This window comes from Rattus norvegicus, chromosome 8 (genome assembly GCF_021556685.1).
Source record: "Rattus norvegicus strain SHRSP/BbbUtx chromosome 8, alternate assembly SHRSP_T2T, whole genome shotgun sequence".
NCBI classification, from domain to species: domain Eukaryota; kingdom Metazoa; phylum Chordata; class Mammalia; order Rodentia; family Muridae; genus Rattus; species Rattus norvegicus.
In genome coordinates, this window is record NC_141541.1 from 67406662 (window position 1) to 67687407 (window position 280746).

General features: G+C 41.9%; 5 protein-coding genes, 4 long non-coding RNA genes and 2 pseudogenes across 18 annotated transcripts; 6 read left to right on the forward strand and 5 right to left on the reverse strand.

Annotated features, from left to right (window-relative positions):
• Positions 1 to 17904: 17904 nt before the first annotated feature.
• Positions 17905 to 45344, forward strand: Adpgk (ADP-dependent glucokinase). 2 transcript variants are annotated; one of them, NM_001100723.1, is given in 7 exon segments: positions 17905 to 18175; positions 24491 to 24716; positions 30883 to 30945; positions 38130 to 38250; positions 41853 to 42049; positions 42583 to 42681; positions 43742 to 45344. In NM_001100723.1, coding segments are annotated over 7 exon segments (1491 nt in total). In that variant the 5' UTR covers positions 17905 to 17942; the 3' UTR covers positions 44294 to 45344.
• Positions 41634 to 46635, reverse strand: LOC148004167 (uncharacterized). The gene is made up of 2 exons (XR_015627735.1): positions 46136 to 46635; positions 41634 to 43887 (listed from the first exon to the last, which is right to left on the reverse strand). It is a non-coding gene; the product is annotated as an uncharacterized LOC148004167 (long non-coding RNA).
• LOC148004168 (uncharacterized) lies at positions 46235 to 47458 on the forward strand. Its single transcript, XR_015627737.1, has 3 exons — positions 46235 to 46322; positions 47003 to 47050; positions 47424 to 47458. It is a non-coding gene; the product is annotated as an uncharacterized LOC148004168 (long non-coding RNA).
• Positions 47459 to 47474: 16 nt separating this feature from the next.
• LOC148004169 (uncharacterized) lies at positions 47475 to 51832 on the forward strand. The gene is made up of 2 exons (XR_015627736.1): positions 47475 to 47765; positions 48347 to 51832. It is a non-coding gene; the product is annotated as an uncharacterized LOC148004169 (long non-coding RNA).
• On the reverse strand, positions 49904 to 83370 carry Bbs4 (Bardet-Biedl syndrome 4). 4 transcript variants are annotated; one of them, NM_001106826.1, is given in 16 exon segments: positions 49904 to 50934; positions 51332 to 51533; positions 51968 to 52109; positions 52634 to 52703; positions 54301 to 54472; positions 54570 to 54722; positions 55621 to 55689; positions 57064 to 57118; positions 59369 to 59496; positions 62005 to 62058; positions 67682 to 67754; positions 68810 to 68921; positions 70147 to 70210; positions 71740 to 71819; positions 73797 to 73848; positions 83318 to 83370. In NM_001106826.1, coding segments are annotated over 16 exon segments (1563 nt in total). In that variant the 5' UTR covers positions 83342 to 83370; the 3' UTR covers positions 49904 to 50821.
• LOC148004170 (large ribosomal subunit protein eL13 pseudogene) lies at positions 81583 to 82336 on the forward strand (annotated as a pseudogene).
• Positions 83371 to 83416: 46 nt separating the features above from the next.
• On the forward strand, positions 83417 to 110084 carry LOC148004171 (uncharacterized). Its single transcript, XR_015627738.1, has 3 exons — positions 83417 to 83487; positions 83879 to 84045; positions 108006 to 110084. It is a non-coding gene; the product is annotated as an uncharacterized LOC148004171 (long non-coding RNA).
• Positions 93784 to 197377, reverse strand: Arih1 (ariadne RBR E3 ubiquitin protein ligase 1). Of its 3 annotated transcripts, XM_087561021.1 has the most exons (15): positions 196700 to 197377; positions 179275 to 179342; positions 162304 to 162371; positions 144373 to 144517; positions 135363 to 135455; positions 134907 to 134962; positions 120996 to 121062; positions 118952 to 119058; positions 115152 to 115194; positions 114638 to 114709; positions 112929 to 113059; positions 108665 to 108722; positions 101770 to 102030; positions 100127 to 100239; positions 93784 to 98589 (listed from the first exon to the last, which is right to left on the reverse strand). In XM_087561021.1, exons 1-15 carry the CDS (start codon positions 196728 to 196730, stop codon positions 98505 to 98507), a joined length of 1398 nt encoding a protein of 465 aa, XP_087417147.1. In that variant the 5' UTR covers positions 196731 to 197377; the 3' UTR covers positions 93784 to 98504.
• Positions 197378 to 225222: 27845 nt separating this feature from the next.
• Positions 225223 to 227842, reverse strand: LOC148004172 (cyclin-dependent kinases regulatory subunit 2 pseudogene; annotated as a pseudogene). The gene has a single exon (XR_015627739.1). The product of XR_015627739.1 is annotated as a cyclin-dependent kinases regulatory subunit 2 pseudogene (transcript).
• Positions 227843 to 228298: 456 nt separating this feature from the next.
• On the reverse strand, positions 228299 to 250174 carry Tmem202 (transmembrane protein 202). 2 transcript variants are annotated; one of them, XM_087563856.1, is made up of 6 exons: positions 250037 to 250174; positions 233983 to 234189; positions 233536 to 233782; positions 229773 to 229922; positions 229303 to 229434; positions 228299 to 228949 (listed from the first exon to the last, which is right to left on the reverse strand). In XM_087563856.1, exons 2-6 carry the CDS (start codon positions 234061 to 234063, stop codon positions 228729 to 228731), a joined length of 831 nt encoding a protein of 276 aa, XP_087419982.1. In that variant the 5' UTR covers positions 234064 to 234189; positions 250037 to 250174; the 3' UTR covers positions 228299 to 228728. The 2 variants fall into 2 exon arrangements, with proteins under 2 accessions (XP_087419982.1, NP_001103106.1); NM_001109636.2 differs by lacking the exon at positions 250037 to 250174 and having other exon boundaries at positions 228329 to 228949; positions 233983 to 234082.
• A 1960-nt stretch (positions 250175 to 252134) lies between these two features.
• Hexa (hexosaminidase subunit alpha) lies at positions 252135 to 277062 on the forward strand. Of its 2 annotated transcripts, NM_001004443.1 has the most exons (14): positions 252146 to 252429; positions 266358 to 266450; positions 267604 to 267669; positions 268984 to 269030; positions 269386 to 269496; positions 270122 to 270223; positions 271221 to 271353; positions 272791 to 272971; positions 273958 to 274041; positions 274327 to 274399; positions 274940 to 275123; positions 275300 to 275390; positions 275913 to 276017; positions 276827 to 277051. In NM_001004443.1, exons 1-14 carry the CDS (start codon positions 252177 to 252179, stop codon positions 276888 to 276890), a joined length of 1587 nt encoding a protein of 528 aa, NP_001004443.1. In that variant the 5' UTR covers positions 252146 to 252176; the 3' UTR covers positions 276891 to 277051. The 2 variants fall into 2 exon arrangements, 1 of the variants encoding a protein (NP_001004443.1); XR_015626429.1 differs by lacking the exon at positions 274327 to 274399 and having other exon boundaries at positions 252135 to 252429; positions 276827 to 277062.
• Positions 277063 to 280746: the final 3684 nt, after the last annotated feature.

Sequence of the window (280746 nt, forward strand, 5' to 3'; positions counted from 1 at the left end):
CTAGGTGGGACAACTGATGTCCCCAAGAGCCACCTTTGTCACCTTCTTTAGTTGTTCTTCTTTCTTTGATCCTGGAGTGGCAGAACCTGAGTGTCATGGAGAAGGGTTCCATACTAGAAACCTCCCCTCCATGCTGCTGTGGTGTCAATGTCTTGGCTGAATCAAGGAGGGCAGGTTGCTACCCACTGTCCACTCCTGCCCCAGGGGAAGGACTTTTGTGTGCTAAGATGGAGAACCCTAGGCCTCTCCTTTGAGCTCTGCAGGAGAGCAGCTGTTCTTACGCTTCTCTGCTCCCGGCATTTGCTTTGTTTCCACTGTGTGTGCACATGCAGGGGCACAGGCACATACCACAGACATCAACAAACAGTGCTGGGATCAACACCCCCACCCATGGGCCCTCGGCTGCTTTCATTTTCCAGGCCTAGGTTCCCAGGAGAGGAATTGCTAGGTCAAAGGGCATATGTATTTTTAATTTTGATGGATTTTTTTCCGGATTGATTTCCAAAAATGCTATAATAATTTACATCTCCACCAGCAATGATTGAGAGCGGGGGGCTTTCCCCCCCAACACGCAATCGCCGTAGAAGCTCTTTTTAATTTTGTCAGCCAGAAGGGTGCAAATGAGTATCTTTTATTACTTTAATTTGCATTCCCCTGCATTCTAATGAATGTAAGCATCTTTCTGTACAGTTTGATTTTCCCCTCCTGAACAACCTATTCATCGCCTGTTCTCGCCTTTGGATTTTTATCTTTTTTTTTATCAATGTATAAGAGCTCTTTGCATATTGTAGTGATTAACCTTTGTCTATTATCTGCATTGCAAATATATTTTCTAAATCTGTTTGTCTTTTGACTTTGCTTACAACATCTTGCCACAAAATGTATTAAAAATGCATACTTAAAGTCAAAAATCCCTCTCTCTCTCTCCTCTCTCTCTCTTAGATCTAGGTTTCCAAACTTGGTTTGAGAAAGTCTTCTGGGCTTCAGATTATATGAAGTCCGTGGGGCTGCAGAGATGACTCAGTCAGTAAAAAGCTTGCTGTGCAGCACCCAGGCAATAAAAACTGAGTGTGGTGGCAACTGTCTGTGACCCAGCAGAGTGGGACAGATACCTGGAGGTCGTCAGCCTGCCAACCTGGATAAAATGATGAGCTCTGTGTTCAGTCACAAGAAGATAGAAAACAACTGAGAAAGATAACCATTGTTGACCTCTAGCCCCCCCACACACAAACACACATACACACACATCTACATGCACACATGCTCACACTAACATGACTATGTATATACAGAGACATTCAAAAAAAGAGTATCTGAAGTCCAGTTTGCATTGCCAAAATGCTGTTGAATCATACAGATGAGATACTTGCAGATAGGGGAATTCTTAGGAGGTAAGCACATTCAAAAGGAACCAACTCTCACAACCCTTCCCTCCAAGGCTCAGGGACAATCAAGAAAGAAGAGGAGGAAAGATTGTTAAGAGTCAGAGGTCAGGGATGATTACTGGTAAATAATGTCCTCTGGACCTGACAGCCATTGCACTTGTGAACTCACAGAATCTATGGCTGCTGATGCAAGACTGCACAAGATGAAATCAGCCGGCATTCCAACAGTGAGAGGAAGGGGCTTCTGAAGCTCCACCCCTAGCTGAAGAGCTGTCAACAGTAGCCACAGGCAGAGCAGGCAGCGGGTTCGTTTGTGTATCCGCGGTAGGCTAGCCATGCTCCCATGGAGGAGCACACCCCACACTCATGCAGATGGAGAGCACTAATTGGAATCAATTGGAAAGAAGAGGAAGAGGAGGAGGAGGAAGAGGAGGAGGAAGAAGAAGGGGAAGGGGAAGAAGAATAGGAAGAGGAAGAGGACGAGGAAGAGGAGGAGGAAGAAGAAGGTGGCATGAAATGTGGAGGGGCATATGGGAAGCAGATCTGAGAAAAGTTGGAGTTGGGGAACCTGGGGTGAATATGATCTAGATACATTGTATTCATATATTAAATTACTAAGAATAATTTTTGAAAGGAGGAAGGAAAGAGAATCTTACCAGCACACAACACTCCTCTTATCCCCTCAACCACTTCCCACTCCAGTGAGCCTACATCCTATGTGCACGCTATAGCTCACATTTATCTAAACATCCGTGGGGCTTGCTTCCTCCTAGCTGTTTTAATTCACCATCACTCCTGAGTCTCTTGCTGAACCTAGGCATCCTCCTGTCTCTGCTCTTCATTGCTGGGGTTACAGGCATACACCATTGTACCTGGCTTTTGGGTGGGTGCTAGGATTCTGAACTCAGGTCCCCGTGTTTGCTTGGAAGGTACTTTACTGACTGAGTCTCCACAGGACCCCTAAGGATGCATTTTCAGTGAGAACACTTGGACAGAGGACAGTCTATGACAAAGCAAAGGTTTGAGGTGTGAACCAACTCGCTGAATGAAGCCACTCACAGGTGTGGCTGAAAGTTACCGGCATAAGGCAACTCAGTGTCACAAGAGGGCAGGTCAGGGCAGAGCAGGTCAGAGCAGACCTTGCCATTCCCTAAGTCCTGCCCAGGCTCTGAGGCTGCTATCGAATGGGCACGGCAGAGGAATGGATTCCCTGTGCTTCTGGTGTGGAATGCTCCTGATGCTCTGTGAAACTGTGACTTTGAGAAGTGTGACCATCAAAATGCCACTTGGAAGAGAGAGAACTTCTATGCTGACTGAGTAGTCACTTATGAAAGTCCGTTATTTATTATGTCATTCAACCCTCAGAATGGTCCATGAGGTGGACACCATTCACCTACAGATGAAACCGTAAGACCAGGAGAAATCAAGGCCTAATACACATAGCCAATAAGTGGTCCAAATGAAACTAAAACCCAGATCTGTCTCCCTCCACAGTCCCTGCTTTCTCTATACAAATGTCCATGGACAATAATTCCAACATCCAACCAGACACTTTACCAAGAATGCCATGTGAGATAGAGCAGAGGCTTGTGGTCATCATATCAGCCCCTCTCGATGGGCAGTCTACTGTCTGTCACCTCTTCCCCGTCATACAGAGTGGTTGACTTCTTGGAAATTTGAGCTATCCTTCTAGGCAGCAATGAATATTTGAACTGACAGAAAGGCAGAGTTAGGTCAGGGTATTTGCTTTGGGTCCAGGAACAAATAGACCAGGCGGAAAAGGAAGCAGACTCACAGGAGGTACAGAGTCAAGCGTGAGCGTGAAGGATGAGCAGGACTCTGGGCCCCACCCACACCTAAGCAGGAAGTCCAGGTACCGGGCTTCCTCCAAGCGGGAGAGATCACTGCCTATCTCCTGAGTGGGTCTGTTTCTTACAGTAGAGAGACATGAACACAGCAACACAAAGACACAAACAAGCCAGGGCAGCACATAGCCCCACAGTGATGAAAAGCCGAGGAAATGCATATACCAAGTGAGCCTGCCTCCCGGGATCCGAGAACCCAGAGCATCTGTGGCAGCCCAGGGTCCTCCAACCGTAGCACGAGAGCTCTTCCGCAGAGAGCTCTCACCGAAGCAGTTTCTCACCAACGAGAGTCTTTTAGCTGCTAGAGATAATTGTCAAAGAGTGTGCTGAAATTACAAGGTGCTGTTTCTCTCTATCAGATTGGCAAGGCTTTAATGGTTTGATACGACCCAATGCAGGCGGAGTGTAAAGGAGGACATTTGTGAGAAAATAAATTATTCCGACTTCCGGGAAAGGTAGCTCAGCAGTATATGTCAAAGTGTTACATGGAGCTACACTAAAGCCCAGGAACTCCACTGCTAAAAGTATGTACACACACACACACACACACACACACACACACACACCCTGATTAAGCTAGGCGTGGTGATGTGCATCTGTAATCCCAGCACCCAGGAGGTAAGGCAGGATGATAAGTCGCAATAGTGAACACCGAGCTGTAGCTCAGCTGGTAGGGTGATTGCCTGGCATACATGAAGCCCCTGGGTTCCATGCCTAGCAACATGTAAAACCAGGGTGTCTGTAACCCCAGCACTCCAGAGAGAAAGGCAGAGGATCATAAATTCAAGATCATCTTCTACTAGACAGAAAGTTCAAGGTCAGCCTGAATTAGTTGAGACCTTGTCTCGGAATTTTAAAAAATTAGGAACCAGAGCGATAGATAGTCAGTTATACGTATTGTTCATCTAGATGACTCTGGTTAAGTACCCAGCATCCACATGGCAGCTCACAACTGCCTGTAACTACAGTTCTAGTGGATCAAACACCCTTTTCAGGCTTCTGTGATTTCCTGCATGCATGTAGTATGTATAACTCATGCAGGCTCACACACATACTCATATAGAAGAAAATAAACAAAATCTAAAGCAACTGGTGTTTGGGGGGTTTTTTGGTTTTGACTAAGGAAGTTTGGAACTACAGAGATGACTCAGCAGTTAGGAGCACTGGCGGCTTTGCAGAGGACCCGGGTTCCGTTCTCAGCATCCTTGTGATATAACTCACAACTGCCTATAACTCCAGCTCCAGGGCATGTGTCATCCTCTGTGACATCCTTGGGCACATGCACATATGTGATATACAAAAAGACAAGTAGATACACATACACACACACACAAATAAATAAAAATAAATTAAAACTTTTTATTATTACAAAAATTAAAGAGGTTCACTGTAGCACTTGTTGATAATACCGTATAATTAGAAGCATTAAAAAGTATCCATTAGGGCTGGAGAGATGGCTCAGTGGTTAAGAGCACCGATTTGCTCTTCCAGAGGTCCCAAGTTCAATTCTCAGCAACCACATGGTGGCTCACAACCATCTGTAATGGGATCCGATGCCCTCTTCTGTGTGTCTGAAGACAGCTACAGTGTACTCATATACATAAAATAAATCTTTAAAAAAAGTATTCATTAATAGAATTCTAAGCAAACTGAGAACATCACATTGTATGTTTGGTTTGAATATAAAATGTCTTCCACAGACTTGGGTGTTTTGGTTTGAATATGCACATAAGACGTGGGGGGCACAGGCTCCTGTGTTGAATTCCTGGTCCCCAGATGGCGGCGAGCATTTGGGATGCTCTGCGAACTATCTGGAGGAAGTAGAAGATGGCTTGATTTAAAGGTTATACTCCACCTACCCTACTTCCTGTCCTTCCCAAGAATCTGTCCTTTGCACGGTATCAATGCCATATTCTGTCCAAACGTCTGAGCAATCATGGACTGAGCGAACCCTCTGAAACTAGGAGCCAAAATAGGCCTTTCCTGTTTTACCTTACTTGTGTCAATGGCATTGGGCCACACTGGCCCAAAGGCAGCTGAGAAAGTATGGTCTATTATTAAACATTCAAAATACTGAGGTAAGGTTGAAGGTATAGTTCAGTGGTAGAATGTAGCCTTCTATTTACAAGCAAATCAAACAATTAACAAATTAAATAATAAAAATAAAATAAAATAAAATTAAGAAGTAACCCTCTGTATTTTGATATGGAAAAATGATCACAATATAGTCTTTGGTTGAAAAAAATAAGATACAAAAAGATACTGTGTTTACTGTAGTTGTGTTTTGTTTTTTTTTTGTTTTGTTTTTTTTTTTTCGGAGCTGGGGACCGAACCCAGGGCCTTGCGCTTCCTAGGTAAGCGCTCTACCACTGAGCTATGTAGTTGTGTTTTTTAATGTACGCTTGTGGGTTGGGAAAATGGCTAAGTCGTTCACGTGAGAGCACGAATTTGAATGCCCAGCGCCCAAGCAGTATGGTTGCACAGGTTTCTGTAGCCTGAGTGTTGTGGAAGATGGGGCAGGAGGATTGCTGGGGTTTGCCGGCTGCCAGCCTGGCTTCAGGTTCTGGAGAAACCTTGTCTCAGAGGAGTAAGGTGGAGAATGGTTGAGCAAACTCCCGACATCCTCCTCTGCCCTCAGTTCACGCTGGCGTCGCCTCGGGCACACACTAAAGCTCTTCCATGTGACCTGTTTTGTTTACACAGGCATGCAAAGTAATCATCAGCTGCATAAAAAGCTAATAGGGCTGGAAGGACGGCTTAGTGGTGAAGAGCCCTTGCTGTTCTTGCAGAGGACTCAGGTTCAAATCCTGGCATCCACATGACATCTTACAACCAACTGTAACTCCAGTTCTATGGGATCTGACATTCTCTCCTAGCCTCCGAGAGCACTGCGCGTATGTGGCACACACATACATGTAGGCAAACATGCACATGCAATATAAATTATAGATTTGAAATAATAAATTGTATTTATATAAAAGGGAGAGGGATGGGGGAGGGCTGTGGGCAGGGCTGTAAGAGGGGGCTGCAATCAGGATGTAAAGTGAATAATAAATAAAGTAATTCATGGGGGAAATTCCACAAAAAAAGAGAAATATAACCACAATGCAACCTGAGATAATACATATATTTAGAAAATCACAAGGAAGAAGGAAAAAAGAAGCTGGTGGGTATGAAGAATGAGAAGGGGGGGACATGAAGACAGGGCTACTGTTTTACTTAAACATCTTCTGAACTGTTCGACTTTCTACAGAGATACATAGTCAACTGGAACAAATCAGTCAATGCATATAAATGAATCCCACGACTGCTAAGCTGTTTTAGAAACTGTTATGCACCCCAAACCTGTTGTCGAAGAAGCCAGGAAAAGCTTGGACCGGCTTTTGAAATAGCGATTGGAACGTAGCTCGTGAAGTTCTGGGCTAGTGCACACATGCAGGTGATCTGGGTACATGCAGATATTTCCATTTTCTCGTTCTCTTTGACTGAAAATAATACAAATTACTCTTGACCAAGGCGACACCAATGGCTGCTGTGCACTGGAGAGGGAATGACTCCCACTCCATTCCTGCCCACCCGTGCGAGAAGCCAGCTTTGTGTCAGTTATGAACTTCAGTCCACCGTCTACTTGACCGGCCATTTGTGAATTTAGTCTTCCTACTGTCTTCTGAGCATGTTACCAGTCCCCACTCATGAGTTAAACAATCTCTTACACGCGGGTTCTTAATTTATATCTGTATAAGATACATGTTTCTTTCTTTCTTAAAATAGTCTTAGGGACTAGGGGCATGATTTGGTTGGTAAAGTGTTTGCTGAACAAGCATGAGTTCAAATCCCCAGCACCCAGGGAAAGGTCAGCAGCAGCAGAGTGTTCACAACCACTGCACCGGAGGAGCAGATGTTGGTGAACCCCTGAAGCTCACTGGCCACTCAGCCTTGATGAATAGATGAGTCCAGGTTCAGCGAGAAACCTTGTGACAAAATATAAAAATGAGGCCTGATGTAGTGGCACACGTCTTTAATCTCAAAACTGGGGAGGCAGAGGCAGGCGAATCTTTGCAGCCAGCTTATGTATGGAGTTCTGGGTCTGCCAGGAATTCACAGTAAGACACTGTCTCAAATAGTAAATAAATAAAGTGGAGCCTTGCCAAGGAAGATGCTCATCATTGACCTCTGGTCTCCATACACAAAGGCAATCATAACATGTACATGGGTCCACACACATGCCCAAAACACATACATTCACCTCGGGGATGGGAGGGCTGAGGAGGAGTTCAACTGGTAAAGTGCTTGCCTTCTAAATAACAGTACTTGCCAGGCAGTGGTGACAGGGAGAGGGAGGTGGATCTCTATGAGTTCAAGGCCAGCCTGGTCTCCAGAGACAGCCAGGGCTATATATTTAAACTCTGTCTCAAACACACACACACACACACACACACACACACACACACACACACACACACATCTCCATAGAACTAGAAAGATAGATAGATGGGTAGATGGATGGATAGATAGAAAGATAGATAGATAGATAGATAGATAGATAGATAGATAGATAGATAGATAGAGTAGTTTGCATAGGAATGGCCTGGCCTCCTAGATGCCTGTGTTTGAATGCTTGGCCCGTAGGAAGTTCTGGTCCGGTTTGAAGGAAGCATCTCATTGTGGGGGTGGGCTTTGAAGTCTCCAATTCTCAAGCTACATCCAGTATAGCTTGAGGTCTCCTGGTGTCCTCCAATTAAGATGTAGAAGTCTCAGCATCATCTCTGCCTGCCTACTGTCATGCTTCTCACCATGATGTGGACCAAACCCCTGAAACTATAATCCAGCCCCAATTAAATGTTTTCCTTTATAAGAGTTGCCTTGGTCATGGTATGGACTCACAACAAGAAAACCCTAAGACAGATGATAGAAGAATTTGGAATCCCAAAAACCACAAAAATGCTGGGCATGGTGGCACACTTAGAAATCTCAGCCTAGGGAGACAGAGACAGGAAGATTCCTAAGGCGCAGCTGTCTGTCTAGCCTCAATAGTGAGCTCCAGGCTATCAAGAGACTGGAGCTCAAAGGAGGCAGACTGTGTTCCCAAAGCTGTCCTCTGGCCTCCACGTGCATATACACTGTCTGGAAGGGCACACACACACACACACACACACACACACACACACACACACACACAAACTTGAGGCACAATCTCCCACCAAGGCTGGCTTTCCTCTCCTCACGGGGGACACAGGCACTTTGCCAGCTCCTACTGCCTCTGGCTTATTTTCTCTGTCTCCCTGAATGTTTGGGATGGAGCAATGCTCCTCACTGGCCCTCCCATGTGCTGGCTGAAATAGAAGTGACCTCTTCATTTATGTACAATGGTGAAGGACCCTCTGGTGTGTCTAGAAGCAAAGAGCTGGAGGGTCCGGGAGGACTTCAGGAAGGCGACCTTGGCATTGAGGTTTGACCCACAAGAGCTGAGTAGCTGGGCCGAGCTGTTTGGGTGAAAGGGCGGGACCAGAGAAGCTGAACCCAAGGCCTCTAGTGTGTCTAGTGTGTGTGTGTGTGTGTGTGTGTGTGTGTGTGTGTGTGTGTGTGTCTGTCTGTCTGTCTGTCTGTCTGTCTGAGTGTCTGTGTGTCTGTCTGAGTGTCTGTGTGTCTGTGTGTCTGTGTGTCTGTGTGTCTGTGTGTCTGTGTCTGTGTCTGTCAGTGTCTGTGTATATGTATTATTCTGTTCGGTGAAAAGGAAAAATGCAAGGTCCGCGGCGGCTCTGGCTGTGTGCTCTCAGCGCCCCCTGCTGGCGAGGAGGCGCTTTGAAGCATCCTGGGATTGCAGCATCTTGGCTCAGCCAGTACCTGCAGCTGCCAGGGTCGCTCCTGCAGACTGGGCTCAGTTCTTTGCACCTAAAGTGCTGCGTCCCTGCAACTTCATTACCGTGGTATCCCATATCTATTAGGTGAAACCTCATTACCGTGGTATCCCATATCTATTAGGTGAAACCTCAGCTCAAAGATCCAACCCAATACGCCCACTATGGGACCTTAAGGACTTCCCTAACCCAGGACCACCATTTCCTGCCTATATGTCCAGCCCCCTGACTTGTCCTAGAGACTTTTGCCTTGTTTATGTTGCACCACGGACCCACTTTCCCCTGATCTAGAAACTCCACGGAGCACAGAGATAGGTGTGAGTGTGAGGTGGGCTTGTCTTTACCTACTTCCAAAGGAGGTAGGATTACTTCATTTAGAAAAATTTGACCACAGAATGAAGTACTCTCTTGGGACTAGAAAGTTCTTCTGTGTGACCAAAAGAAGACAATTTAAAAACTCAACAAGACAGGCAGATCTCTGTGAGTTCAAGGACAGCCTGGTCTACATAATGAGTTCCAGAACAGCTAAGACTACATAGATTCTGTCTCAAAAAATAAGAAAAGAAATTCAGCAAAGATTTTGCTCTAAGCATGCTTAGACTTTGTCCACAACAGTCCACACTTGTGCAGTCTTACCTTCTTAGACTTTAAATAAATAACAGTCTACACCAACAAGAAAAATACCATTCAATAAAATGTGTTAGTGGCATATCAAAATGCTCACTCTGTGGATAAGTAAAAAATGTCACAATACAAGATACATAATAAAATTGGGCCAGGGCTGTAACCTTGTGATAAAATATTTGCCTAGCATGTGCCAGGTCCTAGGTTGATCCAAAGCACCACCCCCCCCCCCCGCAAAAGGAGAAAACAAATAAAAGTTCATTTCTTTGGAGATGCAAGAATGTGTACACATTAAAGTAATTTTATTCGCTGGTTCAATAAGTTTTTAAAAACTCTTCAAAATATGAAATAAAAAATTGAATACTAGTTCAGGTGTGAATCAAAACATTCTTTGTAAGCAGGACAGAGTGGCACAAGCCTTTAGCCCAAGTATTGAAAGGGTAGAGGCAGGCATATCTCTGTGGGTCCCAGACCAGCCAGGGCCACACAGTGAGATCATGTCTCAAAAATAAAATAAAAATAATTTATTTTTATTCTCCTATATTTCTAAGCCATATTTGTGTGTGTGTGTGTGTGTGTGTGTGTGTGTATGTGTGTGTGTGTGTATTAAAAGCAAGTCGTGGGCTTGCTTTTCAGCAGAAAAATCCCACTTTTCTCTCCCTACCCCAAAAGGCCTAAAGAGTTGGATCAGAAAGTAAAGGGTGTGATTAGTGAGGCACTGCTTTTCCTGACTCCCAAGAGAGTCACAAAATAATTGTCCCTAAGAGAAGCTCCTTATGAAGAATGCCAGGGTGACAATAAATATTTCAGTGTTGATGTTAACAGGGTTTGTAGCATGACCAGACTGGTGTGTCATAGATTAAAAGATACTTCAAAAACAAACCCTAATGGTTCAGGTTTGGAATCTCAGCTACTCAGGAGGCTAAAACAACATTGAAAGTTCAAGGCCTGACTGGGCAACTCAAAGAGATCCTGTGTTGAGGCCCTGTCTCAAAATAAGAAACAATAATAGTGTTTGACTAGCATGGGCAAGGCCTTAGGTTCAATCTACACCTAGTACAGAGGGGTGGGGATTACTGGAGATAAAGTGGAGTGTGCACCTACTCATGTTGCAATGGTTGAGTAATAGATACATGTGCCAAGTCATTGTTGCAGAAAGTTTGCACACATGTAGCAAGATGTAGTTTCTCTCTTATTTTAGCTCAGTGCAAATCGGAACACATGGGTGGAATCCTAGTGAAGAGGAGGCAGAATCTCTTTCCCTTCACTCTGGGTTGTCAGTTCTAAGCTACTTAAAGTCATCCTGTGAATGGATCAAACTGTCACACTGGAGCAGGTCTCCCAGATCCTCTCAGGCACAGAGAAAACACTGAAACTGCCTGTTAGTGGGATTTGGTGAAAAGCAAGCACCAGAATCTGTTCATTTTGTGAGGTTTTACCTCTTCCTATCCCTGTTTCTCCCTCTCCCTCCCCTCTCCCCTCCCCTTCTACCCCTTCCTCTCCCTCTCTCTGAGACAGGGTCTCACTATTGTAGCCCTGGGTGACCTGGAACTCACTAGAGAGACCAGGTTCACAGAGATGGAGGCCTCTCCGAAATGCTGGAATTAAAGGCCTGTCCCACCATGCTCAGCTTGTATATTGCTACGTATGTAGTATTTTTGAGAAAATATCATGCATTTGTTAGACTATTTTCTCAGTGAACTACCATTCGCTCTTTTTAGTTGAAGTTAATCTCTATTATTCCAAACAGAAAATAGTGCCAGCAAACACCTGTGTACTACGGTTTCAAGGTTTGGGACTGAAACATTTCTGTAATCTTGCTTGCAACAGACTTCAAGGAACCGTGATGTCCCTTCGAAGGAAGATTTAGAAGGGAATTAGTTGCAGCATTTATTGACTGGGAGTGGGGGAAGGGCTGAAGTATAAATGGGAATCTGTTGAATTTCTTGCTCCTTCTGGGAGGTTGGGAAGAAACGACATGAGAACCTGCAAGCCCAGCCACTGCTGTCAAAGCCCTGTGGACCCCTTCCCCCAAGGGCTGGCCACTGAGAGACCAGCTACTTCTGGCTCAGGCACTGAGGCCAGTCTGTCTGTGCTATAGAAAGAGGTGACCACAGCCAACGTTAATCTGCTCTGATTCTTGTGTTCATGTTTAAAAACAAAGTGGGGAGCCAGGAGGTGGCCTCCCTCAGGAAGCAGAAGCAGGTGGATCTCTGTGAGTCTGGTCTACCAAACAAGCTACAGGACAATCAAGGCTACACAGAAAACTTGTGTCTCTAAAAACCAAAAACCAAACCAGCCAACCAGCCAACCAAACGACCCTACAACATCCAGGTAATGAGAAAATAGTGTGACTGCTAGAGGATTCTTTTCTTTAAAGCACGTTTTATTACATTTATTTATTATGTGCCACAGCACTTGTCAGAGGCCAGCTTTTGGGAGTCGGTTCCCTCCATCAATCATGAGGGCCTGGGAATCAAACTCGGGTTGTCAGGCTTGACAGTATTTCGCAGGCCCCTGCTAGAGGACTCTTTTTCCGGAGCTGAGGACCGAACCCAGGGCTTTGTGCTTGCTAGGCAAGCGCTCTACCACTGAGCTAAATCCCCAACCCCTGCTAGAGGACTCTTAATCTAATTGTTCAACAGCTACTTGTTGACTGTCAGGCACTAACTCAGTCACTGACCTGAGTACGCATGCTCCCTGGTCTCATGGAATTCATATTCTAACAGGATGAGGCTGCCATAAACATAGGGACAAATGGGGACACATCAAACATTGATACCACTAGACAGAAGAGAAAGCGGGAGGCAACCCTAAGTTGATGGTGTTACGCTGCTTGCTCAGAGAAGACCTGCTGGAACCAGTGTGTTTGAGAGGACATGAAGGCTGGAGCACAGTCGGGCATGCAGACATCAAAATACTCCCGGGATGGGTACTGGGTAGATTTCACTTTGTGGGAAACAAACAAAAACCTTCAAAGGTTAGTGGCATAAAAGTAACAACTGTTTATTTAATGTATAGTATGTAAGTCAGGAAGCTGGGCAGGGTCCAGCCGGGATGTTCCTCTGGCCCCGGGTGGTCTTACTCTGGGTGCTGGCTACCACCAGCCAGCTGGGCAGCTTTACCCTTCTTAGGATTGTCTGCCTCTGAGCTGGGGAGATAGGAGCAGCTAGGCCATGTGTCTTTCACATCTAGTGGGTTGGTCATGTGTTAATGCGGGGGTTTCAAAAGAGCAGAAGCATGTTGCTTAACGCTTTGACTCTGAACTAGAACATCACTCTGCCATAACCTACACCGGGAGAGAGGGGAGAATTTTTACTGCTTGGTGAGATGTGGAGGTGGGAGGAAATACTCTGATTTTTGTAACATACCATAGGCAAAAAGTAACAAAGAACAGAAAAAAATGCCAATGTGGCTACAGAGGTTACTAAGGAGAACATGACCTGAAAGTAATTCTCCATTCCTGAACCAGGAAATCCGAAAGTTGAAATCTTGGGGCTGGAGAAATGGCTCCATGGGTCAGCATACTTGTAGTGCAGCATAGGGACCTGAGTTTGGACCTCAGCACCCACATAAAAAGCAGGGCATGATGGGAAGCAACTTACCCTCAGAGCTAGAGGGGGAAGAGACTAGAGGATTGCTAAGGTTTGCCGTCCTCAAGCCTGGCTCCCGCCTCAGTGAAAGACCTTGTCTCAAGAGAATAAAGTGACAGACAGCAAGACATTTACTATCTTTCTCTGGCTTCCATGCCCATGCATACTGCTATGTGCACCCACACACATGCATACATGTAACACACATACACATGCACACACACACATACACACAAGCACGTGCACACACACAAAGTCAAAATCCACACCCCCAGAATTCAGAACATGATTCTTTTGGTAAAAGTTCTTTTTGTTGAAGAAGATCATTGATAATTACCCTCATACAGTATAACTGGCAAGAAAATGCGGACAGACTTCCGAATAAAATACTGGAGCAGAACCCTAAAACTCAAGGAAAGTAAACAATAAAGACAATACACTGTAAGCTCTTTGCAAGAGTCGTGGTCTGTAAACAAACCCAGGAAGCCGGGAGAGATCTCTGCATGAAGCAGGCAGGAAAGTGAAGGATCGTGGCCCAGCAGAAGCCCTTTCCAATTAGCAAAGCTTTAGCTAGAGTGGAAAGTACAGACCTAAAGGACCAGAGGAGGCCACCATAGACTGCATAGATCCGTAAGAGCCACCAGGAAAGGTTTTAGAGTCTCGCTTCCCCCATATGACAGAACCCCAGGGAGCATTGGCCCCTCCAGCGCAGCAGGGCTGCACCAGTGGTTCACCCATGAGGTAGTCTTTTTCTCTCTTGTTCCCTACTATTTTGTTTCCACTCTGGCATGTACATTGCAAAGTGCTTTTGGGTTTGTTTGTATAGGTTTCCTACAAGGTTTCAGGTTCATTCGAAGCCATGCAAGGCTGTGAATGTTTCTCAGTTTACCATAGTCTCCGGCACACCTCAAATGCTCCTTTTATTTCTGTCTTTCCCCCTTTTCTGTAATCCTTACCCAGTCCTTTTCTTCTCTCTCTTTCCTTTGTTTCTTTGTTTGATTCTTTGTTTCTTTGTTTGATTCTTTGTTTCTTTGTATGTTTGCTTGTTTGTTTTTTTTTAACTTATCAAGGGTCCAATTGTCTTTGCCTCCCAAGTGCTGGGGTTAAAGGAATGTGCCACCGTGCCTGAATTCCTTTTTTAAAAAAAAGTATGTGTAACTGTGTGTAAGTGCTTGGAGTGGAGGGGTATGTGTGTGCAAGTGCTGGTACACTAAGAGACCAAAGACGTAGGATCCACCCCTGAAGGTGGATGTACAGGAGTTGTGAACCACTTAACATGGATGCTGAGAACCAAACTCAGATTGCTTGCCGAAGGGGAAAAAGGCCAACAGTTAGGCTAACTTTCCCTTTCTTTCCAAACCACTGTATTACAGAAATAGAAACCACATCCCTGCAACATCTGCTATCTGGTTGCCAACAGGCCTGGTTTCCACACCTTCAGAGGACAGAGTCTGTGAGCTTGAAGGGCCTTGGCTGGCAGTCTGATAGGAAAATTGAGATGTCAAGGGAACACTGTGTAGAAGTCCCTGGGCTCCCAAAAGACAGACATCCCAACAGCTTCAGCCTCCTGCTCTCCAGGCTCAGCACTTCCCCTTCAACGTAGTTCAGCCCAAAGGAAAGTCCTGGGCCAGTGCCTCACCTCCCAAAATGAGAAGATGCCATTCCAGGCAGGGTACTCCTGTTACCACCAAGGAACATCCCTTACCCTTCACCTGTCTCTGCTGCTGACAGTCTAGCTATGCCCCTGCCTCAGCTCATCTCCTGAGCCCTTCCAGGGCTCTATTAGTGCCAGACAGAGAGGAGGGCGCCCATTGATCAGAATATAAACCTTTTTCTTGAAGGTCTTGAGATCTTTTTTTCCCCATCTTGTCTCTTTGGAGTTTTTTTAAATAACCTTTAAAGTTCTGCTCTAATCTGTGGCTGGCAGGGTGCCTGGCATCAACAAACACCTGATTAGAGGATAGTTTTTAGAAAGCAGCTTGGATGAAGCCCCAGAGATCCTGAGCTGTGGAAAAGGTTAACCCAGCCAACATGGGGGCCTTTTGCTCCAAAATAGAAGCAGACTTGAAACCTTTCAGATCCTGGGGTGATGTGGTGTTCTGTTTACATCCAAGGTGTGCCTTCTGGCCTTCTGGGCCAGGGTCTTGGGTGGAACACCTGGGGCCTATGCTCCTATGCTGCTCTCTGAATTCTCTGGCATGAAATTTCTCTCTCTCTCTCTCTCTCTCTCTCTCTCTCTCTCTCTCTCATTTTAAGGTCCTGGGAGAGAGAACCAATAGCAAAGGCCATATCTGGAAGTAATTTGGGTTGGGGGAGGGGTGATCATGAGGCTCCCTCAGGTTTTTTTGTTTTTGTTTTTGTTTTTGCTCAGCTCAGGCAGTAAAGCCTTGTCTGCTTATTCAGTACTACTTGGTATAATTTGTCCTCTAGAAAAGCCACTGGCTAGCAAAACATTCCAGATGCCAAACAGATAATCTGAAATGACTTGTCATTCACTAAGGAAATATTTCAAGAGGGACTGTAGTTCCCTGAGCCCTGATAAAATGGGAGAGGAAATCAAGGCTGCTGGGACTGTGTAGGTGGTTAGAGGGCTCTGTGGAGTGTTGCTGGTGTCTGCCCTTCAGCTCCAGGAGCTCTGGATTTCTTAATTTGCAGCTGGAATTGAGGCCAACTCTCATCTCCTTATCTGCTCCAGTACAAACTCACATTGACTGACCCAATCAGGAAGAGGCCCAGATCATCCCCCGCAAAACTACCAGATGAGATCCTGCTTGTTAGCCCAGCCCACAGTGTCACACATACCACATCTGGACTTTTACATGAGAAATAAACTTCGATTTTACTCCAGCTCTTGTCAGTTAGCCTCTGAGACTAAACAACAGAAGTTTTTGCAAGCCTGGAAAGAAGAATCGGGTGCAAAGTTCTGGAAACCCAGCAGCTTTCCAAGGGACCACCACGCTGGTGGGGAGCCTTCCCCTCGGCCTCTCAGTGTGTGTTGTTACAGTTCAGCTTCCTCTGCTCTTCCCAAAACTGATCTTGGGAACTTATATTTAATGGGCTCTAGCCAACCTTCAACCAGTGACTTTGCCAGTCAATCTCCCAAATCAATTAATCACCCGGTGTATTGGTTCTCAGTACACAGGGGCTAAAAAATGCTATTCATTTGGTAAAGCGCCTGTCTAGAAGGCACAGACCTCCCCTTCCTCACTGAGCACCAGGTACAGAGATACAGGTTTGTAATTCCAGGAGGTAATGAAGAGGTAGAGGCAAGAGGATCAGAAGTTCAAAGTCATCCTTGACAACGCAGTAAGCTTGAGGCTAGTCTGGGCTACACAAGACCCTATTTAATAAATACATAGGAGAATAAGCAAACTAGTAAACAGTCTCTGGCTGGTCAGTGGATCTATTGTTTTGAAAATGGAGGATGGTGCGGTCACTTTGGGTGGCAGGGAGACTTAACAGCTGAGGGCCATGACAGAAACCTTTTCTCCGGAATATCTTGGCATGGACACTCGGGGGATGGAGGTGATAATGTCCAAGATCAAAGCTAGGGAAATACATTTCTATTAACAAGTCCAAAAATCATAGACACCATAGAAATTTGGTCAGGCGCTAGCAGAACTAGAACAATCCAGGCCAGCAGATGAGGCTGAGAATGAACTGGACATCAAGCCTAGCTTCCCTGACTCTTAATCTACCCTCCCACACAGAAATGTCACACCAAAGAAGACAGCGCTGGATTCCTGTAGTATCACCGAGAACACGAAACCCAGGACTTTTTTTTTTTTTTTTTTAAACTGGAGTCTATAGTCCCTCCATATTGTACACGATTGTATCCCTTTACGGCTTATTCTGAGGTTGTTAAAAGGAACAGCACCTCCGAAAGGGTTATCTAAGAGGTCTGAGTGTTGAATCTGATCTCTAGATTGAACAAGATCGCTTCCATCTCAGCGGAAGCCTTTGAGTAGCTGAAAACCTCAAGAGGTGGAATCCCCTGGCCCAGAACCACTAGTGTCTGAGCTGATTCCTCCCACGGGAAGCCCTTCCCAGCGTCTCTCTCTTAATCCGTCCCTCCGCCTAGCCAATGCATCAGACTCTGAAAGGAACCGGCGTTGTAAAACCATGGAGAGGAAACACTAGCGGAGGGACGGATTAAGAGAGAACAGCGTGGCTCGTGTTAATGGGAGACCAACTGACTCTTACGTAAATCGCGAGGTTTGCCTGCTTCTTCGGTATCTGCAAGCCTTATCTTACTAGGGAAGTAAACGTATTTCCCCCCACTCTATCTTGGACTGCAGGTGAAAATCGGGAAGACGTGCAAGGATTGGGGCCACACTGCTGCCTTTGTCCATCCAGGGTCAGAACCGCACAACAACTCCGCCCAGCGCCGGCGCCAAGAAGTGAAGTGAGTGAATCTCCAATGCCCGCCCCCTTGTCTAGCCCACCTATAACTCCACCCATAACTGGGGCAACAGTTCAGTAGCTCCGCCCATCGGGAGGAAGAGCTTGTGGCGCGCGGGTGTGACGTTCCGCGCGTGTACGTCATCACGCGCCCAGCTGGGAGGAGGCGCGAGCCGAGAAAGGATCTCGTAGTCTCCAGTGCGGCAGTGTGTCCACATGGCGCTGTGGCGCGGCTCTGCGTGCGCCGGCTTCCTGGCGCTGGCCGTGGGCTGCGTGTTTCTGCTGGAGCCGGAGCTGCCGGGCACAGCGCTACGCTCGCTCTGGAGCTCGCTGAGGCTGGGGCCCGCGCCAGTGCCCCCGGGATCTCTGTCCCCAGAGAGCCGGCTGGCGGCCGCTTGGGATGCCCTCATCGTGCAGCCCGCCCGGCGCTGGCGCCGCGTGGCTGTGGGGTGAGTGCCTGCGGGGCCTGTCTGTGGCTCTGGGCCTCCCCGGGAAGTGGGCGCGCTCCGGGGTCCGCCCGGGACTCGGTGGTGTCCGGGTTGCCCTCTTGGCGGAAAGTGTCGGACGTGTGAGACGAACCTTTTTCGTCATCGCTGCAGGGATAGTCAGCATATTTACTCTCGACTCGCCCTGCTCTTCTCTTGTCGGTGTAAAACCAATCAGCTCTCATAGCCTCTTAAATACAACTCAACCTGTCAGTTGTATTTTTTGAGGTTTCTCCGTTGTCCTGTCTTTCAGCCCTTACTGCCAACTGTTCTCAGGTGGTCACGACGTTTGGGCTTTCCTATTTTTCTAGTACCCTTCCTAATGTACTTAAAGCTGAATGTTTCTGTCTCTAGCTGTTGACTTTATTTCTTTACGTCATCCAGTCTGAAGACAACTCTACAAAAACTACGCCTTTTCAAATTCAACATTTTTTTTTGTTAAGGTTTCATTATCAGCTCTCTGCGCTTTTCGAGTTTAGCACGCCCTTCTCGAAACTATTTTCTTCCCCATACTAAGTGGTGGTTCATATTTTTAAGGCTCTCTCAAATCACAAATACTCCTTTCTTTGTGAAACTCACAGAAATGTAGTTATTTTTTTACACTAACCTCAGTCCCTCTTTCAGTTAGGCTTGATTTTCTTGTCAAGGACACCATGCATCAGCAAAATTTTTTGTGATGTTTTTCTTTAGGTTGGAGTTGGTTGGTTGGTTTTTTTGGTGGGTTGTTTTCGTTTGGTTTTTATGTTATTGTTGCTGTTTCTTTTTTTGAACTACAGCCTCCTTGGCTGGTCTGGAACATAAGGAGATCAAGAATGGCCTCAAGCTTAGATCTGCCTGCCCCTGCTTCATATGCTGGTGTTACATGCACAAGAGGCCTGTGCAAAAACACACCAGTCAGATATTCTTTTTTGTTCGAATGTTGTAGCTAGGTGGAGTAAAGCAAAGTTGACCTGAGTCAATGAAATAATCATATTTACCCAATATATTATGTTAGCTTATATTCAAACACAATACAAACCTATGCATTGTGTATCTCTTAACTCTTTAAAGTTCAGTCTCTTTGCCTACCTCATATCAGATTCTCCTCCTCTTTTCTTCCTTCTCTTCCTCCAACCCCCCTCTTCTTCGTGTATGTGTTTTTTCCATGCAGTACCTGTAAAGACCCCCCTCCTCCCTGGAACTGCAATTGTGGACAATTGTGAGGTGCTACAGGGGTGCTGGGATTCAAACCTGGGTCCTCTTCAGGAGGACCTGCTCTTAACCATAGCACCATTTCTCTAGCCTTCATTATCAAAGTCTTATTTTAAGATTTAGAATTTTTAAACTTTATTTGTGTGGGAGTGGGTGTGTTCACGTAAACGCAGGTCCCCTTGGAGGCCAGAAAAGAGTCTTGGATCCCCTAGAGCCAAGTTACATGTGGTTGTGAGTTACCCAAACTTGTGCTAGGAAATGAACTCTGTCCTCTGGAATAGCAGCCCCTGTTCTTAACTGCTGAGCCATCTCTAGCCCTTATTGTCTAATTTTGTTTCTTTTTTTTTTTTAATCTTAATTTTGTTTTATTTTAAAATTATTTTTATATACTTACTTTTCTTCTAGACAGAGTTTCTCTATGTAGTCCAGGCTCTCCTGGAACTCATGCTATAGACCAGGCTGGCCTCAAACTCAGAGATCCACCTGCTTCTGCCTCCCTAGTGCTGGGATTAAAGGCATGGCTTTATCGGGCTCTTGATCATCTTTCTTTGAGCTATGTCACATATGTGCTGGGCTCTGAGGGTGTATGTATGTATGGAGGAAGCCAGGTCTGTGCTGCTGGAAGCAGCTTGGGCTGCTAGAACAGAATAACTCGCACTAGTTGCTTAAAATGACAGACTTTCTGGTGACTGAGCCTGAGTCCCAAATCAAGGTGCCAGAGTGGTTTCTAAGGAAGCTGATTTCTGGGGATGCCTTTCTTCCTACCTTGCAGCTAGGCAGCTACAGGTGTTCTCACATGCCTTTTACTGTATAGTTCTCCAGAGTGATGTCTCCTCCTCTTATATGGACACCATTCCTGTTGGATTAGGGCCCACCCCCAACACCCATTTAACCTTAGTCGCTTCCTGAAAGACCCTAAAACCAAATACAGTCACGGAGGACTGGGGTTTGTCTCGGTTACTTTTCTGTTGCCATAACAAAGCTCTACAACCAAAGCAAGCTGTAGAAGAAAGCGTTTATGGGGGCTTACAGTTCCGGAGGATGAGTCCATGACCATCATGACAGGGAGCGTGGCAGCAGGCAGGCAGGTGCTGTAGCAGTAGGTGAGAGTTTATATCCTTATTCACAAGCCGGAGGAAAATAGCTACCTGGCAAGGGCATAGGCTTTCGAGACCTCAAAGCCCACCCCCAGTGGTGAACTTCTTACAAGGCCACACCTACCCTTCACAAACAGTTCCACCAACTGGGTACAAAACATTTAAACTTATGAACTGATAGGGAGCATTCTCATTCAGACCACAGGATTTCCATACAACAATTTGAGGTGAGGTAGGGGAGAGAAATTGTCCATAACAGTTGTGAAAAGTGCTGTCTGTGTTCAGCTGCCAATAAGAGCAAGGCACTCCAGCTATTCCAAAGAATTACTAATTCCTCCCAGGACGGGGTAGTAGAGAAAGCTCTAAGAAGATGTTCCATTTTCTGTTATATAATAATAAATCACCGCAAAATGGAGTAATTCAAAACAGCCATAGCTCATGATCTTTATTAGTCTGAGTTATGATTGGGTTCGTCTAAGCAGTTGTACCTTGGAGTTCTATATAATAGGATGGTGGCTGGGACTAGATTTATCATTAAGATCAGTCAAGGCTAGAACTTCCACTGAGGTCTTCCACCTACAGGAGCCATCTGCTAGTTGTTCCATTTCTCACAGCAGGGAGACTAGGCAAGGAGAATGTCCAAAGAGGAACAGACAGGTAGCTTACTGTTTTATGATTTAACCATAGGATCAGATTTCCCAGAGTCTAGTTTACCAGGTTTTAATGGGAGGGCACTCACTCCTCGGTGGAAGGAATATCAAAATTACATGATAACTAGACCATGTAGATGGGACATCTTGTTGAGACCACCATAGAAAATATAGTCCATAGTTAACTTGTAGAACTAGAGGGAACAAAAAGGTTTCTTCAGGTCAAGGCAAGAGACCAGATACATGTACTGAAGAACTGAGTATGGGAGGTTTACCGTCTGGCAAGAGTCCAGGGTAAAGAAACGATGCAGAGTCAGGTGTGGTGCACACCTGTGATTACAGCTCTGGGAGTTGAGGCAGGAGTGTAAATGTTGGTGGTTTTCCTCCTGGCCCCACGCTCCACAATAACGACTCTGAGACTCGTACTTATGAACAGCTTGGCCATAAGCTTTGGTTTGTCCTCCAACCAACACATAAATTAATATCCCATTCTAATCTTAAGTTCTACCACCTGGTTAGTTACCTGTCTTCAGCTCTCACGATTCTGTCCTCCATGTTCTTTGGCAAATACACCCACCTGGCTCCATCCCAAAAGCCCTTTCTCCCTACCAATGTCCCACCTTCTAGTCTACCCTTTTTACTGACAATACATGTTATTCTCTCTTCACTGGAAGATTGTACGACTGGGGCCATCGTGGACTACATTAGCAAGATATAGAGAAAGAGATTGCTGAGAAGGGGATCTCCGAAGGTCTTTTTTTTTTTTTTTTCCGGAGCTGGGGACTGAACCCAGGGCCTTGGGTTGCCTAGCAAGCGCTCTACCACTGAGCTAAATCCCCAACCCCAATCCGAAGGTCTTTTGATTCAAAGTAATGGCAAAGAGCTGTGAAGGTTTATAAACAGGCAAATGCCACTAGGTTTCTTGTTGAGAATTTCTGATGGGAATGGAAAGTAGCTCTTTGAGCAGCCATTTTAACCTGTTTTAACTGCTTAGCACCTTTTGAAGTGTAAAGGCATTGGGGATGTGGGGGGAGCAAATGTACCAGAATTTAATTTTGGAGTGGGAATGGATTATAGTTTGACACACTGATAAATTTCTCACTCAAAACACAAAATTTAGTGTAATCAGTAAGGCAAGCTGTGTCTGGACACCATGGCCCTGGTAAAGAGGACATTGTAGGGCTCCAGTAAAGGGAGGAAAGAACCCAAACCATTGTCAGTGGAACTGGAGGGTAAGTTGGCAGTTAAGGGAAGCAGGCCCTCCATACGAGGAGGAGCAACTTCATGAGGCAGATGGTTCCAAGTATTACCAGCACCACAGATGATTAAATATCTCAGAAATACTGCTTCCCCATGCTCACACAGCCATGGATGTTAGAAGTACAGTGTAAGACTGGTCTTTGCCACCTCTGCATTCATGGTCACACCCAGTGACATAGTAAGGGACAGAGGAGCAGATGGTGAAGGCAGATAAGCTAGACTTGAGTGGATGGGACTACATGTTCTTGTGGATTTCAGATGAAATGGCTTCTGAGAATGAGGCTGGAGTTAGAACTGGGCTGCATGTTTTAAGATGTCAGTACTTAAGTGGAACATGCCTTGACTTGCTAGGAGTGTAACTCCTCCCTGCTTCTGAGGTGGGGCCTGGTCCCTACTGCTTATAGGATAAAATGAAGCCCTTCACGTTCACTCCGAATCTGTCTGCTCTGAGCTCTGCTCCCTTCCTCCGAATTCTCCACTCTAGATCACCATTCATGTTGTGTCCTAAGACATGATTCTTTCACCCACAGCTTTGCATTATGTGCCCCTACTCGGAATTTAATATCAGATAAATCTAGCTCTGAATTAAGTTGCTCCGTTCTGAAACATGAATCTCTACTGTAGCTTTTCTCAGCTGGAGCAGTGATGACTGGTTACTAATTACTGATCTCGATTGTTTCTAACTTTGTGTTCCTTATCTGAAGAACCTTCCTAACTCAGAAAGAGACACCGTCCAGGCCAGAGCTTCCCCCACCCTTAATTCTTTTCAGCTAGATAGCTTGTAGTTATGGTTAGTCCTTGTAATGTGTGAGGAAGAGAGAGTGTTAATGGTAAAAGGAACCTTAGGAAACATTTCACAAGAGGATGCAAGGGGGTGAGTGGTGAGAAAGTGTCCTCATCTTTGAGGTGCTTCAGGTTAGGAGGAAGAACTCTGCTTCCACCTGAGTCTCTGCAAACAGACCAGGAAGCTCGGGCTTCCAGTGCATTTCCGACCTCCTTAGGAAGACGTTTGGCATCTTTGACCTGTTTGGTCCCTGATTGTTCATGTGTGTTTTCTCCATATTATGTATTACACAGCCATTTACACGTTTTGAAATTCTACTCCCCTATCAAGTGAGCATGATTTGTACTCTGTTAGCTTCTTTCCTTCCATTTCCTCTTCGCCATGAAACTTAAGCAGTGGGCTTGTTGATGTTGATGTTGCTGTTAGGTTCAGAGGAAGAGTCCCTCACTGATGACAGGATGTGACAAGTACACATGGTATCTTCCCATAAGTAGATGGCACTAACATTTCTTCTGTAAGTTTTAGGGGTGTGTCTGTGTGTCTGTGTGTCTGTGTGTATACGTGTACCAACACATCCAGTGTCTTTTCATTCTGAAACAAGGTCTTGCTAAGTTGATGAGACTTTATAACTTCATACCACCAAGCAGGTGATGCTGTACTTGTTTCTCACCAGCCCTTTGGAGTGCACAGACTGGTTCTGTGAACGCCTGTCCAGTATGGAGTCACTACAAAGCCACACAAGCATGCCCAAATCTTCAAAGCCACACTCAGTTCCAAGATGCAACTTCAGCTCGGAGTGTTCAGTAGTCAGCTCATTCTGACCAATGTCCTTTCTTGTTTTCGGAGGGAAAATGTCTTTTGACAAGAACTTTATTTTGTTTCTTAATGTATTAACTCTTTACTGTAAGTTAACTTGTATCATTACTTTTTTCTAGACAAGGAAACTAAGATTCAGAAATTAAAGTGACTTGCATGCAAACAGCATAACTCTACCAGCATCTTTTCATAAATTAATTTTTGTTACTTTGATATTGTTATTCTGAATGCCAAGCCTTCTTAATTTGTAACTGGCAATAAAAGTTTGCTGGACTCTTGAAAGGAGTTCAGATAAAATTATGTAGTTCAGTTAAAATTATTCTTTAGCTACATGATGTTTGCTTTATTGCTCTGGTATCAAACTAACGACACAGCTATTTGCTGTGTGAACGCAGTTCTTCCAAGCTGGTCTGTAGCTAAAACCGAAGTTGGTAGCTACCCCTGTATTTTCAGTTCCCTTTCATCTTTCCTGTTCCTCCAGAGTCAATGCCTGTGTGGATGTGGTCATCTCTGGCGTGAAGCTCCTGCAGGCACTCGGCCTAAGTCCTGGGAGTGGAAGAGACCATGCTGTTCTACACTCAAGAAGTGATCTGGAAGAAGCCTTTGTCCACTTCATGGGGAAGGGAGCTGCTGCTGAACGCTTCTTCAGTGATAGAGAGACCTTTCATGACATTGCCCAGGCTGCATCTGAGTTCCCAGGAGCCCAGGTCTGTCCCACTCAGCAGTGATAAAGCTATGTTGAGAGTGCAGTGGGTGGGTGGGTGGAGAAGAGCCATTTTACAGGGTTCTTAGAAGTAGCTTTCTCTTCCAGTGTAGGGTGAGATAGTGATCCAATTCTATGGGGCTTGTCCTTTTTGTAAAATTTTGTGTTGGGCTGTCATTAATTTTACTATTTTTACTTAGATTTCTATTCTGGGTCACCCTATTGGTCACCCTCCCAGAACCCCCTCACCTTTTGTTACGAGACTAAAGGTCGGAAGCATGGTTTAAGTATCTATTAACAGTAATTTGTTTGGTTTGGTTTAGTTTGGTTTTGGTTTTATTTTTGAGACAGAGTTTCTCTGTATAATAGCTCTGGCTGTCCTAGAGCTTGCTTTGTAGACCAGGCTGGCCTCAAACTCACAGAGATCCATCTGCCTCTGCTTGGCCAACATGCCAGGCTGTTTGCAGTAATCTTAATATGGCTGAGTCCTACCTAAGTTAGAGAAAAAAGGTAAACCCACAGAGATCTAGATCTAAAGCCCTGTGGGAAAGGGAGCTGGGAGTGTCTTCACCTCTGTTTTGTTTGTCCAGATCAGGGTGTTTCAAGGGGTAGAGGTTACTGACTGTTTAGAGTGGGTAATGCTCTGTAAGAAAGGCTGTCCTATGTGCTATACAGTTGTTAGCAGTCTTTTGCTTTGGGTCACCTAGTGCAAGGCTCTGTTCCCCACTTGTGATGGCCAAAACATCTCCCTCTCCTGTGTTTCCTATGGGGAAGAGGAGGGCAGCAAAATCATCCTGGTTGCAATCTCTTGCATAGAAGAACGGCGGGGGTCAGGGGGGGAATGGGGAGCTGCTAAAGAAATTCTGTTGCTGCTCTAAGTTCCTGTTCAGTCTGTAGAAACATAGAGTTTACCTTTCAAGCAAGTTTCTTGGTTTAACACTATTAGGTTGAAAACCTTGTTTTGAGAGCCACTTGTTTATAGAGCAAAACATAGTAGAGACAGAGGAACTTCAGTGGTTCCTAGCTCACCTGTAATTATAAACAAAATCCTGGATCCTGCATGGTAGACCCACAGCATGTGGTAGAAAGGTCAGTACTAGAGTTGGAGATACAACCTTAGCTCTCCCATCTCACCAGCATGCATGTCCTCACCTGGGGATGAGGTCTGGTTCCAATTTCTCTTATCTCAGCACTGTTAGACCCCAGGTAATTCCTCCTCTTTATGTAGGACCTTCCTTTTATACAAAAGAAAGGTCTTACATAACTTAGAGCCTGTAGTTGTAGCTAGTGTAAAAGGAATGAAGAATTCTCACTAGCTCATATAAAAGACACACAAACCGGTATTTTATTTACAAGCTGTAAGCCTAGATTGAACTGGTTTTGGAGCTATGCTAACTTACACCCTAGCCATATATCCCTTGTTACTAGCTGTTTCTCCTGGCCACGTGCTCACAGTTCCTCTCCTCTCATGGGGGCTTCCTCCTCTCTGTCTCCTTTCTTTACCTGCAAACCACTTCCCCCCCGCAACCAGGTAACTGAAATCCGGATTACTTCTACCTACCTCCCAATCACAGACTTTAGCCAGTTAACTTGGGGAGCAAGGTTACACAGCATATTTGTATGTGAGGATCTTGGGGCACGGGGGCAACCAGATCTTGGGGGCCAGTATTTAGCATCTGAGTACATAGCACCAGACCAGCCCCTACAAACTAGGAAGTTGTTAGTACATTTTTAATTGGTCACAGCCACAGGCAAACCTTGGTGACCACTTTTTTTTTTTTTTTGGATGACTTTTGAGAGCTAAATCTCTTTTGTCTTTTGAAATAGTCAGCTTGACCATTAGAAATGGGCCAGATATTAGCCAGTCAAGTTTCTAAAGGGGACAGTAATTTGTCATCCTGACAGCTAAGCTTAGTAGCAAGACTCCTCTCAGGAGAGGACCTTAGTTGTGGTATAGTAAGTCTACCAGTCTGTATGAGCTTGGTATTTAAATGTTTGCTTTGTGTGTCTTCTGCTTTGATGAGGGGGTGGGGGGAGTCCTACAGAAAATTAATTTTGCTTTTTTGGTGGTCCAAATTTTTCTAAACATTGTAAAACTGTTTTGCTCAGTTTCTACTGATGCCTCAGTTTGATACTGTTTTATATTACCATCATTTGTAAGACTGGTTGCCAGACAACCAACAGATAAACCATCCTATGAAAACCAAGTGTCCATTTTGTACACATCCTAACATTTTCCCCAGATTTCATAGTAAAATCCTGTATCCATTCTAGTTAAGAAAAACAATAAATCTGACATGTAGGCCAAATGTAAGCTACATATCACAGAAAGCTCTAAATTTTTATGAAGAAAGCTAACCCTGTCCTGTCTAAACAAGAGATTGATTGGCCCAGAGCGTGGGATGAGAGTGGCAGCCAGCATCTAGAATAAGTTGTTCAGTCTTTGCATGGGTTAAGGATGGTGTCTTAGGGTTTTACTGCTGTGAGCAGACAGCATGACCAAGGCAAGTCTTGTAAAGGACAACATTTAATTGGGGCTGGCTTACAGGTTCAGAGGTTCAGTTCATTACCATCAAGACAAGGGCATGGCAGCATCCAGGCAGGCATGGTGCAGGAGGAGCTGAGAGTTCTACATCTTCATCTGAAGGCTGCAAGCAGAATACTGACTTCCAGACAGCTAGGTTAAGGGTCTTAAAGCCCACACTCACAGTGACACACCTACTCCAACAAGGCCACACCTTCTAATAGTGCCCCTCCCTCCACTCCCTGAGCTGAGCATAGACAGAGAGACAGACAGAAAGGTGGAGTGTTGCTCAGGGGAGCTTCTCAGGCTTCTTAGCTTCAGAATAGAGCAGCAACTGGACTGGCTGTTGCTCGGGTTTCCAAGGCACCCAGATCCATGCTTAGCAACATGAGTACCAGATGGAATTGTCTGCCTTCTAGATGAGAGCTGCAGCACGGGGAGAGCAGCAGTTGCCCTATGTGAAGGTCTTTGTCCTCGAGTGTTTACTCCCAGGGTATTTCCAAAGACATCAGTGTGTTGAGTTCATCCTTTCTCAAAACTCAGCAACAAACATTTATGTAGGCATATTCTAAGAACAAAGTGATCACTCCCTGAGGAGCTGTTTGTGCCTCAGATGTTTATCACCCAAGAGTTGGAGATGTATTAGAGGCTGCTCAGGTTAGATGGGAAGAGATCTATAATTCTGTCTCGGGAAAACCATTTTGGAGGCTAAGATGTCAATGGGGAAAGGGAGCAGGGACAGTGTCATACACTGTTGGAAAGGATTCAGAGCCATACCTAATACAGAAGGGGAGGTGTCCTAGTCAAAGGCCCAGAGAACAGAAGAAGGCTCACTTGGAGAGGTGCAAGCAAGGGTGAAAGGTCAGGACATGGCAGAGTATAGATGGGAGAGAAAGCGTGGACTGAAAGCAGAAAGGCTCTAAACACCCTCTTACACCCTCATGAACGGTGTCAGTGTCAGCCCTCTGTAATGCTAGTCACACCTGTATTCATTTCAGACACTGTCACTTTTTGTCCTTTATTACACATCCTCCTTCAGATCGTTCCTTGTTGTAAATCTCACATGGATTTAACAATGAGAAACAGAGGCAGCATAGCAACGTGCTTTGCAGTCCATTCCTAAAGTGAGTAACAGATGTGTAGAATACAAAGAGATGATGAGATTCATTATTGCTAATGCACACCTTTTGTTGCTAAGGTAACTTGTAAACTGAAAAATCTAAAAGTAAAGTTTGTACTTTATGCAATTATTTACACTTACCGTAGAAGCTGAAATTAAGCTGGATTGTTGGAGAAACTAATATCATTTAATTAAATGCTTATAGCTGGAATTTATGCATGTATATTGGAATCAAACAAAATAAAGGTTACCTGTATTCTGGACATTGAGTTAAATAAAATACGTATTTTTAAAGTTATATTATAAGTTGATTATGATTACTGTAATCAGGTATGTTGATTCGTGCCTGTAATCTCAGCACTTTAGGATGCAATGCAGGAGGATTTCTATGAATTTATTTGTTTCCTTACTCTGTGTGTGTGTGTGTGTGTGTGTGTGTGTATGGATGTATGTGAGTACACTGTCATTGTCATCAGACACACCAGAAGAGGGCATTGAGCCCCATTACAGATGGTTGTAAGCCACCATGTGGGTGCTGGGAATCGAACTCAGGACCTGTGGAAGAGCAGTCAGTGCTTTTAACCACTGAGCCATCTCTCCAGCCCTGCTATGAGTTTCAAGCCAACCTAAGTTACATAGCAAAACCCTGTGTCAACCACTTCCCTATTCCCAAACCCCACAAAAATAAGTTACACTTTAGAGCCCAGAAGGATGATGCATGCTCCTGATCCCAGCACTCAACAGGCAGAGGAATAAACAAATTAAACAATAGAAAATACCTAGTTGCATTTTAGGACTGGGGATACAGCTAAAAGCACTCCCCTAGCATTCCCAGGGCCTAGGTTCAAACCCCAACCCCTAGAAGAGAATGTGTTCATGTATGGAATGGTATGGAGGAGGAGAATGGCATAGTCATCTGCTCTTTTAAGGAATCATAATGTGTGGTCGAGCCATACTTTTTGTGGGTTTTGTTATCTGTTTTAGCTACCTAGACGCTCAGGGCCAAATTTTATCTAATTCAGACAATCATACTAATTTTCATATTTATTCTCTCCACCTTTCCTAATTATTCCTTGTGTTTCTGGGTTCTTTTGGTTTTGCTCTGAGATGAGATCTCTATGTAGCTCTGGCAGTCCTGGAGTTTGCTTTGTAAAAAAGGCTCACCTTGAACTCATATAAATAAGCCTGCTTCTGCTTCCTGAGTGCTTGGATTAAAGGTTTGGACCACCAAGCCTGGTTTTGTTTCTGTTTTGCCAGGCTGCACATCTGCCTCACTGCTGGGGTGCCCTGAGTGCTGCCAGCTTGCCGCTCAGGAGAGGCAGAATGAAATCCATAATGGGGGGTGGGGGGACGTCCTCAGCCTGTGTTTTCTGGGGGTAGGAAACAGCAGTCTGGGATATTTGCTGCAGTTCCTGGTCTCCTGTGTACCAGGGCGCTACCAACCTATCAATGGGAGTTGGGAACAGGGTCCTTGGTCCACACTTCCACTAAAGGCGCCCACTTGCCAGGCAGAAAGGGGAAGGACAGAGGTGGAACCTGTTTAGATTCTAAATGAGTGCTGAGAATATGGAGAGAAGGCGTTCTCCAGATTTAGGTGAAGCTCTTTACAAAGAAGGCCTGAAACCACACCCTCCCCCTCACATCCCCCATGACGAAAAGACAGACCTTGCTTGTTCAAACTGCTTTATTTGATGGCAGATGTGAATGCATGCATACACCTCTGGGTGAAGGGATTAAATACATTTTGCTGGAAGGAATGGCCAGGAAGGGAAGCTCATTGGCTGAATGCTTGGGGCCTAGCTAGGTACCTCATTAGCATAGAGAACTCTAGGTTTTTATGCTACATGACTGATTGCCCTGGTCCTCCTTGGAGTGTGGTGGTTCCAGAGCAGGTAGACATGGGCAGGGAGTGATTCCACTCCTGTCCTCACTTCCGAGCTCCCTCAGCCTTACCAGTTCTTCTGTCTGGTAGCATGGTCCACTTGCTCCACAGTTTTTTTTAACCTCATTTGTGCCCTTTGTTGTCAAGTCTCCTCAAAACATTTTGATGGAGCTAGCCTGGTGGTAGACACCTGTGATCTCTGCCCATGGGAAGCAGAGACAGGAGGATCATAAGTTCAGGGCCATCCTCAGCTACATAGTGAGCTTGAGGCCAGTCTGAGCTACATGAAACTCTGTCTCAAAAAGCCAGGAAAAAAGAAAAATCAAAATGTGTTAGTGGGAGGCTTCAGATGGCTCAGAGGTCAGAGCACTGACACCTCTTTCTGAGGACCAGGGTTTAGTTCCCAGCACCGTATGGGGGCTCACAGTTCCAGGGGATCTAGTGCCCTCTTCTGGCTTCCTCAAGTACTGCAAACATGGGATGCACAGACATACACAGGCAAGACACCCATAAACAAAATAAAAATAAATCTCAAGAAAAGGAAAAAACGTTGGGGTAGAAATGGGCTATGTTTTAACCTTAGAAATGATTAAACTCAGGTCATACACTTGTTCCAATGCCAGTAACCTTGTACTGTCTTACAGCACTATGTAGGAGGAAATGCCGCTTTAATTGGACAGAAGTTTGCTGCCAACCCAGACTTAAAGGTAAGTCTCATTTTCAAATTAAAACATTGTGTTAACATTTTAACACAATTTTAACGTGTTAATATTAAAACACAAATTTAACTTGTGTTTTCTTAATGTTAAGAGCAAGAGTAGGTCTTGGTTCCTTAATCAGTCTGTGGGTCACCTGGGCATCTGTTCAGAAGGCAGTGTTGTGTTGGAATGGTAGCAGTAACTAATGCTTTGGGTGTTTACCAAGTAGACCGATCCTTCAGTCCTGTAAGGCTATCATTCGCTGCCGCTGGGGCTGCCTTTGCTTTCTACACAAGAAAATGAAGACCTAGAGACATTCACACTCATACAGTCCCGAGCTCAGATTCCATAGGCAGCTTGCCAGAGCTGCAACTCAAACACTACACTTTGGAGTGACTACCTGCCTATACTGTTCTCTCAGGAATTCAGCTTAACTTGCCCAATATGGACTGTTTCCAAGAACTACCAAAATTAAGAACTAGATTCTACAAAGGTGGTGATAAGAAACACATACATAGTTCTTACTTAGTCGGGCATTGTTTGAAGTGTTTTACACACACACACACACACACACACACACACACACACACACACACACACACACACACACACACACAGTCATTTGATCCTCACACTGCCTGCAAGGGAAGTCCTCCTTTTATTATCCCCCTTGGACATAGAAAAGTGAGGTGCACAGAAGTCTAAACAGCTCAAGGTTACATTGCCTAGTGTTACCTAGACCTATGATTTGAATCCATGTAAGTCTAGCTTTAGAACTGTACTCTGTTTCTTAGTAGTCCTGGAGAGTCTAGGAAAGGCCAAGTCAGTGCAATGGTGGGAGTGAAGTCAGGTGGCAGAAGAGAGAGTGCCTTTAACAAGGACATTTGTGGGGACTAGGGATCTAGCTCCTTGGTGCAGTGCTTACCCAGCATATGCAAAGCCATGGTGTGACCTTTTAGCACTGCAAAAAGTCAGTCTCTGTCTGTCTGTCCGTCCCCCACCCCCGTGTGTGTGTGTGTGTGTGTGTGTGTGTGTGTGTGTGTGTGTGTGTACGCACGTTTGTGTATGTGCATCAAATGTACATGTGCAACCAGGGCTCTTAGCCACTGAGCCATCTCCAGCACGTTCCTCTTTTAAAAAATGTTCGTTTGCCTTTTCTTAAACACGGATGTTCGTTTAAACAATCACTCAATTATTCATTCATTTATTTTTTGTAGTAGGGCTTCTCTGTAGCCCTGACTGTCCTGGAACTTACTCTGTAGACCAGGCTTGAACTCAAAGATCTACTACCTCTGCCTCCTGAGTGTTGGGATTAAGGCATGCACTGCCATGCCTGGGGCTGCTGCTGCTGCTGCTGCTTCTCCTTTTTAATATGTTATTGGGCCATTGCATGCAGGAGAAGCACATGTTACTAACCTACACCACCAGCCTCATTTTATGTTAAACCAACTTTGCATCCCTGGGATAAACTATGCGTTTATTATTACTTTTTTGTAAGTTGGATTCCATTTACTGAAATTTTGTTTAAAATGTTTACATCAGTTTCTGTGGGAAGATAGTGATTTCTGTTTTTTTCTTGCAGTGTCTTATTTTGCTATGAGTATACTAATGGCATTGTGTAGTAGAATTAATTGAGATATATTTCCTCCTCCTTGCATGTCTGCGTATTTGGCTTCGTTTTTTGGGTGGGTTTTTAATCCTTGCACAGGGCATGCACATGTAACTCCTGCCATGACTCTCTTCTGGAAGTCAGAGAATGAGTCCTCAGAGTTGGGTATCTCCTCCTACCACGTGGGTCCTGGGGATCAAATTAGACTGTCAGGCTGGGCAACAAGTGCCCTAACCGCTGTGCCATCTGCCTGCCTCGTTTCAAGTTTCTAAAAAGAATCTATATAAATTTTGGTATTTATTATACCGTCCCAAATATTTATAGATTTGACCATGTCCTGGGCCTTGGGTTTTCAATATGGGAAGGTTGTTGTTATTAGGTTCAGAAGTTTGTGTTATCTCTTTGATTTTTTTTTTTTTACTTTTTTTTTCTCTTTTTCTTTTTAATTTTTTATTAGATATATTTCTTTACTTACATTTCAAATGCTATTCCCCTTCCTGGTTTCCTGTCCATAAGCCCCCATTCTCCCCCTTCCCCCTCCCCCATACAGGTATTCTCCCTATACATCCCCCTTATTGCCCTCCCATATTCCCCTGCACTGGGGGTCTAACCTTGGCAGGACCAAGGGCTTCCCCTTCCCCTGGTGCCCTAACAAGGCTATTCTCTGCTACATATGCAGTTGGAGCCCTGGGTCAGTCCAATCTCTTTGATTTCTTAAGGTGCACCCTTTAATAGAAGTGTGCTGGTTGATTCCTAAATACTTGAGAGCTTTCTACATGTCATTCTTTAACTAATTTCTATTTTTGTCCCATTCTGTTGGCATTCCTGGTGACTTGCCCAGCAGGATAAATTTCTTTCTCCATCTTGCTACTTATTGCTACTGTTGGGTAAGCCAGGTTTCCTTTTTTATATACATGGTCCTTTGGTGAGTGGCCATTGGAACAATGCAAAGGACGATAAGATATTCTTTTCTGGGTTGTTCTGTCTATGTCTAAGATTTTAGGAACAAGTAGAGCTATCCTGCCAGTTCCTGTCTTGGTCTATTTCCTCTTCAGTCAGCTTTGAATAACATCTACTATTAACTCTGGTGTTAATGCTCAATTCTTAAAATTGCATAGAGCCAGGGTCATCTCTAACTGTTCTCCAACCTTTGCCCAGTCAGTGTATTAGTGTGGTATATATCTTTTTCCATCCTTGTGTTTATAGCCTATTTGCATATTCATGTTTAATATGGTTTTTGTAGATATTATATAGTGGGACTTGCTTTTTTATTCAGTTTCATAATCTTTGCCTTTAGGTGGATATGGTGGTTTGAATGAAATGACCCCTATAGGTTCATGAATGCAAGTGCTTACTTACTAGGGAATGGAACTATTTGGGAAAGACTAGGAGGTGTGGCCTTGTAGGAACAATAGTGGCCTTGTTGGAGGAGGCGTGTCACTGGGAGTAGGCTTTGAGGTTTTTTGTTTTTTTTTTTTTTGTTCTTTTTTTCGGAGCTGGGGACCGAACCCAGGGCCTTGCGCTTCCTAGGCAAGCGCTCTACCACTGAGCTAAATCCCCAACCCCAGGCTTTGAGGTTTTAAAAAGCCCACACTAGGCCCAGTCTCTCTGCCTCTGCTGCCTTTGGATCAGGATGTAAAGCTTTCAGCTACTGCTCTAGCACCTTGGAGGAGGAGGAAGAGGAGAACAACAACTAAGTCTAAAACTATAAGCCCCCAGTTAAATGCTTGCTTTTGTAAGAGTTGCTTTGGTCATGGTGTCTCCTCACAGCAATAGAATAGTGACTGAGACAGTGAGGTATATAGGTCATCTGCATTTAATGCTATTGGCATATTGAGTTAGATTTAAATTGGACATCTTGCCATTTGTTTCTGTTTGCCCTACTTTTAAATCTTCTTGTTTTATATTTGTTCCACTTAATTTTACCTTCTTTGACTCACTGACTATGATTTTTAGTTTTGCTATTTCAGCAGTTTCTTTCTTTCCTTTTTTTTAAAAGTAATTTCAGGGAGACAAGATTTTAATTTACTTATTTATTTTTATAATAAGTACACTGTAGTTTTCTTCAGACACACAAGAAGAAGGTATCTGATCTCATTACAGATGGTTGTGAGCCACCACATGGTTGCTGGAATTTGAACTCAGTCAGTACTCTTAACCACTGAGCCATCTCTCCAGCCCTTCAGCAGTTTCTTTAAGGTTTATATTGAACTTTTTTTTTCCTAGTGTATATGGGTGTTTTGCTTGCATGTACGTCTCTACATCGCATATACGCAGTGCCCATAGAAGTGAGAAGGGGGCATCATTTCTCCTGGAACTGGAGTTGCAGATGGTTGATAGCTGCCATGTGGGTGCTGAGAATTGGACCCAGGTCCTCTGGAAGAGCAGACAGTGCTTCTAACCACCCTGTCATCTCTCCAGCCTTAGACTGACTATCTTTAGTTTATCACAGTTGTGTGATAAATAGGGAGACAAATGTCTGTTCACAGCACAGAGGGCACCACCACAGACCAAAGTAAGGAATTCACTCAAATCTAGCATGCAGAACCAATGAGTTTAATTAGTGTTGATTTTAAGAGTATGAAAGAGGAATTAATTATAGTAACATGGAGGTGATAAAAGGAAGCGCGCGCACACACACACACACACACACACACACACACACACACACACACACACACAGACACCTCATCTTTCTCCTGGTGAATATTAACTGCCTCTTGGAGAGGGGGAGAACAGAACATTGTGAGTTTGGGGCCTTATGACTCTCTCTTCCCAATGAGGCCTTTAATGGGCACAGTATTTGTTTAGGTGATCACAGCTGCTTAGAATTCAAGGGGACGATGACAATGTATCCCTGGAAAACAGCATTTCACAGTTTATTACAACCAAGACTTAGAAATAGTGAGACTAGAACTGCAGATTCCTGGGAAGAAACTGACACAAGATTACCCTCAGAAACCTTTACAGGAGGTGGGCTGGAAGCAGAGAGCAGATGCATTAGGAAGAGAGCTTGCATCTCATGATAGGGAATGCAGGGGACTGAGAGAGCCTTCTGGAAGAAGAATAGCCAGTGCTCTTAATCACTGAGCCCTCTCTCCAGCCCCAAGTGGCACACCCATTCTCCAACATACGTCCTCTAAGAACTTTCAAATGTTGAAAACCTCCTCTCTTTTTTTTTTTTAAAGATTTATTCATTTATTATATATAAGTACACTGTAGCTGTCTTCAGACACACCAGAAGAGGGCATCAGATCCCATCACAGATGGTTGTGAGCCATCATGTGGTTGCTGGGAATTGAACTCAGGACCTCTGGAAGAGTAGTCAGGTGCTCTTAACTGCTGAGCCATCTCTCCAGCCCAAAAACCTCCTCTCTTAATGCTACATTCTGTAGACCGACTGCCAAAGGATTTTAAATATACTAGATTTTAATAATTACCTCCTTTTAAAAATGAGTTTTTCCATATTTTGTAGAATATGTAAATATATTTTGTTTCGAGATAGGATCTCACTGTGTAGCCTGGGCTGTCCTAGAACTCATTATGTAGACCAGGCTCATCTTCCCCAATGAGGCCTTTAATGGTACAGATTCCCCTGCCTCTGAAATGTTAGTATTAAAGGCATGCACTACCATGCCCAGTTTATATATTTTTATATATTAATTTTGTGTTTGTGTGTCAGTGTACATGTGCCGGAGCATACACAGTGATACTTAGGAAGATCAGGGGACAGACAAGTTGTGGGAGCCATGTCTCTCTTTCTACCACACCTCTGGCATCAGGTTCAGGTTATCAGGCTTGGTGGCAAGTGCTTTTACCTGCAGAACCATCTCAGGATTTACTGATACTGCCTTACCTGTTTTACACACGTTATAAGTCTTCCACTGTGCTGTTCGTGTCTTTCCTTACCGTTATCTTTTAAGCAGCTATGTCTCTAGAGTTCCCATTTTCCTTGTTCTTTGTTCATGTTCTCAGTCCATGTTTCCACCTCCTCTTGTGCTGTTCCCCCGAAGGACTTCCTTTTATTAATAGCATTTCCTTTGATGCAGGTCTGCTAGTGAGTCGTAACTTTTTCCAGATTTTGAGCATCTGGAAGCCTTTTTGTGGTGAGATGTGTTTGTAGGCTCATTTGTGCTTTATATGGAGTGTTGTCCTCTGCCTTGGAATTGTCACTTCCTAGATTTGACCTGTTCTGTTGTTGTTTTAGGCATGTGGTTCCCACTATCTCAGAAGTGAAAGTCCAGGCAAGAATTAGGGGAAGGAAGTAAAATGGCAGGACCAAGAATTCTCAGAACTGACAGGAATTCATATCAGAGTGGAGAGCAGAGAGCGAGGCGTACTTCCACACAGAAGCTAGCGAGTCTGTATAAAACAGCATAAACTAAAGCGCTCATTTGTCAGTGAAGACGGCTGTGAGGTGACTGAGTGGGGTGTGTTGATCTGAACTAAAGTTAATGGTTTCTAGGGGTTTTTTTCAAAATGCTCTGACGTTTTGAGTCTGTTAGTTTGGTCTTAAGGGGTGTGACAGAACCTTCACTGGACTGTGGTTCAGCCAGGATAGGAAGGGGCTTCTAGAGATAACAGCCAGGAGGAATCCAGGTTCGGACTGAAGACAAAGGGTTTGGAAAAGCTGCAGAGCATGCTCCCCAAGCTTGAAAGGCTGTGAGGTTATATAACAGTCCAGCGTAGTGAGAGTGTGCAGTCTCAGATTAACTCACTGACCAGTGACATTGGGTAGAAGGAAGTGGTCCTCTTTCCCTATACTGTAAAAATTCTGAACAAGTCTTTTTATTTGGCAGCTTTGAGCAAACACTCCCATGTCTTTTTGCCTACACAGAATACAAGGGAGTTTTTAAAAAGACTGTATGGGAGCTTCACATAGTATACATTCTTGCCATCCCAGCCACCCAGGAGGCTGAGGCAGGCAGATGATGAGTTTGAGGCCAGCCTAGACTACACAGCTAGCCTACCATCTCAGGAAAAGAAATAAATATGCCTACCCTGCCCCTGATATTAGAGTGTGTGTCTTTGTGTGTGTCTGTGTGCCTGCCTTGACTGTCATATAATAAAATACTATAAACAGTGTTAAAACAATAAATTACTTTCTCAACGTTTTGGAGGCTGAAGGTCCAAAAAGAAAGTTTCATGGAGATGTTAAGGGCACTTTTGTTGACTTATGGGTGACTAACTGTGTTCCATCGTCTAAGACCTTATTTAATCATTGTCCCCATAAAGGCTCTAGTTCAAAATAGTGTCACACCATGGTTAGGCCTTTAGTGTCTAACCTTGAGGGAGACACATTCACTCTGTGAGTGTAGGCTACAGAAATTGCATGGATACTGAACAACTAGGACTTTGTCTTTCTGCAAAACTAGGTACATTGTAGTCCTACTCTAGAGACCTATGTCTGGTGATGAAGAGCTCCTGTGCTACAAACTCCAAATCAAGAGATTCACCTGGATTCTGATAGCTTGCTAAACTGAATAAGACTGGCTCAAACACACCTTGCTGGTTACTGCCTGGATTCTGTGAGTTCAGAACCGATCTCCTGGGAGACTGACTTGATGTTACTTATTGTTTCTAGGTTCTTCTTTGTGGTCCAATTGGCCCAAAGCTACATGAACTTCTTGATGACAATGTGTTTGTTCCGCCAGAGTCACTGCAGGAAGAGGATGAGTTCCACCTTATTTTAGAGTACCTGGCAGGTAAGGAAGATGAGGATGTGAGCGGAGGAGTCCTGAGTCCTGGTGGGAGGATGGGTAGAGATGTGTAGTGCACAGTGTGATTGCCAGAAGTCCTTGTCCATTAGCGGGCTCCTGTTTGGGTTCACATTCCAAAGATTTTCCATCGCACTGGTCTAAGGAGCTGACGGGAGGCATTGTCTCCGTGGGGGGTGCTGACGGGAGGCATTGTCTCCGTGTGGGGTGCTGACGGGAGGCATTGTCTCCGTGTGGGGAGCTGACGGGAGGCATTGTCTCCGTGTGGGGAGCTGACGGGAGGCATTGTCTCCGTGTGGGGAGCTGACGGGAGGCATTGTCTCCGTGGGGGGTGCTGACGGGAGGCATTGTCTCCGTGGGGGGTGCTGACGGGAGGCATTGTCTCCGTGGGGGGAGCTGACGGGAGGCATTGTCTCCGTGGGGGGTGCTGACGGTGTGGGGTGCTGACGGGAGGCATTGTCTCCGTGGGGGGTGCTGACGGGAGGCATTGTCTCCGTGTGGGGTGCTGACGGGAGGCATTGTCTCCGTGGGGGGTGCTGACGGGAGGCATTGTCTCCGTGGGGGGTGCTGACGGGAGGCATTGTCTCCGTGGGGGGAGCTGACGGGAGGCATTGTCTCCGTGGGGGGTGCTGACGGTGTGGGGTGCTGACGGGAGGCATTGTCTCCGTGGGGGGTGCTGACGGGAGGCATTGTCTCCGTGTGGGGTGCTGACGGGAGGCATTGTCTCCGTGGGGGGTGCTGACGGGAGGCATTGTCTCCGTGTGGGGTGCTGACGGGAGGCATTGTCTCCGTGTGGGGTGCTGACGGGAGGCATTGTCTCCGTGTGGGGTGCTGACGGGAGGCATTGTCTCCGTGTGGGGAGCTGACGGGAGGCATTGTCTCCGTGTGGGGTGCTGACGGGAGGCATTGTCTCCGTGTGGGGAGCTGACGGGAGGCATTGTCTCCGTGGGGGGTGACAGGTATAACAGCATTAAAGATAGGGCTTCCATCTGCAGAAAGCACTGGTCCGAAACCAGGGAAAGAGGCTGCAGGAGAGAGCCGTCATGGTTAAAAGTGAAGATGTTATAATAAAGTTTCCCTTTATTACCAAGAGCTAAGAAAGGCAACAAATGTTTGCTCAGCTCTCTTGAATTCTGTCTGGGACTTTTCAGGCCCAGCCTTCCAGGCTGCTTAAGATTGGTGCCAGGCCTCTGGCAAGCGTTCTTGGGAGCACTTCCCTTTTTCCTGGAGGTAAAACGTAGCATTATGTATGTTTGTTTCTCTTACATAATATCCCAGTGTTACTGAATCCAAAGTAACCAATCTCAGTGGATTTTACAAGAATGGAGGTCTGATTCCTGACCAGTCTTTAATACCTGTGCTTTCCGCTTATATCGTTTCCTGCACTCAAGAACTCTTTAGTTTCCGAGTCAACATGTCATTCGTGTTAAAGGACCTGGCATCCACACAGCAGTGGGTGTCCTTAAAGCAGTACTTAATGCTCTTCAGTGAGTCACTTCCAAATCAGTGACCCTCACCTAGAGTCATGTGGATACAATATATGCTTCTTGAAAAGTACCCCTGTCACCAAGAACACAGAAGGGATTAGTTGTTTCCAAGTTCTCTCTGATACATACTAGAAACATCTGGGGACTTGTGGAGGGCAGATACAAAATTTGAAGCAGAATGTTTTAGTAAGAATGGACATTTCAGGGGTTGGGGATTTAGCTCAGTGGTAGAGCGCTTGCCTAGGAAGCGCAAGGCCCTGGGTTCGGTCCCCAGCTCCGAAAAAAAGAACCAAAAAAAAAAAAAAAAAAAAAAAAAAGAATGGACATTTCATAATATACAGGCTTTGAGTTACTGAGTTCAGTTTTCCCAAATAGGAAGTAGGTTTAACACTTTTTACCATAGTAAACAGTGAGGATGAACCTGGGAGTGGGTTTAAAGCTTGTGAAATGCTGTAGGACCACTGCCTGGAAGTCCTGAATAGCTGAGGTGTGTGTCTGGGGCCTGTTCCTGCCACTTCTGTAGGCACCCAAGCCTGCCTGCGTGCTTTGTAGTTAATTTCTCATGGTGGCTTGGAGGTTGAGAGTGCCCTGTGTCAGAGTTCTGACTCTTGTGGTAGGGAGGGAGCCCATTCAGCTTTCTTGAAAACAGCTTCTGTCCTTGGCTTGATAAGCTTCGCTTTTGGATGCCTAGTTCTTTTCTTGAACAAAACAGCAGGCCTTTTGCTAACCTGTGAAGCTCCACTGCCACAGGCTCCAGGAAGAGACAGTCTGAGGGGTAGCCCTCAGGGCAACCTCAGCTGAAGCACTACGTGGCTTCTCTGTAGCTTAGATTGGTAAATTTCAAGGGCATCTGTCAACTTTTTCTTTTCATTTTCTTCTCTCTCACCAGAGCACCCCAGAAAAGCTTACTTTCCGCTTTAGTCTGGGAATTAAGTGAGTCACCACAGAAGTTTCACTGGGTTGATAAATTGAGAAAAGAAATGAATACAGGGTTTTGTGAGGAAAGGCACATCAGCTGTTATCACAGGCTGAGACCCATCATCTCGGCCGCTCCATCAGTCCCGTGTCTTGTGGAAATCGCAGCTCTGCATTCTCTCTCGCCCGCCTTGCAGAAGCGTGTTTACTCTCCCCTTCCACTCCCTGAAGAAGTCTGCTGCTCTGGAGACCCGTGTGGTTCTCTTCCCTAGGCTAAGCTGGGTAGTGCTTCCTAGCATTGGCCTCTAGGAAGTGTGTTTTTACCCTGTGCAGTCATGATTGCAGAAGTGCGGGATTGTTTTGTCCTTGTAGTCATTTAGGTCATCTGTCTGTTTTCTTATTCCCTTGTTCTTTGTTCCCTCATTCTTGTGGCTGTGTGGCAGATGCATCGGGAAGCAGTGGGATGTGTTGAGGGAAGCACAGGCCTGCCCTCAGCTCAGTGGCTACCTGATAGGTCAGTGCAGATCTGTGCCAGGTCCTACAGTAGGGCACATTAGTGGCCCTGCCAAGGAAGTAACAGTGCCATCATAGGGGTGGGGTAGGAGAAGACAAATTTAGGAGAGGCAGTAGCACTTTAACTTGTCAGGACAGTCACCACTCCACAGCAGTTCTGCGCAGAAGTGATTGGAACAGCTAATAGCCTTAGATCCACGAGCTCAGAGATCTCCAGGGGCAGCAGGAGGAGGCGGGGTCAGCTAAGGCTCAGGTTTTCAGCCTATTTAACTTCCAACTCTGAAAAGTACTCAGGGCGTTGCTCTCGGGAGGGCAGCCTGGCCTATCTGTTGGGTGTGCTGGTATGGAGGAGTCATGCGCTCTGTTCTCATGACCCATGCTTGAGTTCAGCAGACAGCAGGGCTTTCTTGGAACTTAAGAGAAGCTAATGACGTTAACAGACAAGGCTCAACCTATGTTTTTGTTTCTTTATTAGAGTTGGGTTTAGGATTTTATCTACTGCGGTCCTGCCCTGGATGCAGCACCCTGCTGACCTTGCACCACTGTAGGGGTCTGCTTGTCCACAGACCAGCCCGCTCAGAGCCAAAGGTCCTCTGAGGCACCAGCAAGTTCCTGCAGTTGGGAGACTGAAAGCCTCTTCCTTTTCTTCCTATTGTGTTGACTGGGCTTTTCTAGGGGAGGAGTGGGGCCCGTTTAAAGCTCCCCAGGCCAACCGGTTCATCTTCTCTCACGACCTCTCCAACGGGGCCATGAATATGCTGGAGGTGTTTGTGTCTAGCCTGGAGGAGTTCCAGCCTGACCTGGTGGTCCTTTCTGGATTGCACATGATGGAGGGACAAAGCAAGGAGCTCCAGAGGAAGAGGCTCTTGGAGGTAATAGCTCTGCTACGGACTTACAGGTCTCAGCTGGTGTTTTCCTTCAGGCTCCTGCCATTGAGCCTCGAGCTGATGCTGCCTTGTCTTAGGCTCTGCTACATCTAGGTAGCAGCAGTGGAGCAATTGAGGATATCTTGCCTCAGCTTCTGTGTCCTGTGTTTAACTCAGCGTGGCTGCAAGCTGCAGGGTTTGCAGCTCTGTTTTGTGTTTTCTGTACCATCTCACTTCACACCAGCTACACCGTGCTTCTGTAGATCTCTATACATTGGGGCCAACTGCTCAATTTAAGTCCCAGGGATAGGAGACAACATGAACATACAAGGGTAGTTCTGTGTCCTCTGATTCTATAACTCTGGTAGCTCCCTACAGAGTAGAGTTTTTCTATTGGGACAATCAGCTATTGGCCACAGAGGTGGGGACACACACTGCTTCTAATTCATGAGGATGCAAAGGGTGTTTTGAGCACATCTGAGCTGCTTGCTTCCTCCTGCCTGCCTTCTATCCTAATGACACTGCTGTCCTCCTTATAGGTTGTGACCTCCATCTCTGACATCCCCACTGGTATTCCAGTTCACCTAGAGCTGGCCAGTATGACCAACAGGGAGCTCATGAGCAGTATTGTGCATCAGGTAACCACATGGGCCATTCACAGGCTGCCTCTGGTCCTGGGAGCCTCAGAAAGAAGTTGTTTTCTCCTATAAGCCCAGGTGTTTGGGCTCTGACAGGTCTACTGACTGACGTGGGTGATGTGTAACCCAGATCTGAGGACAGGGGAGCCAGAATGGACATTAAGGATAATGTCTCGGGGGTTGGGGATTTAGCTCAGTGGTAGAGCGTTTGCCTAGGAAGCGCAAGGCCCTGGGTTCAGTCCCCAGCTCCGAAAAAAAGAACCAAAAAAAAAAAAAAAAAAAAAAAAAGGATAATGTCTCCTACTGGGTTAGGACTGTGGCAGTGCAGCCGATAGGCCTGAGCCATGTTTTTTCCTTTGGAGTGAGGATGTTAAAGTGAAGAGTGTTGTTTTCTGTTTTGTTTTGGTTTTTTGTTTGTTTGTTTGTTTGTTTGTTTGTTTTTTTCAAATTTCAGAGACAAAAACTGAAAGCCTAACCCAGCTGCTTTCAATTAAACACGAGTGTCAGGCAAGTGTGGCTTCCTAGTGCTAGGTATCTTATATCATCTCCCTTTAGGAGCATCCGGATAAGTCCCAGTGAGCCAGGCCTAAGCACAGGCTATCACAGCTGGCTGGCTTGTCAGCTTGACTACTCATTAGCTCTATGAGCTCAGTAATACATGACCCTCACCCAGAAAGTGCAAAAAGATGGAGGGCGAGTGTGCTCTCGGAACCTTCTCAGTTTCATGTGACGCTCCAGTGTTATTGCATGGGTAAGAAAAATGGATGTGTATAAGGCCTGCAGGATCCCTACTGACACCCTTGAACCCTCTGCAGAGGGAAGAGCTCCACTGTGTGTCGTCTTCTGCCCCTTTATAGTGACATTTAACAAGAGCAGGTCTGGAGGGTGTTGAGCAACTCTGCAATTTCCCAGGTAGTCATGAAGGTGGAGACAGTTGGGGATTTAATACCTGAAACTAGTTTCAGAGACGCCTGCCTGACCTCTAGTCATTGGCTGTATCCTAATGCACAAGGAGCGAAGCTGTGTCCACCCAAAAAAGACCTGTCATTATTTCTGTTAGCAGGTCTTTCCCGCAGTGGCTTCTCTTGGGCTGAATGAACAGGAGCTGCTGTTTCTCAGCCAGTCAGCATCTGGACCCCATGCTTCTCTCTCCTCTTGGGATGGCGTTCCTGATGTGGGCATGGTCAGTGATATCCTCTTCTGGATCTTGAAAGAACATGGAAGGAGCAAAAGCAGATCATCAGATCTCACCAGGATCCATTTCCACACGCTGGTCTACCACATTCTGGCAACTGTGGACGGACACTGGGCCAACCAGCTCGCAGCTGTAGCTGCAGGAGCTCGTGTAGCTGGGACACAAGCCTGTGCCACGGAAACCATAGACACCAACCGAGTATCTCTGAGAGCACCTCAGGAGTTTATGACATCCCGTTTGGAGCCCGGCTCCAGGATTGTATTAAACCCAAATAAGCCAGTGGTGGAGTGGCACAGGGAGGGGGTCACTTTCCACTTCACACCCGTGTTGGTGTGTAAAGACCCTGTTCGAACTGTAGGCCTTGGTGATGCCATTTCTGCTGAAGGCCTCTTCTATTCAGAAGCATACCCTGATTAGGAATGCTGTAGACAGTTATATGAGGAATGAAAGCCACCCATCTTAAGAATTCCAGGACGAACATAGCTTGGGAAATAGGCTTGTGGGTGTCAGAACAGTTCCTAGATCTAATTGGAAGGCAGCCAAAGAAATCACAGCAGATTAAACTGCACAGATACATTCCAGCCTGTTGGCAGCATAAAATCACTTCAGGTATAATCGAAACGTAGCTATCTACTAACGAGACTGGATTTTTGTTTTTTTGTGTGTGCTACAAAGGTTAAGAACACCTCTCTGGGGGATTGGGGTTTAGCTCAGTGGTAGAGCGATTGCCTAGCAAGGGTAAGGCCCTGGGTTCGGTCCTCAGCTAAAAAAAAAAAAAAGAACACCTCTCTGAATCCCCAGTTGATGTACCATGACTCTGGAGAGTCTCCTCCGGCCGCAGAAAGCACTTCCCTCCTTGCCCTCTAGAGAAGGCAGTCCTCCCCCACAAGACTGACCACTCGTGAAACCTGCTGAAGGCAGTCATGACACCTTATGCTCCTGGCAGAATCAGCTTGTCCATTCAGTGTTAGAGTGACAATATTTGACATGTGTACCTTCTCAGCCTCCTGTTCTCAGACATAGGTCAGAGCCGCAAGAGAGGACAAAACAGTCCTGTGCTTTATGGGCTAGGATTGGAGATTCTTGGGAGAGCCTTGAGCCACCTAATCATTCTGCACCTGCTTGGGAGCATCATGCCTTCCTGCCTCAGCTTCAGAGATTGGGGCTGACTGAGAAAAGGCCCTATGGCTTGTTCTCAGCCTCAGTGCCGAGCCTGGAAATGCTTTCTGCAGCAGGAGACTGGTTCTCGTTTCTTCTGAGCCTTGAAGAGATGTGTCTTACAACTGGAAAGTGCTTCAGTATAGAACACATCATGTGTTTTGTGTTTTTGTTTTGACACATCCATTAGTTTGACCTCTTAAGAGCCCCAGGATCATGAATAAATGTGTCGTGTTGTATATTTATTTTTTTAATAAATCAAGATTTCTGTGTGCTTTTAAAAATATTAAAACAATTTACATTTCCAGGATCTTAAGTCTAATCAGTTTTGTTCTCAACCCTACTCTGGACAGATCCTACGACTTGCATGTCACTTGGCTACTGAGGCATTTGTTCTTTGGTCCCTGCCATTCATTGGGTTAGGCAGTCCCTCAGGCTGAACCCTAGCAGTAGGTCTGTCAGGCTAAAAGTTGCAGAGACACTGCTGTGGGGCTACCTTGAAGCTGGAGCACAGCCATTTCAAAGAGCCAAAATCTTTCTAGTCCAAAGTATAAGATGTTTGCCCAGGACAAGGGCCACTCATACCAGCCCTGGAATGGCAGATCTCCCCTCCCTGATTTGGGTAAAAAGAAAAGACTTAACACTTTCAAAGAAAACTGAAGCCTATACAATTCTGCATCTTGAAAGTGAAAGCAAATCTCATTATGGAGATGTTGGCTGCTGCTTAATCCTCTGCCCCTAAGGAAACTCAGTTACAATTAGCTTTATATGAGGTCTGAGTCTGAGGCCAGCCTAGTCTACAGAGTTTAGTTCCAGGCTAGTCAGGTAGGTCTACACAGTGAGACCCTACCTCAGAAAGATTCTACACTTTTCCCTTTCAGGTGGGCTCACCGAGTGCTGAGCCTACAGGTGTGCATCACCATGCTTCCACCTCTTAGGAAAGCTGAAGTGAGAGAACTTTCTTAAACCAACGTTCTGTAAACTCTGTGTTCTTTTCCGTAGTATTTGTTCAACTCCTGCCTAGACTATAGTCTCAACACCGTCCAAGTGTTCCTGATAATGGCAGTGAAGACTAGGGTGAGAGGTGTACTGAGCACCTACCTAGGCGAGTAGCCCTTGAGAATTATTAAAGGGCAAGCTTGGCCTAAAGCCCCAGACCCAGCATCCAAGTCTTTGCTAACAGATGGGCTTGTAACAGTTGCCAGATCCAGTGGCTGAAGAATGCAGTCATGAGGGCCCCACACAAGTTCAGATCCCGGCACCTATGTTGTCAAACATAAGAAATAAGGTGGGTTTGGTTGTTTATTATAAAGTTGGTAGGTCAATTTTGTGATGAATAAAATGTACCAGAATGTCTGTTAGAGGGGAATAACTATTGTATATAATGAGTGTACACAGGCTAGACAGAGCAGTCACCTGTCTGCAGAATGCCTTTCTGTGATCAAGGCTGGGATGAGTGGAAGGAACTGAACAGATGGGGCTGTGTTCTTCAACCCTAGGCTTTGAACAGCATCTGACTAAGGATTAATAAGGGCACAAAGGGTTTGAAATTCCCCTTAGACAGTAACAGGATTCCTAGAAAATGTACACTTCCTGTTGCATTTGTAGCCTGCACCACCACTAAGAGGTAGGATGCAGCCAACCTTTAGCCTACAGGTAAACATCAGTAGGCACAATCCAAATTCATGAAGGGTGTTTGAGTTGGTGAAATGTTACTTGATATTATCTGGCAGGTTCCCTTGGCTTAACCTCACTTAGCTCAGCTGTAAAATGGGGCTATCCTGGTAGCTCCCCTGCGTTCTGTTGATAAAGGAGATAACTAGGGCAAGTATTTAGCACAGCATGCAATACACAATTTTAGTAATTACCTCTCGATAAGCTGAACAGGCAACTTTTGGGTCTAACCATTTTAGGTTATTTGAAAGCTGTTGAAGTAATCTAGGTTTTTCTTCTTTTGTTGTGTTTTAGGGTAAAAACTTAAGTGATGAAGCTGTACACATTTAAGTACATCACTTGGTAAGTCTCGGCAAATGTTCCCATCACCAGCTAAATCCTCCATGCCATCCCATTCCCAATCTTGACCTGTAGTCAACTATTTTTTCCCTCTGTAAACAAGTAGTTTTGTGTGTTCTGAGATTTATGAGTGAAACTTCACTGCCTGGTCCTGGTATGAGGCTGGTGTTCTGTAGAACCACCCATGCATCTTCACGGCTCTAAGCACGTACAGGCTTCCACTCTCAGGTTAATAAGCTCACCAAGAGCCTGAATAGGTCCTCCCCAGATGACCTATAAGACCAGGATGGCCAAGCAAAGCCCCTTACAGAAATGGCTAGACTACTTTACACTCCTGCTGACAACTGACCCGATTCTATTTTGTTCTTGCCCACAGCAGGACTCTTCAGTGTTCAGCTTATGCCATTTAGGTGGGTATTGATTGTTTTTCTATTTCCCACGTGACAAGCACTAGATACCTGTTCGGTGCTCATTAGCCACTCCTACACTTTCCTTTTAGGTGTCGGTGTTGGCCTGATGCTTGTTTTCCTTATTGAGCTGTAAGAGTTCTTCATGTTTTCAGACACAATAAGGTCTTTGTCAGGTCTGCTCTCTACAGGCTGCAGCCTGGTGCTCAGGTTAACGTCCTCACATTTGTCTTACCCAGGAAACAAAATGGCACATCATCATGCAGGCTCAGATTCTCTCGGAGCTGTGTGAACTCGGCTTTGACAGTCAGGTCTGTAATCAGTTCGACTTACTCCTGTGCACAGTGGTATCCTGACGCCATATTTATTTCTTTACTGATAAAAAAATAATTTTAGATAACAAAGTAGAACATTGTAGAATGGCTAGATTTTCAGAATACAATATTAAGATCATGTGGGTATTTTAAACTGGCATTTTTCACTTAATATAATACATTTTCTCAGCTTGATAGCTTCTTTTTGCACTTTTCCTTTTGTCTGATTCCATTGAAGTTTATTCATCCACTCGTAAACAGATATCGTGATTGCTTCCTAGTTTGGGCATCTGTGTAAGGGATTATGTGATTGCTTCCAATTCATTCTGGCAAATACTTTAGTATGACTCTTGGATTAGATAAAAGTATGTTTAGTATTTTTTTTAAAAGGAATCTGCAAAATTTAGTTCCAAGGCACCTGTGCCGCACCCCTGCTAATAGTATTGGCAGTGTTCTTAGTTTCAGTCTTGTTAATGGGTCAGAATTGTTTCTGTGATTATCAATTTGGTCTCATTTTCCTAAATCTTTAAAATTGTCTTGTGAGCTGCCTTCATAAAATAACTTTTTATTCTTTTTAGAATGAATGAGAAACTGCAAAACCAGATGCTCAGAAGACTGGATATGTATGACATGTATGGCCTGTTATCTAAGAAAACCTAAGTCCAGGTACTATAGAAAGTGTTGCTTGTGACTATTTGTGAAAGAAAGGTACCCTACTGCCCCCGAGGAACAGGAGAAAATGAACAGGCCTCTCGGTTTCTGCCATACCTCACCGAGGAGAAAAGCACCTATGCACTTGTATACCCCCATGTTAAGATTTTAGCCAGAACAGCCTTTAGAAGTAGAAGTAAGCTATCAGGAGTAAATTCTCTCAGCTACACTGTGTGAAGCCAGCCATACATGAGACCCTGTCTCAAAACCAAACATGTAAAGTCATCTCGGAGCGTGGAGTTCAGTTCTGTCCTCAGAGATCCCTCCTCTCCTCTGAAGCTTTGTGAAATGAGCAGCTTAATCTCTGCATGGACATCTACCACCACCATGCTCTCCAAGGGGGCGTCCTGCTTCATGATGGATAGGGGCTGGACTGAGCCCCAGGTTCGAATCCAGTGCAGCCTGACATGTACCTTCTAAAACAGGTTTTCTCCTCCAACTGCAGGTTCCTCCCCAGTAGACTTGGTCTTTCTGACAGTAACTTTGTGGTAAACTCCCAAGGCTGACCTCCCTTCCTTAACACCATGCCGCTTTTCTCCTTAAACACTGTTTTCCTTCCATCTCTGTGACTTCCTAAGCCTGTACTTTTTAGCTTTCGCTGAATCCAGATTCCTCTAGCACAGAGGTTTTCAGCCTTCCTAATGCTGCAACCTTTTAATACACTTCTTCATGTTGTGATAACCTCAACCATAAAATTATTTCATTGCTACTTTATGACTGTACTATTATGACTTACAAATATCTGATATGCAGGACACCTGATGTGTGATCCCCAAAGGATAAGAACAGTGCTCTAGCAGACCCTTCAAACAGACTTTGCTCCCCAAGTCAGGTTAGTTAGGTGTCTAGTAAGATCATTGGATTATCTCAGAGACATGCCTACAAACAGGCTTGAAAAGTCATTGATCCTAGTCACCCAGATTTCTAGTCTTAAGTCCAGAATGAGTATTTACCCTATATAGTCTCTTCTCATTTGCCACTTATAAGCAAGCAGACCCTCCTTTCTGGTGATTCAGGGCCTGGTTTTCTTTCTCCTCTTAGAAGCTTACATTCTTACCTCTCATCGAGACCTTTTAGTTTCTGTAAGTCAGTTTAGTCTATACCGCCCTCCATGCTGACGTAGAGGTTTTCTCCACTGCTGCATGGCAGACCTGCTACCCAGGCGAGGCATCACCTCTGGTACTGTACTTGCCTTCACCGGTTAGAGGACAGAAGAGGACCTCTGTTCAGTCTGCCGCATCAGACCCAGCTGAAGTATCAGTCTCCACACTGGCGTGATCGTGTGTCAGTTCTGTAGCTGCCACTTATACAACAACTGGACCTACCTCAGAGGAGGCCGACCTCTACACTGCTGTGCGGCTGCACTACAGCCAAGAGCAACATGGCTTTGAGGTGGTAATAGTTTCAAACCAGGCTCAGAAATAGGTAAAAACAGACAGTGATCATAGTTTTATTTTTTTAAAAATATTTTAATGTGACCTCTTGGAGATCCATAATCTTTCACAAAGGCTGCTAATGGGCCATGAGAGCATCTGTCAGCATTCATCATTGATTGTCTTGGTTAAAATTCCTTATCGAAAAGCTCTGTTCTTTTTCATCAGTACTGGGGATTAAACCCAGGGCCTTGTGTATGCTAAGCAAGTGCTCTGATACTGAGCTATGTCCTCAGTCACCCTACCCACTTTTTTCTTTAAATTCTTGGCGCCAATTCCTGACCAGTCCTTGACTCTACTTAAACTGACATGATCTGGCTCTAGACTCTGACCTCTCTGAAGAATGGAGATAAGGACTTGTTTTAGATTGTCTTTGGGCAGATATAGCTGGATTCATTCCAGTTTGGATCTCAACTTAATCTAAAAGGGGTGGTGGTGGTGGTGGTGGTTGTGGTGGTGGTGGTGGTGGTTGGGGAAGCCGTATTTAACTAGGTTCTTAATCCAAGGTTTGTTTCCAGTGGAGACTTACGTCTTCCCACAGTCCAGTTAGAATGAAGAAGCTTCATCACCACAGCCTACTGAGTAGAGTACTTTTCCCGTTATCAAGATAAAGTCCTTCACTGAGTAATGGTCTTTCATCATTTGCCTTGCTGAGTCTTGGAGTATACATGCAGGACCGCAAGTCTATGTAGCATGTCTTCTCCCTTGTTCCTATGATGGGGCCAGCCAAGAGCTGCTTGGGCTCCTCCTGATCATCACAACACACCCTGGGTTCTGTTTTATTCTGCACTGCCCACCCAGGGAGGAAGTGTTGGCCTCCATCTGCTTGGTCATGTGACCACCTTCTATATGGTCTCACTTAAGAGACACCCCCTACTCCAGGGTCATCCTGGATTTTCATGTTTGTTGCTATTTTTCTTTGTTTTGTTCTGATGCTTCTGTTGGACTCGCCTCCACAGTGGGCTCTGGCTCTGGCTCCAGTGGAAGTGATGGCGGCTTTGTGAGCTGGGCTCCTACAGCACCTTGCAAGGAAACAGAACTTGAAATCTCAGTTACTTTATTTTAGAAGAAACCACTTAAGAGGGAATTCTGTATTATCTATCAAGACTGTAGTGCATTGTGCACCTAGGAGGGATGCCCATAACTGAAGGAATAAAACATTAGCTTGTGAAAATTAAGGCAGGAATGTACAACAGCATGCACTTAGTAATGCCTTTCTAAATCCAAAAGCTTATCACCCTGTCTTAAGCTTACCTCAGATCTTCAGAATCCAATGCCAGTTTGGTCACTCTGGGCTTTTCCCTCTGTCTAGTACTAAATTGGCCATGAGTTTGCAGAGTGCAAGCCTTGCTCAAAGCTGTGACCTCTGCTGGTAGAGGTAGCTTATCCCCACTAAATCTTCAGAGTTTTTTCTCCTACCTGAAGGGATCTTCCTGTGTGCAGCTGCCGAAGACATCGCCTGTCCAAGAGCTTGAAAGGAGCCCAGAGGCTGCTGGAGAGTAGCAGATTTGCTGCCTGAATTGGTCCGGTGCTTTGACTTGGGATCTTTGACTGGCTTGGTCCAGACCAGTGCCTCTCCAACCTGGAGGGCAGCTCCCAACTTCTGAGCCATCTCTACCATCTTGTGCCCAAATGGGGAGGAAAGAAAGCTATTGACCAGCAGAGCCAAGTCAGCCACCTTGGGCCTTTCACCAAAGGCCACTGACTGACCTATAACCAGTGCCTGCTGGTACCAGCAACTGGAGGAGGAGTACTTAAAACAAGGACATCATTTTCAAATGCTAGGACTACAAGTTGCTTATGGGGTGTCAAGGGGTTTCCTTACAGGATTTCAAAATGCAACAATGCAAGTTTGAAGCATCATTGGCCAAACTCTGCCTGTTCCTGCTATATTAATGAAAACATATTAGTAACTTTGAACTACTTTGTTACTTTTTTCTAGCAAAGACTATAGCTTTGAATCCATGCTGCAATCAACATGAAGCCCAAAGAAACATCACCTTTGGTCTGTTAATGACTTACTTAATGATGTGTAGGAGCTAACAGAAGGGATACCTCAGAATCAAATTCCAGAGGATTGTTGTCCTTGAGAAAATGGACCTTCTTCTCCATCTCCTGGTACTGAGCCAAGGCACCCTTCTTCTCACCCTGGTTGTACAGCAGCACAGCGTAGTTCAGGTTTACTAAAGGGTTGCACCTATGGCAGAGAGACAGGGTGTCTGCGGCTCTGCAATAATTAGGTATTTGAATATCCTTCTCATTATATGAAGTTCAAAAACTAAGTAGTGTTTGTCCCCATTCATTATACAGCAGAATGCTATGTGACTGAGTCTGGCACCAACAAAACCACCCAGGGAAGGGCAGATCAAAAAACAACCTCAGACTAGCTGTGTAACAAAATCTTGTGGACACCCACACAACTGCCCCAAGAACCTCAGTTATCTTTGATTAAGCTGAGCCCAGAGTCCCACGCTAATCTAGTTAGCCCACAGATTATCAGCAACCCACGACAGAGTGCTGCCAGCTCTTGACTTTCATCGGATTCCTGATTACTAAGCTGAGAACTGGAAGTATTTCTCAGGCTTTTCATTCTTGCTTGCTCAGGAACCACAGCCTTCCACATTGATGCCACGTGGTGGCTAAGATGACTCAGGCAGCATCATTCCTATGGCAGTCTTTGGTAATAACACCCTGACCCTTTCCCACAGAGAAGATGCTTACTTATCCAGGCGGACAGCTTCTACATAAGCTCTTTTGGCATTTTCTATGTCTTCCAGGTTGGTCAGAGCCACTGCCACAGAGAGAACCAGGAGAGCTCATTTTAGTTACCAAAAATAATATTCTAGACCACTCTCAAAATGAAGCCTCTTTCTTTCGGTCCCTCAGCTTAGATGCCTCACCACATTAACTGGCTGCAGAGTGTCACATGTTCTGCTTTGCTACTGCTTTTCAAAGTTCAGTTTGTCTGTCAAGCCCATGTGGAGGCTGGCTCTATTTTGTCAGATTAGAACTGTTGCTTCTGCCACAGTATAAGCAGAATGGCTGACTTACCTTACAGCAAGGCTCTGCCTCTCAGAACTTGAGCTAGCTTTGTATTCTGGTGCTCTTCAAACAACCACCATTTAGTCGCTTTTGACCTTTCTCTCATAAATTGAAAACACCACAGTAATACATACCAGAAGACTACTACCAAGGAAGCTATGGGAAATGTTTCTAAGTTTGTTTTATGGAGAAAATATTCCCTAAAAGGAATAGTTAGTACTTTAAAATGACTTTTATTGTATTTTCTGAAACAGTGTCAGGGTCTCACTAATGTAGCTCTGGCTGGCCTCAAATTCATTATTTCCCAACCTCTACCTTAAGAGCTAGGATTATAGATATGATCCACCTCTGCGCAGCTTAATTTTACTTCATACAGCACAGATGGGAGTTTGGGAATAGAATGATACTTTGAACTACCAAAGAGCAGCCATGTTAACAAAAATGATGATGGGACCAATGGGACGGCTCAGTGAGGAAGGATGCTGGTGGCCCAGTGACCTGAGTGGACCCTGGAATCCATATACTAGAAAGAGAAAAACTTCTGCCTCTTGTCCTCTCACCTCTACATGTGCAGTGTGCTCTAATGTTAGGCTTTTGTTTAAGACATAGTTTACTAACATGACAAAACCCAAAGATTTAACAGTCATCATGTTTACTCATGCAATCCTCACGTCAACCATGCATACATACAATTAGCAGTGGAGGCCGAACTCCACTCACACCCAGGTTCTTAATTATATTATTGAGCTCAAATCAATTGGGTTCAATAAGTATGGGGGTTGTTAGTTTAGCTCAGTGGTAGAGTGTCTGCCTAGCTATAAGCAGGATCAAGGGGTCAATCTCCTCTTCCTCCCCCCTCCCCCCTCCCCCCCCCTCCCTTTCCTCTTCCTTCTCTTCATCTTCTTCTTCCTCTTCCACCACCACCACCCAACAAGAAAAAAAGACTACCAGTAGGAAAAAGAAAGAACTGTTAGGAGGGAACTGTGTGGGACTAGAAAAATGCCCCAGTGCTCTCCCAGAAGACCCGTTCTGTTCTGACAACACCCACACCTGGTGGCTCACAGCGGTCTGTAACTCTGGTTCCAAAGAGCTCAGTGACTGCTTCCATGCATAACCCAATACACACATACACAGAATTAAAAATAAAATGTAAATTCTTAAAAAAAGGTAAGTGTGGTGGTACACACCTTTAACTCCAGCACTCCAGAGGCAGAGGCTAGCGATCGCTATTGAGACTTGAGTTCAACTCCCTCTTTAGGGCATTTAGCTATTAAGCTATGTATGATCCCAATTCACTCTCCATCATCATAACTCAGAAGAATACATTCTGTATACATGCCCCTTACCAGCCAAGAGCATGTAGAGTTCCCCCATCTTTGGCTGGAAGTTGATGGCTGCGCTGAGAAAGTGGAATGCCGATGCATACTGCTGCATGGTCAAATGGACAAGGCCCAGATTGTACAGAATCTTCCAGTCGAAGGGTGCCAAGTAATTGGCTCGTTTTAGGCAGCTGATAGCCTGCAGACACAGGAGCACTCAGCCCAGGGCAAGCAAGGCAAGCTCAGCAGGCCCCATAACCACATGGATGGGTGAGAGCAAAGACTCCAATACTTACTGCCACGTATTTCTTCTTGCCAAAGAAACACATTCCAATGTTATTCCAAAGTGGAGGACTTTCTGGAATAGCACAAGCTACAACTCTGTATTTGGTAAGGGCAACATCAAAGTCCCCATGAGTCTGCATCATGCTGCCTGCTGCCAAGATGGCCTGAAAACACAGTGCATGTAAAATTAGTATTTCAGCCATCCAAAAAGCCCAAGACCATGAAACAGTCTCCTGAGTGTACATAGTAAGCTCATCCTCAAACACGACCAAGAACAACTTCCAGGTACATAAATATACCCAAGGACTCATAGGAACGTCTTCGGAATCCACAGCACACTGGCTCCATCTGGCTCCGTTAATCTCCTACCTCTAGCAGGGGCCTCAGTATCTGACAGCTGCTGCCATTTGTCTGCTCTGCTTTGTACACTAAATGCCCAGACACCTCACACATACCTGCTGTGCCCACTTAATACTCAGTTCTGCCTGGCTCAGGATGCAATGTGAGCTGCCTTTAGCACTACCACTTCTTTAAGGAAAGGTACCAAGACAACAGAGCCAGGCTACTGACTTCCTAAACTGACCGAGTTTGTGTTTAAACCCTATCTGGTTGCTTCTCCCTCAGTAATGTTCATTCACTTGATTTTCTCACCCTCAAGTCACATATGGAAGTTATGTGACTTCATTAGGATCAAGAGTCCTTCAACAACTGTGGAAGCTTGGCTAAATTCTCAATTAACATATAAATTCTAGCGGCACGCTAACTTTACCTGCAGCAAAGATTAACAATCCTATTACCATAACTGTACCCCTTTTGAAGAAACTGACCATTAACACTTTACAATAGCTTCAATAAGAACTAACTTTTAAAAATAAGATTGAGGCGTGGTAGTGTACCTCACTGTAGACTACTTGCCTAACATGCACAAAGTTCTGGTTTTGCTCAGCAGCACTAGCACACATACATACAAAGTTGCCTTCTTGCGTATTTAAAGTAAAAAGGCTGTGCTGTTTCTAGGTTTGATCATCTCTAGGGCCACGGGGGCACCAGAGCACGCAGTACCTTGTAGTTGGCAGGGTCGTAAGTCAGTGCATTCCCAAGGTGTTCAAATGCCTTCTGGTAAACACCAAGCTTGAAAGAAAGCAAACCAAATAGAATTTACCTCAGCAGGGACATGTCAGTTCACAAATTGGGCAACTATACACTGAATGGTAACCTGCAGTCATTTGTAAAGTTCTTTTGGACACCCACACCCCAACCCTTGAAAATAGTAATGATAATAAAAATAAAGTAGGTAAACCAAATAAAACACAAATGTCCATGTTTGTGATTTCCTTATTCTTGTTCATTTTTCTCCTGATAAAGTTGAAGTATCTTTGGCCAGAAAACCATTTCACAAACACTCATGCTGATTGATATTAATGCTTCCTGACAGGGACTGTCCCGTTGCTCTTCCTCACAAGCCAAAGACCAGAGGACCCAGTGTTAGACTCTAGGTTCTTAAAGCAATAGTTATAAAAGCTATTTCTGAGGCATATCAGCTGAACAGGGAGACTGTACAGTGAGCAGGGTAAGACAGCTCAGAGATCTGGAGCCTCAGGTACTCAGGCCAACACAAGTGGCAGACTTAAAGAGTCCCATCCAGGGCTAGGGAGATGGCTCAGTGGTTAAGAACACTGACTGAGGGGTTGAGGATTTAGCTCAGTGGTAGAGCGCTTGCCTAGGAATCGTAAGGCCCTGGGTTCGGTCCCCAGCTCCGAAAAAAAGAACCCCCCCCCCAAAAAAAAAGAACACTGACTGCTTTTCCAGAGGTCCTGAGTTCAAATCTCAGCAACCACATGGTGGCTCACAACCATCTGTAATGAGATCTGATGCCCTCTTCTGGTGTGTCTGAAGACAGCTACAGTGTCTACTTACATATAATAAATAAATAGGGGTTGGGGATTTAGCTCAGTGGTAGAGCGCTTGCCTAGGAAGCGCAAGGCCCTGGGTTCTGTCCCCAGCTCCGGAAAAAAAAAAAAAAAAAAAAAAAGAACCAAAATAAATAAATAAATAAATAAATAATCCTTTAAAAATTAAAGAGAGAGAGAGTCCCATCCACACTTGGCAATGTTAAAGAAAGGTAGTATTTCCTCTCTAAAAACCTACCCCTTGCTGCTCTCGCCTACAGGACCTTGGATAGCAAGTGAACTGCACAAAGTGGTAAAATGTATCAGTTCTTCCCCTTTCCCCCAACAATAAGGTTAACAGCCCCAAGCCAGACAGCAGTTTCTCATATATATTCTTTCCCTATTGTATAAGAATTGCTATTACACTAAGGCTGAAAGAGAATCATGACCTGGGTGCAAATGTTAATCCCGTTAGCAATGAGTATTTAAAACAAGCCATGGTTTCTGTGTGTACTGTGACCGTTAACACAATGTTCCAAGTAGAAAAGTGAAGGCGAGCACTGTAGACAAACTTAGGCACGTCTAAGAGCAGCATGTGAATGTGCAGTCTCATTACCTGTAGGTAGAGTAATCCTAAAGTTGTGAGAAGTTCTGTATTTTCTGGAGAGAACCTGTAACACAGAGATGCTCACAAGGAAACCATTGTTATGAGACAGACCTGTAGAGCCAACACTCTTCAAAAGCAAATCAGCTCAGTCCTGGAGACAGAGAAGATCTGCTCAGCAGAAGGAAATGGGCTTGGAACCTAGACTCCTTTTTCAGAGCCCTTCTTTTGGACCAACAGCAACCTTAAAAAAACAACTGTGGAATAATTCATCACACTGAAAATAATTAAATTTTAAGCCAAGTCAGGATACAGTTACGCTAGTCTCTCTGTGGAGAACTCTGTCACTTTCCCTGTGCAGACAATGTTACTTCCTATGTCACTTAGGACTCCAAGGTCCCTGACATGTGCTTTCCAAATTAAACAAAGCACCATACTTACTAAGTTGCCAACTAAACACAGAAGGCATATATCCACCCTTGGAAAGACTTAGATACTGGATCCTGGAGTAAACACTGGCCTATTATCTGCCTTTTCAGTTTTTCTCTGATGCTTGTCGTTGTCAAAAAGCCAAAACAACAGAGTTGAGACCATCTGAACACAGGATCATTAGTTTCACCTGAAAAGCATCAAAGAGCAAGGAAATGCTCCTGCTTGTTACCCTGAGGAGGTCCAGGACTTGCACAGTCAAAGCCTATCCTGTGCCTGAGCTGGCACACACTCTCTCAGTACAGCCGAGTGTCTGTCTTACTTTCCTACAGGAAGTATCCACTTTGAGCACACCCCTTCCTACACCACATAATGAACTCGTGCTCCCCACCCTTCCCATCCCATCGGGGTCTGTCCCCTGACAGCACTCCTTTCCAAAGCTGCAGGCCATGAAGCTATCATCTCAAATACTCAGCGCTCTTATTTTCTCCTTTTGGAAGATGAGTGATTCAAGTCTGAGTAGTCACTGTCTGCACAACCTCACCAGAGTTCATGTGTACTAATTCAAATGCCACCCTGTACAGGACAAGTGTCAGGAACAGGCTTACTCTCACAGGAGCTCTTGACTTGTTTCATGGTTCCTACCGACCCACAGAAGCCTAACCTTTTGATAATGGAAATCACTGAGCTTACCAACAAACCTAAGAGATTTTTCTGACACAAAATGTGGTTATAGAAAATGCAGAAAGTAGTGCTGTGACTGACACAGCCAGGAAGCTCACCCTGTGCTGGACAAAGCTAAGAAGTAGCCAGTACTCTTTACCAGTTCAGAGTCTTAGTCTGTGAGTCATACATGTTCTATGACCGAACATGACACCTGAGCATTTTACTACAGCTGTGCTATTTAAAGGAGGCAGGTGGACCTCTCCAAGTTCCTGGCCAACCTGATCTACGTGGTGAGTTGTAGGCAGCCAAGGCTACATGCTAAGACCCTGCCTCAAAAGAAATAAGTGAAACAAGATGACACTACACAGAAAAAAAAAACCAAAATTCTAGGTGTCCCTAGAAAAGAAACTTGGGATGGGAAATTCAGTCATCCATTGTCAACAGGTTAGACTACCCTAATGGGATTTTTTAAACAAAGATCAGCAGTAAAACATGTTATGTGGCTGGAGTTGTAGCACCTGTGCTCAGGTAAGCACAGGTAAGATTCTATTTTCAGCATAAGAAACCAAAATAACTAACGCAAGATATATCGGTCTCAGGTTAATGAGCGCAAATGTCTGTTACTGAGCTGGGGTTTCTGTTCCTAATATGATCACCAGGAACAGAGGATCTGCTACAAAATATCACCCAGCCCAAGTTCTTGCTGAGTGCATGGTCCACCTACTCCTGTTGTGGCTGTTTTCTCCTACCTAATTCCAACTGCAGATTATGTGTGCAAGTATGTGTGCAGTTATTTCAAACCAGAGGTACTTACTCCATACTGAGTTACAAGTATCATCTTCCTTCAGTATGGCCTGGAACATGTTACTCAGGTTGAAGGTGAAAAAACCACACAAGGAACTAATCCCCAGCAGCTGGCCTGGGAGGCAGCTAGCCTAGAACAGCACTGTCGCAGAAGAAAGCAAGCATCTGTTCTCAAAGGTCCCATTGCTTCCAGCAGGTGTGTCAACCTGTGGCCTCTGGGCTGCATACATCCCAGCATGGCTGTCAATCTGTCCCAACGCAAAATGGCAAACATACCGAAAACATCATGGGGTGTGTGTACAAGTTTTTGTTATTCAGTGTTCTCTTCTTGAGCATGGACTCTGTGGGTGATAACTTCATGTTGCAATGTTAAAAGGGTGGACACTCTAGTCCAAGTCCAAGTGAAAAGGACACTTACTCCACTGCTTTCTTGTAGATCTCAATGGCTTTATCCAAGTCTCCCTGCAGTAAATGGATCTTCCCCAGCATAATGTAAGTCAGGTCATGCTTGTTAAGCTGGAGGGCACTGTGCAATTGGTCTTGCGCCTAATTAAAGTTTAATAGAGTAAAGAAAACCAAATCAGCACCGTTGTAGGACAGTGGTGCATGTGAAGAACACAGAACTTTGATGTACTTATGTGAGAACATCATGTCTGAAAAAATAGCTCTCACAGCCTAAGCATAGCCTCGCTGGCCTTGCTGAATTCATATAGAATGATCAACTTCCTGAATGTTCTCTGACATTTACACCTATGCTAGGTAAACATTATTATTACCTCAAAGGGACATCATAGTATAGTATAGAATACCACACCAAACTTGATCCCACCTATACTCCTGACTACCTGGACAACCTTAGCCTGACTGAACCAGATTTCCTTGACAATATGAAAACAAATGAACACAAAGTTGTTCTTATTTATTAATTCAACAAGTACTCATTTAGTGCCTCCTGGTCTAGACGCCTGATGTGCTGGAGTTAAGAAAATAAGTCTACGGCTAGGCCTGCCTTGTGGGGGGCCCTGGCGTCAATCTCCCAACACCACACAACAGAGAATAAACATAAATAACTTTTTGCTCTGGGGGAGCCTACATCTTAGTAGATGAACGAAAAGGCTTTTATTCATTCACTGACTCAATGAGGGCTTCTACAAATGCCAGGACTTATAATTATTTAACCCGATGAGCTTTATAGTAAGTCGAAATATAACTTTCTACCTCAGTAGAGGTCTAAAGACTAATCCTATGTGTCCTCTGACTTAACTATACTATAAACAGGAATGTGCCTGGTCAAACTGTTCTGTGAAGAGAAAAATTTAATCATCTATACAAAACTAGATTCATTAAGAAAGCTTCTGTGTCCCCCTGAATATATATTTTATGTCTTACAAAAATTAATTCTTACACTTCAACTGCTAATATGCATATATTTGTTCATAGCTCTGAGAAATAGACTAGGTTATACCATCATCTTGCACAAAGATGACAGAGTCAGCCTTGATAGACTGCTATTAGTAAGAGTCAGTCTTGATGGCAGCAGAAAAAGAACAAGCTACACAGCCTCTAGTTATGAAGGAAAGCCCCCTAACCACCATCACCACCTTTCAGGAATCTCAAAAACTCATCTATTCTTCAATTAAGGCTGGAAACATGGCTTAATTCCCAACACCCAGTTGGTAGCTCAGCCATCTCTAATTCTAATTCTAATTCTATAGGAGCTGATGTCCTAGCCTCCAAAGGGACCAGGCACACATGTGGTGCACAGACATGCATATAGGCAAAACATCCATACACACATAAAATAAAAAATGTCAAAATTTTAACTAAGAACAAACAAAAAAGCAGGCCAGGCAGTGGTGGCACACTCCTTTAGTCCCAGCACCCAGGAGGCAAGGGCAGGCAGATCTCGGAGTCCAGGCCAGCCTGGCCTGCAGAGCTAGTTTCAGGACAGTCAGTTAGTTATACTATAAAAAGAAACCTCAAAATCTCAAGATCTCCTCCCCATCCCCACCAAAGGAAAAAAAAGAACTAGTTATCTGTTCCTTAATTTGAGCACCAGAGTAAGTTAAAACATGCTTTGTCTGACAGCAAGTCTTATTTAGAGCACGAAGTTTGTTCAGAGTAAAATATAAACTCCCAGCAGAAAAAAGTCTCATCATGAAACAAAATTCAATCCATTTAAATTAACTTTCACTGACCTTAAAAGCAAAACTGAAGGCCAGGTATGGTGGCTCACCCCTTTAATCCAAGCACTCCAGAGGCAGGTGGATCTCTGAGTTTGAGGCCAGCCTGGTCTCAGAGTGAGTTCCAGGACAGCCAGAGCTACACAGAGAAACCCTGTCTCAAAAACCAACCAAAACAAACAAAAATCAGTTGTTATCAAAGCATAAGATGGTTCTTATGGTCATGGATACCTTAAGGGTATGTGTGTGTGTTTCTTTGTTGTTTTTGTTTTTGTTTTTTTTTCGGAGCTGGGGACCGAACCCAGGGCCTTGCGCTTGCTAGGCAAGCGCTCTACCACTGAGCTAAATCCCCAACCCGTGTGTGTTTCTTTGAAACAGCATCTCACTAGCTCGTGTGTGTGTGTGTGTGTGTGTGTGTGTGTGTGTGTGTGTGTGTGTCTTTGAAACAGTAGTGTCTCACTAGTTTCAGCTGGTCTCAACTTCAGATCCTTTTGCCCTTAGCCTCTTAGTTGATGAAAATACAGCAGTGTGCCACAGTGACCTGCAAAGGTCCACTTTTTGATAAGTGTCTTACTGGACATTAGTTTCTATACTAAACCATAGTAACAGGAGGTAGAGAGAAAGGAGAGAGAAGGCAATTAATTGAACTGCCACTTACATTCTACAATTTCCCTCACTTCTTTTTTTATCAAAAGTAGGGAAAAAGGAGTGATAACAAGTATTACATGGCAATAATTATAAAAGGCAACTTTTACTTCCAAAGCTCTGCAGATAGGAGCGCTAACACAAAATGGACAGTGGCTCTTCTGTGACAAATGAACCACAGTGACTTCTAGTCAGCGCCATCACCATCACCGTTTCTAGGAATTACCTTGCTGAACTGCTTTAGGTAAGTGTAGCACACTCCCAGGTTATGGCAGATCTCCTGCATGCGGAAGAAAGCAGAGTTAGGTGTTGGTCCACTGTGAGCACCAGAGCGCAGCAGCCCAAAGACTGCACTGTTCAGCAAGGTGTGCCCTTTGAACCATTCATTACACTCAAGGATTTTTGTGTTCACAAATGCCTGTGATTCTACAAAAAAATTCCTACGTGTACTTTTAAACAGAGATGATAAAATGTATGGTTGAAGTGCTGGCTCAGCAGTTAACAGCACTGGCTACTTGCACAGTGCTGAGTTATGAGTCACAGCACCCACATACCACCCCACAGCCTATCGCTAACTCCAGGTTCAAGATATCCCGTGCCCCTTTCTGGCCTCCAAGCACCAGGCATATATGAGGTACACAGATATTCACCTAGATAAAGACACTCAGACACATTTTTAAAAAATTATAAAATGCAAAAGAACAGACTTTTCCCAGATCTAAGTAGTTCTTTATGGTCTGTGCCCCTAGGATCCACTGTGTCCTTTTCTAAGGAGAAACTCCCTATAGCCTCTGCTGAGTGGACTGCAAGGGGGGGAGCAGCTCCACTATTAAGGAATTCCTATCTCCCCAAGTCTGGATACCCGGGCATTTTCTATAAGAATCTGGGATTGGAAAGAGCTCTGGCCAGTGACAAGTACTACCTTCCCTAGATGTGACTCTGGGACCAGTGGTTCCACCTAGAGCCACAGTGATAAACATGGACTTCTGAAGCTATCTGTTGAAATCTATAGCAGAGGTCAGAGGACAAGTTCATTCATATCTGTAAAGTTCCTTCCCATGGCCCTTCCACACTAGAACCAGAACTACAGAGTTAAGTACCTCCAACAGTGGGAAAGCTATAATACTATATAAATACATTTAATAGCTACATTCTAAATAGTCCTTTACAAAAAGAGTTTACTCTTTTTTTTTGTAAACACCTGTGACCTGCAGAAAAGAAAGATGAGTCAAACTCTGCAGTAACTACCCCGGCTGCTGCTAACTTACTACTTCCAGTTTACTGTGAAGACTAACACGTGTCTGTCTTCTGGCCTAAGTGTTGTGAAATCTACGGAATTCCTTTGTAACAAGTCTGACTTTAACAGCTTTAGAAGAGAAACCAGACGTAAGGAGGGTGTCCCTGGAAGGCAAGAGGGCCGGCCAAGCACTCTGTGAGTGGTAGCGATGTAGCCCTGTGTCAGAAGCAGGGCCCAGAGCTCAGAGACAGCTAGTTTAATGTGTTCCACATCTCCTCGAACAACGAAACACTGAGTGACAGAGCATGTTATACAGTAGGCTCGATGCTTATTGTTTTCATATATATCTTACTTTAATTCTCTAAGAAATTTGCAGCATCAGTATAGTTCTTCTGGTTTTATGAAAACCAAAGCTCAGAGAAGCTAGTTTACCTAACACAGGAAGTGCCTGTGCTAGGATGCTTTTTGTCTGTCTCTAGTTTTGTATCCTGACCATGTTTAAACGTAAACAGCCACAGACTCATGACCCTGACACCATCCAGTCCTTATCCTAGCTACCGTTATTTTACAGTACCGATAATGTAACACTACACTCATAAGTGTTTCAGTGCATAGTCCTCAAAGACATGGTTTTTAAAAAAAATCCATGGCTGGAGAGATGGCTGGGCAGTTAAAAGCACTGGCTGCTCTTCCACTGGGTTCAGTTCAAAGCACCCACACTGCAACTCACAACCAACCATATGTAGCCTCACTTTCAGGAGATGCAACATCTTCTTCTGGCCTCACAAGCACTTTACACATGTAGACACACAGACACATGAAGCCAGAACACCCATACACACAAAATGAAAATAAATAAGTTTTTTAAAAAGTTGTTTTAAACTTATATTATCCCACCTTAAAAAAAAACAAAACCTAAAAACTGTCTCATAAAGATCTCACATTTTAAAATTATTTTTCTCTTAAACCACAATTGAAATAATGTCTACATCACCAAGAACTGTGTCTTCAATTCAAGCCTGTCTCCAAAACCCATATATTCTCCACTTCATCATGGTATACCACCGTCCTTGTCCTTTAATGCTCTATACACTAATCCCTAACTCACCCCTGATGAGTCACTGCTGATATCTGAAAAGAAAGCACCAGTGTGCCTTAAACAACTAAGAGCACAGGAAAACAACAAGCTGGAGTCAGATCCACCTCTCATGAGATAGGAGTATCCAGGGCGTCCTCCCAAGGCAGCAGACACTACAGAAAGAGCTCGGGCTTTAGATGGCAGTCTCACATCATTCCATCCAAAGCCTCAGATTTCTCATTTGTCATTAGTGGAAATCCCCCCTGTCTAAAAGTTGTTTCAGAAGCAAAAACATGGGCATGCAGGATTGTTGTCTCCTGCAGGAACCAGAGTGTGGCCTATCTCGATGAGGACAAGTAGAGATAAGAGGTTCGCTATAGACATTTACCAGATAGGGCACACAGGTGGCATCTGGCTGGTCACTGTTCAAAGTGAGTAATATCACCAAGCTCTTTTGACTGCATGAAGAAGCAGCCACACTTCATCTCCCATTCGCCGAGACCTCCTGACTCATCTACCTCCTGCCTGTTTCTCTGTCCTGCCCTTCCTGAGCGCCGTCCTCAATCCACTACAGACTATCTCAACTAGTTTTCTGGTTTCAGTTACTAACCCTGTTTCTGATTCTAAAATGTTCATATACAGCCCAGAACATCATGATTCTATATCCAACTATGCTGTAAAGATTTCAATTTAGATATACTACCAGAACTTAAAACTTACCATGCAAGTTTTTCTGAAAGACAAAAAATTAGAAAGTAAATGACTGTATTCACCGGTGCTCCGATGCAGGTTGTACCCAGGGACTTCCTAGGCTGCTTCCAGCTCTAATCTAACTGTAAGTGTAGTTTTACTTTGGCCTCTAATGATTCAGCTCAGCTCAGCTCTTAAGAGGAGGGATCAGGAATTATCTGATACACAATTAATTCAAGGCCACCATGGGCTAAATGTGACCTTGTCTACAAAGACAAGGGGGATGATGACAGTAAGATGACTCAGTGGGAAAAGCACCAACCCTGATGACCTACAGACACAGAGCACCAACTCTTGCAAGATGTTCTCCGACCTGTATGCACACTCACTGCATGTGGTGGTTTAAAAAGGAATAGCCTCATAGACTTACGTGTTTGAGTGCTTAGCCTATAGGGAGTGGCACTATTAAGAGGTGTGCCTAATTGGAGGAAGTGTGTCATTATGAGGCCAGGCTTTAGGGTCACATGCTTATTATGCCCAATGTGACTCAGTCACCTTCCACTGCCTGCAGATCAAGATGTAGAACTCTCAGCTCCTTCTCTAGTGCCATATCTGCCTGCACACTGCCATGGTTCTCACCATAATGGTAACAGACTAAACCTCTGAAAGTATAAGCCAGCTCCAATTAAATGTTTCCCTTTGGGGCTGGAGAGATGGCTCAGTGGTTAAGAGCACTGACTGCTCTTCCAGAGGTCCTGAGTTCAATTCCCAGCAACCACAGGGTGGCTCACAACCATCTGTAATGGGATATAATGACCTCTTCTGGTGTGTCTGAAGACAACAACAGTGTAATTGTATACATTCAATAAATAAATCTCTTTAAAAAAAAAAAAAAAAGCCTTCCTTTCTAAGAGTTGCCATGGCCATGGTGTCTCTTCAGAGCAACAGAAACCCTAAGACACAATAGCATGTATGTCCTCACATATATACATACACATATACCACATAAACAAAATAAATACATGTGATAAAAAATTTTAAAGTTAATAACTTTCACATCCAAAGGGGGCAAAAATGTGAGACTGGAGAATACTTAAAAAAATGATAATGCTGGCAAGACACCTGACTGGGTACAGGGACTCGTAGCCAAGTCCAGTGACCTGAGTCCAATCTCAGGAACCACATGGTAGAGGGGGAGAACAAGCTCCCCAGGTCGTCCCATCCCCACCCCTGCACACTACCAGTAAAATGTTTTTAAACTTTTAACAAATAGTGCCCTAAGGACTCCAAGGAAAGACCGTGTTATCTCTCTACTATAATCGATGGACTTCTCTCTGACATAGGACGTCTCTGCACGATCACCCAACAGTATAGAAAAGAACTAAAGGGAAGCACAAGAGAAAAGTAACTGTGGAAGCAGCAGAACTAAGACTGAGACACAAGAGGGCACAAGACAAGGGGAAAAGGGAAGGGAAGAAGAAGAGCCAACTGTTGGTGCACACCTTTAATCTCAGTGCAGAGAGGCAAGCAGAACTCTCTGAGTTCAAGGCCAGCCTGGTCTACATAGTGAATTCCAGGACAGTTAGGGCTACATAGTGAGACCCAGTCTCAAACAAACAAACAACAAAAACGAGAAAGGGAGGGAGGGAGGGAGGGAGGAGAGGAAAAGACAAAGTACTTTGAAATCAGAATACAAGTACTGAAATTAAGGGAAAGGCTAAGCCATCGGAATACATACAACTAGAAGCAAGAATGGCACCCTTGGAGATAAGACTGAGCAAATGTCCTTGGATGGAAGGAAGAAAATAATAGAAAGGAGAGGCAAGTAAAAGCCACAAAGCTGCTATGTCTGACAGGAAGTGACAATGAGTGCAGCAGCAGAGCTGCACATCTTCCAAAGACTCATTTCTCTTTCCCTTTACTATAGAACCCTACCCCAGTTAAGAATGGTTCCAGATTAAAATAGTACTTTCCAGCCCCTTTCAGAGGCTACGGCTGATGAGACACAGCACAGGTTCTTCTGGGGCTTGCTCTTCCTTGCTTCTTTGAGCTCCTTTCTAAGAATTAATACTTCTGAACTGCAGCAGGCATCGTTTAACTAACCATGCCTAAGTCTCAGCCCTGAAATTCTAGGACCAAATGAATGCCAAAACCCATGATGTGGGTTCATGCAGGGAAAACCCTTAATTTATACAGACAATGTTTAGTCTGATTTTGTGTCATACTTACACATAATCCCCAATTTACATAAGTACATGATGAAAATAGGGGGATAAGGAAGGTGACTATGACCAAACTATGAAAATGTCACAGTGAAACCCACTGTTTGATCCAATTAATAAACACTAATAAGAAGGGGAAGATGATGAAGGGAAAATAATCAAAAGAGTCACTTAAAGTTTTCATAGCCCAAAGAAAGGCAATAGAGCCGGCTGGCCAACTGCCAAGCAGACAGGGAAAATTAGCAAAGCACATAAGAAGACATCCGCTGCTGAGGCTCTCCACCTCCAAAGGTCCCAGCCCACCTCTCAAGCTCTGGGAATGACCGGGTAGTCACAGCTAGAATCAGGCCAGAAGAAAGCTGTCCGTAAGACTAACAGCTGCAGACTACAAACCGAAGTCTACAGAGCTATGCAAACATGCTGTGCTGAGGACAGAATCAAAGGCGTCTGAACATCTGAGAGCTCTCGCCAGTGCCAGGCAGTGGCTGAGCACCTCTAATAAGCACTGCTGAGGCAGAGGCTGAGGCAGGCAGATCTCTCTCTGGGTTTGAGGCCAGCCTGCTCGGCTCTACACTGTGCATTTGGGGCCAGCCAGGGCTACACAGACTGAGGCCTTATATCTTAAAAAAAAAAAAAAAAAAAGTTCCTTCATAATAAAATGCTGTTTCTAACTCACCCAGTCTTTCTGGTTGAGCTTAGCTGCTTCATTATATACTTCTGTGGCGGCTTTATGTTTTCCCAGAAGAAATCTGTGAAGACACATTTCTATAGTTATCATAGCTTCAAATCGCATTACTTTTGGTGGTTTTCAGGCAGGTTCTTCTGTAACTCAGGCTAGCCTCCAATTCACTGTGCACCCAAGGATGGCGCTGAACGGATGGATCCTCACGCCTCCAGCTCCAAGTACTAGGGTTACAGCTGTGCACTGCCACACCCAGCTCCCTAACCTCCGGGAGGGCCACCTCCACAGATTCACATTTACACATACTGCAGAGCTAACAGATTCACATTTACACATACTGCAGAGCTAAAAATTGAACACGCTTTGTTTAAAAAGTTGAGCTGGTTGTATAGGGAAGGCAAGGGGCTCCACTGTGCCCCAGAGCAAAAGCTCTTGAGGCAGGGGTTATGTCAGCAGTTGTTCTAAGGCCTTCCTGTCATCACACAATGTTGGTGGCACTCTTCTGCAACTACTTCCTGTAATGGTTTATAAAAATAGACAAAGACAACAAAAAGCCAAACGATACACCATGCAGCATGAGCCACTGTCATTTACCAACCTCGCCCAGTAAGGGCGTATCCTTTTCCTCCTGAACCCACACTTCTTTCCTTGACCATGAATTTAAAGAGAACTGAGCTCTATATGAAAATGGTGCAGGAGGAAAGGCAATGTGGGGAGGGAGGAACATGCGATGGCACAGCACAGAACTCTGGTGGATGAAAAAGTTCATGAAGACTTCAGGAGTTCCACTTAGGGATCCACAGGCCATTCACTCAATATAACACACATGTCCTGTATGTCAAATAGTCCAACTGATATCAGAACAACAAACTATGAGTTGCCCACATGAGTATAGAGGAGTCATGGGATGATACACTGTTCTCATCCAACCAGAAGGTCCCGAGCTCCTCAATACTAGCTGACTTCCAGACGGATTCCCACTCCTCCAGATGAAGCCCATCACACTTATTACTCACTGTCCTACATATCAAACATCTGGCTGCTATAGCAACAGGGTCTCCCCAAAATGCACTTCAAAAAGCAGCATCTTATGTGGTCTTCTGTGACTGCTCCAGTACTCACAAAGATCTGGCCACCTGCTTGAGATTATCAGCACACTGTGGGCTGAGAACAGCACACGTCTGAAAGAGTTCTAGGGATTCTTGGATATTTCCTTCCAGGCGGAAAATCAGTGCTGCCAAGTAATAGAAAACACAGAAAATAAGCCATATTCTTAGAAGTACAGGCTGGCATCAGAAAAACTGGAGGAGGAGAAGCAGCTAAGATCAGAAAAAGCCTCTTGATAACTCTTTAATCCAATCAGTCATCAACAAACTGGTAGAAGCAAGCAAAGTTTGAGCAAGGGAAAGCCTGTAATAAGCTAACTTAGATCTACCCAGTCTGCTCCCAGCATCTATACCCAGATAACCAGTCTTTTGCAGATCACGGAAATTCTTTATAAGAATAATATTTTGGGGCTGGAGGGATGGCTTAGTGGTTAGAAGCATTGACTGCTCTTCCAGAGGTCCTGAGTTCAATTCCCAATACCCACATGGTGGCTCACAACCATCTATAATGGGATCTGATGCCCTTTTGTAATGTGTCTGAGGACAGCTACACTACTCACATAAAATAAATAAAATCTAAAAAAAAATAATATTTTTAAGAACTAGAGGTAGGGGGCTGGAGAGATGGCTCAGTGGTTAAGAGCACTGACTGCTCTTCCAAAGGTCCTGAGTTCGATTCCCAGCAACCACAGGGTGGCTCACATCCATCTATAAATAAAGTAAATAATTTTAAATTTAAAAAAAAAAAAAAAGAACTAGAGGTAGCTCAATTTGTTAAGAGTATTTACTGTTCTTGTAGAGGACTGAGTTTCAATTCCCAGTATCCATATGGTGGCTTACAACCACTTTTTCTTTTTTTTAATTTTATGTATGTAAGTGCTCTGTCTACACACACCAAAAGAAGGCATCAGATACCATTACAGATGGCTGTGAGCCACCATGTGGGTGCTGGCAATTGAACTCAGGACCTCTGAAAAAAGTCAATGCATTTTAACCACTGAGTCATCTCTCCAGCCTCTCACAACTAATTTTAACTCTAGTTCCAGGGTTCCCAGTGCTCTCTACTGGCCTCCACAGGCACCAGGCATGTACATGTTGCACAGACATACATCCAGGCAAACTCAAATACATGTAAAATAATTTTACAATATACTTAAAAAAATGTTCACCCAACGTCAAGCACTGGCCTCCAGATGTGTGCACAATACACACACAGAATTGTGTTTCAAAGGCTGGTAAATAAGACTTCTCTGAGACATTATTTGAATTTAAGTCTTCCTAAATTGTTTGGGTTTTTTGTTTTCCAAGAACCTAGGCTAAATATATTTTTCCAGTAAGGAAATAATGTCTTACCTTGGACATAAATAGCATATTCACACAGCCCTTGAGTCTCCTGAAGCTGTTCTTTGATCACAGCCTAAAAGAGAAGAACACCTGAGTAGGGGTTAAGTGTTAGCAAAGCAACAGCAGAGGCAGACAAGGGACAGCCATAAGACCTAGGACACGGCAGTGAAAACAATGTGGTTTCATCAGATTTCTGGTTTCATCTCAACTCTTACAATCATTTACTTTAGAATGAGGTTAGCAAGGGCTCTCAGGATACCTCTGTAAGTATACCCCTCATTTAGAATACTTTTAGGGTCCTGCATGGTGGTACACGCCTTTAATCCCGGCACTCAGGAGCAGAGCCAGGTGGAGCTCTGTGGTTTGAGGTCAGCCTAGTCTACAGACCAAGTTCCAGGACACCCAGGGCTACACGGAGAAACCCTGTCTTGTAAAAGAAAAAAAAATAACTTTAGCACTTGCTGCTCTTCCAAAGGACCTAGATTTGACTACCAGCTCCCGAATGGCAGCTCACAACTGTGTAGACAGTACAGTTGTGTCACTCTTTAACTGCAGTCCCAAGTCCCAAGGACCCTGATGACATCTCTGGCCTCCTCAAGCACTACTTGCACGTGGCACATGGACATACATGTAGGCAAACACCATACACATATACTTTACAATTTCTGAATAAGTTTTATATTTTTGCATTATTTAAGAAAAAATAAAGCCATGTACTGTGGTATATGCCCACCACCTCAGCCCTCATGAGGTGGAGACAAAAGGACAAGAAATCAAAGTCATCTTCTACTACCTACTGAGTTTGAGGCTGACCTAGGCTACATGAAATTGTTTCAAACAAAAACAAAAACAAAACAAAAACAAGTATCAGATAATAACTACATAACCCTGCCATCCAGGCTACTGCCTTGACAGACGCAGAGGCTCACACCTTTGGTCCCAACACCCAGCAGGCAGAGGCAGGTGGAGGCAGGTGGAGCTCTGTGAATGTGGCCTGATCTACTTAGCAAGTTCAAGGCTAACCAAGGACATAGAGTAAAACCTTATCTCAAAAAATAAATTTAAAATAAACTACTATCTAGTCCAGGAAAGAAAATTTCCTCAACCCCTATTTAAAATCTACGTAGGCACACTAGAAAAACATAAGAAAACTTTCAAGCACCATGACAGACGCTAGTGGTTCGCAGTATAGAGCAAATCATATGAGCTGTGTGCTGTGGCGGGTTCCATGCTGTGATGGGCTAGGCCCAGGCACTTTAGCTCAAAAGGCAGCATCTGGAGCCATCTCAGAGAATTAAAGAAGGCTTCCCAAAGTGAAAAGCTTCAAACTGTGTGTTGTCAAGGGGTGGGAGAGGAGCTAAGGCAAATAAGAGTGTCGGAGGGGACAGTGTGTCACACTACAGGGTTTACGTGCAATAAGACAACCCTACAGTAAGCAGGAAGGAACCTGGTCCCATTTGCTATATAGAAACACACTGAAAAGAGAAAAGAGTAAAGTCAAGGCTGATAGATAAACTGTTGTTTAATCAAAATAGTGAGCTATTAACTGCCACACAGTGCTGCAGACACGGACCGTGGCTGCCCAGCCTGTCTCTCTCTCACCTTGCACGCCTCATAATCCTTCCGGATATAGTAGAGATGGATCAGCCAGTTCAGCTTCTCCACAATAGGAAACTCTGGAGCTATGGAGCATATTTTGGGAAAACAAACAATACAGTCAGTGTTAAACTTTCTCCTTTATCATAGTCCTCATGTCTAAACCAACCACAAGCAATTACAATAGTACATTAAATTCTTCATGGAATTTGGAAATGTATGAGAATATCTTGTTTTCTTAATTGTATTTGCGTATTTTGTACCAAGTGTGGGTACACTTATACTATAGCGTACATAGAGGACAATTTTGAAGAAGTTGGCTCTCTCATTCCACTATATGGGTCCTAGGGATTGAATCTGGATCAGCAGGCTTAGCAGCAGGTGCCTTAACCCACTGAGGAATCTTCCTGGCCCTTTGGATAATTCCTGGTTGATATATAGTCCTCTTCTAGACTTGGGATCAGCTGACCCACAGGGTCTGACTCTAGACAACTGAAATGACAGTCACAACATAGACTAACTCTACCTAACTAGTTTAATCATCTAGTTATTTATGAGGTAACATACTGCAGCAGGATGATTCTCAGATCCAGAAATGGTTAAAAACAAACGAACTAGTAATGATGTCAGATACTTGCTTAATTACAACCAAGTTTCTTAAATCTCAGCTATTCAGAAGGCTGAGAAAGACATATTTTAAGTTCAAGACCAGCTTGGGCTACAGGTAAGTTCCAGGCTACCTTGAGCAACTAATGAGACCCTCCTTCAAAGTAAAAGAAGGTAAGAGTCAAGACTTATCAGACAGAGGCACCTGCTACACAAGCCTGGAAGCCTGAGTCAATCCTGGAGCCCAGGTGAAGGTGGGAGGGACAACAAACTCCATGAAGGTTCTGTAACACACGTACATTAAAAAACAAGTTTTGACACAAGTAAAAGAGGAAGCTGGAGACACAGCTTGAGAGCACTTGCCTAGCATGTTCATGGTCTTAGGTTTAATCCCTGATACCACAAAAACTCAATTAAAACAAGCAGCTCTATAGATGGCAGAACTAATGCCTTTTTAAAAGTTAACAATATTCAGGTATTTCTCTAATATCTGATGAGGAGGAGGACATCCCATCTGAATTACCTGAAGTCAGTCCTAAAATGTTACAGGTTAGCAGATGGAGGACTCTCATTCCTCTAAGTCAACAGTACATCACCTCTCTGAGACCAAAAAGGTAGCAGTTCACCGTCCAGGTCGTCGCTAGGCTTCCAAGCATGAACTGTTGTGAAATCGCACACTAGCCAAGCATGCAACATCCATAGTCCCAGTAACTGGGGACTGAAGCATGGAAAGTCTCCCAAGTCAACAGCCTAGGCTTACACGAGGAGTTCAGGCCCGTCTGAGAGATAAATAGGGCATGTTTCCCTCAGGAAACTCACAAAGCAAGGCCCTATCTCAAGACAAAAAATTTTAAATAAAAGTCAATGCAACACTTACTTAATACATACATAAAATTAGTGGAGGTTTGATCTGTATAAGAATGTAATTTTTTTTTTTTGGTTCTTTTTTTGGAGCTGGGGACCGAACCCAGGGCCTTGCGCTTCCTAGGCAAGCGCTCTACCACTGAGCTAAATCCCCAACCCCCTGTATAAGAATGTAATGTTTATAACACAAATAGAAATTAGTGAATGCTGACATAATAACCAAAAACCATTTAAATACATTACAGGCCAATAAAATCTAATTGGATAAAATGAAACCTAGTCATTTTATAAGAGCTGGACCATGGGCTGGAGAGATGGCTCAGCAGTTAAGAGATCCTGAGTTCAATTCCCAGCAACCACATGGTGGCTCACAACCATTTAGAATGGGACCCTGTGCCCTCTTCTGGTGTGCCTGAAGACAGCTACAGTGTACTCACATATATAAAATAAATAAATCTTAAAAAAATAAAAAAGAGAATTGGACCATTACTGCTTTTCCTAACATACTTTACAAAGCTCTGGTATGTATGGAACAGAAACACACGCAGACACACACATGTATATACATATGTAAAATGAAATTAAATACAGACCTTTTTTTGGCCTGGGTTTTTGAGATTCAATAGATGCAGGAACCTGAGTTTTCTGAAATGGAAGAGGTCACCTGTGTTAAAGCAGCCCCATGTATTTATTGCTAACTGAAAGCACATTCACATAACAAGAAAGATCAGTAACTCACCAGTCATGTTCTCAATTCATAACATGAAAAGACATAGAAAGAGGCATTCTGAATGTGACTTATATACGACACTACTCCTTAGCTATCCTACTTGCTCACTGTGTATAATGCATATTATAGGTTTATTTATAATGTACCAAAATTACAATGTATCACACTCATGTTTATATACTAAATTATTAAATACCTCATAAATTATATTTAATGTTCTACTTCTTAGCAGCCAAATCAGAAAATATTTTTTAACACTTGTATGTGTGTGTGTGTACATGAATACGTATATACAGAAGGGACAGCATTCAAGGATCTTTTTTCCCCTTCTGTGATGTGGGTTCTGAGGGCCTAACTCTTGTCAAGCTTAGTAGCAAGCCCTTTTATCTGCTAAGCCATACCACCAGCCATGATCTCTGTTGATAAAGTGAGGGTACAGAGCTCAGACAGTAAAGAACCTGTGGCACATGCATGAAAACCCAAGTTCCGTAACCAAGAAAAAGCTGAGTACAGCATGTGTGTAATCTCAGCACTGGGAAAAGAAGAGACAAGGAGACTGCAGAGTTCACCGTCTCCAGCCTAGAAAAATCATTAGCTCCAGTACAGTGAGAGATCCTGGCTAAAAACAATTAGGTGGAGAGCAATTGAGAAAGATGCCAGATTTGATGATATTGCACTAACTTACACTGTAAATATTAGAAATTCTTTAAGTGGATTTTTCTTTTGTCAGTTCCGTAATTTTATACATCATAGACCACAATAAAGGCCAGTAGTGGTGGCACATGCCATTAATCTTACTACCCAGGAGGGCAGAGTCAGGAGGATCTCAGAGTTGGAGGATGGCCAGTAATACACAGTGAGACCCTGTCAAACAAGAACAGCAAGGCTATTTATATGCCTTAATATAAGGGGAGAGGGGAGTGCTGGCTGCAATTTTTTTTTATTTTAGGCATATGAATGTTTTGCATGCATGTATGTACACCAAGTGTGTGTGTGATATCCACAGATGTCAGAAGAGGCATCAGATCTCTTGGAACTAGTGTCATAGATGTTTTTGAGCCATCCTGGGAGTGCTGAGAATAGAACCTGGATCCTCTGCAAGGGTGACAAATGATTGTGACCAGTGAGCCATCTGTCCAGCTCCAAAACAAATAATTCCCCAGGCTGGCCTAAAACTCATGATCCTTCAACCACTGCCTCTTCAACATAGACAACAATATGTACCTGAATAACTGGCAAAAGAAACTCCACACTCAGATATACCTTAACAAAAGGTACCAAGCCAAGCCTGGTAATGCATGCCTGTAATCCCATCGCTTAAGAGGCTAAGAAAGGGTGACATCCAGTTTGAGGCTAACAAGAGATACAGAGATAGGCAAACCCTATCCACAAAACAAAGCACCAGGAGCTGAAGACGGTTGGCTGTTCAGAGTTCTCAGTCTTACAGAGGACCCAGGCTCAACTGCTAGCACCCATGTGGTGGCTCACAACAGTCTGTGGTTCCAGTTTCAGGGGATCCAGTACCCTCTTCTGGCCTCTGTGAGCATCAGGCATGCAAACTGTGCATTTAAACATATTCAGATAAAACATCCATACATGTGATCTTTTGTAAAAAATTAAAAATGAAACAGTAACAACAAAAATAAGTACTACAAGAGGAATAAGAAACTGCATACTAGATCAATCCATGCTTATCACCCTGTACAAAGCTTAAGTCCAAGTGGATCAAGGACCTCCACATCAAACCAGATACACTCAAGCTAATAGAAGAAAAAGTATCTCGAACACATGGGCACTGGAGAAAATTTCCTGAACAAAACACCAATGGCTTATGCTCTTAAGATCAAGAATCGACAAATGGGATCTCATAAAACTGCAAAGCTTCTGTAAGGCAAAGACACTGTTGTTAGGACAAAATGGCAACCAACAGATTGGGAAAAGATCTTTACCAATCCTACAACAGATAGAGGCCTTATATCCAAAATATGCAAAGAACTCAAGAAGTTAGACCGCAGGGAGACAAATAACCCTACTAAAAATGGGGTTCAGAGCTAAACAAAGAATTCACAGCTGAGGAATGCCGAATGGCTGAGAAACACCTAAAGAAATGTTCAACATCTTTAGTCATAAGGGAAATGCAAATCAAAACAACCCTGAGATTTCACCTCACACCAGTGAGAATGGCTAAGATCAAAAACTCAGGTGACAGCAGATGCCGGCGAGGATGTGGAGAAAGAGGAACACTCCTCCATTGTTGGTGGGGTTGCAGACTGGTACAACCATTCTGGAAATCAGTCTGGAGGTTCCTCAGAAAACTGGACATTGAACTACCTGAGGACCCAGCTATACCTCTCTTGGGCATATACCCAAAAGATGCCCCAACATATAACGAAGACACGTGCTCCACTATGTTCACAGCAGCCTTATTTATAATAGCCAGAAGCTGGAAAGAACCCAGATGCCCTTCAACAAAGGAATGGATACAGAAAATGTGGTACATCTACACAATAAAATATTACTCAGCTATCAAAAACAATGACTTTATGAAATTCATAGGCAAATGGATGGAACTAGAAAAATCATCCTGAGTGAGGTAACCCAATCACAGAAAAACACACATGGTATGCACTCATTGATAAGTGGCTATTAGCCCAAATGCTTGAATTACCCTAGATGCACAGAACATATGAAACTCAAGAAGGATGACCAAAATGCGAATGCTTCACTCCTTCTTTAAAAGGGGAACAAGAATACCCTTGGCAGGGAATAGGGAGGCAAAGTGTAGAACAGAGGCAGAAGGAACACCCATTCAGAGCCTGCCCCACATGTGGCCCATACATATACAGCCACCAAATTAGATAAGATGGATGAAGCAAAGAAGCGCAGGCAGACAGGAACCAGATGTAGATCTCTCCTGAGAGACACAGCCAGAATACAGCAAATACATAGGCGAATGCCAGCAGCAAACCACTGATCTGAGAACGGGACCCCTGTTGAAGGAATCTTAGAAAGGACTGAAAGAGCTTGAAGGGGCTCGAGATCCCATATGAACAAGAATGCCAAGCAACCGGAGCTTCCAGGGACTAAGCCACTACCCAAAGACTATACATGGACTGACCCTGGGCTCCAACCTCATAGGTAGCAATGAATAGCCTAGTAAGAGCACCAGTGGAAGGGGAAGCCCTTGGTCCAGCCAAGACTGAACCTCCAGTGAACATGATTGTTGGGGGAAGGGTGGTAATGGGGGGAGGATGGGGAGGGGAAGGGATTAGGGGGATGTTGGCCCGGAAACTGGGAAGGGGAATAACAATTGAAATGTAATAAGAAATACTCAAGTTAATAAAAATTAAAAAAAAGAAGAAGAAAGAAAGAAGAAAGAAACTGCATACTAAGCAATTCCCACTGAGATCCAGCCCCAGTATAAGAGATTCTACAGGGCTGGGGTGCCATCAGTGGTATAGAACATGCCTAGCATGTATGAGACCCAAGTTTAATTCCCAACACCACAAATGACAACAACAATTATAATAGTAATAATAGGCAAATGTATAAGACTCAATTTCAATTTATAGATGCTTAACTTTTTAAAGAAATTACATTAAGAAACAAGAAAACAATTGGAATGAAGGAGTGAACTGAGCAAATGAATTTGTAAAAGCATGTTAAGTATTGTCAGCATCAGAGAAAGATGAAAGTGTGGCTCATGGTATTGCCAAGACAGAAGCACAAAACTAAAAACCATGGAATAAACAGGCAGATGCCAATGGGAATAAAGTCTCTGATGACCCTATAGCAAGCAGAAATAAGTATTCATGTAAGTCCACATTCTAAAATGTCTTCAATACTCATGAAAAAGAAAAAAAGATGCTGTGTGGCTACCTCCTCCTGAAAGAAGGAAGGAGGTTAGTAAGAACCAAGGAGTTGAAGAAACATATTGTTCTCATGAAGCTCAGAAGTTTCAAGGGGCAGACACGCAAGGTCATGAAGTAGTAATAGTTGCTGTGGAGACAGTCTGGTGGGACTTACTGAAAGCTGTGCAGAAATGCAGGCCTGAGGAGCAATTACCAATGCTTCAATGGAGTTTTCAGTGACGTAGCTGCCTTTACGTCACCTATGACCCCATAAGTAATCGCACATAAACCCAGTATTCACCAAACTAGTCAGGGGAAATAAGCTTTGGTTTGTTATAACTGGTGCCCAAACAGGAACCAACAGAACTAAAAATGAGTGGGGAGGAATGGTTGCACAGTCCCCGTAATGATAAATGAGGAGACATGTTAATTGAAGCTGATTTGTCTGAGGATGGAGGACTAATCCCGGGACATGGCTCTCTTTCCCCAGACAGTAGGGCACAGCGTGCCTCCTTACTGGACTATTAGTTGCATGCACTCTGCAATGATGATAAGACATCTGATCAAGGCTTGCCATCTAAGGCTGAAGTGTCCTAGGGAGAAGTCCCAGAATGGGGTATAGTATGCACAGGCTCCCTTGATAATGGGTGGCCACCATGTGTGTATGAAGATAACTCCCACCCTGGTGTGTAGAGAATACACTGCAGTCTCTGAAAGGAGTGCACATGGGACACGCTGTATCGGCTATTACAGATCTTACTGTACAACAAGACATGCAACTGAGGCTCAGCTGTCTGCCCCAAAGAACCTGCCCAGGTAAGAAAAAGATATAGGTGCTGTCCTCTGCAGCAGCCTCTGATCTATCGAGAGAAAGGCAGAATGAGATGGAGATGTTATTGCTGTGTCTTACAGCTGACAGAGTACAATGGAAAGAACACACATCAGATCTGAAGAGCTCTTTCTAGGACCCAAGAACTTGAAACCCATGGGAAGAACTGGACTAGGGAAGAAGACAGAAGTGAGAAGATGTCCCTCAGGTCTGACCTTTAAGACAGGAAAGGAAAAGTCTATGATTCAGTGTGTAATCAGAGACCTCAATAATGGCCCTGAATAGGAAACTGTGATAGTCAGAAACTGTCTGAATCTGAACTCTTGGACTAGGGGCAGACTTTGAAATGGGAAATGAAAAGCCTCTCACAGCCTAACTTCCAAGGCTATAAACGCAGAAGTGAATGTGCTTAGTCCACGTGGCGAGCAACTGAGTAACTGTCTGCGGCCCCACAGACTCGTGTTTGAATGCTTGGTCTACAGGGAGTGGCACTATTAGGAGGTGAGGCCTTATTGGAGTAGGTTTGTCCTTGTTGGAGAAGATGTGTCACTGTAGAGGCAGGCTTTGAGGTCTCCTGTGTTCAAGCTACATTCAGTGTGACAGTCTCCTGCTGCCTATGGGTCAAGATGTAGAATTCTCAGTTCACCTCCAACGTCATGCCAGCCTGTATGCTGCCACACTTCAGCCAGCCCAATTAAACGTTTTCCTTTGTAAGAGTTGCCTTGGGGGGTTGGGGATTTAGCTCAGTGGTAGAGCGCTTGCCTAGGAAGCGCAAGGCCCTGGGTTCGGTCCCCAGCTCCGAAAAAAAAAAAAAGAACCAAAAAAAAAAAAAAAAAGAGTTGCCTTGGTCATGGTGTCTGTTCATAGCTGTAACTCTACCCAACCTTCCTTGAGCCAAAAGCTGCATAACCCAAGGCAATACAAGGGAAATCAAAGCCTCTGATGAACTGGCTCGCACATGTCATTAGGAACAGCTGATTATCATAAGCTGAAGCCCCTGGAAGGCAAGAGAGGGACAAAGAGATCAGGCATGAGAAAGGCAGGGTTTGACGCCCAGTGTACTGGTCCTCACAGCAATGTAAGATGGCTCAGAATGTCAAGGTACTTACCACAAAGTCTAATGAGTTCAATCCTCAGGGTCCATATGGTAGAAGGCCCTCTGATCTCTACTAGTGTGCTACTTCACACATGTGCATGTGCGTGTGCGCACGCACACACACGCACACACACTTTTTTTTCTTTTCTTTTTTTTTTTTTTTTGGAGCTGGGGACCGAACCCAGGGCCTTGCGCTTCCTAGGCAAGCGCTCTACCACTGAGCTAAATCCCCAACCCCACTAGCCTTGCTCTTGACTTTTGTAGTTCTGCTTCTGGCTAATTGTTCTTGTTAACTGAAGTGTGTCAACTCAAACGATGGGGTTTGTGCTTAAAGCCTCATTCTGAGAAGGGATCCTGAGCACCCAGTGTAGTCGCCTGCCAACAGCTAGTAGACTTTCTATTGCCTCAATCTGCGTCTGAGCGGTCGTCTCTGGTGAGTATCCCACAACAATGGTGCCAATGTCCTAAACTTAGTAATATTAATCAGACTACTTTATCTCTTAGCTTATGCATGAGATTCCTTCTCTGTACTGCTTTTCTGCTGGCATCACTCTGCAAATAAAGTGGTAAACAACAGAGGGCCTACAAGATACAACACTCAATATAAAACTGTCAACCATGAGCAACTAATTTGTCTGTTTTCCATGGTGCTTTTTCTTTTTTCTTTTTTTTTTCTTTTTTTCGGAGCTGGGGACCGAACCCACGGCCTTGAACCATGGTGCTTTTTAAAAGGCAATATAAAAGGGGTTGGGGATTTAGCTCAGTGGTAGAGCGCTTGCCTAGCAAGCGCAAGGCCCTAGGTTCGGTCCCCAGCTCTGGAAAAAAAAAAAAAAAAAAAAAAAGGCAATATAAAAACTAAAATCATTCTATTAGTCAGGTCAGGGTTTGAAACCCAACAGTAAAGTAAGAGACAAGATTTCATATTTGGAATGTCTCAGAAATTAAATACAATTACACACATATTCCTCAAAAATCAACTACTGTCAAAAAACTACAAAAAGAATAATCAATCCTTGCACAACAGCATATACCTATGATCCCAGCACCTTGCTGCTGGGGCAAAAGAATTATAGTTTGATGCTAGCCTGGGCTATATGAGAAGACCCTATCTCAAAACAACAAAACATCCATATGATCCAGCTATCCTACTACTGAGTACATACCAAAATAAAATACATCCATTCTATCAAAAAGATATTGTGTTCTTCATCTACTGCAGTATTCTTCAGAGTATCAAAGTAGAGATTCAATGGAGTTGCCCATAGATGGATAAACAAGCGGGTAAATAAACTGTGGTGTGTGTTAAGTTCTAGATGGAATGTTAAAGCCTAGGTAAAATGTTAAGTAAGGTCTGGGTAACAGTTAGTTGACTATCCTGACATTATAAGGAAACTTTCTCAGATGTTTCTGCTGCTACTAGGAAAACCCTGTAAGATCTTAACTTGGGGTAATGGTTCAGTTCCCGAATCTGGACCGTGGCCTTGGTCAACCAGTCTTAGGACATGTGCTCAATAAACCACCCTGTCTGACTGACATCAGTGTTTGTGTGGTTTGTGAGGCAATTACTGGACCCCAATAATATGCGAGTATTATTTAGCCGTGAAAAGGAATGAGGCATAATCTGTAGCACTTTGGAAAAATTATGCTAAGGAAAATATGCTAGCAGAGAAAGGCAAAGCATGTCCTTGCCCCAATGTGAAAGCTAAAAAGCTCATCTTAAAGGGGTGGCGCACACTTTTAATCCCAGGCAGAAGCAGGTAGATCTCTGAGTTGGAGGCCAGTCTAGTCTAGTCTACAAAGCCAGTTCTAGGACAGTCAGGGTTACACAAATAAACCCTACCCTATGTTTAAAAAAAAAAAAAAAAAAAAAGGCGCCTTTCCGCTCGGCCGTTCTCCTGTACAGGAGGCAGCCATGGCGCCCAGCCGGAATGGCATGATTCTGAAGCCCCACTTCCACAAGGACTGGCAGCAGTGAGTGGACACGTGGTTCAACCAGCCGGCCCGCAAGATCCGCAGACTCAAGGCCCGGCAGGCGAAAGCGCGCCGCATCGCCCCTCGCCCCGCGTCTGGTCCCATCAGGCCCATCGTGAGGTGCCCTACAGTTAGATATCACACCAAGGTCCGGGCTGGCAGGGGCGTCAGCCTGGAGGAACTCAGGGTGGCTGGTATCCACAAGAAAATGGCACGCACCATCGGCATCTCTGTGGACCCAAGGAGGTGAAACAAATCCACTGAGTCACTGCAGGCCAACGTGCAACGCCTGAAGGAGTACCGCTCCAAGCTCATACTTTTCCCCAGGAAGCCTTCTGCTCCGGAAGAAGGGAGACAATTCTGCTGAAGAACTTAAATTGGCCACGCAGCTAACAGGACCTGTGATACCCATCCGGAATGTGTACAAAAAGGAAAAGGCCAGAGCCATCACGGAAGAGGAGAACTTTAAGGCTTTCGCCAGCCTTCGCATGGCCCGAGCCAATGCCCGGCTCTTCCGCATCCGAGCAAAGAGAGCGAAAGAAGCCGCAGAGCAAGACGTTGAGAAGAAGTAATGCGGGGCTGGACAGTTGTAATAAATTTTCCATAAAGCAAAAAAATAAATAAATAAATAAAAATTAAAAAATAAAAAAAATAAAAAAAATTTTAAAAAGGCAACAAAAAAGTTGATTTTATGGGAATATAGAGTAGAACAAGAGGTCGATAAAAGTTAGGAAGGGGAAAAGATGGAAACATCCAATAATAGGAACCAAGTACCAATAGACAGAAGCAAGTGCTACTATTTGCAACGGTTTATATGCTGAAATGGAAATGCTAATGATCCTGACTTGACCAATATACAAAGTACACTTGTACCGAAGTATCATCACACTGTACCTCATAAATGTACAATTATAAGTCAATAAAAAAAATGTAGGTGGCAGTGATGACGCACTCCTGTAATCCCAGAATTTGGGGGATTAAAGGTGGAGTATTGAGGCTAATCCGTAGCCTGCATGAACAGTACAAATACTATGTACATACAAGACTCACAAAGAAGCAAGGTCATTCGTGATGCAAAAAGTCAGTTACTACTGAGTCAGCCTGAATTCACATAAGTTGTTCTGTACAATTAACTAATAATTTAAACCACCTGAGCTCTGAAACAGAACTTTTCCAATATCTAATCGCAACTGGGAAAACATACACCAGTCACAGAGAGGCAGAGGCGTTGAAAGTTTCCAGGTTTCATCCTACTAAATTACCAATCTATAGGTTATCAAAACCGTCTAGTGAAGGTGCAGTACCCCCACCTCCCAGCTCCCCCCCCCCCAAAATAAAATCCTAAGAGAGTAGGAAAAAAACCATTTCCAAAGAAACTCTCTCTTCTACCCAGGAAGAGGACAGTCCCAAAACAGACGAAGCGCTGCATAGGTTCGCATTCGCCAAAACGCCAGGCGGGGAGCTGGACCCGGCCGTGCCGCCTCCCGCAGGGACTACTCGGCGTACGCCCGGGCCCGGACCCGGCCCTGCTGCCCCGGCCCGGGACCGCCGCCCCGACCCGGCCCCTCCTGGCCCCGCCCGGCCCGGACGCCCCGCCCTGAGGCAGCCACGACGCCTCGGAGAATCTCCTGGCTTACCATCCCAAGCTTCTCCTCAGCCATCTTGGCTCCGCCCACCGCCTCGAAACCGGAAGCCGACCGTTTCCCGGACGACCAGCTGAGCCGGAAGTCGTAGCTAGGGAAGGAAGGAGGAACCTGAGCCAGTAAGGAATTAAGCTGCCGAGTGGAAGGCAGCGGTGATGAGGTCGGTGAGTTCCAGGAGTCTCGGCCACAGGGACTCAGCTCGGAAGGAATGGGTGAGGGAACTCGCAGCCGGAGATTAGACAGCTCTGCACCGGGTTGGACGAACTGGCGTGTAGCGTTGTCAGTTAGATATTAGATAATGAAGCGCAGTTTATAAAGAAACAGTTCACTCAATAAATACAGGTAGCTCAACATACGAAAATAAAACTGCCAGGAAGAGAAATAATGCAAACTGATGTTTCCAAGAGATTCGGTCTGCGTCTTACATTGACAACAAAAGTTTTCACTTCATCACCAGTTGAAACAAATTGGTCAAGCTTCCAATAAGAGCAGCTTAGCAGCAACTACCAAAATTAAAAATACACATAACCTTTAACCCAACTGTTTCAATTATAGGAATTTATTCTATACGTATAGACGTAAGACATGGTTTTACATACAGAAGTATCCGACGTGTCATTGTTCGGAATAAACCAACGCCTGGCAAACAACTTAATTACCCACAAATAAATTATAAGAAGTTCATATTGTGTGGCATATGAAAAGAGACAACTATTTACATGGTAAGATAAGAACTGCCAAGTATACTTTATCAGATAATGACAATATGCAAGAAATGCAGATAGTATCTATGTTAATAAGAAAGCAAAAGAATATTATGTACACAATTATTTATTAGAAAATATTTCTAGGAGGATATTGATATTGAAAGTGGTTTCCTCTAAGGAAGAGAACTGTATAGCAGGGATGTAAAGAATAGAAGTACACTGTTTAGAATTTTTAATTTTACTCTATATGGACATATTATCTATGCCAGTAATAAATTAATGAAACATACCACATAGCATCAGGATTGTGGCAACTGTTAAGAAGGAGAAATGTGGGGTTGGGGATTTAGCTCAGTGGTAGAGCGCTTGCCTAGCAAGCGCAAGGCCCTGGGTTCGGTCCCCAGCTCCGATAAAAAGAAAAGAAAAGAAAAAAAAAAAGGAGAAATGTACAACAGCAAGAGAAAATAACCAGGGGCTTTAACCTAGACTATGGTAGAAATCGTTTTCTAAGTAAGAGATATTTTAAATTACATTTAAAAAATAAGGCATTATTTGCTGGAGGAGACTGAGGAAGCATGCTGACTAGGGAAGAATTCTAAGGCAAGAAATTGTACCTCGACCCTGAGGTGATATACACCTCCCAAGGCCATATGAGTCTACTTGAAAGAGCAGTGGGAGGGCCCTAGAGAGTTCTGAGCAAGGAATGGCTTGTACTGAATGAACAGCTAACGTTCTTGTCAATTACTGAGTAGAGGTGTGGTGGCATGCCTTTAACCCATGTTCTTTGGAAGGCAAAGACAAATGCATCTTTGTGAGTGTAAGACCAGCCTGATCTACACTATAAGCTCCAAGACAGTCAGGGCTATGTAACAAGACCTTGTCTCAAAACATATAAAATAAAATAAATGCCAAGAATTGATCATCTAAGAGGAACCACTTTGCTTAGAGAACAAGAGATGGCACCGGAAATGGAAAACCAGGTAGGTGGAGGTACACACCTAACATTTGAGAGGCTGCAGACAGATCAGAAATTCATAAACAGCATTAGTAACGGTGAGTTCCAGGTTAGCCTACCTGACTTCATGAAATCCAGTTGATACACAGGCAGATAAATGGACGAGATCCTGATTCTGGATAGATGGATAGACGGATCAGACAGAAATAGAAGAACAGAAAGAAAAGTCCTAGCACAGTGGTTCATACCTGCAATCCTAACCCTCAGGGAAGACTTCCATGAATGCGAGGCTACCGTGGGCTACAAGTGAGTTACAGGTTAGGCTTGGCTTCATGGTAAGACCTTATTTCCAAAACAAGCAGCCTGGTCACAATGACACTTGCCTGTAATCCAAACATTCAGGAGGCAGAGGCAGGAGGTTAACTCTTAAAATAGGCCAGTCTGGTCTGTATAGCAAGACCTTAACCTCCCAGAAGCAGAAAGAGAAATATGGGAAGCAGAGTGCATCTATGATCATACAAATTGATGTTGGTGAATGGGGAGGGAAATTCATGTCAAAGGAATACTGCCAGGTTTCTAACTTTAAACACAAATTAGCTGAATTGTTCAGCCAGTTACAAATATGAGATCCTGGGGTTGGGGATTTAGCTCAGTGGTAGAGCGCTTGCCTAGGAAGCTCAAGGCCCTGGGTTCGGTCCCCAGCTCCGAAAAAAAAAAAAAAAAAAAGATTCATGCTACAAATATGAGATCCTTATGGATGATGTTAGTATAATATTCATGCTCCTGTTTCCCAATAAATAAAACTTCCTTGGAAGGGGCCATATGAGGATAAATAACAGTTGTTTTTTTTTTTTAAAGATGTATTTACTTATTATATATAAGTACACTGTTTCTGTCTTCACACACACCAGAAGAGGGCAACAGATCTCATTACAGATGGTTGTGAGCTACTATGTGGTTGCTGGGAATTGAACTCAGAACCTCTGAAAGAGCAGTCGGTGCTCTTATTCACTGAGCCATCTCTCCAGCCCCCTAGATAATAGTTTTTAATACGTAGAATCCTCTACTATGTTTTTAAATTTACATTTATTATGAGAAGGGGTGCATATACCATGGCTCATGTGCAGAGGTCAGAGGACATTTTTCCGTTTTTAGTATTTTAACTTCTGTTCTCCCCATCCCCCAGTCCCAAGACAGAGTTTCTCAATGTAACTAACCAGCCCTGGCTATCTTGGACTCACACTGTAGAGCAGGCTGGCCTGGAACTCACAGAGATCCACCTGCCTCTACCACACGAGTACTGGAATTAAAGAAGGCACGGGATTAAAGGATTTTGTTAAGGTCCTCAGCCAGTTTTTGTTCTGATGCCCTCTGCTGGGCAACTCTAGCATATCAGGTCTTTTTGGAAGTGGTAGTGCACCTGATCCTAGTACTCCTCCTGAGTAGAAGCAGGTGAATCTCTGAGAGCTCAAGGCCAGCCTGGTCCATAGAGCAAGTTCCAGAAGAACCAGAGATACACAGAGAAACCCTGTCTCAAAACAAACAAAACAAACAAACAAAAAAAAAACAAAACTAGCAACAAGAACAACAACAAAGTACCCAGCCCTCCCAGGAGCACACCATTAACTCCAAAAACTCAGTGAGCATTGTAGGAAATGCCTACTTTAAAAAAACACTAAGCAGTCATATGTTCTAAATTTCTTCATGAAATATTTCCCATTCATGACAGTACAAATAGCAGTAATCAGTAGGGAATGTAGGCAAAAAGTATAGATAAATGCTGCTTTGCCTGTGAGAAAAAAGATATACTAGACATATCCAAGTAACTATCACCAAAGAAAATTTAAACGAATCAGGTAAGATGCTACGGTAAGATGTAAAAAATTACTTGTAAAATCCAGCTTATAGGAATTCTTGAAGATATGAAAGAAAAAAAAAGCAGGTGGAGGTTACATATGAAAAAGATAAAGAAAATATGGTGTGCTCCCATTTGTGGTATTTAAAAACATTAACTGTTGCTTGAGTGGTGGCTCGTCAATTAAAAGCACTTATCACTCTTGCAGCATCCATGAAAGGCAGTTCTGTAGTGCTTGAGGCTCTAGTTACATGGCACCGCTTCTGACTTCTGTGGAGAGTATATAAACAGTCCTTCATCTACAAATACATAAAAATGAAGACAGCAAATCCTTTAAAAAGAAAGACAGTGGAGATGGTTGGTGGCCAAGAGCACCTGCTCTTGCAGAGGAGCCGGCTGGCTTCCCAACACCGCTTTAAGGCCGGCACGATCCATAACTGCTGTTCCAGGGATCTTTTTGTGATAACCACAAGCACCAGGCATATGTGCAGGAACAGAAATGCAGCAAACACTCAGAACATAACTGTCAAGAGAAGTGGGACATACTGGCAGTAAATGGTTACTACACAAGCATAACAGAAGGCTAGATACTAAATTAACTAACAGAACGAAAAGCACATCAGATAATTAAAAGTGTGCACACTGAAAACAAGAGGTGGGGGCAATCCAACACCTAGAGGATGATGGGGCATCCACATACAGGAGATAGACTATGGGCATGAGAAGACAACTGATCTGAAAAGTGAACAATGCCTATACAAACAAAAATGGGCTAGAGAGATGGCTCACCAGTTAAGAGTTGTTTCTTCTTTTCCAGAGGATCTGGCTGGGTTCAATTCACACAGCCATGTCAGGCAGTTTTACAACCACTGATAACTGCAGCTCAAGAGATCTGAACCCTCACTTGTGTGCACACACCCACATGCAGGCACACATATACACATAATTCTAAAATAACAAAAAGGTTTTGAAAAAGAAAACTTACCTAGGAGCTTCCTAAAAATTAAACCAACACCGCAACTATGGGAGGAGGGGCACTGCAGGCTGAAAAAACCTGAAACGAGCCAGGTGGTTTGGGCAGGCACCTTTTTTTTTTTTTTTTTTTTTGGAGCTGGGGACCGAACCCAGGGCCTTGCGCTTCCTAGGCAAGCGCTTTACCACTGAGCTAAATCCCCAACCCTGGGCAGGCACCTTTAATCCCAGCACTCAGGAGGCAGAGGCAGGTGGATCTCTGAGTTATAGCTCAGCGTGGTCCATAGAGTGAGTTTCAGGACGACCACGGCTACAACGAGAAATTTTGTCTAACAAACAAAAACAAACTTGAAATGATCAATACACCCATGAGCTGAGTATAATTAAATAACCTATTTAAAGACCTGAAAGAATAAAAGGTCAGTATGGAATTAGAATTCTATACACAAGCCATACTCATTTGGGTAGTGGAGACAGGAGGATCAAAAGTTCTTAGCTACAGAGCAAGTTTAAGGCCAGCCAGGACTACTATAAGACTGTCCCAAATAGAATTTAACAATTCTATACCCAAAGATATTTATCACAAAGAAAAAAGCAAAATGCATTTTCCAACCAATGAAAAGTCAGGGTGATAGAGTTCAGTCTCTGGCATTCAGATGATACCTTAGATTTATTGGAAAATATGAGTAATAATAGTATGTGCTCTCAATTTTATAAATATATAAAAAACAAAGCATAAAATTACAATGTACAATATGTCATATATATGATTTCTAGTTCTACAGTCATACAGAACATAATAGGCTATTTAAATTTTAATTCATTGAAAGTAAAACTCCATTTATACTAGTCACGTTTATGTGTTCAATAACCAATTAACTACCATATTTTCAAGTTGGATGCATATTCCTGTCATCAGACAGTTAAGTTGGACCTTACTGTAGAACGAGAGGAAATAAGTACTCTAAGCTTTACTGCACACATTTCTGTCTTTTTCCTCTTCCTTTCCTAAACCTTTCCCTTTCCATTTTTTAAAATTCCCTTTAACTTATTAGGAGAAGGAGGTGCATTGTGTGTGGGTGTATGTGAGAGGGCAGCTTGCAGATGTTGGTTCTTTCTGACCATGTAGGACTTGGGATGCAACTCAGACCATCAAATTCAGCAGCCAGCACCTTTACCTGCTGAGCCTTCTTCCCTTTAAACAGAATGGTTGCCTACAAATACTCAGGCAGCAGGCTGGACAGTAACTGAAGGAAAGCCAGCAGCCTAACCTTTTAAAAATAGGTCAAGTGTTTGATGTACAAAATTCTATGAGCTGGGTTGGGGATCTAGCTCAGTGGTAGAGCGCTTGCCTAGGAAGCGCAAGGCCCTGGGTTCGGTCCCCAGCTCCGAAAAAAAGAACCAAAACAAAAAAACAAAAAAAAAAAAACAAAAAAAACAAAAACAAAATTCTATGAGCTGAATTTAGCCCATGATATACAGAACCAGAAAAAGAATCTGATAAAATTTAGCAATGCTTCCAAAAAACCTTCCAAGAACCTAACAACCACCAAAACCAAAACATTCAGTAAAACAGAAATAAACTTCCACATGTTTGGAAGGTAAATGAAAAAAATTTACCCCTAAATATCACACTTAATAGAAAAACAAAGGGGATGGGGATTTAGCTCAGTAGTAGAGTGCTTGCCTAGCAAGCACAAGGCCCTGGGTTCAGTCCTCAGCTCCGGGAAAAAAAGAAAAGAAAAATAATAAAATCTACCTATGTACTAAGAACAGAATCAGAATGTCACTGTCACATTTTTCTATCATTGTACTAGATTTTGTCACAAGAAAAAGAGAAAACATTCCCAGCAACCACATGGTGGCTCACAACCATCTGTAATGGGATCTGATGCCCTCTTCTGGTGTGTCTGAAGACAGCTACAGTGTACTCATATACATAAAATAAATAACATTTAAAAAAAAAAAGACAAAACAAGTCCATAAGCCAAAAGGGGTGGTGCATGGAGCTGGTCCAGAAGGTAAAAGCAGTAGCTGCACTAACGTGACAGCCTGAGTTTGGTTCCCAGGTGAAAAGCCAGAAGTGGTGGGTTAGCTAACTTGACATAAGCCAAACAGCATCAGAAGCGATAGAAACTACCTCAGCTAAGTGGAAGACAAGAATTTTATCCCCTCACCTCCACACATATGCCGTGGCAGATATGTATGCCTCATACATACAAAATAAAATGTTAAAAGCAAAAAAAGTAAAACCATCATTTGCAGTCATGCTTGTGCATACATGGAATTCACAGAGATATTTCTAGAATAGAGTTAGCAATGGCTTTACAATCAATATATAAGGTCAATTTTATTTTTTATAATAGCAAAAATAGAAATGAAACTTAAGGGCTGGAGAGATGGCTCAGCGGTTAAGAGCATTGACTGCTGCTCTTCCAGAGGTCCTGAGTTTAATTCCCAGCAACCACATGGTGGCTCACAACCATCTGTAAAGAGATCCGATGCCCTCTTCTGGTGTATCTGAAGACAGCTAAAGTGTACTTATATATAATAAATGAATAAATCTTTAAAAAAAAAAAGAAATGAAACTTAAAAAGTGATGCTAAAAGAATCAATTATCAGCCTGACGTGTTCATCACATCAGGACTCAAGTGGTTGAGGCAGGAAGATCTGAGTTCAAGGACAACTTGTGCTACAAGTAGAAGACCCTGTCTCAAAAAAAAAAACCAAAAATGTATATATGATGTATGTATAATATCAAATACCCAGGGGGAAAATCTATGGAGAACTAAAAAAAGTACTACTAGGAAAAAAATTAAGAAAACCTAAATAGCCAAGCCTGGGAGCACATTCCTGCAACTAAGCGGTGCTTGGGAAGTATTCAACATCATCCCAAGTTAGGCATAGGAAGTTCAAAGCCAACAGGAGACACTACCTCAAAACACAAGGAAAAAAAACCATAAATGTCAAGATATATACACCATGTTCATGGAGAGAGACTAACTCATCCCTAATAAAATATTAATTCTTCCTAAATGATAAACTGGGATTCAATGCCTTCCAAAGACACAGATCTATTTTCAGGCAAAACACTCATACACATAAAATAATAACTTAAAAAAAATTAAAGTTATTGGTAAGAAACTGGATAAACTGGTGTATGTACAAAATGCACAATTATTCAGCAATAAGGATGATCCAACACACAACAGGGAATCTTAAAGCGTTATAAACTAAACCATCCAAGAGCACATTCATTTATATAAAGTTCAGATGTGAGTAAACTGCTTTTCAGTGACTAACCACCAGCAGGTGAGCACTGGAAAGGGGCCTCAAGGTCTTGAAAAACAATGGAGCCTACTAGTGCTCTCCTGCGTCTTTGGGTGATTACACACACATACACAGTTCTTAAAACACCCCACTAAACCAGATGTGCAGTTTATCGAGGAGAAATCTCTATTTTCAACTGTTTTATCAGTGTGACTTGTGGGCTCGATTCTGTTCAGAGGAAGGCCCTAGATTATGAAATTTAGAGACATACAGTCACATGTCCATGAAAAAAAAAGCAGCATTTGGAATCTGGGAAGCAATGTCATGGAAACAGCCATCTGAGACCATGAGTTCATGTGCCAACACTTGGTCACTAGAAGGCACATATTGTACCCATTTGATTTTTATAACATATCATGGGAGTCCTTTTAAATTATAATACTTTGTTGACTTTTTTGCAAGCTAGACAAAACAAAATTCTGGGTGGGAGAAAGCATAAAGGAACACTATCACTACTCTTCACTGGGAGGATTCTCTGGTGTTTAGTCTTGACCTTCCAAATCATCCCTAAATAGGATATAGTGGCACAAACCTCTAATCCCAGCACCAAGAGAGTTGCAATTTTGAAACCCTAGCTGGTTCTGTATATAATTATAGTAAGATCGTGTCTCACAATAATTAAAAAACTTAAGGCACATCTTTCCCAATCAGGTAAGTCCTCTGGTCATACTTTCCTATTAGATCTAGGCTCTGTCCTATACAAGTAGAAATGAACCACAAGCCAGAATATGTGATAGAAATTTATTAGTAAGCAAACATCTTCATCTATACCAGCAGTTGTTATGACTTGAGGTGGGTATAGTTAACAACCTTATAGCATTCCATTCGAATGTTTATTGCTAAGTCAGTCCACAAAAGGAAGTGCAGATCATTTCATACTACACCCTAAGGAGACCTACAGAATGAGTAAGCAGAGTTCTCCTTCCAAGAGCAACAAGCTAAGACATTTCCTTTTTTGATAGGGTCCCTAAAAATTTTAGGATCTAAATTCCTGAATCGCAGTCTAAAACTACTGTTCCAGAAGAGCTAGTTCCTGAGGGCGTGAGATTTATTTTGCAAACAGAAAATCTTAGCTACCTGATGTCTCTGGCAGACTGAAGGAGTCTTGCAAAGCTAATGACCCAACTTTCACACAGGTGTAGTCAGTGAAAAACGCTTTACAGGTAGTTAAGGCAAAAATCTATCCTCAGGAAATGTTATTTTATGCATATAGAGCCAATGTCATGTCAGATTGGCCATCTTTGAAGGGCCTGGAAATGTAAGGCCCTAGAATTTCTTAACTCACTAAATTAGGAGGGCTCATAAACATGAGAAATTGCTTAGTTTGTCTGAGGTTTTTAACAAAAGCAACCCGTTTTGAATATTAGAGTCAAATGAATTGGCCGTGGGTAATGGTGGTACATGACTTTAATCCTAGAACTCAGAAGGCAGAGGTAGGTGGGTCTCTGAGTTTGAGGCCAGCCTGGTCTACAGAATGAGCTCCAGGACAGCCAGGGCTATTACAGAGAAACCCTGTCAGAACCAACAGGACAGAGAGAGGAGGGAGATCTTTCAAACCCAGCAGGTACTACTGGCACTACTTCCAGTAAGGCTACTTGAACAGTGTCAAGCAGTCAAATGTACCTCCACCAGGTAGCTGGCTAATAGGACCACCCATTTGGATGGAAAGCCTTAGCCTCACACAAATTGACCCCTTTTGTTGACTGCTGAACCTCCATTGCCCAACACTGTATAGAAGGAACTCGATTCTACCATTTGTGGGTTGGGAGTGGGGGAATGTGGTCTGTGGTGATTTAGATGAAAATGGTTCATGTAAGCTCATATTTAAATACTTGGTTCCCAGTTGGTGAAACCGTTCGGGAAAGGTTAGGAGGTGTGGCCTTGCTGAAGGCACGCCACTGGAGGCAGGCTTTGTGGTTTTGAAAATCTCATGGGGGGGGGGGGGGGGGGGGATTGGGGATTTAGCTCAGCGGTAGAGCGCTTGCCTAGCCAGCACAAGGCCCTGGGTTCGGTCCCCAGCTCCGAAAAAAAGAAAAAAGAAAAAAATCTCATACCATCATTTCTAGTGTGTTCTGTTTCCTAGTTGAGGATCAAGATATGAACTCTCAGACTCTAACCATCTGAAACTGTAAGCCCAACTAAATACTTTTCTTGCTTTGGTCATTGTGCTTTGCCACAGCAATAGAAAAGTAATTAGCAAGCAAAAGAACTAAGTTAGGTAATTATGATTTGTGACTAGGCTTTCTTTTACCCACTCTTTGATCCCTACAGTATTCCTATGTCAAAAGAAAAACATAGCTTATAGAATATATTAAAGCAGACAAGTCTGGGCAGACTATGAAGTCAGCTTAATGTTTTAGTGATTTGACAGTATTTTCTTAGACTCCAGGTAACAGGAGCAATCTATCCCTACTTACCTGACTTGTGTATACATCTGAGTTTGATATCTCTGGATCCCACATGGATTCATTTTTAGAGAAACTAAGTACCAACGTGACAGGCTTGTAAACTGGCAACTACAATGAAAACCACCTAAAAGCCCCAATCAGTATCAGTGGACAAACGGAAAGCCGTATCACTTCCCCTAGAGCAAGATCAGTAGTAGCAGCTGGAGGGGAAAAAAAGAACCAACACACACCAAGAAAATCCTAAAGTCGTCTTTATTCTTAGTCACATTGACTTCCAATTGAGAGCTTCTAGGTTGGTTAATTCAACTTGAAAAACTAACAGATGCACATTTCTAAAAATAAGTACCAACTTCCCCAAAGATATATGGAAAAAAAGCTTAAGAGAGTGCACAGTTTTCATTTACGAAGGAGCCACAATTTCCCATTAACTTAAAACAAGCAAGCAGGCACCTCCATGTTGATAGGTGCACACCTTTTATCCCGGTAAAGAGGAAGAGAGGCAGGAGGAAAGCTCTAAATTGGAGGTCAGGCTGGGCTACAGTGCTGATACTCCTTTTAAAAACAAAACCCAAAAAAAGAAAAAAGGAAAAAGGAAAAAGAAAACTCCTACCAGACTCTCCAGTTGCAGGGATAAAGGCTGAGATCAAATGGTGGCTGAGCTGGGCTTAGTGGCACATGCCTGTCATCCTAGCACTTAAGAGGTAGAAGCAGGAAGATCAGAAGTTCAAGGCCATCCTTGGCTACACAAATCCTAGAACAACCTGGGCTACATTGAGAACTTGTCTTCAGAAGAACTCAAAAAAGATTAGCAGCTGCTCTGTGCATTTTCAGCTATCATCTATAAAAGGTATCCTGTAACAAGTCCCAGCAGTGTGTCCAACTTCTCTACACAGGAAGGAGACAAGGTCAACAACTGCAAATAGCCTATCGAATTACACTAAGCTATTTATTTTCAACTGCACCTTCTGGTCTGGCTGCCACTGGTGACTATGACCTCAAATGTGAACATGGGGACTGGCTAACCAATCTGTAGGTAGGGAGGGGCTCTTTTCTACTCAAGGCTGGTTTCTCGGAGAAGCAGGATAATGGTGGACGAAGCAGTAACCCGCTCAAAGGAGCACTGCTAGGCATTACTGTTGTCAAAGTATGGGAAAGCCACTTCTTCCGATTCTGGATGCTACATCATTCTGAGACCAGAATAAGAAAACTGTACAGAGGTAGTTGGATGTCTCTGGTCCCAAATAGAGGAAAATTGTGAAACTTTAGGCAAGTTATTAAATCTTCTATTTCCCTCTTCAGTGAGACAGCAATCTTTATTCCACTTGTTTTAGAAAGTGACAAACTATAGAGTATAGCTGTGATAAAACTCAAGTCTGGTCTGATTAGAGTACCGTGTCAATATCCATACACAGGGACTATCAGCTTTATGTGAAAGACGATTCCTTTTGAGGCTGAGAATGTTTTAAATATCTCATCTTTAAAAAACTGACATTCCAAGCTATACAGAGCATCTAAATGTATATCACTACTACAACGCAAACAACAATCTAAAGTCAATGTTCAACATACAGAAAGCTTTCAGAAACACTTCTGAAAGTCTCAATTAGCCAAATTAAATGTTGGGGTAGTCTCATTCACAGTTCCCTCCATTGAACCTGAACCAAATCTCGACAGTTTATATTAAATAGGAAAATAGGAACAGTGAATAAGGCACATTGTGCAGGTGGCTGCTACCCACCTAAGGTGTCTGCTTTCAACTATAAAAATAAACATAAGTAACTAATGGAATAACAAAATAAAAGTTTATTTTATTAGAATTAGGAATGTTCTTTCCCTCTGGGCAACCTGAACAGTCCAGTTACAATGAAAATCTAAGAACAGTTATTTCCACAGCACAAGGTGCTCTATGCACAAAATTACAGGGTTAGGAGCATTTAATCAATTTATCGATCTGATTGTCTCACCAACCCACCCCATCCCATCCCCCAAGTGCTCTATACCGGATGTAGCTAAAAGAATTTGTTACATTTAAGCCTTTTACTCTTCTTGTTCTAAATTTCAAGTCCTACTTACAGGTGAACCACACATTACACTGCAGATTCAACGATTTCAAATCAAGTCAGTCTTGGATCTATTTGTGTGTATGGATACACGTGTGTCTTTAATATATTTATTTGAACACACATAAAACATATACAATCTGGGTTGCAGCAAATTACAAAGAATTTAAGAGTCTGGTAATGTTATATGCTACTCCATTTACCACTATGGTATGTCTCCTGAGCTTTGGATCAAAATTTTATTGTAAATCATTGAAAATTCACCTGTTGCTCAATGAATTGCTCAAATGATGCATGCACTGACAATGTAACTGATCTCAACACCACAGGGAGACCCTGATGTGTAAGTAGAGCCCTCTGAGAGACTTAGGTAGGTCAAATAGGGAAGCTGTTAACAATATGGCTTGCCTGTCCCAGATGGGAGCACTGAAGCTAGCTACTGACAGAAGCAGGTAAATTCTGGAAATGCTGTCAGATATGGAGACGGTTGTTAAAAACTTGGATGTAGCAGAAGGGCCAGTTCACCTTGATCCACACAAATTGTGAGTGCAATATCCTCAGGTCCCATGTGAGCACTGGGACTAGAAAGTGTCACCAACTACACTATCCCTCCATGGTGGGAGACTGAGACTATGAGATGCACTCTTTTTAGACGCTTGTTGCAGGGCAGGGAATGAAGAGAACTTATGACACTCAGACCTAGATAATGTGAAGTTAACTCTTTTTAAACAACACACACAAAGCATTTTAAGGGACCACAAGTCTATGTGACAATTCTGGTTGCTTTTCAAAGTCACCAGGAAAAGGAACATACTTGAGCTTTCTTTGAAATCTCGTTGGTTTTGATAAATGTCTTAAGATCGGTGCAATTATTTGAAATAAAGTCAAATGGATAATGGAGAATGATAGGACAAAGAGAGGATGGAAAACAGACACTTGACTTCAGATTTGCCACCTGAGGTGACAAGGAAAAGGAAGAAAAAAAATACAAGTTGATCCTAAAGCGACAAGTGGTTTAAGGAAGCAGCATAATATACTCAGCAAACATTCACTGATTTTTGATGGGAAAAGAACAGTTGCAAGTGCATCTCATGTAACAACCTTTCTAAAAGGAAAAGTAGGGTGATTCAGCAAAGCCTAACTTAGGCAAAAGGCCAGAGGAAAGTGAGCCTACTTCCCAATGGAGTAAGAAGATGTACAATGCAAGAACAGACACAGCTGCCTCACAAATGGTAAACACTCCCTAGGCACAAGACAGTTAAAGGAAGACAAAGAGGTCCTCAGCCAAAGCTGGCATTTAACAGTTTTACCTCTTGATCTAGTTGCCTAGTTCACTCTGCACTCTTATATAAAACTGACAGTCTTAGGGATGCTGACCTGTTGAAAAATACCACAGGCAGAATGGCCTAAACAAGTATATAGTTAATAAAACCACCACCACCCTTTACTTTTAACATAGCTTTTAGTAGAAATTTCATAAAAATGGACATCACAGCTAAAATGCATTATTCTCCTATATGCTGACAATAGAAAAGAAGCAAACTCAGTGATTCCTACTCAAATGCACTGGATGGGAGTATCATGTTCTAGTGGTGTTTGCCTTCAAACTGAACCCACCGCAACACACACGAGTAATTTCAGTATCCACCATTTTAATCCACAATCTCAGACTAAGTGAATGGCTATTTATTTATATTTAAAGTGAAAACATTGTATTCAACACCCTAACATAAAGAAGGGATGAAAGACGAGCCAGAACTAAAAACTTAAAAGGCTCAAAGCAGCAATTCAGGAAAAATAAAACAGGAGATTTTGAAATGCCTCCTCCAGACTTGATGGGGATCCTAGAAAGCCTACGCTGTGTGCATGGCATGGGCACACAGGCTAAAATGGGGACATCAAGGCCACTGAGGAGTAGGTTGGGATAGGATCATTCATGAATTGAAGCAACTAAACCCTTTAACAGACCAAGCCATTTGCTTAGAACTTGACTTCCTGGATCTAGATCCAGAAGCTGAGAATTCTAGGCATGAGGCCCATGGCCAGCAAAAGATACAACCAAACCACAGCGGGCAAACTGACCTCAGGAAGGGGAAAGCACTCTAGTTAGGTCTTGCAGAGGGGCTTAACAAACACCTTTATCCCAACCCAACCCTGGAAAGATAAAGCCAACTGAAAGAAAATGCACAGCAAATAGACATAATCTTGAAGCTTTTTAAAGAATAAATATTTTTGTAATTAAACATTATGCAAACACGTGCCACGCTTGCTTTATCCATGCATATGCGCTATATACAATTTTGAAAAATACTGTGTTGTCCTCTTGTTTTAAAAGTCATATACAAAGTTTTTGTGTTTTTTGTTTAATCCTCTTGCTGCCTACCCCCTTCTCCCTCCCAAGAATTTCCTTTACAAGTAGCTAATAATCATTATTCACTCATGACCTTAGGGTATGAGAGAAAGTGAAACTGTGTGTGGAGGTGTGTATGTGCAGGGCAGGAAGGGGAAGAGGTCCTTTACCAAAGTACAACGAAATGGCTGGTTTGGACATGAAAAGCAGTGTCGAGGAGCTGTCTGAATGTTTAACTGTACTACACTCAGGAAGAAGAAAAGGAAGTCAGCTTTGAGAATGAAGCTACGTTACAAGTTAGAGTTGGAGGGCTTTTGTGTGTCTGTCACACTGTTGGCGGCCTAGAATACTGTTGTACAATGGTTTATCTACCTTTTTTATTACAATATAATTTACTTAAACTTTCCGTTAACAAAACAGAATTCTGGTACTAGAGACCAGCGGTGTCAGAACAGGCTTAGTGCCTCCTTGTTTGTGTTTGTTTTAATTGCATGAGCACTCTAGATGGTAAAGTTTTCAGAGTTCATTTTATGCAGGGCCAGGCTCAGTCCTCAATGTACTCCCACAGATCTTTTTCATAGCCTTCATGCACATGCTGTAACAAAACCCTTCGTCGACTCTCACAGTATCTGTAATCAAAGAGAAAAAAAAAGCTTGTTGTCAGCCTCTGATAATGAAAGAGGCGTTTATAAAGAGCATTACCCTGAAGAAAGCACCTGCTATCAACATTTTCAGACTCAGATGTGCAGGTTTATCAAACTGCCTCTACCTATTCTTTTTTTTTTCTTTTTTTCGGAGCTGGGGACCGAACCCAGGGCCTTGTGTTTGCTAGGCAAGCGCTCTACCACTGAGCTAAATCCCCAACCCCGCCTCTTCCTATTCTAAGGACTCTTTTTTGGCTGCTGGAAACCAAGCCCAGGACTATGTGCAAGCTAGACAAATACTCTACCAATGATTTCTCCTCCCAGCCCAAGGCATTTTTTTTTTTTTTTTTGGTTCTTTTTTTCGGAGCTGGGGACCAAACCCAGGGCCTTGCGCTTCCTAGGTAAGCGCTCTAACCACTGAGCTAAATCCCCAGCCCCCCAAGACATTTTTTTAAACCCAGATTCCCAGTTCCAGAAATAAATTTTAGTCTTCAAGTGTTAAAAGTTACAATGTGACTTCAAACCAATGACTGAAACCCATAGTTGTATAAGTTATAAAGTTAACTTTATAGGTCATTTATTCCCATCTATCAAATAAAGATTTGGGAAACTATACAAGCATTATAAATACAATGTAACAATGACAACCAAAGGAAGTGAAGACACTGGGATTAAATCTCTAACTTCCAACTTCCTAGTTTCCTTACTATTATTCAAGAGATACCTGGGGACAGGTGGTGGTGGTATGCGCCTTTAATCTCAACACTTGGGAAGCAGAGGCAGGTGAATCTCTTTGAGTTCAAGGACCCCAGGTCTACAGAGGACAGCCAAGGCTACACAAAGAAACTCTGTCACAAAAAAACAACCATGAAAAGAAACCCAAACAAAAAAGATACCAGGAGTGTTGTAACCACTGAGACATCTTTCCATTTCTTGGTATCTTTTCAGTTCCCAGCACCCACACCTATTGGCTTACAACTGCCTTTAACTCTAGCTCCAGGGAATGTGACATTCTCTTCTGGGCTTTATGGATATCCACACAATGCACAAACACACACAGATAGACATGCACACACATAAATTAAAAAAAAAAATCATCTTTTAAAAGATACCAGCATATGAGGAAAACATTTTGGGAGAAAGCTTTTTGTTCAGAAATCAAACATGGTTTTGTACTTTTAACTTAAAAGGCATCAAAAACTGAAGTGCTGTTTACCCCTGAGCTCAGTTAAGTTTCCCCTAAAAGATAACAGCTAACAAAAAGCTCTAAAGAACCAAAACCCTATTATCCACTCCCTCATGCTAATGGCTACTTATTCCTTTTAAAACCTTTCTTTCCTGCAGTGTAGGGATTTCAACCAGTACAGTAAGCCATTAGAATAAGTGGCTAGATTCCTCCTCTATATTTATCAATATACCCTCCACAACTTCTTGAAATAGACAGAAAGGAGCTGGGAGGCACAGCAGCTACATCAACAATACAGAGCCTCACCATTTGTCCATCAGATATTAAAAATCTCACCTGTACTTATCTTGGACTTTCTGCTTTATATCTTGCAGAGAATCTTGGGAAATATCTCGTTCAAGGTAGCCCGAAAGCACCTCTGTGGCATTTTCTAGATCTGCTTGATTATTCTGAAAAAGAAAAAAAGTAAAATTTGGCTTTAAAAATCAAGCTAAAATATAATCCATCTTAGCTAATTTACTGACTATATAGTTACTCTCAACACGGATATAGTCATTTTGATAAGCACTTTAACTAGTAAAAGCTCTTTGTGGCTTTCACCTATAACAACCACTTTTCTACCCCAAAACAATTTTGAAAATGTTAGAAAAGCTTCAACCATTACCACTGGAAGAATACTGAGGACAGTTTATTTAGATCTAAGAGCTGTTCTCTTAAAAAACTAAAAATTAAAACTTTTAATATTAAAAATGAAAAGAAAAACAAATGTTGATGCATAAATCTAGCTGTAAACAGAGGTTTTAACCTTAAATATTCAAATTTTTTTTTAGGATTTGTTTTGTGTGTGTGAATACATTGCCGCTGTCTTCAGACATATCAGAAGAGGGAATCAGACCAAGCCCTTTATTTTTAAAAAGACATCATCTACTGTTTAATCATGGCTGGCATAGAACTTTCTGTGTAACTCATGCTGGCCTCAACCCCACAGAGATCCGCCTGCCTCTGGAGTTCTGAGGTTAAAAACAAGTGTCAGATGAATACATCTATTTCACACTGTATGCAAGATCAGTATTCTATGGATTGTTTTTTGTTTTTGTTGCTATTTTGTTTTTATTTTTTGTTCTTTTGAGATAGGGTCTCATTATGTAGTTGTGGCTAGCATAGAACCAGGCAAGCTGGCTTTGAATTCACAAAGATGTGCCTTCCTCTGTGCCATCAACCAGCTATTCTCTATTTCAGATCTGAGTGAGAATCTAATACCATTCTAGGATATCACAAGGTTTAAATAACACAATCCATATAAATTGTTTTTATTCAGCACCTGGCACACCATAAGTTTTCAACAATCACAAATCTTGCGTCGATATTGAAAGTTGACATGATGGCTAGAAAAGGTTTTCCAAATAAAGATGCTTTAAAACTGAAGCATGAATTAGGTGTAGTAGCATAAGCCTTTTTTTTTTTTTTTTTTTTTTTGGTTCTTTTTTTCGGAGCTGGGGACCGAACCCAGGGCCTTGCGATTCCTAGGTAAGCGCTCTACCACTGAGCTAAATCCCCAGCCCCGTAGCATAAGCCTTTATTCCCAGTACTTTGGAAGCTAGAACAGCTGAGAGCAGCCTGGTCTACATAGCTAAACCACCCTCCTATCTCCTATCTCAAAAAAAAAAAAAAAAAAAAAAAAACTAGAAAAAAGGAAAACTACCAGGTGAAGAAGGAAAGGAATAAGAGGAGAAATAATCTGCTGCAAATCTTCAGAGGTAAATGATGATAAAAGTCAAAATTAAAATCTAGGACTGACTATAGAAACAGTATAGTTAAGTAGTTAGCTAACCCACATACACTTGAATACAGTTAAGTATTACAAAGTTCCTCTTACCTTTCAATGAAGTGCCCCGCCCCCCTCCACCTTCCCCTGTTTAAATAAAAGTCTGTTCTATGAAACAAGGTATCCTTTCCCCATGTCCAGGAGCTAGTCTTACCTCAAAGATAATGGACTGGTTATTCTTTTTGAGGTAGAAAGCGAAGACATAAGTGTACATGAGTGTGGCACGACACTGGCAGAGGACATCAACTGCTTTCTTCAGGAACTGCACCTCAATCCAGGACATGTTGTGCTGCTGCATTTCCTCCATCTTCTGTTTCACCTGAGCATACAGCTTATGCTCAAAGCGTAGACTCTGCATGTGGTTCATATAGCGATTACAGTAGAACAGGTACCTCTGCAGGGCTGCCCTAGATCGCTGACCCAGTAAGAAAAACAAAGGTCTCGAATTATGACATACATATTGTATACAAAAGCTGGTGTCCAATTAAGCATAATATCACATAGCATCTTGTATGTTAAAACAGCTCATCACTAGAAAAAGCAAAGGTACCAAGAGTTGGCAATAATGTGGAGTGAAGGGAATTCCTGTAGGACACTGCTGGTAGGAATCATTATGGAAAATACATTGAAGGCCCTCAAAAAACTAAAAATCATCATAGGAATCCGTATCACCACATTTGGGCATCCAGTAAAAACCGAAATAATTATGTTGAGTATGTCTGTACTTCTCTTTATTCTTTGCAATAAATAAAACATGGAATCAGTTCATTCATTCACAAATCAATGGCATATTTCAGTGGAGGATTGTTCAGCCTGAAAGAACCAAATGTTGGTAATATGCAGTAACTCTGGGAGACAACATGCTAAGTGTACAGAAATACATATATAAACAGAATCTTGACGAATATGAAGAATCCAAAAACACTATACTTAGAAAAGTAGAGACTAAAATGAGGTTACAGGAGGGAATACAGTGTATTCGAAACACTGTAAATGTCAAAACTCTAACCATAGAAAACGATAGGTACCCAAAGTGACAAAAATAATTATGTAGCTAGAACCATCAATCAACATCATATACATATCAAAACATCAGTTTCCATGAATGTATAACTGACTTTTTGATTAAAGTACTAATTGAAAATTGATATATATATATGCAGATAAAATAGTAACTTAGTTTAAATTAGAAATAGTTCTCTAGTTACCTTTGTTATTTTATACTGCTATAAATACCTTACTAGTTCCCACAGAGCTGCCATGTGCCACACGTAGCCACATGTAGCCAACAAACTAAACAATGGTGCTAAAGAAGTGTCTTAGCATTTCACAAAGTTCTCCTGGACAGCAGTTTGCACAGTGTGATAGCTTATATATGCTTAGCCCAGGGAGTGGCACTATTAGGAAGTGTGGCCTAATTGGAGTAGGTGTGTCACTGTGGGCGTGGGCTTTAATACCCTTGTCCTAGCTGCCTGGAAGTTAGTACTCTGTTGCCTTCAGATGAAGATGTAGAACTCTCAGCTCCTCCTGCCTGGATTCGGCCATGCTCATGCCTTGATGATAGTGGGCTGAACCTAGCCAGTCCTAATTAAATGTTGTTCTTGTAAGAGTAGTATTGGTCATGGTGTCTGTTTAGAGTAGTAAAACCCTAACGAAGACAGACAGAAGGCAGTGAGTTAGAAAACAAGAAGCAGCTGTGTGTGTTACTGGTAACTGAATCTAGTGACTTCTGCAAGCTAAGCAAATTTCCTGAAAACCCAGTACTCAAAAGCAAAAATAGAGAACTAGCCTGAGGCAAAAAGACAACACAATAGTGCCTCAGACAAGGTAACTAAAGTAGACAGTACAATCAACTAAGTGGGTTTGTTTATTTTGTTTATTTTTTCTGGGGTGGGTGTATTCCCTCTGTGTAGCCTTGGCTGTTCTGGAACTCAGTCTGTAAACTAGACTGGTCTCAAGATCTACCTGTCTCCACTTCCCAAGTACTGGGATTAAAGATATGCACCTCCATACAACTAAGTTATTTTTTTAAAGTGCATTTTTAAAAAGTAATTTTTTAAAAAAAACTTTTGTTTATTAATATGTGTGTCTGGTGCCCAAGGTAGCCAGAAAAAGACATGAGATCTCCTAGAAGCAATAGTTACAGAAGGTTGTGAGCCACTATGTAAGTGCTAGGAATGGAATACAGGTTTTCTGGAAGAGCAGTAAATGCACTCTTAACCACTGATCAATCTTCAAGCCCTCAACTAAGTATCCAATCTTGTTGTCACTGAGTCTGCATTTGCTTATTAGCTTTATTGTGGGATGATGTCACAGGTGAGGCAGGTACAGGATAGAAGAAGGCCTGTCATTGGATGAGAAGGAAGGGTGGGTGGGAGAAAAGTTTGAAGGAAGAGGAGGAGACTGGAACAAAGAGAGGAGGAGAAGCTGAGAAGCCATGGCAGGACAACAGAGGCTGACAAAAAGATCTTGCTCTGTGTATTTACAGGTTGTTATCAATGTTCTTAAGGGATGGATTACCGGGCTTTGTATGTTTACGTTGGCAATTATATCTTATCAATTGGATCTAAGATTATTGTATTGTGTGTTCTTTTATGTGAGGGTTTGAGTGTAGGAAAGTGTGTGGTGGCTGGAGACACTGGGCCACCGCGGCAAAGTTGGGATGTGTTTCCGCAGAGATATCTAGCAGATATCTTGGGGCACTGCGGTGTAGACCAAGCGAGGTAAAAGACAACAATACTTTTTTTTTTATTTTTTATATTTTTACAACAATACTTTATAGAATTACTAAGTAGACAGACTAGTCTATACAGAGTCCCAGAAAGAACTATACAGTGAGACCCTAACTCCAAAAAAGCCAAACAATTGGCATTTTTTTTAAAAGGGAGGGAGAGGGGAATAATACAAAGAGATACTATTTGGATTAACTATAAAAACGTATGAGCAAGCAGGATGGCTCTGTGTACTCATGCACAAGTCTGACAAAATGAATTTGATCCCTAGATCACAACTGGCAGGAAGAAACCACATCCTGAGAATTGTCCATTGTGAAAATGCACACATATGTACATGTGTACACACACACACACACACACACACACACACACACACGGCCCACATTTAAATTTTAATAGATACTTTATAACATGAGATCCTGCCACAAAAAACAAAACAAAAAAACAAAACCAAACAAAAAGAAATTTATAATAAAATTGAAATCATAGTAAATTCAAATAAGTGATAACTTTAAATATGACATTGTGTGTGAAAATGCAAGTCTGTAATGCCAGCACTTAGAAAGCAGAAGACAGGAGGACTGCCAAAATTGAGGACAGCATAAATCTAGACCAGCCACAGCTACAGAGTTAGACCCTGTCTGTCTGTCTGTGCCTCCCCTATTCCCTTTCTCTTGAACAACCAAATACATACATACTTACAACAACAACCTGACGGTGAGGGCTGGGGAGATAGAGATACAGTATAGGAGTAAAGCACGTGATTGGCATTAGTCACTGGGTTCAATTTCAAACATTCACCCAACACATCTACATACAATAACTGTATTCAATAAGGCCTATTGTTTATTAATGAAATAATATAATTTCTGACTTGAGAGATATTTTTGCATTATATTCTCACAAAAATAGCTAGCCCAAATTTTCCTACATTTTTCTGTAGTCTCTAGAATTGTTCAACTGTTTTAAAATGTACACTTGGTATCTCTAGCACCCAGGAATATATGCAAAATGATTAGTAAATATTAAGTGTGATCTTACCACACTTACACATGCAGTTCTACTTCTCTCTCTTCATGATTTAAAGTCTAAAAATAATAGATATCCAGAGGTTTCTAATATATACTTTCTAATTTGTGTGTGCATGTCTAAATTTGTGTACACATATTTACAACATGTATTTATATGTATGTATATCTGAGAATATATACAATATTCCATATAGAAATATAAAGACGACACACTACTTTAATTCCAACACTTGGAAGGCAGAGGCGGGGGATTTCTGAGTTGAGGTCAGCTTGGTCTGTAGAGTGAGTTCCAGGGACAGCTATGGCACAGAGAACCGGTCTTGGAAAAGAAAAGAAAAAAAGGAAGGAAGAAAAGGAGGGAAGGGAGACAAGAAAAGACTGATAGGAAGGTCTGTGGATAGTTGGTCTTTATCTTAACCGTCAGTTCCAATGCTTGACTTCATGGGATCCCATGGCCACGTCATACACAACTTCAGAAGAGGCAGCTCACAGTGCTTGCTTTACACCTTCTCTATGTGGAGAGCTTTGAAAGAAAGATCCTGTTTCTGCTTCTCAGTTTTCTAGAGCTGGATTTACACCAGACATCAACCATACCGGGGAAAGCTTTATTATTTTAAGGCCCAGGTAGGTACAAAACCAATGGTTATGAGCTAAGAATCATGCCAACGTGCAAATATAATATGTGGGAACTAATCTTCCTGGCATGACAAATTTCCACTAAGTACTACTATCTGCACGTTTGTCAAATTCCCAAAATCTAACAGAAACCCTAACTTAGCACTAGTAACACATAGGGTACTAGAGGACTTTAATATACTTGATGATTCTTAAAGTATTTCTCATTAAAACTCAATGAAGTTGGTGTGGTAGTATATGTCTTTAATCCTAGCACTCTGGAGGAGAAAGCAGGTAGATTCTTTAGTTCCAGGCTAGCCTGGTTGCCAGGCCAGACAAGACTATATACTGGAGGCCATATCTTCATCATCTTCAGCAGCAGCAGCATCTAATAATATATCAACTCTACAAACAAAACCCTAAAAAAGAAAATTTCAATACAAATAACAAAATCTTTCTAATAAACACCAGGATATGGAATGAGAAACAAGTTTTAAGATTTGAAAAAGAGTTCCTAAAATAACCCAAACTAACCTACCAGCCAAATATAGCTACCAACTGCTTTTAGTAAGTAAAGCTTTTTCAAAGTAGTCACATTCATCTGTTAAAGCATATGGCTTCCTTAGCAGTAGGGGGAAAAAACAAAGTTGAATATATGGAGGACATATAGTTTACAGGTAGTATTTGATTCCCACTTGAGTGCTGGGAATCAAAGCCTTATACATACTAGGCAAACTTAACATGGAGATTCAACTGTGTGTGTGTGTGTGTGTGTGTGTGTGTGTGTGTGTGGTCTGTGTGTGTCTGTGTGTGTCTGTGTGTGTAAATATTCCAGGAATAGTTGTCTCTTTCCATACTGGATCATAAACAGGTTTATCAAAGTCATAAAGTAAATACTTTCTTTTACTTTTACTCACTGAGTCATCTCAATGGCCCTCTTTTACCCTTCCTGTGTGTGTGTTTATGTCAAGAGCCAACATTCTGGACCACTTTCTATTTGCTGAAGCATGGACTCTCGCTGAATAGGGATCCTGCTGATTATGGCTAATCCAGTTGGCTAGCTATCCACAGGAATCCTGTTTCTGTCTCACAGGCAGCCACAATGTGGATGTTAAAGATCAGAATCTGAGTCCTTGCATTTTTAAGTTGAGTTTCAAACAATGAGCCATCTCCCCAATTCCACAGACTGCATCCTTTGGAAACAGAATCTCACTGAATTGCTTCCAATTCACTAAATGGCTACCAACTTCTCTCTGTAGCTCAGACAAGCCTTTTACTCAGGATGCTCCTGATTTACCTCTAAAGTAGCTGGGGTTACACATCTGTGCCAGCAAAATAAATGGCTTTATCTGACCTACATGCCCTAAAAGGACCAAAGTATCACATACATTTATCAAACATTCATTATTTGTAATTTAAAAAGACACAGTGCCCTTTATTTCTACCAATAATTAAAAAGATTAGAAGTCTGTGTGTGTTGAGTGGGAATAGTCTTGCTGATCTGAAACTTCCTATGTACCCAAAAGCTGGACTCAAATTTAAGATCCTACAAACCTCCAGAGTGTTGGGATTACAAAGCACACAACAATGTGCCACACCTAGAAAATATAAAGAAATGCCTTTAAAAATTGAACAAAACCGGGGTTTGGGGATTTAGCTCAGTGGTAGAGCGCTTGCCTAGCAAGCGCAAGTCCCTGGGTTCGGTCCCCAGCTCCGAGGAAAGAAAAAAAAAAAAAAAAAAAAAAAAACAACGAACAAAACCAAACATTTGCAAAGCATGTTTTCGATTATATCCAGCTGGGAAAGCCATTTTAAAAGAGTTTTTTGTCTCTAGGAATTTCAACAACAAAATGGCTAAGTAAACCGCCCCCCCCCCAAACCCCAAAATCAAGGTTCTACAACTACTATAAAATTACTAGATTTCTCACACACACACCCCAAAGTATTATAAATCCAAATCTGTTTGAATCCTTAACCTAATAGCAGGTCATTTTTCTATCCTATGACAGGAAATTTCCCAACTCCTGAGATTCTGTTTCAAAATCAAGTGACCTATCAGAAGTACATGAACAATGAAGTAAAGACAAAACAAAGTAAAAATTAACACACTGTGTGCTCTATACAAGAAAGCCACAGTCCATTCAACAACTGCTCAATGACTCTCCTTTCTGAATGAGCACAATGTGGAAGTGAGTGCTGATGCCACACCACCACTAGGACCTAAAAGTAAGCATCGTAACTGCCTCAACTCAAAGAGAGCAATAAAAACAAGACTGTCCTTATAGAAGAGCGTGACTGGCATTCTCCTGGGAACTCAGATTCGGAAGATGAGATCGGGAATTCTAGGTACAAAGCAAGAGCTTATCTCAAAATAACAAAACAAAAAAGACTAACACAATCACATGCCTATAATCAGCACTCTGGAAGAAGCAGAGGCAGAAGGATCGTGAGTTTGAGACGAATCTGGGTTAGGGAGCCTATCTCAGAAAACAAAAGTGAACGAATAAGTACTATAAAAAGAGTCCCTCCTAAGTATAAGGAGACATCTAGGATTTACTGTAGTGTCTGCACAATTCAGAACTGAATGTTTCTTGCAAAATTACTCCCGAAAAATGTGTGTCAGAAATCCCCAGCCAGTGCTATGCTGTGCTGCAGTGGCTGCACTCACCTCTTGGGCATCTCTTGCTGCCTTTGCATCATCCTCATTATAGCGGTTACAGTTGTACCTTAAAGGAAATTAAGAGGATTTCAGAAAACCATAAACCCATAAAAAGTGAAAAGAATGCTTATTTTTAACATGTAGCCTGAACTTTTAACTCCACTTCCAAAGAGATCGTCTTCTCTCCTAAGCTGTCTCTCTCCTTTTACAAACCAAAGAACCAACAGTCAGCAAGTTACTATGGAAGAGTTGCTTGTGCTACGGACTTTTACACACGATGATATTAGCTGTCTCTGAAAACGGAATGACATATATATATAAAAAAAAAAAAAAAGGGAAAGAGAAGGAAACCTCAGGAGTGAAAACGACTGGCACTTCTGTTCTTGTTTTGTTGTGTAGGCAGGTTCTCACTAAGTAGCCCTGGCTGGTTTGACATCTGCTACACAGACCAGGCTGACAGAGCTCACAGAGATCTGCCTAGCACTGCCCCTGGGTGCTGAGATTGAGGTTACATGCTATTATACCTGGCTACTACATACCTCTCATTAGAGACCACATTCTCATTTTGGGTATTTATTTAATGCCTAACTAGCAACTCCAGTGAACGTTCGATGAGTGGTCCAGAGTTCATTAACGCACAGAGGTGGTTCAGGGCAGGACGCTGAGAGCTAACCTGACGCTGCAGCATGTGTTAACACTGAACCTTTTACTCTAGAGCTATAGGAAGGCTTTTTTTAAAAAAAGATTTATTTACTTATTGTATATGAGTGAGTACACTGTAGCTGTGTTCATGCACACCAGAAGAGAGCATCAGATCCCATTACAGATGGCTGTGAGCCACCATGTGGTTGCTGGGAACTGAACTCAGGACCCCTGGAAGAGCAGTCAGTGCCCTTAACTGTTGCTGAGCCATCTCTCCAGCCTGTATAGCAAGACTTTTAACAAATGCCATCTCTCCCTCCATCCCAAACTTAAAAAATTGAATTTAGATGTTAAAAGTAAACTGCATGAAGTTTAAGGATTGGCTCAATGGCTAAGGGCACTTACTACTCTTACAGAGGGGCAGAGTTTGATTCCCAGTATACACAATGGACAGCCAGAAACCTTCTGGAACTCTAATTCCAAGTTACTTAACGGTCTCTTCTGGTCTTGTAGGCAGTTTTTAAACCATGAGTGAGCATCTGTGTAATATACAATCATACAAATGAAATAAAATGCAAATCTAATATTAAGTTGCTGTACAGACTTACCAACTTTTTCAGAATTGTTATTTCAGTATGTGTGTGTGCACATGGTGCTAAGGTATGGAGAGCCTCCTGCATGCTAAGCAGATGCTCTGCTAAGGAACTATCCTCAGCCTTTCAGAAGTGACTCAGTGTGTATATTTCTTGCATACATAAATACATTATCTTTGACTTTAACCATCATCAGAAAGCAGTTAAGAGAAAGTATTTGTCTATGTATGTATGTGTGTTCAATACCTTCCTTTCAACTTATATGCTTGAGTAACAGGTGTTAAGGGATAAGATAATCTCTTATAAAAAAATGTATCAGAAAGTAGAAGGGGGGAGGTTTTTAAGAAGCTTTTAAAGATTTTCCTCTGAGAAAAATAAAAATCTATTATGTTTACTCCAAAAAATGGCCAAACAATTCCAAATATTCTTACCTATATTTACTGCATAGGGTACAAATTTCTGAACCCACACATTTTACAGAAATAACATGGTTCATAGTATTCTAATTTGAAATTATACTTTCAATTGCTTATTTTTGACAGTCGCCTATTTCACACTATTCAGAAATAACCCAACTGATCTTAAAGTAACACGGATAACAAGTTAATGAATGATTTAATATTAATTTTCACCTGGTTATTCATACTTCTCAGCATAACAGTTTGCTTAATTTAATTGAAAGTTCACTACCTTGATTAATCTTGGTTAACTATTAACATTCTCTTCTTCCTTTCTTCTAACCATCTTAACTTTTCTTTTTAGTTTGTTTCTGTGACATGGTCTCTCTATATAATTCTGGCTGCCAGGGAATTAGTTATATAGGCCAGTCTAGCCTGTCATTCAGAGATTCGCCTGCCTCCTGATTGCTGAAATTAATGGTTATATGTCACTCCTAGCTCCTTGTGATTTTTTAAAAATGTGTCTTAAAGCACCATCTTAATGTGGGATTTCCCTTCCAAAACTAGCACAGATTTAAAGACTAGCAGAGCAAGCTATTTAGGATCTCTCTATACTTCTAATTCAAGTAACAGTTAGTGCTACTTGGAATTTTGTTTTGACAAGTCAGAGGCATTTTAAGGCATACAGAGAAGACAAAGGAGGATACATTTGCAAGGTCAGTGAGCAATAGTCATGGCCCTCTCTCAGGTCACCATTCGGTCTGTGGTTGATTTCTTCTAATTTTTATTTTAAAGACTTATTTATTTACTATATATAAGTACACTGTAGCTGTCTTCAGACACAACAGAAGAGAACATCAAATCTCATTACCCATAGTTGTGAGCCACCATGTGGTTGCTGGGTTGAACTCAGGGCGTCAGGAAGAGCAGTCAGTGCTCTCAAGTACTGAGCCATCTCTCCAGCCCCTATGGTTGATTTCTTTTGCTTTAGATAACATAAAATCTAAGTTGTAATTGAAGATGTCATAAAACTCATAGGTCTTCCCACACTCTTCTTTCTCTATTCCCCCTTCCCCCTTTTACTAGGCTTGCCTATAAAACCATACAGTGACCTTATTTTAGTTCCTAATCAGTCTATAGTATGCTGTCTCAGAATCAGTCTTCAGCTCTGACAATGGCAAAATTTGCCACTAACAAACCAGTTTTTACCTTAGAATTAGCTTTAGAAGTAATCCCTATTATTAGTCCTTTAATTGTGGTAACTAATACAAGTCACAATTAACTAAAAGCAAAGACCTTTTTTGTTTCTCAAATTAATATCTCCTTTATCTTGTCTTGACCTTGCAACCCTCTTCTAGCCTATCCAGTCTCCACAAAGCACCAGAATTATTTGACAATGTACTTCAAGCACACAATACAGACCCTCTCACCAAACCCATACCACTTCTACTTAAATCTTCACAAGATCCAAACTATTTTACTACCACTTTATAATACAGTCTACCTCCTTACTTTCTCTGTCCCCCACAACTTAGTAGGGAGTCAGCAGGAAGGTAACACAAATCAAAATAAGTTGGTCATTTGTATATTATAACACTCGGAAACATTTTCAATTCACATCAGGAAATGTGTTAGTTCCTGTGTTTTTCAAAATGGATCTACAATTTAACTTGCACTTTCCCAAATAAAGAGGCATGTAACAAAATTATCTATCTATTAGTACAGAAGGACATGGGTCAATGCCATTTAACAAGGGTTGCCTTTTATTCAAGGATTATGCATTCATGGAAACAATCTTTACTGGAGCTAAAAAACAAAACAAACAAACAAAACCTCAGAACCTTTAAAGAAAAGTCACAATTGTGCTGAGCACAGATTTCTTTATTCTTGTCATTATTCCCTAAATAATACTGTTTACAAAACATTCATTGTGTGCTAAATAACCTAGAAATAGGAGGCATGCAAGTGAAGTACTGTGCTGGTATACAGAATGACCATTGGCACGCTCAGACTCTGGCTCTCACGGGGCGTCCTGGAGCTCATCTCCAATAGATTCAACTAATTAACAACTGCAGATGCATCTAACATTAACTGCCAGTCTTGAATTTATAAAATTAGACAATAGAGGGACATTTGAAGGACTACTTCCCAGTTCTAGGTAATTTGTCCCAATAGGAATGCAAGCCTATTACAAAGAGAAGCTAAATATATCGACTTCTGCTCAGTAGCTTTCTAATTTTTAGCCAGAAAACAAAACTGTTGTCTAACAATGTGGAGGATAAGGAAAACACACAAGTTAAATTTCTGATAAATAAACTCTAGTTTACAACCTCCACCTAGAGGACATATCAGACAATGTAACTAAAATTAAAATCATGAACTAAAAACACTATTCCACCTCTGTTCACAGTATTCCTTTTACTGTTTCCAACTTTTTCAACTAATGAAATCTCAATGGATAGGTTTACCTCAATTATTAATTCCTGTGAGAAATATGACTACCAAATCCCTCTCTGTGGTTATCTTAAATACACTCTGTTGAAACGCCTTATTTTTTTTAAGCCCAAGGCAGAAGTATCATTTGCATGAGGTATACATCCTATAACTATATGAACGCATTCTACCATTTGTTCAACCTACCAGGCAGATCCATGTGGTTCCCAAGGGCCAAGACACACCCAGCAAAACTCTGCTTTACAGTTCTGGTTACGACAGACCATGTGATTACAACCACCATCCTTCTCAATTGTGACATGGCATTTGGGACATTCCTATGGAAAAAAAACTATAGAGTTGGTGTCAATGCTATCTCCCATTGAGGACAGACGCTAGTTATAGATTTCATTTATTTGCGTTCATACACATACGTTACTTTAAAAAGTAGTAAGCATCTAATAAAGATCATTAAATGTAAAGTATATTATTATTACTGGTTCTTTTTGTCTGTTTTGGTATTTTGTTTGCTTTTTTTTTTTTTTCATTTGTATTTTTCAAAACAAAATTTCTCTATGTAACAGTTCTACTTGATTTGTAGACAGACTGGCCTTGAACTCACAAAGATCCACCTGGCTCTGGCACCCTAGTGCTGAGATTAAAGGTGCACACTATCACCACCTGGCTATTACTGGGTATTAATAGACACAAAAATGTAATGCTTTTTTAAGAATTTTTTTTGTTTTTATGGGTATGTCTGTTTGCCATCTGTATGCAAGCGCCTATGGAAACCAAAACAGGGCATCATATCTTCTAGAGAAAGAATTATAGAAAGTGGTGAGCAACCATGCAGGTGTTGGGAATTGAACCAAGGTCCTATGGAAGAGCAGCTGCTGAGCCATCTCCCCACCCAAATAAAAACCATCAAAGTATTTTTAAGCACACAGTAAGTTTTACTGAAGTTAAGGATTTTACTCAGCACACTGCTTAGTGCCGTCCCCTAGCTGCGCAGTCCTTCCACATTCTCAGGGCTTCATATGCACCAGAAACCTATAAATCTTTTAAGAGTGTTATTTATTCCTGCTTGTCTCATGAATAAATGACAAAATAGAAATAACAGAGAAGCTAATTCTAGGTCAGGTAGGATCCATAGATAAGCAATCTGGCGTACAAAGTCAGGTAAGCAGGTAAGCAGACCTTAACCTTCAATCTGAACTCATACTGAAGCTCAAAATTTCCATTTTTCAAAAAATAAACTTAAGAGGTTTTTGTTGTTGAGATAGGATATCTCTACAAAGCTCTAGCTGCCCTAGAACTACTATGTAGAACAGGCTGTCCTCAAACTCAAAGAGAGATGTGTCTGCTTCCCAAGTGCAATGATTAACATGAGCCACTACACCTGGCTTTAAAAAAAAAAATTTTTTTTTAAAATCTGCGTGATGTAGATATTTTGTATACACAAATGTACAAGAGACTAGATGATGATGCTGGGTGCCCTGCTCTCAGCCTTGTTCCTCTGAGACACCCTCACTGACCTCCAGGGAATCCAGCTATCTCTGAATCTCAGCACTGCAGGTTACAGGTGCATGCGGCCACACTTCTTTTACATGGGTGCTGAGGATCTGAACTCAGTTCCTCATGCTTGAGCAGCAAGCTTAACTTGTACAGAAAAACTCAGTGTTTTTATAATAAAAGAGCTATTACTGCCTTAGAGGTGCTCCAAAAAATAAACACCGGAAAGTGAATAAATAGGCAACCATAGTAGGTGGCGTGGGGGTGGATAAAAGTTACCACAAGGCCCATACCGACACAAACTCACACTGCTTTTGCTAATGCTCACACACTTACCCATATCCATGTTCATTATCAAGTTGGGGTTGGGGCTGGGGTCGGGGGAGACACACAGATGGACCAACCTTTGTGTTAGCTGCAATCCAATTAGAAGTTTCACTGTCATCATCACACTTTTTAATCCACTTCTTCAACCACTATTTGAAAACAACAACTGTTAGATTTTAACTCGGCTTGAGAACAGCCGTTTATTTCAGCACTTAAAGACAAGCTTTAAATGTAAGACGCAAAAGCAATTGACTTTCAATAGACATACACTCAAAGTAGGAATATCGTACCTATAAATTCTCATTTACACAGGATCAACCAAACAACAATTTTGTCTGGTTAAAGTTGAGTGGGGAATCTGGAATCTTGAAGAAAAGTCAAATTAACCTAAAACCTGAGTTGCCCTAATCAACGGATATTCTAAGAACAAACGGGAGCCTGACACATGGAATGCACGTACAGACTACCTGCAACAATCACTTGAAATAAAAAAAAAAAAATCTTCTGTTAATTAGAACACAGGCATCAGCTATTATCTTTAATCAAATCTTAGAAGTGTATCATCCCCTTAAAAACAAAAACCAACCTCACCTTACATTTAACTGGATCATGCCAATTTTCGCCACAGTTAAAGCTGAAAAGAACACCAAGAGTTTAAAATAATTAATCCTACTTAGCATAACTTAAAAAGGATAAAAAAAAAAAAATCAACCATTTCACATTCTACAGTTCTCCAGTACTGTCAGCACGTTCTAAATTATTGGGAATACCAAGCCAGGGAATGTGTCTGTTTGTTTCATAGTGAAGTTTTTAGAATTGGTGTGCACTAGGACCAGCATGTAGTAGGTACTCAGTATGTACACACTGAGATGTTAAACACATGAAGACAACATGCCCTGCTAACAACTAGACAGTAATTTTTGCTTAACTAGCTCACTCGAATTGTACTGAGAAGCTTCTGGTAATGCTCCGTTGGTACACATTCTACCTGTAATTCACTCAGTACTCCAACTAAAGAACAAAAACCTGAATTTACAGATTAAAATTCACAACTTTATTCAATATACAGTAAACAATACATTAGAAAACAAAGAGGCAAATCCTTGAATAATGTGAACAGATAACCAATCTATTCAAAGCAATATAAAGCAAGCCAAAAAACCCAGGCACGGTGGCTCACACCTCTAATTCTAGCACTAAGCACATATATATTTAAGAGGTATAAATGAAGGAAAAGTAAATGCTTATGGGCAGGGTAGCTATTGACTCCTAGGTCTGAAGAGAGAATAAGGAACTCAAGGCTACATATCACCTTGTCTGAAAATGAGGGTCAGGGGGACACAGGACACGACAGCGCACTCACGGGTAAGGAGCCCACCAAACTAGTAGCAAACTGCACAGAGTGAACTCAGTGAGTCTTAAAGTAAGATATGGCTGTGGGCTCTGTAGGCTGCAGTGGTAAAGGGCAAGAGTAATCAAAATGTGTATGGAACTGTCAACGAATTTAATAAAAGTTATACGAAATGAAATTAGTGATTAATGATATTATCAGGGAATTTAAAGAATGTCAAAAGAAAATTTGTTTGCCAAGGAGAGTGCGAAATGAAGCCAAGGAAATTATTTCTCTAACAAGGTAGGCACGGGGCACATGATGAACAGGGAACTGAGGAGCTTCAAATTAATTCCACATCTATCTTCTAGCAGAAAGACACAACGGCTCAGTAGGAGCACTGCTGCTCTTGTAGAGGACCCAGGCTTGACTGCAGGTGCACACGTGGTGGTTGACAGCTATTCCTAACTCCAGTTAAAGGAGATCTGATTCCCTTTTCTGGTCTCTGAGGACACCAAGTGTATGTGGTATATAGATAAACAGGAAAAACACTCATATGCATAAATAAACCTAACTATTAAATAAATCTTTACAAAACAGAAATGTTTTATTTAAAAATAAATTTCAAAGTAGGTATGTAATATGTTACAAAGGTAAATTTTATGTGTGGTAGCAAGCACACATGTGCTACAGTAAAACATTTCCAAGGTGGAGGCCAATGTCTTTCCTCATCTTTGACGGTGTTTGAAACCCTGTCTTCCCTTTGTTGTTGCTCACTGCTGTGTATACTAGGGTAGCTGGCTCACACACTCCCAGTGACTTTGGTTTTGCTTCCTATCTCACTACAGGAACACATGAAGTAAAGGTGCATGTTAGGTGCCCAGCTTTGTGTGGTTCTGGAACTAAGCTCATAACTCTGTCCCATCTGTCTAGATCAAAGGGCTAAACTCTTAAACTACCAACACACTGTTGATCTTTATCAATACAATTTGTACTTTAAACATGCTTATGAATTTGTGATTTGCTCTTTAGCTATTATGTTGGATATTAAATAATTTGGATATTTATTAATTCTATGGCTGTCTTTAAAGAATCAGAACAATATTAAAATACTAGCAAAACATCTATTTGGTAGCTCCACATCGCTCCTTTTCTTTTAACGAGTGTAAGATCATTTTACCTTTTTGCTATATTCTTCATGTGCCCAAATCAGATTCCAATGTTGAAATCTAATCAACAGTAAGGTAACATTAAAAGGCAGGGCTTTCTGGGCATGATGGTGTACACCTTTAATTCTTGCACTATTAGAGGCCAGTCAAATCTACTAATGTGTTTTAGGACAGCCAGGGTTATATAGAGAGATTCCTCTCTCAAAAAAATACAACCGCCTGCTCTACTCAACAAACACATACTTGGGACATTTAATTGTCCTAAGGACAGCATTCATGAACAATATAACAAGGAAATGAACACTGCTACCTTGTTCTTTCTACTATGTGAGGTTATCACAAGGTATCCTCTAACAGCAAAAAGTAAACTTACACCAACACAGAGTCACCAGCACACGGACGCAGGACTTCCCAGCTTGCATACTACATTCCTGCCACGTAAATACTAAAGTATCCTGGTATTCTGTTATAGGAGCTCACCAGGCTAAGAAAGGACATTGTTAATGAAAAGTGAGCCTAAAATGAGGAAGCTGATTTGGAATTAAGTAACAGACCGGGGTTGGGATGTGTATTAGAAAAGAAATACATTATCTTGAATACATATACGTATAGATTAATTATCTTGATTGTGGTGAAACTTGATAATGAAAGAAGAGGTGTAGAGATGGTTTCAGTTATCTTGAGACTACACATCAGTCAGTCCTAAAGAGACTCTCTGTGGAGCTAAAGCCCAGAAAAGTCATTCTGGTGATTCTCTGACATTTTTGTAATTGATAATTACGAACTAGAGGACAACTGTTCACTGCAAAAAGTAGAATCTGACTTAATAATTGTCTGAACCATATACTGTTTTATGCAAGGTAGAAATGGACAATGAAAGTGAATATTTGATTGAATAAATAATATTCAAGATAAAGCTGGGCTCTTGGATGTAAAAAATGAACAAAAACTTTCAAACTGAGAAATTCTCAGGCTACCTTCCCATTTAGGGGGAAAAAAAAGAAAAGCCAGCTAAACACTTCAGAGACACTAAGATGTTCCCCAATATTTGGTGTTGAAAAGTTCCTGATAGATGACATCTAGTGTTCAGAAAGAGAAGAATATACTACAGAAGTTCCATGTTACCAACACAGACGGCCTAAACAAACAAAATTACCTGCATTATTTTCTTATTAGATTAAAAAAAAATTTGTCTAAATCATGGAAAGTTATTATTTTTAAATAAAACACACAGTCTTTCTTTCTCAATCTGTGACAATATAGAGGAAGACAGCAAGAGCCAGATGGAAGAAAATACAGTAAAACAAACAGCAATCTAATGGCCCAACACTGCCATTAAGCGGTGACTGGGGTTTGATCCCTAAGACACCACCACACCTCATCAAGCATGTATAAGGGAGAGCGCACACACACATGCACACACCCTCCCTCCCTCTCTCTCTCTTCCTCTCCCCCCAACCCCGAATGTTAAAAAAAGGCAATTAACCCAGATTTTTAAGTTTTCTCTTATTAAAGGTTAAAGTGAAATATAAAGAAAATTATAATTATAGTTTCATTTCCCCCAATGAACAATACATTCAGCGGGTAGAATGGCACATGCCTATCCTAGCACTTGGACACTGAGCCGGAATTAACATGAGTTTGAGGTCAGTTTGGGCTACAAAATGAGACGCCCTTAAACAAAACACAGGCTGCACTGTCATACACATACACATCTCTCCAAAAGATGAAAGCATCAAGAACAGAAACTCAAGACATGGTTTGTATCTCACTTAAAAGAAATATACACTACTTTTAACCAGTGTCATTTATTTCCCAGCATGTTTACTATCAAGATTCAAAGAGGTAGAAATCCTCTATTTACTCCCCTCATCTAGGGAATCACAGCTTACCAAAACTGGCGGCCACACTTGCAGCGAACTGGTTTTGCATCAGGATACTGGACTTTAACAACATGGTGGCAATCGGGGGCAGGACACCATTTTAACAGTCGGTTGCACTGAAACACAAGTTACAACATCTTAAAAACCAAAACAAATTAAACTACACAACACCTAGTAAGATCAAAGAGAAATAAAACCATATAAAACCTGCTGTCGTGTTCTATAATCATGCTTTTTAAGTGATCTCCTGATGTGTTATTGATTTTTGATAACTATCTTTTTTTTTTAAGATTTATTTATTTATTATATATAAGTATACTATAGTTGTCTTCAGACATACCAGAAGAGGGCATCAGATCTCATTACGTATGGCTGTGAGCCACCATGTGGTTGCTGGGATTTGAACTCAGGACCTCTGGAAGAGCAGTCAGTGCTCTTAACCGCTGAGCCACCTCTCCAGCCCGATAACTATCTTTTAATCAGAAATGACTGTTAGCTTGCTCTGCATCTAGGGAGATACATGGTATTTCTATTTTACTCTGTTAAAAATATGGCAGATTACATTGACATTTATTCAATGTTAAGCATTTTTGCAACTTATTTATTTGAATTCTGGGAAGGAAATCAAGGACCTCACCTTAGGCAAGTGCTTTACCAACTGAGTGACATCCCCAACTCTAGTGTGCTGTTAAGTTTGTGGCTTCATTATTTGTTTGCTTTGGTTTTAGGGATCAAAACTTCTGTCTGACAGAGAAGCCTCCTACCACAAAGCTGTATCCCTAGACCCTCACAAGATTATTTTAATCTTTCAACTTCTAGTTCTACAAAACGTAAGAACTATCTTTTATTCTACCTACAAATCCCACGGAGCCTTAAACTGTTTAATTTTGGTTTTTGTATGTCTCTCTGTTTTAAGATGAGGTCTCTCACTAGATATACCAGAGTACCCTCAAATTTGCAATTCTCTTGACCTAGCCATTTCAATGCTGGAATTTCCCAGTTTACTCCACCCCAACCAGGTGAGACACAAACTATTAAGTATATTTATTACATGAACAAGATATGCCTTAAACAACATTCTGTACTAGGTTTCAAAAATCAATTTATTGGGTGGACATAATAGCACATCAGGAGATCACTTGCATAAAACATAGATCAGAGAGTCCTAGATCCCAAGGTACAGACAAAACCTTAAGTGTACTGATCATTTCAAAAGGCACGATATACATTAATTTGTAGTTTTATCGTTTAATCTTTAGCACAGATAAAGACTATTTTCAAGGACAAAAATGCCAAGCTATACTGATGTTACTATAATAGGCACTGGCACTTTCAATAGAACCTGAGGAAAAAAATCATTTTGTTTTGTAACCTATACACAGGGTTCTCTGTAGTAGCTGCCATTGTAGCACAAAATCAGTAACAACAAATATGCAACAGGCATTTTCCAGTAAATACTTTTGTTTTTGTGACAGGGTGTTTCTACATAGCCCTGGCTGTCCTGGAACTCAAAGAGATCCACCTGTCTAAGCCTCCGTGACTGCTGGGGTTTTAAAGTCATGCAGTACTATATCTACCTCCAATAAAACTGTATTTACAAATACAGGCAAGCCGTAATTTGGTGACAACTGGTCTATTAAAAAAATTTGTATGAAATGAATAATTTTAAGAAATTATTGGGGGGGTGTTTGGGGGGCATTTTTTTGCCTGCGTGTAGGTCTGTGAACCATGTTAGTGAGTGGTGCCCACACCCAATGAAGAAGGCACTGGGGACTAGAACCTGGGTCCTCTGAAAAGGAGCCAGTACTTTAACTGTGGACCATCTCTCCAGCCCAGTGACTACCATATTCTTTATTAGCAGAGAAGACAATTAGAGAACTAACAATGTCAGGACACCCAGTACTTAGATGGCAGAAGTTAAAAGCTCACCAAGGCCACCCTGTGAGACATTTCAAAAACCAAGCCAAACTCAGTAAAAAAGAACACAACTAGTATATTTCTATTAATAAACAGAATTTTGAAAGTTAAAATTAGAGAAACATAAACCACTTACCTCTACAAAGCTATTTGTTATTAAATGCTGATATTTTAATTTAACTTTTGAATCTGTGATCAGGCGCCTGAAACCAAGAATGAAACAAGTTACTAAGTTTAAGTTTAATAAGCCAAGTTTAATGACATGTGTAAAGAAAATGTAACTTCAAAACTGTTTTATGCTATGGTATAAAACTACGTAAGTTGAAAATATCAAAATATACTATCAATAAATCCAACTATTTGTACTAACGGTGATTTTCAAGTTTCTATAATTTGACTTGGATAAACAATTTCCTCTGTCTAAATATTCTATTTTCCCAAGTACATGTTGGGGCCTAAGGACTGCAAGTTTGTGGCCCTTGCAGATTTTTTGTAATTCCTGACTACCTTCTTTATACACTGAACTCAGTACATGAAATAAAGCAGATGCTGTCACCAAGAGTGTGAAAGAACAGACCCAGGTGTGGTGATTATCTGTGTATAATTTTGAGAGCTGCCTTCATGTGGTAGTTCTTGGCAAGTAAATGGAAAAACAGATAACAGTCTGTTTTCTCTGTGTGTCTATTCACACATGCACACTTTCTGAAACTCCTAACACAATGGCAAGAAAATAAGGAACTGGGCTGGAGAGATGGTTCAGTGCTTAAGAGGGCTGGCTGTTCTTCCAGAGGTCCTGAGTTCAAATCCCAGCAACCACAAGGTGGCTCACAACCATCTGTAATGGGATCTGATGCCCTCTTCTGATGTGTACAGTGTACTTATATATAATAAATAATTTTTAAAAAAAATTACATAAGGAACTGTGAAGCTGAAGTCTCATTAGTGTAATGAAAACATCTTTCTTAATGTCACAGGAAAATGGTGTAAGAGTGGAAGACATAGCTAAGTAGTTAAGCATTTGGCAAGCATGTTCAAGAAGTACTATCCGGGATCTGTTGTTCTTGCTGGGGTTTAGGTGGTATTAAAACCAGAGTGGTGGGGTTGGGGATTTAGCTCAGCGGTAGAGCGCTTGCCTAGCACGTGCAAGGCCCTGGGTTCGGTCCCCAGCTCCGGAAAAAAAAAAAAAAAAAAAAAAAAAAAACTCTTCGAGGCATATACAGTCCAATCCTTGAGTGAGACAGCTTTGTATGCTCTGGCTTCATAGTTAATCCTCTATTACCATCACCACCCCCACCACCCCCAGCATTACTACTATCATGATAGGTCTCACTGTGCAGAGTGTACTTGTGGTTATCCTGAAACTCACTATATCCTGAATTTACAAAGATCCTCCTGCCTCTGCCGCCCAAGTGCCAAGAATTAAAACCATGAGCTATTTCATGCGCACTCATGCCCAGCCCTTTTGTTCTTCTTTAGCTTCAAATCCTCCCCTGTTCTTCCTAGAGACCACAGTCTTACGGTCACTTTCAAGTGTATTCTTATCAGACCAAATGGGGGCTTCACATTCAACCTTCATATTCATGTTGAAAGCAAAGTCTAACAATAATTAGTCTGTTTGCAGTTCCTCAACAAGTTAAACAGTGTCACCACCATTATAAACCTCTTCAACCTCCCTCCTAAACACACACACTTGGAATTAAAAATGGGTGTCTCACAAAACATTACACACAATGTTCACAAAACAAAAACACACAAAAATGCAGAAACAGTTATAATGGAATGCAACTCAAAATAAAAAAATCTAAGTGGTGATTCATGTCACAGAGTTAATAAATCTCAAAAAATAACTAAGTCAAACAATGAAGCTAAAAGGGAAAAAACAATAACAACAACAACAACAACAACCAGGTATTATGGTTTCATTTACATATGATTTCTAGGTTAGACCAAGAGAAACCAGATAGACTCACAGAAACCAGGTGGGTGCTTGGTAAGGTATTGAAGATGTGTAAATGGTCGAATAGAAACAGAATAATAAAAATGTTTTAGGATTAACTATAGTCCTAGAATTTAGGAGGTTGACACAAGAGAGTAGACATGGCACTGTGAGTGTGGGCTTTGAGAACCTCATCCTCGATGTCTGGAAGCCTGCTCCTCCTGCACCATGCCTGCCTGGATACTGTCATGCTCCCACCTTGATGATACTTTTCTGAACCTCTGAGCCAGCTCCAATTAAATGTCCTTTATAAGACCATGCCTTGCTCATGGTGTCTGTTCACATCAATAAAACCCTAAAACACACATCGAACACACCATCAGAAGCATTTAACTACCCTCAAGTTTAGGAATCACTCCTGCTTTAACAAAGAAACTGAAAGGCTACCACGATTTGAAATCAAGTGACTTTGCTGAGATAAAAAAAACACGAACAAAATCAATTTGGGGGAAAAAAATGGGTTATTTCACTTACACTTCTACAGCAGTTCACCATGGAAAGCATTTAGGGCAGAAAGTCAAATTGGGCAGGAACCTGGAGGCAAGAAGCCATAGAGGAATACTGCTTACTGGCTATCTCCTCAAGGCAAGTTCAACCCAGAATCAAAGGCCCAGTAGTGACTCCACCCACAATGGGCTGGGCCTCCCATATCAATCACGCCCTCCCTACAGGCTTGCCTGCAGCCTTGTACAGAGGCCTGTTGTCAACTGGTGCTTCCTCCTCTCTGATGTCTACATCTTGTATCAAGTTGAAATAAAACTAGCAAGTACAATTACTAAAAATATTGCTTACACATATAGAGCACTGTAGGTTAAAAAAAATCTTTATTCTATAATTTAATATCAATAATAAAAACATTTTCCTTTCAAGTCTTTTCCCCCTTTGATATAAAACCGCAAACAAATACAAGTAATTAAATCACATCACATAATTCTCATTCACCATTTCTATGAATTTCTCTATCATTTTGTAAATATGCAACTACCTCTCCTTTCCCTATCTCCTTCTTTCCCTTCCTTTCTTGAAGCAAGATCCTACAAAACATCCCAAAGACCTCAAAAACTCCTGCTCATTCTCTCAAAATACAGACACAAAAAAATAAAACTTTTCAAAACCCAACAAACCGTCAAACCATTCCTCTCTGACTCTGTAACTCCTCTGCCTAAAACAGTCACATGGCTAAATACATGATGTGATGGCCAAAGATCATATAATGCCCCCAACACTGTCTTGAGCAGGTTCCCCAAACATTCACTTCTTTCTTCTCCCTATTTCAATCTATGTATTTACGTTTACAGTTGTTAAGTAACATTTTAGAAGTTAAAATTTCTTGGGCTTTTACCAGTAAACAATAGATTGTTTCTCTAGCATTATTTGTCAAATCTTGACAAATGGTTTCATTTTTACATTTCAAAAGGTTTTCATGATAGACTTTCTACATAGACTATCAAAATCAACACTTTTGTATGTTTCTTTGCACAGAAATAAAGGGGCATTTATTTTGTTCCACTGTGAGGCAATTCTAAACCACATATTCTCTAAACTTTTAAAGACATAATGAAAACTTTGTTCATCAAAATAAGTCATCTCTCAAGAGACAAAGGGCAAGCCAACAAGTACTTCCTTCATTAAAAAGGCTATATGGGGGGTTGGGGATTTAGCTCAGTGGTACAGCGCTTGCCTAGGAAGCGCAAGGCCCTGGGTTCGGTCCCCAGCTCCGAAAAAAAGAACCAAAAAAAAAAAAAAAAAAAAAGAAGGCTATATGGAGGGCTAGAGAGATGACTCAGTAAGTAAAGGCAAGCTATCAGAAGCTTGAGTTTGATCCCCAAGGCCTATATAGAAGAGAGCAATTCCCACAAGTTTTTCTCTCACCTTCACATGTGTGCCATGGTATGCATACACAATAAGATAACTATAGTAAAAAAAAAGTTTTTTAAAGAGTTGCCGAAACTGATATAAATGTAAAAGAATGCTTTATATTATTATCTACCAGGACATTGGAAATTAAATCCACATTCTCACAAGAATGGCTAAAAGACCAGAATTCTCATATTTAGTGAGGAATATACAACACATACATTTTAGAAAATATTTTCGCAGAATCTACAAAACGTTTTATCTATTAAAGTACTAAAGATATTTTGGTCCAGACATAATCTAAGACAATCAGTTTTTGTCTGTCAAAAGACATATAGAAATATTCTTTAAAGTTTTATACACTGGTCAAAAACAAAGCACTCAAAACTTCAAGTCTCTACTACGCAGAGAATCAAACATTATACAACAACAGTAACTACAAATAGGCACACACACCGGGCCCATGAGGAACATTCCAAACACAAACGAATACAGGCCAGACAGCTCAGCTGAGCAAGCCTGATGATCCTTGAAACTCAAGAGACAGGAGAGACAGACTCATATGCTCAGTGGCATGTGTGTACCATCACTCAAAACTCATATACACGTGCACACAATAGTAATACAATTAAAAAAATAAAATATAAAATATAATTCCATTTAAATGATATTCAGGAATTGGCAAAAACAGGTGATTCACAGTTATTTGCAGTTAAGAGCACTGGTAAAACAAAAAGAAATCAGTGACAGAACACAGCCAGTTAATAATGTATGGTAATTACGCACTTGTTATGTTAGGTTTAGTAATAAAGATGAAGCAGAGTATAAAGACAATTACTTCATAATAAATAGTAGGGAGTTAAGAAGAACTGCTTAAAGTTGATGGAACAGTGCTTAATTTCAAAAGCATTATTTAGTCTAGTAGTCAATGAGTCTATGACCGAGAGGGAGGGAGAGGGGAGGGAAAGATTGATTGAGATTTTCTGGGATCTAAACCAAGACCTTACTAAAGTTAAGGACAGACACTATTGGTTAGCAACAACTACAGTCCCCACTAGACATGAAAACAATGGATAAAGAGCTCTCATAAAAATAAATGGCAACACACCGCGGATCCCGGCCCGCAGCAGCTCTCTGCTCCCAAACCCCGTGGGAGAGAGACCTCACCGCCTGGTCAGGTGGGCACTCCTGAGGCTGCAGAGCGGAGGAGACCACCAACACTGCCCACCCCTGCCCACATCCCTGGCCCAAGAGGAAACTGTATAAGGCCTCTGGGTTCCGGTAGGGGAGGGCCCAGGAGCGGCAGGACCCCTGCGCCTGAGACACCACCGGAACCTGAAGGAAACAGACCGGATAAACAGTTCTCTGCACCCAAATCCCGTGGGAGGGAGAGCTGAACCTTCGGAGGGGCGGGCGCGCCTGGGAGGCCAGAAGAGACTGCACTCTGCGCACGTCCAGACGCCAGAGGAAAACACCAAACGCCATCTGGAACCCTGGTGCACGGAGGCTCCCGGAAAGAGCGGCGCAGATCTTCCCGGTTGCTGCCGCCGCGGAGAGGACTTAGGCAGTACCCCACGAGCAAACTTGAGCCTTGGAACCACAGGTAGGACCAACTTTTCCCCTGCAAGAAACCTGCCTGGTGAACTCAGGACACAGGCCCACAGGAACAGCTGAAGACCTGTAGAGAGGAAAAACTACACGCCCGAAAGCAGAACACTCTGTCCCCATAACTGGCTGAAAGGAAACAGGAAAACAGGTCTACAGCACTCCTGACACACAGGCTTATAGGACAGTCTAGCCACTGTCAGAAATAGCAGAACAAAGTAACACTAGAGATAATCTGATGGCGAGAGGCAAGCGCAGGAACCCAAGCAACAGAAACCAAGACTACATGGCATCATCAGAGCCCAATTCTCCCACCAAAATAAACATGGAATATCCAAACACACCAGAAAAGCAAGATCTAGTTTCAAAATCGTATTTGATCATGATGCTGGAGGACTTCAAGAAAGACGTGGAGAACTCCCTTAGAGAACAAGTAGAAGCCTACAGAGAGGAATCGCAAAAATGCCTGAAAGAATTCCAGGAAAACATAAATAAACAAGTAGAAACCCATAGAGAGGAGACACAAAAATCCCTGAAAGAATTCCAGGAAAACACAATCAAACAGTTGAAGGAATTAAAAATGGAAATAGAAGCAATTAAGAAAGAACACATGGAAACAACCCTGGACATAAAAAATCAAAAGAAAAGACAAGGAGCTGTAGATACAAGCTTCACCAACAGAATACAAGAGATGGAAGAGAGAATCTCGGGAGCAGAAGATTCCATAGAAATCATTGACTCAACTGTCAAAGATAATGTAAAGCAGAAAAAGCTACTGGTCCAAAACATACAGGAAATCCAGGACTCAATGAGAAGATCAAACCTAAGGATAATAGGTATAGAAGAGAGTGAAGACTCCCAGCTCAAAGGACCAGTAAATATCTTCAACAAAATCATAGAAGAAAACTTCCCTAACCTAAAAAAAGAGATACCCATAGGCATACAAGAAGCCTACAGAACTCCAAATAGATTGGACCAGAAAAGAAACACCTCCCGTCACATAATAGTCAAAACACCAAACGCACAAAATAAAGAAAGAATATTAAAAGCAGTAAGGGAAAAAGGTCAAGTAACATATAAAGGCAGACCTATCAGAATCACACCAGACTTTTCGCCAGAAACTATGAAGGCCAGAAGATCCTGGACAGATGTCATACAGACCCTAAGAGAACACAAATGCCAGCCCAGGTTACTATATCCTGCAAAACTCTCAATTAACATAGATGGAGAAACCAAGATATTCCATGACAAAACCAAATTTACACAATTATCTCTCTACAAATCCAGCACTACAAAGGATAATAAAGGGTAAAGCCCAATATAAGGAGGCAAGCTATACCCTAGAAGAAGCAAGAAACTAATCGTCTTGGCAACAAAACAAAGAGAAGAAAAGCACACAAACATAACCTCACATCCAAATATGAATATAACAGGAAGCAATAATCACTATTCCTTAATATCTCTCAACATCAATGGCCTCAACTCCCCAATAAAAAGACATAGATTAACAAACTGGATACGCAATGAGGACCCTGCATTCTGCTGCCTACAGGAAACACACCTCAGAGACAAAGACAGACACTACCTCAGAGTGAGTGAAAGGCTGGAAAACAACTTTCCAAGCAAATGGTCAGAAGAAGCAAGCTGGAGTAGCCATTCTAATATCAAATAAAATAAATTTTCAATTAAAAGTCATCAAAAAAGATAAGGAAGGACACTTCATATTCATCAAAGGAAAAATCCACCAAGATGAACTCTCAATCCTCATCTTCGGTTGGTTTATATACAAGTGTGCAATTTCTAGGCTTGAAAGTAAAATGATGCTATCTGGTGCTGGATAGAGGAGCCTTATTTTTTATTATGGCAGCTTGCTATTTTTGTAACATGGTGATTTGGTTGAACACAATAAAGTACAGTAGTAACTGAAAAAAAAAAAAAAAAACACCCAGGGCCTAGTGCTTGCCTATAGGTATTTTGTAGAAGTGGTTAACAGTGAGTTGACTTCAAGTAAAAGAAGCCTTGACGGTGTGGGTGGGTCACATCTAATCAGAAACCTTAAAGTGGAGCCTAAAGAAATCCATCATCAGAATGGAGAGATGACTCAGCAGTTAAGAGCATTGACTGATCTTCCAGAGGTCCTGAGTTCAATTCCCAGCAGCCACACAGTGGCTCACAACCATCTATAATGGGATCTGGCGCCCTCTTCTGGTGTGTCTGAAGACAGCAGCAGTAATACATACATAAAATATAAAATAAAATCTTAAAAAAAAAAAATAAATGGCAATGAGTCTGTATTCCTCTAAAATCCAGACTTAAAAACGAAAGGTACACTTCAGAGGATGTGGAATCAGGAGCTATCACAATCACAGATGACACTGTTACAACTGGTTATTCAAGATGCGCTGAAATAGCTGGACATGGTGGCATACACCTATAGTCACAAAACCTAGGAGGCTAACTAACCAAGAAAATTTGAGTTCAAGGCCAGCCTAGGCTACAAAGTGAGATGCTATTGCCATAAAAAAGATGGGAGTGAATATACTACTTGAACATCTTGAAAGACTTTATAACATAGAGATAAAAGTGTGTGTGTGTGTGTGTGTGTGTGTGTGTGTGTGTGTGTGTAGACAGACAGACAGACAGACAGACAGACACAGATAGAGACCCTAAGCAGGTAAATGAAATAAAAATATCAACTATTACAATGAATAATAACACATGTGGTCATAAGTAATAAATGATATATAATTTTCACTAATTTCTTGAAGGCATCAAGGAAGAAACTCGTGTGACAAAAAAATTCTCAAAGTATAGCATCTGTATAAATCTAGAAGGGACTAATGTATAGGGAAGACCATTTAAGCTAAGTCTTGATGGTAAATAAATTTTTAATGAGCTATTTTTGAAGGCCAGTGATAGTGATGATAATCTATCTCCTCAAATACTCATTCAAAGATGCTAAGGCATAAAAAAAAGTAGATGCATTCAGTTACCACTATTACGTATTTAAGAGGACTGGAGATGTAATTCAGTGGTAGAGTTCTTACCTCCAACATCACTGCCCTACAGGTTTGATCTCAAAACACTGAGAAACAAATAAGACATCTGAGAGTTAGAACAGGGACATATCTTGGTGGTAGAAATAGGCTTAGAATGCAGGAGGCACTGTATGTAATCACCTGGATCTTAAAGAGGAAGTGGGAGTGATTTAAAAATTCAAAAATTACTGAGACTCCAGAGGAGCAGTACATTCAGGGTATGATAGCTGATTCTGTCAATGTAAGCAAGATAACTTTGCATCGTGCAAGTCCAAAGTATAGGCAACAACAAAAATAAGTAAAACAGAAGGTAAATTTAGAAATTTATAGGAAGCTGAACAAATCAAAATTAAAATCAAACTGAGTCTTAAACAACAACTCAAAGGATGAATGCATTAGAATTAAAGATTGAGAACGAGTGGTAAATGTGATATAGAGAGGGGGTACTAGAAAAAAACAGTAAAAATCAAAAGCAAATGAAATGCACAATATTTTTATGAGACCAAGTCCCTGTATAGCTGCAACAGAAAATGTAAGAGAAGATAATAAAAAGGTTAACAGCATAGGACAGCATTTGTAAAATACTACTAGAAGGTTATGAAACTATGAAAAAAAAATCACTTAAAGCCAACATCAAACTTCCAGCAAAAATAAAGATGGCCTGAATCATACTGATGGCAATAGGAATAGATAGGAAAGAGTATCTATCCACATTGCAGGTAGCCTGGAAGATGTTAGGGTGAGCAAACAATTTGGTATAAGAGTAGGTACCAAAGATAGGAGAAAGGCAAATCTAGAATACCATCAAGACTAGTAATTTGGGAAAGTCCTTAACACCCAGTAATAACTTGAGAAGCAAAAACGATTACAAGGAGGTGATAGCTGAGAATGGTGTTGGTGAGACATGGTGCAATCTATGAATACACACATGGAGATGGCTGACAAGTCTTAAGATAAAGAAGTCCAAGTTCAAAAGAGGATTATGAGTTGGAGGTACAAATTTGTGTATTTACATTGAATGACTAGCAAAGACATTTAAACTATTCTAGAAAGAAACACCAACTCAGCAAATAGTCAAAGCTTATACGCAAGAGAGGAATAGAAGCAGGGCACTATAGAAAACAGCACAATTTACTATCTACAAAAGGTCCCACTTTCGACTAAAGATTATGTAGTTAATATAGAGAGGAGCAAAATGCATTTCACATTCGAGGGAAAGCAATCAACAGAACTGTGAGAGCCCAAATGTCTAAGTTAGCACAGCCTTTTATGAAGCTATTATGATACAAAGAAATTATAAGTTTTTAATAATAAAATCACCGAAGTCTCTCAATAAATTAAATTTTCAGAAAACTATTAAGCTAGAAATTATATAATTGAAAAGTATTAATTTTAGCTCCCCAGCCCTGAAAAATGAAAAATGAGTAAGTTTAATAAAATCCTGACTGAAGGTTTCAACAGACATAAGATGGCAAAATCAAAATAAGACAACATAGAAAAATAAATAATAGGAAGTTACAGTCTATTGAGCCAAGATTTATTAATAGAAATCTTTTAAGTGTTTGGAAAGTAAAAGGAAAATAAATGTACTAATGAAAACAAGCAGATCTTCCAACATCAATGGGTGTAATGGGAATGAGATCAATAAAGAACAAAAATAACATTAATAATAACAACAGCAACATGAAACTGCGGTGCACACAGACCCCCACAAATATGAAGGGTAGCCCACCTATACTCCAAGCATAGATAAATAATGCAGGGACAGAGATCCCTAGAGCAAGAAGGCCAGATAAAGCCAAGAGACTAAGGCTTCCACGGTTAGCCTTGGCTCTATCTCCACACACATATTCACGCTCCTGTAGGCACATACACATACACTCCCATACAAAGAAGGGAAGGTGTTTTAAGAAATAATCGTGCTAGTGGAGCAGAGTGATACAGATACCTGTAATCCCAGCATCTGGAAGGTAGGGCTAATAGGAAGAGTTCAAGGCTTTCCCCAGCTACATATCAAGCTCAACACCAGCCTAGGGTGTCTGGGGGGTCTTGTCTTAATAAACACACCAAGCTAAAAGGATAACTCAGTAGCTAAGGGCAGCAGCTGTTCTTTTATTAAAGGATCCAACTTATGTTCTCAGAACTGACATTAGTTGGTTCACAACCACTTGCAACTCCAGCTCCAGGGGAACCTGATGGCCTCTTCTGGATTCTGAGAGCACCCACACCTTTAATACAATACTATGACAAGAAGCAAAAGGGTCTCTGTGAATTGAGGCCAGACAGGGTTACATAGTGATATGCTGACTTACCTCTATCCCATGAAATAAGTAAAACATTCTCAACTTTAACAAAAAACTACTAACTTCTGAATCCAGAGTTTAAAAAGCTCTGAACACAGGACAGACAAATAGAACTAACTAGACAAATCAGAATCCAAATCTTCTGAAAATTACTAGCCGAAACATCAGGCACATCAGCAAAAAAACTAATAACAAAAATAGTATAATAATATACCCCAAGTGCTAATAATTACTAAAAGTCCAAGAATTCATGCATTTTGAAAAATGTCAAGCATCAATTCATAAATGCTACAATTGATTCTCCCTCTGGTACTTTATTCCCATTACTTTAGATATTACCAAAAGTCTTTCATCTTTATCTAATCTGGAATACTAAAAAACAGAAGAAAACAATAACAAAAATCTAAATTTATTTGACAACTACATGAATTTTGCACCATATTTAAATATCTTATGTAATGACCTGCTCACTATGCAGATAAGAGACCACATCTAGTCTCATGTAGGAATAGAACCAAGGCTTTCAAACCCTCTACCAGCTGAGCTGAACCCCTAGCCAGGCATTCTCTAATCCTTTGGTTCCTGCCTTTTCACTCAAAGCACCACCCAATTAAGTGGCTTTCACTACATCTAACTCATCTTTCTCTTTTTTAGACTGGAGATTACATTCCTCTATGTAGCATAATGTAAATTTTACAATCTACCTGCTTCAGCCTTTGGAGTGTACCACCCATCATGCCTGACTACTACTCTTTAACTAAAACTTTGGTGTTTTTTTTTTTTTTTAATTCTACATTTCTCCTAAGAGTGGTTTCCTTTCTTGTTACTTTAACTGTTACTTACATTGTTTATTAGATTCCAAACCTAAAGGGAACTAGTTCCTAACTAAATGGACAACTATACTAGAAGCTTTTATGTAACACAGTTTGTTTCTAAAATCTGTTGTTTCTACTTGCTTCCCACTGATATACTGACTCCAAATCCTCCTTAACCTACATTACAGATAACCATTAACCAATCCCATTAACCAATATTCCCCCAGTCTTAACTCACCCTCCACTATATCAATGTTGTATTTTTAAAATACACGTATTACTACAGCCTTGACTAGTATCTATGACAAAACTCCATTATGAACTGTTAAACTCTTTTTGTCCATATCTTTAATAACCCCTCCAGTATCTGGTTAGCCACTATAAAATACCTAAGAGAAAAGCTCATGACTATTTAAAAATAGTGATATTTTTTGTTTAGCCTTCCCGGCATTTCCTCACCCCTAAATTTTATGTTATTTTTAGTTGTAAGAGATAGTTTGTTTCCTTTGAATACTGTTTTACATATACTTTTATGTTATATTATTATGAACCTTTTGGGGAATGACATTTTATGTATGATACCAAAGAAGTTCCCACTAATTTCTGGAATGAATCATAAAATACAGTTACACTGGATGGCAGGCATGATGAAACTACCACACTGAAGAAGAAGAAAAAGAAAAAATGGGTATGAATGTACCAGGGGACAAGATGAAAACAGGAGGAAGAATGGTGACTTATTTTTAGATACTTCAACAATAATGGAAATAGAAGACAAGCAAGATTAAAAACAGAACTGTTAACAGTAACTATGTTGCAAAGAAACCCAGCTAGACTGAAACAAAGAAGGGAGAATGGAGCTGGGTGATGTGGTGGCGCACACCTTTTAGCCCAGTGCTCAGGAGGCAGAAGCAGCAGATAATCTGAGTTCAAGGACAGGCTGGTCTACAGAGCTAGTTCCAGGACAGCCAGGGCTGCACAGAGAAACCTTGGTTTAAAGGTGTCAGGGTGGTGGGTGGGTAGAATAGAAGGAAGCTGACCGAGCCTTTCTGCCAAAGGTAAGAACACTTTCTAACAAATTTAACAACCTGAGTTGGATTTCTGGGACCCACATGCACTGTGGTACTTGCACACACACAAATAAAATAAAAAATTACCCAAGTAGGAGCTTTAGCAGCTGTGCTAAAGTCAAGTCACGTTAACTTAGGTTTATTAGAATAAATTTGCTTATTAAACACACTGCTGTCATTTTCTTTCTTTCTTTTCCTTCCTTCCTTTTTTTTTTTTTTTCTTTTTTCTATTTTTCGGAGCTGGGGACCGAACCCAGGGCCTTGCGTTTGCTAGGCAAGCGCTATGCCACTGAGCTAAATCCCCAACCCGCTCCTTTTTTATATATAAGTACACTGTCACTGTCTTCAGACACACCAGAAGAGGGCATCAGATCCCATTACAGATGGTTGTGAGCCATCTCTCCAGCCCTTCTTTTATTACTTTTTAATCACAGAAAAAAACTTCCTGTATAGGCAATTACCTAAAACTAGCTATACAATTTGTATATGGATCACTCAAGACCTCAACGTGCTTGGCATCCTGAAATTAAGTCAACTGATAAACGTGAGGCCACAAAAATAACACTAGCCCAGGAAATAAGCAGATGGGGTTTCTATCAGAATTCATTATGCTTCTTTTTCCATGTTTCCTCCTTCCATCCACAGAGGAAGATCTGTACAGGAGAACTAGTTTACAGCCTCCATCTGCAATGCACCATTGAAATTATTAGCAGCATTCCAGCAGAAAACACCCTATCCCTGAGCAGTGCAGTGAGGGTCTAATAGATCAAGGAGACTCTGGTGCAGCCTTCTGCTTACTGAGGCAGTCAGTCCTCTGTGGACTCAATGTGTTGGAGTTCCTCAAAGACCGCCTAACTCAGCTGCATCATAAGCTGAGTTTCTTCCTTTGGAAAATGTTTTTTTTCTTCCTCAGGTAGTATGTACCTGTACTGTGTCTATCCACTCCTGGTCTCCCTCTTTAATCTAGCACATACATTTTCACAGACTCACATTTTATTTTATTTTTATTTTATTTTATTTTTTATGGATGCAGGAAATCAAAGCCAGAACCTCACATAGGCTGGGCAACTCACTGAGTAACACTCTGATTCTGTCTTAGCCTGCTACCCAGAGGACACTGATTAACATTCATTACCCCATTATACACTTCCAAGACTTACCAAAGTTTGACTATCTCATATTGCCAAACATACCATAAGAATGACCACCTAAGCAAATTGCAATAGAAATTGTATTATAAAGAAATGAGTGGGGAATAAAAGTCTCTTGAATTTTAATAATTTTCAGAGGTACTAAGTAAAAGATAATTTGGTTTAACTACCAAAGCAATACTCAATGTGCAGAATCGATGAGAAATACTTACATAACTGTGTTGTCATCCACTAAGATATCACAGCCATGCGCAGGACACGAGATAGTCTGAAAGAGATGCAAGTGTCAGACATGCCTTCATTAACACCACTTACAGGACGCTCACCATCACCTGCATTCCCTAGATTCTGATGACACTTTCCTGTTTGCAGGCTCTCAATCCCTTCCCTTTATATCTCAGAAGTATGTCTTTGAGTCTAACCATCCTTCTAAGTAACTGTTTTTGCAGCATAGAAAGGGAAAGTTAAAAGCAAACAAAGCTCATCAGAGTTGACGCCTACTACGAAAACATTACCAACATTAGGCTGATTAATGGGAATGTCACATCCTAAATCTTTTTTTTTCTCCTAAGACTTTTAATCTAGAAAAATGTTTAATCCCCAAACTTTTATCTTTATAGAAGGGTCTAAACATTACAAATAAATGTTTTAAATGAAAATCAAATTACCTGCCCCATGCCTTCTTCCATTATTTTGGTAGTTAAATATTCACTCCAGCACTGCATACAAAACTTATGTCCACATTCAAGGCCAGTAAAATACTGTAACAAAAATTAAAAATGAATTTTAACAAAGACATTATTTTTAAAAAGAAAAAAGTGAAACTACCTAGTATCTAAAATGCCCATTCGACAATAACCCAAAATATCCTAAAATCTGCTTTGAACACAGACTATCTAATTAACAGGAATGTATCTGTGGTTAATCTTTACAAATTTTAGAGGTAAACAATAACAAGTCTGAGTTAAATATATACAAATGTATGAAAAACATACTACTGAACACAAAATGGTAATGTTCAATTTTGTTACCTACTATGGAAATGCAAATCAAACCACAATGAGATACCATATCACACTCACTAGGAGAGCTATAATTAAAAAAACAGATATTACCAAGTATGGAGATGGACAAATTGGAAGCCTATTCCAATATACTGCTTCATGAAAATCTCTGGAAAACAACCAGGCAACAACTATCTCAAAATACTAAATGCAGTTGTCATAATTTCTGCCTTGGTTACTTTTCTACGCTGTGACAAAACCATGACAAGGTGAGGTATAACAGAATGTTTAATTTGGAGCTCATGGTTTCAGGTTAGAGCCTATAACCATCATAGCAGAAAGCATGGCAGCATGAAGGTTTGCATCTGATCCACTATCACAAGACAGAAACACCTAACTAGAAAGTCTACAGGTTTTTGAAACATCAACGACAACCAATCCCAGTGACGCACTATCTCCTAATCCTTCCCAAACAGTTCCACCAACCTGGTACTAAGCATTCAAATATATGAGCCTGTGAGAATCACTGTGGGGCAAGTGGACTGTGCTACCAGACAGAAGAACTAGTACAGTTGAAGCAGGTACAAAATCCCTGGGGAATCAGCTCCTTGCCAAGCTTTACCTGTCCTAGAACATGTAATCATGACAGCCCACTGAGAGGGACTATGACAAATGGTCACATAGAAAAAAAAAACAAAACAAAAAAAAATAACTCAAACATAAAAACAAACAACAACAACAAACCCTAGAGTTCTCCATGCTAATGAGGTATGTCGATAGATCTCAGGTATTTAGCCAATGAGCTTTTCTTCCTGGCCACTCCTTATTGCCCCAAGAGTAAGACATATCCACTCACATCCACCATGAAACAAAACAGTTTGGACAAGTAAGAACTGTCTCCTTCATCAAGGATGAGGGATGGGGGGCGTGGTTGTAAAGAGCCCTGCCTAATTTTCCATGAGATGGCCTTTTCTCTTTCAGAGATGGCCTCTGTACTCTTGACACTTACTCAGAACCAAACCAAACTGGATTCCAACTTGTCCTGGACTCACCCACCCATCAACTTCCTGTCTGGCCCATAGGGTAATCACTGAGCAGCTGCCCCATTCTCAAATCCCCATATGGTCGCCAGCGTCTGGGTACACAGGAGATTGAGAACCACAGTATCTGTCCCAGATCCCGTTTCTTGCCCAGAAAACCACTAGCTGGGACCCCTATCTATCACGGACTGTGTTCTGCCTCCCTTGAGCAGCTTACAGAGAGGCAGATGCATACCTGGCAAACCACTCTTATTCAAAACACACCATATGACCCACCCACTATTCTCCCACAGTATATTACTGAATAGAATTAAAAAATATGCATCCCTATAAAAATTTGTACACAGTATTGATAGTTACATCATGCATAATAGCCAAAATAAAGAAACAACTTAAGACATTCATGAACAGATAAATGTGAAACAGCTATATAATAGAATATTTAGTAACAAAAAGGAATAAAGTTCTGATATATGTTACAACATGAATAAACCCTGAAAACATGCTAAATGAAAATAGCCAACAAAAGATCTCACACAATTTAGATGAAAGGTACAAAACAGACAAGTCTTTAGAAAAAGAAAAGATGTTTGTCTAGGGCTGTAGATTTGTGGGGAAAGGAGAAGTGAATATCAAAAGGTATGGGCTTGTTGGGTTTTGTGGGGAAGAGGTTATATAAAAAATACTTAAAATTTAAAAATTACGATCATGGAAAAATATGAATATAGCAAAAGCCATATTAAATAGTATGCTAAGATAATTACAAAAGCACTAAACTTAACAAACCTATATTTCTGAATGTTTTTCAAATACATACAGGACTTCATGGAATTCTGTAAAATGTAGTGACTTAAAAACTAAAATTTTCGGGGTTGGGGATTTAGCTCAATGGTAGAGCACTTGCCTAGCAAGCGCAAGGCCCTGGGTTCGTTCCTCAGCTCCGCGAAGGAAAAAACAAAAACAAACAAACAAACAAAAAATAACCAAAACTAAAGTTTTGTACGGGCAGGGCTATATAGTGAAACTCTTGTCTTGAGAAAAGCAATTAATAATGATTAATAAACTTGTATTAAATCAAGATACTTATTGCAAAACCAAGTATAGTGTCTTTAATCTGTCTATAATCTAGAACTCAGAGGTAAATGCAGGAGGATGAAGAATTTAGGACCAGTCTTGAATACATGGAATACAGCTCAGTGTTCAAGCCCTTGCCTGCAAGCATGAGACCCTAAGATTAATTACCATAACTATAAAATAAATAGTTAAGGACAATAGAAAGTCAGGCATAGAAATGTATGCCTATGATTCCAGCACTATGAGGCTTAAGGAAAGAGAACCAAAGAGATTAGGGACAGCCTGAGACAAACAGTTTAAGACATGGCCTCAGAACAAAGAAAGATTAATAATAGATTGTATTTTAATCCTCGCCTACAATGTTTAGAAAAAGTAATTGTAAAGACAATGTTTAAACGAAGTATAGTGTATTTATAAGGCTTAAGACTCAAATAAATGGTTAACTTATTTTGCTTTTACCTGACAATGACTCAGAGGCAGTTTTTATCTAATTTGTCTGATGTTTAAGTTAGATTCCCTAGCACTATAAAATAAATACAAGAAAACAAAACCAACCTTACAATAGTTATGACTAATATTGAGTAATACAAAAATTTAGGATATTTTAAACAATACATTAAAATGCACTGTAAAAAATTCTTTGAGGATTCTATTTTAAAAACCGAATCAAGTAATTCATTTATCATGCTAGATTGGTAAAGCTGTGTTGACATGGATGTGAGAGCTTTCAAGCAATGTTAATGTGTTTACAGTGGCATGTGCCTGTACCTCCAGATGTTTGGGAGACGGAGGCAAACAAACTATTTCAACATAAAAGGGGCTTCAGCTATGGAGCCCTACCAGGTGCCTGCTAAGCACCAGAAGTGGTATGGAAAGTGTGAGTAGTTACTGCCCTTCAACCTGAGCAACACTGTGAGACAGTGTGATCTGAACAGAGGAGAGCAAATGCCTTTGCAGTGTGCATTTATGTGGAAATAACCTTGCTTGTGCCCTATTCTGCCTCATTTACTCAGAAACACCGTCTGTCTTCAATTTTGGTACATACATGCAAAGATAACCTAATGTGTACATACGGAAGAGAGTCTCATGCTCTCTTTTATATTTTGTTACTTTCATTGTTTGGGTTTTTAAACTCTGCAGTGACTCCATAATGACACACTAATTTATCCTTTGTCTGTTCTTCAAAGCTGTGTCTATTGTTTAATTCCGTGTGTATGTGAAGGGATGGAGAATAGGCACATATATGTGTAGGTAGTCAAGGAAACCAGTGTTACTAAAATCTCCCTGCAGCTTGCTTGGTGGCTGTGTAATGTGGTGCTGAGAACTGAACTTGGCTACATACACTCCAGGAAGAACAGAACAAGTGTTCTGGTCCTATGGTTTACCACTTTAAAACTTCAATTTCTTCAAGAGTTCACTATTGGGGTTGGGGATTTAGCTCAGTGGTAGAGCGCTTGCCTAGGAAGCTCAAGGCCCTGGGTTCGGTCCCCAGCTCCGAAAAAAAGAACAAAAAAAAAAAAAAAAAAAAAAAAAAGAGTTCACTATTAATGCACTTTTTATACCACTGTCACATTGACTAATACATTTTGTAGAGACATGACATAATAAAGAAGAAATACATAGAAGATGACAGGGATATAAGTACAAATTGAAAGTTATTATCAGGTCCTCTAGTCACAAGTGGCAGCACACCCAGTTTCTCACACCCATTTCGTCAGAGCTTTTACCAATGCAATATCTGAAAAACAAATTATTTAGGTTCTAAAATATACTTTTTAAAATTCTTTGTTTTTGGTTGTTTATTTTTCTACACAGATTTCTCTGGAGACCAGGGTGGCAGAAAACTCACATAGATTTGCCTGCCTCTAACTCTAGGTGTTCACCTCCATGCTCGGCTGTTCTTTGAAAATATATTATATAATTTTAAAAAATCATATTTGCCCTAATTCTTCCTCATAAATCCTCCAAGATCCACACACATAACCACTTGAATAGTTTTAATTCATTTTTAAAAATAGTAAAAGTTTCAACTTTGTGCATGTAGGGGGTGGGGAGGAGTAGGAGATACCTATTCAGTCTGTTTCTTTCCTCAGGCATTTTCCTCCCATAATTTGCTCAGTTTTCACTGGGTTATCCCATGTAACCCCACTCCCAATGACTTAAAGGTCTTTTTTCTAATAGCATATTATTAAAGTTCAGTAAGAATCATCTTTTTGGAGAGAATAAACCATGATCAGATAAATATATATATTTTTAAAATTTTCATCTTTCCTCCATCAGAAATATAATCTCCAAAATTAAAGCAGTTCTGCTTGTAAAAACAGAATAATTGAGACATTAGTTCTCTCAAGAGCTTAATAAACTAAATGGGTTAAAAAGAGATGAAGAGCACATACTGCTTGGCAAAGGACCCGGGTTCATTTTTCAGCACAGGTCAAGCAGCAGCTCGCAACTGTCTACATCTCCAGGCTCCACAGAATCTGACCCTTCTGACCTGTATGGGTCACACATACATGCACAACCTGTTCCACCATATACATCATTTAAAACAAAACAACTTCTTTAAAAGTAAAATAAGGGGGTTGGGGATTTAGCTCAGTGGTAGAGCGCTTGCCTGGGAAGCGCAAGGCCCTGGGTTCGGTCCCCAGCTCCGGAAAAAAGAACCAAAAAAAAAAAAAAAAAAAAACCAGTAAAATAAGATTAGGCCTAGACAAGATTCTTCCAAGTAGTGTTGGTGCACTAAGATTCTATGTGGAATTTTTAACATGGAGATGGGACTCTGTCCTTGGTTTTTTGTTTGTTGTTTTTTGGTTTTTTTTTTTGTTTGTTTGTTTTTGTTTTTCAAGACTGGGTTTCTCTGTGTAGTCCTAAAACTCTGTAGCCCAGGCTGGCCTCAAATTCAGAGATCTCCCTGCCTCTGCCTCCCAAAAATTGTGATTAAAAGTGAGGACCAACACATCCAAAGTGTAGTAGTCACAGCATTTTGTAGGGTCACATGATCGTTACCTACTTTTTAAGCTATTTTGATTCAAAATAAAAAAGCACTGTTAAGGTGCAATAAAAGTAGTGACTCTATGAATTTACCTAGCGCTCAATCTAAAATCTTAGTAAATCAAAGTGAGACCTTCTCTCGCAATTAATTCCAAAGTACTATGTAAGATGTTAGAAACATTTATGTAGCCCAAGTGTGTTAATATGTGCCTGTAATGTAACTGAAACAGAAGATCATCATAAGATTCAGGCCAACCTAGACAACATGATACTACCTTATTGAAAATAACAAAACGACCCCCACCCTTCAAAAAGGGTACACACACACACACACACACACACACACACACACACACACACACCCCACTCTCACACAAGTTATTTAAAAGCCTCTATTCATATGTCTACTGTATAAAGGTAAAACTGCTTTCTAGGAAAATAAAGGTACATTTATGTAAATAAGAAATTATTAATGTTTTACAGAGCAGTACAAATAAACATGTTTCTTAAAGAAATGACAAAACATTAATAAAATCCCATAAAGGAATTCACGTGACACTGCTAAAACTGATCAAAACCAATCATCTGAGTAGTTGACCTTGAAATGATGAGAAAATAACTAATTGTGTTGTGTTATATTGTCCACTAACATTAGTAGTTTCCACTCATAGCTCTTTAATCAGACAACTTTAACTCTCGGAGATTACTAATGAACTCCTTAACTTCAAGTTGACTTTCTTTTCTTAGGTCAATAGCACTCTTACTTTGTTTACTCTTTCTTTGGTTTCTGCTACATTTTCCTGTCTTGTTTATCACACCCTCTGTTATCAATTCCTATGAATCCATAAATGAACTGTGTCCTGTTGTGGGTTGTCCCCTGAAGCCGGTATATTGAAGACTTAAAACCACAGTTCATGAGGTTACTGGAAGTTGTAGAACCTTTAGGAGTAAGAGAATTATTTGGAATTTTAGTCATATTAACTGTAAATACAGAATGCCCCTCTGAAAAGAAAAGCTGGATCTCCTGCCTTTTCCTCTCCCTTTCTGCTCCACTTTCCCAAGCTGCTTTATTGAACCACGGATTGCATCATGAAGTCTGTTCTCCCCACAGACCTAAGGAAAAGAAGATCAAAACCTGAAGCCTTGGAAACCATGAGACAAATCAATTGTCTCTCCTCGGGCTGATTATCTCAGGTATTTTGTCACAGCAACAGAAAGTGAACCAATGTTGTTCGCACTTTGGCCATGTGGTGTCAACTTCATAGAGTCTTAACATTCATTTTCAACCTATTTAGTTTCTGTCTCCAGGAGAAAAACACCCCTAAGGTTTGCTTATGAAGAAGACTCCAAAGGAAATCAACCATGGAAAAAAACCCACCCTGAAGCAGATGGAACTCTTATTCTCTGTATGGAGACTCAAAAGGAATAAAACGTGGAAAGGAGAAAGCCAGCACTGTCTGCTTCCTGACTGTAGAGACAATCAAATATTTAACATTCCATTCCCACAACTGTGCCGTCCCTGCTATGATGGACTGTGTCCTCTAAGCATAAGCAAAAATAAGTTCATATGCCATGAAGGTATGTGGTCAGAGCAAAACGAAAAGCAAGCTGAGGAGACAGCACAGAGATAAAGGCACTTGCTGCCAAGCCTGACAGCCTGAATTTAATCTTCAGAACCCACATGAGGGAAGGTGAGAACCAATTCCAACAAGCTGTCATCTGACTCTCCTCCATACATGCCCACTCACATATAGAGTAAATAAGTAAATGTAACACTTACTAGAAGTAAATACACAGGTTCCTTCAACATGTTTCTATGCTATCATTTATTTATTCTCAGATTGCCTATCATTCAAGGCAAACTATATGCTTATTTTCCATTATGTCTTTAAAATTTAGAACTGTTCCTGCAATGTTAATGACTTAAGTTTTCCATCATCAGCAATATACAAAGCCAAAATATATACTACAAATGTCTGGTCCTGATTTTCATGTTTTTCGTAAGAATCTTGGGAAATACCGAGGGCACTGAAAATGTAACTCATAATTCTATTAACTAGCTCCAGTACTCTAATATTAAAGATTTGAATAAAGGAGACAGTGGCTATACTGAAAGCAAAGGAAAGGGCAAAAGAAAAGTACTTATAAACTGAAATAAATTATTTAAATCTTAGTACTACCTCACAGACACCTTTGAAACTGTAGGCAGGGCAAAAATTTTTTTTAAGATTTACTCTTATTTATTTATCTATTTATATTTTTTAATGTGAGTACACTGTCATTGTCTTCAGACACACCAGAAGAGGGCCTCAGATTCCATTATAGATGGTTCTGAGCCACCATGTGGTTGCTGGGATTTGAACTCAGGATCTATGGAAGAACAGTCAGTGCTCTTAACCGCTGAGCCATCTCTCCAGCCAATGGTAAAAAATCATTAACTGGCATAAACAAACAATCTATGCAAGATAAAACAATGTTAAAACCCGAGTTTAATGTATTTCAAAGTTCCAGCGATTGTATAAAAAAATACATTATGATATAAGGAAGCAAATGATATATCTCCCAGGCCATAAAGAAATGAAGGATGTCCAAACTCAACTCATTTGAAAAATAAAACTTCAAACCAAGTAAAACTAATGAGTCAGTTCCAAGAGAAAACACTCAGTTAAGAACCACAGCGAGGACATGAGAACTCAGAAAGTTCTGCACTTTCCCTGATCGTTCTTTTTCTCTAACTTTACGAAAAAAGAGAAAAAAACAAAACAAAACCCAACAACAACAACAACAACAACAACAACAACAACAACTTTAAGACAGAAAAGAAAAACTGATCATTTGACCAAGTTGGCACCTTACAAATGAACTCCTTTAGATACTTATCTAAAAGTCTAAGACTAACAATGAGAAATCCTCAACAGTCAAACATAAACCATCAGCAAAATGTTGTAATTAAGGTAGAGCCATAAAAATATCTTCATTCTAATCAATTGAACATCTTTCTGCCACAAATAGAATTTTCCCATGGTTACCAATAAGGTAATGTTTTCCTACGAAGACTTCATTTAACCCTAAAGCTTATTTACTAAGTGCACTAAATGTAGCAGAAGTATACCAGTGTAACTCAATAAAACTTACTTTTTTTTAAAAGAAACCTCTATTATTTGCTTCTATCCTATTTTAATTCTGCCCCCACTTGCCATGTTTTAAGAATCTATGTCAGAATAGATATTAATAAAAAATATGAAGTCTTGAAAGTACCCTAAAAATTTCTATTTTGAAAATTTGAGAATAAGTTAAACTTTTAAATCTATTTTTACCTCTATTACACAGTTCTCCAAATGGTAGTAAAATAAACTCCAGAAAGATTACAGCATTTTAATGACAACTTGGACAAGTTTAAAAAACAAACAGGAAATGGGAACAGAAGAAAAATAGGACCTTTTCCTTCCTTTCCTTATTCTAAATGTATTGACAGGTAATAGGTGTATTTATTGTTCCCAGGTTTCCAAACTGTCCTTTGTGTAATTACCCTCTTACACAGCGCTAGCCTTAAACTACCAGGTACTCACCGAGTTAGGGTAATTCAAGTAGCAGATCTGACAAGGCATATCCTGTGCTGATGACCTTGTATTCATCTGGCGAGTTCGAGACTTTTTACTTGGATTAATTACATGACACTCAGCAAAGAGCTTCTCCAGGTTTCCATCAAAGTACCTGCATTATTTAAACAGAAAGGATGAGAGCCCAGCAAATAGCACAGTTAGAGCTCTCAAGAAACAAGACTTTCTGTAAGGAAAAGTAATTCACTAAACTAAAAAACAAAGGTCAAACCTATCGTGGTCAAGAGAGAAAGTGGGGCATGGTTAAAGGACAGCAGACAGAGGGTACGTGCACGGAGGGTCACTTTTGACTATTCTTCATTTTCAAACTGTTTTTAAATATGCAAAGTGGAAGGTAAGCAATTAGTATTAAACACAACTGTGACTAAAACTTTAGGATAAAAGCTGTGCTACAACTACAGTTAGCTGCCTGAGAAGAATAATCTATTTTAATACTAGGCTATATTTTATTATAGATACAATTTCATACTCATTTTAATCAAACTACCTTATTATAAATGACTATATCTCTTGTATACAATGAACTTGTTTCTACATATTCCTTTAAATTGTTTCTTTAATTTACATCAAATAAATTATATGCCCATATGCATACCTGGATGTAACACAATTGAACCATAATGTTATCAGGAAACAGTGTACCTAGTGCTATCTATACAGCAAATGGTGAACTATTTCATAACAATGGTAAATGCCAAGAAAAATGTTTCCCAAATGACAAACAGTCACTGTCCGTCCAGTTGCACCCAAGCCTGGAAACATCAGTTCTGTTTTATTTTTTAAAGATAGAGCCTCAGTACGTGCTTGTGACTGTCCTGGAACTCACAGAGCTCCTCTTGCTTCTGTCTTCCAAGTGGTGGCATGTACCCCTAAAATACCAGCCTAAAATATCTAAGTATTTCAAAGGGAAAACAAGAAGAAAGTAACAATTTTCAATTTGTAAATCAATTCAACCATTTACTTATTTTAAAGATTTCTTTATTTATTATATATAAGTACAATGTCACTGTCTTCTGACACACCAGAAGAGGGCATCAGATCTCATTACAGATGGTCGTGAGCTACCATGTGGTTGCTGGGATTTGAACTCAGGACCTTTGAAAGAGCAGTCAGTGCTCTTAACCTCTGAGCCATCTCTCCAGCCCCTCGTATTTATTCTTAATAAAGAATATGTGCAATTGTATTTTAGCTTTATCCAAGGTTTTAAATAGTTATGCTCTTTATATACATACAAGGATCTCAATTAAAAGAATCACAACTCTTTTAATAGTAAAATAAATTCCAGAAGAATTCCTACATTTTAATGACAACTTGAGCAAGTTTGAAAAACGAACAGTAAACAGGAACAGGACGAGAACTGGGACCATTTTTATCTTCCTGTCTAAGTCTATTGACAGGCTATAGGTATATTTATTGTTCCCAGGTTTCCACATTTCCACCCTCTGTTTGTGTTGATACACATGCCACTGAGTGAGTGAGTGTGTGTGTGTGTGTGTGTGTGTGTGTGTGTGTGTGTGTGTGTGTGTGTGTGTGTGTAGGCCAGAGAACAATTGTGGTTATCTTTTGCTTTCTGCCTTACTTTTTGGAACACAATCTCTTACTGAACCTGGAGTGTACCCCATTTCAGCTATACTGACACGACAGCAAACTTCAGGGACACACCTATCACTGCCTGTACTATGCTTGAAGGTATGTGTCATCACAGCCAACTTTTTGTTTGTTATATGTGGGTTTCTGGGGATCTGAATTCATCATGCTTGCCTGGCATTTTGTCCACTGAGCCCATCTCCTCAACCAAGATTTCAAGTATTTTAAAAATTCCTTAAATTACATGTTAGTTGGGGCGAGGGATGGTGGGGGTGGGGCTTGTGGAGTCAGTTCACTCATTCTACCTTGTATGTGGGTCTTGCAGATCTAACTCAAGCCATGGGGTTCGGCAGGATGCACCTTTATCTGCACGTGTTCTCACTAGCCTAGACTTCCAATAACTTTTGCTTAATGAAAGTTTTCTTTAGTACTTATTAAAAATATAGAAATAGATGTTTCTATAGAAAAACCACTTATCTGAGAACACATCACATTATAAGTACTTTTACATCACTTGTGTTTCTCAAAATATATTCAAATAATTGATCAAACAACTTGTTATAAAAGGAAACTGGTAAACTTAAAGGTGTCATTAATTCACATAAAGTTGCCTCTGATAACTCAGATAATCAGAATAAATCTAGCAAAGCACAAAACCAAACTACATAAAAAGCAGAAAGTAGAAGAGACTAAAATTAAATATGAATTTGGAAAGCCATAAACATCACCCTAAAAAGAATAATCCATGTTAATAAAGACAATTTCAGTTATCCCAATAATTGAATTGAATTAGTGGACTCTCCACATTATATTAATATTCTAAACAGCATTTCATGCATACTCAGCCATAGAGATGTAACTGAACCATATGCAGATCCACTCTAAACACCCTAAAGTCTTCACTAAGCAGTATTTGGTTTTTGTTAACACATCTCTGTATGGTGTTCCATGTTTGCAGGTACATACTTTAACATACTGAATGAATCCTATACTGGCACTTAGATGGTCCACATACATAAAACCGAAGTTGAACTCTTGGTCCATCTGACAGTGTGAACTTGTCAAGATTTCTATTGCTCCATTAGAGAAACTGAATCTTTCTTTTCATAAATAGTCTATATACTTTTGAGTTCAGAATGTAAACAGGAAGAGTTAAGAAAAAACCTTTGTCTCATGGATTATTTTTCCCCCAGTTGTATAATGCTTTAACTTTTTAAAATCGTGTTCAAATTTTTAAAAAACAATTTATTTTCTAAGTATGTCTGGTTTTGTGTGGTATCCAACGGTGCTCCTGGGCAGACAGAAAAGGCGGCTCTCTGAAGCTGGAATTACAGGAGGTTATGAGACACTCAACCTCGGGGCTGGGAATCAAACTCTGATCCTCTGGAAGAGTAACGGTACCTTTTGAGCCAAGTAGTGGTGGCACACTCCTTTAACAACAGCACTGGGCCAGACGGATCAACTGAATTTGAGACCAGCTGGGTCTTGCCTGCACATGTATGTGCCTGCACATATTAAGATGTGTGCTTGATGCCCAGAGATCACAAGACTTTGTGGAGCTCCTGGAGTTATAGGTGATTGTGAGACACTATGTGGGTGCTAAGAATTAAACTCCTGTCCACTCCAAAGGCACCAAGTATGTAACACTTAATGACAGAGCCATCTCTCCAACCCAAGATTATTCGTTTATTCACAAGTTAAGATTTTTCCTTCAACCTGTTTCTGTTCATGTGGAAAATACATTTGGATTACATAAACTGCAATTCCATTTGTTGTAATTCAAATTGCTAGTTATTGACTGAAGGGTGGGAATACTACCTCCTGCGCTTTCTTACACCTTCTCTGACAGGTAAAGGTTCCTGTAGATTACATCCTAATGATACTCTACACTACCCTGTAGCATGTTACTAACTGTAATCATACCCACCCACCCACAAGTTGGCGAGAATGCATATCTCTTGACAACTATGTTTTATTGCCACAGCCCTAGAATCTAGAAAAACCTTTTTTCCCTATTGAGCTACAATCCCCAGACCCAGAAATATAATGTACTCACTGAAGGCAAATCTCTCTCTTAATAAGCATCAGCTTTCTTTGCTATTCCATAAGCAGAAACGTATATTCCATTAATCTGCTTGAGCTTACAGTTTCTGGCATTATCCCTTTGAAAGGTAGGTGTGTGTGTGTGTGTGTGTGTGTGTGTGTGTGTGTGTGTGTGTGAGAGAGAGAGAGAGAGAGAGAGAGAGAGAGAGAGAGAGAGAGAGAGAAACCTGTGAGTGCCTACAGAGGCCAGAAGGGAGAAAAGGATCTCCTGAAACTTGAGTTATAGTTTCACATATATATATATATAGTTGTGAGCTATCTAACTTGAGTTATGGGTGCTAAACTCAGGTCCTCTGAAAAAGCAACAAGTACTCTGTAATCACTAGAGTCCTCGCTGAGATATTTTTAATGATGATGATGTACGTACACACACACACACACACACACACACACACACACACACACACACACACACACACACACACACACCAGGCAAAGCCTGGTATAGTGATATATTCCTGCAAACTCAAAACTTAGAAGATAGAGGCAGGAAGGTCAGGAGTTGAAGGCTATCTCTGACTATGTTATCAAGTTGGAGACAAGTCTGAGTCACATGAGAACCTGAAGGAACATGAATAGGAACCAACAAATATTCCCTGGCATGGGAGGCCTGAGAGGTCCATCCACCTGACCCCCCTTTTAAAGTCAATTTTCATTTATAAGAAATACACAATTTGGGGTTGGGGATTTAGCTCAGTGGTAGAGCACTTGCCTAGGAAGCGCAAGGCCCTGGGTTCGGTCCCCAGCTCCGAAAAAAAGAAAAGGAACAAAAAAAAAAAAAAAAAAAGAAAAGAAAAGAAATACACAATTTAAGTGTTTTGTTGCCCAATTTCCCAGAGAATATTTTGTTAGCCATTTGGACAGAATTTACTTGACATGAAGATAATCCATTTCTTTTGGGATTACACTTAGCTTCTCTACTGATTCTGTTTGCTTCCAATGTCACCTGTCCTGTACAGTGTCACCTGTGACACTGGAGCCTGCCTAACCAGTACCATGAAGAGGTCAGAGCTGTATATACCAAAGCGTGGGTCAAATATGATACCTAGAGACCAATGTACTTCTGGATCCCCAAACCAGCTTCCAGTATCTAGAAGTGTTTCTCATAACCCACGATTCTTCACCTTCAGACTCTTCTCCAAGACTACTTATGCCCCACAGATTTTCATTTCTTCTGTTACTCACATTATGACAGTGTATATACCTCTGGAAACACAGGAGTCTAGCCTGTAAGCAGCTCCAAGGCCTTAGTTACAAAACTCAGTCTGTTTCCACTCTCTTAACATCCAGAGGCAGAGCTTACAGATCCAAAGTTCTTTATGGGATTCTCCTTTTCATAAGACCCAAAGCCAATATGGGTAAGAGGAAGAGATAGATAGCAAAGCATCCAGAATAGGGCCTTACAGATCAAGAAGTTGGCTCCTTTCCTAGGCTAACAAAAGATTTTGTTTTAACGTGCATTTATTATAAGGTCTGTCTACTCTTGACCCAACAAAGGCTCTTTGGAAGATATTAGAATCTATCTTCTAGGGATGGAAATGTTTCTCAAGGTCAGATGGTAGAGTATTTGCTTGTAATGCATGAAGCATTGGGTTCAATCCCTAGCACTTATAAATCAAGTATATAGTCCCAATGCTAGGGAAGTAAAGGCAGGCAGGTTTTCTTTATATTCATTTATGTTGTATGTGCATATGAATGTGCCATGACATATTTGTGGAGGCCAGAAACAACTTGTTGCAATGAATTCTCTCCTTCCACCATGTGGATCCAAGATCAAACTAGAGGGTTAGACTTGCCAGCAGGAGCCTTTTACCTGAGAGCCTTCACCTGCTGAGCTATCACACTGATCCACACATAACTCATTACTTGATACTTTGAAGATGAATATTTGGCTTACTTGTTTCTATACATATGCATGTAAGTCTATAAATCCTAGTATAACACAGGATACAGTATCTCCCCTAGTCCAGTCAAAAGGTTGTTTAAATAAGTCAAAAATAAAGTTTCAATCTTCATACAGGAATACAATGTAAGCTTAAAAGAGACACAAAACTGGGCTGAAGTGATGACTCAGTGGTTAAAGAGACACGGCTGAGGCCCTGGATTTGATTCCTAGAACCCATATAGTAGCTCACATTTATATCTAACTCCAGTTCCAGGGGAGCCAATACCCTGTTCTGATCTCTGTGGTCACTTCACAACAGGGTACAAAATTGCACATTCATACAGGCAAAACACTCATAAATATAAAAAGAGAAAAATTAAAGTCACAAACTGTGTGTGCAAAATAAAAACTCTCAGCTTAACTTACAACAAATTAATACCATTCAGAATCAGTGAAAATTCTTAACTCAGGTTTTTTCCCGTTTGCCATGCTACAAACCTATTGTCTTTGGCTTTCCAGGCAAACATTCTACCACTTGAGCTATAAGCTTGCAATATACTTGCTGTAAGTTGCTAGATATATTCTTTTGACTCCTACAAATTTTGAAATGCTAAGAACTTGCTGTTGACAGTCAATTAATACATATTTTGTATGTTAATATATGTGATAAATGATTGAATTATTTTCTTGTTATAATCAAATATCCTGATAAAAGCTACTTAGGGAAGAAACATTTAACTTATAATTCCAGAAAAATTAAAGTCTACCATAGGAAGAAAACCTGAAAAAACAGGAAAACATCAGAAGCTGAAGGATAAGAGCAAAAAGTAGGACTAAGTTTTAAGGCTTCAAGACCAACCTCTAATGACCTGCTTCTTCCAACAAGGTTCCACAACTTTCCAAAACCAGTTGGGGACCCAATGTAAACAAGCACCTGAGCCTATAAGGGACATTTTACATTCAAGTCACAACAATGGTGAAAGCACACAAGCCTGGAGGTCAGTTATATACCATTAAGGAAGTTACCTCAAAGAGACACTATACTTAAATACAGTGCCTAAGCTAAAGGTAGAAGCCACGGGAGGTAGGTATAAATTTACCAGGTAGTCCAAGTAGGTACTACAGTTAATATACATGTACCTGAGATTTAATCCTGCCATTTTACATTCCCCTCCGGTACATATGGCTCTCTGTAAAATCTGTGTGAAATTTATGCAAAATGTTTAATTTACTATTATTTCAAGGATTTATGACAAAGCTTTTTTTTGTCATCATTTAAATGTTTGCCTGGTTTTCAAACTATTGCAAATTGTTGGGGGAAAATAATATCAAAGTAAGCCTGCAGACTTCAAATTTTTGTTCTGAGGCCCACTGCTTGTTCATTAAGACAGCACTATTTATGAACACAGTCCATGAACACAGGCTGTGGTTTGTTTCTCTTCATCTCACTTAAGTATTATTTTAATAACCACTTTTACTGCTACTACTAAGAAGCCCATTCTTTAGAGTATGCCATATACGTACACTTTCAAAAATAATTTACAGTTTGATGCTTTAAAGATTTCATGCCTTTTGCATCCATTACAATTGTTTTTAAAGTGGGGTGGGGTGGGGTGTGTCTGTCTGCTTCAATCTCCTGCCTCTGCCTCCTGAGTACTGAGTCTTCAGGCACACTATCTTGCTTGGCCTAATGTATTTTAAGGGTGACTTTCTTTTTACCAGATGTCTTTAAATCTCAAGTGCTTTGGACCTGAAATTTCATGCTTTAACCAGAAGACAGGAAATTTTTATATACGTCAAATTTTCCATCTTTTAAGGTTTAGATAGACTGAAACAAAACAAAACTGAGGCTTGAGAGAGAGCTGTTTAGAAGCACTTGGGTCTTCAGAGGAATAGGGTTTAATTCCCATCATCTACATGTCAACCTATAACCTTCTATAACTCCAATTTCAAACTGGATGTCTTCTTTTGGATCCTATGGGCAACGAATGTATGTGCATACACACACACACACACACACACACACACACACAACACGCACGCACACATACATATCCAAGCAAATAACTATACACACAAAATCAAAATAAATCTTTAAAAAGATTTATTTTAAATCTCCTTTAAAAATGATGAAAAACTGCTCCCCATGTTAGCTCACGCCTATAATCCCAGCACTTGGAAAGCAGGAGATGCACAACAATATCCTGTCTCCAAAAAGAGAGGTGAATAGTGACATACACCTTTAACCCCAGAGCTCAGGAAAAAGAGTTGGCGGGGGGGACATGCACTGAGTTTAAGGCCAGCTGGGTCTAAAGAAACCCATGCCCCACACCCAACAAAACACTGAATGAAAGATTAATTTTAAAAATCCATTTCTATTCCACCTCGTCAGCATAGTCTAGAACAGAGGGTCCAAGCACTTAGTGTGGGGAAGGTATATTTTAAACAAAAGAAGGGGAGGATATAGAGAAGCCAACAGAAGGAGGAAGAAAGTTATATCTCAGAATCAATTAAATAGGCATTTATTTTTCATTGGAAAAGACAGGTTTGCATATAGACTATTATTTTACCTATCTGGAAACTCTCCTCTTTTATATTTTTCATCTTTTATTGGATAGCTTCTAATTCCTCTAATACCTTCAACTACTTTTAGTTTTGTCCAATCTTGCCATAAACTATTTGCCATTACTTTACATTTCAGTCACAGAAATTGACTTTTATTACATCTGAAAGCATCTGTGTTCATCTTTCCTAGTAGTGGCACACTAGATTTAGTCTCTATGTGAAGTATGTCACGTCCCTGGTTGGCAGGTTTAATAAGAAAACTAAACTGAAGGGGCCATCAAGAAGACATCAGTAAGGAAGGAAGGCCTCTTACCACCAAGGCCTAGCAATCTGCATTTATTTGATCCCTAGAATTCACATGCTGTTAAGAACCAACTCCTCTGGCCTTCATCATGTGCACGCGCATGAACACGAGCACTAATGTAAATAAGCAAACAGACCAAGTGGGGATAATAATTTGAGGAAGTAGTGTGAGAGCTTAAGTTTCTTTCCCTAGTCACATCTGTATTTGTTGCTGTTAGAGGCATAGGGGTAGTAACAGTTTGTGAGCATCTTAACTCAAGTTTAGAGCTTGAATTGCTAAAGCACTTCACTGACATACGTCAATGCTCGGGTTTACAAGCAGTGATCAAATTCTCCCATACTTCACTGGCCTTCTATTTCATTTTCCCTCCACTCTTAAACTACCTCGGAATTAGTATTATAGACTGGCAGACTCACAGCTTCTTTTGAGCCTTCCTATCCAACTCTATTTTACAAAATCTTTGATGCTCTATTTTTTAAAAAGCTGTTTCAGTATTCATCTAACTATTCCTGTTACCTTTAGGGAAAGGAAGAGCCCAAATTACTGCAACTACGGGATCCCCTGTATTCTCATGGAAAGAGCTACTTACATTTCTTCTACCTAGTCTTTTCTGCCAATTTAACTGTCACCTCACACACTCAAACAGTATTTTCCTAATCTAACTTGAACTAATAGTAAAACTACTTTTGCTTTAAAACGTCCTCATTGAGCTGAGTGTGATGATGACTGCAGAGGCAGGCAGACTTCTGTGAGTCTGAGGGCAGCCTGGTCTACAGATTGAGTTCCTTTTCCTAACCACATCAGAAATGTTTTGTATATTCCTGAGCAACTAACTATCCGTTAGGAAAGAGACTGCTGTGTATGCCCTCTGAATACGACACTATCTTAGCCTGCATTTCAGACATAACTGATATGTTTTCAAAAGTTATTATAATTTATGAAACCCTGAGAAAGCAAATAAACTAAGAACAGAGAAAACAAAAGAAAAACCTATCTAGGGAGGATTTTGTTGTTTTGTGTTTTGTTTTGAATCAGGGTCTTAAAGGAAGTCCAGGCTGGCCTCGGATTCTCAATCCTTCTGCTTTAGACTTCCAAGTGCTGGCATTAAAGGGATGCCTCATCACTTCAGATATAAGGTAACTAGTAGAGAAGATTGTTTCAAGCTCATACATCTAGTAAGTAGAGCAACAGAAATTCAATGTTTCGGTCCCCAGCTCCGGAAAAAAAAAAAAAAAGAAATTCAATGTTTACACTACAGTGTGATGAGACATTTATTTATTTACATCCATAACTGCCCCAAACAACTGAACAGGAACACCACTAACAACCACCACCTATGTTATTATAAAAGAATGGTGAATATCATCACAAAAGCAAGCAAGGTTTCAGAAAAACCAAACTCATTTTCACATTCAGTAAGTTATTATGAAGCATATTATTACACAGAAACAGCTTGGAAAGCGCTATCTGTAGCATCACGACCACATATAGGCACTAACTTTTCATCAAACCTCTTCACAAAATAGTTGTACATATTTCATAACAAAAATCAAAGTCTTTTGAAACACAAGTCAGAAAAGGGTAACACCATTCTTAAGTGCCCTTTCCTTTCATCCACTCCTTAGCAGTAGTAAGCTTCAGAACAACTACAGGACTTGGGAAAGACCAGGAAGTGGTAGCATACAACTATAGCCCTAGGACTATTAAGAAGTCTAACCTGAACCCATAAAGTTGAGACAAGCATGGATAAACTTAGTTAGATCATACCTCAAAAAACCCTGCATTTGTGTACACCTTACACATATCAGCTAATTCATTAACACCCATTTTATACCACTAAAATGATTTAAAGTTTACATTTAGTCATTATGAATCTGAAAGGCCAAGGTGGAGGAAACAAAAACAAAAACAAACAAAAAGACTGTTTTACTTGTTTCTAACTCTAAAAGGAACTCCATTTTTTTAATTTGTTTGTTAAAGATTTGTTTATGTATTTATTTATTTTACATGGTCGCTGTTTTCAGACACACCAGAATAGGGCATCCAATCCTATTATATATACATGGTTGTGAGCCACCATGTGGTTGCTGGGAACTGAACTCAGGACCTCTGGAAGGGCAGTCAGTGCTCTTAACTGTTGAGCCATCTCTCCAGCGCCATTTTTGGTGGTTTGTTTCTAACATCTGTAATAATATCATAATTTTAATAAAGTTCTATTTCAGAAAAGAAAGCTTAAAAATAGTCAACTGACTAAAATATTTTCTAAAGCCAGTTAAATGGTGTGGTGGACTAAGATGTTTGCAACCTGAGCTACTTAGCAATTTGAGTTAAACTTCTGGAGCCTACAAGGACCCTGGAACTCACTGTCACCGGCTCAGGCCTTCCAAGTTTTCCCTGTTCTTCAATGCCCAACCTAAGCATTACCTCGAAAATAAAATTGATGTCTAGAAAATATAAAAGACTTTCAAGATTACGTCTCTCTCTCTCTCTCTCTCTGTGCGCACATGGAAGCTCCACAGCACATCTGGAGGTCAGGGCAACCTGCAGGCGCTGGTTCTTTTTTTCCTTCCTTGGTAAATTCCAAGACGCAAACTCGGGTCATCACAGAACATATCCAAGTGCTTTTTACCTGTTGAGCTATCTTGCCAGTTCCCCTTTAAACCTTTTATTCTAGTTAAGTACAACATGAAAACAGACATCATAAGGCAGAGTAGAAAGCTTAGAGAAGAAGCTTTTTAGCCTCGTCAAGAAAGAAAACAACTCTGGTTTGCTCCCTCCTTTCTCTGGGGGACTCATTCAGCAGTCACCAAAAAACTTAAGACTTAAAAGAAGGTTCAAGAGGCAATTCAACAGATAGAGAGACAGCCATCTCTCAGATGCTGCAACACTCCTCTCTCCGTGTCCCATGCCTCAATATTGACACAAGTTGAGCAGTAAAAACTACGCCCCAGATAGCAACCAGGCCTTCACCTTCACTTTAACAGTGCTTCTGGTACTTTCTTGGTGACACAGCCTTCATATCTGATTCTCAGTCTTTAAAGGAAATATTTTTAAGAGGGGCAGACCTGCTCTCAAACTGATATCAAGAAATCCTTTTTTCGGGGATGGAGATTTAGCTCAGTGGTAGAGCGCTTGCCTAGCAAGTGCAAGGCCCTGCGTTCAGTCCCCAGGTCCGGGAAAAAAAAAAAAAAGAAAAAGAAAAAGAAAAAAAAGAAATCCTTTGTCATGGTTTTCCAGGTAACTGGGACATCACCTGGCTTGTTTCTCAACTTAACCATTTAAATTTTGTTTTAAACTGCTAACTCTAGTATTCCAGAAAAGGAAGAAGTAAAGGAAGCAACATCACGTAAAACCCACGACGGCAAGATAACAAGGGTGTGGATGCAGCTCTGATTCTGCTTTGTTTCACCCAGAGGAGCATGAGAAAACCAGGAGAGTGCAAAAAACCCTATTTAAAGTTATTAAACAGAAGAGTCACAGTCAGTAGACACGGCAGGCAAGCAGGCTTACACTGGCTTTGGGCTGTAGGGGAGATACAACACGGACACAGACAGAGAACAGGGAGTTGGTGTGTAGCTCAGTGATGGGGCATCTGTCTGCTATACATAATGCCTCCTGGGTCTGATCCCCAGCACAACAAAGACGACTGAAAAAGGAGAAACAAAGTATGAGAAGCTGTTTGAGAACAGGAGACAATAAAATTAGGATCACTCTTTCTCCACCCTTCGCCCAAAGTTCATAATTTTAAATAATAAATTATATGTATCTTTAGAATGTAGTAAATTAGGTTAACTGTAGACTAAGAAGTATGGATGCAAATAAGAGGAATTATAAATGCTCTATTTCTCCTACAGGACCATCAACTCAAGGCACCAGGGCTCACAAAATGTAATACAAAAGATATACTGATATGACTTATTATAATAAAATGAGAAAAAAAGCAGGAAAATTGAAAATATTTCACAATTTTGACAAAAATGTTAAGTACATCAAAATAAGCAAAAATAGCTAAATAATTCAGTACTACCAAAAAGGAAGCAAGACTTAAAAATATGTATTTGTATTGAGACCCTGTTTCAAAAATTGAAGGGAGGGAGGGAGAGGAGGAAGGGAGGGAAGGAGTGGGGGAAGGATGGATGGATGCAAACAAACAAGGCTCAAATTTGGGTCCCAGTATCCAAATCAGGTTATAGACTTGCAATCACCTCTAATTCCAACTCCAAGAGATCCAAACCCCTTTTCTGGTTTCCATGGACACCTGCACTTATATGCATGCATACACGCATACACATAATTAAAAAAAAAACAATGTAACAAGCATTACCAACAAGACTGCCAGGCTGGAGAGATGGCTCAGTGGTACAGAGCACTGGCTGCTCTTTCAAAGCTGCTGAGTTTGTTTCCAAGCAACCATATGGTGATTCACAACAATCTATAATGGGGTCTGACGCCCTCTTCTGACATGCAAGCGTACATACATACAGGGCACTCACATACATAAAATAAATAAAAATCGTAAAAATAAAAAAAGTCAACATTGCCTACATTTATTATAATTCTGTATAATTGAAGCTTATCAACGTATTTACAATTCATGCCTTTTATTCACTGAGGATTCCGACGGGGCGGGGGGACAACGAGAGAAAGGACCTTGGACACTGATAATTACTTTGGTTTTAGTTCTTGGATGATTAATAGGCAGTCATCTTACTGGTTTATCAGATGATTTCCTATACAGATGGTGCTGCTATTCATATACAATCTTTATCTTTCTTCTTTTTCCTTTTTCAGGCCATTAAATTAAATTCTTCATATTTTTCTGCAGTAGTAGGGAAATTGAACCTATGGCCTCATACAAAATAGGCAATTTCTGTCAATGTTTCCACATCCAGCCTTTTTAAATTTTTTATTTGAGGCAGTCTCACCAAGTTGCCCAGACTGGCTCTGAACTCTCTGTAGTTCAGTAAAGCTTGAACTTTTGATAATTATACCTCAGTCTCCCAAATAATTGGGATCATAGGTTTTGTGTCAACAGCCTGGCTCCTTATGTTATCAGAACTCTCACTGTATCTAAATGGTGGTGGTATCCACTACTTGTATTTGCAGTCTTGTGAAATGGGTTTCCTAATAAGTTGCCAAGGCTGGCTTCAAACCTGAGAGCTAAAGTGATGATTCTTTACTCTGTTTTGGTACTAAATATAATTGTGATATAAATTACGAGTATTACCTTTTTAGTTTACTAAGATTTTTTACTTTTACTTAATGTTTGGTAAATGCACAGTTTCACTAACTTCTATACTTATGTTTTGCTTTCTCTTCATTAATCTGCTAATGTATTAAGTACATAGATTAATTTTTCTTTTTTTTTCCCCCCCCCGGAGCTGAGGACCGAACCCAGGGCTTAGCAAGCACTCTACCACTGAGCTAAATCCCCAAACCCTAGATTAATTTTTCTTAATAATCTATTGCATTCCTAGGAGAAATTGTACTCCATTAATTCATTCAGTTATTTAAATATCTATTGATTCAACAGCTATTTTTATAATAAACATGATTTTCTTATGCTATCTTTACCTAATCCTTCTAGAGGAAGATAAGACTATTTCACTCTATTACATTCTATGATTATTGGCTTACTCTATTTCTAAACCTGTCCTTGGAAGGTGGGTAGGCAACTAAGTCATCTCTAAACTTTTAAAACTACAGGTAAAAGAAGTACAATTATGTCCAATACCTCGACCCCTTTGATTTTGAGACTGTCTTCCTCTAAGCCCTAGGTATCCTTGAATTCCATTTGTAGATCAGGCTGGCCTCTACCTCAGAGATCCACTGACTCTGCCTCCCTACTGCTGGGATTTAAAGATATATAGCACCACATACACTTCATTTAATTCTTATAACAGCCTTAAGGGATAAGTATGTTTGATTTGTACCTTTTCTTTCTCCATCACATTTACCAATACCTTATTTCTTGTTTAAGAGTAGTTGGTTCATAGCAAAAAGAAGCATGCCACCCTCCCCACATTCCTTTACAAGTGCAACCTATCAAAATCCTACCAGAGAATGGTACATTCAATAACTCTATACTGACATCATCAGAGTCCATAATTTAGACGGCATGCTTTGTTCTGTAATAAACTGCCAGCCTTCCCATGTGGCTACACTGTCTTCCATTCCCAGCCACAATGAGTGAGTGCATACTCTCCACCCAGGCAGTGCTGTGAGCAGTTTAGAGTCTCACGCTTCTCACAGCTTGTAGTAGTATCTCATTGTTTTAATATACATGGCACATCAGAGTTCACCCTCTTGTATATGGGTATTTTGTCTGTATCTATGTCTGTGCACCACACTCTGCAGTGTCCATGGAGGCCAGAAAATAGCATCGGATCCCCTGAAACTGGAGTTGCAGATGGTTGTGAGCTACCACTTAGTTCTAGGAATTGGACCTGGGTCCTCTGAAGAGCACCCAATGAATGTTTTTAACTGCCGCACCATATCTCCAATCCCTATGTTAAACATCTTTAAAATATGTTTTCTATCACAGACATCCATGTCTGCTAAAGTTGCTAGCCCTTCCCTCTCTACTTCCTTCCCTTAACTTTGAGGATGATAAGGTTAGATATAAAGCTCAGACTGGTCTAGAACTCACTATATAATCAAGACCTCTGATGCTTAATCCTCCTGCTTCAACCTCCCAAGAGATAACATCATATGCATGTGCCAATAATGCCTGACCCTTTTTTCCTTTTCCTTTGGAGACAGGGCTTCACTATGTAGTTTTGGCTGGACTTGAACTCAAGAGATTTGCCTGCCTCTGCCTCCCAAGCGCTGGAATTAAAGGTGCTGTGCTACCAGGCCAGCACTTAGCCAGCTTTTAATCAGGCTGTTGTTGAGTTCTAAGAGTTTTTTTGTGTATTTGAGTTAAGAGTCCTTTCATTAACAGCTATCCTCTGACCTCTACATGACCATAAACACACACGTGCACACTTGCCCCTCGAAAAGAAATTTTTTATAGACCAGGGTGGTAGAGAGGAAGAAACAGTTTACTAATAAATTATCGTCAACTTATCAAGCTAAGGGGGAAGAGAAAAGGATAGGAAAGAACAAATGTGATAGTGTTTGTGTTGTATAGAAAATGAATACAGATATTGCCAGATATTGTACCTAGTCTAAGCTTAGTTTCACATCTGTATGTATAAACTAATTACCAGGAAAAGTGAAACACAAAACATGGATGTTACTATAGATTAACAAAAGAAAAATCCAATAGTGTTAACAGAATAAACAAAAAATGACAGAGTACAACTTAAAACAGCAATAGCTAAAGCTAAACAAAAATTATCATATTTACAATTTTTAAGTTTTAAAAAAATCACCTGCATGTTATTTGATAAGGTTGTATCTAAAAGCAAATAACCCATGACAGGTGAATATTTAGAATTAGAAAGCACACAGAAATCAGACACTACAGAAATGTAAACATCACTAGGAGACAGATATTTTATACCAGTTTGATTTGTTTGTTGTTGCCATATGCCAGGTTTCAAATCTACCACTGAGCTATATTCTCAACCCTACACAGAAAAATAGTGTTTAAAGGTGCTGGAGAGAGAATTCAGTGGGTAAGAGCAATTGATGTCCTTGCAGAGGACCCAAGTTCAGGTCCCAGAACCCATTAGAAACTGTAACTCTAGTTTTAAGGGATCCCAACCTCTGGTCCCAAGGGTTTCTGCATTTATATATACAGATACATAAGCATACACACAAATTAAAATAAAATGAATATCTGTTAAAAATAATACTTTAAGATTCAATTTGAAAAACCTTTAGGTTCCCAACAGTCTGTAAGAAATTTTTGTTGTTTTGCTATGTTTTGAGACATTGACACTTGTTCTGTAAACAAGACTGGCCTCAAACTCAGAAATGTCACTTGCCTCTGCCTCCGGCGTGCTCAAGGCGTGCATCACCACTATCCAGATAGAAACCTGTTTTTTGTTGTGTTTTTAATTCATATCATTTACATAAAATACTTAATTGAAAACTGTTTTCAACAGTGTTACAAAAGAAAACCCCAAGACTGTAATATCAATTGAAAACTTTCTGTTAGGAGAGGTCTGAAATAAGCCTGAAAGCAAATGACAATAAAAATCAATACACATTTCAGGGAAGGGGGTCAAAGCAGCCAAGAAGCATTTATCCTTCACAAACACAGGGAAAGCTGAATGGAATGTGCTTAACACAAGTTTTAGGAACCAACAAACATATTCATGGCTTTGTATTACAAAGCTGAGTTGAATAACTTAACTCTCAAAACACTGTTATCAAGTAAGTGGGGGCAATAGTTTCTAGCCCTAAAAAACCTAGCAGGAGATAATTCATGGTCGCACATGTCTTTAGTCCCATCAGAGACAGTGACAATGGCAGAGGCAGAGAGGCAGAGAGGCAGAGAGGCAGAGAGGCAGAGAGGCAGAGGCAGGGAGATCTATGTGAGTTTGCAGCCAGCCAGCCAGTGCTGTAGTAAGACTCTTTCTAAAAACAAAACAAAAACCAACAAAAACAAACTACCAGAAGCATAACATCAAAAAGTATCTAACAGATAATGGAGTCACTATTAAATTATAATTCAAATACATGGTGTATAAAGGAAGCTCTACTTCCAAAATCACTTAATATCTGACTTAAACAGCTCCTTGAATATAAAATCAAATAGGAAAATGTTTCCATTCATTTCTCAGAACTTATATTCTCAGTTCCTAGTAAGCTGCAATTTTTACAATTAAGATTGCTTATAAAGTTGGTAAGAGTAAAAGGAAGCTGTTACCCTGACAAGAGCCACCAAATATCCAATTTAATGAACCACGAGGGTAATTAATACTGTCAATCTCCAACTCAGTAACTTTTACTCTTTTAAAACTAGACCGATTTTGAGAGGTAAAGTTTATAAACAAACATCCAAGAGAACAGAACCCTGCTCTAAAATCAGAGCACCAAGCCAAGCATCTAGTTTGACAGCTAGGAGACCTAACCAATTTCTCATTTTTGTTTTTATTGAATAAATGTCATTTATATGCCTAATACAGATTTAACATCGATGAATAATATCTTAACTAAACTAATAGGGAGATCTTATGTGTTCCAAGAAAGTTTTTAAGTGGTTTAAAAATGTATTTTTAGTTTGTGATATTCAAGAAGATATATCTAATAAGCTTAGGTAAAGCTTACATTTCATTTCCAAAATAAAGCAGAACTTAACCTGATATTTCCTAAACACTAAGTTCACTGTAAAATTTTCAATGCAAGAAACTGTAGCAATTATTACTTACACATTGGTTTGCTTACATGCATACTATTAAATAAATTGGTTCTTGCTTATAAATTCAATTCAATGGCTTTCTGTGTTACTTCTAAGTACAAAGCTAACAATATAGTTTCTTACCTTTCCATTAGCTTCTCTTTATCCCAATTGAAGTGGCTAAGGAGTATTCTCGTGATAGTTGCTGGATTCTGAAGGAGGAGGGGGGAAAAAAAACATTTTAAAGTAATTGTATCTCACTGGCTTTTTGTATGTGTGTGTATGTGTTTTTTTCTTCTGTGTAGTCCAGGCTGGCCTTGAATTCATAATTCTCTTGCTCCCAAATCCCAGGTGCTGGGATTGTTCGCATGCAACAAACCTAGCTCTTTCAGACATGTAAAAATAAAAAACACAGGCTGGATTTCAAGTTCCCTAATAATGCATTGAAATTTTCTGTCCTGATATATTTCTTTTCTACACCACTGCTGGAGCAAAAAGGCATTGCTGGGGGTTGGGGATTTAGCTCAGAGGTAGGGCGCTTGCCTAGCAAGCGCAACGCCCTGGGTTCGGTCCTCAGCTCCCAAAAAAAAAAAAAAAAAGGCATTGCTGTACCACTAAGTCCCACCCAAATACCCTCTCCTACATATTTATGTTCCAAAAGAGATATAAAATTTGCAAAATTTTAGTTTATTTAAATAACTCACCATGTAATAGTACATCCTTTATAGGGTTCAAAATAAGTCAAAAAGAAAGAAAATGGCAAAGGAAATACTGTATTAAGCCAACTGAGGACCTACACTGATAAGCCCAGCACACGGGAAACTGAGGAAAAAGTCCATACTATATAACAAAATCCTATTTTGAGACGCAAACCAAAAGTATCAGGCATTGATTAAAATTAATTTATTGTACAGAGTATCTAACAGACTACCACATCAGCACTCTAAATGTAATTAATAAAACCTGTAAGCCCATATGTATCAAACAGTTTAAAGGAATCCAAAGTTCGTATACTTTACATATATTTAACTAAACCAACAAAACATCTGTGCCATGTAACAACACATATGTGTTCTTGGGTGCTCTTTCATATCAGGTTATTTACAGAAGTAACGCTAAAACTCTGAAGTAGAGTTTGCTGTTGTCACAGATATCCCCATGTCTCACTAAACTAGCAAGCTTAACTATCTGAGCACACTTTCTAACTTCCAGCACAATGAGGCCTGATGTGGTAGCTCACCTGTAATCTCAACATTGGGGAGGCTAAAGCAAGACTGCCGAGTTCCACGTTAGTTTATGCCACAGAATGAGGCCCTGTCTCAAAACCAGAAACCAATGGATAGTAAAAGGTCAGGGAACCCTGACATGTTCAAAGACATGAAAGCACTGCACAGTGTAGGAAGCAGAGCTTAAACTCAGGTCTGTTTTCACTTGTTTCATGTACAACTTTCTATATCAAAGATCAGTGCAAAAATATCTCTGTAGCCTAAATATCTCTGTTTCACTGTGGTTAATAATGGTATTAATGAAGTGTTGACTTAAAATAATCTAATAAGAGTGTCATTAACAATCAAATTATACACCTCCACTAAACAGTGTACCTGAAAGTTTCAGGAATTAAGTTTCAATTTACAAAGAAAACTGAAAGGATAACAAAGGTCGCTAGTGCCTCTTCTGAGTTCTAATAGCAATAGGTTATTGTAGCCGATTGCTGGTTTTATCAAAACTTTCTACAGAAGGTTTTCTTGACTCCTAGGTTCAATCTCACATTATTTAATAAAATATGAGGCAAGTTCACCTGGAAGCACTCATTGCCAAAATGACTTAGATTACTTGCTTCAGAGTAATTAGCTGGATAATCACTGTAAGTAAACTTGATAAAGAGAGGTGGTGGGAAATTGTATCTATCACAATGATTCTATAACAGGACATATATTAACTACATTATATAGCTTACTTAAGTCTCAAAGCACTCTGTAAACCAGGCACTGGCTCACGCCTGTTACATGAGCACTCCCAAAGTCAGGACGAGAATTACTGCAGGGCTAAAGCCAACCTAAGATATATATATTGAGTTCCATCCATAATGAATGTTAAGGCCCTGTTTCAAAAAGCAAAAACAAAAAAGAAAAAAAAAAAAAAACTCTGAAAGCACACTTTACTGGCTAGCTTGTTTTTTACATTTTTGTTTTTAAGAAAGACCTGCATCTAAGCATGTAATAGTCTCTTGCTTAGCCTCCCAAGTCCTAGGATCACAGACCCATTCTCTTCATGCCTAACTTTAAAAACCTTTGTAAATATGAGAAAAATAGAATTAGGTTACAAAACCTCACCTCAGGCATTAAGCAGGACGCCTGTAAACCTAAACTGTGATACTCTGTCCTTACTGCTCCTTTCATTATACCAGGGAGCAGAACCAGAAGGACTATTACTAACCCATAACTAACTGATCATGTACAGCCTTTACATTCCCCACCAAAAGGTTATTCAGAACAAGGTGGAAGGAAGAGCAGTCAGAATACAAGGAAGCACTAGGAACTTCTAGAGGGGCTAAAAAAAGTTCTATATTTTGAATGTCACATAAAAGTAACCTACGGATACAGCAGGCCCTGGCAGCGGTATGTATGTTTCAAGATCCCCAGTGGATGTCTCAACTGCAAACAATGGCAAAGTCTGAAATACAGGAACTGGAAAACATCATCGATTGATGATACACCCAATTGGGTTAAGAACACACAAACCCTAAAACTAAGACAGAAACTGGTCCTCGGTTGTGACAAACAGGCCTGACCGTGTGTTTTAGAGAGGATTGTGGCAACATTTGAACTTCGGATTGTCTTGGGGTTTCTTTTATTTTTTCTCCATCTTTATTAAATTGGGTATTTCTTATTTACATTTCAATTGTTATTACCTTTCCCAGTTTCCAGGCAAACATCCCCTTAACCCCTACCCCATTTTCTATATGGGTGTTCCCCTCCCTATCCTCCTCCCATTACCACCCTCCCCCCACACGCTCACTGAGAGTTCAGTCTTGGCTTTAGTATATGTGCTGCCGAAGCGAGCACTGTCTTGGGGTTTCTATTGCTGTGATAACTGAGAGAATTTATTCCATTTTACAGTCCATCATCTTCAGAAATCAAGAAAGGGGTTCAAGACAAGAACCTGGAGGAAGGAACTGATGCACAGGCCAAAGAGGAATGCTGCATGCTTTACTGTCTTTTCCCCCATGGTTTGCTCAGCCTACTTTCCTATAACATCTAGGACCTCTAAGCCAGGAGTGGAGCTTCCCACAAGTGAGCTGAGCCCTTCCATATAAATCAATCAATCAATCAAAAAAAAAAAAAAAAAAAAAAGCTCTCTTGCTTCTTGTTCTTTCCGTTTTCCCCTCTTCCCCTATGTCCCTTCTCTCCTCATTCCCTCCCCCCCCCCTCGTGCTCGTGCTCACAGCCGGCCTCTACTCCTCTCCTCTTCTACTCTTCTTCTCTCATTAAACCTTTCCACATGGGGAAAAAACGCGCGCGCGCACGCGCGCGCACGCACACACACACACACACACACACACACACACACACACACACACACACCATGAACTTTGTTCACAGGCAAATGTACTTGCACATTTCCTCAGTTAAAGCTCCCTTATGTCGTATGAAGCTGACATAAAACTAGCCAGCAGTTTGGAAAAGCCACTCAGTACTCAGAACTAGATAAGAGTGTTCAGAGTTGTGCAGACAACAGGATAGAAACCTTGCTTGTGAAGTTTCAGAAGTAAGTTTTGAGAGTCCCTTCAAGACTCTATTGGAGCTGGGCACAGTGGTCCATGCCTTTAATCCCAGCACACAGGAGGCAGAGGCTAGGGCTGGAGAATCTCTGACTTTGAGGCCAGCCTGAAATATGTGGCAAGTTCCAAGACTGCTTGCTATACTACACAGAAAGGCCCTGACTCTATCAGAGCCATCTGAAATTGAATTAACATCTGTGCTTCTGGTCAACAGGAGCTTTAGAATCAGCTGTGATTAACAAGAGACCAGACCACTAAAGCGAAAACCTCTGCTTGGATAATAAAATTGATGATGGTCAGCTAAGGGTTAACAATCAGCTGTGATCAAGAGGACAACAGAAACATTGACGCTCAAAATCTTCTGGGAAATGTTTCCTCAGAGTCAGCTAACAGAAGCTGTGGTCCAGAGAGGGCTAAGCATTTACTGTGATTTTCCACCTTCGGCCTGCAGAGTAGCTGGGAGAACTTCACACTGGCAGTCGAACCTCATAATGTGTAAGCATTTCCCAGGTGGTACTGGTTTTGAAGACTTGAGGAATCATGTAGAAAGGAGGCCTGCCATCATGTGGCAGGGCCACAGTCCTTGAAGAGTCCAGGAAAGGTAAAGGTCAGCTCAGCAACAGCAGAGACCCCAACATTTTGAAGATGCTGGTACCATGAGACAACTACAAGGACAGCAGCAGCTGTGAAGTGAAGCCAGCCTGAGCCAAGGAAACAAGCTGCTGTGTTGCCAACAGCAGAGCTGGAGAAATGAAGCCCTAGGGAGCCCAGAAGATCATTACTGAATCCTCATGGACTTGGGTTTTGCCTTGATTTTAACCGTGCCCAGATTCTTCCCTCTTGGATGAGTTAGCTTGTTTTTTTCACAAGTTAAGACACTTTGGAATTTTAGGGAAACTTTGGATGGTTTAAAGAGACTGAATTTATTTTTATTTTTTTAAAAACAGTATTATGCCTTTGCTAGAATTAAAGGTGTACACCACCACACCCAACTGTATGTTTGGATTTGGGGGTGGAAGAATGTGGGACTTTTAAATTTTTTTATTTTATTTTGTAATATTTTATACCGTGCTATGGATATGAAATGTTGGGGGCATAAGAAAAGTTCTAGTTGAATAATGTTTGTGGGCCCAGCTGACAATGGGTCAATTATTACAGCTAGCTTTATGTCAAACTGACACAAGCTAGAGTCATCTGAGAAAATAGAACCTCATCATTAAGAAAACTCCACCAGGACAGCAAATGCTGGTGAGGATGTGGAGAAAGAGGAACACTCCTCCATTGTTGGTGGGATTGCAGACTGGTACAACCATTCTGGAAATCAGTCTGGAGGTTCCTCAGAAAATTGGACATTGAACTACCTGAGGACCCAGCTATACCTCTCTTGGGTATATACCCAAAAGATGCCACAACATATAACAAAGACACGTGCTCCACTATGTTCACAGCAGCCTTATTTATAATAGCCAGAAGCTGGAAAGAACCCAGATGCCCTTCAACAGAGGAATGGATACAGAAAATGTGGTACATCTACACAATGGAATACTACTCAGCTATCAAAAACAATAACTTTATGAAATTCATAGGCAAATGGATGGAACTGGAAAATATCATCCTGAGTGAGGTAACCCAATCACAGAAAAACATATGATATGCACTCATTGATAAGTGGCTATTAGCCCAAATGCTTGAATTACCCTAGATGCACAGAACACATGAAACTCAAGAAGGATGACCAAAATGCGAATGCTTCACTCCTTCTTTAAAAGGGGAACAAGAATACCCTTGGCAGGGAATAGGGAGGCAAAGTGTAGAACAGAGGCAGAAGGAACACCCATTCAGAGCCTGCCCCACATGTGGCCCATACATATACAGCCACCCAATTAGACAAGATGGATGAAGCAAAGAAGTGCAGGCCGACAGGAGCCAGATGTAGATCTCTCCTGAGAGACACAGCCAGAATACAGCAAATACAGAGGCGAATGCCAGCAGCAAACCACTGAACTGAGAATGGGACCCCCGTTGAAGGAATCAGAGAAAGAACTGGAAGAGCTTGAAGGGGCTCCAGACCCCATATGAACAACAATGCCAACCAACCAGAGCTTCCAGAGACTAAACCACTACCCAAAGACTATACATGGACTGACCCTGGACCTCATAGGTAGCAATGAATATCCTAGTAAGAGCACCAGTGGAAGGGGACGCCCTTGGTCCTGCCAAGACTGAAGCCCCAGTGAACGTGATTGTTGGGGGGAGGGTGGTAATGGGGGGAGGATGGGGAGGGGAACATCAATATAGAAGGGGAGGGGGAATGGTTAGGGGGATGTTGGCCCGGAAACCGGGAAGGGGAATAACAACCGAAATGTAAATAAGGAATACTCAAGTTAATAAAGATTTTAAAAAAAAAAGAAAAGAAAGAAAAGAAAAGAAAGAAAACTCCACCAGATTGGCCTGTGAAGAAGCCTGTGAGATAATTTTTGATTGGTTGGTTGGTTGGTTGGTTGACTGATTTGGGATGACCCAGGTTACTGTGGGCAGTGCCAAACCTGGTAGGCAATCATAGCAACAGAAATCTTAACTAAGACATTATGCATGTATGAATATGTACACACATAGGGGCAAGGGGCAAATGTGTACAAACAACTAACAGAGGCCCAAAGAACCTTGAAAATAAACAGCAGGTAGACTGTATGGTGGGAAGGTAAAGAACAACCAAATGAAATGGTAGTGAAGCTGCCTGGAGGAGCAAGCCTGTAATCCCCAATACTCAGGAAGCTATAGGTCACAGGTTTAAATGCCAGTCGGGGCAAATGAAAAGATATTTAAAAGGCTAGGATCAACCTCAGTGGTAATGTGCTTGCCCACAATATAACAATCCCTGAATCCAATCTTCAGTACTGCAAATTCAGACAGATGGACAGAAAGAGGTAAGATCGCGTTGAATGTCCCATTAGGTTTTCTCCTGGTTTTGACCCAAGTATGCACCAAAGAGAAACTGTACAGTGATATATCACTGTGACTGAAGCTGACAGATATGAGGCACATATACAGGAGATGCTTTCAGAACAAATTACAATACAAATCACTACTGAAGTTCTAGAATCAACACCCCTACATAGGAATAGAGGCAAATACAAACCTAGCACAGTCTTTAAAGGCTAACAGGTAATGGAACTCTGCTTGTACAAGATGAGAAAGAACTTGCAGTTGTAGTCTACCTAGGATGACTTGTCTACTAAAACAAATCAAGTGTCCAAGATAGAATTCAAATCACCAGAAAAAGCGAAAACAAATTCTTACTGATTCTCAAAGGAGACCATAAAAGTTCATTTTTAGATATTACAATCATCAAAGAATTTCAGGGGCCAGTGAGTTGGCTGGCTCAGTATGGTAAAGGTTTGCCTCCAAACCTGATGATGTGAGTTCTGGGGATGGAAGGTCAGAAGGTGGAAAGAAGGAGAAAACTCCCACACATTACCACCTTCTGACTTAACACCCCAAAACACACACATACAAACAGAATTAGAAAAAAAATGTAAACAGTGAAACAGTCATCTCTTAAGAGTGGACATCTGAAACTTAAGTCAAACTAAGTCAAGAAAGAAACATGGACTACAGAAAAAAGCAACAAGGGTAAATATCTAATTATTATGAGCTACTTCTCTGTGTTTTTATTTAACTTGGTACAATTACTATCTCTTTTACTCCTGAATTCTTCAAAGCATAAAACTGTCAAACCAAAAATTGTTAACACATTAAAGGAAGAGTTAAATCTATATGAAATACAAAGAGAAAAGTAAAGATATGAATCCAACCACATTCAAAGTCCATTAAAAAAAATAATAAACCAGGGGCTGGAGGGATGGCTCAGCGGTTAAGAGCACCGACTGCTCTTCCAGAGGTCCTGAGTTCAATTCCCAGCAACCACATGGTGGCTCACAACCATCTGTAATGGGATCTGATGCCCTCTTGGATATCTAGAGAGAGTGACAGTGGGTGTTGTCACATAAAATCTTAAAAGGGATGATGATGATGATGATGATGATGATGATGATGATGATGATGATGATGATGATGATGATGATAATAAAAACCAGAGCAGGGTTTGATGGCACACCTCTTCAGCCCCAGCATTCAGGAAGCAGAAGCAGGCAGATTTACTTGAGCCTGAAGCCAGCCATTCCAGGACAACCAGCTCTATAGATAAGTAGATGAATGGATAATCCAAAATGATGACGTGCTCCTGTAATCACAGCACTGAGGGAGGCAAAGTCAAGAGGAATAAAAGTTCAAGGCCAAACTCAGCTACAGGAAACAATCTCAAATCCCTTATTCCAAATATACAAAGAAAATTATTAAATCTGTTTTGTTTTGTTTTGTTTTAAAACAGGCTCTGACTTAGTCCCAGCTGGCCTTAAATGTGCTACTATATAAAAATCAAAATTAGAAAATATTTATGATCCTGAGTTAGGCAAATAATTCTTAGAAACAACATCCAAAGCACAATCCTTAAGAGTAAAGTGATACATTTTAATTCATCAAAACTCAAGATTCTGTTTGTTATTGTGGCTTTACACCGTAATCCCAACATCTGCGAGACTAAGTCAGGAAGATAACCACAAAACTGAGGCCAGTCTGTATATGTAGATAGTACCAAAATAGACTGGGCTACAGAGTGAGATGAATTAGAAAAAAAGAATGAAGGAGGACTGAGGACGAGAAGGAGGAAGAGGAAGAATACTACGATGAAGACAAGTCGTTCATATAGAGATACACTAGGAAAAGGGTATCTGCAAAAAGGATAAAATAAGCTGTAAGTCTCCACCCTCATTCTGACAAAAAGAACTTACAAAATTCCCGTTTGAATAGTCATTTCTAAGCTACCCCCAAGTAAAAGAAAGGTAAAAATAAAGGTGAAAGGTAAAAGAAATGTCCTCTGTACTGTGATGATTCCCCAAAGATGTTTCCAACAGATTACTTTCACATTTTAAGGGATCTAAATCAAAATTTAATGCTTAACTGACTATACTAATGTAGCAGATCCATGGTACTTTGAAGCCTTCCCTAAGTGAACACACAAACTAAATATGATCCAGATGCTCTAACACTTGTAAGTACACCTGGCAAAGGCCACCATGGTTCTTCACCCGTCCAGGAAGAAAACTGCTTTGTCATTTTAAGTTTGGAAAATCACTTATCTATCCATTTTATGAAGGAAATTGTTTCTGTCAATGTCAGGTTTAGAAGATCAAAGAGATTTCAACCTCTAGGAAAAAGTCATGAGGACTCAGGAGATGGCTTCAGTGGGCAAGAGTGTAGGCTAAGCAATAATGAGGATGTCAGTTTGATCTCTAGCAGCAGTAGAAAAACAGACATGATCAATCACTGGAGGACCCAGATTAGAGAGCTTGATGGACAACTAATCTAGACAAAATTCAGATAATATTCAGATAAAAAAAAGCAAGACACCTGACAACCACCTTGCAGCCTTTGAGTGACCAGATGTGTACACACACACACACACACACACACACACACACACACACACACACAAAATGTCATGAGTTTAACCAATAATTAAGATGCTTCTACTGGGGCTGTAGAGATGGCTCAAGAAGAGCATTTGTTGCTCTTCCAGAGGACCTGGTTCAGTTCCCAAACCACACATGGCAGCTTCCCATGGCAGTCTGTAGCCCCATTCCCAGTGGATTCAATGCCCTCTTCTGGCATACATGTCAAAAAATTTAAAAATTTAGAAAAAAAATTTACAAAGAGACATCAGTGCTATCAATCTATAAATCAATGTAAAATAAATAATTTCTTAGCCAGGCAGCGGAGGTGGAACATGCCTTTAATTCCAGTACTCAGAAGACAGAAGCAGGCAAATCTTTTAGTTTGAGGATAGCCTGGCTACATAGTGAACTCCAGGACAGTCAGGGCTACATAGTTTAAAAGCAAAACAACCAAAACCAAACAAATTAAATTCTCTAGTAGTGACTGAAGTCAGACAAAGATTTAAAACATAGTCCAGGAAGATAGTTCAGGAGGTAAGGCACCCACTGCCGAAGCCTAACAGACTTAAGTTTGGTCCTAGGATCGTAAAGTGGAAAAAAGCCAACCCCTTCAGGATGTTCGAGCCACAGCACATACACAATTTTTATAATGTAATAAAATTTTTAAAAAGATTGACAATACACTATTATAGTTATAAAACTCTACGCATGTATTAAGTAAAATAATCCAAAACAGTTATTTGATTGAATTAAATTTGGTGTTTTTTCTTTTTTTTTTTTTTTTTGGTTCTTTTTTTCGGAGCTGGGGACCGAGAACCCAGGGCCTTGCACTTCCTAGGCAAGTGCTCTACCACTGAGCTAAATCCCCAACCCCAGTGTTTTTTCTAAAACACCCTAAAACTACATAGTGCCTATATGCCACGTGTTCCTTTGCCATGAGTCTTTTTAAACCGTTTTTTGATTCATAGACTTACGTGAGGCTGTGTGAGTATATGCAAACTGCATAGCTTTGGGAACCCCTCAATGGCCAGAAAAGAGGATCAAATTCTCTAGAACTGGATTCTAAGTGCTAGGAACAGAACCCAGCTTCTCCTCAGTAAGAATAGTGCTAAAATTCAACCACTTCTCCATTTCTCCAGTCCACATGAGGTAATATATACATATACACATACATACATATATATTTTTTTAACTTTAAATGTGTATGCCTAAGTTGGTATATGTGTGCCACATGTGTGTAGAAGCCCATGGAGACCATAAGAGAGCACTGGATCCTCTGGAACTAGAGCTGTAGTTGGTTGTGAGTCACCATATGGATGCTGGGATCTAAACCTGTGCAAGGGCAGCAAGTACACTAAGCCACTGAACCCTTTCGCAGTGATTTTAATTATTGAATTCTACACTATTATTTGGTAAGGATATTGGTTTTAAAATGTATTTGTGAAAGAAGAGCTGGTGTAGATACTGTGCGATTCTGTTATTAAGTAGTTGGAAACTAAGTTGTAGCTTGATGGCAGCTTAAAGACTTGACTTAGCTCGTGCAACTGGGTGGGAATGAAAACAGATCCTCCCCCTTCTTCCTGCCTCCTTCCTAACCAGACTCAGGACCTTGCACAAGTAGCACTCTACATTCGAAAGTTACAACCTCTCTTAGTAGGTCATCATCTTCAGAGAAAAAAGGTCACATACAAATTTTATGCTACTCGACTCACTTTATGCTGGAAGTGACTTGGGTTTTTCTTTTAATTTTTTTATTAATTTATTTTTTTATTAATTAATTTATTTTATTTATATGGGTACACACCAGAAGAGGGCATCAGAGATCCCATTATAGATGGATGTGACTTGGTTCTTAATGATGAAGTATGGGGGAAAAATGATGAAGCATAGAATATTAAATCTTGAGCTCCTCTGTTATCAAGCATTCATTTTTTTATTGTTTATAAATATACCCTGTTGATTAACATACCCATTGGTATACAGTTAAATTTTTATAGAAGAAATTAAAAAATTTTTTTAAAGATTTATGTATTTATGAGTACACTGTTGCTATCCTCAGACACACCAGAAGAGGGCATCAGATATCATTACAGATGGTTATGAGACACCGTGTGGTTGCTGAGATTTGAACTCAGGACCTCTGGAAGAGCAGTCAGTGCTCTCAACCACTGAGCCATCTCTCCAGCCCAAAAAAAATTGTTTTGAGACAAGGTTTCACTGTGTAGCCCTGGCTGTCCTGAGAACTTGCTCTGTACACCAGACTGCCCCTCCCTGCCTCCAGAACATTAGAACTGCCACTACACTGACCTTTGTTTTTAGTTTTTAGTTTGTTTGCTTAAAATAACAGGGCCTCTCTGTAAGTCCTAGAACTAACTCACTATGTAGACCAGGTTATCCTGGACCTCAAAGAGATCCTCCAGCCTCTGCCTCCCCAGGATTAAAGCTGCCCACTACACCTGACTTCAGTTATACTTTCTTTTGTTTCTTCTGTTTTCATATTCAATAATATCTATCAACATCCTAGTGGGTTAGCACTGCACTTCATGTACCTTTCTCTAATCTTTCTTGGAAAAATTAAGTCATAATGTTTAATTAAACTCCATTCATTGTTTTTAATTTTTAAATAACAAAGTCCGAGAGAAGAGGTGAAAATTACCTCAGAATAAATAAAATTCCCCCAAGCTATGAACAAACACAAGTTTTACAGTTCAAAGAGTGCTAAAGGCAGGGGTTGGGGATTTAGCTCAGTGGTAGAGCACTTGCCTAGAAAGCACAAGGCCCTGGGTTCCGTCCTCAGCTCCGAAAAATAGAAAGAAAAAAAAAAAAAAAAAGAGTGCTAAAGGCCTAACTAGCACAACAAACTACAAGATTCACAAACTTCTCTTTGGAATACCAAGGTTATAACCTAAAAAAAGAAAATCCCAGGAAGACATACATATAAGCAACAATGAAGACATGAAGACAGAGGCATTTTCTACCACAAAGATTTCCATCTATATAGTTTCCTTCTAGATAATCTCATAATCATGCTTGAAAGGACTTCAAAAATTATCAGGGCATAGTGACTAACATCTTTGAAAATGTTTAGATTAAGGATCTCAAACATTAAATCTAAGGATCAAAGGCTCCAAGATCAAAGGCTCAAACAACGGTGTAAAAGGGTATAGCTGAAAATGCATGAAAAGAAATTGAGGGAAAGGGGGTTGGGGATTTAGCTCAGTGGTAGAGCGCTTGCCTAGCAAACGCAAGGCCCTGGGTTCGGTCCCCAGCTCTGGAAAAAAAAAGAAAAAAAAAATAAAAAAATAAAAAGAAATTGAGGGAAAGCAAATGCTGTAAAAAGGAATCCAAGTAGAGTGCAGAGAAGATGCAACAGATCTTAAAGCCTGTTCACACGACGCCCGGGCATCGACACTTAGGTCTGTAAAAACGATGTAGAGCTACAGGCATCACTCAGCATGAACAACAGACCCTGGATTCAAATGTAGCACATACATACAAAGTAAGTAGCGATATGAAGCTAGAGATAGCTAAGCAGTTAAAAACCCTGACTACTCTTCTAGAACCCAGGTCCAATTTCCAGCACTCATGGGGCAGCTCACTGTCTTTTAACTCCAGTCTGAGGGGATCCGATGCCTTCTAGCCTCCATGAGTACCAGGAATGCACATGGTACACAGATATGCATGTAAACAAAACACCCATATGCATAACTTTTAAAAAGTAGTAACAGCATAATATACTGCTTGTAATATCATTTTATGTAGTGATATCATTAAATAATATTTTTTAAACCATGATTCCATTCAATGGTAGCACTTAAATTCAAGTTAGGGCTAAGGATAGCGATTGCATTATGTACACACACATCTCTTAGTTGGTATAATACCTGCCTAACACAAAGCCCTGGGTTCAATCCCCAGCACTACATAAAACCAGACCTAGCACTCCAAATCTGTAAGTGCTATACACAATGGAGACAGAAGAAGCAAGGTTACTTTTGGCTACAATTCTGAAGCCAGCTTAGAATACATGAGATGATGTCTCAAAAACAAATTCAGCATAAACAATTTATAAAATGTTATAAGACAAAGACTTAAAAAGTAACATTAAGTAGGATTTTTCAAAGAGGATAGAGAAAAGTGAAAGGCATGATGTGAAAAGGAAAGGCAGAGTGCCAAAGATGCAAAACAGAAACAAAGAGTAGTATATATGCAACTCACTAGAAAATACAACTCCTTTTTGTTCTTACTTGTGGCCAGAAGCCACAAAATTTACCTTATTTGCTGTATTTATATTTGCTCAGAAGTTCCATTCCTAGAGTCCAAATCTCAGCTGGCAACCATTATAACTCCAGTTCCATTATCTGATACCCACTTCTATCCTCTGCTTGGACCAGGGAGACATACAAATAGGCAAACCACCCATACACATTTAAAAGAAAGAAAGGAGAGGGTGGAGGGTGGAGGGGCAGGGGTGGAGGGTGGAGGGGCAGGGGTGGAGGGTGGGGATTCATTAAGACAGGTGTAAAGCCAAGCAAGGTGATAGTAGTGATTTGTGCCTAGGATCCCAGCACTGGGGAAATAGGACTAGGAACTCAAGGTCTTTCTTAGTTACACAGAAAAGTGTGTGTGTGTGTGTGTGTGTGTGTGTGTGTGTGTGTGTGTGTGTGTGTGAAATGAAATAAAATTTTGGATAAATGTAAATTAAAAACAAGAAAAAGTTTACCAGACTAATAAAAATCTGAAAATATCTAAGATCCACATAAAGAAACCAATATATACAACACTGGTGTAAAGGAGACCAATATATACAACACTGGTGTAAAGGAGACCAATATATACAACACTGGTGTAAAGGAGACCAATATATACAACACTGCTGTAAAGGAGACCAATATATACAACACTGGTGTAAAGGAGACCAATATATACAACACTGCTGTAAAGGAGACCAATATATACAACACTGCTGTAAAGGAGACCAATATATACAACACTGCTGTAAAGGAGACCAATATATACAACACTGCTGTAAAGGAGACCAATATATACAACACTGCTGTAAAGGAGACCAAAACTTGAAATCATCTTTACTCATAAAAATTATTACAAGAAAACATTACACACGCACGCACGCACGCACACACACACGCACGCACGCACGCACGCACGTCCCAGAATGACTAACAACTGGGCAAATGAAAAACCAATAGAGTACAGAAAAAAGAAAGTATGGTAAGTGATATAATCCTGTAATCTACAGTATAAATCTACAGTAAATTTAACCTACAATAATCTACAGTATGCTGTTAAATGAGAACTAAGTCTGCAGAAGTAAAATGGTATTTGACAAAAATAAGCACAAATATGACCATTTTCTTCATAGATCATCCAGTTATGAGCTAAAATGCACTGACAGGACTGGAGATAAAGCTCAGTGGGGAGCACCTGCCTAGCATGCATGCGATCAGAGTCAATCACCAGTACTGAAAAAAAAATTCATTAAAACAGAAAGTTCAGTAAAATTAAGGAAATGCTTTTTAAAAAAATCACTGAGTATGATTTAGTTAAAAGATTAAGTTCAAAAGTTTAGAAAATTCACAGCTTCATTCTTATCTTGAATCAGTTTTCATAAGAACATAAATTAATCAAATTGTATCAAATTGTCACAACTTTCTTTTCTTTCTTCTCCTTTTTTTCCCCCCACATTTATTTATGGATAGAGAGCACTCATGCCACAGGACAACTTTTGAGAAACCAGTTTTCTCCTTCCACTGTATCAGTCCTAGGGATCAAATTCTGGTTGTCATCAATCTTGGTACCACCTGTCTTTACCCACAATATTCATTCTTATTAATGTAACTTAGATGTACAAAGTAATGAACTTCATTGCAGTATCATCACACATTCACATGATGTATGTGGACCATATCGATCCACTCCACATTGTCTCTTCCCTATGCCTCTGCCACAGAGTGCCCTTATTCTTCCCTACAGGCCATCCAGCCTTCTCTTGTCATAGTTTCCCCTTTTCTAGGTTTCTTGCATAGTATGCATTTTTGAAGAGAAGAAAGGTAAAAAACAAAAGTTACATTTAATAGTGGCAGAACCAGAATCAGATCCTAGGCTTCTAATATTCACAAGTTATTTGTATTTATTTTACTTTGGGCTCTTAAGTCTAGTGATTTTTAAGAAATCCTTTATTCAGGATGAATGGGTTTTTTTCAATGTCCATATCATAAAGAGGTTAAAAATAAAGGCTTGTGATTTACTTTGAAGTACCTAAAATACAATTGGGAGAGGATGAAGCATAAAAAAGCAAAAAAAATTAACAAAGACGCAAAAGAATACTATCTTTTTTTTTTTCGGAGCTGGGGACCGAACCCAGGACCTTGCGCTTACTAGGCAAGCGCTCTACCACTGAGCCAAATCCCCAACCCAAAGAATACTATCTTAAATCTAAACTTTGTTTTGCAACTTTTAATTCAAAACACTCTTTCTATGGTATGCCATAAAGATTCACTTCCAAACAATCCTACACTACTAGATCTCAACACAGTAGATTAAGTTTATTACATACAATATTAACTACCGCCACCATGAAGCCTCTAGTACTAAACCTCACGTAAGGACTTTTTTTTTTTTTTTTTTTTTTTTTTTGGAGCTGGGGACCGAACCCAGGGCCTTCCAAGCGCTCTACCACTGAGCTAAATCCCCAACCCCACGTAAGGACATTTAACATTTCCAGCTTACAGTCATTCTGAAAACTAAACAGTCTTCACTGAAGACCTAATACTCGTTTTAATCTACCTTTTTATCTGGGAAATCATAAGAAGCAACAGTATTAATTTCTCCAGGAAAAAAAAAGCAAATCCCTTTCCTTTCAGAAACAAAAAAAAAAAAGTATTGCAAATACGGTCACCATTCATTATCTCTGCAGTTCCTTACTTTACAGCCAACCACAACAATATAAGCAACATTTCTGTACTATGTACTTCATGGTTTCTGTTTGGGGAAGTGTTTAGGAGTACTGGGGACCATATCCAACCTGGATTCAAGGCAAGTACCAGAACTTGTGCTGGAACTACATCCTTAGCCATAGGTAAAACTTAAGTTCCTAAAATTCATCGGTAACTTAGGTTACAGAAGACACTACAAAAGGCTAGTATCCTTTCATTCTGATATTTAAAAAGCAGCAGAGAAACAAATAGGAGCTGCTACTGCAATTGTCATATAGCATATCAGTATTGCAAATATTTAAGTAGAATTCACTAGAGTGTCTCAAAGACATTTATGAAAGGACAACCTGCAAGATGCAGACTCCTTTTATCATATACACAAGCAAAAATCAACCCATCCTTCCTCCTTCTCAGTTTCCAAAAATGGGTACCTATTACAATATAATCTCCCAAAAATCAGTCTGGTCTATGAATCAAGCTCATACTAATATAATATCCACTATCAAATCATCTTTAATCACTCAATATTTCTAACAAAGATGGTAGTAAATACCTATTTACTTATTGGTCTAAATGTCAATCAAGTGGTGGCCCTCTGTTTAAATGAAATAAATAAGGGTTTAACTCAGTAGTAGTTTTACAATCATATATACATGCTATGGACTTACCCCCAACACCACAGAATAAAATAAATCAATCCATGCTTTTTACAAATAGTTTAAGTTTGCTTTCCTAGAACAGGCTTTCCCATAAAGATGTACAGAATAAATGTTGGGTCTTTAAATAATGAAGTACTTGCTGCTGGTGTGTGTATATGCACTTAATAATCCTTTAATGGCTTGTCTTTTTAATGATTCTGTCCTACCTTTGCTGCTGCAGCCCGCCTGTCCTTTGCATCACTGAATTCAAACTTCTGGAAGTACCCAATATGCACTGTAACAGACAGATGGACAGATCAATGGGCCACAGCGGCAAAGGCCAGAGACACAGACTTGATAAATTAAAATCAAGGTATACCAAGGGGAGGGCAAAACTAGAAAAGAAAAAGTATCTGCCTCTACCCGTCTATAGCAAAATTCTTGAACTTGATGTCTGCAACCCTCCCATACTTGATAAAGTATTCTTTTTGCTTTTCTTGTTTTTATCTAGTTTATTCTTTTGAAACTGCACCTCATATAGCCCAAGCTAGCCTGACCCCCCAACCCTGAGCCTCCTCTCCCCACCTCCCCAATACTGGGATTATAGGTGTGTGCCATCGTTCTCAGTTTTATGCAGTACTGGGAACTAGACCCAGCGCTGTGTGCATGCACTCTGTGACCTCAGCTACACCCCAACCTCAAACAAAGTATTCTTAATTACAAGTTCTTTTTCACAAGTACAGTAAAATACCAACATAACATGCAACAAAAACGCATCAGTTACAGCAGTTAACAGATACAGCAGGTATTTTTGTAACCCTGCCCATTTCTTTAAATAGAGGTGACTCTTCATAAACAACCAATTACCGCATCTAAACTTTCTATACCAAAGCTAACCTACCAATTACCACATGCAGAAAATAACTAATGTCTTCATAATTACAGAAAGAAACGTAAAAATGACAGAATAAAACTCCTAATTCAGCATTTACCATTCTACATTGTTTTACTATATAAAGTAGGATTGCTAGCACACCTACATAAGACTGCTTTGAAGGCTCACTAACAGTACCAAGAGGTACCAAGGCCCATTACATTACCATAGTGAAGCATGGGGAGGGAGGGAGGGAGGGAGGGAGGGAGGGAGGGAGGGATAGATAGTTATAACTCTAAACTAGAATTTTTAAAAGTTTAGAAGTTTTAAAAGTCTATAACTAGGCTGGAGAGATGGCTCAGTGGTTTAAGAGCACTGACTGCTCTTCCAGAGGTCCTGAGATCAAATCCCAGCAACCACATGGTGGCTCACAACCATCTGTAATGATATCTGATGCCCTCTTCTGGTGTGTCTGAAGGCAGCTGCAGTGTACTCATATATAATAAATAAATAAAATAAATCTTTTTTTTAAAGCCTATAACTTCAAATTCATAGTCCCATTTCAAGAGGCTTCTACTTAATATTTCTAAATGCTGACAAGTCAGTCAAACTATTACACTTGTGTACAGCCAAAAGCAGTAATTTAATCAATTGTTTACATGAGTCTAAAATAAAACAATCATGCTACATGTTTAAGAAAGGAAAGGTTCGGGCTGGAGAGATGGCTCAGCGGTTAAGAGCACCCGACTGCTCTTCCAGAGGTCATGAGTTCAATTCCCAGCAACCACATGGTGGTTCACAACCATCTGTAAAGAGATCTGATGCCCTCTTCTGGTGTATCTGAAGACAGCTACAGTGTACTTATATATAATAAATGAATTAAATCTTAAAAAAAAAAAAAAAGAAAGAAAAGAAAAGAAAGGTTCTGTTCATCCTTCTATTTCCAGGGATTTTTCCTTGTAATCCATTAAAACCTGGAACAGGGAAAGGGATGACGTTAAGTCATGAAAAAAGTTTCACCAATGTTCATTCTACAGACTGACTAGTCACTTCCCTGTCGGCATTACAGACAAAAAAGTCAATTATCTTAATACCCACTTACTACCCATCTCTGTACTGACCTACTATCCTTTTGACTCTCAGGTAAACTCTTCAGACTACATTAGAAATGTGTAATTAGCAGACTACTAGCTTCCATCAATCCAAAAGCTAATACAGACTGCATAGTCTCTGTCTATGGCAGAGACTCCCAGATTTGATTTAATTTGTCTACCCGAATTCCCCATTAAATACGGCAAACACAATGGCTTGGAACATTCTTTTATTCTGACAATAAAAAGTTCACATAACCACTTCCAGTGGAACCTGTCATTCACAGTCACCTGAATCTGTAGTCCTTCATACTCAACTTAGACTATCTCCCACTCCAGAGCAAGACAATAACCAAATACAGTGCCTGATCTTTGCCTTAAAGATATGAGGGGACTAAGAACATAACGGTGGCTAGGGAAGGCTTGTCTACTCTAAGCTCAATTCCCAAGCAAAATTATTATTAGATAGCTGAAGAAATTTCTGGTAATTTTCATGGCTCATATCACAAAAAAATTAACTCTAAAATGGTTAGGTGGTTTTTATTATAGTCACAATGATGTCAAACATTCATTTCATAACATTTTAATCACTATAAAAGTTAGCTATTTTTTCGCCATTCTTCCCATCTAGCCTCTGATAATTACTGACCTCTCTCTATTGATTTGCCTACTCTGGACATTCACAAATTATTATAAGGCACAGTATGTGGTCTATTGTGCCAAGCTAATGCTACCATTTAATTTTAACTATCTAGGAAAACCAGCAAAGCAAGGAGTTTGCAATGGATACCAAACAGGTATATTTCAGTGTGTGAACACAATAGCAATTCAGTCAAGACTATTAAAATGCTATTTAAATCTAGAGTTACACTATTTTATAGGTAAGAAAACAGAATTCATCAAAATGAATTGACACAAAACCACACAGATGAGCAAAGACAAAGTTGAAACTGAATTTAGGACTCCAAGATGTTTAAATGCTTAACAAAATTATGTTTTCTTGTAAATTATTTCACCATTTCTCACTAATGACCAGTAGCCAACAGGTGCTTCTGCACTAATTCCACCAGAGCTGAAATGTTTCATACAGCCCCAGCAAATAAGTCTATCTCAACAGCATTACACTAAATCCTTCAAAATCATGCACTGCCTTCTTACTGACTGTCCATCTCCTATCACTGTACTTCCCAATAATCAGGAGTGACAGCGTCTCACCATTCACTCAACACCCTGACCACTAACCAGTCCTTTGTCTGCTGCCTTAGTAAGTTATTAACTATTTCTATTTTCTGTCCCCTCCCCCCACTCCCTGGCCAGTTTCTGGAGAAAAGTTCTCTCTACAAAACCCTAGCTGTCCCAGAACTCACTATGTAGACCATAGACCAGACTGGCTTCAAATTCAAGAGGTCTGCCTGTCCCTGCCTCTGCCTCTAGAGAGCTAGAATTTAAGGTGTGCCCCACCATGTTCAGATTATGATCATTTTTTTTAAATCAGCCTCTATCTTTTTCTTTGTTTTGCTAGATAATTCCATTTTTTTTTCAAACAATCTCACATATTCTGTATTGGGGCTTATCACTAATTCAATATATAGCCCAGGTTGACCTCAAACTAAGAGTAATGCTCCTATTAGAATTATAAGCATTAGCCACTGTGCCCAGTTTATTTTTAAATCAGAAGTTATGAAGGAGAACTGAGTCATACGATCTTCAACATTAAAGTTCTTGAGTGTTTTGGTTACACAGAAAAAGAAAAATTAACCTGATTCACAAAGTTTGCATGGCAATTTTAATGTTCTTCACTTAATCTAGCTTGAATCCAAGATTAACATACAAGAACTTTTTTTAAACTCACAATTCCCTAGTTAATACTATCTAGCAACTGCTTTTATATTTATAAATGCAGAGTCAGAAGTACGCAGAACTCAAAACTATTAATAAAGCAGTTACACAAGAGGAATGACTTTTTATTCACTGGTTACTGCAAAACCCACAAGAATATCAACAAGATATAAACAAACAAATTTGCACTAACTGAGTCTGGTGTCCATGTGCCACTGTAGCGTACTTTCTACCTTATTTAACTAATGCAGACATACACAGGCATGAATCCAAACTACCAATGCACAACAATCTTTCTAATCAACAATTTATAAGAAGGGAAGTTTTATTCCACCACTCCCCTCAAAAACTGTTACTTGGATATAGGCTAAATAAAGCATTGCATTCTCCAAATGTGTTTAGTTTTTTAAAATTACAGACAAGCTTATTTATTACAAGGAAGAGTTATACATTTAGACTTTAACACTACAGAAAGACATATTAAGAGTGTGTTAGAACTTAAGTGAAAGGTCTTCAAACATGAAAGTATGCTCACTTCTGAAAGCGATGGAAGTTTAGTCACAAAGGTGGTTTAGGAATAAGCTCAGGGATCACATAACAGGGAGGTAGTACTCAGTAAATGATCAATCATAACCATGAAGATCTCTTCCAATTTTGTTCACCTGACTACATGGTAATCAAAACTTACATGGACTTCAATATGAATCTAACATTAGATAAGCTTTGTGTCACCTTAACTTTTCAACACACTTAAATACTACATATTGATGTTTTTGTTTTGTTTTTTAAGATTCTTATGTTATGTGCCTTGGTGTTTTACCTGCATGTATGTCTGTGTGAGCGTGCCAGATCCTCTAGAACTTGAATTACAAACAGTGGCTGCTATGTAGGTGCTAGAAACTGAACCTAGGTCCTCTGAAAGAACACTCAATGATCTTAACCACTGAGCCACCTCTCCAGCCCCTCTGTTTTGTTTTTTGGAGACAGTGTTTCTCTGTGTGGCCCTGGCTGGCCCCAAACGTAAGTGGTGGGATTAAAGGAACCACCAGTACACCCAGCTTTACACTTTCATAAGTATTGGTGAATTGTGAGCACTTTGGCCTTATCTGGATGAAATGCAACACTAATCAAGCTTCAGACAGTCACATAATCTAAGAGTCCAGCAATAACTATACCAAGGCAGTCACATAATCTAAGAGTCCAGCAATAACTATACCAAGGCAGTCACATAATCTAAGAGTCCAGCAATAACTATACCAAGGCAGTCACATAATCTAAGAGTCCAGCAATAACTATACCAAGGCAGTAGGAGCTAAGATGATGAAGATGAAGGAAGAGGACAATGACCACCACCACACAGATTTCAGAGCCAGTAAAATGGAATCAGTAACAGCTGGAGATTTGACTAAGTGGTAAGAATGCCAGGTTCTTTCCCAGAGGATCCAGCTTCCTGCCCCGGCACCCAGCTGAAACTTCAGTTCCAGGAAATCTGGTACACCTCTTCTGGTCTCCCCAGGCACCAAGCACACATGTGGTACCACAGACAAACATGCAGGCAAAACACTTGAACACATAAAATAATAAATAAAAGGGGGGGGGGGAGCACTGAAACAATGAGTGGAAGAATAAAGATAAATGCATTTTCTTACATTTAGAGTTAAAGAGTATCAGTAATAAATTTCTAAAAACATCTCTAAAGGTTTGTTCTTGGACCTGGGCAGACAGCTTAGCTGGTAAAGTATTTGCAATGTAAATATGAGAACTTGAGTGTGGATCCAAAGCACACTTTTATAGTAGCCTGTTTTTAAACTCCAGCACCGAATGACAGAAACAAGAGGATTGGAGGGAGCAGAAAGAAGGTCTGGCAGCCAATTACTGAGCTTCAGGTTCAATGAGAGACCCTGCCTCATAAAAACAAGGCAAAGATGGCCAAAGAGTTGACTTAGTGGTTAAGGGCATTTGCTCCTATTGTGGAGAACCACGGTTAGATTTTCAGCACTGGAACAGTAGTTTACAACCATTCCTAACTCCAGTTCTGATAACTAATGTCTTCTGATCTCTGTGGAAACCAGGCATGCATGTGCTACACATACCATGCAGGCAAGACACTCATACACATAAAATAAAATCTTAAAAACACAAAAACGGGTCAAGTCACAAAGGAAGACACTTCACATCTACACAGGCACCACTGCATAAATAAAGTAGTATTCTCCCGGGGTTGGGGATTTAGCTCAGTGGTAGAGCACTTGCCTAGCAAGTGCAAGGCCCTGGGTTCAGTCCCCAGCTCCGAAAGAAAAAAAAAAAAAAAAGTAGTATTCTCCCTTTAGAAATAGTGTTTCTCTGACTGTGCAGTACCAAGAGTGTCTGGCTAATGTGCACAAGGCTCTGGATCAGGTCCTCAGTAACGGTTGCCAAACTCACACAAGGGGCGTTAGGTAAAGAAAGAGAAAGCAAGCATATGTTGTCTAGTATATTGATACCAATAACAATTAATTTCAAGATGCTACTCTTCCATTACCTTTTGTTATTTCTGTTGTAAAGAAAATGCTGGGCTTTGTGGACCATGATCTACATACGACACTCCAGACATTATATTATACTTTATTCTTTTTAAATACTTACAATGGAATGAAAAGCAAACCAAAATGTTATAATGGCAATTTTGTTTTAAAAGTTTATTTATTTTCAAGACACGGTCTTGCCATGTAGGCAGACCTGGAGTTCGGTATGTAGACTAGGCTGGCTAAGAGATCCTTCAACATCTGATCCCTGAGTGCTGAGACAAAAGAGTATACCCCTATACACAGCTGGTCTGAATTTCTCTTGAGGATGTCTGCATGCAAGTTGGGTCTTTGTGGTGCTGGAGACCAAACCCAAGATATTTAACATACGGCGCAAATAGTAAGCCCCTAATCTACAATATTATTAACCTTCAACAACTGTTTTTTTTGAGCCAGAGTTCCACTGTGTAGTTCAGGTTGACTCACTGTACAACCCAGATTATCTTTGAACTGTCAATCCTCCTGCCTCCAAATCCTTGTGTATGCCATTATATCTAGTTATAAAATATAAAATGGATAGACTTCTTACTGTATTGTATTTTATTTATAGGTTATAGCAATGGTTACAAGTCAGAATCCATTGACTAATTCTGTTCAAGTCAGTCTCATGGGAACAAGAAAGTAATTCTAGTAAAGCAAAAAAATTCAATACGAGACAAAAGATTCACACCTGTTTTAATTTATTGTTTAAAACATTTTGTTTTGTTCAAAATGGGTTTCCCTATGTGGGTATCCTAGAACTTGCTCTGTAAACCAGGATGGCACCGAACTCAGAGATCCACCTGCCTCTCTGCCTCTGCCTCTCTGCCTCTGACTCTGCCTCCTAAGTACTGGAATTACAGAAATGCATCACAATCACCTGGTCGTAAGATATTTTATGACAACTTTGGCAAGTAATTTAATTATTCTTATGTTCAACTTCCTTATTCATAAAATATCAAAATAGCATCTATTCTTTTTTGGTTTTTGAGTCAGAGTCTTATATCTAGAAGTCACAGAGTACTGGAAGTAAACACCATCATGCCTGGGCTCATTTTCTTCTTGCTTTTTTCTTAACTATTTATTATTTGAGAATTTAGAGAGTCTCATACAATACATTTTGATCATAATCCTTCTCCTCCCAACTCCTTCCAGATCTTTCTCTACCTCCTTTTGCACCCAACTTCATGTATTATAAGTATGCATCACCATGCCCTGCTTTTCTGAGTTCTAATGATTAAGCGTGGGTTCTCGTGTTCAAAAGGTGACCACTCTAATTAATGACCAGCTCTCATAAAAATAGCATTTAAGGGACTGGGAGTGTAATTCAGAGGCAGAGCAATGTATGAATGAGGACCCTGCGACTAACTAACCAAATAAATAAATACAAACTAGAAGGATAGGTCCTAGACATAGGGTGGCATACTAAGATTCTTAACTTTGGAAACCAAGCAAGACCAAGTCCAGAAACAGAGAACCATAGAAACTAGGTCAAAGCAACTAGGAAAAAGATGGGCAAAGCAAGTGGCATCTTTAGTACCCTTTACCTACCCACCACCCACCTTTTTCAGTACTTCTACCAAGCAACTTGACCATCTATCCCAAGACACTGCTGACAGACAGCATGGTAGATCTGACCTTACAACCCCAATGTGTTCACATTCTAACACCTAGCATCTGAGACTATATAACAATGCAAGGGGAAATTAGTCTTGTAACTAGAACTAAGGTTGATACGCAACTGACCTTGAGGTAAGATCACCCTGTATCATGCATGTTAGTCCTTCAGAAAAAGGCAGAATGAGAAATGTGAAGGTGCTCTGATACTGGAGGATGGAGCAAAGTTTCAAGCCAAAGAATACAGTAGTATTTATTAGTGGAAAAGGACCCCAAAAAAAGTATTCTCCCCTCAATCTTCCAGAAAAATACACTACTGACACCCTGAGCTTTTGCCTACTACTGATAGCTAATTCAGACTTCTAACTTTAAACCACACACACACACACACACACACACACACACACACACTTTTAATGTGACTAAATGACTGGCATCCTAGAGAAAATGGAACAAAGCACAAAAATTCCTGAGAAGGAATCGGGAGAGCTGTAGTTTATGCCAATGAATCAAATAGTAAGACAGACATGAGACACAGCTGTATTCTAGCCTTTGGGAGGCAGATGCAGGAAAAACACTAACAATCAGAGCAATACATGATGAGCCTGTCTCAACATACAAAACAAATAGAAATTTTAGAATTGGAGGCTATAATTATTTTCCTCTGGAAGAGAAGCCAGTGATCTTTTTTTTTTTTTTTTCCGGAGCTGGGGACCGAACCCAGGGCCTTGCGCTTCCTAGGCAAGCGCTCTACCACTGAGCTAAATAAATCCCCAACCCCGAAGCCAGTGATCTTAACCACTGAACCTTTTCTCCAGTTCCCCAAAATGCAGTTTTGTTTTTTTAAGTTCTTTGCATTTTAAAGTTATTGTTATTCAAGTATGACTACAGGCCTATACAATGTTGGGATACTGAGGCATAAAAATCATAAATTCAAGGCAAGCTTGGGTTAAATAGCAAGTTAAGGCTTGTCTGAGCTATATATAGAGCAAAACCACTTTCTCAAACAAGCAAGCATGTCTGGGGGATGTCTCTCAGGGCAAAGTATCAGCCGATCAAGTACAGGCCCTGGCACCACATGCACACACACACACAAAATTAAAAAAAAAATGACTGTGTTGTTTTCTGGGTTCCATTGTAAGAATGGTATGGAGGTTTTTTGTTTTGTTTTGTTTTCTTTTCTTTTGTTTTTTCCCTTAGTGAGCACTGTGGAACACATCTCTAATTCCAGCAGTCACAAGGCAGAGGTGGGCAGATCATTCTGAGTTTGCGGTCAGTCTGGTCTACATAGTTTTTCAGGACAGCCAACACTTCATAAAGAGACCCTATCTCAAAACAATTTTTTTCCTTGTCCTCGAAAGTCCAAAAAACTCCATTAATAAGCCTAGTCAGTATTTCCTTTGTGTTTAGTCATGAGATAAAATCAGATTTTTTGCTGTGGGCATGTTTCTTTATTGCTTTTGGAAACTCTACCATCCTCCTTTACTTATGTTCTTCTGCGGCTTTAGCCACACATATATTTGCACCTTTATTAGTTCTCCTGTGTTTACTGGCCTGCTTGTTAGAGTACTTCTTTTCTCCATGCTTCAGTTCCAATAATTCCTATTGACCTCTTTTGTCTAATATGCTATTAAATGCACCTTAATTAGTGCTTAATTTTAGATACTGTATCTTCCAATTTAAGTTCCAGGGGATACAAAGTCCTCTTCTGGAATCCCTGGACATGCATTACACAAACATACAAAGGCAAAACACACATAGTATTTTTAAAATATCAGGATTTAAAATTATTTTTTAAAAGTTTGAGATATAGTTTAATGACAGGATTTGTCTTGCATGCTCCCACATCCTGCGCCCAAAGAAAATGAGATAAAACTAGTTACAAAAAAGTCATGGATTCCTATATTGAACCTAGAATTCTCCTGAGTACCACTACTGCAGTAAGTAAAATGAGTGAGAGCAGCGATCTCCTAGTCTTGTCATTTCACTATAAAGTCAGAACACCAAAAACTTAAGTCAGTACATTAGGTTATTGAAATTTCTAAGAATTCTCATTCCTAAAAATCTCTGGAAATACTAGTTCATAACATTATGTGAATCTTCCAAATAGTAATCTATTTTTATTATATAATTCTTCGATATTAGGAAGCTATTTCACAAAGGCAGATAAAGCTTCTCAAAATTCTAAATCACATAAACCTCAAATTCAGCAACATTTTAGCTGTTTTCCTTGAATAAAAACCTAAATGACCATAATTTAATATATGTTTCAAGTAAAAATGCGGTCTTTTCAACATTTGGCTTATAAGTCAAAAGTTGAGTACAATTTTTTTTAAAGATTTATTTATTCATTTATTATATATAAGTACACTGTAGCTGTCTTCAGATACACCAGAAGAGGGCATCGGATCTCTTTACAGATGGTTGTGAGCCATCAGGTGGTTGCTGGGAATTGAACTCAGGACCTCTGGAAGAGCAGTCGGGTGCTCTTAACCGCTGAGCCATCTCTCCAGCCCCGAGTACAATTTTTTTACGTCAAACAATCATACTTTAGTTTGCAGAAGTATTTTAATGCATACACCCCACTTTAACCCACAAGCTGAGAAGATGTACATTTACAGCATAATAAAACTAGCAAGCCAGGTATGGTAGCACACACATTTGTGACCCTAGCAGTTGAGAAGCTGCAGGGGAGGAAATCTACATAGTTAGTTCTGGACCAACTTGGACTATGCAATTTTAGACCCTGTACAAAAAAAAAAAAAAAGAACTGGTGTGGTGAGGAAGAACATGATGACTTATCAATATATTAAAGTAACTCTTGCTATGTATCTTAAGTTTTATCTACTCACTGCTTCTACACCATGAATAAATGCTAAAACATTTATAAAGAGAAATAACACCTTGTCAAACAGCTCCTTTGTGGACAATCCTTTGAAAATCAACTGGTAATACCATTATGTCAGTTCATATAAAGAGCCAAGGAATGACACAAATTTAAATGTTAGATCTAAACAGTCTTTAGGCTAGACATGGTGGTACATGCCTTTTTTTTTTTTTTTTTTAAGATTTATTTATTTCTTATACGTGAGTACACTGTAGCTATCTTCAGACACACCCGAAGAGGGTATCGGATCCCATGACAGATGGTTGTGAGCCACCATGTGGTTGCTGGGATTTGAACTCAGGACCTTTGGAATAGCAGTCAGTGTTCTTAACCACTGAGCCATCTCTCCAGCCCGGTACATGCCTTTAAATCAGCTCTCAGTGGGCAGAGCCAGGCAGATCTCTTAGTTCAAGGCCAGCTTAGTCTGCATAGCAAGTTTCAGGCCAGCCAGGGTAATATAGTGAGACCTAGTAACAAAAAACAAAGATTAAGTAAAGGGGCTTTTAAAAGTTTGTGCTCTTAACAAGTAGTGAGTGTTAACACATCCCTTTAATCCCAGCAGAGGGAGGTAGCTGGATCTCTGAGTTTGAGGCCAGCCTGGTCTACAGAGCAAGTTTCAGGCCAACCAGGCTACACAGTTGAGACCTAGTCTCAAAAACAAAACAAAACAAAACAAAAAAAAACCAAAAACAAAAACAAAACAAAGATTAAATAAGGGGACTTTTGAAAGCTTGCCCTCCTAGTCGGGTGTGGTAACATACCCTTTTAATTCCAGAACAAACAATCAGGTGGATCTGAATTTGAGGTCAGCCTGGTCTGCAAAGCTTCCAGAACAGCCAGAGAGCTACACAGAGAAAAACCTGTCTCCAAACCTATCCAAAAAAAAAATAAAAGCTTGTCCTCTTAGAATTTAAACACTGTAGTCTCACATTATTCACATTTGCAGCATCCAGAAGCCATAAAATAATTTACTAGTACTTAAAAAATAATCTTATTTGGCTTCCTTTAGTTTACAGACTATCTGATAAATAAGGATTAATTTCAAAATGTTTACCTAGTATTTTTCTTTCAGACTACGTAAGTATGCTGTACGTTGTGCACACAAAGACCAGGGAGTTTCAGCTTTTATTAAAGCCCTCCTATTTAGTCAAGTAGAAAGACTTAGATATAAAGAGCACTATATTACAAGCTCTTGTGGGCTACACAAAATATCCATATAAAGTGCTAAGCAAACAAGAAAGCATTGGAAAGGTAGATGAAGAGACTCCAGCAAAAGATGAAGAAATCCTGAAGTAGTTCAAGAGAAAAGCTATTACAAGAGGTAGCAGCACAGATAGAGACAGGGAGCTCTCTAAGTGTATGTTATAAACACTACAGTCAGGGCTGTGGGAGACTAGGCACAACAACAGTTGAGATGGAAAAACTAGATGACGCTGAAGTGGAAACTGACTGCCACTGGAGCATGAGCTGTACTTTCAACAACAACAAAATCTCTTTTTGGCAAAAGAATAACCTCTACAGGTGTTTGACAGCACTATGGCAGGTGAAAACCAAAATAAAACTAAAGACCCACAATTAGGATCAGTTATTAAGAGAAACAGGAAAAAAGGTAATCAGTCTGACCTCCATTGACTGGTAGAAAATTTAGAAAGAGAACGAAGGATGGCTCTCAACAGTTAAGATTAGGTAAGTTAATCAAAGAGCTGCTCCCACAGAAAGAGAAAGAAGGGTCTAACCAAAATGTCCCAGTGCTAGGAGAAACCCCACAGTAGTGACTCTGAGTTGTAAACTCTTGCTAAGAACCAGGAGATACCTGCCTCTACAGTTAGCTGTTTTTAAAACTTAGAAAATGGTCAGATATACTGTCAAACTAATTGGAATCAGTACACTAAGTATTTCTTAAAATTGAAAAATTATATCTAAAAGATACACTGTCAAGTAACTAGAATTGGTATTTTAAAAAAAATTATAGCTATTTCTAGTATATCTAAATAAATGTCTCAATATTAAGGAAATGTTACTGATATTTCAGTATTTTGTGTATTTTTGCCAAAGCGTATGTATAAAGTCACTTCTGACAATCCCATTAAAAGGGGCTAACGAGAGGAAAGAAAAACAGCTATTGAGCAATGTGTACACTTTAAAACATTACATGGTAAACTCCTATAATATATGCCACTCCTGATTTCAACTCTAAATTTTAGCTTAAAAACCAGAACTAATTTTTTTTAAGTAAAGCTTTGAAAATTTGACTTGCCAGAACTGCTCAGTAACAACTTTCAAGCTTTGTTCTAAAATTCCATACTATACAACAATTTACCCAGCCATCTACTGCTATACACCCTAAGACATGAAATGACATTATCCCACCGTAAGACATGAGATGACATTATTCCACCATAAGACATGAAATGACATTATCCCACCATAAGACATGAGATGACATTATTCCACCATAAGACATGAGATGACATTATTCCAAACAAAGCTGCACGGGCACTTAGCCCTGAATTAAAGCTGAAAAAAACCAAAATTTTTGGAAAAGAAATTAAATCGGGGTTGGGGATTTAGCTCAGTGGTAGAGCGCTTGCCTAGCAAGCACAAGGCCCTGGGTTCGGTCCCCAGCTCCGAAAAAAAAAAAAAAGAAAAGAAAAAAAGAAATTAAATCATATGATTGCAAAAGTCTATTATAGCTCAAAAGGACAGGCTTTTAACTGAGCATCATAGGCAAAGCTGATCTCCTGAGTTCAAGGCTAGCCTGGTCTACACAGACTTCCAGAATAGCCAGGAATAAAGAAAGAGCCTGTCTTAAAAGAAAAAAAGGAAAAGGAAAAGGAAAAAGAAAAAAAAAACTTTTAGGTTTTGAACTAAAAATAATAAAGACTGACACTATTGTCACCATGGTTCCAAAGGATCCAGTCAACCTAAATTAGAATCATGATCATTTTCTCATCCAAAAGGTAGTAATCATCAAATACAGTCTAAACATATTCTTCTACTTATATTACCTTATGTGGTAATTAAGCTATTTATAGTTATTAATGTAGTTAACATTAGAAGAAAAATAACAAAAAAAGTTGCTGGAGAGATAGTTTAGCAGGTAACACCAGATGCTCTTGCAGTACAAGAGTTCAGTTCCCACCATCTACTAAGGGCAGCTCACAACCATGGGTCACTACAGCTCCAGGGATGCTGTGCCCTCTTCTGGCCTTTGCAGGCATCCATATACCCACACATATACACAATTTTAATAAAGTCTCTTTTTTTCCAATTTAAAAAAAAAATACAAATAAAAAAATAGTGGCTAGCCAAAACAGAGGGCACCCTGTTGTGGTTAGCACTTGGTGTGTATGACACATTTGTAGTCCTGGCACCCCAGAAGCTGAGGCAAGACCATCATCGAGCTCAGGAGTAGACCAGCCTGGTCAACGTAGGGAAATTCCATCTTAAAATAACACAAAATAAAATAAGTTGAAAAGCAGGAAGAGGGGAAAAAATGAATATATGCTATGTCATAAATAGAATGATACAGCCTGAGTTCCAGGACGCCCTGAGCTGTGCAATCAGACTCCTGTCTCAAAAATACATACACAAATATATTAGGTCCTGGGTATAGCTCAGGGATAGAATACTTGCCTAGCATATGCCAGGCCCTGAGTCAAACTACAGGAGAATTCAAAGTTTAAGGAAAACAAGAACTATATATAAAACCCTGCTTGGTTTGTTTTGTTTTGTTCTGTTTTTTGAGACAGAATCTCACTATGTAGCTTTGGCTGTCCTCGAATGCACTATGTGGATCAGGCTGCCCTCAAACAGAGATTAACCTGACTCTGCCTCCATAATGTTGGGATTAAAGGCATGCACCAATATGCCTCACTCCTCAAAGCAAATTTTTTTTTTTTTTGGTTCTTTTTTTTGGAGCTGGGGACCGAACCCAGGGCCTTGCGCTTCCAAGGCAAGCGCTCTACCACTGAGCTAAATCCAACCTCCAAAGCAAAATTTTTAATTGACCATTTGATACCAATTAGGCAACTAGTTTAACTTGAAAACACTTAACATCTCAAAGCATTGAAAATTAGCCTTTCTCTTTAATTCTACAAGTGGACTTATACCAAGAAATAAGAAAACATTCTACGTATGACCTCTGAGGATATGTGTACTTCTAAATTAAAAACTGTAAAAAGCCAGCAATAGGTTAAACAAATTAATGTGTAATCACTATGTTCTTTAACAGAGTAGTTACTTATTAGAGAAAGTTCTTCAGAAATTCTTTCTGGTTTTGAAACCTGCTTTTTCTCCCCACTGAAATCAAATTACACACAATCTTTTTTTTTTAAAATATGTATGGCTATCTATGCAGGTCCCAGAAAACTAGCTACAGCTCACATTTTGAAGTTTCTTGGTAGCTTATTTTGCCTCTAAGTTTCTCTTTACTGATGAGATTTCTTTTCTTACACTGTACACATATTACCCGTGCAATGCTTTGAATTTAAATACCTAAAACAGAATCAAGCCTAGTTTAGATGTATAAGAATATTAATTAGTTCAAGAAAAGGTGGTATGGAATATATCCTACCTTTGACTTGACTGGTATTTCTAAATATGAACTTTCAACAAGAAATACATGTTCAGGTGTTCATAAATCCAGCCTCGGACTGGAGAGGTGGCTCAGCGGTTAAGAGCACTGACTGCTCTTCCAGAGGTCCTGAGTTCAATTCCCAGCAACCACATGGTGGCTCACAACCATCTGTAATGGGATCCGATGCACTCTTCTAGTGTGTGTACCTACAGTGTACTCATAAAAATAAAAATATATCTTAAAAAAAAAATCAGTCTTACTTATAAAGACTAGAATAATGAAGCAAGAAAATGTGGAAAAGTACTCCCCCCCCCATCCCTGATTTTTACAGGTCTTAGTAGTTCATCAGCATTTATTCTTCTTTAAACCACAAATGATGTCATGCATATCTGCTACCTGACCTGGTAACTCAGATAAATCTAGGAACTGACAAAACTGGATGAGATTTAACTAAAGTAAAATACACATTTATAAGTCAGTTATTTCTGATAAATACCCTTGAGTTATTTATAATGCCAGTAAGCTAGAGAAGTTTAAAAACATCAGGTTTTATCTCACTGCGTGTAAATAAAAATAATTCAAGTTTTAACCGCAAATTCCTTGCTAATGCAATTCCTTTTTGTTTATTAAATAAAGGGAAGAAAGAAATCTGGATTATCTAAGAACTAGAGCAATGAAACTTAATCTGACTTCTACAATCCTTTCATTTATTTCCGAGGCACCATCATCTACATTGAAACTTGAGATTTCCACTACTAACAACACTAGATGAGATTTCCCATTTTTCCAAGTACATTCTTTAATGCCTAGATCTGCAAAACGGTGCTTAGTGGATGAGACCATACACATGTTAGCCATGGAAATTCAGCAAGTAGGCAGTGACACTGATAATCTGTCCATGAATATTAAGCTAACCAATTCTAATAAAGTTTAAAAGGAAGCAATGTGCTTGAAAACAAGAGTAACTTCTTGTTCCTATGTAGTTTCCTTCCATGTAACTACTGTTACAGTTAAAATGAATCAAGATTTCACTCTGATTTTTCATTTTGCAACACTGAGGGCTGAATGAATCTAGAGCCTCTAACTTTTGCTCTTCCACTGACCTGTATCGTCATCCCCCTTTTTACTCTATATTGAGACAGCGTCTCACCAAGTTGCCCAGGACAGCCTTGAGTTTACTCTGTAGTCCGGGTAGGACTTGAACTTGCCATCATCCATCTGCTTCAACCTCCTAAACAGCTGAAATTTCCGCCTTTCACCACAGGATCACGTGTCATCTTTACTTTCCAATCATCCCATTCGTAACTTTTCCCCCAAACGAATGGAAATTAATTTCCTAAAGCTCAAAAACTCTGATGTATATAGTGTTAAATGAGATGCAGTTACTGGCCTGAAGCAAGTTTTAACTGTCTATGCACAAAATAGAAACCTACAGAGAAAGGAGTTCAGAAGCTGGAATGCCTCTTTCTAATTCACAATAGAGTTTTGTCCAATTAGACAACACTGCGTTTCATTGTTGCTGAAGCTGCAAGAGTGGATAGGAAATCTGCAGTAACTATTCCAACAGCTTCCATCAAGTTACATGTTACCATCAAGTTACATGTTACCACTGGAAGTAGTAGCAGGCAGGTCCCAAACAGAAAATATGTCCCTCCCCTCCCCCTAAATGTAGGCATAAGTCTCAAAATCAGAAAATAAGGCCCATCAGCACCTCTTCCGAGAAATAGTTCCCTTCCCCCACCTTTAAGTAGCCACTTAAGACTGCCAAGGAGATCCATTTCTTTATTAGCCGGTGCCCACTTGGGGCAATCGTACACCAAAGCTGCTCTGAAGGGCCTGCCCTAATCCCATATGAAACTGCTCAAGAGACTCAAGGACTAGGATAAACCTTGCGAAAAGGGCCGGGGTCTTTCTGACACCTCTTCCATACTCACCACCTCACCCCGCTCTAGCCCGCCCCTGTATCCCATCCTCACTTCTGAGGAAAGGCACTCTGGCCGTAGTCATGCTGGAACGGCCGGCCATAGCCGCTCAGGCAGCCCCAGGCCTCCGCCATGCCAGGACTCCGGGAAGCACCGCCCAAGCGCACCTCCCGACCGGCCGGCAGGGCAGACAGGCCCGGGACCAGCCAGGCCCTGGCCTGCTCTTCCGCGCCGCACAGGCCGCCTGAGTCCGCTCCCCAAGCCGGCTCCAGGGCCAGATGGCGTGGCAGGGCCCCTCACCTGGATGACCTCGTTGACCTCCCGGATACATTCCACCATGTGCTGCAGGATCTGTTCGGCCGTGAGCACCTCGTAGCGGTAATCTTCCTCCTGCTCGTGCCCCGGGCCGCCGCCGCCACCGCCACCGCCGCCACCGCCTCCGGGACCCAGAGCGCTGCCGCCGCCGCCGCCAGTCTCCCCGCACAGCAGTCCGTCCCGCTCCCCGCCGACGCCCAGCCCGGGCTCCACCAGCTCCACCTCGCCGAGATCCAGGTTATCATCGTCCGGCTCATCCTCGTCGTCGTCCTCCTCCTCCTCGGCGCCGCTGTCCTCCTCGCTGCACTCCTCGTCCTCGTCGAACTCGTAGTTGTAGCCCTCGTCCGAGTCCATGGCGCGACGCGCGCGGGCCTGGCAGACGCTGGCCGCGGCGCGGAGAGGGCGGGGACGCCGAGGCCCCGGCTCTCGCTCCGGCTCCGGCTGCTGTCCGGACGCAGGCCTGGTTCCGGCCCCGTGGGCCGCGGCTGCTCCCCGGGTGCGGCGGTTGGAGGCGGGCGGCGGCGGCGGCCGGGAGGGCGCGGAGCAGAGCGGGAGGGAGCGCGGGGGCCGCTTACTGCCGGCCTCAATCAGACGCCGCTCCGCTCCGGGCTCGGACGGAAAACAGTCCCCAGCGCCACCTCCGCGGCCGCTGCTACCGCTACTGAGCCAACAAAGGGGCGTGCGTCACCGCGCCGCGCTGCGTCATCGCGTCGGTCCTCTGAACGTCACCGCGCCACGCCCCTTGGCCCCTGCGTAGTAATTGAGGAGACCCCACGGCCCGGCCTGAGGAGGACGGGAGTGCGGCGGCGCGGCGGTGGCCAGGCTAGACTGAGAAGCTGTAGGTCCTTGACGTGAGGAGGCTGAGGCCTTCCGGTCGTGGGGAGGAGTCCGGGGAGCGGCCAAGCGGTGGTTTTCGTGGCGGACCTTCCTCGCTTCCGGGCCTCGCAGACACTTCTGACACGCCCCGGCTAGTTCCGGGAAGCCGGCAGCTGCTCAGCTAAAATTCCGGTTTCCCGAGTAACTGCCTGGAAGGTGGTAATACGCGGAACCTCCAAATCGTGTGACAGGTAGTCAGAGTGTTGCTGTCCACTCGTGTGGATCTACAGAGGTTCTCGGGTCCCCGTGAGGTGACGTCATCGTAAAGAGACGGTTCCTGAACTCATCTTGACTAGTGCTTCTTGAGGGTCCAAAACATGTCAACAGTCATGTTCCTCAATTGATTACTAAAGGCCATCAATTCCTCAATGGATCACTAAGGGCCTTCCATAGTTTAGCGCTCCTTTTCACTGAGTCCTAGTACCCAGGTTATAGCTGAGGCACTTGAGGCTCTAAAAATCGAAGTGTATACCTTGTGGTGACATACACTTGTCCAGCATGCATAAAGACCCCAGTTTCAGCCCCCAGCAGTGGAGCAAAGAGGCTTTCTGATACATAATATGTCTTACATTGCATGAAAATTACAGTAATAATTCTAGGAAACAATATAGGCAAACCACATCGACAAAGACCAAATATAGCAGTACTGCTTATTTGGAAGTAGTGCAGAAGTAAGCTGTGTTGATGGATGGCTACTTCAACAAAGGAGGAAAGGAAGATGGCCTTGTCTCAACACAAAGTTCACGGTAGTTACAAAACTGAAACTTAAAACTTAAATCAGTAAATGAAATATTGGGCAAATTAGAGGTCATGACAAAGCACTTTATGCCTTTCCAAGGCTGGGTTTATCTTCTTTTATTTGCTTTGGACTTAATACCTTGAAAATAGGACAGGAGAGCCAAGAAAGTGTTTTGAAGGAAGAGAGGCATAAGAACCTCCCTCTTCCAGTAACTTGAAAGACTGGCCAGTCTGAAAATCTTTTAAAAGCTGAATCCTTAATAGATACAGTGCTTAAGATATAGATTCTGTTAAAAAAAAAACTTTGAAAAGTGGAAAATATAAAGATACATATTGGTTTGTCTATTTTGTTCTCAAATGATCAATTTATTTTCTACATATAATTACTGAGTTGAGGGCATGGCAAGTGTAGGTCAGAAGACAACTCATTCTTTTCACTGTGTGGACTCCAGGAGTTGGGGTAAAGTTATCAGGCTACATGGAAAGTGCTTTTCTGTAACTGCTGAGCCTTTTCTTTTGTTTTGTTTCGTTTTGTTTTGTTTTTGAGATAGGGTCTCATGTGACCCTTAATTCCTGACCCTCCTGACCCTCCTGCCTCTGTCTCCCAAATGCTAAAATTTGAGACATGCACCACCATGCCCAGCTCAAATCAAAGCACTTAACATCAGCTCTAGGTTATCTTTGTCCTTTGAGTCATTGTGTTTCTATTTAGCAATTATAAGTTATTGCCACAACTGAGACAAGCCATAGACACAAACACCCTTTGTTCTTCCCCATCCCTGTTGGGTTATACCTGTGGAAGTAATTCAAGAATATCTGTGTATTCGTTAATTCACTATTTCTCTTATTGTTGTGACAAAATAACAGACAAAGCAGGTTAAGGGAGGAGGGGATCAATGCTCACATTTTGAGGACAAGATCTATCCTGGCAAGGAAGCATGATGACAAAAGTATGAGGCAGTTGTCACATTGTATCAGCAGTCAGAAAGCAGAGAGAGAGGTGAACAATGATTTTTACATCACTTTCTTATTATCATTAAGCCTAGGAGTCCACATATAGAATGGATCTCCCACCTCAGTTATTGGATCTACAAAGTCATAAAACTGCCCAGAGATTTATCTCTTGAGTAATTCTGGGGTCATCAGGTTGATATTAACCATAACAATTTCAAGGCTCTAAAAACCCTTTGCATCATCTTCCTTTAGGTTCTTCCTTTAGGCTAATGCATAGCAATGTGCATTCTCTTACTAAGTTTCAATCACAAAGGCAGCTGAACCCTAAATACTACTACTGAATACTACTATTAAATTTTAAATTTTGTTCTCATAATATGACTTCTTTCATACCTTAACTAGTTTCCTCGAACCTCCAACCCAGTAGTGTGGGTGGTAGTTCATCTCTATAATATTAAAAACTCTGAAGACTGAAGATTCAGGTTTGAAGCCACCCAAGTTAGGCTCCATGAGGAGACCATGTTTCAAACAAAAACTACCAGCAACAAAATTCACTCCAAATTTGCCTTTTCTAGTCTTCTCAAGTGCATGAATTTTAAGTTATAGTAAAATTTGAAAACATCTGAACCATGTTTAAAATTTTGGTATTTGAAAATATCATTACTGAAATTTGCTGAGCAGCTAGATACTATTAAAGGATAAAACCTGAGAAGGCAGATGAGGCAGGGGTCAGAGGGGAATCATGAGCTATCCTAAGAAGTTTACATTAGGGCAGTGGGAAGTTTGAAAGGGTTTCAAGCAGAAGAATAAAACAATATGATCCTTGTTCTCAAAAAGATAGCTGGGGGGCTGGAGAGATGGCTCAGTGGTTAAGAGCACTGACTGCTCTTCCAGAGGTCCTGAGTTCAATTCCCAGCAATCACATGGTGGCTCACAACCATCTGTAAAGGGATCTGATGCCCTCTTCCGGTGTGTCTGAAGACAGCTCAGTGTACTCATGTAATAAATAAATAAGTCTTTTTTAAAAAAAAAGATAGCAGGGTACTTCGTAGAGCATGGGCTCCAGTGACAACTGCTAACTATGAAACCACCTCAGAAATCCAGGGGGAGAAGAATAACAGCTTGAATTTGCTTAAAGCACTAGAGATATGAGTGATTAAATCTGGGTGTGATTTGAAAGTAGTCCCCACATGTTGAGTGATGGGAGCACCAGCATACTCCATTTCTGACTACAGACACGGTGCCCAGCCCCTTTCAATCATGGCACTCCCTGCTGTGCTAACATTGTATCTATTCAAACTCTAAGTAAAAAAAAAAAAAACAAACATTTTTTCCATGAAGCTGATCTTGTCAGCTATTATTTGTCACAGCAACAAGAAAAGTGCTGTAGAAAATTGGTACCAAGATACTGTGATAAGCCTGACCATGTGGTTCTTGAACTTTCTAAATTGGCTTCAGGAGGAATTTGAAAGATTTTTGGCACTGCAGACTAAAGATACCCTAGGTTGTTGTAAACAAGAGCCTAAAGGGCCATTCTGGTGAGAGTTTGGGGAAAAAAGGAAGTCAAGAGAAATGCATTCAATAGAGGCCAGGTTCGGGGTTGGGGATTTAGCTCAGTGGTAGAGCGCTTGCTTAGGAAGCGCAAGGCCCTGGGTTTGGTCCCCAGCTCCGAAAAAAAGAACCAATAAATAAATAAATAAATAAATAAATAAATAAATAAATAAATAAATAAATAAATAAATAAAAAATAGAGGCCAGGTTCATGAGGTTTTGGAGAAGATTGAGACTCTTAATGTGTTAGAGGCCACTTATGTTCCACTCTAGGAAAGAACTTCAAAACATTCTGTCCACATTCTGAAAATTCTGAGTGAGGCTGAATTATAAGGTAATAGACTAACTTGTTTGGTATTAGAAATTTCAAGACCGTATAACCTTTAAGCTATAGCACAGTTACTGCTCACTGTTCTAAGTGCTACAATGACAGCAGAAAGATGTGAGAAATTTGCAGTCCAACTAAGAAAGGAATGTGAATTTTGTTTTTTTAAGATTTATTTCTTTATTTTAGAGTGCTCTGTCTGCAGGTATACCTGCATGCCAGAAGAAGGCATCAGAACTCATTATAGATGATTGTGAGCCACAATGTGGTTGCTGGGAATTGAACTTAGGATCTCTGAAAGATGGCTCTTAACCTCTGGGCCATCTCTCCCTCCAAGAGTGTGAATTTTTAAAAGTAGGCATGGATCAACTGTGATTATCAAATACATGAATACTGGTAAAAAAAGAAACCTTTCACTGTGCACTGGAAAATAGGAATCATGTCCTGAGGACAAGACTCCATCATTGATGACTCCAACTTGTAAAAGTGCAAATTCACTTCAAAAGATGAGTCTGAGTTGAGAATTCTGAAGCCCAGGGAAGCTTCTTCCCCATGGTTGAGCAGCCAAGTTACACAGCAGCAACTAAAGTATGGTGGTTTAAAAAAAAAAAAAGCTACATTGAAAGCTCCAGCAGACTTTGGAAGCATCATTCATGGAGCTAGTTTTGTAGACATACAAAATGCAAGAGTTAAAAGAGTCATGGGGACTTTTTCCAAAAGGTCAGGCAACATGAAGCAAGGTCAAATTACCTATAAGGAGATCATTACATGAAACTTTCAGTGACGACTAAGTTACAATGGAGCCTGACATAATGTTACACATATTTAGTCCCAGTGTTTAAAAGGCAGAATGTGTAGACCTCAGTAAGTTAGAGAGCAGCCAAAGCTATGTAGAGAGACCATGTCTGAAAACAAAAAAAAAAAAGAAAGAAAAAAAAAGAAAAGAAAGAAAAGAATGAGACAAAGAAAAATTACAATAGAGATCTTAGGGACATGCCAACACAAATCCCTGTGCTTAGCGTGGATGTGGTGTTTTCCTGCTGGGTTTTGGTGTTATTTTGGCTACTCTTTCCTCACCATCACCACATTCTTTTAGATTGTGAGTGCTTATTCTGTGCAACTTATTTATTTATAGGTAATCAGCTCACAATTGCTTTGAGTCTCAGAAGAGACTTTGAACCTTAAAATTTTTCTAAAATTTTAGTTGATAGTATCATACATTTATATAACTAATTTTATTTTTACATTCCCATTTTTCATCTTCCTCCTCCTACAACCAAAAACCTTCATAACAGTTTCCCTTCCTACTTTTGTGTGTGTGTGTGTTACAGTAGTGAGAGGTTGTTTACTGGAGCAAAAAAACATCTTATCAGTAGCTACAATATTGAAGAAAATGACATCTCTCAACGATGGTTGACTACTACTTGAAAAAGGGTATGGGCCTCATGGCCCCTCCCCAATCCATGATGAAAATGATTACAGGTCCAACCAGATGCAGGTCTTTGTGGATAATGACAACTGCAGTTTATAAGTGCAATGACTATGTCATGCCCAAAAGATGACTTTTTGTTACACATCTCCCCATTCTCTAGCTTACATATATTCCTCACCTTCTGCAGTGGTCCTTGAGCTTTAGAAGGAATGCTGTAGCTGTCCCATTTAGAATGAGCCTTTGATGACTAGGAATGGAAAGTTAAAGTAATGTGTTTTGGTGTAGATTTGACAAGTGGTACACTTGTGATGATCATCTTGGACATTAGTCTGGCTACATTTGGTTACACTTTGAAATGTCTTCAAGAGAGGCTTAACTGGGGCTGGAGAGATGGCTCAGCGGTTAAGAGCACCCGACTGCTCTTCCAGAGGTCATGAGTTCAATTCCCAGCAACCACATGGTGGCTCACAACCATCTGTAAAGAGATCCGATGCCCTCTTCTGGTGTATCTGAAGACAGCTACAGTGTACTTATATATAATAAATGAATAAATTTTTAAAAAATTTAAAAAAAAAGAGAGAGGCTTAACTGGACAGGAAAAACCAACCTAAATATGGGTGACCCTGTCCCATGGACTAGAGTCCCAGACTGAAAAATAAGGGAAGAAAGAACCCAACTGAATGCCAACACTCATTATTATCTACTTCCTGGCTACAGAAGCACTATGACCAGTCACTCATGCTCTTCCTACTGTCATGCCCTCTTTCTCACTGTGTACTTCATCCCCTCACACAATGAGCCAAAATAAATCATTTCAAGGGATTGGAATAGAAGTTTCTATTTGCCTGGTGCCTTTGGAACTTACTGCTGAATATGCTCACCCTTTCTAGTTCTTTCTGAACTCTGTTGGCTGGTTTAACTCAGCTGTTCTGAGTCAAACTCATCTCCAAACTGACTGATTCAATCTGCCTTCCCTCAGCTTCTCAACTGCTGTGCTTGGCCTCAAACTAACTCTAGCAATCTGTTCTGATTTCCTAGCTTCTCATTCTGCCAGGTGCTGACTCCAATTCTTCTTTTCATTTATTCTCTGAGACAGGATCTCACCAGGTAACCTTTGCTATCCTGGCACTCAGGATCTATAATTCATTCTGTCTTCACCGGTGTCTGGGTTGTTCTCTCTCTGCAACCTGTCTCTGTACAACTGTTCCAGTAAAATTGCCTCTTTTCACGCTTTTTTCTCTCTTAAATAGCCTTGTTTCCCCCTCTCTTCTCATGAGAATTGGGCATATCCTATTCTGTCACATCTTCTGCCACTCATTTATCTACCACTTTCAAACATGCATTCTTCCTTCTACAAACTAGCCCTGCCTGGAATTAAAGGTGCATTTCAAGGGCAAGTCTGTATTCCAGCCAGAGGAACTAAAGATGTGTGCCAAGGCTGAGCCACACCACAACCAGAAACAGATTCTTTTCAATAAGTAACACAATCTTGGGGTTCACAGTATGATCAAATATCCTGCAACCAGGGGGAAGGGAAAACTTGCTTTAAGACTGTACATTTATAGATGAATCAAGGCTGCCTACAAGATTTAGGGCTTGAGCAACTAAGGCAGCACATTGTTTTCTTATTAGGCAGCACGGTAGAGTTATTAAGTAAGAATACCGTGTACTACTATTCAAAACAGAAAATCAAAAAGAGTTAGACATGGAGATGGGATTTTCATAAGACTTAATATTTACTGTATTGAGAAGCAGAATTGGATATAAGTGAAGCACTATAAGCCATGAAGAAGATCAGAATGTACCTCTGTGCTTCTAGTTGTTGTCTGTAATCTTAAAATCATTGGCTCTATGAGCTTTACTGTAAAGGGTCATAATTCCTGTTCTCATAGGATCACTCATATAGCAGTGGGAGTGTAACTCTGTAATAGAGCATTTGCCTAGCATGAGTGAAGCTCTAGGTCCAGTTCCCAACAACACAAGCACAGGCACACACACTACTTGTGTCAAATGAAGACTCTATATAAAGTACCTGAAGCCGGGTGCAAACTTTTAATCCCAATATTTAGGAGACAGAGGCAATTGGATCTCTGTGACTTTGAAACAAGTCTGAGCTAAACAGTGAGTGCCAGGATAGCAAAGGTTACCTAGCGAGGTCCTGTCTCAGAGTAGATGAAATGTCAGAGTCAGTACCTGGCATTTAGCTAGGTACTCACAAAATTACAAGTTTAAAAAATTGCCTTTAATCCCAGCAATCAGGACGTAGAGGCAGACAGATCTTTGAGTTAAAAGCCACCCTGGTCTACCGAAAGAGTGCCAGGACAACTAGGGGTACATTTAAAATGCTGTTTCCAAAACAAAACAAACAAAAAAAACCCAAACTGTCATAATCACCTGGACCCAAGGGGAAAACTGTAGCCAATTAGATTTAAACTTTTATATAATTTTAATTATGCAAATATGTATACATCCTAGAGCCTCCTTTTGGGGTTATGCACGCATAGTGTGTGTATGTTTGCATATATGTATGGTATATATTCATGTTTGTATGTATGGAGATGTGTGAACCAAAAACCAACATCAGTTGTCTTCCTCACTTGCTTTCTACCTTAGTTTTTGAGACATGGCTTCTGACCAAAATTGGAGCTCCCACATTTGGCTTGGCTGGCTGGCCAGAGAGCTTCAGGGATCTGTCTATCTTCTCCAGTGTTGGAGCTATAGAAGCCAGTTGCCTATCTCTCTTTTCGAGTGGGTATTGAGGCGCAAATTCAGTCACTTTACCAACTGAGCCATCTCCTAAGTTCCTCACCCCCAATTTCTAGAAAGGATAATTCATCTGTTTTTCTCAGAAATTTTCTGTGATTTCACGGATTTTTTAAAAACTAAGGTAATAAACAGTATCAGAATGCATCTGAATTTTTAGTTCTCCTACTCCAGGATAAGCTTTCATAATCAGGTTCTTGGCAATAGTCATTCCATTCGTAATTGGAAACTATCTTAGATAGAGGTTAGCTTATGGTGTGTGATGCTATTTTAGGAAAACCAGTAGAACAGCTTCTCTAAAGTCCCAGATTGGCTAAGGGATGACCTACATACATTATTAGGGATTTGTTTTTTTCTTTTAATGATTTGCTCTGAAAGGCATTGCCTGTGTTATTATTGTCTCAAGTATGATGATTACTGGGTGGAAGTATAGTACTCTGTAAACAACAGGACATGGCCCTGGAAAAAGAAAACAGTTAAATATTTCCTGAGTACAGGAAAAAATAATTTTTGGTAATGCAGTACTCTCATTCCTATATCAGAATGAGGCTTAAAAAAATACTAGCACTAGTCATTGGAGTTGCATACCTTTAATCCAGCCCTTGAAAGGCAGAGGCAGGCAGATCTCTGTGAGTTCAAGGGCAGCCTGGTCTACAGAGTAAGTTCCAGGATAGCCAAGGCTACACAGAGATACCCTATCTCAAATATCATAATAATAATAATATAGAAAGGAATAAAGAAGGAAGGAAGGAAGGAAGGGAGGGAGGTGGAGGGAGAGAGAGAGAGAGAGAGAGAGAGAGAGAGAGAGAGAAAGAGAGAGAGAGAAATGACAAGACACAACACGACCCTAGCTAGCCAGGCACAGTGATCCCCCCCCCCCCCCCCGGAGCTGGGGACCGAACCCAGGGCTTTGCACTTCCTAGGCAAGCGCTCTACCACTGAGCTAAATCCCCAACCCCAGGCACAGTGATTCTTATCTGTAGTCCTAGGTACTCAAAAGGCTGTGGCAGAAGTTTGAAGCCAGCCTAGACAGCAAAGCCTCATTCAGCATAGTTACACACCTAATCCTAGCCTTTAGGAGGTGAAAGCAGAAGGATCATGAATTTAAGGCCAGCCTGTTCTATAAAAAAGGACTCAGTCTCAGAAAACCCCAAACTCACAAAATAGTTAAATATTTATTACTCATGGAGCAAAGCCTGTAAATCAATACTTATGAAATGGTTATGAACTAAATACCAACATGCTTTTTAAATACAATTGGAATAGCACTGTAATTTTTCTAAGGGCAGATAATAGAGCCATGACCCATACCAAAGCCTAAGGTGATAACAGGTTACTAAAATAACTAACCAGTCCAGTACCTCGGTACCTGATTGGGGACATGAGATTTGCAATGCTAAAACAAGTCCTGTGGTGAGGGATGCTTGAGTCACCCTATAGAGCACACCACTAAAATTTTGGTATGTAATTGGCTCTAAAGCTTAAGTCCAAGTGGATCAAGGACCTCCACACCAAACCAGACACACTCAAACTAATAGAAGAAAAACTAGGGAAGCATCTGGAACACATGGGCACTGGAAAAAATTTCCTGAACATCGGTCCCCAGCTCCGAAAAAAAGAACCAAAAACAAAAAAAAAATTTCCTGAACAAAACACCAATGGCTTATGCTCTAAGATCAAGAACCGACAAATGGGATCTCATAAAACTGCAAAGCTTCTGTAAGGCAAAGGACACTGTGGTTAGGACAAAACGGCAACCAACAGATTGGGAAAAGATCTTTACCAATCCTACAACAGATAGAGGCCTTATATCCAAAATATACAAAGAACTCAAGAAGTTAGACCGAAGGGAGACAAATAACCCTATTAAAAAATGGGGTTCAGAGCTAAACAAACAATTCACAGCTGAGGAATGCCGAATGGCTGAGAAACACCTAAAGAAATGTTCAACATCTTTAGTCATAAGGGAAATGCAAATCAAAACAACCCTGAGATTTCACCTCACGCCAGTGAGAATGGCTAAGATCAAAAACTCAGGTGACAGCAAATGCTGGCGAGGATGTGGAGAAAGAGGAACACTCCTCCATTGTTGGTGGGATTGCAGACTGGTACAACCATTCTGGAAATCAGTCTGGAGGTCCCTCAGAAAATTGGACATTGAACTGCCTGAGGATCCAGCTATACCTCTCTTGGGCATATACCCAAAAGATGCCCCAACATTTAAAAAAGACACGTGCTCCACTATGTTCATCGCAGCCTTATTTATAATAGCCAGAAGCTGGAAAGAACCCAGATGCCCTTCAACAGAGGAATGGATACAGAAAATGTGGTACATCTACACAATGGAATATTACTCAGCTATCAAAAACAATTACTTTATGAAATTCGTAGGCAAATGGTTGGAACTGGAAAATATCATCCTGAGTGAGCTAACCCAATCACAGAAAGACATATATGGTATGCACTCATTGATAAGTGGCTATTAGTCCAAATGCTTGAATTACCCTAGATGCCTAGAACAAATGAAACTCAAGACGGATGATCAAAATGTGAATGCTTCACTCCTTCTTTAAAAGGGGAACAAGAATACCCTTGGGAGGGAATAGAGAGGCAAAGATTAAAACAGAGACTAAAGGAACACCCATTCAGAGCCTGCCCCACATGTGGCCCATACATATACAGCCACCCATATAGACAAGATGGATGAAGCAAAGAAGTGCAGACCGACAGGAGCCGGATGTAGATCGCTCCTGAGAGACACAGCCAGAATATAGCAAACACAGAGGCGAATGCCAGCAGCAAACCACTGAACTGAGAATAGGACCCCCGTTGAAGGAATCAGAGAAAGAACTGGAAGAGCTTGAAGGGGCTCGAGACCCCTTATGAACAACAATGCCAAGCAATCAGAGCTTCCAGGGACTAAGCCACTACCTAAAGACTATACATGGACTGACCCTGGACTCTGACCTCATAGGTAGCAATGAATATCCTAGTAAGAGCACCAGTGGAAGGGGAAGCCCTGGGTCCTGCCAAGACTGAACCCCCAGTGAACTAGACTGTTGGGGGGAGGGCGGCAATGGGGGGAGGGTGTGGAGGGGAACACCCATAAGGAAGGGGAGGGGAGAGGGGGATGTTTGCCCGGAAACCAGGAAAGGGAATAACACTGAAATGTATATAAGAAATACTCAAGTTAATAAAAAAAAAAAAAACAGGTGGAGAAAAGGTGCTTTGTTGTTCGATTTATCAAATGTGTTTCAATACACCTTTTTTCTTTAAAAAATTGTGTGTGTGTGTGTGCATGAGAGAGGGGGGGGAGAGAGAGAGAGAGAGAGAGAGCGCGAGCGAGCGAGGTGGGGGAGAGAGAAATAGGTTGATGACAAATTTGTGCAGTCAGTTCTTTCCTTCCATCTTTATGTGAGTTCCAGGAATACATCAGAATTGTACATTGAACCATCGCATAGCTTTCCTTTCATTTGTTCAGTCATTTTTTTTTGTTTTGTATTGTTTTATTTTTTGAGAGTGATTCTCTGTGTAGCCCTGGCTGTCCTGGAACTCAGTCTGTAGACCAGGTTTTCCTGAACTCAGAGAGTTGTGCCTGCCTCTGCCTCCCAAGTACAGGATTAAAGGCATATAACTCTCCCTCCCCTCCCCCCCTCCCCAGTGTGTGTGTGTGTGTGTGTGTGTGTGTGTGTGTGTGTGTGTGTGTGTGTTGTTTGTTGTGATTTTGGGTTTTGTTTTTCAAGACGGGATTTTTCTGTGTAGCCCAGGACGGCCTGGAACTCACTTTGTAGACCAGATTGCTGAAACTCAGCAATCCACCTGCCTCTCCCTCCCAGGTGCTCTGACTAAATGTGTGGGCCACTATACCAACTCTTTCTCTACTTCGTTTTTTTTCTTCCTTTTACATTTTAAATTTTATTTTATGTATGAGTATGTATGTGTATATATATGTATGAAAAAGTATGTGGTGCCTGAGGAAGCCAGAAGAGGGTGGTATGAATCCTGAAACTGGAATTACAGATGATTAAGTGCCATGTGATACTGGAAATCAGACCCAGGTTCTCCAAAGGAGAACTGTACTCTTAATCACTGATCCATCTTTCTGGCCCCACTGTTTACTTTTATTTGTCCAGGTGTTCCTGTGGTCTGTCAATCTGGAAGAATGTTAAATTTTAACTTTAAAAGTAAATTTTAGGGCTGGAGAGATGGCTCAGTGGTTAAGAGAACTGACTGCTCTTCCAGAGGTCCTGAGTTCAATTTCCAGCAACCACATGGTGGCTCACAACCATCTGTGATGGGATCTGATGCCCTCTCCTGGTGTGTCTGAAGACAGCTTCAGTGTGCCTATATATAATAAATAAATAAATCTTTAAAAAAAGGAAATTTTAGGGAAAGTACTAAACAATATGCTAAACTAATTTTGTTCTTTGTATTTTTAAAAAATGCACATTTATTTAAGTCACATATTTTATAAAACATCCACTAAATGTTACACAATTGTTGAAAAGATTTTATTTCACTGATTTCTTAATGGTAAATAATAATAAAACATAAAGAAACAGGTTATCTACTCATTAGAAGCATGGTAGAGATAATAGCATAATAATAAGAATATAACCCTAGTATAAGCATAATAAATAAAATATAACCCTAGATTTCTCACTGTTATCTCTTTTTTTGGGGGGGGGGGGGCTGAGGACCGAACCCAGGGCTTGTGCTTGCTAGGCAAGCGCTCTACCACTGAGCTAAATCCCCAACCTCCTCACTGTCCTCTCTTAAGAGATCCTCTTACCTCATCTTTAAAATATACATGGTCAGGGTGAGGACAGCTCAATTGGTAGAGTGCTTCACTAGATATACAAAGCCATAGGACTCAAACTCAGCACCACAGGACTGGGTCTAGTAAACTTTTTGGTAATGCCTGTAATTCTAGCACTTGGGAGCTAGAGGCAGAAGGATCAAAAATTCAGGTCATCCTCAATTACATTGTAACTTCAAAGCCAGCCTGGGATATTTGTCATTAATTTCTCCCAAATAATTTCTACAAGCTCTTTGCCAATCTCCATTAATTACTCATAACGAGGTAATTTCAGCATTAGGATAAGGAACTATGGGTTGGGGATTTGGCTCAATGGTAGAGCGCTTGCCTAGCAAGCGCAAGGCCCTGGGTTCGGTCCCCAGCTCCGAAAAAAAAAAAAAAAAAAGGATAAGGAACTATGATTTCTGATAGGTCTGTTCCTAATAATTGACAAAGTCTTATTCTTCCTCATACAATTAGATCAGAACCATTTTAACATAAGTTTTTAGTTTGTACTCTGTTTATGTACTAAGATCATCCATTCTAAAATATTGTCTTCAATATGTATAACAGTATACAATAGGGGAATGAGTAGAAGGCAAGATAACTAGAATGAAGTCAAGTTTGGGATCTAGGTAGTCCACATGTGTGTCCTGCGATTTTTGCTCTGCCTCAGTCAACTCTTCTGCTTCAGGTGTTAATTGTCTAGAACTGTTTAAGTTCAATCACCTTGTAAAGTTTGAAACAAATTACTCAACTCTTGAGTAATTAATAGTTGGCCGTAACCAATTAACATTTCCCAACAGGTTCAGAAGGTCTTCTCTTCCGATCTGACCTTTTGTGGCTGAACCTTTTTTTGATTTAATTTAAATCCTGGATGATCAGTAGAATCTCTTCTCTGTATTTTTTTCAGGAGCAATCTGTAAAACCCAAGTAAGTAAAATCATTTTTGCTTCATTAAACATTCTCTTTAATGTATTTACATCACAATCGGCCAACAACCATATAATAGTAAATTTTGGATTGAGGAAATTGTTTGCAATTTTTAAAAAAGATTTATTTATTTTATGTATGAGAACACTGTCACTGTCTTCAGACACACCAGAAGAGGGCATCAGATTCCACTACAGATGGTTGTGAGCCACCATATGGTTGCTGGGAATTGAACTCAGGACCTCTGGAAGAGCAGTCAGTTCTCTTAACTGCTGAGCCATCTCACCAGCCCATTGCAATCATTTTAAGTTTTATTTATTTTATTTATATGAGTACACGATAGCTGTTTTCACACACACCAGAAGAGGGCATTGGATCTCATTACAGATGGTTGTGAGCCACCATGTTGTTGCTGGGAATTGAACTCAGGACCTCTGGAAGAGCAGTCAGTTCTCTTAACTGCTGAGCCATCTCTCCAGCCCCTGTTTACAATTACTTCAAGTTGTTGTTGTACAAAATATTGACATAGAGTTGGACTATTTAACATTGCTTAAGGATAAACTTTCCATGGGTATCTTTTCACAGGTTGAGTATTGTTATAAGTAGGTACTGTAAAAGCTAATTTTTCTCTCTGGCTCTTGTAAGGGAATAGTAAAAATAGCAGTTTTTTGAAATGATTATTATTATTATAGGCCATCCTTTTGGTAATAGAGAAGGTAAGGTGATGTCATTGTTACTGTTTTTCAACAAATCAATAGTTAATTCTATCTTACCATATAACACCTTTCCAGATGTTCTAGAAAGAAAGAAAGAAAAAAAAGGATTCTGCCATACAGGAGATCATGATTTCATTTAGAAAGAGACTGTACTTTTAAAAAAAAATCTAATTATAAACATGTAGTTGAAGAGATGTCATAAGCCAAAAAACATAGGAGGTGCTAAAAGAGATCAGAGGAAGCAGAGTCACTAACCCAGTTATTCCAAGAAATCACAATATGCAGCCTGGAGAGAAGCTCAGAAAGTACAGACACTTGCTGCCAAGTCTGACAACCTGACTTCAATCCCAGGGGCTACATGGTGGAAAGACAAAACCTACTCCAGAAATTGTCCTCTGACTTCTGCATATTTGCTGTGACACATGAATCCAATTGCACACATGTTCATGTCTGTGCATATGCTCACACATATGTGCACACAGACATATACACACACACTGAAAAAAATAAATGTAATTTTAAAAGAAGTTTCTAGCCTCAAATTTTTTTTTTTTTGGTTCTTTTTTTCCAGAGCTGGGGACCAAACCCAGGGCCTTGCGCTTCCTAGGTAAGGGCTCTACCACTGATCTAAATCCCCAGCCCCTTCAAAATTTTTTAAATCTCTTATTTAGTCTGCCTAACCTCTCTACTTATCTAATCCATGTGTTTCAAAACTGCTATTTATCAAATCATTTCAAACTCGGCACTTAAAGCCTAGAATGTGAAACATTCTTGTATCTTCCATTTGCAACAAGAATAGGTTTTGGTTGGTGTGGGGTTAATTATAAAGATGGAAACCAATAGGCATTTATTGACGTCCTACTTCAAAGTATATTGGATCTTGCCAAAATTAAACATTGGTGTGTCATCTGCTAATTCTTTTAGGTCTTTGTGAGCACTTGAAAACTATGAGAAAGAGAAGAAAGAGGAGAGGGAGCTTGGATGTCCATTTATTCTGTCCCAGTCCTTATCTAGGACTTCTCTGAGGCACATGTCCATCTAACTGCCCTCATTACCAGCTTTTAATACTGCATTGCAAGTCGAAGTAGACAGGATGCGAAGACCATAGTGCAGATGGTTCGTCAATGAACGAAGGACTACAGATTGACATTAACTGTCACAACCCAGAAACAGCAGGATTGGGTTGTGTCCACAAACATCAAAGCATTCAGAAACGAAAAAGCTGTTCTGTCTTTTTTTTTATTTTGATTTTTTTGTTCTTCTGGTTTCTTCTTTTAGAAACAATACCATGATTTAAAACTTATAATTGAGTTGGGGACATAGCTTCATACTACAACATCTGCCTAGCAAACACAAGGACCTGTGCTTGAATTCCACAGTACCAAACATCTACAACTAGCAGTCATCTCTGTCAACTCCAGGAACTGAATGTCAACTCTTAGACATCCATGGACCAAACATTACATCTTCCAGTCATGTTTGAAGATGGCAGAGATCTGGATTCTGTAGTCCCTCAGTAAACATGAGTAGAGTAATAATGGAAAGCTGTGGTATATGACTTGTCTAGAATTTTCTATGAATTCCCATTTTGCTCTTATGAACAGATAATGTTGATCTGGCAGGATTGCTCAGTGGGTACACACTTTTTACTGAGCTCGATGGCATGAACTTGATCTCTGGGACCCACGTGGTAGCAGAAGAATCAGTTCCTGCAAGTTGTCCTTTGACTTACATATGCACCATGCAACGTGGGCACATGCATGCACACATACTAGCTGTAAAAAAAAGTAGGGAATTTAACATACTCAGAAGTGTGATTAACATACTACACTGCCAAAACACTATTAGAGTTCACATTTTAAAGGAAAATAAAATACTAAAATTACATTGTCTCTCAGTGTTATTAAACAAAATAGTCCCAAAGAGCTATATTATCTAATGGAATATTCCTTTATATAACAAAGGCAAGGTATGTGTAGGCACATGTTCCCAAGGCTTATGAAATCTGTGAGACTGTAACTTTCTATAGGAGTATAGTAGGAGATTGCAAGTGGAGATGATCAGATTCAAAGGGATGTTGTAGAAAAGTAGCCACATTCTAACTCTGGGAGGTTTTCTTTGAGGTACTGGGAAATTGGCCAGGTACTGAATTTGGCCAGGACTTTCTGACTAAAATAAGCCCATTCCCTTTATTCTGTTCTTTTTATTTTGGGGTTTTGGTTAATATGTTTTATTTTTTGAGACAAGTCTCTGTCTCTCTCTCTCTCTCTCTCTTCATTGTAGCTTTGGTTGTCCTGGAACTGTATATGTACACTACACTGACTTTGAACCTGCAGAGATCCACCTGCCTCTGCCTCCCAGTACTGAAATTAAAGGCATACACCACAATACCCTGCTTTAAGGGAAAATTTTTTCTTCTTTTCTTTTTTTTCGGAGCTGGGGACCGAACCCAGGGGAAAATTTTTTTCTAGTTTTGTTTGCTTTTCTTTCAGACAGGGTCTCCCTGTGTAGCCCATGCTGGACAGAATTTGAGGCCTTCCTGTATTAGTCTTCAGTGTGCTGGACATCACTATGCCTGACTCAGTTCAGCGAACTTTTAAAGGGACCATCATATAGCAGTTAGCACCATAGGCTTCAGAACAGGAAACCCACAAATTATATGACCTTAAGCAATGTATTTTATGAACTTGATATCTCATCTGAATATAAAATAGTAACTATTTCCTCCACTGGGTTGTAACAAAAGGCTAAGTTCATGTAAAGGACTCACATCATATAGAACATAGAAGCACAAAGCTTAGTTTAGGTCTGGTCTACACAGTGGTTCCCAGGACAGCCAGAGCTACATAGTGAGACCCTGTCTCAAACCCAAATAAATAAACTACCAAAAATGCCCTTAGCCCTACTCTGTACCGTCCCATCTACCTTTTTCTTATGTTTTATTCCCTTCTTTGTGTAACTTTGTCAAAGTTTGCTCTTAGAGCTGAAAATTCAAAGCCCAATTCCTGTCTCCAGCCTACTTGTTACTTTGAAAATGTTTTATTCACTTGATGTAATATTTTGCAAAGGAGACTGTGACAGGTTGCTTGCTTTACTGTTTTGATTGAACATCCAGAACTTATAGAGCCTCACACATTCTATGCAGCTGAACTACAGTCCCATATTTTAGAATTTTTCTATCCATCTTCCTTCTGGTAATTTTTTATTATTAATTAAATTTGTTCTTAGACATTTCACACATGTGCACCATGCACCACCTACCTTCTTAGAATTGTGTACCCCTGAATATCTCTTTTACATTCATGTCTATTCAGTTAATTTTATGACACACTAACCAGGGCTACCTGTGTGACCATGATCTGGTGAAATTTAAAACCATAAATGTTGTACAATTTCTGTCACATTGGTATATCATATGTGCTTTATGTGTAAGAAGTGTAATGTTCTTCGTGCCCCACTTCATGAACTAACACTTGTCCCTGTGGAGAGAGACAACAGTTTCTGTGTTGAAATGGATGCACGGAGCAAGAGATTGTGACTTTCATAGTACGTGATCTCTTATAGTGTAATATTAGCACTTCTGTGTTTTACTAAATATCTAACCAAATACTAGACATAATTTGGAAATTAAATTTCCTGAACTCAAGTAAAATCTATAATGCTGACAGCATCAGATTTAAATAATCAGATAAATGTATAAGCACATAATTGCATGGCTGAGTTCAAGAATACTAAATTGTGCAAGTCCAGGGGAGTACATTCACAATACAGTTTACATAATGGGAAGGAAAGGATAGAACAACATTAATATGATAATAATACTCATGACATGGTTGAGAGAGAAACGATATCACTTCTCTTACTTCTTCCTCTTTCTCTCTTTCTTTTCTTCTCTTTTCTTTTCTTTTCTTTTCTTTTCTTCTCTTTTCTTTTTCTTTCTTTGTGAGACAGGGCTTCTCTGAGTAGCCCTGGCTGTCCTGGAACTCATTCTGTAGACCAGACTGGCCTTGAACTCAGAGATCCACCTGTCTTTGCCTCCTGAGTGCAACACTAAAAATGTGCACCACCATCCACCTGTTAAAGTTTATATATTTCAACTTCAGCTCATTCTATCTAAAGCTTTCTTGTTAAGTTTTTGAAGCATATCTTTGTATGTATCTGAGGCTAGCCTTGAATTCAAGATCTGCCTACTTTGTTTTCCTGAGCGCTAGGATTATATAGGGTTATATATGCCACTGTGCATGGCTTCATCTTAAACTATTCTTTGTCTCTGTTCCACAAAAAAACATGCTTGTTCTACCAAATGTGAAATGCTTTTTGAATGCTTAATTCACCAATATATTAGTTTTATACAGGCCAGAAATAAATTCAAATTAGGGTTTTCAGTGTGAACACATTCATTTTACTCTTGAATATAGAATTAAGAATATGGATACTGGTGCTAATTGTTTGCTTCACAAAGATGGTCTGTATAAACAGTTTACCAAAACTTGCCCCAAAACAAAATTGAATTCAAATGATGTCTAATTGAGTGGCAGACAAAGAAAGATTTGACAGAATAGGATATGCCCAATTCTCAGGAGAAGAGAAAGAAGAGAGGCCTCTTAAGGGCATAGAGGAGAGAGGAGAAGACAGGAAGAAGAGATACAGAAGAGACAGATGAGTTGGGAGAGAGATGTGAAGGGGAGGGGGAAAAGAGAGGGAGAGAGAGAGGGGTGAGAAGCAGTTTTAACAGGTTGAAGAGAGAGAAGCTAGACAAAGGTGAAGACAGAACAAGCCAAAGAATGAGAAGGAGCCAGAAGATTAGATTATTAAAGTTAGTATGGTGTAATTCAAGAATTGCACAGCAATTCGGGAGAAGCCAAGAGAACCCAGACTGAATCAGTCAGCTTGGAGAAGAGTTTGAGCCAGAATAGCTGAGTTGAACCAGGCATCCCGAGTTCAGAACTAGAAAGGGTGAGCTTATTCAGCAATAAGTCCCAGAGGCTAAAAATATTCCAGGCCTAGGCTAAAGACTGTATAAAGGCTACATACAAGCTTTCAGGCTAGGAACCCTAGGTTAACAGACCGAGGTATTAAGCCTCTGAGATGAAAATTAATACAGGAGAATAAAAGATACTTTTACAACATGCCAAGGATGTGAAGGCAGTTTTTTTTAGCCAATAAACACTGAGAAACTGAAGTGACACAGAAAAGCTCAAGACTCCAGCAGCCTATGGACGAAATCCTGCCAATAACTATGTGAGCAAACATGAAATCAGACCTTTCTGTAGCCAGGCATACAGGTGGACGATCTAGCCTGGGCCATTGCTTCATTTTCTTGTACTGAATACTAAGATAGGCAACCCAGCTAAGCAACAATCAGATTTTGACAGAAACCAAAATGATAAGTCACTTGTCACTTTTGTTTACTTTTGAAACAAACTCTGGGGCTGGAGAGATGGCTCAGTGGTTAAGAGCTCCGACTGCTCTTCCAGAGGTCCTGAGTTCAATTCCCAGCAACCACATGGTGACTCACAACCATCTGTAATGGGATCCGAAACCTCCTTCTGGTGTGTCCGAAGACAGCTACAGTGTACTCACTTTACAGTGTACTCACATACGTAAAATAAATAAAAATCTTAAAAAAAAACAGATAGGAAGGCTAGCCTTAAACTTTCTGTATAGGCAGAGATGACCTTGAACTCACATTTGCAATCCTCTTGCCTGCATCTCCTAGATGCTGAGATTACAGACATGTGCCACCTCAACCAGTCATGTAGTTCTGGAATCGAAATCAGGGATCAAATCCATGCTAGGCAGGAACTGTACCGATGAAGTTACCTCCTCAGCCCCTGTTATTTACTTTAATTCACCTTCAACTTGTCTTGTGAATGACCAGTTGCTCAAGAGTTACCAGAACAAATAATGCAGATTATACACTGCCATAAGAACTTAGTGCTTCTTAGCTTTCAATAAATTTGCTTTGTGGAGTATCATCTGAGTCTGGTGGGATAGAAAAGGACAGAGGATTCAGCTACTGCAAACTAGGTAGTTCGGGGTCTGATACTCAGAAGAAATAGAATAATTAGCAGGAAGGTTGGTCTCTTCATTTATTGTATCAGTTTAAAATCTTGTCCTGGGCTGGAGAGATGGCTCAGCAGTTAAGAGCACTGACTGCTCTTCCACAGGTCCTGAGTTCAATTCCCAGCAACCACATGGTGCTCACAACCATCTGTAATGGGATCTGATGCCCTCTTCTGGTGTGTCTGAAGACAGCTTCAGTGTACTCATATACATAAAATAAATCTTTAGAATCTTGCCCTATGAAGATAAAAGTAAATGTAAAGAAAATATAGAATTATAACTTGGTGGACACTGAACAACTAGAGGTAGCCAGAGCCTCTTGAAGAATAAGCATAATGTCTACAAGCAAAATATCAATGTGTTTGATTACACACTTGAAAGATTTCATGTGTAAAAACAATACCACAAATAAAAGATAGAGATAAATCAGTGGAACAACACTTTATTATCTCTGATGTGTAAAAGCTTCAAATGAATTTAAAAGAAACACATTTGTACATGTTATGTGCTTGAAAGTTGTATATAAACAACTCCAAATGGTCAAGAAAATGACAAGAAAACAAGTCAACTTTATTGTTATTTTTTTTAGTTAGTTTTGTTTTTTGAAGCAGGGTCTCTCTATATAGTCCTGGCTGTCCTGAACTTACTACATAGACCAGACTGGCCCCAAATTCATTGAGATCTGTCTGCGTCTGCCTTCTCTGGGCTCATAGGCCCGTACCACCATACCTGGCAAATAGCTGTAATCTTTTTTAAAAAAGCTACTATATTAAGCTATTCAAACATTTCTCACTGGGTGGTGATGGCACACACCTTTAGTCCCAGAATTTGGGAGGCAGAGGCAGGTGGATCTCTGAGTTTGAGGCCAGCCTGGTGTACAAGGGGGTTCCAGGACAGCCAGGGCTACACAGAGATACACTGTTCCAAAATATAAACAAAATATCTCTAAAGTGCTAATGCTGAATTATAATTCAAAAAAGAAAATCAAACAGACTAACAGGGATAGGTAGGTAACTGCCTGCCAAGTCTATGACCATACATATCTGACCTTGTCTGATCTCAAAAGTTAGGCAGGGTCACCTGGTCTCCTGGTCGGTACTTAGAGAATATATACTTGCTGAGAAGAATTTTGGGGGCAGCCTTTCTAGAAAGTATGTTATAGGCTAAAACAGAAATAAAAGCTTTGTTAGCATGCCTATTCATCTGGAAATAGGTAACTCAATAATTTGATCTAAAGAAATTTGCTTTAAAATTCACCTGCGGAAGAGTCCAGGGAATGAATTGAATTGCCTTAACAAATCTGTAAATTCATCTGGAAAAAGTCATGATCTATGGCTAAACTGAAAATAAAGCAGTCACAATCCATGCTGGAGGACCGTCCCACAGCATATATGTTCATTTACACAGGCAGAAAGTAGGCAAGCTAGGAGAACATTCAAGACTTATCCATGTTAGTTTACAAGGCCTAAAGTTTGTGTACTTCGAGCCCCAGCTAAGGAGCCATGATTGGACACTGCTAGATATACCCACCTTTCAGGAAAACCTAATTTCTCCTTTTCTTTTCTCTCTCTGTCCTTTGGATGCTGGCCAGAGCCTAAGTCTGATTTCTCTAATAGTTGAGGTTTCTCACTCTGAAGCAGCACCCTGATCCCTCACATGCAGCTGCATAGAGAGTCTCTCTTCCCCATCTCCAACTGCTGACTCCAAGTAGCTTCAGAGATTCAGTTTCCCTGCCTGCTGCTTCTACACTTAGGTATGCATAACTGTTCTCTCTCTCCTCCCTTCCCCTCCCCTCCCCTCCCTTCCCCTCCCCTCCCCTTCCCTCCTGTCTCTCTGTCTCTATCTCTTGCTCTCTCGCTCTAGCTCTCGTTCTCGCTCTCTCTGTGTGTTTTGGTTTTTCTTTCTTTTTTTTTTCTGATTTAAGCAACTTTTTTTAATTGGATTTTTTAAATTTACATTTCAAATGTTATTCCCTTTCCTGGTTTCCCATAAGCCCCCATTCCACCCCCCTCCCCTTCTTCTATAAGGATGTATCCCTCCCCATCCACCCCACCTTCCTGCCCTCCCCCACATTCCTCTACACTGGGGTTCCAACCTTGGCAGGACTAAGGACTTCTCCTTCCATTGGTGCACAACAAGGCCATCCTCTGCTACATATGCAGTTGGAGCCATGGGTCAGTCCATGTATATGTTTTGGTTTTTCAAGACAGGACATCTCTGTATAGCCATAGCTGTCCTGGAACTCATTCTGTAAACCAGACTGGCCTCAAACTGAGAGACCCACCTGCCTCTGCCTCCCTAAGACTGGGATTATAAGCATCTGCCACCGCTACCCGGTTTACACCTATTCATTTTAACTATCAGTTGAATTCGTTGAGCCTAAACAGTTGCAGAGGAATCAAAGGACTTGCTTTGGGCTTCTGTAGCTGTGCCTGAAGCCAAAAGACTTTATTGGTTAACCCAGTCTGCTCATTCTTTCTCAGACTTTTCTAGTGCTCCCAATAGACTGCAGCTTATGGAATAAGAGTTTGGGTGTGAGGCTGTTTAAGTTCTAATTCTGCTTTCATTTCAAAAGGGAACTAGGCTTGATAAACACCAAGACACATGAGTTCAAGTAATAAGACAATCAGAAAAGAGAAAATGTTAAGAGCCCAGACTGCTTTTCTTTCCTTTTTCTTTGGGTGTGTATGTAGAGGGCGTGTGCATGTGGGTATGAATGGAGTAAGGAGTGGAGCCAGGGGTCAATTTCAAATAGCTTCTTATCACTCACCACCATAGTTTTGTTTAATTTAGTTTAGTTTATGAGACAGAGTCTCTCATTGGGCTGGAGCTCTATGATTTAACTAGACTCCCTGAACAGCAACACAAATAAGCCTCCCTTCACTCCCTTCCCAGGGCTGATAGGGTTACAGCCATGCACCCTCACGCCTGGATTTTATTTGGGTGATAGGGATCTAAACTCATGCTAACACTGACCCATTTCTCCAGCCCCCATACTGCAGTCTGCCAGAATAACTTACTGCTGTGGAAACTACATATCTACAAAGAGCAGTGCTTTGCTATACTGGGCACAATACACTGACTGGGCTGAGGGTGGTCACTGATGTTTATAATCCAGCACTCAGGAAGCCGAGGAAGGATAATTACAAGTTGAGGGCAAGCCTGGGCTACATAGTGATCTTGTCATAAATAATAATAGTAATTATGATGATGATTCTTTAACTGGATTATTATCAGGAAGTGCTGCATACAGTTACTCTTTTCATTTCAAAAGTCTGACCAGAAAACTCCCTAACAAGATTGCCCAACAATTTGTCTTTTAGCTAGTTCCAGATCCGGTCAACCAAGACTGACAAAAACACTAAGTTAAGTTATATATATATATATATATATATATATATATATATATATATATATATATATATATATATATATATATATATATATCTCCTTAACTATCCACTCTATCACAGGCAGCTGTAGTGTGCTTACCCAGCATGCGAAGGGGCGGGCTCCTAGCATAAGGTCACCTTCCCTCGTCTTATGCTGGAATTTGCTTCTTTCATCTTGCGTTTCTTGGAGCAAACAGGGTAGAGGCCCTGAAGTCTATGTGCTTGGTTTCAAATTCAGAAAGACCAGTAACGGTAATCTTTCTGTTACTCTGTCTTGGCTTCATTTGTAAGGTAGAGAAGCTAATAGTACTTTATTTGTAGTTGTGGGTAAAGACCCTATGGGATGTTATCTATAAAATGTTCAATACGGTGCTTGGCACACATAGAAAACATCCAATAAGCGTTGTATACTTATTATTCAGAGTAAACAGACTGAAATAGTAACATGATGGGCAGAAATGTTACTAAAACAAGAGATCAAAGAAGCTGAATTGAAGTTTTGAGGCAAAAGAGAAAGGGGCATGAGGTAGACAAGGTTGAGTCAGAACCAGATAGTAGCAAGCAGGAAACTGGACTCTGGAAAACCTTAAAGAAGCATTTCTGTAGATTTGGGATAGAGAGGAATTGTAGACCTTAGAGATTTAATTGAGGCAAAAATTAAGATCTAGAGGGTGGGAGTAGATGAGATGGACTTACTCTTATTTGCCTTGCTTAGGGCAACTCGGGGGTAAAAACAGCTGAACTCCAAAGTGTGGGCAGAAATAGTAAGTAAGGAATTGAGGACACTGGGGAGGAGAGACAGCTCAGCTGGTAAAGCAATTGCCATGCAAGTGAGAGCACCACATAAGATGCCAGTTGTGGTGACTCAACTGTAACCCCAGTGCTGGGAAGGCAGAGAGAAATGTTAGCCAGTCTAGAGGAATATGAGAACTTTGAGTACAATGACAGACCTTACTTCAAAACTAAGGTGAGTGGGGCTAGCGAGATGACTCAGTCATTAAAAGTACTTTGTGGTCATGCAAAGGCTCCCAGTTTGGTTCCCAGCATCTGCAGAGTTGTCTGTAACTCCAGTTTCAGGGGATTCGACTCTTTCTTCTGACTTCTGCAGGCATGGTATGTGTCTTAGTTAGGATTCTATTGAACAGACACCATGACCAAGGCAACTCTTATAATGACAACATTTTATTGGGGCTGGCTTACAGATTCAAAGGTTCAGTCCGTTATCATCAAGGCGGGAACAAGGCAGCATCCAGGCAGGTATGGTGCAGGAAGAGCTGAGAGTTCTACATCTTCATCTGAAGGCTGCTAGTGGAAGACTCAATTCCAGACACCTAGGAGTAGGGTCTCAAAGCCCATGCCCACAGTGACACACCTACTCCAAGAAGGCCACAGGTCCAAATAGTGCCACTCCTTGGGCCAAGCATATACAAACTATCACAACATTTCACCTCCAGATGTCTCAGTTTACCTCCTAAGCAACAAGGATATTCTCTTACATACCCACAATATTACTAATTTGGAGGGGAAACATCACATTAATCTAATACAACCACCAACATACATTCTGTGTTCAAATTTCTCCAGTTGTCAAAAGAGAGAATGTTTAAACACTTTTAAGAAGTTCAAGATCAAAGCATTTCATCTGCCTGTTACATTGTTTCCAGTCTTCAGTTTGAATATTCTGTTACCTCACTCTGTTCTTCACAATATTATGTCCTTCCGTAGATAGTCTGGACCAGTTATCCTCTAAAAAACTCCACATTCTGGATTTCTGTGACTCTTTCTCTTATGAAACCAGGTCAAATATTGCTAAGCAAAACACTACAGTGGTGATGGTGCATACCTCCCACTGTGTCAAATCAAGAGGCACATTGTGTGGTGTCATCTTGATACTGTGACACTTGCCAAATATTTCCATTGCAAAGGTAGATTTTCCCCCTTGGAGCCAACAGACATTTGGGGTAGTGATAATTTGATATTCTGTTTCCAAAGAACTTACTACTGGCTTGAAATATACTGATGATAAAATTAGAATCTGAAATGTTTCTCTGACTTTTTATATTTTCTTCCCAAAAGATTTAGTGTCTGTGTGTGTGTGTGTGTGTGTGTGTGTGTGTGAGAGAGAGAGAGAGAGAGAGAGAGAGAGAGCAAGTGCCCAGGGATGTCAGAAAGAGGCATTCCATACCCTGGAGCTGGAATGTGAAAATTTATTTTGCAGGCTTGATAAGTATATATATATATATATATATATATATCACTCATTCATTTAAGCAATAAGTTTTTGTTTCTAGTAAATGTTTTTAGCATCTCATTTTAGTTTTATGTAGTACAAGAGCCTCAACCCACACCTCTAACATGCTAGGAAAGCATGATACCACTGAGCTAAAGCCCTTAGGGATTTAATTTTCTTTTCTTTTTTCTTTTTTTTTTTTTTTTTCCGGAGCTGGGGACTGAACCCAGGGCCTTGCGCTAGGCAAGCGCTCTACCGCTGAGCTAAATCCCCAACCCCTGGGATTTAATTTTCAAAACTCATTCTTGATTAGTTCCAAATAGCTTGTCACTTCCATTGTGACTCTGTTTTATCTACATTGACAAGTTATTAAAATAGAGAAGCCTTTCTTTTCATTGTGTTAATTGAATTAAATTTAATTTTATTGTGATTAGGATAAAGAAACAAGTGAAATAAAGAGACAGCTTTTAGCATATTTGAAACCATCATAGTTTTTAAAAAATATTCTAGATATTTAAAAATAAAGTCTTGGACTGGAGAGATTGCTCCGTGGTTAAGAGCACTGACTGCTCTTCCAGAGGTCCTGAGTTCAAATCTCAGCAATCACATGGTGGCTCACAACCATCAGTAATGGGATCCAATGCCCTCTTCTGGTGTGTCTAAAGACAGCTACAGTGTACTCATATATAATAAATAAAGAAATCTTTAAAAAGAAAAGAAAAGGCTTCCTTCACTGCCTCTCTCCCTCTTTCCTGCCTTCCTCTTTTTCTTTGACTAGGGGTTTTCCTTTATAGCTAAACTTGTTCATCCCGCCTCGGTCTCTTGAGATTTTAAAGTATTTACTACTAAGTCTTGCTATTTTCTCTTTTATTGAGTGTGTGTTCCAGATTATATCCTATGTTCTAGAGTCATTTCTATTGCTATGATAAAAAATGCTAGCAAAAAGCAACTTAAGGGAAAGAGGGCTTACTTTAGCTTGCTTCCTTGTGCTCAGCTCATAGTCTCCACTCTTAGAATTGCCTAGGGAATGTTGCCACCAACAGTGGGCTTGATCTTCCCACATCAATGAACTTAAGGCAATCTCCTAAAGACATGCCCATAAATCACAACCCAGTATAGAAATTTCCTTCTTGAAACTCTTGTCAGGTAATTCTAGGTTGTATTAACTTGACAATTTAAGCCGAGTCCTATATAAAATATAGTTCCAGATAATCTAGGCTATCCTCAAACTTGCTATGTAGTAGAGGATAGCTTTAAATTTTTCTTTTTCTTTTTTTCGGAGCTGGGGACCAAACCCAGGGCCTTGCGTTTGCTAGGCAAGCGCTCTACCACTGAGCTAAATCCCCAACCCCCAGCACCAACTTTTTAAACATCCATGACTTCTTTTCCTTCTCCTCTTCCTCTTCCCCCCTTCCCCCCATTTCCTCCTCCTCTTTTTCTTCTTTTGGTTTTTCAAGAAAGGATATCTCTGTGTACTTTTGACTGTTCTGTTACTCAATCTGTAGGCCAGGCTATCCTTGAACTCACAGAGATCCATTTACCTCTGCCTCCCAAGCACTGGGATTAAAAGAGTTCATCACCATGCCTGGCAAATTCCATGATTTTTTTAAAATGCAATATGCAAACCTTATATGACAAAACAGGTAAAGTAAAACAGGCATTCATATTAAGAAAAAAACTACAAGAAACTTTATCTTTAACAACTTAAAATAACCTACTTGTGGTTGCATTTAACTGAACTCAATTGCTGTGAAGAATACAGCTCATGCACATGTATGGATGAAAGATTTGTACATTTTTCAAGCCTTCACTGAACACAACCTTATATACGCATATACATTAAATTTGAGAGAGATGAGATGACCCAGCTGTACTTCACCTTTGTTCTTCTTTTGGAAGAGGTCATCTAAAAGCAAGGGCATGAGGCTCTGGCTCTTGAGTCATGTAATGAACCTGGCCTAGGCTCTGCTGTCCACAGAGTCTCCTCCACTCCTCTTTGGACATCAGATGAGTCTTAGGGACTTGTTTAGAGAATTCTCTGGGTAACATGACATGCCGGTACTCGTACTGCTCATTGAAGTACTTGTCTGAATAGTAGATCTGCTTGTGGGCCATCCTGCCAGGCTCAGAGGGAAAAAATAGAAGCAGGAAACAGAGCTCAAGGGGCTCCATGTCCGTCCAGGGTCGGCGCAATGACTCCATGTCCATGCTTTTCAATTAGTTCCTTTCCATTTAAACTTATTTTTAATTTCTCTTTCATGGGTTTGCTTTATTAGTTGTCTCATAATTCAGTCTAATGTTTTGTCATACGTACCCCCCAATTACTTCAGTGGAATGAATTAATACCCCTACTGTTAGCTGTTCAGTTTGTGTAAACATTTCCTTGGAATTCCTATATACAGGCAATTTCTTTAAAAAAAAAAAAAAAAGGTATTTGCTGAGAAGGGATGGCACACGCCTTTAATCCCAGCACTCAGGAGGCAGAAACAGGTAGCTCTCTTGAGTTAGAGGCCAGCCTGGTCTACAGAGTAAGTTCCAGGACAGCCAGGGCTACACAGAGAAACCCTGTGTCATAGAGGGATGGCTCATTTCCCAGCATCCACATGGCTATCAACAGCCATCTGTAACTCCAGTCCCAGAGGATCCGATGTCTTCTGGCCAACATGCACACGGTACATACAGGTAGGCAAAACACCCATATGCATAAAATAAAAATAAATAAATCTTTGAAAAATAAAATAAAATAGGCTCTCACATAGTTCAGGGTGCCCTGAAACCTACTGTGTAGCTGAAGAAGACCTTAATCCTCCTGCCTACCCCCCAAATGTTGGGATCACAGGTGTGTGTCAACCATACTGGGTTTGTCAGGTGCTAGGGATTGAATTTAGGACTTTGTGCAGGCTAGGCAAGCATCCTACCAATTGAGATTCATGACTCAGCTACTCCAGGCACTTTTGGGGTGGGGAGTGTCATTTTCCTCTCTGCAGTCATCCTGATTGCTTTAGGGTTTCCTTATTTTGGCCAAAGATGCCCTGCCTAAAGTCAGGTTTTGTTTGTTTTTAATCCTCCCCTCCCCCTCTCCTTCCTTCCTTTTCCCATCCTCCCATCTAGTGTGTGAGCTCATTTGTGAGTGCAGGCAGGTGGAGGTGAGAGGACAACATTGAGCATCTGACCTTGTCTTCCACTGTAAGACAAGGTCTCTTAGTGTTCACTTTGGTATGTTCCAGACCCAAGTGCTGAGATAGACCCCGCTTTGCCTCCCGTCTCCTGTAGGAGCCTGGGATGACAGACCTGTGCTACTGTGTCCAACTTTATCTTAGTTCTGGAGCTCAAAACTCAGGTCTTCACCCATGGACAGCAAGCACTTTACCCAGACATGAGGAGTTTGTCCTTCTGATGTAGAACTTTAGGTCTCCTACTCTGTTATGCTGTTCAGGAACACCACAGAAGCAGTGAGTGACCTGATAGTCTGCCTCATTATTGTGTTTGCAATCTTCTGCACCTTGAGCCCAAGTTCTAAATGAATTACAGCTTCAGCCAGTGCTTGGCGACTGCTTACTCAACCAAGTTTCTAGAACTTTTTTGAGTTAAAGCTGTGGGCCTGACCCTAATCTGTCTTAAGAGCGTGCCGAGTCCCTGGTACCCCAAAGGGCTCTCCTTCCTCCTTACTTTTGCTCACTGGTGAGTTGAAAGCACATTAAATCTTGAGATTATATTAACCCCCAGCTTCTGTTTTGCTTGTTGCTGACGACGTTGTTTCAGATGTGTGAAGTTGTTTATATTGGTTTGACGCCCTCTTCCCCTCCATCTTGTACACAACAAATGTCCTAGAGAATTTCAATGAGTTTGTGAATGCCTCATTAAAAATCTTCTCCTCACCTGGAGCTAAGAATCATTTTTACGTGATTAACTATAGAGTTTCCCCTCCCCACCCCAAGATAGGGTTTTTTCTGTGTATCCCTGGCTGCCCTGGAACTTATTCTGTAGACCAGGCTGGACATAGCAGTTTAAGTATCAGTCCTCAGAAGAATTGGCATTTCTATGGGTTCCCCAGAATCTACCCAGTACCTCTCAGCTTTTTTTGGTAGTTATTTTCTCCTTTGGTGGTTTCCAATCCCTATCCATCAGTATTGCCCAACTGTCTTCATCCTGAGAATGCCCAAAGCTACAGGCAGTGAAAACAACTGAGAGTTTACCTTCATCAAGGATCACTTGGTTCATGGGATTCCCCAGTGCCTGAAAAGTTCTCTGCTCCACATAGGGCATTTATTGCTAGCCTTTTTCATTTATGACCCTAAATTCTGTCATTGTCGTCGTCTTCTTCTTCTTCTTCTTCTTCTTCTTCTTCTTCTTCTTCTTCTTCTTCTTCTTCTTCTTCTCCTCCTCCTCCTCCTCCTCCTTCTCCTCCTCCTCCTCCTTCTCCTCCTCCTCCTTCTCCTCCTCCTTCTCCTCCTCCTCTTCCTCCTCCTCCTCTTCCTCCTCCTCCTCTTCCTCCTCTTCCCCCTCCTCCTCCTCCTCCTCCTCCTTCTTCTTTAAAAATATCTCAGTGAGGACTCTAGTGATTACAGAGTACTTGTTGCTTTTTCAGAGGATCTGAATTCAGCACCCATAACTCAAGTCAGATAGCTCACAACTATATATATATATATATATATATATATATATATATATATATATATATATATGAAAGTATAACTCAAGTTTCAGGAGATCCTATTCTCTCTTCTGGTCTCTGTAGGCACTCACACACAGGTCTCACACACACACACACACACACACACAAAGAGAGAGAGAGAAAGAGACATATACATAAATAAAAATCAATCTTTTGCAATCTTTTGCAAGAATAAAATATATTTTCTCGGTGAATTCTCACTAGCTCCTCTTTTGTTTTCAAGACATATTTATGTGCATGTGCTCAAACGTACTCCAGAAAAGAATGCTGATGTCCTACCCTCATCTCCACCTAGTCTTTGAGACTTGTTCTGTAGGTGCTGGGATTCCAACTCTGAATCCCAGGACTATGTTGCTAGCACTGCTAATTGCCGAGCCATTTCTCCAGCCCTCCTCTCCTTTCTCTATAATTGTCTTACACATTTTGGATGCAGTGCACACAAATGACATTTCATTAGCTACTCCGGACATGATATCAGAAGGTTTCATCGAACTTCACAATCATTTCCCACTGACCTCACCCTCTCTATTTTTAAGACAGCAGGGTTTAGCCTTCTGTCTTCTAATCACAGTCTTGTGGTAGCTAGTTTCCCCCTTTTCACATTCCGTAGTTTTTCCTGTCTCCCACTTAGAAACGGCATCTTGGAAGGTGACATTTCAGCTGTAGCAGGCAGTGTCATTGGTACTGGCCCAAAGCCCAGCCTGTACTTCTGTTGTAGATCTTCGCTGACACTCCCATCAGGAGGATGAGATTGGAAAGTTATGTAGTTGAGAAATGAGATGATCCCTAGAGGAGGGAGAAACGAGATGTGGTTTAACAGTTGGTCACGTAGCTCTTAAAATTCATATTCATCCTTTTATGGTCTGATTAGAGTAACACCTCACCCCTTGGGATTTCAAAGATGGTGCTATTGTTCTCTGTGTTCCCTTAACCCAAATGACTTAACCCATCCATCCCTCATTTTCAGAACAAGTTACTAATTCTAGGCTTTTGATGGTCAAATTAATGCTTTCCCATCACACCCCCTACCTCTCCACGTACAGACCTGCCGTGCGTCCATTTCTTCTCCACTCTACCTCATTTTACAGAAATGACTTCCTGCTCCCTCCTCCTAAGCCCAGCGCAGGGGGTTGACTCACCGGCACAGACAGATAAGAAATCACTGCTCCAGTTAAGATAATAGGTCCATAGGAGCTCAGACTCCATGGCACTCTTCGTGTGCCATTCAACCTGGGCCAGAAACAGGTTGAGGCAGAGGAGCAAGCAGATGGCTGGGACCAAAAGGAAAGATGTCACAATCTATCAGCATCTTCTGTCAGCCTTGGCTGCCACCCCCAGCTCCTTTTTCATTTGTAGAGATCATACCCAGGGCAGAGATCAAAAGGTTTAAAACTTGGGGGGGTTAGCCAAATGAGAAAGAAGGGGTCCTCTACCTTGGTATAAGACAGTTAGACTGTGTGTTCCATGCAATGAGATAGGGCAAGGAAACGGCTACTTGGTGTGATATTGAAGAGATATATAGGATAGGAAAGACTATAAAAGCCCCCAAAGACACTCAGTTTCCTTGACTGTGTTACCTTGGTGCATTTATTACCTTACTAGTCCATACCTGAGCAGAAGCTGAGCATGGACACCTTCAGATCCAACTCAGAGGATACTATTCTTTCTGTAGGGCGGCAAGAGTTGAAGAACAAGCCAAGACCAATAAGCTCACAGAGGACAGAGATGATGAACAAGGCCCTGGAATACTGGAGATAATCTGCAAGGAGAGAAGGAAAGGCCTGGTCAGTCCAGTAACTGACTTCCTCTAGGAAAGCTGGAGAGCCAGGCATAGTGTCATACACATGTCATCCCAGGATGACTCAAGACATGGCAACAGGAGAACTAGGGAGGTCTGGACCAGCCTGGGCTACATAGTGGCTAGCCTGAACTACTTGAGACCTTGTCTCAAACAAACAAACAAACAAACAAATAAACAAACAAACAGGTAACTAATTAAAGCTCAATAAAGTCTCAGAGAAGGGACTAGGACAAAGAAGGGATATGGAGTTTGCCATGTAGTACCATGGACACCAATAAGAACCTCTCTTCTAAGTTTTCATTATCACTTAAAATACCTTTTCCCCCTTCTGAGACAGGGTTTCACTATGCAGCCCAAGCTGGTCTTGAATTGCTGACCTTCCTATGTCTGTGCTAAATTATAGGTACACTCCCATACTTGGCTACATGGATTTTCTTTACTGAAGACAAAGCCTTTGTTGGTAAATTAAGGATAATACATGAATATTTAGGTTATGTAAATTAGTTTATGAAAGGACTGCCATCACAAACCAGTTTAAGACCCTTTTTTTCTAATTCTAGTTCTATAAGCAATATATGTTCAATCTAAATATGGTAATGAGCACTAAATATAATGAAACAAGAAGACAGCCACATTCTCAATGATTAGAAGTAACCATCGTTAGCATTCTATTGCATTGTTTTACCTTATTTTGTTGTTGTTGTTGTTGTTGTTGTTGTTGTTTGACGCAGCTTTCATGTAGCCCAGGCTAGGCTCAAACGTGTTAAATAACTGAAGACCTCGGACTTTCCATCCTTCTGTCTCTACCTCATAAGTGCTAGCTATTTATTTATTTATTTAGAGAAAGAATGTTATTCTAACTCATTATCTACTGAGTTTGGGCCCAACTTAGACAACAGAGTAAGAGAAACTGGCCTACATTAACCTCCCAAACACTGGGATTGGTTATGCCACAAGCCTTTAGTCCCAATAATTAGGAGACAGAGTCAGGCAGATCTCTGTGAATTCAAGGCCAGCCTAGTCAACAGGACAGTCAGGACCACACAGTGAGACCTTGCCTTAAAACAAACAAATAAACAAACAAACAAACAAAGATTATTTCAATTTTGTCCAGGTGAGGTAGTACACACAGGTAATCCTAGGACTTAGAATATAGATTCAGGAGGAACAGAAGTTCCAGATTTCCTCAACTGCATAGTCAGTTGGAGGCCATAGAAACTACTTGACACCCTATTAGAAGAAGAAGAAGAAGAAGAAGAAGAAGAAGAAGAAGAAGAAGAAGAAGAAGAAGAAGAAGAAGAAGAAGAAGAAGAAGAAGAGGAAGAAGAGGAGGAGGAGGAAGAGGAGGAGGAGGAGGAAGAGGAGGAGGAGGAAGAGGAGGAGGAGGAAGAGAAGGAGGAGGAGGAGAAAGAGGAGGAGGAGGAAGAGGAGGAAGAGAGGAAGAGGAGGACAAACAAAACAAAGCAACCAAAATACCAAAGAATTATGTCTCATGAGGCTGGAGACATGGCTGAGCAGGTAAGAGCATGTAATACTCTGGCAGAGACCAGACTCATAACCTTCTAAAGTACCAGTTCCAGAGGATCCAACATCCTCTTCTGGACGTTGCTGGCACCTCCACTCATGTGTACTAAACATACGTACTTAAAAATTCAAGTTTTTTTTTAAAAAGCTAGCATAGCCTGCTCCTTGTGGTAAAAATCATTATTTCCACTGATAGAATTCATAAGCCTAACTATGCAGGTGAATTGCTTTGAAGCCCCCATCAAGTTAGTCACATTAAAAAGAAAATAACTTAAAAGTAGCTTATTTTATAAGGACTGTGTCACTGAGAATGAACAGTCTGTGTAACCTCAAGAAGCGGCGGCTGGGACTGAGCTGTAGGAAGCCTACAGCTAGGTATATTTTGTAGTATTTAGCTCTTGATGCCTCAAATAGCCTATCCTTGCCTACAACTGCCTAAGTATAGCTAAGGGGACAAGACAGGGAACTTGGCCTGAGTTGGATCTATTTGATTATTTGGTTTGGAAATGTGGATTTCCTCTTGCTTGTGTGAACTAATGAGTTGTAAGGCTAAGCCTGCTGTCGGCACCGACACCCTGATAAACAGGAAAACCTGGGCTGTGGAGATAAAAGCAAACATAAACAATGATGAGTGTCAGCTGGTCACGGGAGAGCCTGAGAGACTGGATGGCCTGGTTGTCTTTGTCTGAGAGCCCAGTCCTGAGTCCCTTCACACCCTCTGCACTTCCTGCCCTTGGACTTTATGACATTATCTCTCCCTTATCTTCTAAGACGTTCACCCTTAAGCTTCCACTTAACCAGTCCACATGGTTCCGGTACTGGGGTTGGGGGGACAGCAAGATGGCTCAGTGGGTAAAAGCACTTGCTGCCAAGCCTGACAACCTGGGTTGGATCCCTGGGACTCACAGGGAAAGGAGAAAAGCAACTCCAGAAAGTTGAGCTCTGATCACCACAGCAAATGCATAACCAGACATACACAAATGTAAATAAATAAATGTTTAACACATAGATGTCAACATACATTCACATGCTTGTGCTTGCACAGATGCGCACACACACACACACACACACACACACACACACACACACACACACACACACACACAGGTCTGGCTATGTAACCCAGGCTCCTCTCAAACTGGATGTCTTCTTCCCTCAGCCCACCCAGGAATAAGATCACAGGCATGTGCTGCCTACCACGCTTAACATACTTTTTCTTTCCTGAGACAAGATCACATGATTAGAAAGAAATAGGCTTTTGTATAGGTCAGGCTTTCTCAAACCTTTCTGATCCTACTGTCTCTGCCTTAGGGGTGCCATCACTGCTGGTTTATGCTTTGCATAACCCTTGTGAATGGTAGGCAAACACACGGCCAACTTAACCACATCCTCACCCTCCACATATTTTGCATAAGGCAAGTGAGGGAGTGCTCAGCGAGTGAGCTTCAGCTTCTGAAGGTCAGCAAGCTTAGCTGTCAAAGTTTCAAAACGTTTAGGACCTCCCATACGTGTATTTATCAATAAGAAGCCTTGACTTAGGGCTGGAGAGATGGCTCAGCGGTTAAGAGCACTGACTGCTCTTCCAGAGGTCCTGAGTTCAAATCCCAGCAACCACATGGTGGCTCACAACCATCAGTAATGGGATCCAATGCCCTCTTCTGGTGTGTCTCAAGACAGCTACAGGGTACTCATAAAATAAACAAAAGAAAATTAACAAATCTTTAAAAAAAAAAAAAAAGAAGCCTTGATCTAGAAAGAGGAGTGGTCCAGATAAAAAGGACACTCCAGCATCAATTATGTGGGTCACCTGAATCTAAACCTGTTCCAAGATAGTATCTTATAAATGTCAAAAGAATTCTACCTAAAGAATAGTAGCAGCTTTTATTCATTTGGGACAGGAATCCACCCAGGAGAGGAAAGAGGATATACAGGATACCAATAAAAAGGGCAGTCATATTCACAACTTGTCTCAGACCCAAAGATCTTGAAGGAAGAAAGTCAGGCCTGCAATTGTGAGGCCGGTGATACTGATTTTTGTGGCACTCACAGGGTGGCTTGAGTATGTGGCTCCAGCACAGCTCATGGTTGCACAAGGTCCAGAGTCCTGCGTTGAGCTCAAGGCCATTGTTGGTCACCAGGAACTGCACCCAGTGCATTGGGGACGTGCAGATCAGTAGCAAGAGACTAAAGCCAGAGAGGCTGGCACAGAACATCCGGGTGTAGGTGTAAGCCTCACTCAAATACTGCTGTCGCTTCTGGGCTGACATCGATTGTTTGTTGGTAGGAAGGGTAGGCTACAAGGATGAGGGAAATGTTGCCCAAGAAGTTAATCCCAGATCCCTGAGGTCTCCTATCTCTCTCTACCACAATATCCCCAGGTGGGTTTGATCTTACCTCTTTTTAAAAGTCAAAATTTCATAGGTGCTCTTTTCTATCTAGCTCTGTGCTCAAGCCAAGCCCTCTTCCTCCCCTCTGGCCTACATCCTCTCCTCACCTGTTGGTATTTCAGGTCCCCCTTTATTTTGTTGACCTTGGGACTGTAAAAGGTCATGGCTTGTTCCTTCCTCCTCTCCATCTTGGCAACCAGTTCAACTGCCACGGAATTCGTCTCACACCTCCTCACACATGCAGAAGAATCCTGGGTGTAGACCCTGTTTCTCTTTTCTCTTTCGTTGTATTCATCGTTTTCAGTCTTAGAACACTAGGAAGAAATTATGAGAGAGAGAGAGAGAGAGAGAGAGAGAGAGAGAGAGAGAGAGAGAGAGAGAGAGAGAGGAAGGGAGGGAGAGAGAGAGAGAGAGAGAGAGAGAGAGAGAGAGTGTGTGTGTGTGTGTGTGTGTGTGTGTGTAGCCTTCTGTCTTTACATGTGTTCTGGGACTCCAACTTGGGTCACCAAGCTTGTACAAAGTGCCCTTACCTGCTTAGCTCTCTCTTTGTCCTTTCATTCCCTCTTTTCAATATCTTCTGTTCATGGACGAGTACTCTACCACAGACACGCTGCACGCTGCTGACAGGGCCCACTGTAATGCTGGTAACCATTGCCCTGGACACTAAAATCTGAGGCACTAAAAATGATAACTCTGCAAGATTCAGAGGTAGTGCTGGGCTCTACGTGAAAGCCCAGCCGATGCCCTAGTGACACTAGCCTTACAAACTGTCTGCATCTGAGCCTCACCCCTTACCTCCTAAGAACTCTACGTCAAAGGTACAGTGCAGGTGGCATTCTGTTCCTCAGCCACGTCACCAGCTCTTGATTTGCTCACATGTAAACACTGGTTCCTAAATCTAATCTGAATCCGCATGCCTGACTATAAGTTTCTGCCCGCACACCCTCTTCCCAATTCCCATGACCTGTTGAAGCCTGTTCTGTATTTCAGCTGGTGAGAACTACTAGTTCTACACCCTAGTATATGCCCATGCTTTATTTAACATACAGACTCCTCTTGTGGATGTGGTGTATTTGTATGGGACATGTATCCTCATATGAGCTCCTGTGTATGCAGGTACATGTTTAAACAAGCATAGGGAACTGTAGTTTGACAACAGTTGTCTCCCTTGATCAGATCGCACCTTATTTTTTTGAGACAGGGTCTCCATTAAACCCAGAGCTTGCCGATATGGCTGGCCTGGCCAGCAAGGCACAGGGAGCCTTGTCTCTCCGTGTTCCAGCACTGGGATTACAAATGCATGCCATAGCTCTAGGCTTTGTATGAGAGTATTGGGTATTGTGTGACAAGCACTTCTTTTCTCAAAGGTTTCATTTTCTTTTTATGATATGTATTTGAATACGTGCATGTCAGTGCAGGTGTCTCCAGAGACCAGAAGAGAGTGACAGATCTCTAGTGAGCTGTCTGATGTGAGTGTTGGGAATCGAACTCGGGTCCTCTGGAAGAGCAGCCAGAAGTGCTTTTCTAACCGAGCTATCACCACAGCTCCTCTGGTGTAACACAGGCCGAGTATTAAGTGGTGAGACTGGGAGACCAACAGATTTCTAGACGACTCACTGAGGTTGGTACAGTGGAAAGAGTTGTTACCACTAACAGGAGTAGCTATATTTTAAAGGGTTTCCCAGGTTATCAACCTGGAGGACATTTGGGGTGAAGATTTGTCCCAAGACAGGAATCCACAAAGGGCCCGAGATTCTTAGGACACTAGCAGTTGGGTTCTACTAGGTACAGAATAAAGGTTGCAACTACGTGTGATGGCTCACGCCTGTGATTTCATCATTGAGAAGTCACGGGGAAGGTGATTACCATGAGTTTGAAGCTAGTCTGGGCTATAGAGTAAGTTCTAGGCCAGCCTGGCCTACAGAAGAGATTCCAGGCCAACCTGGATAAAGAGTGAGATGTTGTCTAAAATACAAAGCAAAACAAAACAAAAACACCGTATGTCGCTCACCACAACCAGATGGCTGTGGTGAGTCCACTGCTGAAGGTGTGTCACACTCTGGTTATAGGACACACAACAGTGGGAGGTTAAGTAGGGCCTGACCTCTAAACGTCTGCCCTGCTGGCCAGCTTCCACAGAGCCAGCAGGTATGATGCGGGCCACTGGAGGAGAGAAGGATGTCAACCGTCTTACCCAGTGCTGGATGCTGAGTATTACTGGATCATCCTTGCAGCCCCTCTGCTGTCTTTGCAAGCTTGCTCAAATGCAGTCTCGGCACAAGCCACATTACAACAGATAAAATACTAATATTGGTAGGAAAACTGTTAGCCCTGGGATCCCTGGAATCCCTTCACTGGCATTAAACAAGCACACCACCAAACAGATGATGTTGATGTAATGTGGAATACCAGACCATTTGTGGACAGTGACTAATGAATAAAACACTCTACTGTTTAAAGGAACAGATTGGCACCAGCCGACTCTCAGGCCTATCCTGAGCACTTACCCCAAAGAGCAGGACACATGACTAGCTAGGACCTTGCTAGGGACTGTGATGGGTATAACAAAACACGCGTGTAAATTCAGTGGCTGTGTATGCTGTCAGTATACAATCAAACCACAGTCATTGTTTTGAAAAGCAGTCTTATAAGAAGAAAATGTGGAATAACTATTTATTTATTTATCTATCTATTTATTCATTTATGGTTTTCTGAGACAAGGTTTCTTTGTATATCTCTGACGGTCCTGGATCTCTTTAGACCAGGCCTTGAGCTCACAGAGATCTGCCAGTGGCTGTCTCCCAAATACTGTGATTCCAAAAGCATGCATAACCACTGCCCATCTTTTTCACTCTGAGAAAGATAATGTAAAGAATATTTTGTGGGGCTGGAGAGATGGCTCAGAGGTTAAGAGCACTGTCTGCTCTTCCAGAGGCCCTGAGTTCAATTCCCAGCAACCACATGGTGACTCACAACCATCTGTAATGGGATCCATGCCCTCTTCTGACCTGCAGGCATGCATGCAGGTAGAACTCGGTAAACAATCAATAAATCTTTAAAAGAAAGAAAGAAAGGAAGGAAGGAAGGAAGGAAGGAAGGAAGGAAGGAAGGAAGAAAGAAAGAAAGAAAGAAAGAAAGAAAGAAAGATTATGTAAATAGGATGACCTTCAACTTAAGAACTTCTATTCACCAAATAACAGCACCCACAGTGCAAACAGGTAATCTACAGAGTGGAGCGTCACCTTACAGTATACACATCTAGCTAAGAACTTCCTGCTAGGACACGTAAAGACTCTTTAGGGCAGAAAGGTCCACTCAGCAGTGAAGAGCATGTGCTGTTATTACATCAGACAGCTCGCAACTGCCTGCAATTCCAACTCCAGGGAACTTGACAACCTCTTCTGAACACTGCAGGTCATACAGGTACCTGCCCACACAAGCACATACACATATATACATACATGCATGCATACATACATACATATAGACAGACATATATACAGACAGATGGACAGATAGATAGATGAACGGACAGTCTTTAACAACAACAACAACAAAGAATTATTTTACCAGGCGCACAACTTTAATATCAGCACTCCTCGAGAGGCAGAGGTGAGTAGATCCATGGTTTCAGAATCAGCCTGGTTTACAAAGACAGTTCTAGGCCAGCCCAGGGAACACAGTGGTAAGACGGGTCAGTTGATGAAAGCTTGAGAACCTGCGTGTAGATCCTGGCTCTCACTTCAAGAAGCCAGGGATGGTGGCATCTGCTTGTAATGCCAGCACAGGGGAGCAAAACCAGATCCCGGATTCACTGGGCTGCAGATCCAGCCTCCTAGGCAAGCTTCAAGAGGTGGAGAGATCATGACTCAAAAAAAAAAAAAAAGTGGTCAATGCCAACAGAACACTACCTGTGGTCGACCCCTGAGCTTCACATGCCTGTGCATACATAGGCATGTACCTCTGTACACACAGGAACACACATCCGAATTATGTCTAGGTTTTAGGTAATTCCAATATTTCCTGGGTTGGGGCTTGGGTCCTAAAGTTAGGAATAAGGCTATTCTGGGGAGAAGCTGTTGGTCCCTGTGTAGTTGAATTGGTAAACTGAGGATCTTGTTTTCTACACACAATATTGTGATGGTTGCATTAAATACTACATATGGGTGTCTATAATAAAGAAGTGAAATCAGCACTCTCCACATCCCCTTGTGAGTGACTCTGTTCTCACTGGCAGCCATTCAAGGCTGGAGTTGTTTGTCTCTTCATCTGTGACAGGTTGGCCTGGCGCATACTAGACAGCCAAGGACAGACTCAAACTTCTTCTAAAGAAGGTTTGTTTTTTGTTAAGATTTATTTATTATGTATAAGTACACTGTAGCTATTGTCAGACACACCAGAAGAGGGCATCAGATCTCATTACGGATGGCTGTGAGCCACCATGTGGTTGCTGGGATTTGAACTCAGGAACTCTGGAAGAGCAGTCAGTGTTCTTGACCACTGAGCCATCTCTCCAACCCTTAAACTTCTTTTAAAAATTTTTTTCGAGGGGTTGGGGATTTGGCTCAGTGGTAGAGCGCTTGTCTAGCGAGCGCAAGGCCCTGGGTTCGGTCCCCAGCCCCGGAAAAAAAGAAAAAAAAATTTTTTTTCGGGGTTGGGGATTTGGCTCAGTGGCAGAGTGCTAGAATAAAGCAATAGAATAAAATACAGACATGGGCGTGATGAGCTGCGTTCAATCTCAAGGATTCCACATGATCTTAAGCATCTGTGACGGAGAATCCAAGGGGTGCAGACAGACTTCCTGACAGGGGTCCGTCCACATATGCATTCCCCATTCCAGCCCTGTCACTCTCTGGATATATTTCACCTTGGTAGAATAATTTCACTTAAAAAATTTTATTTGACTCGGGCACATATATCTGTAATCTTAACTTTCAGGATGTTGAGGCAGGAGGATTGTAAGTTCAAGACCAGCATGAACTGGCTACATAACAATTTCTTGTCTCAAAACCAGGGCAGCAGAGAAAATGTACGGGGTTGCACTGTGCTACATGCATTAAGGGACACATTTATTAATTGACCAAGCCAGCTCAGTCAGTCATCAGGGTCTCCAGGGAGGGAGGGAGGATTGAAAAGAAAAAGACAACTAGACAACACTGTAACATGTCTCCAGCCAGTGCTGAGACAGAAGAGGGTTTATTTTTTTTCCAGTCTGCTTTTATATCATTCTAGGTACATACAAAGAATACGGTCAGTCCTGAGGCATAAACAAAGCAATCAAGGAACAGACAGGACAATAATCAAAGTAAATAAACGAGGTAATCAACAAAGTCCCTTGGTCGCTGTGCCAAGGGGTTTATCAGAATGACTAAGAAACAAGAAATACCATACATTCCTGGGCTGCATTTACCTGAGCCTACTTCCTTGTCCTAGCCCAATGTCAAATTCCTGCCAAATTCCTAGAAGTGGCCCCACAAGCTCTCCTCAACTAATCTTATAACCGTTGAATACCCAACTATGCACCCCGAGGGTGCTAGGTGCTGAAAAGTGTCACTGGCTCTTGAGGACCAGCATGTCATGCTTCTGTCCCCAGTTCCTTCCCCTTACATGACAGGCGCAGATTAGGTTTTTCCAAGATCACATCTAGCTCTTAATATTTAAGATTCTCAAATATTTCTCTTAGCTTACTAATATTTTCAGTACGTATTTATGTGTATGTGAGTGTGACTGCCCATTTATATGTGCACCACGTGTATGCAGGGGTCAAGAGGCCAGAATAGGGTGTCAAACACCCTGGGACTGGATCTGGAGGTAGTTGTGAGCCCCCTGGTGTGGGCAGTGGGAACTAAACCCAGGGCATCTGCCAAGTCCTCTCACCAGCTGAGCCTCCTTCCAGACACTGCTTTAGGGTGAGAAGAGCTCTTCTGTTTCCTTAGTTCATGCACACACACAGTAGCAGAGTAAATAAAGCTTTCAAACACACAAACTGTGTCTGTTGATTTGAGTTGACAAGAGTGGTGCTTCTCCCTGAGTCTCTGTGAAGACAGCATTACGTTCTGACCAGTGGTCTAATGTGGCTCTAACTCTGCCAGCTTCCTGAAAAGAGTAAAGGGGGGGTTGGGGATTTAGCTCAGTGAAGCGCAAGGCCCTGGGTTCGGTCCCCAGCTCCGAAAAAAAAAGAACCAAAAAAAAAAGAACCTGCAACATTTAGGGGTTGGGGATTTAGCTCAGTGGTAGAGCGCTTGCCTAGCAACCGCAAGGCCCTGGGTTCGGTCCCCAGCTCTGGAAAAAAAAAAAAAGAAAGAAAAGAAAAGAAAAAGAGTAAAGGGCAGGGCAGGGACAGCCAGAGCCTCAGTCCTAACCTCTAAAGAACATGGTGTATTGTGTGGCCCACATCACTATCGATGCCTTGGAGCCATTTTGACCTGGTTTAAGCTCACTTGTCCTAAACACCCTGCCATCCCTTTCTAAATCTCTTCCCAGGGGAAGGATGCATAAAAGTGTGTGTGTGTGTGTGTGTGTATGCACGCGCACACACGAAGGAAAAGTCTAAGAGGAGGAACTATACACAGCTGTATAGAATATTTTTTCTATTCTTTTTTTTGTTTGTTTTCGGAGCTGGGGACCGAACCCAGGGCCTTGCACTTCCTAGGCAAGTGCTCTACCACTGAGCTAAATCCCCAACCCCCATAATATTTTTAAGTGAGGAGAGGTAATCTAGGGACACGGCTGTGTGGGTAAAGTGCATGCTGTGTAGACGTGAAGACCTGAGTTCGGATCCCCAGGACCGATATTGAAAAGCTTGGACTGACCACTCACATCTGTAACCTTAGCGCTGGGACAAGTGGCTCCCCTCAGCTCGCTGACTCAGTCTGGCCAGGTTCAGCAAGAGAGTTCATCTCAAAAAACGAAGCAAAGAGCGACTGAGGAGGAACGCAGCAAGGACCTCTGGACTCTACACACACGTGCAGGTGTGCACACATGCAAAAATCCACACAGCATGCACGTGCTTCATACACAGAGAAAACTGTGCCAAAGAAAGAAATCCACAAGAAACACTAGGGCAGATGGGAGGAGGCGATGGCGGCCAAGAGTGCAGCACCAGCCTAGCATGCACAGGCTGGTGGTTTGATTCCCAGCACTGACAAGAAAAGGGCATTTCACATAGAAGTTACTTTTAAAAAGAACAAGTTATTCTCTATATTTATTTTTATTTTATGTGCATTGGTATATATGGTACATATATGTACGTATGCCTGTGTGAGGGTGTTGGGTTCCCTGGAACTGTGGTGCAGTGGGTGCTGCCACTGAACCTAGATTCTTAGGAAGAAAGTTCACTGCTCTTACACACCCACACCACACCCACACCCACACCCCAAAAGAGATCGGTGAAATGTGCTATTTGAAAATTATATTTTCTGTTTTGTGTAGGTGTGCAGGAACCTCTCCATCCACCATATGGACTCAGGCTTCAGGCTCCACCTTTAGCCACTGAGCCATCTCAGCCACTCTGGAAACTGCAACACTAACGTGTCACTCATTTTCTGAAGCTAAATATTAGTGAATGGCCACAGCACAGAAGGACTCAGAAGTTCTATGCTATAGGTTTCTAAAAGCTGGGGGTGAGCTGTTAGTCAAAAGGAAGGAGATGAGGGGTTGATGAGCACTTGCCTAGAAAGTGCAAGGCCCTGGGTTCCGTCCTCAGCTGGGGGGGGGGGGGGGGAGGAAGGAAGGAGATGAGAGAATGAGAGGTAAAGACTGACAGACAAAGCTTCCAGGGCCAGCTAGAGAATTCCTGTGAGCCTCAAGGCCAGGGTGGAAGGCTTCCCACATTCCATCCTGGGGTTTTGTTTCAATGTTGCCACACCTTCTCTTGGGATGGCAGGGAGGTGCTAGTTCCCGGGGCTGAGTATGGCTTCTATGCCCCTAGGAAAAAGCTAGGAAAAGTTTCCCAAGGTAGTAAGGTGAGGATGAAAAGAAGTCCCAAGTCCAAAACAAAAGAACAAAAATCTCAAATTGCTAAATCTAGAAAGCCACGCGGTGCGGTGCAGGCCTGTAATTTCAACACTAAGACTCCTGAAGCATGAGGAATTCACATTTCAGGCCAGCTTTGGCTATGTGGTAAAGTAAGATCTTCTTTTTAGAAAGGAAGGCACAGGCGTTGGCAAGATGGCTCCACGGTTAAGAGCACTGACTGCTCTTCCAGAGGTCCTGAGTTCAATTCCCAGCAACCACAAGGTGGCTCACAACCATTTGTAATGGGATCTGATGCCCTCTTCTGGTGTGTCTGAAGACAGCTACAGTGTACTCCTACACTTGATCTTAGCCAAAAGACTGAGAAGCGATTACAGTGTACTCCTATACATAAAATAAATAATCTTAAAAAAGAAGCAGAGGGAGAGGGAAGAGGGAGGAGGAAGAGGCTGAAGAAATAGCTCCCCAGTTAAGAGCACTGGCTGTTCTTCCAGAAGACCTGGAGTGTGGCTCAGAACTGCATGCAACCCTAGTTGCAGGGTACCCAACACTCTCTTCTGGCCTCCAAGGGTACCTGTATCCATGTGGGGCACACACGTTCACAGGAGTAAGAAATTACTACTTACAAAGATAGAAAGAGCTCTGGCTCTCCTGCTCTTCTCGTGTTCTCTTACTTTCTTCCCACTGTGTCCCTTCTCTCGCCATTCCCCTCAACCCTCTCTCTCCCTATGCTCATGGCCAGCCTCTCTCTACTCCTCTATTTCTCCTCTCTCTCTCTCTCTCTCTCTCTCTCTCTCTCTCTCTCTCTCTTTCTCTTCTCTTCTCTTTTCTCCTCCCCTCTTCTCTCTCTCTCTCTCTCTCTCTCTCTCTCTCTCTCTCTCTCTCTGTCTCTACTATCTCAACTTCCCTCCCCACCTCCAAAATAAACTCTATTCTATACTAAGAAAAACAAAAAACAAAAAAATCAAACAAACGAAAACGAAAACGGAGTTTTTTTACTTATTTTTTATTCATGGTTGGCATTTCACAGTATGTCATAACCCAAGAGCCATCTTACATCTGGAAGACTTTCAATCTAGTGCAGAGTAAGAGAACAGACTGCTGGAGCACATCGTTGTTTTAACAACATAGAACCTTAGGGCCCAAAGACATCATATGCACATTATCACACAGAGGAAGAAACTGGGACACTTGGCGTGAGTGTGTGAGGCCAGAGGTTCTCAGATCCCCCTGGAACTGGAGTTACAGGAGGGTTGGAGCCACTAAACATGGGTGCTAGGAATCAAACCTGGGTCCTCTGCAAGAGCGCTAAGCAGTCTTAATCACTGAGCCATCTCCTCGACCCTGGGCCTAGGGCTTTTCGGAAACCTGGTGTGAGAATTCATAGGAAGAATTCATGTAGCACAGGTCTGCTTTACTAGCTCCATTTATCCTTACCCTGTAACTGGTTAGTTACACCATCAGGATTTTACTAGTGGAACTTTTCTTTGTTAAGTGCCTCTAACCGACTTTAACTAAGGCAAAATTTTAATCAGTGGAAAGGTGCAGTCAGGTAGAACGTATATACATAGAGACACCTGTCCACCTGATATTGAAAGGGAACATCTGAACCAGGTCATGACATCACCACACGATCACAGTAGCCACTACTAGCAGAACCATAAAATCAAATAAGGTTGTCTAAGCCAGTCATGAGTCATAGCACTGATCACTATGAGCTGCCATCTGGCAGCAGGGGTAGCCAAGGTCTGTTTAGTCAGGGTGACAGCCCTGCAGTTTCAGCTGTACTGCCATTAAAACGCACAGAGTTATTTCCAGATCAACCAGCTGAGATCAGTCTTAGAAACATTTCTTCCGATGACAGTCATTATCAGAAGTTGAGATAATCCTTCTTTAAATACATCCCCACACACTGATAAGCCGTATTCTTTTTTGAGGATCTGTCTCAACAGCCAAGGATGAATAACCAGTTACTCAAAGAATCCAACTACACTCATTTCTCTGCCCAGAAGAATAATGTTTTCAAACATGGGAAATGAAGTTCTCTTCATGTTCCTCAAGCATGGTCTCTGTGCTGCCTGGGGATGCCTAGTCTTTTCAACTCTTCAGAATCCAGCTTCCACGGTAAACCCCCAAGATGACTATTACAGGATTCTAAGCACCTTTGGATTTCTGCAAAAGGGGTCACTGGTCCGGGTATGTTTTTTGATTGTCAAAAGTGTCAACATCTGGATGGAATGGTTATATACCTAATGAGCAAGCCCAAGGAACAGAATTCAAATCTCCAGAAACCATGTAAATGCTGGGTGGTTATAGTGGTCCACCTGGGATACCAACCTCAGAAGGATCCCAGAGCAAACTGGCTAATAATGGCGAACGCTGGCTTTGACTGAGAGAACCTGCCTCAGTGGCTGAGGTAGAAGGGAGATCACAGATGAGTGTGGGCATTATCTTCTGATTCCCACATCAGCGCACATCCACACACATGTCCTCATCACATGCAGACTACATACACACTGATAGAGTGAGTGCCTTGCTCAGCTGTTCCTGGTTAACACAGAAAGGAATATCTGTCGAGACAGCCTGTCTTCCGAGGTTGTCTGCCTTGCCTTGGGCAAATGATTTAAAGAAGGAGAGACATTTCACTCCTTACAGTTTGCAACAATTTCATTTCCAAGCTCCTCAGGTCGCCTTTACAAATGATCCCAGACAGCTTTGCCCCTAGCACACCCCTCAGCTTCCCTGGCTGTGAGGACTAATAAATACAGTTGAAGGTCAGACTGTCCTTCCACAGGATGAACAAGCCACAGAAAGCAAACCAGTGGGCAGTGATCCTTCATGGTCTCTGCACAAGTTCCTGCTGCCAGTTCTACTCTGAATTCCCTGAGTGATGATAACCTGTGATAGAACCTTAACAAAATAGACCCTTTCTTCTTCAAGTTGCTTTTGGTCTTGGTGCTTATGACAGCAATACAAAGCAAACTAGGACACTTGACACTGGAGCTTGTTCTGACAGTACTGTATGGCCATTAAATCTGCAGACCGAGGGGCTGGAGAAATGATTCAGGGGTTAAGAGGACTTGCTGTTCTTGCAATTGAATACATGGGTTCTGTTTCAAGCATCCGCATTGTGGCTTACAACGTCTGTAACTTCAGTCTGGTGCCTTCTCTCCTCTATGGACACCAAGCAGGTACACAATGCACTTAGATATATTCAGGTAAATATTTGTAGACATTAGAAAATAATAGTTCTGGAGTCCAAGCCAGGCATTGAGGGCAAATGTTTATAATCCTAGCCATGCAAGATGGGAGGAGAGACAGGAGGGCCACAAGTGTTCTATTGGGTTGGGTTACAGAGTGAAACCCTGTCTTAAAAACAAAAAAACCGGTTGGGGATTTAGCTCAGTGGTAGAGCGCTTGCCTAGCAAGCGCAAGGCCCTGGGTTCGGTCCCCAGCTCTGAAAAAAAAAAAAAAAACAACAACAACAAAAAAAAAAAAAAAACAACCTTTTAGTTCAGGAAAATGACTCAACTGGATATATAATCTAGAAAAAGAAGACTCTGGTGATGGTGCAATGAGTTAAAATTTTAAAGTGATCTGGGAATGTGGCACAGTTGGTAGAGTTCTGGATTATATGCATTAAGTCCTAGATTTGATCCCTAGAAGCATATACACCGAGTTCGCTGGTGCATACCCATAATTCTGAACACTCAAGAGGTAGAAAAAGGAGGATCTGAAGTTCAAGGTCCCTCTTTGCTACGAGTTGGAGGCTGGCCTTCGATATATGAATAATAAAACGAGACCTTGCAAAGATCTTTTCTTGCTTTCCTCATTTCCTTTTCTGACCTCAGTCAGTCGATCAAGGATTAGTCAAGTTATTGTCATTGTCAGAGTCAGTTCTGCCCACGTAAAATGGAGATAAAGATGAACTTCAACATTTGTGAGGAAAAGATAAGATAACACCACGGTTTGGTTTGGTTTGGTTTTTTAAAGATTTATTCATTTATTATATATGAATACACTGTTGCTGTCTTCAGATACACCAGAAGAGGGCATCAGATCTCTTTACAGATGGTTGTGAGCCACCATGTGGTTGCTGGGATTTGAACTCAGGACCAGGACCTGTAGAAGAGCAGTCGGTGCTCTTTTTTTTTTTTTCTTTTTTTCCGGAGCTGGGGACCGAACCCAGGGTCTTGGCTTGCTAGGCAAGCGCTCTACCACTGAGCTAAATCCCCAACCCCGCAGTCGGTGCTCTTAACCACTGAGCCATCTCTCCAGCCCTTGTTTTGTTTTACCTAGGGTCTGACTATATAACTCTGGCTGTCCTGGAAGTCACTATATAGACCAGGCTGGTTTCCAATTCACAGAGATTCACCTCCCTCTGCCTTCCCAGTGCTGGCATTAAAATCCTGAACCACAGGGTCCAGGGTAGTGTACACCTTTAATCCCAGCACTTGGGAGGCAGAGACAGGTGAATTTCTGTGAGCTCAAGGCCAGCCTGTAGAGCTAGTTTCAGGACATTCAGGGCTACATAAACCTTGTCTCAAAAAATAAAAACCCGGCTTCCAGCCTCATGATTAATTTGATTATAAATGCTGTTAAATTTAGAATCACTTAGAAGACACACCTCTATGTCTGCCCACGAGGGCATTTCCGGCTTCAGTGAGGTGGCAAAACCTACTGTCTTAGTTTTTGTTCTATGTTATGAAGAGACACCATGACCTAAGCAACTCTTATAAAGAAAAGTATTTGTAAGATGGAGACTTGCTCAGAGGTTTAATTCATTATCTTCATGGCAGGGAGCATGGTGGTACACATGGGTTAGAGCAGTAATTGAGACCGACATCCTGATCCTTGGGTGGCAGGCGGAGAGGAAAGGAGAGAGAAGGTGGAGAGAGAAGGGAGAGAAGAGGAGAGGAAAGGGAGGGAAGGGGAGAGAAGGGAGACTGGACCTGGCATGGGTCTTTGAAAGCTCAAAGCCCACCCCCAATGTCACACTTCCTCCAGCAAGGCCACACCTCCAAATTCTTGTAATCCTTTGACTCCTTGGTGACCAAGCATTCAAAGATATGAGCCCATGGGGGCCATTCCCATTCAGACTGCCACAGCCAACCACAATGTAGGTAGCACCTCTTACTGGCTGGGGTCCTAGACTGAACAACGAGGAGAAAGCAAGCTGGGGACCACCACTCATTTCCTTCATCTTCCTGACTGTGGACTCAATGTGATTGGCTGCCTCACTCACGCTCCAGCGGCCTGCTTTCCCCTAGATGATGGGCAATACCTCAGTCAGCCGAAATGAACCCTCACTTCCTAAGTTGCCTCTGTTGTTGTTAGTTTTTTGTTTGTTTGTTTAAGTCAGGGTCTCTCAGTGTGGTCTTGATTGTCCTGGAACTCACTCTGCAGACCAGGCTGGCCTCAAAGTCAGAGATCTGCCTGCTTCTGCCTCCTGAGTGCTGGGATTAAAGGTGTGGGCCACCAGGACCTAACTCCTAAATGCCAGATGGTTTATCATGGCAGGAAGACAACAAGCAAGACACATATTACTAGTACAGAGTGAATGACTCGGTGATTTTCTACTTCAGTCTTAGTTCATGATCCAGTTTCCACTATTTCTTTTTTTCTAGCCAGATACAGCAGTTCGATGGTGCCTCCTCAGACTCCCCACAGATCTCTGCTTTGGTTTGCCCGTATTAGTCATCCGACATACACTCATGAAATGTCTGCTATGTGCCAGGCTCTTCTGGGACCTTGGATCCTTGAGTGAGCACATCATTGTTTCTCCTTGACCGTTGCCTCCCTCCACAGGCTGCCCTCTTCTCTACGCACTGAGTCAGGCTGGGCTTGGAAATCTAACACAAGTGCTTCCTTCATGCCCTCACTGAACATTTCCTGCCTGCAGAGTCCTGGCTTAGGCAGTAAGGGTACAATGGTCTCATTCATCATGTGGTCTTATGGGGACAAAGGGACCAAAATGAACCCTGTAAAAGCAATGGAGACGAGACATGCTTCACACAGCGCTTATCCTCACAGCACACATGCACAATGACCATGCTTCCTTGGAGGGTGTCAGCCAGGATACTAGCGTCCCCAAGCCCTGTGACCCCATTTCATCACCTCTTCTATAATCACAGTGTACTTGTTGAAATCCTCTACTACTAGGGTCTCTGCAACCACCAGGGCTGGCAGAGTAGTGACCCATGGGAAGCAAGAAGGTAGTTCGGTACAACATGACTAAATATCGGTTCTGGTTCAAACTCCAGGAGTCCGACCTCAGGTACTTTGTTTTAGGCATATTTAAGCACAGCACAACTTGGCAAAAACTTTCAACCCCATGTGCACAACAAAGGAGACATCTCCTCAAGGAACAGTGTAAGCTAAATACATATCAGACGTGACATCAAAACTCTTTGTAAAGCATATGTGACACCTTCCATAGAGATGGGCTCTATAGGTTGAGAAAAACATACTCACATAAGGGTCTAGGGAAGACTCAGTGGGTGGTCTCATCCACATAGATAGGACAAAGGTCACCAGGGCATCAACTACCTCTGCTCCCAGCCTTCTGGCCAGATAATAGGCATCCCTTCCTTTGAAGGCATCCTGTGAGTGTTTTACACTTCAGGTGCCTCTAATGCTTATCTGTAAATACAAGGCCCTCCATGACTCACACACTGTAGGCTAACTCCTAAACGATAAGTACACAATGAAAAAGAAAACAGAGGGGGCTGGAGAGATGGCTCAGAGGTTAAGAGCACTGACGGCTCTTCCAGAGGTCATGAGTTCAAATCCCAGCAACCACATGGTGGCTCACAACCATCTGTAATGAGATCTGGTGCCCTCTTCTGGCCTGCAGTCACACATGCAGGCAGAATGCTGTACATAAAATAAATAAATACATCTTAAAAAAAAAAAAAGATCTTTCAGGATGGATGTGTACTATCCTAAACATCAGAGAAAGAAAAAAGGAAAAAAGAAAAAGAAAACAGATAGTGAGGGAGGAAGAACACAATGAATACAGAATATGCCCTTAAGCAACATTTTAAGATTTTTAAAAAAAAGGTAAGTATATGTGTGTGCAATATATGCACATGCCACCACATGCACGTGAAGGACAGAAAATCTCTGGGAGTCTGTTCTCCGTTCAACCATGTGGACCTCGGGACCCTGGTTGGACTCAGAGTATTTGAGTACAGAGCAAATGCTTTTAACTGCTAAGCTATCTCAGAGGCCCAACACCTCCATCCATTTTGATGGCAGATGATTAACAATGGCATATGTAGTATAGAGTGTGTAATATCTGGTTGTTTTCTACAGTTTTCATTTACAAAAGGCAGCTGGTCAAATGAATTAATTTATTATATAGCTCTGAAATGTGGGGTGGGGAGAGAAATGTGGGGTGGGGGGAAGATTTTTGCCCAAAAATCAGAGTCATTCCTGCAGACACGAAGAACAGGGAAGGCTAAATTTTGACTGGGAAAACCTTTTACAAGGGATGTGAACTTTGAACTGTCCCCTAAAAGTGTTAGTTAGCTAGACAGGACAAGGGAGCTTGTGACAGGCATAGAGAGTGAATGGGGGAGATGTACGGGGTTTATGGGAGTGGCCAAGGCAGTCCTTATTTGTAGACTCTCTACTGTAGCCCTCCCAGGTAACATTTTACGTTGCACTGGGCTCTGCTACCTACTCGTGGGTCTAAAGGAAATTTCTTCTCATACCCAGCTAAGATTGCCATTTCAGATTTCGTTATTATTAGAGTGCTTATACTATTCCACTTCATGCTGTCTTAGTTTGGATTACTATGGCAATGGTGAAACAAACACCATGACCGAAGCCAGTTGGGGCAGAAAGAATTTATTTGGCTTACATGTCTACTTCACTGTCCATCACTGAAGGAATCCAGAACAGGTACCTGGGAGCAGGAGCTGATGCAGAGGCCACGGAGGAGCACTGCTTACTGGCTTGCTTCTCTTGGCTCTATCAGCCTGATTTCTTAAAGCTTCCAAGACCACCAAGCCCAGGAGTGGTCCCACCCACAATGGGCTGAGCCCTCCCCATGAATCACTAATGAAAGGATGCCCAGAGGTTTGCCTAGAGCCTGACCTTCTGGAGATATTTTCCCCATTGAGGCTCCCTCTTCTCCTAAGACTCTGGCTTGTGTCAAGTTGATAGAAAAATAGCCAGCACATCTGTCCATTTTGTCTAGTTTTGGGGAGGGGGTAGATCTCTCTATGTTGTCCTTGCTCTCATCAAACTAAGATCCTTCTGCTTCTGCCTCCCAAGTACTAGGATTAAAGATGTACACCATCACACTCAGCCAGTTTCCTGTCCATTTGTTTGTCTTCCTTCGAGTAAAAGCTGTCGGGGCCAGGATGATGACAGAGTGGTTGAGAGTGTGTACTGCTCCTGTAGAAGACTGGAGTCCGGTTCTCAGCAGCCATAGTAGGCTATGAATGTTGATTCATTCAAAATTTTCTATCTCGGGGCTAGAGAGATGGCTCAATGGTTAAGAGAACTGACTGTTTTTCCAGAGGTCCTGAGTTCAAATCCCAGCAACCACATCACATGGTGGTTCACAACCACCTATAAAAAAATAAATAAGTCTTCAAAATTTTCTATCTCTATGCTAGATTCTGGACATTTGTTTGCATTACCATTTTTAAAAACCTATTACAGTTCAGAAACCTTCTGACTACCTGATGTAAGGCTCAGTCAGTAATGAGCTTGCCTCAGAAGTATGAGGACCTGAGTTCAATCTCCAGAACCTATGGGGGAAAAAACACAGTCAAGACAGTATATGTTTGACAGCCCAGTGCTGGAAGGCAGGGACGGGGAATCCTTTCTACTCACTGACTAGACCAAAGTGGCCTAACTATGGAGCCCCAGACCAGGGAGATACTTGGGGAATGACACCAAATACTGCCAACTGGTTCACACAAGCAACACGTATGCCCATACATTCACATATACACATGTACCCACACACATGTAACATGCTCCCCCAAACACGGCGAGGCTGGCGTGTGCTTATGATGTATCACAGAGAGTAGAGAGTTTGTCTTCATACCATGCATGAACGTGGGCTTCATAAGACTCTTAAAGCTTGGTTTGTAAAGGTTTTATTTATTCTTTGTATATGAGTACAATGATGTGTCAGACACACCAGAAGAGGGTACTAGATCCCATGACATATGGTTGTGAGCCACCATGTGGTTGCTGGGAATTGAACTCAGGACCTCTGGAAGAGCAGTCAGTGCTCTTAACCACTGAGCCATCTCTCCAGCCCTGTTTTGTTTTGTTTTTAAGATGACTGCAAGCCTTAGGACTATGGTTGTAGAAATTATCACTTTATGGGATACTAGGTTTAGCACAATTAAAGACCTAGGAGAAAGTTCTCCTTCTTTTCTTCCACTGTTCCTCTTGCTCACTTCAGGGCTGAGGGTTAAACCTGGATTCTCATGCATGCTATGAGTTATCTACCACTGAGCTACACCTCTAGCTAAGAGAAATTTTCTTAAGTTCTCAGTTACAGAAGTAAAAATATGGCCTCTGCATTTGCAACAATCTTTCTGCCTTGACCTGCTGAGCACTGGATTATAGGCTTATGCCAACACACCGGGTTCTGGCACTCACTAGATAGTCCACACTTGGCTATAGACATCCATCAATCTTCCTGCCTTTCCCTCACAAATTCTGGTATCAAAACCAGGAGTCACCACAAACTATTTTTTTTAAAGATTTTATTTATTTTACAAATAAGATGAGTGCGCCCTGGCTATCTTAAGGCACACAAGAAAAGGGCACTGGATCCCACTACAGACAGTTGTGAGCCACCATGTGGTTGCTGGGAATTGAACTCAGGACCTCTGGAACAGCCAGTGCTCTTCACCACTGAGCCATCTCTCCAGCCCCCCACAAACGATTTTTTAAAAAACATGACTTTGGGACATCTTTCAATTGCCCCAGGTTGAATGCCCTAGAGCTGATGATTACTTATACTGCTCAAGTGCCTTTTCTGCCACACAGTTGACGCTACTAATTGGATTCTTGTTCTTCTTCCGGTATTTCCTTGTCCCTGCTAATACTTCATGCCCAGGGGCGGAGTCTGCCTCTAGGTTACAGAGGCTTGGCAAAGGCGGGGATCGATCCTTCCCGCCCACCGGGTCTGGAGCTTTGGAATCAGTCGCCAAACGTTCGCAAACATCGAGCCCGCCCTGCCTGCTTCCCGCTCGCTCACGTGACCCTCCGATTGTCACGCGGGCGCCGCTCACCTGACCGGGTCCTCACGTGGGCTCAGCCTGCTGGAAGGGGAGCTGGCCGGTGGGCCATGGCCGGCTGCAGGCTCTGGGTTTCGCTGCTGCTGGCGGCGGCGTTGGCTTGCTTGGCCACGGCGCTGTGGCCCTGGCCCCAGTACATCCAAACCTCCCACCGGCGCTACACCCTGTACCCCAACAACTTCCAGTTCCGGTACCATGCCGGTTCGGCCGCGCAGGCGGGCTGCGTTGTCCTCGACGAGGCCTTTCGACGCTACCGTAGCCTGCTCTTCGGTTCCGGCTCTTGGCCCCGACCCAGCTTCTCAAGTGAGTCACTGCCCGCTTCTTCCCTCCGAGGAGGCTGCCTTCCGTGCGTGGGTCAGCCCCGGCCGGGCTCCCAGACACCCTCCCATTGGCCTCTGCACAGCCCAGTCAGTCACCCCCCACACCTTTCTCCCCTTGCTCTTTATCCAGCTAGCTGGCCTCCCGGGCCTAGCCCCTTCTCCGTTCACCCCTTTATTAATCTGACTCCTTGGGGTCACAGTTTATCCGGAATCCTCCTTTTGAGAGCTCTATTTAGGCTTTCACTTTTTAGAAATGCCTACTGTAGGACCAAAGTTCAATCAGGCTGTCAGAATATTGGCGATAACGTTGCCAATAGACATTTAAGATGATCCTTTAGAACATGTTCAAGTGGTCAGGGTTCCCGTGAGTCAGTGACCAGGGTTGCAGAGCGGAACCCAGCATGTGTCTGGCACATAACTTTGTTAGTAAATGTTTAAATGTGAGAGAAATCAGAACCCAAGGCAAAGAGCTTCCGGAGACCTAGGCAGAGGCGACTGGAGCAGACGCCCAGGTGGCTGTGATGAACCTGTGTGTGGGGGGAGCCACAAGGATGGATGTGAACAGTGTTGGAGTGCCTGTCCGTTTCGGACCTCGGTACTGTCGATGCTAAGCAGAACAAGCTGGCTCCTTCCCAAATCCGTTTATCCTAGAGTTGAAAGCAACATCTGGTTCTTCTGCAGCCGGGATCGGTATTTGATTAGTTTATCCTTGGGCAGTAAACAAGTGGCTGTTTGTAAGTCAGGTCATTATAGTCTGAGTCTTCTAAAGTTGCCTCCTTTGGACTTTTCTTCCCTAAGGGTGCCTGTAAGCAACATGGTTAGTTCTATTGTGTGAAAGAGCTGTGATACAAGGTTGGTTCTTTCCTGTTCTTGTGTTTATTACCAAAAGCTCCGCTTTGGCTCGACGTCAGAGGAACGAGTCCCTCATGAGAGAGCCTAGGAGCCTGAGCTTGAGGCAGCTTGTCACAGTGCACAGCAGTCAAGGATCAAATAGAATACTTTGCCATTTCCCTTCTCTTTTTCTGGCATGTGAGACCTTGCCGTCCACATTTGGAGGTGGGTGGCGTGGTTGGGAGGGTGGTGAGGTTGTCTTTGTTCCTGAGTTAAAACTGTCTCAAAAGCACCTTTCTTAGGTAATTGCAAATCATTTGTTAAAAGAGATTTATTCTACATGGCATCTCCATCCTCCTTAATTTTTCCTAAGATCATCAAAAGAGAAGTTGATGTGCAGGTTTCTGATTTGCTGATTTCGAGGAAGTCGGAGGAGCAGGGACCTTGTAGCCTCTGCCCAGACTCCTTTTGTCACAGAATTGGAAGTGCGAAATGCATCTTGGAGAGACACAGCAAAGGTCAGGCAGCAGGGCTGGGAAGGAGTAACGAGCAGAACTCTCCTTTCTACGGGCTGTTGGTAAAGTGCAGTGAGCCGGGTTTTGAATACCCTGCTGCATCTCATAAAACCTGTCATGATGGCATATGCATTTGGGAGGTAGAGCCAGGAAGATCAAGAGTTCAAGGTCCTCTGTCTTAGTCAGGCTTTCTTTTCCTGCACAAGCATCATGACCAGGAAGCAGGTTGGGGAGGGAAGGGTTTATTCAGCTCACACTTCCACATTGCTGTTCATCAGCAAAGCAAGTCAGGACTGGAACTCAAGCAGGTCAGGAAGCAGCAGCTGATGCAGAGGCCATGGAGGGATGTTTCTTACTGGCTTGCTTCCCTCGGCTTGCTCAGCTTGCTTTTTTATAGAACCCAAAACTACCAGCCCAGGGATGGCACCACCTACAATGGGCTGGGTCTTCCCCCTTGATCACTTGTTGAGAAAATGCCTTACAGCTGGGTGTCATGGAGGCATTTCCTCAATTGAGGCTCCTTTCTCTGTGATAACTTGAGCTTGTGTCAAGTTGACACACTAAACCAGCCAGTACAGTCATCTTTGGCTACTTAATGAATTTCCCTTGGGCTGTCAGAGACCCTATCTCAAAACAAGTGAAAAAAAATCTGTGCGCTCTTAAGTGGCCTTGTGGTTATTCTTGTAGAAGACTGGGTTGCCTTTACGTTTATTGCTTTCAAAGAGGAAGAAAGTTTCTCGATGACATAGAGTATGTTGAAATGATACATAATGAGAAATAATGATAAAATATCTTTAGAGAAGAGGTAGGTATTAGGAACAACTGTATTTAGATGAGAGCCAAAAATATATACTTATTATATATTTCATTTTGAACTTTCAAGGCCTTGGGTGATTTTTGTCCATAGTCTTCAACGGGCTGGGTGGTCTTCCTTCCTTCCTTCCTTCCTTCCTTCCTTCCTTCCTTCCTTCCTTCCGTTTCTTTCTCTTTCTTTTTTTCTTTCTTTCAATATTTATTTTGTGTATATGAGTACACTGTAGCTGTCTTCAGACACACCAGAAGAGGGCATCAGATCTCTTTACAGATGGTTGTGAGCCACCATGTGGTTGCTGGGAATTGAACTCAGGACCTCTGGAAGAGCAGTCAGTGCTCTTAACCACTGAGCCATCTCTCCAGCCCTGGGTGTTTTTTCTTATTACTTAGATCATAATGCCTTCGGAATAATTCTGGCTAATTCTAAGCCTGAGAAGCTCAGCTCCTGTGGTGTGTGTATGAAGTTTATGTATGGTATGTGAAGTCTTTGAGTCTTGTTTCTTTGGGCTGCACTTGTTCTCCCTGCCTTTTGGACATTGTGTTTGAAGTCTGTGTGCACTGTGGGCTGAACTCTGAAACCCATGTATTCATCACTTATCCTAGGGCCTCATAGGAGCCAATTCCCAGACTCCATGCTTCTTCCTCATTCCCCTTCCACCCCTGTTTGTTTTGTTTTCTATCGCCCGACCGACACTTGGAACAAAGTAGCTGCAAACATCTTTGCACTCTTTGAAGGAAGGTATAATAGTGGGGAAGACTCGGTGATGTTTTCAAATAAAATGTAGTTGAAGCCCCCAATTAGTGGTAGATCACTTAGCGTGCACAAATTTCTGCATCTGATCACCACCAACAAAATAATGAGAGAAATATATATATATAAACTCTGGGCTGGGGATTTAGCTCAGTGGTAGAGCCCTTACCTAGGAAGCGCAAGGCCCTGGGTTCAGTCCCCAGCTCCGGAAAAAAAACAAAAAAAACTCTGGCATGCCGTCCTCCCATTTCCTTATTCTCAACTTCATTTCAGACGAGTAAAGTAGGGCCTCAGTGAACTTGACCATTGGTTCTGTTTTGTTTCCTTTACAACAGCAGTTGTTATAAGTGTAAGTCTAAGATCTCATGCTTGGGTATGTTGTAGCTTTTTTGATTGTTAAAGTCATAGGTTTTGATTTCCTTCACCGCTCAAGAAAATGTTTGAACCAAAAGCAGGCATTGTGGCACGTGCCTTAGGCAAGAGGATATCTCTGTGTTCTAGGCCAGCCTAGTTTATATAGTGAGGTCCCAGCCAGGCTACTTAGTGAGACTTTGTCAATACATACATACATACACACATACATACATACATGCATGTATGTCTGACCAATCTGATTAATGAGCTTTTTCTCCACTATTGTAGAGCTATTAACAATCTGAGAAGCTCAGGAGACTGGGTTAGGTATGTAGACATGAAAGGGGTGTGTGAACATGTACAATATTTTATGTGACCTGCTTCAAGGTCATAAAAGTTCACAGTCTTAAGAGAAACAGATTGAGTTTTCTTCTGTGTTCTTTGCTGTAGCAAATACCACCATGCTCAGGAGGTATTCTCTTTCTGTGTTTTTGCCTCTGTCTTAAGTTGTGACTTTAAGTTTCCCCAGCTAACAGTGGTGTGCCCGTTGGTCAGGCGTGAGTGTGGCCAGAGTTCCTTTTATGGACTTGTCTGCTCCAGAGCAGGAAGTGGGGTGCCCATCAGCTGAGCAGTCAGCCAGCAGCCTGGTGCTTTTGTAAAACTTTGGGGCAGAAATGGGGGAGCCTGCTTATCAGGTACAGGGTGCTACCCTCACCTCTCTCTACTGTTCACCTTTGATGTCGCAGTACAGTAGCCAAGAGGACACGTGTACTGAGACTGCAGGCCTGGACTGGGCAGATTAGGAGTTTCGGTCTCCCTTTCTTTGCGTGTTAGGTTGTCAGGCTGTTTGCCATGTGTGCCAACACACACGGGTGGAAGAAGCCTTGAAGTTGATTGTTATACTCTAAGGCACCCACTCCCACAGCTCCTCTGGGTAAGTGCCACATAATAGGGTGTGCTGTGGCAAAATGGACTTCCGAAAGGGCAAGGAAATGTGTGTACTGAGTGGCAGGCACTTACGGTTCGGCATGTTTTGTCAGCCTGCTCCGTGGGCCAGTGTCATTCCTGTTTGCATGAGACTTGAAGGCAGAACGGCTGTCACAGTTACACAGCTCCTGGCTCGATTCCATCTAGATCTGTCCATCAAGATTTTCTCTCTTCTTGGCATCCCTACAGTGCTCACGAAGATCTTTGTCAGGACAATTAGTCATTTGGAAGACTATTAACCTCTGGGAAAATTAAGCTCTGATCATATCTTAGTGACTTCAAATAGAAACATCTAACATCTGACTTCTCGTTACCATTCAGTTAATGAGTGCTTTCTTTCCTGTCTGCATTTATCACTTCCTAAAAGTATTTCTAGCTTCCCTCCTTCCTTCCTTCCATCTTTACTACGATCAGTGCTTATTAATCAACTATAATTAGTTATTAGTGCTAAGTTCAAAGACTATATTAATCAAACTGCTCTCATCCCTAAATAATTAACAATTACGGTCTGGGGATGTAGCTGAGATGGTAGAGTACTCGCGGAGCATGCACAAAGCCCTGGGTTTGTGTGCACGTAGTGGGCGTGGCGGCACACATAATCCAAATACTCAGTAAGTGGAGGCAGGAGGATCTCAAAGGAGATCTTCCTCAGCTGTGTAGTACATTTGAAGACAGCTGTGTGTAAAAAAAAAAAAAAACAGTCCCTGAAAGTGAAGATATAAACATACAATAGTCTATTTTTTCTGTGATATTTGATGACTACAGAAGAGGAGGACTGATCCAAGTGTAAGGATGTGGGGAAGGTGTATTTGGAAAAGCTTTTCTTAGAAGATGTCGGTGATGCTGAGCTATTCCACCCCAGAGAACGTCTTGTAAAGAAGCCTTTTAAGCCTCATTCAGGACACTCAAGGTCAATGTGGTTGGTTTGAACAGATCTCAGGCGGGACAGCAAGTTCTGAATAGAGTCACCAAGCCACCTAGTGAGCAGTCATAAGTAGGAGCATTAGAAGAAGGCTAGCAAGTATCATTACACAGGTAGCATCAGCTAAGTTGGTGGCCTGGGGGGCATCAGTGGTAATACTTAGAGGCAGGGACAGCAGTTTTTGTGGTGGTTAGTGATGACAGTAGCTGGACTAGTTGGTGGCTGCAGGGACTTAGCCTCTCTGGACTGCCCAGGGGTTTCAGAGATGATGAGCTTGGAAGTCTAGAGTTAGGATGAGGGTGGGGTGCTGAAAATGACTCCCATATTTGCCATTTAGCAGTGTGAGTATTTGTTCTAACTCACTGCCAATTCACAAAAATAGAGGAAGAAAAGGGGAAGTGCTAAGGAGTGAAAAGAGAAAGAATTGACCAAGAGACCTAGGGTGGACTGATCTGACTGACTGTAAGTCTAGCTGTGGGTGTGTCTAGTACAGGGCATCATAGCCAGTTGAGCGGTAATAAAGCTTGGGAGATTGCAGAGACCAGAAGGTTCATTAGGTCCCTGAACTCCCCTGGCTCCCAATGGCTGGAGGCTGTTTGAGGAGGAGGAGTAGGTTACTGACATTACTAGGAAACTACTAAGCCAGAATGTGGGCTAGTTCTTCCTCTGATTGTCCAGGTCTTATGACAGCCACAAGACTCCAGGGCACATGGTGCACATACCAAAGTGCCTAGGAGCTTACGGAGTGCCGTGGTTGGAGAGACTCCAGATTCCACGGCTAGATAACCTGAGTCACGGAAGACGGGCATGGAAGTAGGGTCGGCCAGGGAGATGGTCAGAAGCAGCACCACGTCTCAGCTCTAGGATGAGATGACACTTCTTCTCAGAGCTAGGTGTGGGGGTGGGGGGCATTGTTCTGGAAAGAATGGAGGGAATGGAGAGAGCTGGTGGTGTGGGAGTTAAGTAGCCATGAAAGGGTGTGCAAAGGTGGCTGGTGTGTGACGCAGGGGTCGTGGAGGGATAACCTTACTGGATGGGAGTGTAGCATAAAATGAGCTAGGGGGCTTATATGTTTTTTTTGATCATAAAATTGCCAGGGAGATAGACCAACAAGACTTAATGTGGGAACTTAACGTGTGTTCAAGGGTATATTACGTGGTTAGCATATTGCTAAAGACTGTTTCCAGTCCGGAGTGAAGAGATGATCTATCAGGAAATATATATAAGGATGATTAGTTGTCCATTTGGAAAAAGTAAACTCTACCTCTTGCCACACATAAATTCCAGATAGACTAAATGTCTGAAGATCAAATCTCTAAGATAGAAGCATTACTGGGAATTTGCAGTCCTAAGCCTTCCTAAGCGAAGGTGAGAACATAAAGAAAAACTATTTGCTATATGAAAACTAAAGGAAATTGCAAAATTAAAGATCAAGAGGGGCATGTGGCTTCCATCTGTAGGCTCACATTTCAGTAGGTGGTTGCTGGGAATTGAACTCAGGACCTCTGGAAGAGCAGTCAGTGCTCTGATGCTGAGCCATCTCTCCAGCCCTTGTCACCACATTTCAGAGGCTGAGGCAGGAAGATTACCCAAATCTGAACAATCCTGGATTACCATGAGATAACCTTGTTTCAAAACACCAATCTCCAAAAAACAACATAGAAAGAAAAAGTGGATAAAATAGGCCAAGTATTTGCATCTTAAAAAGATAAGGTTAATTCCTTGGGATTCCATCAGTAGTAGAGAGAGCACTTGCCTAAACCTGGCAAAGTTCTGGACTTACATAAATAAAGCAGACAAGGTTAAAAATCTAAAAAAGAGTTTCAAAAAGCAATAAAAGAAAAATAATTAGCCAGGCATGGTGGTACACTAGTGATTGTGAACAATGCTTAAAATTGTTAATGAGAACGTGCTTTTGTTTGAATGTTTGAAGGTCTCTGTGGCTGTGTGTGACAGTGCTCACAAGTCCAGACAAGGGTATCACACCCCCTGGATCTGGAGTTATGGGTAGTTGTGACTCATACCATATGAGTGCTGGGAACTGAACTCATCCCCGGGAAGAGCAGCAGGCTCTCTCTTAACCACTGAGCCATCTCTCCAGCCCTTCTTTTGTTTTCCTAACCGATTAGTAGAGAGAGACTTGAGAAGGGCTAATGGTGAGAGAATGTGGAGAATTGGCTCACATCTGTGGGTTTCAATTGCAAATAAATAAAACATTTGAAAGTATCATAACCAAAAAGTTTCATATCTGCCTAATATTCCTGTCTCTTAAATAAAAAAAAGTGTTCTGCACCTGGGTGGTGGCGGCCCACACCTTTAATCCCAGCACGTAGGAGGCAGAGTCAGGTAGATCTGTCTGTGAGTTTAAGACCAGCCTGGTCTATAGAGCACGTTCCAAGACACATAGAACCCTGTCTAAAAAAACAAAAACAAAAACTTAAAATTCTCATAAACAACTGCTATAATATAAAAACATTAGAAATAGGGGCTGGGGATTTAGCTCAGTGGTAGAGCGCTTACCTAGGAAGCGCAAGGCCCTGGGTTCGGTCCCCAGCTCCGAAAAAAAAAAAAAAAAAAAAAAAACATTAGAAATATTAGGAGCCTTCAAAGCATACAGGCTTAGTGGGTAAAAGTGCTTGCCCCAAGCTGGACAACCTAGTTTTGATCTTCTGGACACCACAGCAGAAGAGGAGGACTAGCTCTGCATGTTGTCCTTTGACCCCCACATACAACATACATGTTGTGAACCCCCTACACCCAAACTAAAAGTTTTAAAATAGTAGGGCGTGGTGGTGCACCCTTAATCCCAGCACAGAGGAGGCAGAGACTGGTGGACCTCTGTGAGTTTGAGACCAGCCTGATCTACAAAGCAAGTTTCAGGACAGTCAGCTATTAACAGACAGGAACTCTTGTCTTTGCTGGAAGAAAAGATTTTTGAAATTCAGAAACTTCAATGTCATAAAAAGGAGTTAGATACGTTAAGGAGTGTTCCATTAATTCAATTTGTTCACTACTTACAAATAATGGTGGATTCCCCTTGATATTTAAAGATCTACAAATCTCATGCTCATGTACATAAAAATCTAAAGTTGTATGGAGTGACCCTGCCTACCCTAGTCACACCTAAATATGTCCCATGCTGCTGGAGACCTCTGAGAACACAGTTGTGCTTCCAGATCATACACAGGGGCTTTCTGGTGCTAAGCCATCTTACCTCTCTGGAGGCAGTTGTGCTGTCTGTGTGCCTTAGCTCATCACAGGGTGTAATAACCATGTGTCTTCCCACTACACTGTGAACTCCTCGAGGGCAGGGACCAGGGCAGGTTTTTCTTTTAACCGCCCCAGCACTTAGAACTGTGGAGATGCACAGTGAGTGCTTGATGTGTCTTAGTTGGTGAGGCCCACATGTGATGAGTGGAGAGGTGGAAGAGGGAGGAGGACAGAGTGCCCATAGAACAAACCTTGTCACTTTAGAATGCCAGAGCCTATGGGGCAGGCAGGGTAGGCAGAGTGGGAAGGTGTCCTCTAGGGGCCAAACCAAATGCCACTTTATAACAACCCCAATCATTTTTTTTTCTGCATTGCCAAGGTTTTGTATCCAGTGCACAACAGATGGGGTCCTTTGATTTGGGAAAGAGTGAGCTGGGTGGAGGGAGAGGAGGTTTTGCACTAAGGTGAAGGTTTGTAGTTCTCAGGTGCCCTACAAAATTTCCCCTCTAGAGATGTGGAGGGGCCTAAAAGCTTTTGATTTATAGCCCCAGTGTTCTTCAGAGAGTGTCTGAAAAGGCGCTTTGTATAAGCCTGGGTCTGTTCCTAGCACCCTTTCCCAGATTTGGGTGTGTAAGGACTCTGTAGGTTAACTGTTTACCATTTATGGCTGACTATGGTGTAGCAGTCATTATGCATCCATAGCATTAAATGTGCATATTTTAATTGTAGCATCATTCATTTTTTCAGCAAACACTTATTGACTGACTACCGTGTATCAGGCACTGGGAACACAAAGACACAGATTGGTCCCTGCTGTTGAGGAACTTACAGCCTAGGTGAGGAGATAGACAGCTTTTATTAAGATAAGTGTTGTGAAAAATGTATGTGTACTCCATGGTCACATAGGAAGCTCTCAGGAAAGGGTGGGGGAACGGCCAAAAGAGTCTTGTAAAAGGAAAACCAGAACTATTTCTTAGCCCAACAAGTGTTGCCAAGTTTGTTTTAATTGCAGGAAGCAATTTGTAATGAGAAAAGTATGGATAAGACAGGAGTATTCCAGGATTCTGGGAAGAGCTCACTTTGCTATGACGAGGATTCCTGAATAGATCAAGAAAGAAGATGAACCTTAAGGTCATCATCCAGTGGCCTCTGGGCTTCACCTGAAAACCACGGGGCACTATTAGACCAGAGGATCTTTTCTTGCTTTTGGTGCTGGGTGTCAAATGAGCTTCATGAGCTTCATGAGCTTCATGATGCTGGGCAAGGGGTTTTTCTCCCAGTTGCATCCCCAGACCCATTAGGAGGTTTACTTGGAGATCGTCATGGTCGGAAGTTCATGCCAATAGAGTCCCAGAAGGTAGTGAATTGAAGTGAGGAATGTGTGGAGGTGGGGAGGGACCACCTGGGTGGTGTTTTATGTGGGAGAGAAAGTACAACAGGCTGAACTGAGGCTTTGGCCCAGTGAGGGTGTGGCACAAGGCTCAGAGCTGATGATTGGGGTTTTTTTGTTTGTTTGTTTTTTCCCCCTGGAGCTGGGGATCGAACCCAGGGCCTTGCGCTTCCTAGGCAAGCGCTCTACCACTGAGCTAAATCCCCAACCCCCTGATGATTGTTATAAGACTTAATTGGATTTTTTATTTAACTGCTGAGCTTTTAGAGCTTCGGACAATGTTTAACACTGTTCTGAGTGAGTGGGTCTGTATTCTCCTAGGTGGAAAGTGTTGAGGAGGATACTTTTGGGCGGGTGAATATGCACTGTTAGCAGAGACTCGCCCACTGAAGATGCAGTGGCTCTTGACTCAGTTGGCCAGATGTGTACAGTTGTAGAGCTCCACAGAGGGACTGGCCAGAAAAACAGAATGAGGGGTGACCAAGGAGGAGGGAGGCCTAAAAAGAAAACGACTGTCTTTCTAGGTACCTACAAAACACTGGTCGGTCGAAAGGCACAAACAAAGGTCCCTTGATTACTGTACTCAGAATCTTAGTAAGACCCGTCAAGATACAAAGAACACATTCCTGAGATGTATCCTCTTGAGCCTACTTCCTTGTCCCAGCCCAATGTCAAATTCCTGCCAAATTCCCAGAAGCAGCCCCAAAAGCTCTCCACAGAGGAGGAAGAGAAAGGCTGGCATCTGAAAAGATGGCCATGTTCAAGGAGGTAGAAGACCAAGAGAGCAGAGTCTCGTAAATCAATGGAAGTTTGTTTTCATTTTGAGACAGGGTCTCATTACATAGCCCTGACTAGCATGGAATCCACTATGTAGATCAAGCTGTCTTGAGGTCAGAGGGGTCCATCTTCCTCTGCCTCCCAAGTGCCGGGGTTAGAGCCCTTTGCTACCAGAGGCCACATAGAGGAGCTTTGTTTCCGTTCAGGCTTTATCAGGGATGCCTGACATCCAGAAAGAGGAGAGTGGTCTCTAGGACAGCAGGATCTTCCTGACAGCAGGGATTTTTTTTTTTTTTTGTTCATTTTGATCACTGCTGTATAAGCCTTGCACTTAGTAGGCCCTCGGTAAATATTGAGTGACTGTATGATATGAGTAAATGAATGAACTGGAAAAGATCCCATGAACTTAGTTACAGAAGCACAGAATTTTGGTGAAGCCATTTTCAAAAGAGTGTGTCTAGGGAAGCCAGGTCATAGTGGAGAGCAGAGACTGAGGCCCAGCTGGCAGATGAAGGATTTTACTCCTTGGCTATGATAGACAGGCTATTGGCAGTTGTTGCCATTACTCCTGTGTGTCTGCCCAGCAAGTAAGGAAACAGGCAGGAGAGGATGTACAGACAGGAAGTGGGGGAACTGTGTGATAGAATCCAGAGAAACTACCTGTGTGGGACTTGTGTGATGAGAAGGCCCTTGTCAGAATTCCATGTGAAGTGGGGGAACTGTGTGATAGAATCCAGAGAAACTACCTGTGTGGGACTTGTGTGATGAGAAGGCCCTTGTCAGAATTCCATGTCGGTAGGAGTGAGGGTTGTCAGTGAGGGAACCGAGGACGGGGATGCGATGCTTACAATGTTTTTAATATTCAGGTACCTTTGGGCTGTTTTACTTTTTCAGTAACTTCAGTCAGAAAAAGGATACAAACTTTTTTATAAACCCAAAGAAGAGAACATTTCATTTAAGCTGATAAAAGCAGGATGCCGAGCAAGGTTGGAGGTAGAGGACATGACGTAGGACCCTGAAGAACTTTGTCCATCTGCAGTCATGGATAAGTCATAGGAGAAGGAATGTGGTCACCCGGGCATTGTTGTGGAAGCCCAAGACCTGCTTGGTTTGGCCATTGCAGAACCAGCTTTCGCAACCTTAAGCAAGCTTGCTTATGCTGCGCCTGGGCACCTGAGCTTTCACAGCTTCCTGTTCTCCCAGCTGACCTCCTGGCACGCACACCTAGTGTTTGCTGGCTGGGTGGATTCTACCATACCCAGCCTCCCCCACCTCGGTTCTTAATGCCAGGAGTGTTGGTGAATGTAGAGGCGGCTGTACCAACTCCTACCTGTTTCCTGCTTTCTTCAGAGCTGGCACAGTAGCAGCATAGAGGCGGAAAACAAATGGTGACACAGTGTTTACATTCTTTCAGATGACCCAGTGTCCCTCCTGTTTTGTCACCTCCCCCAGACCTTCCCTCTGGGAGCTTGTTTAGCCCCAGCCTTGGCATTGACTTTTATCAGCACAAAGCCAGGCAGTCCTGGGAGTGTCAGGGTTCACACAGTATAGCTGGAGAGGGATCCTTATCTGTGGGGAAGGGCTTTCCTACTCTAGGTCTTCAAAAGACTCTGTGACACATCTCCTCACCCAGATCAGGGGCAGCAAGTGTGTGTGCTTAGAAAAATAAATGCGACATTTAACAAAAAATAGGCATTTCCCTGCTTTCCAAGTGGTGGCTCAGACAAGCCTGCAGTTTGCAGCTTGACTCCATTTTTCCGTCAGGACCGTGATGGTGGTAAATAAATGTGGGTGACTTGTGACTTCTCATTGGGCAGACTGAGGACCAAGAGGATGACAAGGAGGCCTGGACCTTTCTTCTCTTCCCTGAGAGGTTTAAGTAGGGATTAGTGGGTTGGGGATACAGGATGCTTAGTGTGAGGGGAGAGATCTGTTTGACTTTGGGGGTAGAAAGATACTGAGTGACTGGCATCTTGAGAGCTGAGGTGTAGACACACGGCAAAGCCTAGCATCTCTGGTTTGACTTTCTTCACAAGGCTTATGGCACTTGGGTCCCTTCTGCTTGGAGATGGGTAACATTTGGGATTGTTCTGGTTCTGAAGACTCTCCCTGCCTTCTTGCTGCCAAGCCACCCTCTCCCTAACATTGTAATTTGAAAGGTGTTAAGGGTATTGCAGAGTCAGCGACGTGCATACAGCTCCAGGAAAGAGTGGAGAGCTTCATTCAGCTTAAGGCAGTAAAAGCAGACCACTTTGCAAGCTGAGTGGTGGTACATGCCTGAAATCCTAGCACTCAGGAGACCGAGGCAGGAAGATTGCTGCACACTTGAAGTTAACCTGGGCAATACCTTGTCTCACAAAACAAAATAGACCAAAAAAAAAAAAAAAAAAAAAAAAGCACTCTGAAATCCACAGAGTTAGAAAATAGGGAGAGAAATGCTTTGCCTTTCTGCCTGAGTGACCTGGGGTCTGTAGTCAGCAGTGCGGACTGGTTGGCGCATGCAGGAGGGCTTTTCCCTTTGAGAGCAGAAATTTAACCTAGAGAACCTGCTGGGGAAAGGACAGTGCAATAGGCTGATGGCCTAGCCGTGGGCTGATAGACTAGCCGTGGGCTGATTGCCTAACCGTCATCCTCATCACCGGGGCCTCCTGGCCACTGTTCTGTCTGTGCCTTACCTTGTGGGCTTTAACAAAGTGGGACTTCCTTTATGGGGAACTTTGAAAAGCAGTACTGTATAGAGTGTCCTGGTCTACAATAAGGTAAGGGTGCACATATCCAGTCCAGATGTGACCTTAGGTGTGGCAGCTTCCTAATTCTAACCCCAGCCCTCAGTGGGCAGAGAGGCAAGAGGCTTGCCGTAAGTTGGGGACCAGCTTGGTCCCCATAACAAGTTCTGAGTCAGCTAGGGCAACAAAGCAAGATTCTGTGTCAAAACAAATTGATCATGGAAAAATGTTTCGGGGCAGGGGGAGAAAATGTTAATGAATCCTGTGACATGGCTGGTTTGCCTGGTAGCTTCCTATGTGGTGACCAAGTAGCAGCAGAGTCTGTCCATCAGGGTGTCCTGAAGCCTTCTCTGTGAGCAGCTGCCGTGGAGACTTTGAAACTGTGCTTGGGGCTGTACAGAGGAGACTGATGGGGAAAGATGCCAGCTAGTTCAAATGGCGGCAGCAGCGGCAGAGCTGGCTGCTAGGGGAGGTAGGAGCATGGGCTGAGCAAAGGCTGACCAGGCAGGACCAAGGCCAAGAAGAAATGCCCTCCCTTTCAGAGGGACCAGAGCTAGGGACCTTCCTAGAGAGCTGTGGGATTGCCTGATGACTCTGGGGGAGGTCAGCCCATTGAGACTACTTTGTCTTCACAGAAAAACAGCAGCCGTTGGGGAAGAACATTCTGATGGTCTCTGTCGTCACAGCCGAATGTAATGAGTTTCCTAATTTGGAGTCCGTAGAAAATTGTAAGTACCATTCTGTTTTCTGTCTTCAAATCAAGCTCTTGTCTGGGACTGTCCCTCCAGCTATCCTGGGTTAGGCTGCTGCTGAGTGACCTTAGGGTGGGGCTCACCAAGTGTCAAGACTCACAGAAAATGCCACATAGACTCTTAACTAAGCCCCATGGAACACTGGCCTTCTGGACTGATGAAGAAATGACGACACATCACCAGGCATCGTTGCACTCACCTTTAATCCCTGTACTTGGAAGGCAGAGGCAGGCAGATCTCTGTGAGTTTAAGGCCAGCCTGGTCTACAAAGGGAATTCTAGGACAGTTAGGGTTACCCAGAGAAACCTTGTCTAGAAAAAGAAAAAAAGAGGTGTGTGGACACTTTGCTGGGTTTTTCTCAAGGACATTGGATACTGGAGGGAAGTTATATGGGGTCATTTATACTATAGTGAAGCTAAGTCACTGGTCCTGAGCTACAGATTTGGGACTTTGAAGTCTCCAATGTAAATATTGGAGTATTGGATTCTTCCTCAGATTCTTGGGTTAATTGGTGAAGCCTGGATGAAAGGCAATTTGAGGTAGTAAGTCGCAAAGGCTTGTCAGTGTTGCTTCCTGGATGGAGCCTGCAGGCCAGCTGAGGTCACACTTCTTGGCTGAAAGCTAATAGGAAGAATCCCATGATTCTTGTGGGGAAACTTAATCGGCAAGCTGGGTGGTTGGTGCTTTGCAGAGGACCCTGCCTAGGGTGAACCACATGTATCCTTGGCCAAGCCTGCTGTTTGAATGTTTGCTGGTCTATTTACTCATTTGTATGTGTGAATTGTGTCTGTTTGTCCGTGTGTGCACATGAAAGCCAGACTTTTGTCTGAGGTGTCTTCCTTGGTCACTCTCCACCTAATGGTGGAGACACCTAATGGTGTCTTTCCTGAGCCCGCAGCTCGACATTTCACTAGACTAACTGACTAAGCGCCTGGGATCTGTTTGTCTCCACCCTGCCTCCCATTCCCCCAGGACATCAGTTGTGTGTGCCACTGAGTCTGGCTTTTACAGGGATACTGAGAATCCCTGTGATGGCAGGCATCCTACCCTGTGTTGTCCTCAGTCCTGTTTGTTTGCTTTCTTGTTTATTCAGAGATTGATACAGGATACTTAATTTTTGTCATTTCAGACACCCTAACCATTAATGATGACCAGTGTTTACTCTCCTCTGAGACTGTCTGGGGCGCTCTGCGAGGTAACTCGGTGGGGAAGGCTGTGACACTTAGGAAATAAAGAGGCTAATTGGGGCATTGCTCGTCCTGCAGCTGTGTGTAACTTGCTGCTGTCCTGCTCACTCAGACACAGTTGGGAAGTCTTTAAGAAGGAAAGCTAACCCAGGCAAGCCAGTTGTGTATGCTAATAGTACCAGCAAGTCAGGAAGCTAAAATAGGAAGATTACTTGAGCTAGGAATTCATTCTGGGTAATACAGCTAGACTACCAGCCATCTCAGGGAAAGAGGGAGGGAGGGGGGAGAGAGAGAGAGAGAGAGAGAGAGAGAGAGAGAGAGAGAACGAACGAACACAAGTGGGATATGACTCATGCTGTAGTATGTGCTCTTAGGAGGCCAAGGTTGAGGCACAGTACCAGTTTCTGTTAATTTACTACCTGCCTGTATACTTTGAAGAAAAAATACACAAACCCCACTCTGTCCTCTGCTCTCTTTCACAAAAGGTGCAATACTACAGATTTGAGATCCCACTCTAAGTGGGAAGAGGTCCAGACAGCACACAGTAAAGTACTTTACAGGTCCTGCCTAACCATTGAGGTCTGATGAGTCTTTTATCTTGCAATCTGGGCACTCAGGATATTTTGTGGAACTTCTGTTGTTTCTCAAAGTAGGGCCCAAGCCGCTGAGAATACGCAACACTCTGAACTCAGTCTGCTAGTACTTGGGCCTTAGTAGACTCCAAGTCAGTGTTGGTGATTAGGCAGACCCTGAGGGTAGTTGCTGCCTCTCATACCTCAGCCTTCGACAGCTGAGCCCCCTCAGAAACAGAAGAAGGGCAGCTGTGGGTCCAGATTCCTTGATCTCAGGGTTGTGATTCTCTTTTCTTTTTTTTTCTTTTTTTTTTTTTTTTGGAGCTGGGGACTGAACCCAGGGCCTTGCGTTTGCTAGGCAAGCGCTCTACCCCTGAGCTAAATCCCCAACCCCCTTTTTGTTTTTTTTTTTTTTTTTTTCGGAGCTGGGGACTGAACCCAGGGCCTTGCGTTTGCTAGGCAAGCGCTCTACCCCTGAGCTAAATCCCCAACCCCCTTTTTGTTTTTTTTTTTTTTTTTTTTTTTCGGAGCTGGGGACTGAACCCAGGGCCTTGCGCTTCCTAGGCAAGCGCTCTACCACTGAGCTAAATCCCCAACCCGTGATTCTCTTTTCATGGTTCACTGGGAGACGTTATGGTCAGCACACTGGCGTACCCTTTCCAAGTGTTCAGCACACTGGGGTACTCCTTTTCAAGTGGACACACCTTTTCACTCCCAGGGTCTTCACTCTGCCTCTCCTCTCCTCCACAGGTCTGGAGACTTTCAGTCAGCTTGTTTGGAAGTCAGCTGAGGGCACGGTAAGTCTGGCCCCAGAGGAGTCTGGGAAGAAATAGGGTAGAGTCTGTTTGGAGATACTGTAATGTGGGTCATTTAGCAATTATCTTGATGCCATCTTGCTTTGAAGAAAATAAGCCTGCTGGCTTTGGGAAATTCCAGTTTGAAGATTGAGTAGCACATGGGATGCTTGTGTTTGGTTGGTGTGGGACAGTTGCTTTCGATCTTTGATGGGGAGAGGTTGGTGGGAAGAGTAGAAGGAAGTTACTTTGGAGAACATTCACACATTATATTTTGGGGATCTTGGGAGAGTCTTTCTCCTGTCCCCATGGTAAGTTCTCTTTGAATCCTGATACATTCAGTGTTTGTTCCACACAGTTCTTTATCAACAAGACAAAGATTACAGACTTTCCTCGATTCCCTCACCGGGGCATACTGCTGGATACATCTCGCCATTACCTGCCGTTATCTAGCATCCTGAACACACTGGTAATCAGGCCTAGTTCTGGGTAGTGGGCACAATAGAGCATTTGTATACAACTCTGTGAGCCATGGGAGAAGACTGCCTACTCCAGGATAAGGTGGGCTTGGATACAGTGTTGCTCACACTGTTTCTGAGGCTGGGGACTGCAGTTTAATTAGGTCAAGATGGTAGGAAAGCTGCTCTAAAGCCGTGCTGGGGAAGCTGCTAACCTCCTGTGTTCTGTTGTTCTTGTTCCCCTGCCGCATGTGGCTCCTTTTCTTTGTCCCTTTGGTGGAACCGGGGGAGCTGACATAGATGTCAGCTTTGGCCTCTGTGAGTTGAGCTATGGGGCAGCTGCGTTCCCAGCAGGCCTCACAGTTAGATGGGAGGAGCAGGAGGTGTTGCTCTGAGATACAGGAGGACTTTAGAAATCGAGAGGGCTCTACAGTGACTGCACCTCTCCTCAGTGCTGCAGTCAGAATTCATCTGGAAGATGGCTCTGAAACATGCTTGCTCACAGGAAGATCTGGCCTAGATCTGACTTAGAGAAATACAAGTGCATCCCTGGAACTTGAGGAAGGTTAAGTTTTGCTGTTGTGTGTAGAGCAGTCTGCCCAGTCTGGGGTTCTTATCTGTGCTCTGACCCTCCAGGATGTCATGGCGTACAATAAATTCAACGTGTTCCACTGGCACTTGGTGGACGACTCTTCCTTCCCATACGAGAGCTTCACCTTCCCAGAGCTCACCAGAAAGGTATGAGTCACCTGACACAAGCGTGGTCTCCAGGTTCTCAAGGGCAGTAGTTCTCAACCTAACCAATCAGAGGGAAAGAGCAGCAGCGTTGACGTGAGACCCACGGATTAAAGTCTGCACATTAGACTGTTCTGTAGCCTTTGGTGGCTAGTGTCTCCTGGTTTTGGTGTTTGATGTTAGTCACACACATTCTGTTAAATGGACATAATTCCTTATCTATGTCATTAGCCTTAGAATCCCAGGTAAAGCAGATGTTGTCCTGGGAAGGTGGGGCAGTCTGCTGAGGACTTGGGGAGGGGGAGAATGGACGTGGGTCCGTGGAGCTCAGTGCTGAGGTTCAGGTTCAGTGAGTGGCCCTGGTCTCAATATTCTATTGCTCTGAAGAGACACCATGATGACAGCAACACTTATGAATAAAAGCATTTAATTGGGGCCTTGCTTACAGTTGGAAGATTTAGTCCATTGTCATCATGCAGGCAGCCATGGTGCTTGAGAGTTCTTCTTTCAGATCTGCAGGCAGCAGATCTATGGGAGAGTGAGCCACTGGATATGAGTACACTGTCTTGTCGCTCAGTCTCACCAGAAGAGGGCATTGGATCCCATTACAGATGAGCCACCATGTGGTTGCTGGGAATTGAACTTAGGACCTCTGGAAAAGCAGTCAATGCTTTTAACCACTGAGTCAACTCTCCAGCCCACATGGGAGCCATTCTTACTCAAACCATTACAAATCCTGTCTCAGAAAATAAGAGAACATTGTATAGGAACACGCAATGGGGCTGCTGCATGCAGGTATGCACATTCCACAGAAGGGAGCAGTAGCTGTGATCGCTTTTGGGAAACTTTATTATCATAGTTTTATCATATTAGACTCTTGAAGAAGTCACCAGTACATATGGGCTGTAGACAAGTGTTCTAAAATTCAGGGTGTTTGAATAGCTTCTGTTCCAAATAGCCACAGAGAATGAGAATCTGAAGGGTATCTTCTGCTTTTCAGGGGTCCTTCAACCCTGTTACCCACATCTACACAGCACAGGATGTGAAGGAGGTCATTGAATATGCAAGGCTTCGGGGTATCCGAGTGCTGGCCGAATTTGACACTCCTGGCCACACTTTGTCCTGGGGGGCAGGTAAGAATAGTGCCACAGTTGGAGGGTCTGCTCAGGGGGCTCCAGGGCCTTGGCTCTTATATGTCCAACTGTCCTCCATCAACTCCTGCCCAGAGGAAGTTCATTCCAGAGGTGGCTCAACTGAGCCTACCAGCACAGTCCTCACCCTTGCTTCCTGCTACGGAAGTCATTTCTAAAGGTGTGTCTTGGCCGCAAAGTCTTCCTGCTCCAGGCTGCTCCTGGGAAAAATTTAATTTATGCAGAGAGCACTTTCACTATTAAAATTATGGGCAGATGGAGCTGGAGAGATGATGACTCAGCAAATAAGAGAACAGATTGTTCTTCCAGAAATCCTAGGTTCAATTCCCAGCACCCACCTGGCAGATAATTAACATCTATAACAGTAGTCCTATGGGATCTGATATCTTTTGGTGTGCAAATACACATACACAGACAAAACATCCATATACATAAAACAAGCCTTGAAATGATATATGTATGTATGTATGTATGTATGTGTGTGTATGTGTATGTATTTGTGTAAGGGAAGGGGCCAGGCATATTGGTAGACATCTATAAACCCAACACTTAGGAAACCACGAAGGCAAGAGCATCTCAAAGTCAATGTCAGCCTGAGGCATAAGTGACTCAGGCTTCTGCCCTCTTCCCTGCCCCCTCCCCTAACCAAATCAAGTGTTTCTCAGGCACTGCTGTAAGTTCTATGCATTAGAGTAGATACCGAGGAGTTTGACCCCTTGGGTAGAACTTGTATGAAAGAAGATGGGACTTGGGGGTGATGGCACATATCTTTGTCCCAGCACTCAGGAGGCAGAGTTGGGCGGATACCTGAGTTTAAGGCCAGCCTGGTCTACAGAGTGAGTTCCATGATATCCAGGGCTACACAGAGAAACCCTGTCTTAAAACAAAACAAAAAGATTGAGGCTAGCCTCCAGAGATCACCACTAAATGGTAATTTTTCCTGCTCACTCACTTGCTTCTGTATCCACGAACCCAGAGTGAACCCCCAGATGACACCTATGGGGAGATTAGAAAGGGCTGCTACCTGGCCTCAGCCACACCTGGAAGCTTCCAGGCCCAGACACAGCCCTCAGGAAATGTGGAACTGGGCAGCAGGAGCTAGAGTGGAGAGGCTGTCAGTGGGTGCTGTCGGGCCGTCCCCTGGAGAACAGACAGTAGCCTTGAGGAGCTGGAGAACGTGTATTGAGACAAGATCGTACACATCAGTGTTTATATACCTGTAACCCAGCCTCAGTCTCTGATGGTAGATACACTTGTATTTACTTGATTGTGACTAAACAGGTTGTTACTGATGTCTGTGAATAGCCAGTACTACACATGTGGATGAACATAGTCATGTACTCTACAGTAGGGCCTAATGTGCAGGAGTATACACTGGCAAGTATATTTGTAACACTTGTGGGTTCTCTATTAACTTAGGTGTCCCTGGATTATTAACACCTTGCTACTCTGGGTCCCGTCTCTCTGGCACCTATGGACCTGTGAACCCCAGCCTCAACAGCACCTACGACTTCATGAGCACATTCTTCCTGGAGATCAGCTCTGTCTTCCCTGACTTTTATCTCCACCTGGGAGGAGATGAAGTTGACTTCACCTGCTGGTATGAGCCATTTGGACTTCATGCATCAGCCTAAGGGTGGGTTGCTCAGTGTGCCAATACTTAAGGACCCACTTCTGAGGGGGCCATGGCCCAGCCCAGAGAGGCCCTTATGTGAGGAACAAGGTTGTTGGTGTGAGCCCTTCCTCCTCCGCACATCCCTGAGATAGTTAAGATGTCCTCATTCTGAACCTAGAACTCTCTTGGAAAAATGGAAGGTAGAGAAAAATAATCCCCTCGTAAGAAGGCTTAAAATAATCCAAGAGTCTAGTGCAAGCTAGAGCATTGACTGATGTTACCAGAGGACTGGGGTCGGAGTCCAGCCCCCACGGTAGACAGCTCAGGAATGCCTATAGCTCGAGAGCCAAGGGATCTGATATCTTACAGCCTTGGTGGGACCCTGCACACATGCATGCACATATATACACATAAAGTTTTAAATCTAAAAGCATGAGTCTACATGAACTACAGAATTCAGGATTAATAAGTGAAAAGACCTAATTAATGTTAAGTCGTAAAGTTCAAACTCTCAGATCTACAGGGCCCAAAAGGGACCAAGGGGCCTCTGAGAGGTAGGCCTCAGAGTTGAGTCTGAGGAAATAGTTTGTGTTTGGGAACATGATGAGAAAAGCCTGGAAGCAAACACAGACAGGTTAGGTTAAGGAGTCTGCAGCAGGTCAGAGGTCATAGGCTATTAGGACAGCAGAGGCAGAAACCAGTGTGATCCAGAGAGCAAATGGAAGATGCATTCTCCCCGAGAGCGTGGACTCGAGACTCCTCAAGAGCAGGCTTCTTTCTTTCTTAGCCTGTGTCTGTTGTTCCATACAGCTTTGCATGGCTACAGTTTCACTAGAGACCTTTGGCTGTCTCTGGTGGTTTTGGTATTTTAGGTGAAAGGGGCATTTGCAGGAGGTTAGATGACTAACTTCAGGTTGTCATGGCTTCAAATTGATGGAAGAGCTAATCATGACTCTTTTCTGGCTTCTCAGGAAGTCCAACCCCAACATCCAGGCCTTCATGAAGAAAAAGGGCTTTACTGACTACAAGCAGCTGGAGTCATTCTACATCCAGACGTGAGAAAGGAAGGAGGGCGGGGCATAGTAGGAGTCACCTTCTGTGGGGAATAGTGTCTGTTCTCAGTACTAGAGTCAGCCCCTAGGACCACTCCCTGCCCCCCACCCCCCAGGGTCCCTTTGTCCTATCCTTTCAGGTTTAGAGTGGTCAGGAGATAGACCCAAAGATGGTCACACCCAGTCAGGGATAGGCCCTGCCAGGCTCAGCACCTAGAGGGCTGGCACACACAGCCGAGTGACACTTACAGCCGAGTGACACTTTGCTGATGCTCCTCTCCTCTCCAGGCTGCTGGACATCGTCTCTGATTATGACAAGGGCTATGTGGTGTGGCAGGAAGTATTTGATAATAAAGTGAAGGTGAGCCAGGGGCAGAGGAGAGGTGCCCCTGTCTCTATCTCTCTGGCCCTCCCCGACCTCTGTAGGGACCAGCCATGTTGCCAGTAGGCTCTGTGGTCAGAGCACTGTGTGGCATCTCTCCAGCTCTCTGAAGAGCTACAAAAGTGTGACTGCTAGTGTTCGGAGTCAGGGCCTCTTATCTAATTGTGGCTGTTTGGGATTCTGAGGCTTGATGTGTTGTGTCTCCTCCTGAGTCATGGACTTAGATCCTCTGTTTCTTTGCACCCCATTGCCATTCCTCCTCAGCTCTCAACCAGTAATTACTTCTTCATGTAGACAGGGAAGCTGCAGTGGGGCTGGGAGGGGAGCACCAGGGAGCTCTGTTAAGTAGTGAATACCTCAACTCTGTCAAGGATGTGTGTGAGATCAAGGACGGAGTCCGAAGCATCCTTTGCTGCTGGGAAGTAGGGAGCTCTCGGTGGCCTGGGTATGAAGCATAAGAATGAACCTGGAGGGTCTTCTGAACTCCGTGTCATGACTGCCTCTGACCGTTCATGACAGGTTCGGCCAGACACAATCATACAGGTGTGGCGGGAAGAGATGCCGGTCCAGTACATGAAGGAGATAGAGGCCATCACCCAGGCTGGCTTCCGGGCCCTGCTGTCTGCTCCCTGGTACCTGAACCGGGTGAAGTATGGCCCTGACTGGAAGGAAATGTACAAAGTGGAGCCCCTGGCATTTCGTGGTGAGAGTGGAGTACTCTGTGAGCCGGCCAGAGTCTGGGCACAGATGCAGGCTGGGAGTTAAGAGGGGCGACGAAGACACTGTAGCTTAGGAAATGAAATAGCCTTTCTGAGAAGAAGGCCACACTAGGATAGTTACAAGGGAGCCTCACCACCATGGTCTGTTGTTTTCCCTCAGGTACACCTGCACAAAAGGCTCTGGTCATTGGAGGGGAAGCCTGTATGTGGGGAGAGTATGTGGACAGCACAAACCTTGTCCCCAGGCTCTGGTAAGGATTTTGGGGTGAGGCCAGGAGGGTAGAATAGAGGATGCAGAGCTTAGGCTTGAGGCCAGGCTTAGGCCTCACAGTCTCAGTTCCTTCTGGCTACCCAGTGCCTCCCCCTGAGAGGAGGGCATTAAGATGATGCTTCTCCTTGCATGGGATGCTCACGTCCCACATGGCTTCTCTGTGTGTGCTTCCTTCCAATAAAGCATTAGGTATGCAGGAGAATGGCCATTGTCTCCACTAAACAAGCACCATGAAGAACCCAAGGGTAAAGGCATTTTCTCGGTAGCCTTCCCAAATACTGTTGGGTACGCCAAGTTAACTCTCAGCTAACATGCCTCTGAGGCTTGCCCTTGTTCCTGTATTTGGGAGAGGAGCGGCTTGGGATCACTGTTTCTGTACTAATGAGCACGGTTTTAATGAAGTGGAACTGCCTGAGAGCCCTCATCCAGTTGTTGGCCTTGAACAAGGTGTCTGGGAAGGAAGACACCCGGGGCCCAATCTGCTGTGCACTCCCTCCTGTAGGCCCAGAGCAGGTGCCATTGCCGAAAGACTGTGGAGCAGTAACCTGACGACTAATATGGACTTTGCCTTTAAACGTCTGTCCCATTTCCGCTGTGAGCTGCTGAGGTAAGCAGGCTATGGGCAGATCTGAGAAGAAAAGAGTAAAAGCCGAAACTTTTGGAAGCTTCTTGTGCCAGGTACCATTACTGACAGCTCCGTCCTGCTAAATTTGTATCATAGCCCACAGGTTGGAAAATTTTGTCCTCATTTTCAGAGTATCCTGAGTACGTTATTAAAAATCGGTAGAAAGCAGGATTTGAACCTGTCGCTCTGACTGACTCTCATGAATGCCTGTACCTCCCTTGACTATGGCTTGTGTAAGCAGTCATTTGATAGCCTAGAAACAGCAGACATGGCTGAGAATCCTGCATCATGGGCCCTAAGACATTGAGCGATTGAGCTAGTATTTGGTTACCTCCAAGCATGTTGGGTTTTTTTGTTTTGTTTCTTTTTTTGTGTTGTTGTTGTTGTTGTTGTTGTTGTTGTTGTTGTTGATAGTAATAATGGCAGTATGCTTGGAGGTCCCTAAAGGTCAGTTCTTAGGACATCGAGCCTTAGCTCCAAGGACAGGTTGGTCCCCAGCTCAGTCTTTTCCACTGCTGTGCTTAAAGAACATTAGAAATAAGTAGGAGTGGACATCTGAGTGGGCCAAGAACATCAGACTCCTTCAGGGCCTGGCCTCTTTTCCAAAGTAACTGAATTTGGGGGGAGTAGAGACCTGCAGGAACCTTGGAGTGAGGTCACAAGTAATTTGAATACAGTAATATTCTGAGATTCATTGAAATGGGAAGGGGACTCTTGGTTCTTGTGGAGACAGTGTTGCCATAGTCCAAAGCCAAATACTTGATCTTCCATTTCTTTGTGCTCTCTTACAGGAGAGGAATCCAGGCCCAGCCCATCAGCGTGGGCTACTGTGAGCAGGAGTTTGAGCATACTTGAGCCAGCAGTACTGAGCACCCAGGAGGCCTTAAGAGAGCAGTTCCCGGGTTAGGCTTCCACTGCCTCCCTGCAGGGGGAGAAAGCCCCTGGCCCATGTGCTCCTGTGACTAGAGAGGAGGAGGCTGGTGCTGGCACTGGTGTTCAATAAAGATCTATGTGGCATTTTCTCTAATCAGCTTGGGTCACCTGTGTAAAAGAGAAAAAAAGCATGAATGGCCCACGGGTCACCACTGGTTAGACTCAGGACCTGCACCTGGGTCATACAGGTTCAAAGGCGATGGATACTTTGCCAGTTCTCCCACATGTCTGTCCTCAGAAAGGTCACTTCATTGTGTGTCCTTTCCAAGCCTTCTGCATATGGAAGAAGATGCTCTGGGAGCTTAGAGGAGCTCCAGATTGAGCCAGGTCCCAGTAGTCCCTTCCCTTGAGCCTCTGCTCTACTGTCTCCTGGGTTCCTGAGTTTCCATGACCCACTATGTATGTACTGTTGTGGTTCACACACTGCTGAGATAAAGTATTTCAATTTTCCTTTTGTTTTGAGGCAAGAGTTTTATGTGAGTCAGGCTAGCCTCGAACCTGATGGCCTTGAATTTTCTGAGCCTTCTGCCTCCCAGGTTGCCACACACCAACACCCACATCCAAGTGTTGAATTTGAAGGACTTGTTTCTGAGGCGTCCCGTCTGGGCCAAGCACAGGTTCCCACTGTTCCCTCCTGGTTTCAGCCTGCAGGATCGTCAAGTGATTGACACAACTGACTTGGAAAGTGAAGCCCTGGGGGCAAGCTCAAGTGTCCTGAGGAGGGTGTGGCCTGGTGTTCTCTAAGAGGAACTGTCTTAGAAAACTGTCCTGCTGCTGCCCCCTGCTGGTTGCAGGTCCCTTTGCCTGGTCTGCTGAGGCAATGAAGAGATTTCAGGTAGCAGTTTGCAGAAGCCGGGCTGAGAGTCGATCTAAGCCAATCTTGGTCCTTAACTTCTACCCTTCATTCCCTCACTCAGGTTCTTTGGGGACCTGATTGGCCACTAGAATTGGCCTCTGTGGCTGCCATTTCTACAACACCTGAGAGTGACCACCTTCTGCTAGATCAAAATTCTTAAGGAATTTTTAGTCCCACCTAGCCAAACCTGGGATTCTAACCTACAGCCATATTCTAATTCACCACTACACCAAAAGAGCTCCTTCATCTCTGATACTCAGAAGCCTGAGGGTGCTTCCTGCTGAGGACTCTACAGAATCAGACCTGCTAGGGTTCTTGATGCACCACCAGGGGGCAGAGAAGTACCCATATTGGCCCTGGTGCTCCTCTGAATGTAAGGAGGAAGTGCAGGACCAATAGGAATTAAAAGGGAGCAGATTGAGCGCATGGCCTCCCTTTCCTTGGTAAGAGTGGATACTGAGTGGCGGGTAATGCACCTTCCAGGACTATTATTAACTGGTGTCCCCAGTGTCTTCAAGTGCACATGAGTGGGTCATAGGGATCCATTGATCATCAGGGCCTGGGGGTCCAGCTGCCACTACAGCACTAAGAATGCTGTGGTAGTGTCCAGAAACTTTGGGACCACTGAAGTGAGGAAAGTCAGTAACTGGGAAGTTATAAATGATGTGATCTGTGTTCATATGGGACATACGAGTTCCCATCTAATATCCCTAATACTGATGAGGTCTGTCTATGGAATTCTTATCAGTAACTTAGGTTAGCCTGACCCATGGTCTAGATTAAGAGTCTGATGACCTGGCATGACAAGAGTGTGTGTTTGCTCTATTTTGAAAATAAGAATTAGGGCCTGGAGAGATGGCTCAGCGGTTAAGAGCACTGACTGTTCTTCCTGAGGTCCTGAGTTCAATCCCAGCAACCACATGGTGGCTCACAACCATCTGTAATGAGATCTGATGCCCTCTTCTGGTGTGTCTGAAGACAGCAACCGTGTACTCATACATAAATCTTTTTTTTTCCCCCGGAGCTGGGGACCGAACCCAGGGCCTTGCGCTTCCTAGGCAAGCGCTCTACCACTGAGCTAAATCCCCAGCCCCTCATAATAAATCTTTAAAAAAAAAATCTCGGGCTGGAGAGATGGCTCAGTGGTTAAGAGCACCGACTGCTCTTCCAGAGGTCCTGAGTTCAAATCCCAGCAACCACATGGTGGCTCACAACCATCTGTAATGAGATCTGATGCCCTCTTCTGGTGTGTCTGAAGGCAGCTACAGTATATATACTCATATATAATAAATAAATAAAATATTGAAATGTAAATAAAAATATGCAATAAAATTTAAAAAAAAAATCTCAGCAACCATTTGCTTCCATTCACTGTAACCAGTTGAACCCAAGACACTGTGCATGTTCGCATGTTAGTAAGTGCTCTCCCACCAAGCCACATCTACTGCCCAAGCTATGTATCTTTAAAAAGAAGAAACGTGGGACTGCTAAGCTGGCGCACCAGGTAAAGGTGCTTGCCACTAAGCCCAAGTTGTTCCTTGACTTCATAGAAGTTCTGTGGCTCAGGAGCGTGCATGCAATAAACTTTAAAAGCAAAAAAAAAATAGGTACTTTCCATAACAATTTAAATCACAACAATTTAAATCACATTTTCTCCGCAGTGTCTGGTACTTAGCTGATTTTCTTCCTTTTATTATTTTTTTTGAGCTGGATGGTGCACACCTTTAATCCCCCCACACATGGGCAGCAGAGACAGGCAGATCCCTGAATTCAACGTCAGCCTCGTCTACAGAGGGAGTTCCAGGGAGCCAGGGCTACACAAAGAACACGTCTCATGTGATATAACCCAGGCTAAACTTAATTCACTATTTGAAATCCTGACATCATCCCCGCACATCCCCAGTGCTGGGAGTACAGGCATACATCGCCATACTGATCCATTAATAACTTGCCTGTGGATCACATTATAGCAGATACCGGGCAGGAGGACGGTCTTAGAAACTACAGAAGGGTGTAAAAGAGGCAGAGCTGCTGACAGGCAGACACTGAAGGAAGATAGGAGTGTGCTCCACTTGGCTAAGTGTGAGAATGGGAGCAAGTGGTCAGTTACCTGAATACTTGATCCTCAAAAAGGATTGTTGAATGGAGAAATTCGGGGGACACTGCTGATGTTTACCTAGTCTCTGTAAGTCTGAATTCCTGGACAATTCTGGGCAACAAAACACTTTGCACTCCTCTGTGTTGGTTATGTCAAATGTGTAGAGTACTCGGCAATGATGTTGGGCTAAGGATGTAACTTAGTGGTAGGACACTTGCCTGGTGTGTAGGAGAGCCACCCACCACACCAGTGGGTGTTCATTTCATCCCCTTATTGATGTCACCATTATCACCATTATCCTCACTGGGCTCCTCTTCCTTTATGATTAACACCCTGATAAAAGTACCCTATGAAGGAAGGAGGTTTGGGCTCATAGTCTGAGATTACAGTTTACCGTGGGGAGAAAGTCACATTTGTGGAAACTTGAGGCAGCTGGCCACATTGCATCTGCAATAAGGATGCTTGCAGGTTTGCGGGGCCCAGGGCTTCAGCCCTCCAAACGGTGACACCTACGTTTATGGTGGGTCCTCCCACTGCAATTAACAAAACCAAGGTATCCTTCACAGGTATTCCCAGAAGCTAATATCAGCTAGATAATCACCTACGAGTACACCCAAGGCTGAGTTTACATCTGGCCAAATTGACAACCGTCACAGGGACAGACCGAAAGGTTTCATGACTCAGTATGATTATACAGATAATTGAAGTAAGCATTTGCTTAGAGAATGAAGCTTCAAGCTCAACTCTACCTTCTACTATGCCACCACTGGCCACTACATTAGATGTCTTCTTGTTTGGACACACATGACACACATATGATGCTG

Bases quoted from the DNA above. Each gene is read 5' to 3' on its own strand.
- Bbs4 (XM_087561017.1), bottom strand. From the start codon at position 72,911: ATGAGAGTCCTCCATCTGCTAACCTGTAACATTTTAGGACTGACTTCA. The intron at 71,820-72,862 runs GTAATTCAGATG...TATGCTCCATAG, and splicing joins CATTTTAGGACTGACTTCAG to CTCCAGAGTTTCCTATTGTG. The intron at 59,497-62,004 runs GTAATTCCTAGA...AACTTTAATTAG, and splicing joins ACCTAAAGCAGTTCAGCAAG to GCGCAAGACCAATTGCACAG.
- Hexa (NM_001004443.1), top strand. From the start codon at position 252,177: ATGGCCGGCTGCAGGCTCTGGGTTTCGCTGCTGCTGGCGGCGGCGTTG. The intron at 269,497-270,121 runs GTAATCAGGCCT...CTGACCCTCCAG, and splicing joins CTAGCATCCTGAACACACTG to GATGTCATGGCGTACAATAA. The intron at 275,124-275,299 runs GTGAGAGTGGAG...GTTTTCCCTCAG, and splicing joins GGAGCCCCTGGCATTTCGTG to GTACACCTGCACAAAAGGCT.
- Adpgk (XM_087562027.1), top strand. From the start codon at position 17,943: ATGGCGCTGTGGCGCGGCTCTGCGTGCGCCGGCTTCCTGGCGCTGGCC. The intron at 24,717-30,882 runs GTCTGTCCCACT...ACTGTCTTACAG, and splicing joins CTGAGTTCCCAGGAGCCCAG to CACTATGTAGGAGGAAATGC. The intron at 42,682-43,744 runs GTAACCACATGG...TTCTGTTAGCAG, and splicing joins TGAGCAGTATTGTGCATCAG to GTCTTTCCCGCAGTGGCTTC.
- Tmem202 (XM_087563856.1), bottom strand. From the start codon at position 234,063: ATGGAGAGGAGGAAGGAACAAGCCATGACCTTTTACAGTCCCAAGGTC. The intron at 229,923-233,535 runs GTGAGTGCCACA...CTCTCCTTGCAG, and splicing joins CCACATACTCAAGCCACCCT to ATTATCTCCAGTATTCCAGG. The intron at 229,435-229,772 runs GTATGGACTAGT...TTTTGGTCCCAG, and splicing joins CATGCTCAGCTTCTGCTCAG to CCATCTGCTTGCTCCTCTGC.
- Arih1 (XM_087561020.1), bottom strand. From the start codon at position 196,971: ATGAGCCGGACGATGATAACCTGGATCTCGGCGAGGTGGAGCTGGTGG. The intron at 135,456-144,372 runs GTGAGTACCTGG...TTTTTGTTACAG, and splicing joins ACTTGAATTACCCTAACTCG to TATTTTACTGGCCTTGAATG. The intron at 121,063-134,906 runs GTAAGTATTTCT...TCTTGGTTTCAG, and splicing joins GTGGATGACAACACAGTTAT to GCGCCTGATCACAGATTCAA.